This window comes from Diabrotica virgifera, chromosome 6 (genome assembly GCF_917563875.1).
Source record: "Diabrotica virgifera virgifera chromosome 6, PGI_DIABVI_V3a".
NCBI classification, from domain to species: Eukaryota; Metazoa; Arthropoda; class Insecta; order Coleoptera; family Chrysomelidae; genus Diabrotica; species Diabrotica virgifera.
Genome location: NC_065448.1, coordinates 199,044,737 through 199,333,094, shown reverse-complemented (window position 1 = coordinate 199,333,094; position 288,358 = coordinate 199,044,737). Strand labels below are relative to the sequence as shown.

At 32.7% G+C, this 288,358-nt stretch overlaps 3 protein-coding genes across 10 annotated transcripts; 2 read left to right on the top strand and 1 right to left on the bottom strand.

Annotated features, from left to right (window-relative positions):
- Positions 1-26,435: 26,435 nt before the first annotated feature.
- On the bottom strand, positions 26,436-65,032 carry LOC126887129 (kelch-like protein 18). 2 transcript variants are annotated; one of them, XR_007698968.1, is made up of 12 exons: positions 64,631-65,032; positions 64,371-64,563; positions 64,184-64,314; positions 61,961-62,101; positions 54,326-54,514; positions 52,047-52,217; positions 46,845-47,201; positions 41,644-41,810; positions 39,540-39,651; positions 38,689-38,796; positions 35,634-36,014; positions 26,436-33,177 (listed from the first exon to the last, which is right to left on the bottom strand). XR_007698968.1 is itself a non-coding variant. In XM_050654484.1 (11 exons), exons 2-11 carry the CDS (start codon positions 64,557-64,559, stop codon positions 35,804-35,806), a joined length of 1,776 nt encoding a protein of 591 aa, XP_050510441.1. In that variant the 5' UTR covers positions 64,560-64,563; positions 64,631-65,032; the 3' UTR covers positions 26,436-35,803. The 2 variants fall into 2 exon arrangements, 1 of the variants encoding a protein (XP_050510441.1); XM_050654484.1 differs by having other exon boundaries at positions 26,436-36,014.
- Positions 65,033-70,096: 5,064 nt separating this feature from the next.
- Positions 70,097-200,654, top strand: LOC126887119 (reticulon-1-A). 7 transcript variants are annotated; one of them, XM_050654470.1, is made up of 5 exons: positions 70,097-71,122; positions 109,880-109,915; positions 186,995-187,411; positions 192,509-192,614; positions 200,471-200,654. In XM_050654470.1, the coding sequence occupies exons 1-5, from the start codon at positions 70,318-70,320 to the stop codon at positions 200,523-200,525; spliced, it is 1,419 nt and encodes a 472-aa protein (XP_050510427.1). In that variant the 5' UTR covers positions 70,097-70,317; the 3' UTR covers positions 200,526-200,654. The 7 variants fall into 7 exon arrangements, with proteins under 7 accessions (XP_050510427.1, XP_050510428.1, XP_050510429.1 ...); XM_050654472.1 differs by lacking the exon at positions 70,097-71,122 and adding an exon at positions 86,818-87,411; XM_050654471.1 differs by lacking the exon at positions 109,880-109,915.
- A 25,962-nt stretch (positions 200,655-226,616) lies between these two features.
- Positions 226,617-286,344, top strand: LOC126887121 (acetylcholine receptor subunit alpha-L1-like). The gene is made up of 8 exons (XM_050654479.1): positions 226,617-226,744; positions 235,571-235,764; positions 247,588-247,697; positions 251,742-251,964; positions 265,683-265,851; positions 269,734-269,886; positions 276,399-276,568; positions 286,097-286,344. The coding sequence occupies exons 1-8, from the start codon at positions 226,672-226,674 to the stop codon at positions 286,325-286,327; spliced, it is 1,323 nt and encodes a 440-aa protein (XP_050510436.1). The 5' UTR covers positions 226,617-226,671; the 3' UTR covers positions 286,328-286,344.
- Positions 286,345-288,358: the final 2,014 nt, after the last annotated feature.

Here is a 288,358-nt window from a genome sequence, read left to right as displayed (position 1 = left end):
ATGGGTGGGGCTAGGGGTTTAAAAACTTTTTTGGTTGACTACGTTTTTAATGTAGAACAAAATGGTATTTTTATTTTTTAGATATCTCTCGGGGCATTTTCACTATCTTAATCGGTTAAGAAGCGGATCTACGGGGGGGAGGGTAAATTTCCCCCTAACAAGGTCCAAAATTAAAGAAAAAAATTGTTAAAACATAAAATATATTATCTGATACGAAACTTACCACAGACAGACAAATTCAACCCAATAAACACACTAGTTAGGAAAATTAAGGGAACTTAATGCATATAAGTTATTATTTATATCTTTTACATAGTTTGGGTTTATCTTTTTTATATGTTTTGGTTGGTGAAGTTCTCCCTAAAGGAAATTTTCCCTCCCAAGGCAAATGTCTAGCTACACATTCGACCCACCGGCAGGAATGGAACACGCATCGAAACCAACGCAGTCCCACTAAGCTTCCACCACCCTGGACGAGTGTTAAGAGATGAAGCCGGCTCGAAATGGTATTAAACAGCGATCGAGACGATAAAAATGAAAGAAACTCCACCGGTGGCTATCCAGTTCCCAACGGATTGAGTTGGGAACAGCTGCAGTGTCTGCCACAGAGCGGTCCTGTATTGATGGTAGTATTGCCCAAATGCAAGACCAAGACGAGACTTAGAGAGTCTTGGTCGTGGTCTTGCACCAATACACCTGGTCTTGTTCTTGGTCTTGGTATTGCACTCCCGGTCTTGGTCTTGGTCTTGCAGCAAGAGTCTTGCAGGTCTCGCAGTTACCCACTAGCATATTGCTATTTATTAAACGTTACTTTAGATCTTAGAACAACGTAACAGTATAGGTACATTTTCAGCTTGACTTAACATACAGGGTGAGGCAGATAACCTTCCTATTAGAAATATCTCGAGAAATAAAGACAACAGAATCATGAAAATTGGAATAAAGGGGTTTTGAAGAGTGATCTATTTAATTAAAATATTTTTATATATTTCCTACTTCAAGTTATACCGGAAGTTGCTTATAACTTCGTTTTTTAAAATGGGACACCCTGTATATTTTTACATTTCTGAATTCTCTTCCATGTCTTCTTTCTAAAAGTATTAGGTTTTGTAATGTTATATAGGGTAGATTAAAAGATAATTCCGTTTTCTTATTAATTTCGCAGCTTTCACACCCTGTAGAATTGTAGTTATTTGACATCAAAAACTTTAATTATGTTCAAATGATTTTTAATATAGTCTACTACTGTTAAAAATTATTAGTATGTATATCTAAATGTTGCATTTGATATACAGGGTTGGTCGAAACTCGGAATGAGTATTTTCTCAGTTGTCTTTAATGGAACACCCTGTATTTTAGTATTGTAATGAAATGATATTTTATGGTACTTTTTTATTTCTTAAGCATTCCCTAAACCTAACTGCTTTAATTTGTGCTTAATTGTTAATCGCGCCAACAATGTTAACTACGTAGGTATTTTGATAGCTCAACCATTATTGGTAATTTTTAGGATCAGTCTAGATTAATATGTATCTATTTCCGAAAAATTAGTTGCGATTGAATATGTTCACGACCAACCTAATAAAATTTCACTTATTTTTTGTTTCAATTAATATTTGGCTTGAATCACCAATAACTCACAAACTAAAGCATTTAGATATAGGGAATGCTTAAGAAATAAAAAAGTACTATAACATATCATTTCATTACAATACTAAAATACAGGGTGTTCCATTTAAGAAAACTCAGAAAATACTCTTTCCGAGGTCGACCAACCCTTTATTCTAAAATTAAAAATTTAGCTTTACTAACAATTCTTAACAATTACTACAATTCTACAGGGTGTGAATATTGCTACGAAATTAAGAAAAAAATGTAATTCTCTTTTAAACCACCCTATGGCTATATAACATTACAAAACCTTATATTTTAACAACGAAGACATCGAGGAGAATTTAAAAATGTAAAAATATACAGGGTGCCCCATTCAAAAAACGAAGTTATAAGCAACATCCGGTATAATCGGAAGTAGGAAATAGATGAAAATACTTTCATTAAATAGATCACTCCTTAAAACCCCCTTCGTTCCCATTTTCATGATTCTGTTGCCTTTAGTTTTCGAGATATTTCTAATAGGACATTTATCTGCCTCACCCTGTAGACATAGTAAAAACCAACCAAATTAATAAATGTCTAAACAACTCACATCGGGTGGGGTTTGAACCAATGAACTGTCAACACGGATGGAATGGCCCCATCCCATTCAAACAGTGAAGCTAGATTGCGGCCAACATACAAGTGAGAGGTCCTCTAGAGAGACAGAGCTTGTCAGGGAAAATTTGACTTCTTCATTGGTTGGATATTATCATAATGACCAGAGTTGCCAGATGTGATTTTATAAATCTCCCACTTAGAAACTGAAATTCCCTCAAATTGAAGCTCAAACCCCTTAGATTTAAATTTTTGCCGCATTTTAATAAATTAGTAGTCAAATGTAGAGAACAGTAAACCAAAATTATACTACTTATCAACAGAAGGGCCTGGAAATAATTCATAGGTCCTATCGTCTTCGATTATATGAGAGTATAATTATACAGTTCAATGTATATACGCAAATTTAATTTACCATGACCCCTTAAAATATCTCATAATATATTATATTGTCCCTCCCCAACCATTTCTGCTTAGAAAGATTCCTCTAGACGCTTTCAAATTACTCCAAAATTATGGAAAAATACCCCAAGCTGGCAACGCTGACTACCACTATAAATTTTTTGTTTAGGAAAGATGGCCATTATCTTCCCTCCTTCCCTGACTAGCGCTATCTCATCCTGGCGTCATTAAATTCACTTCTTGCCCATTCCATCGGTGTTGACAGTTCATTGGTTTGAACCCACGATCTAAACTATCCCTGCCTATACTCTCACTAACTGAGCTATCTACCATATCCTACGGGAGTCAGTCTGTTTCTTTAAACATTTGCATTTAATAACCTTATATTACATATGTGCTAAAACATGGTTAAAACACAAAAAAACCAAATAAATGACATAAACTTGACTGTATTAAAGAACATTCTCTGTCTAGAAAGGAATTTTGTTTGACCCATTGATATAAAATTTCACACTCTGCAGAAAGTTTACAAGTACGATGTTTAATCTTTATACGATGTGGTATTTAGAATCATATACTAACTGATAAGGAAAAACAATTGAGTGTATGTCGTATTATATTTTTTATCAACTTAGGCGACATATCTTTAAAAAGTTTTAATAGGATATTACTGTCGGCGTCACAACACAGATTATTTTATGAAAGGACAGCTATTCTCAAAATCTAGACAATTAACATACAATCAATTTCAGAGCGAAGGCGTCCGTCGCCGTCGTCTGCTAGGAAAGAATGTACATATTACAAAATATTTTATTTTTACATTGTAATAATGTATTATGACCTCCGAGTACGTGTCTAATAAATATTTCAAGTGTTCTTTTAATGAATATTTTGATTCGCTATGTATGTTTATTGTACTGTTCACAATCCGCACAAGTCCAATTTTCCAAATTTTTGTTACCTACATAAATATTATCTTTTTGCGTCTCATAGTCTCTAAGCATATACCCGAACTACTATATTCCCTAAAATGACACTCAATCTCAATAAACTGCAAGACGCAAGAGTCTCGCAGGCTTAGTCTTGTTCTTGCCCAGGTCTTGCACGGTCAGTCTTGGTCTTGCTAAAATAAAGCGGTCTTGGTCTTGCGAAAACGCAAGAACAAGACCAAGACTGCAAGACCAAGACCGATTTTGGGCAACACTAATTGATGGATTGCTTCGGAGCGACGAGCGGCCGTTTGTCGGGGATCCAATTGTAGCATGGATCTGTGTGTATGGTTGTTGATATTTTGATTCCGTGATTGCGAGACTGTGTGTAGTTATATCGTGCCACATATTATGACGTGGCTGTGAGTCTGTGTGTAATTTATACGTTGATTCCGTATAGCGTGATTGCTTCCTGTAATATACTAATATTGCTATTTCATTTTTGATCATAGTAAATACAACTTTGTTTTTCTTTTATACATATCCGCCAAGGGAGCTTTTTTCGGGGGCGGAATGAAAAACAGGATATTGTTTTATTTTATTATTTTGATTTTTTAGTGTTTTACTGAGTAAGTTGTCTAAAAAAGAACTACTTGTTACAAACTTACGTCTATCCTAGTTCGATCGGAGTGTAAAGTTTGTTTAGCAGTAAATGGTTGACTTCAATCAGTGCGGTCGTAAATATTATTAAATTTATCTTACTTGGCCCATTGTTAAGACCGATCCGGATCGATAAGCAAACGAGGTAGACAGAGTTGGTATTTTGACAATTAACACTGACTAGACGGTACTCCTATAATAAAGCAAAGGATCCACAAAATTTACAATAATTACGACGACAAAAACAAAAAACGGATGTAAAATATATTGCTTTGCCTTATATACCCGGAATTATTGTTTTCAAATGAGTTTTAAAATAAATGAAATCTATTTTAATTGCTAAGATTATAGAAAAACAAACATTCAAACCTATTTTAATTTTACCTGAAACCAGGCCCTTTATACTGTTATCGGTTAACCCAGGATGTTTATAGTAGGTACTATTTGAAGTCAACCATTTACTGCTAAACAAACTTTACTACTTACCAAAGCTTCAATGACAATGACCGCATCTCTAAGACTAGAACCTTTTTTGTCGTATACGCACACAGTTTTATGAAAAACCCTTAAAAACCATATAAACGTTAATGCTATTTGCATAAATAATAAATATCCTGCAACTGAATTAAAAAGCTTCGCAATTTCGTCAATAAGCATTAATTTTTTCTTAATAAATTTTATATCTTTCATAATGTATTTTGTGCTTTGTATCTTTTCAGAAAATGTTTGTTCCAGTAGCGTTGTTAGTGAATTATAATTTGTATTGAGGATATTACACAACTCTAGAAGCAGTACAATAAAGTAGTGAAATTCTAGGATTAAGAACGCCATTGCAACATGGCCGCAGATAATATTCCATTTTAGTTGACCAACGCAAAGATTCCTTAAAAATATACCTTGATGAATAACCCATACACATATCAAAAATAATACGTAGAATTTGGATGATAAACTATTAGATTTGGTGACATTTTCGTCAAGTAGAGAAAGCTTTTTCAAGAGTAGTTGCCACTGCGTTCTATTCCCGAATTTAGCAAATAAATTGGTTAAATGATAAATTGTTATTAGAGTTATATATAGAACATACAGAACAGTTTTAAGAGTATCCGTTTTCGTTTCTTTTATCGCATCCATTAAATGTATGAATAAAGAAGTAATATGTAAAACAGATAAAACTGAACATCCTGTGTAGTATATTACTGCTTCTTTGTATGTTTCTATAGGTAAAGGTCCCAAGTATTGACCAACTTTTAATATTAAAATATTCCAGTTCATCATTTCTCCAATACACCTCCCTGAATACAACGTTTCAGCGTTTTAATTCAGAAACCAGCTTTTTTTCATCTGCCTACTAGTTTTTGATGTAATGATTTTTTAATGTTATAAAATTGTTCATAAACGATTTTTATTGTAAATAGTATATGCGCTAAATAGAGGTCACATTGGTGGCCTTTTCAATTCTAATGGCCATGATTAAGTATTTCTTATATATTTTTGGTTGCTGATTACGAATTTCGAGGGTAGATTTCGATCCAATTAGTCAAATAGGTAACTGTTGTTAACTATTTAATTGTTTATAAGGCTCTACCCCGTAAACTAAAGGAGACAAAACAAAAAAAATTTCAAATAAAATGTGTTCCAACTCGATTCGAATTCCATATAGATCACTGTTTAGCACATATAGAGAAACTCACTTTCTGAAATTTTTAGCCCCCTAAGTGGTCACGTGACCCACCTAGAGCCTAATTAGGCTTTTTATGTTTTTATTTTTTATCTCAGCCGCATCGAGAGCTAGCGATAAACTTTAACTAAAAAAGTTGTAGGTTTCAAAAAGTTCTGCCCGAATTTTTTTTTAATTTCTGGCGGGAAATTTAAATTTTAGAACGATTTTAAAATTTTAAATTTTTTTCTTTTAAAGTATAAAAAATAACTATGACGCTCGTTCTCACGAAAAAAATATATAACGTGTATTTTTGCATAATATTTCACTCTGAATTTTTTCAAATTTTTAAAATTGGTGAAACGTACTTTTAAAAATAAAAAACCGCATTTTTTCACTTTTTTTCGCTTTTTGATAAAATTTTATACATGGTGTTTCAAAAAAGGTAACACCATCACTAGGATAGGTAAAAAACTGAAAAATAATTGGAGTTTGCTTAAGGCTAAGGTTACATAATTCGCAAATATTTTACGTGTATCCCTACTTTATCTGTCTTTACACGGCAAATTACGTGTAGTAAAATTCACACTGGTATGGATATGTACACATTACTAGAATGTCATTCTACTTGAAAATGTCATCATTAATTTAAAGAGATGGCTTTTGAATGTTCTTGGATAACTGTTATTTTTATAATTGCAAATTATTAATTCAGTTAATAAATGTGATAATTTTTTCACTAACTATGTATTCAGTGATTGTAATAATTTATTTGTACAACAAAAACTAATATTCAATCGAGAAAAGAGGAAAAGTGTTAAAGTGATTTTTTAATAATATATTGTCATGGAACGCTTACAATTTTGAACATCTTTAGCAACAAAATACTTGGATCACATAATATATTATCCTGATGTATTCTCTGCTTGGATCTTCCACAAATAATACATAATAAATAACTTTTTATTAAGTTCACATCTTAAATCAATTATTTATCAAATACACTATATATCAATATTATTTAATCAACAACTCAAAATATTCCCGATGCCATGTCAAATATTTAAAATTGTCAATGTCTGACTGACAGTATGCTGACAATATTCTATTCGACTGAGTGCGTTGTATGACAAAGATAGATTTGGAAATATTACCACGGACATTGTGTTCATTTTTTTCGAATCCTGAAAAAACCAATAAATATTTTTGAAAAATTTAAACGCAGAATGAAAGTCTATATTATTACCGAGGGCCGAAAGTCCCTTAGAATAAATAAAAAGTTTATTTTGAATGAGATATTTTAAATTAAATATCACACTAAATTTTCTCTTAGTTTTTCACCCCTGTAACTTATTAAAATAAATATTATAGAAGTTCTCAGGGACTTTCGGCCCTCGCCAATAACGTAATCTTTCATTCTAGTTTTCTCAGGATTCGAAAAAAATGAATCCCCATTTGAATAGCATTGCAGCCGAAAATATGTACCCATCCTCTTAAGAATTTTATATTCAACATTGGCGCGCATACGGGTAATGGTCTGAACTTTTTAAAGAAAAAAGATAGTACGCTACTGACATATTTCAAATTAACAATCATTTTAGAATTTCTCGTTTAATTTGTGACAAAAAATCCATCTTCCTATTTTTTCATACGACGTCCATTTTTATGCAAAAAAATAAAAACATCTTAACCCATACAAAGTATTCGAACTTCTATGTAAGTTTCTATACATCTAAGCATTATACTCGTACATACATCCATTTATAAAAACTTGATTCGAATACTTTGTGAAAGCGTTAAGATATTTTATTTTTGCATGAAAACAGCGCGTTTTCTGAAAAAAAGGGAAGATAGATTTTTTGTCCTAAATTGGACGAGGAATTCAAAAATGATTGTTAATTTGATATATGTCAGCGGCGTACTATGTTTTTCTCTTTAAAAAATTCGGACCATTACCCGTATGCGCGCCAATGATAATATAAAATTCTTAATTGTATGTCTAAAAATGCACAATAACTACCTCTTAAAACCCGCCAAATTTTATTACAATGTTGCCAGTAGTTTCGGCAAAATCGTAAAAAATGTGTAAAATTTTTTTTCAACGCCCTGTATCTTGAAAATGGATGGCACTACAAAATTTTTTTATTAATCAAACTCGAATTATTTTTCAGTCTTTTACCTATCCTAGTGACGGTGTTACCTTTTTGAAACACCCTGTATAAATTTGTATCAAAAAGCGAAAAAAAAAAACAAAAGCATGCAGTTTTTTATTTTTAAAAGTACGTTTCACCAATTTAAAAAATCTGAAAAAATTCTGAGTGAAATATTATGCAAAAATACACGTTATATATTTTTTTCGTGAGAACGAATGTCTTAGTAATTTTTTTACACTCATTTAAAATTTTAAAATCGTTCCAAAATTTAAATTTCCCCCCAAAAATTAAGAAAAAAATTTATTTTCGGCCAGAACTTTTTGAAACCTACAAGTTTTTTATTTAAAGTTTTTCGCTAGCTCTGGATGCGGCTGAGATAAAAAATAAAAACATAAAAAGCCTAATTAGGCTCTAGGCGGGTCACGTGACCACCTAGGGGGCTAAAAATTTCAAAAAGTGAGTTTCTCTATGTGTACCTACTAAATAGTGACCTATATGGAATTTGAATCAAGTTGGGGGCATTTTTCATCATCTTACCCGGCTAGGCCCTTATTTAAGTTGCTACTAATCAACCTTTTCTTCGTACGCGGGATCCAGGTCTATAAAGCAAATTGCAAAACAAGTATTTTTCGAAGCTTTTTCGATCGTAACTCGCATCGTTTCTACGCATTCAAATGAGCTTTACAAAGTCTCATTCAGCTTACTTCATTTACATAGATTTTCAAAAGAAGCTTGTTAAATTACTTTATTTTTATTTGTGTTCGCTTGAAGTTATAATTTTCTTAAAACATTTTTAAAATAATTTGTTTAAAAGGATTTTAAACAAATCTGGACAATAAACATTTATACTTTAATTAACAGTAATGATAGAAGAACTCAAAATGAACATTTAAAATTTAGGAAAATGTTCGTAGGTAGGTTTATTTTTGGCCAAGATATAGATATACTCTGGGCTAATTAGCAATATTCATGGAAAAGTTATTTACCAGCAATTTTATTGCTGGAATCGAATTATAAGATCCTATATATTAATAATATAGGTATGCAAAGTCCGCAGATAGTGTGCTACTTTTTTTATAAACAAAATGGCGCCGACAAATCGTATTTTTTTCAATTATTGCTCTATAACTCCGAAGATTTTAATTTTACAACAAAAACACCCAAATAAAAATTCACCACAAATAAATTCTGCATAGAGATGTATTTTTCACGATTTGCTCCGACGAAAATTTTCCTCGGAAAATGCGGGTTTTCCTAACAAAAACTCTAATTTACAAATAAAGTTTTAGGTAAGTAATTATTAATCAATAATTAAATAACTTAGTGACATCAAAGCTTTCTTGGTATATATTGTAATTCCAGAAGCCGGTGAAAATTAAACGAATATTTTAGCAACAATTCAATTGTTAATTAACAATTTATGATCGCAATAATAACCAAAATAATCATGATACATTGATCAAACTTATAAAGATTATAAAGATGAGATGCTTATTTAATATTTTATCGACAAAATATAAATTTTTCTTTTTTTTGCATAATCTTTAAATTTTGAAAAAAAATAGTTATAATACGCTGGTCTAATTAGTAAAGTACAAAGAAAGGTTATTTACCAGCAATTTTATTGCTGGAATCGAATTATAAGATCCTATATATTATTAATATAGGTATGAAAAGTCCGCAGATAGTGTGCTACTTTTTTATAAACAAAATGGCGCCGACAAATCGTATTTTTTTCAATTATTGCAATATAACTCTGAAGATTTTAACTTTACACCAAAACACTCAAATAAAAATTCACCCCAATTTAATTCTACATATGTTTTTCCCGATTTGCTCCGACGAAAATTTTCCTCGGAAAATGTGGGTTTTCCCAACAAAATCTCGAATTTTCAAATAATTTTTTTGAGCCAGTAATTATTTATCAATAATTATATAGCTTGGTGAAATAAAAGCTTTCTTGGTATAGATTATAAATTCAGAAGCCGGTGAAAACGAAACGAATACTTTAGCAACAATTCAATTGTTAATTAACAATTTACAGTCGCAATAACAACCAAAATAATCATGAGACATTGATCAAACTTAGAAAGATTATAAAGGTGTGATGCCTATTTAATATTTTGTCGACAAAATATAAATTTTTCATTTTTTTGCATAACCTTTAAATGTTTAAAAAAATTGTTATAAACAAATTAACAGTTCTCAGAAATTGCTTATTATATTCTAATTTTAAAAATACTTAAAATGCGTATTTCATAGGTCTTGAAAATGAATGCCTTAAAAAAATGTTCCAACCATTTGCAATAAAGTTATGAAACAGCAAAGTAAATATACGATTACTCCGTTGTTTATAATTTGTTTTAATTGTTTCAAAGCTTAAAAGTGAGTCTATGGTACAATCTAATTACTCACAAAGAATGTCAAAAATTAGTGCAATGGTTATATTTTAATCAAAGATTAAAAATACTTTTTTTTGTAATTTTTAGCGCAAAAGTAGGCCTGATACAGAGTCGGAGCTAAAATGTTCACTCGATGCGACTGACACGCAGCATACATTATTTATTAAAAGTGTACGTCGCGCAGCCGCCGGTCGTCGCTCCGAGTGAAAATTTTAGCTACAGTACTGTATTATTCTACTTTCGCGCGTGTAAATTACAAAAAAATATATTTATAATCTTTAATTAAAATATAACCATTAAACTTATAATTGATATTTTTTGTAAATAATTAGCTTGTACTTTAAACTCACTTCTACGCTTTGAAAGAATTAAAAAAATTATAAACACCGTAGTAATCGTATGTTTACTTTGCTGTTTCATAACTTTTCTGCAAATGGTTGCAAAAAAGTTTTAAAGCATTCATTTTCAAGATATTTGAAATGCGCATTTTAGCTATTTTTTAAAATTATAATATAATAAAAACTTTCTGAGAAACGTTAATTTGTTTATAACTATTTTTTTTAACATTTAAAGATTATGCAAAAAAATTAAAAATTTATATTTTGTCGACAAAATGTTAATAGGCATCTCATCTTTATAAGATTTCAAAGTTTAATCAGTGTATCATAATTATTTTGGTTATTATTGCGACTATAAATTATTAATTAACAATTGAATTGTGACTAAAATATTCGTTTAATTTTCACCAGCTTCTGGAACTATAATCTAAACCAAGAAGGCTTTTAAGTCACCAAATTATTTAATTATTGGTAGATAATTACTTATCTAAAACTTTATTTGAAAATTAAAGATTTTGTTGGGAAAACCCGCATTTTCCGAAGAAAATTTTTGTCGGAGCAGATCGGGAAAAACACGTCTCTATGCAGAATTTAATCACGGTGAATTTTTATTTGAGTGTTTTTGTTGTAAAGTTAAAATCTTCGGAGTTATAGAGCAATAATTGAAAAAAACACGATTTTCGTGCGCCATTTTGTTTATAAAAAAAGTAGCACACTATCTGAGGACTTTGCATACCTATATTATTAATATATAGGATCTTCTAATTCGATTCCAGCAATAAAATTGCTGGTAAATAACTTTTCCCAAAAATGGCCTATTCTCCGATAATCAGCCCAGACTAATATATTTATAGCGCGCTGAGGCGCAATATCGGTTCACAACGAACAGGTTCGTCATTTTTTTGGCGTAAACGCAATTTTCTTAATTTTGTATTAAGGGCGTAGGCGCAAAATTTCGCGCTAATAATTTTGAAAAATAATTTTGAAAAATTTAACCCAGATTACGTTTTCACCGAGCACCGAAAGTTCCTTATAATAACCAAAAAGTTTCTTTTGAATGAGATATTTTAAATTATATGTCACACTACATATTCCGCTTCTCTTTTCACCTTGTAACTTATTAAAATAAACATTATAGAAGTTTTCAGGGACATTTGGCCCTCGGTAATCTTTCATTCTGCGTATAATTTTTTCAAAAATACTTATTAGTTTTCTCAGGATTCGAAAAAAATGAATGCATTTAAAACACATTGGCACGAAATTTTGCGCCTACGCCCTTAAGGAACAAATTTTATTTGAACAGTTTTTTTATTTTTTTTAATTTATGAAGTAGAGACTTACATATATACAGTCGGAAAAATGAAAGAATACAAATGAATGATCACATCAATCACTTATTTTGTATTTGCTATCTTTTTTTATAACAAACGTTTGTTATTTATAGAAAAATACAGCAAATACAAAATAAGTGATTGGTGTGATCGTTCATGGGCATTCTTTCATTTTTCCGACTGTAAACAATTTATAAACAATTCAATTTTTTGTAACAATTTTTTGATCACCCTCGTAATCAGCAGCCAAAAATACATAAGGAATACTTGGGTTTGCTTATCAGAATTGAAAAAGCCACGGTGCTGGCGCCTAGACTAAAAATGCATTAATATTTCTATAAAACAATTCAAAAGCTATTTATCAGAAATACAATATTTGTTGAATATTTTGTAATACCGAGTGTTTAATAAATCAATTGTATTTTGAACGAAAAGAAAATATAACTTTTGGTATATTTTAGTAAATATACATTACAGACTGAATGATAAAATACTATTTCTACTATAAAATTACTATAAAATTAAAATAAACTAATCACAATAAAAAATTTTTAAATTCATAATGGGTAATTTATCAGACTGCCCATTACAAAACCCTCTTCGATCATTTAAAAAAACACTTAAATATTATGAAATATACAGTTCACACAAAATCTACACATTCTATATTATAATCGACACTCTGATAAGGGACCTGAATAGATGTCTGGAATCTTATCGACTTATTTATCAACGTTTTCGTGCTATAACAGATTTGCCAAAATTAAACAATGAAGAAATTATTAAAAAAGCGGAAAATCTGATAAAAATTTATAAAGATGAACCTAGATACATCATTCATACATTAATGCATTCACTTAAAGGATCATTTGAATACCACAATAAAATCACCAATGGACATACCTAAATATTTAAAGAACAGTGGATTTAAAGATATTTTCCCTAATTTTGACATTGCTTTGCGCATTTATTTGTGCATCCCAGTTGCCAACGTGTCAGTGGCGTAACTAACGCCAATGCGACCAATGCGGTGCATTGGGGCGCAGGCCTTAGGAGGGCGCAAAAAACTGATATTCTGGAAAAATTTTAGAAAAAAAATATGAATCAAAACTCCCTGTAGCTTCCCGAAAATAAAAAAATGTAAAAAAAATATTCGGCATATGGCACTGGCATAAGTAGTACAGTAAAAGAAAATACTAATGACACAGGTATAATCTGCAATGTAGAGAATAAAGACAGACATAGCTTTTTTCTCAGAAGATATGAATAAAGATGAACTGAAATCTCGTATTTTGAACTCCGAACCATGTAGACCTCAAGGGCCATTCCCTAAAGACATTCAAACAAATAGATCTTTTTCAAAAGACTATTATTTTTTCGAAACAAAAACTGGACAAAAATTGAGCGTTTTTGGCTTTACTACTCTCCGTCTTTAAATGGAGTGTATTGTGAACCATGTTGGTTGTTCGCTAACAGACTTGATAAAAACTTTAACAATGCATGGACTACGGGGAAAATCAATGATTGGAGAAATCTGCCAACAAAAATTAAAAACCATGAATTGAGTAAGTGCCATATTAATGCATGTATCGCTTATGGAATGAGAAAAAATAACAGAGATATCAAAATGCTTTTTTATGACAAAGAAGAAAAACTGGTTAAAGTAGTAAAGAGAATTTTTGATGTTATCATAACAATATCAACCTGTAATCTAGCTTTCAGAGGTCACCGGTCTGAAAGCATAAAAAATGTTCAAAGTGAGTCAGGAAATTTTCTGAATATTATTGATCTCCTTTCTAGATACGACCCTATTTTAAAGAATCACCTGGAAAACGAAGATAGTACAGGGTAAAAACAATTTTCATTAAAAAATATTAAAAATTAAACGATTTATGCGCCAGATACTGGCACCCTGAAAATAAAAAACATAAGTTATTTCCTATACCGTCAACTATGATTTTTTAAAAATATTAAAATTTGGGAAAATGACGAAGTGTTGAAATTTTTTTTAAAATTAGCTAAAACATTTGCAGTTTCAGAAACCGCCAAATTGACATTTTTTATCCGATAAAATACCCCTAGTTGATGGTATAGAAAATAACTTATATTTCAATAATAACTTTGAAATTTCATGTTTCAGGGTCTCTATTAGTCCCAATCACTGCAGCAGTGGAGCTATGTTTTTATTTTCACGGTGCAAGGCTCATGCAAATTTTCAAAACAATTTGTACAGTTCTTTTTATTTTAGAAATTAAAAAAAAGTATGTGAATTTCGTACTTTTACACTAGGATAGCCCCTTAATTTTACTTTCAATTAATTTTTTGAATAATAACTTTTTAATAATTAACTTTAAAATTACTGTTATATTTCTTTCTGGAGAAATGTCGTTGTTAGTTTCGTTGGAGGTTGGGGGGGGGGAGAATAAGTCTGGGAATAGGGGCGCACGAGGAATACTTGCATTGGGGCGCAGATCAGACTAGTTACGCCACTGCAACGTGTCCGCCTGAAAGGTCATTTTCGAAAATGTCAAGAATTAAAAATAATTTACGATCAAGTATGACGCAAGAACGTCTCTGCAAGTACAATTTGTCGATTTTGTCCATAGAAAGTGACGTAACAACGGCGATAAAATATGACGACATTATAGATGATTTTGCCAAGGAAAAATCGACAAATAAATCTCTGATGTGATCGCACTGGAATAACAATTTTTACTGTTATATGTATATAAACATCGTAGTTTAAGTCCATTTTTAGTGTACCTATTCTTATTTAAATATAAAATTCTGCTTGCAATTTTTTCGCAAAAATGGTAAATGTTTGAAGGGCGATTACTAGAGAATTGCCAAGGGCGTCAATTGACCTAAATGCGGCCCTGCATCTTAGCTATTAATAATTTAAACGATAGAAAATCTCCAGGGTACGTCTTGATCAGTGGAAAAGTGTTGAAAGAATTACCTTTCAAAGGCATAAAACTTATAACGTTTATATTCAATGCCATATTAAACTTAGGTTACTTTCCTGATCAATGGAAACTGTCTCAGATAATAACCATTCTAAAACCGGGGAAACCTCAAGAAGAAACTACATCGTACAGGCCAATCAGCCTCTTGCCAATCACGTCTAAAGTTTTCGAAAAACTATTAGTAAAAAAACTCGAACCCTAACCCTGGATCAAAAATCTAATTCCAGACCACCAGTGTGGATTTCGGTCCGATCACTCAAGAATCCAACAAGTTCACAGAGTGGTAAAACATATAAATGCTGATTTTGAGGCCAAAAGGTACTGTTCAGCGACATTTCTTGACGTTAGGCAGGCATTTGACAAGGTATGGCATGAAGGCCTCCTATACAAGCTAATACCGTACAGCTTTTACATTCTTCTTGAGTCATATTTGTCAGGTAGGTGTTATTTTATTAAATACCAAGATTCAATTTCCAAACTATATTCTATCAAAGCTGGCGTACCACAGGGTAGCGTGCTGGGACCTACCTTGTATCTCTTGTTTACCGCAGATATACTTCCAACTCTTCAGGAACCACTAGAGGAGAGACCACCTACAGAAGAAATGATGCTAGGAACATTTGCCGACGATACTGCAATCCTAGCCTCACACACTGACCCTATTTATGCCTCGCATCTCCTTCAAGCGTATCTAGACAGAATACAAGATTGGATTTTGGAATGGAAAATTAAAGTCAATGAAGGAAAATCTATTCATGTTACATTTACAACACGAAGAGGAACTTGTCCTCCTGTAACTTTAATCAATCACCAATTACTATCAGCCAACGAGGTAAAATATCTTGGTATTCATTTGGACAGAAGTCTCACATGGAGGAAGCATATCTGGACCAAGAGAAAGCAACTAGGTCTCCAATTCAGAAATATGTATTGGTTAATGAGCCGTTCATCAAGACTATCTCTGGATAATAAATTGCTGCTTATAAGACAATACTTATGCGAATCTGGACATATGGGTTGGAACTATGGGGAACAGCCAGTCACTCCAACATCAAAATCATACAACGCTTCCAATCAAAACCCTCAGAACCATCACTAATGTACCTTGGTACATCAACAACAGAATTATTCATCGAAACCTTAAAATGGATATGGTACAAGAAGTCATCACAAAACGTAACGCTGCATACATTGCCAAGTTGGAGGATCATGAAAACCAGTTTGCACTTAACCTCCTAGATAATTCTCAAGAACAGCGTAGGTTAAAGAGGTTCAAACCACTGGACTTACCATTTAGAGTAAACTTTTAAACTAATTAGTTAGCAGTCATAAAATGTAATTATTTTCTACACAACTTTATAAAAATTGTAATTTGATTTTACCAGTGGGTAAAATCTTTCTTGTCCTTAGTCAATGTCATTACTTTTGTTTATTGTTGCCACTCAACAGATTGCAAAATACTTTTAAATAAATAAAAAAAATTTTGGACGAAAATAAAATATAACTTTTGGTATATTTTGGTAGATATTACATTACAGATTGAATGATATTTGCCTGTACAATATTTTTCTGGAACTGTTTTTACTATAAAATTAAAATAAACTAATCACACTAAAATATTTTTATATTCATAATGGGTAATTTATCAGACTGCCCATTAGCATTGATTATAAACTACCCAGGGGTAGTTTATAATCAATGCCATTAGAAAACCCCTCTTCGGTGATTTTAAAAAAATTGTCTTAACAAAAACACTTAAATATTATGAAATATACAGTTCACAGCAGAACACTTAGATACACTAAAGATAAAACTGAGAATCTAAATTTATAAAACTGAGATACATCATAAAATAACTACACCAAGTAAATGAATATCAAACGTAATGACGTCTAAGTATTAATTCTTTCTTAATAATTGTTATATTTTTTATGAAAAGTCTTAAACTTTACAACCTTTCGGAAAATGTTTGTTTAAGTAGCAGTGTTAGTAACTTATAATTTTAGTTGAAAATATTACACAACTCTAAATCCAACACATCGAGGTAGTTAATTTCAAGAGTTATTAACGATTTCCCCATATAATTACTGATATTATTCCAATTTATTTGTCTTAAACAAAGCTTCTTTAGAAATACAACTTGAAACCAAACCCAAAAAATTAATAAAAACAGACAGACGAATCTCCTGTCTCGTTTAAAAGTGTAAACCATTTTGTTTACACTGACGTTTGATACAGTTTTTGAAGAGATAGTATTAACTATTTAGATGGGAGATAAGCCACAATTAAATTGAAAAAATAATTTTATTAACGTTTCGATGCCCAAATCGGGTGTCGTTGTCAAAATACAAAATACGTATCAAAATACATACTATTAAATTAAACAAAAATGTTGTTGCTAAGTAAAAAAATTCTTCTAATAATTTATTTAATCTGACTCATTTATATTGGCAATTCAGACGTATATTATACATTTTAAAGTAGAAGACTTTAAAATGATATCGCCAATATTTATGAGTTGCGTTCCTGGGACGACTTTACTAAAAGATAGTTCATTCGATTACATGAAATCAATCCCAACTCAAGAAGTAGGATGTGGTTACCCATACTGAAAGAGGAAGTCAATAGAAAGAAAATACCACGATTAGTAAGTCAATAACATATCGAGTTAGTATATATTTTATATTTTAGTATTACTTATCGTATATCTATGTATGTATTATTAATATTATTTATAATTTGAACATATTAAAGTCAGAATTTGGTATTAGTTTTTGAAAGTAAATTAAATGTAAGACCAAATACTTACGATGTCGGGATAGTATCACGAGGTTTTTTTCCTGGTTTTCCCTCGTGATTTACTATGGAATCTCTAACGCGAGAATTTTACTGTCATCGTTGCATTTGGTTGTATTTTTAAAGACAGATCACATGCTATGATTTTTTGTGAAGGATATTCTTGAGTTGGGATTGATTTCATGTAATCGAATGAACTATCTTTTAGTAAAGTCGTCCCAGGAACGCAACTCATAAATATTGGCGATATCATTTTAAAGTCTTCTACTTTAAAATGTATAATATACGTCTGAATTGCCAATATAAATGAGTCAGATTAAATAAATTATTAGAAGAATTTTTTTTACTTAGCAACAACATTTTTGTTTAATTTAATAGTATTTCGTATTTTGACAACGACACCCGATTTGGGCATCGAAACGTTAATAAAATTATTTTTTCAATTTAATTGTGGCTTATTTCCCATCTAAATAGTTAATCGTAAAAATGCCACAAGGAAATAACTTCAGAACAGCATTAAGAGATAGTATGTACTGAATTTTGTGTGTGTTCACTATGGAAAATAAAAGTAAATACTGTAAGTGTTGTTTAGTACCATTTTTTTAAAGTACAACCATTAAAACGCCCAATAAAATATTTATTACATTACCAGTCGATAAGATACGGAGTTTAATAAAGTGGTTTTGATCTTGTATCTTACAGGAATTTTTTTCCTTGTGATATATTTAATATCTGTTGTCTGCTTAATAGTTTTTTTTTTAATAAATCAAGTGTATTTTGAACAAAAAGAAAATATAATTTTGGTATATTCTGGTGGATATACATTACATATTGAATGATATTTACCTATACAATATTTTTCTGGAACTGTTTTACTATAAAATTAAAATAAACTAATCATAATAAAAAAGTTTTATGTTCATAATGGGTAAGTTATCAGACTGTCCATTAGAAAAACCCTCTTCGGTCATTTTAAAAAAATTGCCTTAACAAAACCATTCAAATATTATGAAATATAGGTACAGTTTACATCAACTATCTAAAGATTTATAAAACTGAGGTACGCCATAAAATGACTACACCACGTAAACGAATATCAAACGTAATGAAATAATGGCGCGGACCTTGAACATTTTTAGCTTTATGACGTCACGACCAGAGAGGGCGCGTTTTGGATTCTAGCTATAATTTGAATTTTTGACTCTCGATTTTAATCGTTTTGCAACTTTTTTTTCTTTGATATATATTTTAAATTATGTTCTGTTGTGATTTATAGCATTTTTTTTTTCGAATTTCAAGTTTTATGCAATTTCCCTACTAGGTACTTACCAGAGACTTGATGTCAAACATCGTAACAATTTCTGTTTCAGTACCGGACGCGCTCAAGTAAAAATCTTTCAAAAACAAAGTGAACACTGTTGCCAATCGCATTAGTATTAAAAATCCTGTTGTAGAGTTAAAAAGCGTCACAATTTCATGTATAAGTATTAATTTTTTCTTAATAATTGTTATATTTTTTATGAAAAGTCTTGAACTTTGCAATCTTTCGGAAAATGTTTGTTTAAGTAGCAGTGTTAGTAAATTATAGTTCGAGTTGAGAATATTACACATCTCTAAAACCAACACATTGAGATAGTTAATTTCCAGGGTTATTAACGAGTTTCCCATATAACTAGAGATATGGTTCCAATTAATTTGACTTGAGCAGAGCTTCTTTAGAAATACGACTTGGATCCAAACCCATAAAACTAATAAAAACGACGTATAAAGTTTGGGTACTAAACTTTTTGATTTATTACTATTTTGATCTAATACATGTAACTTACTCAAGAATAGATTCCACTGCTTTCTATTCCAGAATTTTCCGTTTATGTTGATTAAATGAAAAATTGTTAACATGGTTATCCATAGAACATATAAAACTATTTTAAGCATTTCCGTTTTCTTTTCTTTTCTCAAATCCTCAAAATCAGAAAATAAAGAAGCCATATAAAAAATAGTTAACATTAAACATCCTGAATTGTAAATGTGTGCTCCTATATATGTATCTAAGGGTAAAGGTCCGAAGTATTGGCCAATTTTTAATAATTTCCAGGCCATAATTTCTTCAATATAGGTATATTCCTTAATATAAAGATATTTAACGTCTTATCCGCTAATTTAGGAAATCGACAGCTAATGTTCGTATGTTGGTTGAATTGTTATTAACTGTTAAGTGATTTTTAAAATAGGTCATAAAATTATGCATAAAAGCATTTTCTTATAAAATGGAACTATTAAAATCTACAAAAAACTATTCAAAAGCTATTTATCAAAAATTCAGTATTGGTTGGATAAAAGGTGTAAATTTTTCTTTTTTGTGTACCTATTTTATCAATGCATTTGATTGTTATTACGGGCATAGGTGCAAAATGTCGCCTGTCAAAATATTCAATGTGTTTTAATAGTTATTTATTATATAAGTGTTAAAAGTACACGTTTAAGGCACGCATGTGAAAGTTTGCAGAATGAGCGATAGCGAGTTCTGCAATTCACATGAGTGCCTTAAAAATCTACTTTTTAACACGCATATCATACAATATTTTTTCTACAAACGTAATTACAGGACAATATCTACAAAAACTTTTACTTGAACATTCCATTTTTATATTTTTTTGACATTACATCAAAATTGCCTATACGGTCAATACGAACTGCAGTGCCTTAAAAATATTTTAAAGCACTAGTGCCTTAAAGTAGCATTTTTAACGCTCGTATGGAGTGCTAAAAATTGCATTTTTAACACGGTTGTAGAAAAATGTATTTTAAATGTTTTTTTCGAATCCTGAGAAAACTAAGTACACTATGCGGCAAAATAAACAGTAGGTACTGAAATGAATATTGAAATGTTTTTGATGATTTATATATCTAGTATACATAGAGCCTTGCAAACTTTATTCACGACGACGCACGTTCCCTATAAAACAGATGTTAAAGATGCCCTCTGGCCAGTGGCGGATCTACGGGGAGGGAAAATGACGAAATTTGCCCCCCTAACACGGTCCAAAATTAAAGAAAAAAATTGTTCAAACATAAAAATATATTAGCTGACATGAAACCTGAACCACACAAATTCAACCCAATAAATACGCCAGTTAGGAAAATAAATGGAACTTAATGCCTATAAGTTATTATTTATGTCTTTTCTCTTGTCACCTTTTATGGAGATGTGGCTTCTTTTTCAAAATATAACTAAAAATGTAAATTATAAATAAATTTTCAGATTATTAACTGGTATCTATAATTATTGTACTTAACCATATACAAATATGTGGTGGATTCCACAAATATTCAAAATATGTCGATATACGTACACAAAACATTGGGGGGTTTAAAGGAACAAAAACCCCAAAAAATTTTTTTAGGGTGCACAAATTTCACTTTAATTTTTTTTAAGATTTGCTGCCATATAAGAGTAACACATGTCCATTTTTAATAAAAAATCTCTAAGCGTTTTCGATATATGAAAAAAAAAATCGATTTTCATTTTGTAACTTCAAAGGGCTGTAACTTTTTTTGTGTGCACTATTGTATATAGGTAAGTGAGGTTTAATCAACCTATTTTTGACCCCACAATATGTGGTATAATGTATGACCAATCTTTTCGGGACACCCTGTATAGTTACGTTTTAAATACTGAAATTTGCTTTTTTGCATTCTATAATAATAATTAATCTATTCATTTAGTGCCATCTACACGATAATTATGAAAGTATCCTAAGTAGGAAACTAGTCAATATAACGTCAAAATGGTAAATAAAATCTTAAAAAAATAATCATAATGTACCATAAATTCTGTACTTACTGATATTAACCATCGACTACAATCTAATTACTTCTTGCGTTGTAAATATTACACGATACGAATTAATAAATTTCCGGCGAAGCTGCACAAGTGATCCGCTAGTTGGCGATACCAGCGAAGCTCATAGCGAATACGGTATGTTAATACGTATATTTATCAATCAACGGTTAAAATATATACGTCTACAGCAGTGGCGGCTGATGATAATTTTGTTCAAGGTGCTTCGAGAGTACAAAAGTAAATATGTACTTACCAAAATCCTGCATTTTAAAATGAAGCTCAATCCTTTTGTTTTTATCTGAGATGAACCTTTTCGTTGAAGTCAGAGATTTTGTCAATTAAAGCTTTTTCAATGGTCAACATGGCAAGCGCCTTACTAGAAACTTCCTAAAAACATCTTGATCAATTTTAAAGTAGAGAAAAGTGATTCAGTTTCTGCAGTTGTCAAAATAATAATAATAATCGAATCTTTACTTATTAGATTGAATGCAAACTATATGACACTGTTAAATATTTACAGTACGTAAGCAACCGATTACATTTTCTTTTTCTTATGTTATTTGTGGATGCGAGTAAAAGATTTAGGATTTCAGGACTAAATATTTTGAAAACATTCCAGGTTACTGTTTCTATAATATTCAAAAATAGATTGTATCGCTAGACTGAAAATTCCGACATATTCTCGATGGTTTTTCAATTCGTTTGTCACTTTTTTACCGCTGTTGTTCTGCTCGGAGAAAGACAAAAAATGCTGATACTTATTCAGTGTATGTTACCAAAAACTACACGTGCACTAGGAATGCTGCCTTCCCCTTTAGCAATAAGTTTGATTCCGCGTTGAATAGTTTTGGTTTTTATAAAAACTATTGTTTTGACGACGTTTCAACAAGGTTCTAATCTGGTCCCCAAAATTCTTAACACAGATAAAAGAAAGCAGCTGCCAATCCAATAAGCGACGATGCCAATCGAAAAATAGCACCAATATTTGATGTTAGCTAATCTAAACTAATCTTAGTTAAGATTCGTTAGTGTCACTTTCTGTTATTATTTTAGTTTAATGTTATTGTATTAGATATTTCTTGATAATGTTTAAAGAAATGAAAAATACACTTTTCATAAAAACGGCGCATCCTAGGAAAAATAGCAAGAGAGAATTTTTGTCATAAATTAAACGAGGAATTTAAACAAAACTTTTAATTTGAAATATCTCAGTGGTGTTTCATTTTTTCTTTAAACAAATTCAGACTATTACCCGTATGTGACCAATGATGAATACAAACGTCTTAATTTTATATCAAAATCATTAAATTTCATTTACATATCTCAACCAGTTTCAAATCAATAAATAAATCGTCATTTGTAAGAAAAATTTTAACACTCCATTTATCGGAAACGAAGCGTTTACTGACATAAATTTATGTAGCAAACTGTCATTATTTTTTATGCAAAATTACCCCTTGAAGTTTGTCAACACTTCAGAACTTATTATTCGCTGTGAGTTTCGCCGGTAGCGCTCTCTCGGTTTGAAATTTCTACTTTTCTGGTAAAATTGTTCAGGCAAAGTTTTCAACCTAATAGAAACATTAATAATATTGAAAAATATTACTAAAAGATTTTTAATTGAAAACTTATTGCTCCATTTCCCTGGTAACACCTCCATGCTTCTAAAAATTGCAAGCCAGATGGATGCTGAAGTGAAGAAGACAAGAGGGAATTCAAAAACTTACAATTCACGGCCCCGTTTGTTCAGCTGGTAAATTCCAACGGAAACTGGACCTACAGTATTTCTCATGATCATTTTTCAGTGCGTAACAAATGATAGGAAAAAGGGTAAGTCCGTGATAATACACATTTATGACATTTATTCTAACATGACATTTTAGTTAAATCTGACAGTTGTCACATTTTATTTTCAATTTGGAATAAAAACAAATCAAAAGTGTTTCTTGCATTTATGGTATTTTCTTTGATTTGTATAGTCTTATAAATTATACAGATTATATTTGTAATATTATTATCTAATTAAAAAAAAATTATTTTTTTATTATGGCGCCATCTATCGACAACTAGAATAACTAGAATAAATGTTATAAAAATGTCACCGACGAAATGTAATCACCGACGTGCCTTTTTTTCTGTCACATACAATTTAATGCGTTAGAAAGAAATCAAAAAACTGTGACGCACTGAAAGATGATCATGAGAAATACTGTAGTTACGCAAAGGAGTAGAGACCAATATAAAAATAAAATAAAAATTCCATTTTTATTCAGTTGCAATGCGAAGGCAAAACTATTTTATTTTTTACTTAGAACAGGGAGCGCAGACCAGCACTCTGAATAGACGATTTTCGACTCTATTTGGAGTCATCATTACGGCCGGTTTCACAAAGTAAAGTTAACTTGTGGTTAAGAGATAACCAGAAGTTACGTCAAAATATGCGTTTTAGTTTCAGGTCAACGGCGAAGTATGGTTAACTCAAAGAATTTTTAACCAGAGGTTGGAGTTGGTTACCCTTATGGGTATACCCAGAAGGGTAACAATTATGAAACTGAAACGCATATTTTGGGGTTATCTCTTAACCACAAGTTAACTTTACCTTGTGAAACCGGCCGTTAGAGGCGTAGGTTTGTTGCTCTCTGCCCGAAGTGACAAAACTACGAAAGCTTATATCCCCGCATTACAACTGACGTTTATGGAGTAGGTGACTAGCGTCATCTGGCAACTGAAAGGCAAAGTTTTCAACCTAATAGAAACATTAATTTGAAAAATATTAAAAATATTACTAAGAGATTTTTAATTGAAAACTTATTGGTCCATTTCCCTGCTAACACCTCCCTCCATGGCTTCTACAAATTGCAAGCCAGATGGATGCTGAAGCGAAGAAGACAAGAGGGAATTCAAAAACTTACAATTCACGACCCCGTCTGTCCAGCTGGTAAATTCCACCGAAAAATGGACCTAGTTACTCAAAGGAGTAAAGACCAATATAAAAATAAAATAAAAATTCCATTTTTATTCAGTTGCAATGCGAAGGCAAAACTATCTTATTTTTTACTTAGAACAGGGAGCGCACACCACCACTCTAAATCGACGATTTTCGACTCTATTTGGAGTCATCATTAGAGAGGCGTAGGTTTGCTGCTCTCTGCCCGAAGTGACAAAACTACGAAAGCTTATCCCCGCATTGCAACTGACGTTTATGGAGTAGGTGACTAGCGTCATCTGGCAACTGAAAGGCAAAGTTTTCAACCTAATAGAAACATTAATAAAATTGAAAAATATTACTAAAAGTTTATTACATTACTATTAATTTACCTTTTTACCTTGCCTTTCAGTTGCCAGATGACGCTAGTCACCTACTCCATAAACGTCAGTGGCAATGCGGGGATAAGCTTTCGTAGTTTTGTCACTTCGGGCAGAGAGCAGTAAACCTACGCCTCTCTGATAATGACTCCAAATAGAGTCGAAAATCGTCGATTTGGAGTGATGGTTTGCGCTCCCTGTTCTAAATGAAAAATAAGATAGCTTTGCCTTCGCATTGCAACTGAATAAAAATGGAATTTTTATTTTATTTTTATATTGGTCTTTACTCCTTTGAGTAACTACACTAGGTTCGCTTTCAAGATGCAGTAGAAATAAACAAACCAAGACACGTTAAATGCCACTAGGAGCACAACCGAATCATAATTTACAATTAATATACATTGTAAATTCAAAATCATGATTTCCAAAGTTTATACATTGTAAATTATGATTCGGTTGTGCTCCTAGTGGCATTTAACGTGTCTTGGTTTGTTTATTTCTACTGCATCTTGAAAGCGAACCTAGTGTAGGTCCATTTTCCGTTGGAATTTACCAGGTGAACAGACGGGGTCGTGAATTGTAAGTTTTTGAATTCCCTCTTGTCTTCTTCGCTTCAGCATCCATCTGGCTTGCAATTTGTAGAAGCCATGGAGGGAGGTGTTAGCAGGGAAATGGACCAATAAGTTTTCAATTAAAAATCTTTTAGTAATATTTTTAATATTTTTCAATATTATTGTTTCTATTAGGTTGAAAACTTTGCCTTTCAGTTGCCAGATGACGCTAGTCACCTACTCCATAAACGTCAGTTGCAATGAGCAATAAGCTTTCGTAGATTTGTATCTTCGGACAGAGAGCAGCAGGCCTACGCATCTCTGATGATGACTCCAAATAGTCGATAATCGTCGATTTAGAGTGCTGGTTTGCGCTCCCTGTTCTAAGTGAAAAAAAGATAGTTTTGCCTTCGCATTGCAACTGAATAAAAATTGAATTTTTATTTTATTTTTAAAATTGTTCAATTTAAATGCAAAAAACTGCCACTAACAGCGCTGGCGAAAACTATTTAATCCCCTCTACTCATCGGCTCACACAATATTACATTAAGTTTCTTTTTAGCGGATCTTACCTAGTATCAAGGTATATAACATCATTTTTGTAACAACCAGTCCCGGCACTAGGGTATAACGTGCTCGCTTACAAAACTAGCATAGGACTCTTCGGTTTTTTAAATTAATATTTTATATAATACTAGCAGAAAAAGGCTCATTTTGGCGCCCCCAAACAGGGGCGACCTCTTGCAGTACATCCCTTGCATACCAGTTATCTCCGGCCGTTTCTATCGAACCTCATTTAAGGTGCAAGGAAATATGGAAAATATCCGTAACGATTACTCGAAAATTTTCTGACTTCTCCGTGGATGTAAACAATAAGAAAATGCCAGAGGTTGAAATTTGAATTTATTGTAATTTAAAAAAAGTTTATAAATTATATATTTTAATATAACTTACAATATAAATTTATATTATATAATCACAATACTGTCAATTCTGTAAAACGTAGTCTTTAAATTGATTTGGAACTGCACTTTCTACATATCCAAAAAATTAAAAAAAAAACTATTATAGTAATGACTTAAAGCTTATATTATGAAGAAGTTTGAACGGTAAAAAATTACTTTATTCCAAATAAGAAATGAGTATAATAGGAAATAAATAAAATATTATAACATAACGTAGCTCATAAATAAGAGGTAATTTTTTTAAAACGTCTTTATAATCATCTTTGCTAAACAGATTCCATATCTCCTCTATCATAGCTATGGTCGACATCTTAATTTTATTGGAAAACCATATTTTCCATGGAAAACCATAGACTTCATTTATTTTGTGTGATTATACATTTTACTGGAGTATCCTCGCATGAACTCTTCAACTTAGCTCTGGAACACATCATAAGTGCAAGAATCGAAAAACCGACTACAGTATTTCATCGAGAAGGACCAAACTTACTGTTTGTTCTGCATTTGCAGACGATATCGTTCTAATAGGAAATACCAGATTAATGATGGAGTCTTTCGTCAGATTCCAGAGGGAAGCAGAGAAGATGGAGCTCCTAATCAATGAAAGTAAAGCGAAATATATGTATATGAGCCGCAATAACCAAATCAGAGGCAGGATCGGTCAGAACTTCACCATCGATGAGCGCGTTAGAAAATTTAAGTATCTTGGAACAACAATAACTGAAGACAAGGTCCTTCAAAACCTTATAAAATCGAAACAAAGAAAAAAACGATACAACTATATGAAACAATCATACGACCCGTAATGATGCATGACAGCGAAACGTGGACGATAACAAAAACAAACGAAAAGAAACTACGTTTGGAAAGAAAAATCATAAGGAAGAAATCTTTGGGCCTGTGCTTGAAGCAGCTGGTCAAAGAGCTCTAAGAACTATACCCAGACGCCAACATAATAAAAGAAATAAAGTCCAGAAGACTCTGATAGGCAGGACACCTCAGAAGATATTCTGACCAAAGAACAGTAAGGCTAGTATGGGAGGAAGTCCCAACTGGAAGAAGACCACGCGGACTCCGGTGGCGAGATAATATAGCAGGAGACCTGAAAGATATAGGCGTGGAGAACTAGATGAAGTTGACTTCAATATAAATAATTGCAAAATACTTTAAAGGCACGGTGATAAATAATATATAATATAAAAAATGATCATACGTATACTGCATAAATGTACTAAATAAATGGTATAACCCTAAAATTCTACTATACTCTGGGCTAAATAGCAAAATACAAAGAAAAGTTATTTACCAGCAATTTTATTGCTTGAATCGAATCTTATGATTCTATACTAAATTTACAATCAAGATGCACTAGTGATAAACAAACCCAAGACACGTTAAATGCTACTAGGAGCACTCCCAAATCATAATTTACAATGTATAAACTTTGGAAATCCCAAATCATGATTTCCAAAGTTTATACATTGTAAATTATGATTCGGGAGTGCTCCTAGTAGCATTTACCGTGTCTTGGTTTGTTTATTTCTTCTGCATCTTGATTTTAAATTTACTATATATATATATATATATATATATATATATATATATATATATATATATATATATATATATATATATATATTAATGGCGCCCCCAAATTGTGTTTTTTTTTAATTATTGCTCTATAACTTCAAAAATTTTAACTTTACACCAAAAACGCCCAAATAAAATTTCACTGTAATTAAATTCTGCATAGAGACAGGTTTTCCCGATTTACTTCGAAGAAAATTTTCCAACAAAATCTTTAATTTTCAACTAAAATTTTAGGTAAGTAATTATTTATCAATGATTAAATAACTTGGTGACATAAAATCCCTTTTGGTATAGATTATATTGTCGATGGTAAGTCGATGGAAATTGAATGAACACTTTAGCAACAATTATATTATTAATTAAAAATTTACGGTCGCTATAATAACCATAATAATTATGATACATAAGATTAACTATGATTCTTGTATAAAAAGGCACTCTATCTAATGTACTTTACGGAATTGAAATTGGACTATATAAGCGGCCTCAGGACTATTTTAAAATTATAATCAATTTTTTGGCTTATAAACAAATAGAATATCTCGCCAACTATTAAATTAAATTATAAAAACGGTATTGGAGAGAACGCGGCAGGACGCTTCTTTTAAAAGAAAAAACGTTTAATTGCGATGAGTGGTTCCTGACATACAACCGGTCAAAGTTGACCGGCATGTACGGCGAAGATATAAATAATAGGATGGCAATTTTTGAAATATTACCTTTTTATTTCGGTACTCTTTCTCCACACAAATTTTCATATCTTTAAAAGACTCATAACATATATTATATTAATAAAAACCCATCGGTAGAAATTAAAGACCATCGGTACGAGTGAAAAATACCAAAATTTAAATCAAAAATCAGGTTGGAGAAAATGGAATCACAAAGTTCAAAATCAGTATACGTTAAAAAAATGCATTTTCTCAGCTTCCCATTGAGCAATTTTCTTCATTTTTTTTTGTTCCCAAGTAACTCGGGTAGAGCCACCTAACTAACACATTACTAAATGTCAAAGTTGCTTTTGTCTTGTTATAATAAATAAATTATTTATTATAACACAACTTTTAATTTATTTAAAACAAGATTGTTTAAATAATTATACAGCTTTTAAATGAGAATATTTGTATTTCAAACGTTAAAAGGTAAACTTATGGTAAATTTATATAAAAAAAGTCTATAACTGGAAAAATATGTAGTTTTATGTTCTTATAAATAAATAAATTTATTATAACAAAACAAAAGCAACTTTGACTAATAATGCGTTAGCTAGATGTCTCGACTCATGTTACTTGGGAACCAAAAAAAATTAAGAAAATTGCTCCATGGGAAGCTGAGAAAATGCATTTTTTTTAACGTATATTGATTTTGAACTTTGAGATTCCATTTTCTCCAACCTAATTTTTGATTGGAATTTTGGTATTTTTTACTCGTAATATGGATAGTTTTTATTATTATATTATATGTTATGTTTCTTTTAAAGATATGAAAATTTGTGTGGAGAAAGAGGACCGAAATAAAAAAGCGATGGTTCGAAACTTATCATCCTATTGTTTATATCATCGCCGTACATGCCGGTGAACTTTGACGGGTTGTATCTCAGGAACCACTCATCGCAATTAAACGTTTTTTCTTTTAAAAGAAGCGTCATGCCACGTTCTTTTCAATATCGTTTTCATAATTTAATTTAACAGTTGCCAAAATATTCTATTTGTTTATAAGCAAAACAATTTTTTATAATTTTAAAATATTCCTGAGGGCGCTTAAATAGTCCAATTTCAATTCTGTAAAGTATATTAGATAGGTATAGTGCCTTTTTATACAAAAATCATAGTTATTCTTATATATCATAATTATTATGGTTATTATAGCGACCGTAAATTGATAATTAACAAATTCATTTTTGCTAAACTGTTCATTCAATTTCCATCGGCTTCTGGATATAAATAGTTTATACCAAAAGGGCTTTATAAGACCAAGTTATTTAATTATTGATAAATAATTACTTACTTACCTAAAATTTTAGCTGAAAATTAAAGATTTTGTTGGAGAAAACCGGATTTTTCGAAAAAAATTTTCGTCTAAGTAAATCGAGAAAAACATGTCTATGCAGAATTTAATTATGGTAAATTTTTATTTGGGTGTTTTTGGTGTAAAGTTAAAATCTATGAAGTTATAGAGCAATAATTGAAAACAAAACCCGATTTGGGGGCGCCTTTTTGTTTATAAAAAAAAGTAGCACACTACCTGCGGACTTTGCATAGATATATTATTAATATATAGAATTATAAGATTCGATTCCAGCAATAAAATTGCTGGTAAATAACTTTTCCCAAAAATGGCCTCTTTTCCGATAATATGCCCAGACTACTATGCCAACGACTCTTTGAGGGTAAGGCACAATTAATAAAAAATATTGGCAATTATTTGATAGGAATGCATGTTTCTGTTAAACAAAACATAATAACACAACAATCTATATATACGTACAAACTGTTTACACAATAGAATGGTTTAAAACTGTTCTTAGCAAGCTGATCTTTCAGTGAGCATGTTAAGTGGGCGATATTCTGTGGAAATTAAAAAACAGTGTTCTACAACTGCGCCGTCCAGATGCGAGGACGTCCTCCGACATCTTTTCTCCAGGACCGTCTTGGTCTTCCTTTTTGGTCATCTATTTTCAGTCATTCTCTGCAGGTATCCATACCAGTTTAGTATTTTGACTTCAATTGTGTCTATTATGTCTAGACTAATTGCCATTTATCCCCGAATATTTTCGTTCTTCGAGCCTCAATTTTTGATTTGTTTCTTCTAATTATTTTCGAGAATTAGTCGCTGTACAATCCTTTCTATTATTGTTTTATACTTTTTTCTTTTCTTTTGTTATTTTATTACTCCATGATGCAAATGCCTAATGGCTGATCTTGCTTGGCTAATCCTGCAATATATTCTTCATTACTCCCTGTTTTTTTATGTTACTTGGACGCACAAGTATTTGAAAGTTTCAGTTGATTGTAAGTTCACATTTGAATTTGTTGGCTTTCTGGTTTTTCTCATTTTATTATAACATAATCTATAATTGACTTAAGGGGAACGGAACAAAATGCAAAATTTTGACGCATGTCAAAATTTTCAATGTGTTTTAAATGTAATCATTTTTTCGAATTCTGAAAAAACTATTTATTTTTGAAGAATTTAAACGCAGAATGAAAGATTACATTATTACCGAGGGCTTAAAGTCCCTGAAAACTTGTATAATGTTTATTTGAATACGTTACAGGGATGAAAATAAAAGAGAAAATTTAGTGTGATTTTTAATTACAAATATTTCATTCAAAAGAATTTTTTATTTATTCTAAGGGACTTTCGGCCCTCGGTAATAAAGCAGTCTTTCACTATGCGTTTAAATTTTTCAAAAATACTTATTAGTTTTCTCAGGATTCGAAAAAAAAAATGATTACATTTAAAACACATTGAAAATTTTGACATGCGTCAAAATTTTGCATTTTGCTGCGTTCCCCGTAATGTTTCTCGTTGGTTGGACCCGGGTTTATTTATGTACGTTTTTATGTTATTAGAGTGTTATCAATTTTTATTTGTTATATCGTCCCCGTATTTTCCTACGATTTTGTCACTTATTTTTTTCCCTGTCCAAGCATTAAAATCTCCCAACACCACAATTTCTTTGCGGCTATTTATAGTTTCAGATAGGGTTTCATAGAATATTTTCTGTTTTTGATGCACTTTCTCATAGCGCATATACAGGGTGTTAGTAAATAAGTATGAAAAACTTTAAGGGATAATTCTACATAAAAAAAATAATGGCAGTTTGCTCTATAAACGTATGTCCGCAAATGCTTTGTTTCCGAGATACAGGGTGTTGAAATTTTTATTTCAAACTGCCAATTGTTTTATTGTTCTAAGACCGGTTGAGATATGAAAATTACATTTTGTGAGTTTCAAGAGGTAGTTATTGCGCATTTGTTGGCCAACAAATAACAATTTTATTATCATCATTGGCGCGCCTACGGGTAATGGTCTGAACTTTTTTAAAGAAAAAAAATGGTACGCCACTGAGATATTTCAAATTAAAAATTATTTTTGTATTCCACGTTTAATTTATGAAAAAGAACCTATTATGAAAAAATTATTCTCTGAAATCTTCTCTTTTCAACGATATATAACACATTATAGTAGAAAATATCCATGGTTACAAAATTATTTGTTTTTTGAACGTCTGCACTCAACTTACCGTGTACCGGTAGCTTTATAGTCTATTAGAGGGTTTTATGTTTTTGCGATTTCCCGAATACTAGGTTTTTAAATTTTGATGTCAAATATCTCTGGATCGTTAGATGATAGAAGGTCCAAATTTTTACAGTAGTTGTAGATAGATAATATCAGTCCCGCTTAAAGTTTTATTGAAAAATGTGCAAAAATAAGTCAAATAAAAAATAAAATCTAAACTTTTTTGGGTTTTTTTGTAAGAGTATTTTAAAAAAATTTAAAATATACGTTTCTTTCACTCTAACTTTACAGAAATCTACGCGGGACTAAACAATACATCTAGCTTCAAAATAAATCAAAAATTTGCTCTCTAAGTGCTTTGGTTACAGAGCTATGTTACATAATGTTAACATTGTCGTTAAATGGGACTTCGGGTGCCCTTAAAAGGTCTTACAGCAATAAAAAAATTCGCAGTTTGAAAACAAAAATTCAACGCCCCGTATCTTGGAAATGAAGCATTTGCAGACATACGTTTATAGAGCAAACTGTCATTATTTTTCCATGTAGAATTACCCTTTAACGTTTTTCATACTCATTTACTAACACCCTGTAGTCCAATGATCTCGAAGACATGCCCTTTCCAAGTAATAGGTACTCTAATAATTATCTCATTGATTTGTTTCCAGGTTATTTTCAGGTATTAATAGATTATTTTTAATTAAAAAAGTTAAAGTTAAAATCATGTTTAAGAAGAAGTTTCCAAAACATCGGAAACTAGTATTGTGTTAGGTATTTTGTTATAACTATATAAAACCTTTATCAGGGGACCCTTTAACAACACTTCAAAAACTGTCACGAGTAGCGTTACCAGGTGTCCCGATTTGCGCGGGACGTCCCGATTTTCAGGGGTTTGGGGACGCGTACCGATTTGTACCTGATCGGGACACTAAATGTCCCGATTTTCACCCACGAAAACCAATTTCAGGACTTGCAGTGAATTTTATAACTATGTTATAAAAACATTGCCTAAAACCGGCAAAATCGAATGAAAAATATAATTTTAATAAAAAAATAAATAATTTACTTAATCTACGTCTGATTATTATTAAATATTATGTATTCTCCTTTTCATGAACATTTTTCAGTGCGTCACAAATTATAGAAAAAAAGGTAAGTCCGTGATAATACATATTTATGACATTTATTCTAACGTGACATTTTAGTTAAATCTGACAGTTGTCAAATTTTATTTTCAATTTGGAATAAAACCAAATCAATTGTGTCTATTGCATTTATAAAATGGTATTTTCTTTCATTTGTATAGTCTTATAAATTGTACAGATTATATTGATAATATTATTATTTTATTTAATAAATAATTCTTTTTTGATTATGGCGCCATCTATCGACAACTAGAATAATCACCGAACTAGAATAATTACCGAAGTATTCCCAGACGTGCCTTTTTTTCTGTCACATACAATTTAATGCGTTAGAGAGAAATCGAAAAACTGTGACGCACTGAAAGATGATCATGAGAAAAAGAATAGGATTAAATACATATTATAGAAACACCTTGTAGTCCAGTAAATGAACGGGAAATACGGCAATACCGTGTAATTTTCAGGATCAACTCCGAATTGCATGAAAATTTGGACGGATTGTGCCGTTGGTTGCTTTTACTCGGGGGTGACAGTCACTCCTACTTTGGGGTGAAAAGCCGCGCGTTTAAAATAAGTCCGGAGATGGATAAATTAACTAATTTTAAGCAATTTTAGTTCTATCGAATTTTAACTTAGTTAATACTTTTCGAGTTATTTACGATTAAAAATGTTTATTTTTCGACAAAAAATCATGTTTTCAGGCGATTTTCACAAATAACTCAAAAAGTAAGGATTTGATCGAAGAAAATATGCTTAGCAAAAATGTAGCATAATATAAAAAAATGAAAAAAATTGTGATCTCGTTAAGTTTATAGACCCAGCAAAAGCAAAGTTGTAGCTCATGAAAAATACGTTCTTATTCGTCAAATTCCAAATCAAATATTTCAACGTGAAATAACCAAGAAATAGAGCACTTTTCGGGAAAAACCGATTCAAACTTTTTTAATAAAGCTTTATTTTTATGTTTTAAAAAAGTTTCTAGCATCAAAACTAAGCGAGTTATATTCAAAATCAAGTTGACTCCTTTTTTTTTGGTAAAAAAATCGTGCAAATCTCCCCCTATTTAGCACCCCAAATGAAATTAATCATTACCGCTTTACAAACAATTTACTTTACTTATGTATTTTTTACAAAATTGAAAGGGCCTGAACGAGTCACTAATCACGAGTGTATGCAAAATATGAACAGCCACATTTTAACAAATTTTTGTCTTACAGAAAAACAAAATAAATCTTAAAAGCAAAACCTACCTACTTTTTACTGCTTGAGATTTTTTGTATCCCTAATACTTTTAAGTTATTTTGAAAAAGGGCATTTTTCATTTTTTTAAGATTTTTTTTACTATAAAACCAATTTTTTTCAAAACTAAGCACTCCCAACCGGTAAACCTTACAGATCGTATAAACAATACACATATTATATGGTAAAGCGGTAACTATTAATTTTATTTACGGTGCTAAATAGGGGGAGATTTTCACGATTTTTTTTTAACAAAAAAGGGGCCAACTTTATTTTTAGCGTAACGCGCTTAGTTTTAATACTAGAGATTTTTATATAAAACAAAATTAAAGATTTTTTTAAACACTTTAAAAATTTTTAATAGGTTTTGCCCGAAAATTGCTTATTTTTTTTGGTTAATTCAAGTTGAAAAATTCGATTTGGAATTTGACGAATAAGAATATTTTGATGAGCTACAACTTTGCTTTTACCGGTTTTATAGACTTTCTGAACATACATTTTTTTTGTGTTTTTTAAAAGCTACATTTTCGTTAACAATATTTTTTTCGATAAAATTACTTGAAAAGTATTGACTTTAAAGTTTTATTGAGTTTAAAAATTATGTAGAACAAAAGTTTTTACAGTTAGTCAGTTGATCAATTTTTAAACTTACTTTAAACGCGCGTTTTTTTAGCCCCGAGAAGGGGTATCTGTAACTGCCACCCCCAAGTAAAAGCAACCAACAGTGCAAGTTCAACTTTTAACTAAAACCAGATTTTCATGCAATTTCGAGTTGACTGAAAATTACACTCCAAAACGATTATTTACTTGGCTATTGTTGTTTATTTGTCCCGATTTACAACCCTAAATCCCGATTTATTTTTGCTTATGTACCGATTAAAAACAAATCGAACCTGGCAACACTAGTCACGAGCAGAAATGGTATTTAATATTACACACATTCTTGCAGATCTTTTGAAAGTGTAACTAAAAATTTAAAATTTTGTTAATTCACAGATCGGTAAAACAAAAAAATTTAAAAAATACGTTTTGAATAATGATAGTAAAAATATGGCTTCATTAAATTATATATTTCACGGTATGGAAATCACTCCTAAGCCGACTCCACCTTCATGTGCTATCATGTCAGCTGCGTAGATCCATTTATCACTCTTTGGATCATATACTTCTACCGTTACAAGATTAGATATACCATCATATCCACCTACTGCCCATAGTTTCCCCATGTTGGCTGTTAGAGCTACTCGACTCCTTTGGGCGTTCATCGGCGCTACGTATACCCACCTAAATAAACAAAAATTTGAATTACATACAAAATAAGTATTCGAACACAAAATATAAATAATGATATACGATAAAACGCCAGTTATTGAAGACCAGACAGCTATTGGGTTAAGTAATAACTTAAGGGGATGGGTACGTATTTTCGGCTGAAATGGTATTTAAATGGGGATTCATTTTTTTCGAATCCTGAGAAAACTAATAAGTATTTTTGAAAAATTTAAACGCAGAATGAAAGACTACATTATTACCGAGGGCCGAAAGTCCCTAAAAACTTCTATAATTTTTATTTTAATAAGTTACAGGGGTGAAAAACTAAGAGAAAATGTAGTGTGATTTTTAATTTCAAATATCTCATTCAAAAGAAACTTTTTATATATTCTAAGGGACTTTTGGCCCTCGATAATAATTTAGTCTTTCATTCTGCGTTTAAATTTTTTTAAAATATTTATTAGTTTTTTCAGGATTCGAAAAAAATGGACACCATGTCCGTGGTGATATTTTCCAAATCGAACATTCGCTATCTTTGTCATACAACGCCCTGAGTCAAATAGAATATGATGACAAGACAGTGACAGTTTTCAATATTTGACATGGCATCGGGAATATTTTGAGTTGTTGATTAAATTGGTAGTGTATTTGATAAATAATTGATTTCAGACGTGAACTTAATAAAAAGTTAATGGTTTGTTATTTATGGACGATCCAAGCAGAGAATTGACCAGGATATATTCTGTGAGCCAAGTATTTTTTTGTTAAAGATGTTTAAAATTATTGTAAGCGTTCCATAGTAACAATATATTATTAAAAAATCACTTTAACACTTTTCCTCTTTTCCCGATTGAGTATTAGTTTTTGCTGTACATATAAATTATTACAATCACTGAATACATAGTTAGTGAAAAAATTATCACATTTATTAACTGACTTAGTAATTTGCAATTATACAAGTAACAGTTATCCAAGAACATTCAAAAGCCATCTCTTTAAAGTTAATGATTGTCAAGTAGTAATGTTTACATATCCATATCGGTGTGAATTTTACTACACGTAATTTGCCGTGTAAAGACAGAAAAAGTAGGGATAGCTAATGTACCAATGGCCTTAAGATGGATTAAGACCTTAAAAGACCTGTTATTACATATGGGATGAAGACAACGACGATTAACCAGAAAGAGGAAGAAGATAGGCTTCCGAAACTTGAAAGAAAAATACTGAGAACGATACTGGGTCACAATGTAACAAGAGAGGGAGAATAAGAATGAAAAAAAAATGCCGAAATTGAAAAATAACTAAAGGGAGAAAATATAGTCAGATTCATAAAATCTCTTAGCTTAGAATGGATAGGACATATACAGAGACGCCCACACTCAGATATGTTGAGAAGAATAACTAACTGGACACCACTATGGCCCAGGTGTAGAGGAAGACCTAGAAGAAGATGGCTGGATGATGTACAAGAAGACATAAGAGCAATGAATGTGAAAGACTAGAAAGTTCAGTGCAAGAACAGGAAGAAATGGGAAAGAGTCACAACAGCAACAAAGACACACAGCAAGCTATAAATGACATAGAGGACTAATCCACCTCAACCAAGAATGCTATTTTGAACGCCATGGCGTTAGCTATAATCCCTAGGGATTGTAATACTTCATGAATGAATGAATGTATTCCTACAATTTTCAAGGCGTTTGTAGTATTGTAGTAAAATACCGAAACTTAGAAAATACGACAAGGTTAAGGTTTCTAAAAGAACAACTGAAGGTATAACGGCAGTTAATGCTAGTGGAGATCTGAACGAGACATAAAAAACTGGTTTGCAAATATTGAAAACTACGTTAAAAAAACATTTAGAAGAAGTTCTAACTCTAACTGATTCATAGAGAATTTTAATGTGGATGAGTCAGGGATTTAAATATGCGGGTTTCGAGAGGTCTATGTTCAGATATGGTCATGCATTTCATACTGTCATGAAAATTGTGCATAATAAGGGACCTACTTAGCCATAAGGAGACCTATTAACGCCACCTTCTGAATTTTTTAAATTATCTTTGAACATACAATTTTCACCAAAAATGGAGTTTCAGTTTACATATATTTTTGTAAAGAAACTACTTTAAAGTACCAAATACTTTAAGAAACGACTTCTAAGGGTACTTAGTTCAGAAAGTATTTACACAAATACTGCAATATTTTCTCAAAAGGTGCCACCCTTGCCCCTCCAAAATAAACTAATATGGTCCTTTTCATGGGCATTTTTCATTGCGTCACAAATGATAAAAAAAGGTTAAGTCCGTGATAATATACATTTATAACAATTATTCTAGAATGACATTTTAGTTAAATCTGACAGTTGTCACATTTTATTTGTAATTTGGCATAAAAACAAGTCAATTGTGTTTATTGCATTTAAAAAATGGTATTTTCTTTGATTTGTATAGTCTTATAAATTGTACATATTATATTCGTAGAGATATTATATAATTCGTAAATAAATTTTTTTTTCGATTATAGCGACATCTATCGACAACTAGAATAAATGTTATAAATTTCTGTAATCACAGACGTGCCTTTTTTCCTGTCACATACAATTTAATGCGTTAGAAAGAAATCGAAAAACTGTGACGCACTGAAAGATGCCTATGAGAAAAATATTATCGAGGTACTTTTTACTTACTTATTAGTGGCTGGATCAAACATTTCCACAGTTTGAAGAAATGAACTTCCATCGTATCCACCACAAGCGAATAATTTTCCACCTAACATTGCCACACCCAATCTACACCTGGAAAAGAATTATGCATAAAAATAATATCTCAAGGTTATTAAATGCTAAGAATGGTTAGGTTAGGTTAGGTTTTAAATGCTAAGAAAGGTTAGTAAATACAGTAGACTCTCTCTATAACGAACACGGACATTACGAGGTTTCGCTTATAACGAGGTACACTTACTATATGTCCCATGAAATTCCTATTGAACTATAACACCTCTATAACGAGGCATATTTGGTTAAAACGAGGAAAAATGAAATCAGAGTATGTATGTTTCTTTACCTGTTTTTGGCGTGGTGATGGCTATAAATACCCCTCTGCCTGTATACAGGAATGTCCAACATCTGTGTGCTTACAGAGGCCAGTGCTGTAATTAATTCCACCGCCTGTAATAAACTTCTTCCTGTCTATTTATCTATTGACCGACATTGAATGTTACAATCTACGATGGCCAAGTTTCATTGTTGAAGTCGACCATCGACACCTAATAAACTATGTAGGAGGCATCAAAACATTTCAGTAGTGGTGGTATGCACATTATTGTTGTCTGATATAACGAGATCCGCTTATAACGAGGTAATTAGTCCGCCATTTCAGTTCTCTTTATAGAGGGAGTCTACTGTAGAATATTGAAAACTATCTATTTTTCAAATTTTTCAAAACTATTTTTACAGTAGTCAGTTTGAAGAATTTGTGTCGATTTATTGAAGTACTGTATCGGCTCTGTCTTATAAATTTTATATAAAAAACTAATTACCTTTTAGTGAGCATTGGTGGAGCCTCCGTCCAAGTATTAGTTGCTGGGTTATACCTCTCTACTGAATCAAATATTGACAAGCCATCGTGGCCACCTAAAGCGTATATGTAACCTGCAACATATACTTATGGTCAAATAATATGGTTAAACAGTAAAATAATAGTCGTCGAAAGTAATAGTTTTTTCTTTTACAGACTGTGTGTCAAATACTGTATGTCGAATGTTACAGTGTGTCATCAACACATGGATGCGTGCAATTGTAAACGTTTACATGCATAAATAAAATAGGTGTTGCATCGATGGTAATTGAAATTGAACACAACAGAGAAAATGAAGCTCTCAAAAGGTTTTAATTTTTTCTGTAGCCTACCCATCAATTCCTAAACCAGACATAATTAGTGCTGCATAAAAAACAACAACAGAAAAAAGGACACAATTGGAAGCAAAATTAAGTAACGGGAAACTCAAAGCTATTGAAACTTTTAAATAGTATGAGTCAATAATATATATATATATATATATATATATATATATATATATATATATATATATATATATATATATATATATATATATGGTCGTGAAACGTCTAGAGTATGTATGGTTTGTGACTATGTAATTCTTGGATTTTCTCTGTTATTGAATTTTGTCGATCATTATATATATATATATATATATATATATATATATATATATATATATATATATATATATATATATATATAGCTGACAAGGGTAACTCAAGTGTAATGATCGACAAAATTCAATAACAGAGAAAATCCAAGAATTACATAGTCACAAACCATACATACTCTAGACGTTTCACGACCATGTTAATCTTTCGGATCGAATTAACGCCATCTCTTGATTGGAATGGGAACTAAATTGACAAAATTTAGTTACGTGGGAATTTCAAATTATAAATTTTGCGGGATTTTTGATGAAATTTCGCAGGAAATTAAAACAACAGAAAGACAATTCAATGTTTTATTCAATAATTATACTACGAGTTAAAATTACCTTAAAAGTTCCATCTACATAAAAAAATACCTACTAAAAGTATTGTCTAAAAGTTCTGTTAGTAGGTAGTGTTGTAATCGGGGCTGAAATACCAATATAACCAAAAATCATAGTTTTACGGTTTTACTGAAAACTTCAAATATTCCAATTTGTTTTCAAAATGCTTAACACTACTGCCATGTGTCACGTGAAAGCACTGATGTGTAATATTGAGTTGAATGCAGTTGAAAGAAAATTTTTGAAAGAATCTTGTAGGATGATTGTTTAGATAAATACCTTATAATCTTTTATCAAACTTCCAAAAATATATAGGCTCGAAATGTTGATGACACACTTGTCTATTGGAATAACCTGTTTCAGGATCTATTATATTGTTTTTTTTTTAAATGTGGAGAAACACAACACGGGATGATCAATGTAAACTAAAAATTCTACTCATAAAACGGAGAGGAGGTTAATACAATTGATTAAAATTGTGATTAAATCTAATTAAAAACGTAACACCACTATAATAAAATAATTAAGCCACAAACTGTAAAATGAAAAGTAAATAACAAATTAATTTAAGGGAGCGCTCAAGTATTACGTAACGCAATTTTTGAAGATTTTTGACCCCCCCCCCCCCCCCCAACCTGCGTTACGTAATACTTGAACGGTTCCTAATTGTCAACTGTCAGTTGTTAAATATGACAAAAGAATTGACTGACAGCGACATCTCTAATTTGCTGTCTTGACCTTGACAATTTACGTGAAACGTCATGAGTATGTATGGTTTGTGACCATAGTCACAAATGGACCATATACAAAATTACAAAAGGACCCAACCAAATCATTGAAAAAGAAAATATACAAAACACTAAGTAAATGTAAAGAATAACTGAATAATTGACATACTACCCAAGAAGAACGCTAACACCAATACAACATGGGTTCTACTTGCAACAAACTGTCAAAATTCCTCCTATTAGATATAGGCATTCATAATGTTGTTACAAGAACAGTAAATTGGCAAAAATATATCAATAGGCGTAGTACATGTGTGGTCACTTAACTTATCTACTTAAATATTATTTTTTCACCATACCTTGACAAGCAATGACTGCACCTGCACTTCTCGACTTATTCATTGGTGCCAAAGAACACCAAGAATTGGTACTTGGATGGTATCTCTCCACTGAATTCAACGAAGTCACACCATCATATCCGCCACATACATATATGATGTCACCTAATGCGGTTGCTCCTAGGGCGCTAAAATTTACAAGTTAGTAAGATTTATAATAAATATGTTAACATCAGCAATGTTTATAGTTTATAAAATTTGAAAAATTGAAACCTGTTTTATAGTTCTGCAATCGAACTAAGGTCCAGTTTCACCAACAACAAATAAATCAATGAATTTAATTCGTCGAATAAAATTTATTAGACGTTTAAGTTTATATTTTGTTTCAATATAATTTTGATAATTTAAAGTGAAACTGGCGAATTTACTTTCTTCTAAATATTTAGAGCCAGATTAACTTGCCAATTTACTCGAAGAGTAAGTATTTTTTTTTGATAAATAAATAAAATAAGTATTATTTGACGTTAGTAAAATGGAGAAATGTCAGTTTATTGGTGAAATAACTTTAATCATAGAATAAACTACTATTAACCGGCCATACTACAAACCGGCCGTAAGAGAGTCATTAATCTTCAGCTCAGCGGGGTACTATTGCTGGAAGCGTGTACTTAAATAAACAAGGGATCATTCCATAAAACAGGTAGATCCCTTGTTGATAGAATTTCACACCTCGAAGAATACCACCCACTGAGCTGAATATTAATGACTCCCTTAGTTCGATTGCAGAACTATACTTTGGCACTATAGTCCTTCTTTCATTCGTAGGAATCAAATAGAACATTCTCAAACTACTTTGAGGAAACAGAGACGCGCATCAAGTATTTCATTAGTTCACTAGAACCAACATTACTGGTTTTGTTTTCTTTGTGCTTTCTGTTATACATCTTTTACACGAAAAGCAAGTACTTTTTTAACAAAACTAGTTTAGTACTTAATGTAGTTTTATGATTACAGTGTTTAATATGTACTGTGAAGTTTTTATTATGAAATTCAGATCTGATATAAATCTAATAAGTCTGATAACCTCAAAAGTATAACCAGTATCTTTGGTCCAATTTATTTTTAAGGCCAAAACAGGTCTTAACTTTATGTTTTTTATTTCGTTATTACCCTACTGTTTTAAACCAATTGTGATTGGATTTCTATTCGTAATGTCAAACAAAAGAGGACGAGGCAGTGCGGCAAAAATTGTAATTAGAGAACGTAGGGAAACATGGATTGTGCAAAAGAAACATGAATCAATGATAAACGCGACCGTGATGAAATATGTACATGAGAAGAATAGCTGGAGTTACGAAGTTTGACAGATTTAGAAATGAAGATATAAGGAGAGAGCTGGAACAAGAACCGATAATGAGGAAGATCGAAAACAAACAATTGACCTGGTTTGGCCACATACAACGAATGGAGCAAAAGACTAACAAAAAAGTACATGCAGCCAAAATGGGAAACAAAAGAAAAAAAGGAAGACCGAGGAAGACATGGATGGACCAGATATACGATATAGGGGACAGAAGACACATGAGTTATGAGATATATGAAGAACCTGGCCATCAATAGAAGCGCATGGAAGAAATGGATAAGAGGCAGAACCCGATATTCGACGCCCTAAAGGGCACTAAGAATTATGAGAAAGAAGAAGTTTTATTTTGATTAATTGCCAAACCCCTCTTGGACTTAGGTTTCTGATAATCAATGCTATGTCGTCAGCGTACGCCACAAGTTGCGACGGAGATGTTATTATGTATTATCTTGTATTTCGGTAACTCTTATTGTTACAACAAAGCCCGATATTAATCATTTAATTCTGAGCCATAACCAGCTTTTAAGCTATAACATTTGAGCACTAGGAATAACCTTAAGGGGAATGGTACGTAGTTTCGGCTTTAATCCTATTTAAATGGGATTCATTTTTTTCAAATCCTGAGAAAACTAATAAGTATTTTTTGAAAAATTTAAACGCAGAATGAAAGATTACGTTCTTACCGAGAACCGAAAGTCCCTGAAAACTTCTGTCATGTTTATTTTAATAAGTTACAGGGGTGAAAAACTAAGAGAAATGTAGTGTGATTTTTAATTTCAAATATCTCGTTCAAAAGAAACTTTTTATTTATTCTAAGGGACTTTTGGCCCTCGATAATAATTTAGTCTTTCATTCTGCGTTTAAATTTTTTAAAAATATTTATTAGTTTTTTCAGGATTTGAAAAAAATGGACACCATGTCCGTGGTGACATTTTCCAAATCGAACATTCGCTATCTTTGTCATACAACGCACTGAGTCAAATAGAATATGATGACAAGCCAGTGGCAATTTTAAATATTTGACATGGCATCGGGAATATTTCGAGTTGTTGATTAAATAATATTGATAGTGTATTTGATAAATAATTGATTTAAGACGTGAACTTAAGGCCATCGGTACATAATTCGCAAACATTTTACGGCTATCCCTACTTTTTATGTCTTTACACGGCAAATTACGTGTAGTAAAATTCTCACTGGTATGGATATGTATACTTTACTTAACAATGTCATCATTAACTTTAAAGATGGCTTTTGAATGTTCTTGGATAACTGTTACTTGTATAATTAATTGCCATAATTATTAATTCAGTTAATTAATATGATAAATTTCTCACTAACTATGTATTCAGTGATTGTAATAATTTATCTACTGTGCCTACAACAAAAACTAATAATCAATCGAGAAAAGAGGAAAAGTGATAAAGTGATTTTTTAATAATATATTGTTACTATGAAACGCTTAAAATTTTGAACATCTTTAACAACAAAATACTTGGATCACTGAATATATCCTGGTGTAATATTATTTAATCAACAACTCAAAATATTCCCGATGCCATGTCAAATATTTAAAATTATAAGCTGAGTGCTATAAATTCTATTCGACTGAGTGCGTTGTATGACAAAGATAGATTTGGAAAATATTACCACGGACATTGTGTTCATTTTTTTTCGAATTCTGAAAAAACCAATAAATATTTTTGAAAAATTTAAACGCTGAATGAACGACTAAATTATTACCGAAGGCCGAAAGTCTCTTAGAATAAATAAAAAGTTTATTTTAAATGAGATATTTGAAATTAAAAATCACACTAAATTTTCTCTTAGTTTTTCACCCCTGTAACTTAGTAAAATAAACATTATAGAAGTTCTCAGGGGCTTTCGGCCCTCGCTAATAACGTAATCTTTCATTCTGCGTTTAAATTTTTCAAAAATACTTATTAGTTTTCTCAGGATTCGAAAAAAAATTAATCCCATTTGAATAGCATTGGAGCAGAAACTACGTAGCCATCCCCTTAATAAAAAGTTAATTGTTTGTTATTTATGGACGATCCCAGCAGAGAATTGACCAGGATATATTCTGTGATCCAAGTATTTTGTTGTTAAAGATGTTCAAAATTGTAAGCGTTCCACAGTAACAATATATTATTAAAAAATCACTTTAACACTTTTTATCATTTCTCGATTGAGTATTAGTTTTTGTTGTACAGTATATAAATTATTACAATCACTGAATACATACATAATTAGTGAAAAAATTATCATATTTATTAAGTGAATTAATAATTTGCCATTATACAAGGTGGAACCCCGATAAGTCGGCCCCCGATAACCCGGAAGTCCGGCTAACCCGGACCGATTTTCATCAGATAAACATTTTGATTTTCAGTACATTTGTTCAACGACACCCGATTTGGGCGTCGAAACGTTAATAAAATTGATAGATGAAGTAAGTTTTCAATCCTAATAGCAAAATTATTAATATTGAAAATATTAAAAACATTACTAAAAGATTTTTAAATTGAAAACTTATTGGTACATTTCCCTGGTGACACCTCCAAGGCTTCTACAATTTGCAAACCAAATGGATGCTGCAGTGAAGACAAAGGGAAGGAATTCTACACTATGCAATTCACATCCCCCGTCTGCAGCTCTGTAAAGTTCCAACGGAAAATGCACCTGGTTACTCTACGGAGTAATACGACTATAAAATAAAAATGTATACCATTTTTATTCAGTTGCAATGCGAAGGCAAAACAATCTTACTTTTCAATTAGAATACGGAGCGCAGTCCAGACCTCTGAATCGCGATTTTCGGCTCTTATTGGAGCCTCATCGGAAAGAACGTAGGCACTGTTCTCCATACCCTAATTGACTAGCGTCGAGAGTTTTTCCCATCAATTAGGGTATGGAGAACAGTGCCTACGTTCTTTCCGATGAGGCTCCAATAAGAGCCGAAAATCGCGATTCAGAGGACTGGACTGCGCTCCGTATTCTAATTGAAAAGTAAGATTGTTTTGCCTTCGCATTGAAACTGAATAAAAACGGTATACATTTTTATTTTTTAGTTAATAAAATTATTTTTCAATTTAATTGTGGCTTATTTCCCATCAAAATAGTTAATTATCATATAAACATTTCAACAATAAAAATGTATGTAATATAATATTTGAGAGATAATTTGTATTTGTGTAATTTGAACTATACGATAGTAAAAATAACTCAAGGCACACGCCGGCAGAAACAACAGGCACCTGTCTGTAGTATTCCTTTACATATTTATTTCAAACTGTCTTAGCATTGTTTAAAAAAGACTAAAAGACTATTAAAAAAATTCTTTTTTAAACAATAGTCTTTAGTTTTCACTGTTCTTAAATAACATCGTTCCGATTGTGGTGACTGTATTGTGTGTAGTACAGTCTTGTATTGTTCGCTTCCGTTTGCTTACGTTTGTGTTTGCGTGTTTTTAGTAATTTATATGTGTAGGTACTGTGCATATTTATATATATTTATCTGTAAGTATATCGTATTTTATTAATTTTTACCATATTCTCCGGCTAACCCGGATTTTCGATAACCCGGATCGGCCGCGGTCCCGATTAATTTGAGTTATCGAGATTCCACTGTAACAGTTATCCAAGAACATTCAAAAGCCATCTCTTTAAAGTTAATGATGACATTGTCAAGTAGTAATGTTTACATATCTATATCAGAAAAAGTAGGGGTAGCCGTAAAATATTTGCTAATTATGTACCGATGGCCTTAAGCTAAATTCAACTGAAGGAACTTTTTTCATAGTAGACGAATACAATAAAACTTAATAATGTAATTTAAATACTTATTACTATTGTCATACCTTCTTTTACAGATCATCGACGCCACAGTCGCCCATTCTTTCCTAATCGCATCATAAACTTCAACACTTGCTAATCGGTCCTTTCCATTGTAACCTCCGAAAGCGAACAATTTACTTTTTATCACAGCCACTCCTAATCTGGACCTCATCATCGACATAGGAGGTGCCATATTCCATTTGTCCTTCTTCGGATCATAATATTCGACTGTCGATAATGAGTCCCCGTGTTTGTTTAAGCCTCCGACAACATATATGTGACCTTTAATGTCACACACTCTTGGTTCCGTTCGAAAACTCTGGATCAGCGCTCGTCGTTCTGGTATTAAGTGAAATGTTAAAGCTTCATCTACGAGATCCCTAAAATTACAATTTACATTAAAAAAAAGAAAATGTTACGTTATCTGTTATTTTAGACGTATATAAAAATGTATGCGCTGTTAGAATAGAATAGAAATATGCTTTATTGTCATGAAAAATTTAACAATTTTATAGACGAAGCTTACAAGAATCATAAATAAAAACAATAACAAATACAATTTACTAAAATTATACAAATCGTCAATATAAATAAAACATAATAAAGTCAAATAAAAATCAGTAACAATCTACTGCAAAATTAAAAAAAAAATTGCAAATTGCGTAATCTACCTTAAGAAATTTAATAAGTTATGCTGCTGCATATGACACTCAAATATAGATTAAGATTCTACTTATACATAACAATACTGTAATTTCTTAGTTATTGGTTAAGAAACTCTGCTATTGAATAATATGGTCTTTCAGATAAATAGGCTTTAGTCATTTTACGGAACTTGGGGAAAGATGTTGCAGATTTAAGTTGTAGAGGGAGATGGTTGTATAGTTTTTTTGCAGAATACAATATAGATTTCTTTACTAACTCACTGGACGGGATCGGTAAATAGATGTCAAAAGTAGAATTTCTGGTGGAATAGTCATGTCTAGGTCTTTCTGGAAAAACATGTAGATGTTTACGAATTAAGCAAACAGTTTCTAAAATATATAAAGAAGGTAATGTTAGAATTCTGTGATCTTTGAAGTAGCTTCTGCAATGTGTTGTACTTCTGAGGCCAAACAGGTATCTTATTGCTCTTTTTTGTAATTTAAAAATAACATCGGATTGGGCAGCTGTACCAGAACCCCAAAAAGGCAGACCATATCGAATATGGGACTCGAACAATGAAAAGTATGTTATTTTGGAAGAGGCTAAATCCATTTCCTTCGAAACAGATCTTATTGCAAAGCAAGCTGAGGATAGTTTCTTGCTTAACACATCGATATGAAGGGACCATTTAAGGTTGCTATCTAAAAAAATACCAAGAAACTTTACAGAATCAACGATACTGATCTGGCTGTTATGAAGAGGTGAGGGTTGAAGAGTTTCTTTATATGGTAATGCTACTGTTTTATCTACGTTAAAAGAGAGTAAATTAGAATCGGACCAGGATTTTATTGTGAGTAGATCAGAAGTTATAGTAGCATGAAGAGTAGCGATATTTGAGTTGCTCCAAGTGATACTGGTATCGTCAGCAAAAAGAAAAACTTTTCCATCGATTTTTAAACTAGTGATGTCGTTAATAAAGATAAGGAAAAGTAGAGGACCCAATACTGAACCTTGTGGTACCCCACATACAACATTTTTGAGACTAGAGTCTGTATCATTTGCTCTAACCAGTTGTTTCCTATTATCCAAGTAAGATTGAAACCAGTTCAAAGAAATACGTCGAATTCCATAGAAATCTAGTTTTTTATCAAAATGTCGTGATTTACACAATCAAAAGCTTTGGCATAATCGCAAAAAACAGTGGCAGTGTGCAGATTATTGTTTAATGCTTGATAAATCTCATGTAGTACAGAAAACATGGCATCGGTGGTACATGTATTATTTAAAAAGCCGAACTGATTTTGTGATAAAATCTTGTTATCAACGAGAAAGGACATAAGTCGGGCTTTTATGAGTCTTTCAATAATTTTGGAGAGTACCGGTAGTAATGCAATAGGTCTATAATTGCAGGCAATAGATTTTTCACCACCTTTATGAAGAGGAATAATGATGGCCGTCTTTAGGCACTCTGGAAATTTACCTTTCTCAAAAGAATCATTAATTAGAGAGATGAGGACTCCCAACACATTGTCTGGGAGATTTGAGAAAACTTTTATGGATAGTCCATCGGTACTACAGGAAGATTTGCTTTTGATACTATTGATTGTTTGGATCAGTTCAGATTTATCAACCGATCTTATAAAGAATGAATTCGAAACCTTTCCTAAATTAGGGAGATAGGAAATGGGATCTTGTTGTGACACAATAGTTGATGTTATATTTTTACTCACATTAACAAAGTATTCATTTAGATTTTCTGGGTCTGGAAGGGAAAATGTTTGAGCTGTGTGAGTTTTATTTCAAAGATCGTTTATTATGGACCAAGTTTCTTTTGCAACACTTTTAGAGCTTCTGAGACGATTTTGATAGTACAATTTTTTAACCGATTTTATAAGTTTTAAATAGATTGCCCTGTACTTGGTGATATATTCAGTAACAGAGACGTTGGTAGTAAATTTCTTGATATACAGTAGTGAACGCATGTTTTTGGCTGATATGCGGACACCTTTGGTAGTCCAAGGTTTGCGATGTTTTTGCTTAATTGTGATTAAAGGAAATAGACAAGGCGGAAACGGCGGGTTCGTTCGGAAAAATATTCCCATGAGATATTTTTGTATAATCACATTCGTGAGACATCCCAGAATAAGGTTCAAGAAGTCGCCCACGTGAAAAGTGGGCCAATTTTTTTTTAACAATTTTTTTTAATCAAATTGCAAAACATCAATATTTTTGGCCCAGAATAATTTTTTTTTAGGTTTTTTGGATCATTCTGGACAAAAAAGGTCTCTTATAATTTTTCTCCAAAGTTGATCTTTTTCGAGTTATGAGCAATTTAAAATTTGAAAAACGCGAAAATGGCCATTTTTAAGACTTAATAACTCGGTTAAAAATTATTATTATGAAAGTCAGAAGGTAACTAAATCAAAGTTTAAAGTCTCCGCTACATGATCCTGAAGAAATCTGTGTCATTAATTTACTACTAAGCTGTTATTTTTAATTAATATCAATGAGCGATTAGATCGTATTGACGCGGTTGTACATGTGAGTGCGAGTAAGATGCACAATTGGATTGCTGGAATGGCTTCTCTCTCGCACTCAGCATTTACATACGTCGCACACGTGCATGGCGATTATTATTATTACTTAAAAATAACAGCTTAGTAATAAAATAATGACAAAAATTTCTTCAGGATCTTGTAGGGGGGACTTTAAACTTTGATTTAGTCATATATTGACTTTCATAGTAATAACTTTTAACTTAGTTATTAAGCCTTGAAAATCGCCGTTTTTCGTTTTTTTCAATTTTAAATTGCTTATAAGTCGAAAACGATCAACTTTAGAGAAAAATTATGAGATATTTTTCGTCCAGAATGGTCCAAAAAATTAAAGAAAAAATTGTTCGGGCCAAAAATACTGATTTTTGCAATTTGATTAAAAAAAAATTGTTAAAAAAAATTGGCCCACTTTTCACGTGGGCGACTTCTTGAACCTTATTCTGGGATGTCTGACGAATGTGATTATGCAAAAAAATCTCATGGGAATATTTTTCCCTTCGAACCCGCCGTTTTCGCCTTGTCTAAAATGCTTTATTGAAAATACAGATACAGATCTCAGATTGATAGTGAAATATTAATAACATTAATTGAAACGAAACCTGTTTTAGTGTCATGTGTAGTGTGTATGTTGAGTAAGTGTCTTGTTACTTTGCAAAGTTGACGTTATTAGCGTAAAACTACTTGGAATTACACATAATAGACGGTATTTTACTAAACATCAACTTCAGAATATATTTTTTATTAGTAAAATATAGGGATTTTTTTTTATTTCAAAATATGAGGATATCTAGAATTCTAGAATGATATTAAAGTCAAATAAAAAAATAATGAGTAAAAAATTGAAAATACTTTTGAATTTATTAAAGAAAAACATACGCTGGGGTCCAAATTTCCCCCGCTTGGTCATCCGAAGGTTAAATGAGAATAGGGGTCGTGTGCTAGCTCATTTGAAAGGTTATTCAATTCCCTATTCAGTAATATAAACATTAACATGATTACTTATAAAGGGTGTCCAAAAAAAATTTTTTTAATTAAATTAATTGACACAAAAAGAAGAATGTATGTACAATTGAGTCCCTGAATCTTTACCCGTGCTTCATCATTTAAAGCATACGAAATAAGTCGATGATAAGTCGGAAATTGGAATTTACTAAACGCAACAGCAAGTCACTTACTGTCACTTGCTGTTGCGTTTAGTAAATTTCAATTTCCGACTTACCATCGACTTATTTCGTATGCTTTAAATGATGACTCACGGGTAAAGATTCAGGGACTCAACTGTAATTTATTTAATTCAAAATACATTCTACTGCTGTCAGAAAACATAAATAAATGTTTATTGAACAAATTAACATTACTTTTCACTTAAATTCAATGGTCAAACTGCCACCCATCTGTCTCTTGGCAGTTTGAACATTGAATTTAACCAAAACGCAATGTTTATTTGTCAATAAACTTTCATTTCTGTTTTCTAACAGCAATAGAAGATATTTTGAATTAAATAAATTACATACATTCTTCTTTTTGTGTCAATTAATTTAATTAAAAAAAATTTTGGACACCCTGTATAATTAATTATCTTAATGTTTATATTACTGAATAGAGAATTGAATACCACCTTTCAAATGAGCTCGCACACGACCCCTATTCTCATTTAAAAAATAGTCGATTACGTCATCACGCCCAGATGGATGACGTCACTATTATGATATATGTATATGTCAAAAAATCATAATTTAAAAATTAAATAACTTTTGCATTTTACATTTTTTTCTAATTCTGTAAATAAAGCAGTTTACAGGGGGTCAAAATATACTGAATAACCCTGTACATCGGAGGATGGAAATCTATAGAAGTCTGGAGATTTATGAAGAACGTAAGAACCAACAAAAAAGGAGAAACTGTGATAAAAAATTCGGGCAATTGTCAGATTTGTCTCCAATTGCAAGCAATAATTCTTGAAATGCTCAAAATACAACAGTACAAACAACATAAAGAAAGCTCTGAAAAAAAGTATATACTTACCGGCATTGTATGGAATACCTTATTTGTTCTTCATTTCTAACTCTATCGGTAATGTACAGAGGTGATAATAATGGCAATCTAACTAATGACAATAATTCTGGCAAGAAATCTTTTCTTATTTCCACATCATGTTTCACCCATCTCATACAAGCTTCGAAAACTTGTTCTTCGCTAAAATCGTTATAAAAACGTAAATAATAATATTAACAAAATATAGTAAGCAATATAACGAATAAATGGTATAACTCAAAGCAAAAGCTACGCTTTTTCCGCATAGTAAAAGATTGAATGTGAGGAGGTTATGTTATGTTCAATATGAGTAAGCGCAACCACCATTCCACTCGACCTAAGGGGTCTATTGTTAATATAAATATTTGTTAATAGTACCTAATCTAATTCAGTAAATAGCCAACTAGGCGCACAAAAATATTGGCGAGATTATGTGAATCCGTTGCACGTTATTATACGTTGTTACCACTTTTGGTTGTGGTAACGCAGGAGGATCCTCGCTATCGCTCAGGACTAGCTAGTTTCTGAAAATTTTGAAGGAGCGACGGCTCTAGAGACGGCGCGTTGGCACGCTGTTTATATCAGTATTTTTACCATTTTTTGGTTTGGTAACGTTGGTTTAGTACCTATTACAGATTACAGTGTGCGTTCATTTAAACATGGAAGAGTGTTGCTGCGTATTGCGTAATCGATCAACTACTTTAAAAGTCATTTTCCTTGTATATTTTTTTATATATAATTTTGAAGAAAAAAATGAGTTTATTGAAAACGGAAGACTTAAAATATAAACAATAGTTTTCAAAATATGTTCTTTTTCCTACTTGTTCATTTTTTCATGTTAATTAGAATAATATGTTTAGTTTGTTTATTATTTATTGTTATACCTATTACATAATATATATAATTACAAACATATAATTTGGGAATAGTGATTTGTTTAATTTTATCCCACAGGATTGAAAAAAAACTTATATTTGGGAGGTTCAAAATATTTTTTTTAAATAAGATTTACATCTGGTTTTGGTAACACTTTAGAAAAAGTCACGCGTCGCCTTTAGCTTGACGAGTACCAACTTCTTTTGGCCTGAATTGGAAGATAAAACACTGACGACAGCTCATGTCACATGGAAGATCTGATCATCTCACGTGGAGGTGATGTGAACTGGCCTCCAAGTTCGTACGATTTGAGTCTGTTAGACTCATTTTTGTGGGGTTTCCTTAAGTCTCAGATCTATGCGAATAAGAATAAACCACCGCGGTTTATAGCTTATTTTCTCAAAACCAATTTACCCTGATTGATGCGCCAAAGTCATGGAAAATTGGACAATTTGCATTCGAACTACCCAGCGAAGCTGCGGAGGACATTTGAACGATGATATATTGTATTGCGTATATAATGGCATCGAGAGACCTTTCAAACGAATAAAAAATGTCGACGATATCTCGATAATACTTTCATTGTATTTAAAGTTAAAGATGAAGCGCTTAACTAAAGACCATATCGTCGCTTTAATACTATAACTTGATAACTCGAAATTAGTAGTTTTGAGATAAACGAGTTTAAAGATTTTAAAGATATTTGTGCTGCTACAATGATGTTGGTAAATACGGAATTCACTCTGCGGCCCTAAAATACTGTTCCTTAACTTTTTGGCAACTGATCTATTTAGGAATATGGTGTAAATTTGTTTTCCAATATGGAAAAAAACATGAAAAATTAAAGTTATCAACTTTTAGCACTACCATAATGTTAACATTTGGTAATGCCGCATGTTGTGCTAAGTCGCATATAAGTGAACTTTTTAACATAACTAATATTTTAAACATTATTTTGTTGAAAATTAGCCCTCTGCCATGGGGGTTGCCAGATCTGCTAACAATTCTCGAATTCTTGCATTAAAATGAACCGAATAAACAGATAGCAATTATGTGGTAAGTTCAATGGTTTCAGAGAAACACGTGCTAAAACTAGATAACTCGAGTTATCTAGTTATAGCATTTAGTGTATGTCGTATTCACGATTATTTCGATTAAATAATAGCTTGATAACTTATCTTGTCAAGTTTTAGCACTGAATATTAGTGGCATTTGAGTTTTATCAACTTTCGTCAATCATAAGTAAATACTTAACCCGTTTGAAGTGAGCTATCAAGTTTTTACAGAATATGGAGGCAAATGAAATACATCTTGTGAACTAGTTATCTCAAAAACGTCAATTTTGGAGTTATCAAGTTATAGTACTAAGGCGACGATATATCAAAATAAATTACCTTTCAACTCTGAGATCATTTTTAGTTAACATATCTTTTATTTCTGTCACAGAAAGATTTAAATACTCCTCATGTTGGGAAACTTCATGGAAATATGATTCGATATATTTTTCTGCAGAATCTGCCAGTGTGGAACAGCCTAATGAATCTGCAAAATGTCTAAATCCTAATGCGTTCTGTGGGTGAATTCTACAACAAAATAAAAAAACATTTATAAACATGATTGTACCGATAGTCGTTTATAGTTTATATAATATAATTATACGTCGATAAATCATTAATCGTATACAATATCCCTTTTTTAATGTCCAAAATATACTAATAGACCAGGGCAGTGTGAAAAAACGTCTATTTTTGGAAGTGCGAGGTGGCATTCGGATTTCTGCCGATTAAGTTAGGTGACAACTTCAGCAATAATAATTGACTTATGCTCCTTCTCAAATATGCCCGGAACATTAGTAAAAAAAATTAAAATATTTAAAAATTTCGAAAAACATCGATTTTTTCTAATTTCTTTGCTCATAACTTTAAAACGATTCATTTTGGAACAAAGTCGTACAGAAATAAAATAAAGAGAATTGAATTTTGTATAATAAACGACTGGTTAAAAATGTCTTAAATTATTACCCTTAATAAATACAAAATAAGGGGGCAAAATAAGCCTGTTTTTATTCAATGTTTTTCAACCACTTGGTAGAACTTTCGTACTTCCCTTAAAACATTCTTACAACATACTTAAATCGTTCACCAAATTTCACTAAAATCGACCTGATAGATTTTTGCAGAATAATTTTGCAATCTAAATTTTTTTAAAAAAGTTCAAATTTTTTAAAAACTTTCTGAAGAAAAAGTAGACCTTTTAGAAGTTTGCTAATTTTTTTACATATAAAGAGGTTCTCTACCTATCTAATACACTTTACATAATTAAAATCGGATTATTTAAGCAGCCTCAGTACTGTTTTAAAGTTATAAACAATTTTTTGGCTTATAAACAAATAAGTGAGGACGTTTGAGTTGGCATAAATTCATTTTCTCGAGAATAGGCGTCTGTGGAGATAAATCTCGAAACAGGTCGATTTTTATTTTTAAATTATAATTTTTTGGTGTATATATATATATATATATATATATATATATATATATATATATATATATATATATATATATATCATACTAGTGACGTAATCCATCTATGCATGATGACGTAATCGATAATTTTTTTAAAAGAGAATAGGTGCTGTGTGGTAGCTCAATCGAAAGGCTATTCAATTTTGTATTCACTAATATAAACAGAGTAGACGAGTAGACAGATGAAACTTAACAATGGTCTTCCACAGGGTTCTGTCCTTGCCCCTTTACTTTTCAGCCTCTATATTGCTGACATGCCTGAAACCGAATCTCGGAAGTTTGGATATGCTGACGACTGGACCCTTGCAACAAGCCACCAATCTTTATAAACTACAGAAATCACTCTCACGAATGACTTATCCATCCTCAGCGAATACCTTAAGAAATGGAGACTACAGCCAAGTACTACAAAAACTGAAGTATCAGCTTTTCATCTAAATAACAAGTTGGCAAACAGAGAATTGCGAGTGTATTTTAATAACAAGCTGTTAAAACACAATAAATACCCGAAATACCTTGGGGTTACTCTAGACAGAACGCTCACATTCAGAGAACACCTGACGAAAACAGCAGCAAAATTGAAAACACGCAACAATATAATACAGAAACTCTGCGGCACTACATGGGGGTCCACAGCATCAACATTAAGATCCTCTGCTCTTGGCCTGATATATCCGGTGGCAGAATACTGTGCTCCAGTGTGGCTAAATAGCAGGCATACCCACCTGGTCGACACCCAACTAAACCGTACTATGCGTATGATAACAGGCACAATTAAGCCCACCCCTACAATGTGGCTACCTACCCTTAGTAATATAGCACCACCCAACCTACGCCGCGAACATGCATTGGTTAAAGAATATAACAAAATAATGGACAGTCGCCAGCTTCTAGTCCACAACGACATCCCCGATATTCTTGGAAACCGTCTCCGATCCAGGTTACCCCCTCTACAATCTGCTCAAGCGCTGCAGCAATCCAACTTTGACTTAAATACCCGATGGAGAGAAGATTGGGAAAGTAGGACAGATCCGCATTACCATAGTCTACCGGACATCATAGGGAAACCTGGCGAATTTGAACGTCCCTGTAAGATTTGGGCAGCCCTTAATCGAATTCGAACAAACTGTGGAAGATGCGCCGACTCCCTCCACAGATGGGGTAAACTCCCCTCGCCTTCTTGTGACTGCGGCGCTGCAAGACAGACGATCAGTCACATTGTTCAGGACTGCCCACGCAGAGCATACACAGGCGACCCTATAGACTTTGTAATGGCAACCGAAGGGTCAATCGAATATATAAAAAAATTGGACATCTGTTTGTGATGCATTGTATAATGCATAAATCTAAATATATTCTGTGATATACTTAAGCCATACGCTAAATAAATAAAATAATATAAACATTAACATAATTATTTATACAGGGTTTGAATTTTAAAAAAATGTTGAATTAAATTAATTTCAATATTTAGGTTACGTCATCACACCCAGATGGATGACGTCACTAGTATGATATTTATGCCAAAAAATTATAATTTAAAAATAAAAATCGATCTGTTTCGGAATCTATTTCCAGAGTCGCCCATTCTCAAGAAAATGAATTTATTCCAACTCAAACGTCCTCACTGTATTTGTTTATAAGCCAAAATATTGTTTATAACTTTAAAACAGTGCTGCGTAGAAATTTTTTTCGGATACACAAATATGTCAAAAAAGATGCAGTTCAAACCTGGAAAGGATTATTTTGGAAAACCGGAAGACATTAAATAAATTATCTACACTTATATTTCTTGTTCTCTTGATAATCAATGCGTCTAGAAATCTAATCCTGTAATTTCTCTTTAAGGGCGTAGACGCAAAATTTCGGTCCAATGCTTTTTAAATCCATTCATTTTTTTTTCGAATCCTGAGAAAGCTGTTGTGAAAACAACAGTTAAATTAATTCGCTTTATGTAAATCTCTCTTGTAAATTTTTGGGACAATCTGTATGTGGGTTGAAAATATATTTTAGTTCTCTCAAAAGTTTGTGTTATGTAGGCACAAAAGATAACGCACATGTGGTTGCTATTAGAAGATTCATCTAGCCTTGCGAACTAAGAAAAACATGTGTGTCGCCCTTTTTCAGGCAGAAAAGTGTAAATTAAGATATTAATGCAGTGATTTTGAATAGAATTTGGGCAGTCCATTCTCAGGGTCCAAGGCGACTAGTTCGTGTGTTGCTCTGTTGTTCTCCCGCTCGCAATAATTACCTCGCACGCTAAATTTTAAGACGGTACCTAATGTGTATAATAAAGACTCTCTCTTTCGCTACTAAGACAATTAATCGTTAATTCCGTGCATTTGTTAAACTCGTTGTTGTTAATAAATGTTTTGTTCGCTTAACACTTTTATTTCTCGTTTGCACAACCCTTCATATCGTGTTTATTAGTAACTATCAAACCAAATAAATCTTAGAACCAGCTGCCCTAAAAGTTCACTAGTTTATTATTATCGAAGGACATTTCTCTGCTTTCGGGCATACGCGTGAGGTCCAAAAATATTCACCTATGTCCAATTAGGCAAAAGGTAATAATTAAACCCTTTTCGCAACGGTGGGGTGAGATTCAGTAAAAACTCACACCAAAAACTATTAAGTATTTTTGAAAAATGTAAACGTAGAATGAAATATTACATGATTACCGAGGGCTGAAAGTCCCTGAAAACTTCGATAATGTTTATTTTAATAAGTTACAGGGGCGAAAAAAAAAGAGAAAATTTAGTGTGATTTTTAATTCCAAATATCTCATTCAAAAGAAACTTTTTGTTTATTCTAAGGGACTTTCAGCCCTCGGTAATAATGTAATCTTTCATTCTGCGTTTAAATTTTTCAAAAATACTTATTAGTTTTCTTACGATTCGAAAAAAAATTCAACTCTCTTAAAAACCGTTTAATTTGAAATCTGTGAACACTGTTATTTTTATCCTTAAACTATTTCTCTTCAATGCCATTTACAGTAGTTGACTTTCATCTAGGGATGGTACAAAATAGCATTTTTCGGTAATAGGTTGGAACTGAACCTATTCCAAACAAATACCTATTCCAGAAACCTAATGCGAGTTTTTGACTCCGACGTGAAAACACATCGATCGCCGCGAGCTTGTTCCTAGTTGTGCCACGACTGTTCCGTTGCATAGGATTCAAAGGATCGAATTTAGAGGATGGATTTAATTTGATTTTTTAATATATAGACAAGGCGGAAACGGCGGGTTCGTTGGGAAAAATATTCCCATGAGATATTTTTGCATAACCACATTCGTGAGACATCCCAGAATAAGGTTCAAGAAGTCGCCCACGAGAAAAGTGGGCCAATTTTTTTTCAACAATTTTTTTTTAATCAAATTGCAAAAATCAGTATTTTTGGCGCGGACTAATTTTTTTTAGATTTTTTGGACCATTCTGGACAAAAAAGGTCTCTTATATTTTTTCTCTAAAGTTGATCTTTTTCGAGTTATAAGCAAGTTAAAATTTGAAAAACGCGAAAATGGCCATTTTTAAGACTTAATAACTGGGTCAAAAATTATTATTTTGAAAGTCAGAAAGTGACTAAATCAAAGCTTAAAGTCGCCGTTACATGATCCTGCAGAAATCTGTGTCATTAATTTACTACTAAGCTGTTATTTTTAATTAATAACAATAAGTGGTTATATCGTATTGACGCTGCTGTAAATGTGAGTGCGAGTAAGATGCACAATTGGACTGCTGGAATGGCTTCTCTCTCGCACTCAGCATTTACAGCCCCGCAGACGTGTATTGCGCTTATTATTATTACTTAAAAATAACAGCTTAGTGATAAAATAATGACAAAAATTTCTTCAGGATATATATTGACTTATATATTGATCTTATATATTGACTTTCATAATAATAACTGTTAACCGAGTTATTAAGCCTTGAAAATCGCCATTTTTCGTTTTTTTCAATTTTAAATTGCTTATAAGTCGAAAACGATCAACTTTAGAGAAAAATTATAAGACCTTTTTTGTCCAGAATGGTCCAAAAAATTAAAGAAAAAATTGTTCGGGCTAAAAATATAGATTCTTGCAATTTGATTAAAAAAAATTGTTAAAAAAAATTGGGACACTTTTCACGTGGGCGACTTCTTGAACCTTATTCTGGGATGTCTCACGAATGTGATTATGCAAAAAAATTTCATGGGAATATTTTTCCCTTCGAACCCGCCGTTTTCCCATTGTCTAATATGTGTATTTCTAATCATGTTATTTTCCTACAGTTCGTAAATCTATACAGGGTGTCCAGAAACTCTACCGACAAACGAAGACAGGAGATCCCTCAGATAATTTTAAGACAATTTAACCCAATTCATCTAGTCCGAAAATGCTTCCTAAAGCAACTAGAGCTATTTGAAGATGGCGTCTGGTAATTAGTTTTTCTTAAATATCCCCAAAACGCTTCTATTTAGAAAAACGAAAATTGGTACACATATTTACCTTCCAGAAATAAATGGATTCCATCTACTGCAAATTTCTAGTACCGGTCACAGGCGTCCGTTTTGGGTAGGGCAACAGTTATATTATCGCATAAGTTTTTTGTTTTTAATTTTTAAGCATTTTTGAGTCTGGATTATTAAATTGTAAGGTATTATAGTACTAAAAGGTACTCTTACTTTAAGTCGATAGGATACACCGTTTTCTAGAAAAATCGATTTGAAAATTTTTCGTTTGTTGAATATAAAAAAAATTTCAAAAAAAACTAGTTAGAAAAACGAAAACTGGTACGTTTATTTATATTCCAGAGATGAATCGATTTCATTAATTGCGAATTTCTAGTACTGGTCATATGCGTCCGTTTTGGGTAGGTCAACGGTTATTTTATCGCATATTTTTTTTGTCTTTAATTTTTAAGAATTTTTGACACTAGATTATTATATTATGAGGTATTCTAGTACTCAAAGTTACTCTTGCTTTAAGATGGTAAAATACACCGTTTTTTTAAATCTTTTTCAATTTTTTGTCAAATTCAGGAAACAAAAAATTTTCAAATCGATTTTTCTAGAAAACGGTGTGTCCTACCGAGTTAAAGCAAGAGTATATTTTAGTACTAGAATAGAATACCTCACAATTTAATAATCCAGTATCAAAAATGCTTAAAAGTTAAAGACAAAAAAGTTATGCGATAAAATAACTGTTGCCCTACCCAAAACGGACGCCTATGACTTGTACCAGAAATGTACAATGGATGGAATCGATTTATCTCTGGAAGATACATATGTGTACCAATTTTTGTTTTTCTAACTAGAAGCGTTCTGGAGGTATTTAAGAAAAACTAATTACAAGACGCCATCTTCAAAGAGCTCTAGCTCCCTTAAGTTGTGCTCACTACGGAGAGCAATGGATTGTATCCTAGCTCCGACCCTTGTTCCCTGGTATTTATATTCGTTATATTCGTGAATTCTCGCATTTAAAATAATGTATTTATTTTACATAGCGATCGATAATATAGTTTCGATCGCTATGTAAAATAAATACATTATTTTAAATGCGAGAATTCACGAATATAAATACCAGGGAGCAAGGGTCGGAGCGAGGATACAATCCATTAGTGAGCACTAGAGAACTCCTCCGTAGTGAGCACACCCTTAGAAAGCATTTTCGGAGTAGGTGAATTTGGTTAAATTGTTTTAAAATTATCTGAGGAATCTCCTGTCTTCGTTTGTCGGTAGAGTTTCTGGACACCCTGTATAACAACAAATAAATCAAATTTTTCTTACATCTAATTACTTATGGGTTTTTTAAATTAAAGTCGAGGAGAATTCGTTTATGCAAATGGAAAATGAGTTATTACAGAAGATTAGATTATAGTCATATACTAAAAACAAAATGAGAAAGTGTTAAAATTTTAAATCATTTTAATACTGATATAATAAACACCATTTGATCTCAGCATTGAACGTTTTCCTTTTTTTAAGCAGCACAAGTGTTAAATTTATAATTTTTGTGTCGTTTTTATCAAAATTTTTCCAGAGATTAATCAAGCTCACAGCAAGCTGCTAAAATATCTAGAAAGTTATGGATAGAATTTTTAATGTATATAAATGGTACTTCTTATGGAATATCTTATCTCTTGGAATTTTTTATGCAATAAGGAGATATACATAATTCTTTAAATATTATGTTTATATGGGATTAAGCCACGTGAAATAACAATTATAAAATGTAATTTTTATTAGAATGGCTTAACCCACACAAACATAATATTTAACTTAGATATGGCAAAAGAAAACAATTTCAAAACCTTTTTATACATAATTATTTGTTTTCTAAAAACATAAATATTACTCCATCCTGTCTAAATTTCTGAAGGGCAGTTTCATATTTGTTATTTTTGGTACAATGAAAAATGCGGCCTGCAATGTAAAACAGCCACGGATCAATAATTATTCTTGAATGCAAAGATTACTAACATTAAGTAAAGATTTAGCTGATGCCAAAGCCTATATGTTCTTACCTTTGCAATAAGTAGTTGGCACAGGCATCTCTGACTTTATTTAATTGTAAATAAGATGCTCCTATCATAACACTCTGTACATTATTTTTATCTAGAGTCACTTTTCCTGTGTAGGCAAAATTAACCAATGCTTCAAGGGCCCTGAAAAAAAATATTTAATATAGTCGGTTCGCTAAACTCAGACACAACTGGCTAGGGATTTTAGTAAGTAATTTTGCCAATTTAGTAAAATTGGTAAAAAAATAATTAATAAATAGTTAATAATTACTGAATAGTTAATAATTACTAAATAGTTAGTAATTTTGCCAATTTTGGCAAAATTGGCCAAAAACAATTGTGTCTGAGTTTAGCGAACAGACTATATATGGAATTACATAATGTCAAGCATTATATCTGTGCTGATTAGTTTCTTTGTAATCAAAGAAAAGTAAAGCTTCATAAATGTTATTCGATACAGTACAGGGCATATTCTCATTTTATCCAAGCACTTTTCCTCTCGCATTCACTCGCATGTGACTAAAATTTTGCAAAACATTCGCACAAATTTTGTGAATGTGAATGCGAATACGAATATTCATTACATTACTAGTATATATCTCTATTGTTCAAGAAGACCTCTAAGAATTTTAGTAAAAGGTTTTCTAAATCATAAAGATGTTCACACATTTATATGACATACAGTTTATTACTTACGGAGGGACCTCAGACATTTGGATGCAATTAGCATCTGTAAAGGCAATGAAGTCAACTTTACTAAAGTAACTAGACATTTACTCAATACACTACACATTACTCCCCTGAGTTAGTGATAAGTCATAGTCTTAAAAAAATAATTATGAAATTGACTGGCCAGTTGTGAAAACCAGTGCCAATAAAACACAAAACACACACACACAATTGTGCAAATTATTTTTTGCTGTTTTGATTATGTCAACCCTATTTGAAATACATAGGGTGTTAAGGTAGGGAGACGCACTGGCATGTCAGCTTTTTAACATAGTCTTAGAAAAAGTTGTATGAGATGCTAATTTAGATAGCAGGGAAACTTAATTTCATAGATCAGTCCAAATTCTAGCATATGCTGACGACATGGACATTATAACAAGAACCAGGCGGGAAAAGACCTAAGTGAAAGAAGGATGTATGTCACATTTTCTAAAACTTTGGGTTTCCTATTGAATGAAGGTGATATGTGACTTCTCTGTCATATGGGACTTGCACTGTGCCTCTGAAAAGTTTATTAACAATGTTATTAAGCTTTTTAGAGGTGCAGTGTGGGTTTCATATGGTGGAGAAGTCACATATCACCTTCATTCACTGAGAAGTTGGGACTTTTGGAGAATGTCACATACCTCCTTCCTTCACTTAGGTCTTCAGTACAGAAATCCTAACTGAGCTGGCAGCAGAACAAATGGGATTACATATAAATCAAAAGAAAACCAAATTCATGGCCACTAAGACAAACACAAGACCTTTAAATGTTGACGCACATCTAAGTGTCAATGACCAAAACTTCGAAGCAGTTATTAAAGATTTGATATATCTAGGGACATAGGTTCATCCCAATAATAACATATCAGGGGAAACAAAAAGGTGAATCATAATTGCAAACAGGTGTTATTATGGTCTATCAAAGTACTTAGCTAACAAAAATATGTCTAAAAAACTAGCATAACACTGTAAAGAACACTGATAGTCCCCATTTTCATAATATATGGATCACAGGGATGGACCAAAACCACAACAAATGAATCCTCCCTATCAATTTTTACAAGAAAGGTACTACACAAGATATTCGGAGTGGTCTGTGAAAATGGAATATGGAAGCGTAGGTATAATTTGCAAGTGCAAAATATCTACAAGCATAAGTTTAGTGGAAAATATACTCCCACTATAATCAAGCAAAACTATCAGCAGTGGGCAGGACATGTCCCCGGAATGGAACATGATAAAAAAGTTCAACATTATAACAGTGTAACTGGTGGAAATGAGAAGATGGGGTAGACCAAAGCTGAGGTAAAAAACGGAGTAACACAAGATGCTGATAAGATCAGTGTTGCCAACTAGAAAATACATGCAAGGGACAGAAAAGAATGGCACGGAAAGCTTGAGTGAGAAGGTTTGAGTCTTTAAGGGTTGTAGCACCAAGATGGTAATGATGATGTTTTGATTATGCCATATTAAAGCTATTAATAACAATATTATAAAAATGTAGTTACTTACAAAGCATCAATGCATTTAATTTCAATTTCTTTATTACGAGATTCAATCATATCATTCATAAACATTGCTTGAAAATATGGAATGGTTGATGCCAATACTATCTTATGAGCACTGAAAAACTGTCCTTCCACCTAAAATCAATTAAACCTTTAAAAAATGCATGAATTATATAAAAGAAATATCTGACCTTCAATACAACATCACATAGTTTTCCTTGCCTTCTTATATCAGCCATAATAGGAAAAGCTGATGGAAAGAGATCATTTTGTTGGAAAACCAAGTTTTCATTATTCATTTCTAATACATTTCGAGTTATATCACCAGCAATCCAATGAGATTTGCTTTCCAGCCCATCATAATGTGAACTCCGATCCATTGCTCTTTAAAAGGATAGTAAAAATGTTATTGACAGTGAAAAATACCAATAAATAATAAATTAAAACCTACCTGTTAATTTACATTAACCTGTTCCTGCTCTAAAAACACTCCCAGATAAAAACCCAAATCAACACATGAGTATTTTGTTGTATAAAATATATTTGGAAAGTACAGATAAAAATATGCTGTAAACTAATCAGACCAAAATATTATTAACCATATTTAAACAATTTTTCTAACAATGCAAGGCTCAATGTCACAGTCAATGCTCAATAAATTTGACATTTACTTCATCTAAACAGAATTTTCCCGGACATTCTTCAGATTATTGATTTATAATTAAATTTCACATATATATTTATTTGTCTTGTTAAACTGTTTTGACAAAATAACTCACATTTGTTAAATGTATTTGTTCTACTTTAGTTATCTACAAATTGGATTATTCAAAATTCCAGAAATCTGGTTAAAATGACGTTTCCATAACCATAACAAAGAATCAGGGGAATCTGGTGTCATCAGCATGGACGGAGATGTAGAATATAATTGTGGGGTTAAAATCTTCGACATTAAAAAAATTTGTTAATAAAAAATTGTTAAAAAATTGTACATATTTGTTAATTTCATAATTTCCTATATAATTCTATTGTTATCAAATTTTTAGTTAATTAATTAATTATTACATTATTTTTTCGTCACATTATTAACTTACCTATGGGTGTGCCATTAATAAACAAAGGAATATTCTACAGTAAAAAGCATATTATGCAATATTAATGCGATCTGGTGATAGGAAACATGATGGGGCAAGCTATATTTTCAACTATTTAAAACCTCAATTCCCTCAGTATAAGTACCTAGATCAACAGTATCGAGAATAAAAATGAAATTTAATGAAACTGGTGGTACCTAGCTTAAAGATCTGCCAAGGTTTCTTCTTCTTGATGTGCCCATCAGCATTGATTATAAAGCACCCACATGTAGTTATTAATCAATGCTATCAGTGACGAATGTTGGCGATCATCATGGCAATCTTTATCTCATCTGCAGCAGCGCAGAAAAGCTTCACAGATGTTGTGTTGCATCAAGTTCTGAGGTTCTTTAACCAGGATGTTCTTCTTCTTCCTGGCCTTTGCTCTTCAAATATTTTTCCTTGCAGGATGGCTTGTGGCATATATCTGGATTCGTTTCACATTATGTGACCAAGTTTCGAGATTTGATGGTGGTATAGTACCTCTAGGTGCTTCTTCATTCTTCTGAGGGCCTCCTCATTTGTGATGCGGTCAGTATACAGGATTTTAAGAATTCTCCGGTATAGCCACGTCTCCAATGTTTCCAATTTTCTGCACATATCATCGTTCAAGGTACACGATTCAACACCATAAAAATTACAGAAGACTTAAGTCGACTTTACACTACATGATTTATCATGTGATTTGTCATATGATTTTTCCCAAGACGAGCCGCATGACAATGCTTATGACAAAACGAGCCGTATTAACAATGCAAAATCATATGACAAATCACACAGTGTAAACATGTAAATTTCACTCCATGACCAAATCATATGACAAATCACATGATAAATCATGTAATGTAAAGTCGACTTTAGTATCGCAGCATTATTATTTTTATGCGAAGAGAGAGGTTGTGGTTCTTGAAGAAGGCCCCCATCCGGTATGGTGATTATCTCTTGGTTGTTGATCCATTCTTCATTTATTAAGGTGCCGAGGTAGTTGTAGTGTGTCGTGTGTCTCTTTCTACAAGGGTTTCTACAATGGTAGAGTTGACTTTCTGCTATCTTTTTCTTGCTAAGGGTCATAAACTTTGTCTTCTTTACGTTTATATTGAGTCCATTGAGTGCCAAAGTTTGGTATACCGAAAACTTTAGATATGTGTTACAGATGTTGTACAGATAAAACTGATTATAAAACTTTAGATGTATTATACTAAAGGTTCACGAGAATCATAAAATATCTTACAACCCATTTTGTATAAAAATGGCTTTCATCCTTACAAAATTTAAATTCACCAAGAATTATCCGAAGATGATTTTTACCAAAGATTTAGAGTTTTGTGAAAATGTAACAAAGAAAATAAGGATGCATACAAATGTTCTGTTTTCCTCCATTCTCCATCTTTGTTCGTACCCGCAGTTCTCCAATGTGTTATCCCGATTGTTTCAAGGTCTTCCTCATATATGCTGTTCTCTATGACCCAACCAGGACAAACCCCGGCGTGCAGTTGCGGATTGCAATGAACGAAATGGCAGGGATGCCCTAGCGGCAACTGCTAGCAATAGACTAAGTTTTCAATCTAATAGCACATAAAATAATACCAAAAATATTACTCTACATCCCACCAGACTGAAAACAATGGAACCTTCTTTGGTTACACCTCCGAGGCTTCTAAAATTTGCAAGCCATAACGGATGCTGAGACTAAAGAAGATGAGGGAATTTTACAATTTATAATTCACGTCCCATCTGCTCAGCTCGGTAAAGTTCCAACGAGAATGGTTCCCTTCATACTCCACCTTTACTTTACCGCGCTGAGCAGATGGGACGTGAATTATAAATTGTAAAATTCCCTCATCTTCTTTAGTCTCAGCATCCGTTATGGCTTGCAAATTTTATAAGCCTCGGATGTGTAACCAGAGAAGGTTCCCATTGTTTTCAATCTGGTGTAATGTAACGAGTAATATTTTTGGTATTATTTTATGTGCTATTAGATTGAAAACTTAGTCTTTTGCTAACAGTTGCCGCTAGAGCATCCCTGCCATTTCGTTCGTTGCAATCCGTAACTGCACGCCGGGGTTTGTCCTGGTTGGGTCAGAGAGAGCAGCATATGTGCCTCCTGATGAGAGACTAATAAGTTTCGAAACCGGTAGAGGTGCTTGCTGCACTCTCTGATTGAACTAGAATATGATGCGGCTGTAGTTTCGTGTTGCAACGAAATTGAAAATGGTTAATTATTTTTAAAATTAAACAAATTTTTATCTATTCAATTATCTTCAGAAACAAAATAAAAATAATATGGAAAACTTATAGACAGTATTTTTCGGTTTAATTATTATCTCGTGTTACCTTCACAAACATGTATAACGACATCTATTCTTCTGAGCGTACTGGCAGTTAAGTTTGAAACTTCATTATGTGGAATTGCTTTCCATTCCTCTAAAAGAGCCACTTTGAGCTGACATAGGGTAATAGAGGCAGATACCCGGCTTCGAATAATTAATTCTACCAAGATTGTCCCAAACATGCTCGATGGAATTTAAATCGGGGCTATGCGCTGGCCATGCCATATGGGTAATCTCAATTCCATTAAAGTATTCTCTGACAATGCGCGCGGCAGCAGGAGGGCGTGCATTTTGTCTTGCATCAGTGTGAAGTTTTCTCCAAGAAATGATTCATATGGAACATCATAATTTTGCAGGATCTCATTTACATAGGCGTAACCAGGGGGGGTTTTGGGGGTTATAACCCCCCCCCCCATTGGGATGTACTTTGAGCTCTATACGCTTAACACCATAGCCCTCAGAGACCTTCCAGTAGTTGTAACCCCCTTTCAGGTAGTTGTAACACCCCTTAGGATCATCCTGGTTACACCTATGCTCATTTACGTACATATCAGCGGTCAGAGATCCCCTAGAGACAAAATACATTTCTGTACGCTCCTCCTAATACATATATACCAGCCCATACCACAACTGAACTCCCTTGAAAACTTACTCTAGGGCTAAAAGTGCACTCGGCATATCGTGAACCATATCTTCTTCAGACTTCCGCGACCATCCGGTGAACATAGAGAAAATCGGAACTCATCGATAAATATCACATTTCTCCAGTCATCTGCATTCCAATCGCAATACTCCGTAGCGAAATGTAATATGGCTACATGATGTTCCCTGGAAAACTCGGGTCCTTTAGTGGGTCTTCGCGCATTCAGAGTAGCCTCATCAAACCGTCTTAGTTCACTAACAGTCACGTTTCTGAGATGTTAAAGACAACTATACAAAAATCAACAGTAAGTTTGCAACTTCATGAAAAAACTAACGACTTCTTATTGGAGAGAGGTGTTAGACAATTAGATACGATGTCACCCAAGCCCTTCACAGAAGTTATGGAGTATGCGTGATGCATTAATGCATCACATCGACCAAAGAAATGGGATCGCAAATAAATAAAAGCAAAACAAATTTTATGACAGACTTTTGATCATCGGAGGAACAATAAAATTAGAAAACAACACCCGAGGAAGGTTCCACAATACAGATAATATCTTGGTCATGACTTCTTATTGGAGAGAGGTGTTAGACAATTAGATACGATGTCACCCAAGCCCTTCACAGAAGTTATGGAGTATGCATGATGGATTAATGCATCACATCAACCAAAGAAATGGGATCGCAAATAAATAAATGCAAAACAAATTTTATGACAAACTTTTGTTTTGATCATCGGAGATCGGAGGAACAATAAAATTAGAAAACAACACCTGAGGAAGGTTCCACAATACAGATAATATCTTGGTCATGACTTAAAAATCATCAGAGACATCCAGATGAAAGAAATACAAATAGGAAGCACTAACGTCCACTAAAAATAATGCTAATTAACTGGAAAGAACACAGAGGAAAATGGAAAAGTCCATATTAGGAGTTTAACTTACACTTACAGACCGCGTTAAAATCGAAGATATTTGCAGAGTATGCACAGGAACGGGAATAGAAGAGATCATAGAAAAATTATTAAGATTAAAATGGAGATTTTCAGGATGTGTAGCATAGTTGAGCGATGATAGATCCGTAGACATCCGTAAAGATAAGAGCAGCAGGGGCAGGGGAAGACCACCTACGGAAAATAGAACATAACTGGATGCAACTTGTACAAAATATAATTTCTTGAGGATATATTTCTTGAAGACAAAAATAAATTTTGTCTTTGTTTCTTGTGATAATATCTTCTTCTTCACGTGCCATATCAGAATTATCCGACGTTGGCGATCACCATTGCGAAGGCTTCTCGATCTTCTGCAATATGGAATAATTGTCCTGCATTTGATATCTGAGTCCATTCACGAATGTTTTTTAACCAAGAAACTTGTTTTCTTCCTACCGACTTCCCCTCACGATATGTCCCAGATAAGACATTTTTCGATGTTTAACAGTCTTTAGCAGTTCTCTGTCTTTGTTGACCTTCCTTAGTACTTCTTCATTAGTTTTTCTTGCTGTCCAGGGTATCTTTATAGCATCCGTCTATGAATCCACATTTCCAATGCTTCAATTCTGTTCAGTTCTGTGATAATATATCCCCACAAAATTAAGATTCGTCCGCTAATGGATGATCGGTTACATTCGTAATTCAGTTATCTATTTTCCTATTTAATAGGTTTTATTATGGTATCTTAAATAAATATTTAGTTATAGTTATCGATAGAAACATTTTTATTAAACATAGGATTTTCCATTTTATCTTTTTATCAGGAAAATTTATTTATATACCAAAATTCTCACCGATCATCTGAATAGCTCTTTATATTTCCGGTTTATTAGTGCTCTCTGATTCGTTGTTTTGCGAATAGCGAATCAGATTTCGGGAAATTGACATCATTGTTGACATGTTTGGGGAGTTTCAAGTTTGGAGCCGGGTTCGAAATTAGTTTACAGTGGTAAGTGCAATAGGAAGAAGTAGAAATCTATAATATTTTTGTATTAACGGGATATTCTAGTGTTTGTAAATTAATTAGTTAGATATGGAGCAACATAAAGACATCGAACAACACGCATTTAACATTAAAAGGGAAGTAGATTCGGTGGATGATTTCGAACATTTAGGACACGACTCAAGTCCTTTACAGGATTTGTTGGGTTTGCAACAAGACAAAGAGGTGACAGCACCTGAAACAGTCCATGAAATCAATAACACGCCCAAGACTGCGGTGAGTCATCAGGCCGGTGCTTCCAAATTATTACATTCTTTGCAAAATCCACTGATTCCCGAAAAAATGAATAGAAATCTACTGGAAGACGATTTCCTGGATAGAGGCGAAGGTAAAGAAAAATTAGATCAATTTTTACAGGATGCAGCAATACCCCCTGCTACTTCTGTCTTCGATCACGGAAATAATAAATTATTCTCTGCAAATCTAATAGAAGCTGAAAAATTCATTGAGCCTGAGAAAAAAGAAGTTGATCACTTCTTGGATTTCGAACAGGAGCATCCTGAACCCGTTAAACCTAAAGAAACTGTGAGACATGAGATCTTTGAAGATGCTTTTAAGTCAGATGTACCTGCATTAGTTCCCGAAATTAGTAAGGAACCAATAGTTCCAGTACAACCTGCACCTCCAAAACCTCAACCAGAGAAAATTGTACCATCTGCTCCTGTTACAGTGTCAGCTCCAGAGAAGAAAGTAGAACCCGAAAAAATCATCAAAAAAGTAGAAGAAAAACCTGAGAAGATAATCAAAAAAGTAGAAGAAAAACCAGTACCAGTAGTTACTCCTGCTAAAATTGCACCTACTGATGCAGCAGCTATATTCTGTAAAATGGGCCTAGGTAAGTTTTTATTCTTTATCTCTTTTTTTTTTGTATAGGTACCTACTCCGCAAAAAATTATTCTAAAATAAGATATATATTAAAAATTCAAGTTATTAGAGCAAGAAGTTCAAAGTACTTTTAACAGTGCCACACTACTTTCCTGTGTTTAATTAATTTGCTCAATATATCATTGTAAGAAATCATTTACAATTAGTATAGACAAGGTGTAACAACTTTATGGATTTATTTGACATTGTCACCTGAATTCCCAAGGTTGATGAATCATACTATTTCTTATTTGCTATTGTAGATGTACCAGCAGTATAATATGGATTAATTCAACTTTTAAGACACCATTGTCTGAATTATTTCTAAATATAGAATTTTATTTACAAGAAATGAAAATTCTCTTTGGATTTTTATGTTTTTTCTTTATTAGGTATGCCTTTTTACCTTTATACTGTGTTTATATAGCCCAGTATACCTAATGTTTAACCTGTTCCCTACCAAGAGGATATTTAAGTTTCGCCCTCATAGACCTAGCTGCCTAGGCAGCTATTTAAATTACCATTATGTGCAGTGCGATCCCCAGCTCAAGGGTGAGACACTGGTCTATGGAAAAATCGATGTGGCTCATATATGAGTCACTTGGTAACAAATGTGTTAATGTATAATATTTCCTACATTTATCCGTGCTGCTAGGCAGGGCTGGCTACTACGAAGGGCAACAACCGAACGGTGCCTATGCCAATTTTGCAAGCGGGCACCTTATACCCTAGCGCCAGGACTGGTGCTAGGTCTTCAGCTAGGTTCACCTATCTGGAACCAGCAATTTACTGTAAAACATAAATAATATCTAAGGAGAAATAAGAATAGTATAGGAATAATATTCCTATTATTATGTTATCCTGATTGAACCTAGCTAGAGGTTACATAACTGACTTCCAATGCTGTTACATAATTGACATTGACAATGTGCCTTTATATAACAAAGTCTTCTTTCATACTTTAGCCTGGTGTTTTACTTTAGTTTTAGAATTTAGTCTTTGCACTTTGCAGTTTATTATTGATTAATTTTGTAAGGGCTTAGGGTGGAGTATTAGATTGAAATGAATTTTTGGCTTTTGTGGTTTATTTGGCAAATACTTAAGCATATTTACATTAGCCAGTTTTTCATATTAAAGTCCATTCATTTTACTGATTCCCAACTGTAAGCAAACGTGCATGGAAGCTAAATAGGGTCGTCCTGAAGTGTATCTTAAAAACCAACATGCTACCTACAATTTGAATTTGCAGACTGACCAGTTTGCACCTGTAAAATGAGAATCCACCTCGTTTAGGGCAATAAATTACATTAACAGCCTCTTGATGAATGAGACAGCGAATAGTAACACGTGCGTTTGTTTATAGTTGGGAATTTGCTATAGTATTTTTACTACAAAAACGTTATTAAGTAGGTCAAAATTTTTGACGTAAGAGAACTGTCAAAACATTAGAATGTGACTTTTCATATTGCCGTGTTTATAATAAACATAGCAATAATGAAAAGTCACAATCTAATGTTTTGACAGTTCTCTTACGTCAAAAATTTTGACCTACGTAATAACGTTTTTGTAGTAAAAATACTATATTTGAATGTGGTTTAGATATATCGTCGCTTTGAAATCAAACCAGCATAAATGCAAAAGAGACATTTTTCACCAGAGCATTCCAAATATTTTGCAATGGCTAAACAACCCTTTAGGAGTTATACCGCTTAAGCTCTCTAGATTTATGTTTTAAGGTAGATCAGTCCTCATGTTCTTTATTTAATTTTCTCGGTTATTTTTTTCCACTGTTTCATATCTCTGGTATTTTCTTTCCATTGTCTTATACCCGCCTTGTTGAGATCATTTACTACTTCTTGTAACCATGTAGATCTTGGTCTTCCACATCTTTTGCCAGCTGGTGTCCATTCCAATAATGAGAATATAGTCATAGTTGATACTGATCTTCATACATGTACTAGCCATTTTGATTTTTGCTGTTTTGGTTTACACATTATATCTTCCTTAATTTCTTTCAGTAGCTCAAGGTTCGTTCTTTGTCTAAATTCATTTTCATTTATTTTTATTGGTCCTAATATTGCTCTTAGTATTTTTCTTTCTTTCTTGTATTATAGGGTTTTCCTCTTGTTTTTTTGTTATGCTAAGGGTTTCGGCTCATACATCATCGTAGGTCGAATTATTGTTTTGTATACCTTCATTTTCGATTTCTTGCTCAATAATTTATTTTTTAGTAATTTTTTATTTGCATGGAAGGTTCTATTAGCTGTAAGAATCCTTTCTTTACTACTGTTTAATTCACATTCACACTAGAGGTACTATTTGCTTGGATAAAATAATTTTAAAATTATTATGAAAAGTCTGCTTATTGAAGCATTAGTAGCAAATATGCAGATACCCCACTAGGACTTTAAGAGCGCAGGCACAAATATTTTACGTCTATCCCTACTTTTTCTTTCTTTACAGGGCAAATTACGTTTAGTAAAATTCTCACTGGTATGGACATGTAATATGTATATAAACATTACTTGACAATGACATTGTCACCATTAACTCTGTCGTGCTTAGCGAGAACGATGTATCTGCAAAAATCTGAAAAAATTAAATTTTTACTTCTTTCTAACCCAAATGTGCCTATCTATCTTATTTGCTTACTAAAAACGACGTAAGTTAAGCCCAAACACATTAAACACACATAAGGTATCCTGTGTAAATGTATACGAATTCTTAACCAAAAATCGATTTTACTCGAATGTGATGTCTCTGTAGATACAGCGTTTTGGCTAAGACAGCAGAACTTAGAGATGACTTTTGAATGTTATTGGATAACTGTTACTTGTATAGGTAATTGCTAAATTATTAATTTAGTTAATTAATATATTTTTTTCACTAACCATCTATTCAATGATTATATTAATTTATATATTATGCAATCAAAACTAATATTTAATCGAAAAAAGAGGAAAAGTGATAAAGTGATTTTTTTAACAATTGTTACGATGGAATGCTTAGATTAAATGTTGAACATCTTTAACAACAAAATACTTGGATCACAGAATATATCCTTCCATAATTAATAAACAATAAATAACTTTTTATTAATTTCATGCCTTAAATCAATTATTTATCAAAATACACTATCAATATTATTTAATAAGCAACTCAAAATATTTCTGAAGCCTCAAATATATAAAGTTGTCACTGTCTTGTCAGCACATTCTGTTTGACTGAGTGTTGTAGGACAAAGATAGCGAATGTTCGATTTGGAAAATATTACCATGGACAAGGTGTTCATTTTTGTCGAATCCTGAAAAAACTAGTAAGTATTTTTGAAAAATTTAAACGCAGAATGAAAGACTAAATTATTACTGAGGGCCGAAAGTCCCTTAGAATAAATAAAAAGTTTTTTTTTAATGAGATATTTGAAATTGAAAATCAGACTAAATTTTCTTTTAGTTTTTCACTCCTGTAACTTATTAAAATAAACGTTATAGAAGTTTTCAGCTCGGTAATAATGTAATCTTTCATTCTGCGTTTAAATTTTTCAGTTATACTTGTTAGTTTTCTTAAGATTCGAAAAAAAAATGAATCCCATTTAAATAGCATTGGAGCCGAAAGTTTGCACCGATCCCCTTAAAATGTGATTTTACTGTTTGCACTTAAGCCACAGTGACAACTGATGACTTCAGTTTTACGTACATGACATGTGACATGACAATGTAATCTTTCACCTTTTAAGAAGCTACTGACTCATTGGACAATAGGTCTGTCTTCTGCTAAGAAAAGTGGTGATTAAAACATTATGCAACCTGGCCTAACGCCATTTGACAGACTCTCTTGACCTAATTTTATGGCGGTTTGACATAAAAATACACAAATAATATATATTTTGATACCAATATCTCAAAAATCGATTTTTTTTCACTTATGCCATTTGGATTTCACAGCGACGATATTATATTTCATCTTATCCAGTCTTTACTAAAGTAAGGTATGGAGAACACATTAAGAAATTAAATAAAATATTAACTAATACTTAAGTACATTTACTTATAGTCCATGTGGTGAGACTGCTCCCGTCTGAAAAACATTTCTAATTCGGTTTCTCTACGGATTCTTATTCAAAAATGTCTCCTTTAAACAAATCTGAAGGGTGCCAGACGGAATTTTTGGGTAGACATTGTTTAAACAGTTTTTTTAAACAAATACATAATATCACCTTTTATTGTTCCAAAAAAGATATTTATGTACTCTATGTCATATTGTGTGTAAGTTTTTAGTTTGTGAAAACTGTCATTATAGATAGTAGTGCGTGAAGTGTTTAAAGTGTGCGTGAAGTAACAATGTATTTTAAATGGGACTTACTTTGTCGCACTGTTTTTAACACACTTTCATATAATCAAATATCCTTAACTTTCGCGTTGTCATGGTGATGACATAATGAGCAATAAATTACGACAAAAGTTTTGACAGTTTTGTGGTTTGAAAGAAGTTAGAATTTTTAAATGTCAAAGTTCTAAAAATTGTAGAATAGAAATGAATTTTATGGTAGAGTAGATAAAATATTGTATGAAACTGTGCGTGAAGTACTTTTTGCGAACTTACGCGATGTATAGCACTCGCCCCGCTGTCACTCGTGCTCAAGAACTGTTTCATAAATAACTATTTTAGGTTTTTTGGGTCATTCTAAACAAGAAAGGTATCTTCTGATTTTTTTCAAAAATTGACAGTTTTCGAGTTATAGGCGATTTAAAATCTAAAAAATGCGAAAATACACATTTTCGAGGCTTAAAAACTCATACTTAAATTAGTATTTTCAAGGGTGCCAATAACTTGGATTAAAGTTTAAACATTCCTTTTCAAGATTCCGAAGAGTGATCGTGTCTAACTTCAATTTAGACCGTAGTTTTTTAATTGTTAATTATGCGTGTCCATCCGGTTTCTTTTGCTGGTGCCCGCGCACTATTTTCAAAAGTCTTCTATTTTTCTCCGAAAAATATTTTTTCTAGATTCTTTGGGACATTCTTAATAAAATAAGTTTCTTGATATTTTTCTCAAAAGTTAATAGTTAAGTTATAAGCGATTTAAAATCCGAAAAATGACAAAACACGCATTTTTGCATTTTAAATCGCTTATAACTTTAAAACTAGTAACTTCTGAGAAAAATGTCGAGAAACTTATTTTATTAAGAATGTCCCAAAGAATCTAGAAAAAATATTTTGCGGAGGAAAATAGGAGATTTTTGAAAATAGTGCGCGGCGCAAAACCGGATGGACACGCATAATTAACAATTAAAAAACTACGGCCTAAATTGAAGTTATACCCGATCACTCTTCGGAATCTTGAAAAGGAATGTTTAAACTTTAATCAAAGTTATTGGCACCCTTGAAAACACTAATTTAAATATGAGTTTTTAAGCCTCGAAAATGCGTATTTTCGCATTTTTTAGATTTTAAATCGCCTATAACTCGAAAATATCAATTTTTGAGAAAAATCACAAGATACCTTTCTTGTTTAGAATGGCCCAAAAAACCTAAAAATATATTTTTTGGAGCAATAAAAGGTGATCTTATGTATTTGTTTAAAAATATTATGAGTCCATTATGATTAGTATCAGTAGCATTGTCACAAATGAATTCATTCAGATTTACATGGTGGTCTTTTATTTTATATTTAGAGAAATCTTGTTTGATAATCAGTGTATTGGACGCAACTACACACATAGTTCACTTTGACATCCCCATTCGTGGACAGAGTGCGAATTTTCTTCAGCTGAAAGGTGATTTTTTATCCACATATAACATTTGTTTCTGTATGTATTTGTACATTGCTTTAGTGCATTAAGAGTAATTGTCTAAAGCTCCTCACCATACATTCTACATTCTTTGACTAAGTGTGTGTCTACCTAACAGGCGCGGATAAAGGGGAGTCAACGGGTCCATAGACCCCCCTATTGTATTTACCTAGTCTATACGTATGTTTTTATTATTTATTATTTTTTTCTGTTAACTCTAAACTTTAAGCCTTCAGTACAACACTAAATTACACGACAACCGCTTCCAAAGAATTGAAAGAAGCCATAAAATCTAATAAAACACCCTTATCTGAAACATAATCTGCAGGCGCATTTGTTTGGGTACCGGTGGAACCATAAACAACGGAAATATTTTTCTCAATTCAAAGAATAACAAAAATGATATTTTAAAATGCAAATACATTGCACTGGGTATAAACTTTATCTCATGAAAAGTCACGTTTCAAATTTGCGATACAATAAAGATATAATAATTTGTATTTTACTAGATAATCCATGCGTACCTACCCATTGATGGTAGAAAGGTTAATCTTTATGGTAAAGAACGACCAGTGTGATTAATAGTCGTGAATTGTCTATCAATCCTTTTGATACCGTAGGTATCTGGGATTATATAGTGTATTTTATCCTTAGAGTAAGTGTGAGTCGTGTGGCTAAATCTGGAAAATATAATATTTGTATTTGAGGTAAGTCTGTGCCCCCCCCCCCCTATTATGAATTTCTAGATCCGCGCCTGCTACCTAAAATACTCTACTTTTTACTTGTCTACTGTTCCAACTTATGTATGTATGGATTTTTAATCTTAATATTATGAAATAGTTGTGGTTGATGCAGGCTGATATATTTTGTAAGTTATTTCTATGTACCAATAATTGAATTTGTGTTCTATAAACGCTTCAATGATTTTGTTATGCTTCATTATATTGAATTGTTTATGAAATTTTAGAAAAATCAAAACGAGATTTATCTTTTATATCGAATTATGTGTACAAGAGAGACCATGTTGTATGAATAGAAGGTAACAACCAAGTGGAATTTTCTCATAATTTTTCAAAAGACAATTAAATATATATTTTAATTGACATCAATAATTAATGCAGATATCGCATTAATTATTTATGTTAATACACTGACCGGCACGAAAAACGGGCACCCCACAAAATGGGCAATTTTTGATGTCTCGAATTTCCTAAACCTGTTGTCCGATTTAAGTGATTTTTTAAATATGTTATAGCCTTATTCATTAACAATATCGCTAACGTAATAATGTTGCTAAACAGGTAAATTGTCATTGTACACCGAGTGTACAAATCAAACTGTGTTTTTTTCTCAAAGTTTACCACATCTTGAGGAATATTCTAGCATTTATAAAATACTGAAATTAAAACCAAACTATAGCCTCAGGTTTTCTTAACATTCTGTTTTTTGATTCATTCGCTTATTTTATGTAAAAAAGTTAGGTATTTTAACAACTAGCCTTGTTTTTCATCAATACAGGGTGTTTTTAAATAAGTATGGCAAACTTTAAGAGGTAATTCTGCATGAAAAAATAATGACAGTTTGCTTTATAAAGGTATGTCTGCAAATGCTTTGTTTCCGAGATAGGGGGTGATGAATTTTTTCTTACAAACTAACGATTTATTTATTGCTCTAAAACCGGCTGAGATATGCAAATGAAATTTGGTGGGTTTTAAGAGGTAGTTATTGTGAATTTTTGACATAAGTATAATTAAGAATTTTATGTTCACCATTGGCGCACATAAGGGTCATATTACATGTATGCGCGCCAATGGTGAAAGTTAAATTCCTAATTGTGTATCAAAAAATGCGCAATAACTACCTCGGGTCAATCCATGACAAGTGATCCAATATAAATTAAGTTGGTTGCTTGACTATTTTTAATATTTTTTATTTTTCTACCTTTTAAACTTCAATCTATAGAGACTGCAGAATTCCATTTATTTTATTTTTTTAAAATTTAGTTTGCCGATGACGGCCATTTTTGTTAAAGCGTATCGATCATTTTCACGGAAAACATGGCTTCGCTCTTTAGCCAATATTTTCACTGAGGTTTGTCCTAAAACAATAAATCAAAAACCAAACTTTTTAGAAAAGTATGCTCTAAAAAAACGGCCTACAGCATTATTTAATTTCAAACTACCCTTAAGGCCTTAAATGAACCCCAAAGTTTGAAAAGGTAAACTGATAAAATTCCATTTTCAGCATTTTTTTAACAGCATAAGGCAAGCCGATAATGGTTTGTAATTTTTTTCTTCAAAAGACATACGTACACATACTTTAAGTAAAAAAAGTTTGAGCTTTGAGACTTGAGTAAATTTTTTCAAAAAAAATCTCAAAAATGTAATTATTTGAAAAATCTCAAAGTTTGACCCCTTATATCTCTGATGGGCACGGATAAAAAAATTTGAAATTTGGCTGAATGTTAGCCAAATGAATGTTCGATGTTAATAAGACCAGAACAACACCCCTGCATCCTCAATCAGATGGGATGGTCGAGAGGATGAACCGAACGATGGGTAAACACTTGTCCAAAGTTGTATCTGAACATCAGCGAGATTGGGACCAACACATTAATTTATTCCTGATGGCCTACCGCTCGGCCGTTAATGAAACTACAGGTCAAACACCAACTTGCCTGTCGTGAAGTTCGTTTGCCCTGCGACCTAGAGTTTGGCTGCAGACCTTCCGAGGAGCATGTTGCAGGTGATAACTTATGATGGCCTCGTACTACGTCTGGACGTGCGATAGTTCTTGTTGCACCTGTATCCACCAAAAACGATCTAGATCTATTATTGATACGATCTTCGATGTATAAGTTGTGGATTCCACCGGAGGACGTAAGGTTGACATTTACTATGGGGGCTCTAGTTCTCGAGGTCGGCAGTTGCCCCTTGGTGTCGACCCGCTCTAGTTTTCCGACTGCTGGACGATCTTCTTACAATTACGACGAATGTGGCCTACGTCGCCGCAATTCCAACATCTAGGCTCGCGTCTCTTTGGCATCTCGTTACGAAATACTCTCCGTATCATTTCCTCCAGACGTTCATCGTTGTGTTCGTCACTTTCTTCAATGGTTCTGACTCTATGGCTTCGTGAAGTTTGACTAGCCGTTTCGTGTTCCAATGCAATAGCAAGTGCTTCATCTAAAACTTTTGGTCTTGCTAGTCGTAAAGCTTTCTGTAGTTCACTATCTTTCAACCCATTGACGAAGGTATCTACCACAATTTCTTCTAAAACGCTGTCTGGCAGCTCCGGATAAGCCAACCGCACCACACGAGCCACATCTGCTTCAAATTTTTGAAGATTCTCACTTGCTCGTTGACTTCTACTTCGCAGTTGTGCTTTGTATACTTGTTGTAGATGGGCATCTCCATAGCGTTTTTCTAGACGAGTGAACAAGGTCTGGTAACATTTTTCTTGACCCTTAGGAATTGACCTTAATATATCTGCAGCATCACCTCGTAAAGCAGCAGTCAAGGAAACAGCCTTTTCTTGTTCGGTCCAATGATTGGCGGTCGCAATAGCTTCAAACTGTCTAAGGTATATGAACCAAGAAGACTTTCCATCAAATGGTGGTAATTTGAATCTCATATTATGCGACGTTTCGTCTCTCGGTAGTTTATCTTTCACTACAGGAACCAAAGCTACTGCATTAAGTGACGGATGCACTTTTGTATCGGTTATCATGCTCTCTAATTCTTTGATCTTCTTTTCTAGCATTTCTTTATTGTCGTCTACACTTTTCTGCATCTTATCGAATGTTCTAGAAACTTCTTCGAATTTCTCGTTGTTCTGTCTACAAACTTCTTCAAGTTTTTCGTTGCCCTTTATAGAAGTTTCATCGATCTTTTGAGAAACTTCTTTAATTATTTGAGAAGTCTCGTCAAATTTTTTAGCAACGTTTTCGAATCTCTCGTCGCTATTTCTACTAACTTCTTCAAGTTTCTCGTTGTTCTTTTTAGAAGTTTCATCAATCGTTTGAGAAACAGTTTTTAATTTTGATAAGATTGCTTGTTCTGCTGACTGAAAGTGGAACGTCTCTGGATTATCTCCGTTCTTCGTGAGGACTTCCTCGAGTCGTGCTTGTAGGACTTTCTTGGTCCCACTGCTATCTTCATCCCGTTCCTTTAGCTGTTTACGGAGCTGTTTTACGGAAAGTTCTTGTAGCAACATCTTTGGTCGGCACACACGTACTTTTCAAAATGTCTTTTAAAAGTCTTTCCGAATACCGAACAATCAACGCACTTTAATTCTTCCCGGCGAATAAAGTTCAAAAGTCTTTTAAAAGTCTTTCCGAATACCGAACAATTAACGCACTCCGATTATTCCCGACGAATAAAGTTCAAAAGTCTTTTAAGTCTCTGTAATTCACTTATTTATATCGCACTAAGTTTACCGAACACCGACACCACTGTAGCGTAATTACTGTTTAAAATAATACCCTCGGTTCGTTTATACGAATTTATTTATACGAGTTACAGATCGAATTTATATTATCAACTAACCCTATTTACAAATCTGTCGGTATTTATATATGCGATACAGTTATTATGGAACATTCCAGAAATATCCGCGCCCATCTCGATATATCTCCCATCTCTTACCAGTCGATCCATTGTCTGTCGGCACGCCCACGTGAGGTACCTTCCAGAACTCTCGGGACGCCGCGAAGATTAGATTACGTCATTCTCTTGTTGTTTACCTTTATTCGGGGGTCGGCCAAGAGTTCTCTTTCGTTACAATATTATTATAGTGGTATTGTAGGAATCAGGCTATAACATGTTTAAGAAATGACTTAAATCGGCCAACAGGTTTAGGAAATACGAGTCATCAAAAATGACCAAATTTTTAAGTGGGCCGATTTCTATGCACGTAAGTTTAGGTATTTTAGTTAGGTGGTACCAAAAATAATTTAAAAGAATTTGGTGGTACATGACTCGAAAAGGTTGAGAACCACTGGTCTAACAAGCTATTAAAAGGCTCATTAATTATCAGTTCAGCGGGATGCTATTGTTCAGTCCCCGCGTTAGGGAATAAGGTGTCCGCCTGCAAAATTAGCATAGGCGCCCTTAGGTTTTTGAAACTAGTATTTTGTATAACACCCGCAGAAAAAAACTCATTTTGGTGTCTCGAAACAGAGCCGCTCGCCTGCAGTGCACCCCTTGTAGGCCCGTTATCGCCGGCACTGCTATTGTTGGAGGCCTGAAATTATATAAACAAGGGATCATTTCCTAAAACAGGTAGATCCCTTGTTTATGGAATTTCACACCTCAAATAATATCGTTCCGGTCAGCTGAATATTATGAGTTTCTTAGCTTTTTAAGGCATGCATCCATTACGTTGGTGCTCCGTGCTCCGTGTAACTGTTCCAATGGATACGGCATGCGCTCCTCTGCATTATAGGGTGTCCCGAAAGTAGAGGGACGGTCGAATATCTCGCGAAATATACATCGGATTAAAAAACTGAAAAATACGTTTTCAAAATCTATCAAGTGACACCAAACACGACACCCCTTCCACACCCTGGAGGTGGGGTGGGGGAATAATTTTAAAATCTTAAATAGGAACCCCCATATTTTATGGCAGATTCGGATTGCTTACACAAAAATAAGCAACTTTTTCGAGATATTTTTACGAATTGTGGACAGATTGCTCTATTGGGACCGTGCAAGTTCGGCAAAGCGACCTCTATTTCTACGCTCTGTACTTTTATTCGCACTTTTAATTATATTGGCCAATTATATTAGTCCTGGTTGCTGGATAATTGTCAAGGCCATAGTCCAAAAAAATAATAAGAAGAAAAAATAAGATGCAGGTTATGTTATGCAAACGTAAACAATTGTATGTAGTAAATAAAATTAGTTATTAAAATGCAGTACTGCAAGCAAAATACAATTAATCAAATTTACCTTTATATAATAATTGCATATCATATCAATATTGTGGAGCAATATATAATTTTTCTGCTTCAATGACAGAAGGTATGAAATATACGTCAATTTGACAATTTCAATTGACAATATGAATTATTTAAGATAGTTGCAATATTTCTCCGCGACTCGCGCACGGTCGTTTCTCGTTTCCCTTCCAAGTACTTGCACACCGCGAATAATCTGAAAAAACGTATTTATCCTGATACCCTAGGTAAATATTATAGAAACGGTCTAATATCTCTAGAAATACATTTCCCAATGAAAAACCAAAAAACACGTGTTTAATATTTTTTAAAAACCTATCGGATAACACCAAACATGTCCCCCCACTCCATCCCTTGGAGGTGGGGTGGGGGTGGGGGTGACAGTAAAATCTTAAACGGGAATCCCCATTTTTATTGCAGATTTGAATACCTCATAAAAAAGTAAGTAACATTTATAAAACGGGATAATACCCGAAGGTTGGCTGTATACCATCTAGTTAAATAAAATTAACATGAAGTAAAACTCCCTAGTGTAGTTGGTATATTTAATAAAAATTCTAAAAAAATTTTAAAAATCCAAACGGATTACGTTCAAAACGTTTTCGGACTTATCAGTCCATCATCAGTGAACCTAAAAGTAAGTAATTTCACTTAGTAAAATTGAAAAAAGGTGAAATTTTGAATGTTAAAAGATTGAAAAGTGTGGTTACGATTACTTACTCTCTGTCCTTGCTAAATAGCCACAATGCCAAACACTGGTCAAGATGTATGTTCTAACTACATGGTGAAATTTGTTAAATAATTTGGCTTACATTGGATGCCAACGGATTAGTACTAGGTACATGATGCTCTACTCCATTAATTAAGAGATTTTTTTATTATGAATAGGTCTCCATTGAACTACGTTTAGTCTGTCAATGATTTAGAAGGAAGTTGAAATACTTCAAATGTCAGTGACATTGACATCCAGGAAAGGGAATTTTTAAGGTATTAACCAAGGTCAAGATCCAATGTGGTTACGGAAATTTAAGTTTAAGACTGTGTTGGAATTTTAATTTTTAATATTAGAATTTAAATTTACTATTTTTTAAAATATTACAACCATTACTATAAATTTGACTATAAAATTAAATTTGATCGAAATTATTGTCATAATATGGTAATGAAAACAAAATGTAAGATTGAATTAATGGTTAATGAAAGTTAAAAATTTTTGTATATAGCCTTGGGGATGAAAGTTAAAACGTTGAAGTGATACAGAAGTTGTTTACCTTTCTATACACACTAAACAACTTCTGTATCACTTCAACGTTTTAACTTTCACCCCCAAGGCTATATACAAAAATTTTTAACTTTCATTAACCACTAATTCAATCTTACATTTTGTTTTCATTACCATATTATGACAATAATTTCGATCAAATTTAATTTTATAGTCAAATTTATAGTAATGGTTGTAATATTTTAAAAAATGGTAAATTTAAATTCTAATATTAAAAATTAAAATTCCAACACAGTCTTAAACTTAAATTTCCGTAACCACATTGGATCTTGACCTTGGTTAATTCCTTAAAAATTCCCTTTCCTGGATGTCAATGTCACTGACATTTGAAGTATTTCAACTTCCTTCTAAATCATTGACAGACTAAACGTAGTTCAATGTAGACCTATTCATAATAAAAAAATCTCTTAATTAATGGAGTAGAGCATCATGTACCTAGTACTAATCCGTTGGCATCCAATGTAATTTATTTAACAAATTTCACCATGTAGTTAGAACATACATCTTGACCAGTGTTTGGCATTGTGGCTATTTAGCAAGGACAGAGAGTAAGTAATCGTAACCACACTTTTCAATTTTTTAACATTCAAAATTTCACCCTTTTTCAATTTTACTAAGTGAGATTACTTACTTTTAGGTTCACTGATGATGGACTGATAAGTCCGAAAACGTTTTGAACGTAATCCGTTTGGATTTTTAAAATTTTTTTTAGAATTTTTATTAAATATACCAATTACACTAGGGAGTTTTACTTCATGTTAATTTTATTTAAGTAACATTTATTCGAGACATTTTGTTGAGATTTGTTGATAGATGTCGCTAATAAATCGTATTTTTCCAATTACAGCTCCATTTAACAACAATGTTAAAAAATGTCTCTAATAAATATTTCTTATTTTTTCATGAAGAATCCAAATATGCAAAAAAACGGGGGTTACTATTTAAGATTTTAAAGTTACCCCCACCCCACCTCCATGGGATGGAGTGTGGGGTCGTGTTTAGTGTTATTTATAGGTATAAATCGTTTTTCCGATTATAGCGCCATCTATCCACAATTCGAAAAAATGTCTCGAATAAAAGTTGTTAATTTTTATGTAAGGAATCCAAATCTGTAATAAAAAATGGGGGTTCCTGTTTAAGATTTTAAAGTTACCTTCCACCCCACCTTCAAGGGGTGGAGTGGGGGCCCGTGTTTGGTATCATTCGATAGATTTTTGAAAACTATTGAACGCGTATTTTTCAGTTTTTTGATCGGTTTTTCATTTCGAGAAATATTCGACCGTCCCGCTACTTTTGGGATACCCTGTATAAACGGCCACTGATTGAATCGCCGAGGGTGAGCGCAGCTCCGGGAGCTCCAACATATCCACTATGTCAGTGATCGGCAAACTTATTAGCCAAAGAGCCAAATATGAGCATTACAACAATTTAAAAAAAATAGGAGCCAAATCTGCTTGTTTAGTATACTTTATTACATTAAATATGTAGTACATACACTAAACAAAACTAAAGGGTCTAGCCTCTAGCCGGTTAAGATAGTGAAAAATGTCCCCAGCGATATTCTAAAAATAAAAATACCATATTGTTCTACCTCAAAAAGTATTCGACCAAACAAAGTTTTGCCCCACCAGAACTGCTGTTTGCCCCAGAACAGCAAACGTGAGCTTTTTCAGCTGATCATAAGAATCAGGAATACTATTCCAAGCGCTGAAAATGGTCATTTCTTCCTTCTCAAGGCCATTCAAAGAAGTCCACTTGTGTGGTGAACCAATTTTTCTTCTCCATATTTCCGATTCAACACAAAGACGTTCGAATTTAAATTGCCATACCTTCTTGTTTTTTATAAATAAATAAATAGTTTATTTACGGCCAAAAATACCATTTACAAAAATACCACATATCACAATAGGTATAGGTAGTATCACAATCATAAATACATATTAAAATATAGAACAATATCACTATATAAAGACTGAAAAATCAAATATATAATACAATTTAGCATTTTTTTTTCAATTTTTTCTTAAAACTAGGCAATGAACAGTCAAAAAAGTCAATATCGATATTATTGGCCCCCTTAGACATTCTTCCAATTGCTTTGTTCTGTGCATAATTGGTGCAATGAAAGTCTACAAAAAATAGTTCTTTACTACGAGTATTACATTGAGGAACTCTATATTTTATCTTCTCAAGAAGTGTTGAGCAATCAACCAATCCATTAGCAATCTTATATAAGAAAACTAAATCAAGAAATGATCTTCTATTTTCCAGTGATGATAAATCTAATAAGTTGAGAATTTCACTATAATTGATGTTTTCAGATGGTATATTTAGTTTATATGCAGTGAATCTTAGAAATTTTTTTTGGACTTTCTCTATATTTTAAATCCAGCAATTGTATTTCGAAGCTACCAATACCAATTTCAAAAGGAGAAAATTTCAACTCAGTTGTCCAAGCATTAAGAGAATATTTGACAAATCCTAAAGTTTGATAAAAGCGAATTTATCAGAATGAGATATAATTTTTTCCTACCAAGTTTTTTTAAATGATAATATGGTTGCGCTTTCCGTGGATATTTGTGCCAGAGCCGCACTGAAGGAGCCAAAGAGCCACATGCGTTGCCGACCACTGCACTATGTGGAGCAGTTACTTTTGGGACACACTGTATATGTCTCATCATGATGATAAAGATATCATGATGTGGCCTGAAGATTTACATTATCATGATACATGAATCACTCATCACCTGCTCCGTAGTTCATAGTACAGGCAGAAATTACATGTCATAGTACAGGGCAAAGTTCTTCGAGCCTCTGCCGGACGGTTCCAGATATTGGTCGATATCAGCGTCAGCGCTTGCTCAGTCGTTGGCTGCAATCGGGCAGGCAGGTAGTTTTCCTATATACGAACTTCACTTATTCACTTCATATATGAACTAAATATAGGCGAGCGTGTAATTATATCCTTCAATTTAAACTCGTCATTGTAGTCAGTATATAGCGACAAGTACATAGCGACCTTACATCTCTAATTCAAGGTTGGGTGCGGATTGTTTTGGTTCGGTGGTTTATTAGTGCATGCCATTATGTCAGAAGATTTTAAAAAATTAGCCAACGAAATAGTCCAGGACGTTGTGGACGGTGTACAGGAGATTCAACACTTACCTGCCAATGATAATAAGTCAGGTTGTTGTCAGAGATCGCTGCTCTGTGTTTTATTCAGCCCTAGTATGTATATTTTTCAACATAAATTTGAAAATTACTTTAAACTATTTGTTTTTGATTGTTTTTTCTTTTACTTTTTTCGGGTGTTTAATTTGATATAAAGTGTTAAACATAAACCGGCCTTGAATGTTTACTTCGTTTACAAGTCTTGAACGAGTTTTAACATTACCATAGATTACTACTTGTCAGGGTTTTACTTCATGCATGACAATCAAACAATCTTGTTTCTAAGGTACCTATATAGTTATGTAATTATCTCCTGATTTTAATAATGTCTCGTGTACCTATTTGAGTGGTTTTATTGAGACCGAGTTTCTTTTTTGTGTTATTTTTTTTTTCAAATACACGCGATACATCATACATCTTCTAGCACGTGCTTAAATAAGGATCAGGAAACAAAAAACTTTTTAAATTCCTATCTCAGTCTGCCAATATTTACACTTAAATTTTTTTATGCGTGTGCAGTAAATATCTTCCATTTTATTCGAAATGTTTGTTATCTTTCTGTCTGAAGTACCTAATCTTTAAGTAGTACTTTATTTGGTTAGACCAGATAAGGTATTTAAGTCTTGCATTTTTGTACTTACCTTGTTTTGTTTTAACTTACATTATAGTAGAGTAGAGGATCCGATATAAGAGCGACCTGCACCAATCTGTAATGCATTACAATAATGATTCGATATTAATTTATGGTAGGGGAGCAAAGTATGCTAAATGTGCAGTCACTCGAGCGTTATGGGGACCTATTGGGTTGTGAAGAGTAGGTTCTAAAACCAAAAAAAGTTAAGTAAAGTTTTCCATTTTAGTGGGAACTTTCCATTTTTAATTTAATTTTCCATTTCAAACTTCAACCGTTTTTTTAGATTATAGCTCCATCTATCCATAATTCGAAAAAATGTCTCGAATAAAAGTTACTTATGTTCTCGTAAGGAATCCAAATCTGCTATAAAAAATGGAGGCTCCCATTTAATATAAGTAACTAACCGCCCCACCTCTGTGGGGGTCCGGTTTGATGCCATTCGATAGATTTTTCAAAAATATTGAATAAGTGTATTTTTCAGTTTTTCGATCTGATATTTATTACGCGAAATATCGCGGGATTCGTATTTAAAATTTTAAATTTACCCCCCATCCCTCTCCGTGGGAAGTCCTGTTTGGTACCATTCGATAGACTTTTGAAAAATATTGAGCACGTGTTTTTTAGTTTTTCGATCTGTCATTCATTTCGCGAAATATTCGCTTTTTTCTTGTGAAACTTTGGGACCCATTTCCTTACGCCCCATTTTTGAAATATACACTGTTTTGCATGTACTTAACTTACTTACCTTATCTTTATCTGACGATTTCGAGGTTTTTCTAAAGATAAATTTTTTTTCGGCGCCCCCTTAACGAACTCCCCTGCATTAAGAGCCATTATATGGTAGAGGTACATTTTCAGGGTACAAGCTTTCTCCTCATGTAATAATCTGACGCGCTCGAGTAACTGCAAAAATCCCCGCTTGGGCTTCCCTACCATTAGTATGTTAACAATGATAAAAAACAAGGGATGCCCGATATAATTTTGTCATGTCATTTTGTCATTTAAATAATTTATTTAAAATTAGAAATGACTTTTTTATAAATTAAAAAAGAATTCGGCCCGAGCAGATATTATTTTAGATTTTTTGGATCATTCGAAACAAAAAAGGTCTTTTGTAATTTTTCTCTTTAGTTGATCGTTTTCGAGTTTAAACAATTTAAAACTAAAAAAAAAACGAAATATGATAATTTTCAAGGCTGAAAACCACAAGTAATAGTTATTTATGATATAAGTGTTAAAGGTACACGTTTAAGGCACGCATGTGAAAGTTTGCAGAATGAGCGATAGCGAGTTCTGCAATTCACATGAGTGCCTTAAAAATGCACTTTTTAACACACATATCATACAATATTTTTCTACAAACGTAATTACAAGACAATATCTACAAAAACTTTTACTTGAACTTGACTGACATTCTATTTTTATATTTTTTTGACATTACATCAAAATTGCCTATACGGTCGTTACGAACTGCAGTGCCTTAAGCACTAGTGGCTTAAAGTAGCATTTTTAACGCTCGTATGGAGTGCTAAAAATTGCATTTTTAACACGGTTGTAGAAAAAAATATTATTTTTGTAAACATCAAGTACCTAAATTCAAGTTCAAACCTTCTTCTATCAGGTCCCGATAAGAATGTTGGCCATGTTCCATGTTTTATTCTAAAATGTATTTTTTTAAATTGTAAATGAGAAAAGTTCCTTATAGATATTATTTTATATTATTATAAATTCTTTCACGGTTTTTGCTCTAAATTTTAAAGGACCGCTTGGATTGACATGAAATTTGGCATACGTATAGCTTACGTGTCAAAGAAAAAAAGTGATACTGTACCGATGTGTGCTTTTGCCCTGGGGGTAACTTTCACCCCCTCTTGGGGGTGAAAAAATATATGTCCAAAATAAGTCCGGAAATGGGTAAACTGACTAATTTTAAGTAACTTTTGTTTTATAGAGCTTTTTCGCCAAGTCAACACTTTTCGAGTTATTTGCGAGTGAATATGTTCATTTTTCAACAAAATAACCACATTTTTAGACGGTTTTTTGCAAATAACTCAAAAAGTAAGTATTTTGTCGAAAAAAACGTTCTTAGCAAAAATATAGCCTATAAAAAAGTAAAAAAAAATGGTGAACGCGTTAGGTCTCTGGATCTCATAGAACCAGAGTTATAGCCAATGAAAAATATATTCATATTCACCAAATTTCAAATAGAATATTTCGACGTGAAATATCCAAAAAATTAAGCACTTTTTGGGGAAAACCCATTATAACTTTTTTAAAGTGTTTAAAGATAGCTTTACTTTTGTTTTTACAAAAAAATTCTTGCATTAAATTTAAGCAAGTTACGCTCAAAATAAAGTTGGTCCCTTTTGTTTTTGCAAAAAAAATCGGGAAGACCACCCCCTAATTAGCAACTTAAATGAAATTAATCGTTACCGCTCCACAAATTATTTTACTTATGTTGTGTTTATATGATCTGTAAGTTTCATCGATTCAAAGTGCTTATTTTTGAAAAAATTTGGTTTCAAAATAAAATTTTTAAAAATTTAAATTTTGAAAAATATGCTTTTTTTCAAATTAACTTAAAAATTGTTAGAGATACCAAAAATCTCGAAAAACAAAAAAAAGTCAGATTTGCTTTTCTGAATATCATGTATTTTTTTGTTTTTCTGTTAGACAAAAATTTATTAAGATTTGGTGTTTCTAAATTTGCATACATTCGTGATCAGTGACTCGATCAACCCATTTTAACTAAAGCCCTTTCAGTAATAAGGACTTCGAACCGATGAAACTTACAGATCATATAAACAATATATACACGAGTCAAGAAAATTGTGAAGTCGTAACGATTAAGTTCATTTAAGTCTTAGACTTAGACCATAAAAACTGATAGACACGCCTTGTACCGAATCGTTGAAGCAAAGACCTTCCGCGAAAGTGACGTCACAATACGGCAAGAACTCGTTTGGATTCTTAGCAAAGCACTAATAAAATTACCCAATTTTAGATTAATTTTAGTATAACTTCAATATTTTGTAAAAATATTGAAGAAAAATCATTTAGCAAAGTAATTAATAAATATTTTTGACTTAAAGTAATTTATTTTGTAAAAATAAATGTTTTATTTGAAAGTATACCCTTGGTATATCTCTTCTTGTTTAATAATAAAAAATAAATTTAAAGGAGAGTAATTTTCTTTTGGGTGTAAGTTTCAGGTTAGGTGAAAAAATATGTAGGAAATCTATTAATTAATGACCACAAAACAAAATAGCTTTTGTTAACTTACTTCTAACTTTTATACATTATTTGGTTTGTTTCAAAATCATGATCAAACATATTACGTTCTTTGTATTTGTTAAACACAGAACCATGAACGTTTAAGATCAATTTTGTCATTAATTTAGAATCGTTCAATTTTTTTGTACCTACATAATTCTAATGTCGCTTTCAGCAATTTTGCAAATATGAATGACTCTTTAGGTTGAATTAAAAATTTTTTTGATAATATGCTATAATTTTTGTGTCTTATGAATGGACATTGTAAATTATCAGTAGTAATTGCACAAAAGCTCTAAAATTATTGAATTTTCCCGAGTGACCCTTTGACAGTTTTAATTTCACGAGCCGAAGGCGAGTGAAATTATGTCGAAAGTGTCACGAGGGCAAAAATTCTATATCAATTTTAGAGTTTGAGTGCAATTTGTTGCGATTATTTCATGAATAAAGCTGTTCAAAACCAAAATTTTATTGTAATTTATTTATGTAAGTACAAATTAGTACAATTAAACACAAAGTTTTTATAAATATTTGACGATTGAAAGTCATCACTTTTACCTATAATTTTTAAAACATTAATTGTCATTAATGCCACTGAATGTATTTTTTCGTAGCAACGAAGGGCATCTGACGTAATATACTTAACGACGGGCAATTATCAAAAATTATCAATTTAATTCAGATTTATGTAGCTTTCTATTGGTCAGAATCTCCTATGAATGAAATAATCACATTCAATTGCACACAAACATAATATTGTCACAATCTAATGTTTTCTTAACTTTCTTAACTACAATCCCAGCGATATAGTCAACAACATCACAAACATAAGATGACTGTTTTTGAAAAACTTAAATTGTTTACAGTATAGTCATGGTTACTAGTTACTATTTCCCTATTATTTTGATCAGTATGATCAACAGTTTTCATTTTCACAGTATTTGTTGTGCTCATTGCTAAAAATGTGGAAGGTGCCTGTTCTATACAATTTGCCTGGGTAGATCCTGTAACACTTGAGTGCATTAAGAGTCTTTTATATGCATCTTTAAATTGTTTTGCCGTTGGGTTGTTGTTGTAACCTCCATGACTCCTATAATAGAACTAAAGAAAACTTCTAAGTGATCCTGAGAAAGTTTATACGCCGAAAGACGATAGATACTTCAGACCTCCATCCATATTTTCCTTCACGTAATTTTTCCAAATTCGCATTAGTGACTTTAAATTAATGATCATACCAATAAAACTCGTTTTTCTTTGGCTTAGATGCAGTGGTTCACCATTGTTGGAATATTTGAGTGAATTAAGATACTTTATAAATTCTTAAGATTTTTGAAAAATCGCTTGTTTATTATGCTGCTGTAAACTGGATTTTAGGTGTTTTCCCCTTTTTTTGTCGTTGCGTACAATTAAATGCTCTGCAAGATAACACCATAATTAAAAAATTAGTGTATTGAAAATTTTTAAATTGGAACACTTTAAAAAGTTTACAACGCCTATTATAAGCACTTCTAATCTCTAGTACGGCAAACGTTTTCTGCCGTAAACTGACGTCACGCACAGCTGTGTAAATCGTTTTATGTTGGCTTCACTCTTCGAGACGAGAGAATAGCATTACTTTTATGGTCTAAGATTTAAGATACTAATTAGGGGGTGATTTTCTCGATTTTTTTACCAAAGCCAAAAGGGACTAACTTTATTTTGAGCGTAACTTGTTTAATTTTGATGCTAGAAATTTTTTTTATAAAACAAAAATGAAGCTTTTTTTTATCACTTTAAATAAGTTGTAATGAGTTTTCCCCGAAATGTTCTTCGTTTTTGGTTATTTCACGTTAAAGTATTCCATTTGGAATTTGACGAATATGAACCTATTTTTCATTAGCTATAACTCTGCTTCTACTAGGTGTAGATACGAGATATATACACCATTTTTTAAAATTTTTTACAGGCTATATTTTTGCTAAGAATGTTTTTTCGACAAAATTCTTACTATTTGAGTTATTTGCGAAAAACTGTCTAGAAGCGTGGTTATTTTGTTGAAAAAATGAACATATTCACTGCCAAATAACTCGAAAAATATTGACTTAGTGAAAAAACTCTACAGAACAAAAGTTACTTAAAATTAGCCAGTTTATCCATTTCCTGACTTTCTTTGGACGAATATTTTTTCACCCCCGAAAGGGGGTGCCTCTTAAAACCTACCAAATTTTATTTGTATATCTCTACGGGTTTTAGAGCAATAAATAAATCATCAGTTTGTAAGAAAAAATTCAACATCCCGTATCTCGGAAACGAAGCATTTGCGGACATATGTTTATAAAGCAAACTCTCATTATTTTTTCATGCAGAATTACCCCTTGCAGTTTGTCGCACTTATTTAGAAACACCCTGTATTGATGAAGAACATGGCTAGTTATTAACGTGCCTAACTTTTTTATTGTCCAACATAAACAAATAAATCAAAAAAGAAAATGTTAAGAAAGCCTAAGGCTACAATCGAGTTATAATTTCAATATTTTATCTATGCTAAAACATTCCACAGGGTGTTCCGAACTTTGAGGAATAAACACTTTATGATTGTTGCACCCGGTATACAATGACAATTTACCTGTCTAGCAACAATATTATTATAGTGATATTGTTAAAGAATAAGGCTATAACATACTAAAAAAATCACTCAAATCGGACAACAGGTTTAGAAAATTCGAGACATCTAACTTAAATAATTCATCGAGTGACCCGCTTTTTATGATCGCAAGTGTATTTATCAAGAACTGATAGAGTAAGGTTTGAGCTTGAATTTAGGTACATACTTCGTAATTTCAAAAATTATATTTTTTACTTGTTTTTGAGCCTTGAAAGTCGTCATCTTTCGTTCTTTTTTCAGTTTTAAATTGTTTGTAACTCGAAAACTATCAACTTAAGAGAAAATTGCAACATACCTACGTTTTTTGTTTTGAATGATCCAAAAAATCTAATTTCCCGTGCCGAATTTTTTTTATATTCATAAATCAAATCATTTTTATCCATTAACAGATATCAATGATATACCTGGGTCACGCGCACCAAAAAAAAGTTGATTAATAGCAAGCTGAAAATCTGTTAATAGCTTAATGTGTCTAGTCGGACAAACTTTGATGTACGGGAACACTGGAACAGGGAAAGTTTTAATTGTGGAACAGTTAAAAAATTTGGAACGTCAGATTACGAAAACGTCCCATGTATTTTGTCGGACAGAACATCCAATTGATTTGTTACCCTTTCATTCAACTCTCATGCAAAAATCAGACTGATATTACTAACCAACATGATTCCTGTCATTTGACATGTTCTTCGTGTTCCACTCATTAAAATGCCGAGTTGGTGATAAACACCAGTCTGATTTTTGCATGAGAGTTTAATGAAATGATATCAAATCAATTGGAAGTTCTGGCCGACAAAATACATGGAAAGTTTTCGTAGTCTGACGTTCCAAATTTTTAACCTGTTCCACAATTAAAACTTCCCCTGTTAGAGTGTTCCCTTACATCAAAGTTTGTCCGACTAGACACCGTTAAGTTATTAACAAATTTTCAGCTTGCTATTAATCAACTTTTTTTTGGTACACGGGATCCAGGTCTATGAATGTCGACCTCATTATATCGTATCTTAGACTATTTTATAAACCACAGAATATCGGGCTTTCTATTACATCCGATTGCTTATTTTTTATTTTAAAGATAATTTGACTTGCAACTTTTTAAAAAACAAATTTTATTCTTACTACTGAGTAATTTTTAACCATATTTCTTCTCTCAATTGTTCTTGCTAACTCATAATATTATCCTGTCAATGTCCATCTTGCTTGTTTCTTCTTTCCATTATTTCATTTATTTCTCTGAACGATCTTCGATGTATTCATTTTCTCTTTGTTCCTTTCAGACTCCATTTTCCTCATAAGTATAGTCGATTAGGTATATGGGAGTTTATTCCCATGCATTTTTCTAAATCTCTGTGTTATTATTGGGATCAATCTGAGTGTAAACTACTACTTAGTGTAGTGTTGCAACTTATGACTTAGAAATGCCATTTCTACTGTCTGTAATTTTTATTTCTCTCATTTATCTTTCAGTTTTAATATATCATGTCTGTACTTACTCCATTCTATTAGATTATATTAGTCCATTATATTAGAATGAAGAGAAGTAATCAGAGAAATAATGAGAAATAGAGCTATAAATGAGAAGGAATGGATCGACCGAAAAAGGTGATCGCAATGCAGGATGTGGTAGAGGCTATAATATGACCTCCTGGTAGGGGAGCCCAAGCGGGGATTTTTGCAGTTACTCGAGCGCGTCAGATTATCATATGGGGAGAAATCTGGTACCCTGCAGATGTACCTCTGAATATTTCGCGAAATGAATGACAGATCGAAAAACTAAAAAATATGTGCTCAATATTTTTTAAAAATCTATCGAATGATACCAAACACGACTTCCCACGGAGAGGGGTGGGGGGTAAATGTAATATTTTAAATACGAATCCCGCGATATTTCGCGAAATGAACATCAGATCGAAAAACTGTAAAATACACTTATTTAATATTTTTAAGAAATCTATCGAATGGCACCAAACACGACCCCCAACGGAGGTGGGGTGGGGGGTTACTTTAAAATTTTAAATAGGAGCCCCCATTTTTTATTGCAGATTTGGATTCCTTACGAAAAAATAAGTAACTTTTATTCGAAACATTTTTTCGAATTATGCATAGATGGCGTTATAATCGGAAAAAAGGATTGATGGAAATGGAAAATTAAATTAAAAAATGGCAAGCGCCCACTAAAATGGAAAATGTTACTTAACTTTTTTTGGTTTTAGGACCTACTCTTCACAACACAATAGGTCTCCAAAGCGCTCGAGTGACTGCACATTTAGCATACTTTGCTCCCCTACCATCCGTAGACAGATAGATGTCAGTATAGTTCTTATCATGGTGTTGTGTATATCCTTATTTTTATTTGTATAGTAATTCTTCTGCTGTATAACGCTTTCTTTCTTTCTTCTTTCTTATACAGTCTCGTGTTTGTATTATTTTATACGTTAAATCTTCCTTAGTTGTTCTTCTGTTTGGTTTTATGAGGCGTAAATATTTAAATTGGTCTGTTGTTATTATGTATTCGGTTTACCACCATTATCATCATTTTTCACCATTCCATTATTGTGTACTTCTCTTCTTTTAATCATAAAATTGAGGACGTCTTCATATTGTGCTGTAACTAATTGATTATCAGCGTGTCTTATTATACAGAAGTATGCATCTGGTACTCGTATGTCTTCTTTCGCACTTTCTTTTCCATGGTTCAGAGTTTTTTCTAGAATATTTTGAAAAAAGTGGAGGATGCAATAGTGGAGAATTTTGAGGAGAAGGGCACAAGAGAGATCTGAATGGATGGACATAGTCAGACAGGCACCCATCCAGGGTTTTGATGCCAAAAGAAGAAGAAGGAGGATGCAGAACTGCCTTGCAATAGGTGTCTTTAATGGGCTGTATCTTTTGTATCTGAGTTTAATGTTACATCATTTAGTTCTTAGGTATTGAGACTTCTTGAGATTGACAAGTGCTACATTAGACCAGTAAGGATCTGTTTTTAGGTGGATGTGAGAGGTGGCATTCGGATTTTTACGGATAAAGTTAGGCGATAACTTCGTTAATAATAATTGACTTATGCTCCTCAAATCTGCCCGGAACATTAATAAAAAAAAATATTTAAAAATTTCAGAAAATTTCGTTTTTTTTTCTACTTTTTTGCTTATAACTTTAAAACGATTAATTTTGGAACAAAGTCGTATAGGAATAAAACAAAGATAATTAAATTTTCTATCAGATGCGATTGGTTAAAAATGTCTTAATTTATCACCCTTGCTGCAAAATAGCAATAAATATAAAATAAGGGGGCAAAACAAGCCTGTCCTTATTCAATGATTTTCCATCACTAAGGCAAGCCGCAAACCAAAGAAACATGAAACGAAAAACATGAAGCATGAACCGTGAAACATGTTTCATAAAAATAAAACACTGCTAAACAAATCTCAAAGTCCGCCTACCAATGAAACGAGTGGGATTCATGCTCATGGCACATTTTTATTTTCGGAGAGTTTCATAAATGGCCGGACGTATATTTGCTTAGCAGTGTTTTATTTCCATGAAACGTAATTTACGTTTCATGTTTCTTTGATGTGCGGCCTGCCTTAGGTTACACTTGGAACCTTCCTAATTCGCTTAGAAAATTTTTGTAATGTGCTAAAACCGTACACCAAATTTCATTAAAATTGACTTACTAGATTTTGAATAATAATTTTGCAATCTAAACTTTTTTTAAAAAATTAAAATTTTTTAAAATCTTGCACAACAAAAACTAGATCATACAAAGATTTGTCAATTTTTTTACATATAAAGAAGCACTCCACCTATCTAATGCACTTTACAGAATTGAAATCGGATTGTTTAAGCAGCCTCAGCAATGTTTTAAAGTCATAAACAATTTTTTGGCTTATAAACAAATTAGTCCTGTGGCCAGGAGGGGGTGCTACGGGCTCCTTTATTTAGGTGGACTTACCCAAGATTTTTATGTATTTTTTGACCCGTAGAACACGATTTTTTTGGGTAACAGTTGATCCTGATGTCGATAAGATTGTTATAAACAAAGAACTTGAGGAATTACATAACATCGATTTTTCACAAAATAAAACATTCTTTTGTATTTCTTGGGTAATTCTAAGCAAAAAATGTTCTTACAAGTTTTTTCGTAGGATGCACAGTTTTCGAGATAAACGCAGTGGAACTTTCAAAAATTCGAAAAATTGCAATTTTTGAACGCGAATAACTTTTGATTAAAAAATAAAATAGCAATTCTGCTGACAGCATTTGAAAGTTTAAGTCAAATTATACCGGTTTTAATTATTTGCATTGCTAAAAATTAATTTTTATTATTAAACAAAGCTATTTGTTTATAAGCCAAAAAATTGTTTATAAGTTTAAAACATTGCTGAAGCCCCTTAAATAATCCGATTTTAATTCTGTAAAGTGTACTAGATATGTAGAGCATAGCTTTATATGTAAAAAAATTAGCTAACTTCTAAATGGTCTACTTTTTGTTCAGAAAGATTTTAAAAAATTTGAACTTTTTTAAAAACATTTAGATTGCAAATTTATTATGCAAAATCTATTAGGTCGATTTTAATAAAATTTGGTACACGTTTTAAGTATGTTACAAAGAATTTACTAAGAGAATTACTAAGGTCTAAGTGCCACCAAAGTGGTTAAAAACATTGAATAACAACAGGCGTATTTTGCCCCCTAATTTTGTATTTATTGCTATATTGCAGAAAAGGTAATACGTTAAGACATTTTTGACCAGTCGTATATCATACAAAATTCAATTATCTTTATTTTATTTCTGTACGACTTTGAAGTTATAAGCAAAGAAAGCAGAAAAAATCGACGTTTTTCGAAATTTTTAAATATATTAATTTTTTTATTAATGTTCCGGGCATATTTGAGAAGGAGCATATAGGGTTACCATACGTCCGGATTTCGTCCGGACGGTCCGGACAGTCCGGATTTGAAAGACATGTCCGGATTTTCGTCCGGATATGAGAAATGTCCGGATTTTTTTCTTTACTAAAAAAATGGAAAATACTATGCCCAAACGGTGGGGAATTTCATTCTGCGCAGGACTTTAGGTCTAAAGTATGTTAAAACATAGGTGTATATTTATTTATTTTAAACTGGCAGATATTTTCGATGTTAGTTGCATATTGTAGCGAAACAGCTGTACTTTTAATAGTGCCATATGCATTTCGCATATAATAATGTACAATGTAGAGGTAGCAACACAGTCAAATTCACATTTTACATTTTCTACAACCTCTTGGACTACCCCTGTCCGGATTTGACCTTAATAAATTATGGTAACCCTAAGCATAAGTCAATTATTATTACTGAAGGTGTTACCTAACTTTATCTGCAAAAATCCGAATGCCACCTTTCACATCCAAAAATAGACGTTTTTTCACAGATCCTTACTGGTCTACATAGACTGGTCTATGTTTGGCCATTTTGGTTTATATGAGCTATTATAATGTATGTACTTAATAGCTATTTGTATAACAAGGGAGGAAAGTGCTACTTTTCCTCCCGAGAATGAAGTTTACTGCCCTCCGCTTCGCGTCGGAGGGCAGTAATCATTCAAGGGAGGAAAAGGCACTTTGCTCCCATGTTATACATATGATTTTTCCACCTTCCTCAAATAACAAGTCATTTTTTCATTTTTAAATAATTGATTTATGTAACTTCTTCGTCTTCTTCTTTTTGTATAGACATGACTCTGTCTGTTTTTTCAATGTGCCTCTATTTAGTAAGTTGTCGTTCCATCGTTTTAGTGGTCTTCCCACTGATCGTCTTCTATTGGGGAACCGTCTCTCGCTGTCCTGACTACCCTATTTTTTGTCATTCGGCTTATGTGGTCATTCCATTCTATTCTTCTGTTTCTTAGCCAGTTATTAATGTTATCCACCTTGCATCTTCTTCGTATATCTGTACTTCCAGCTCTATCCCATAGCATAGAGTCTTACCATCGATTTTTCGAAGGGTTTTCATCTCCGCTGTTTCGAACCATCTTTTTGTCCTCTCTGTGTCGGGCCGTGTTTCTGCCGCGTATGTCATTATTGGTCTGATGACTGTTTTGTAAATTCTGCCTTTCATTTCTTTTCCGATATTTTTATTTCTCCATATTGTGTCATTCTGGCAATTAGTTCTTAATTTATGTAACTAACAAACTTAATTAGCAAACTTAATTTATGTAACTAACAAACTTAATTAGAGAACTAAAATTAAGAAGTAGGTACAGTAGAACTGTCAAATGTCAAATATACGTCAAGTTATTAATGTAAACATTGTTAAACCAATGTAATAATTTACTGTTTTTTACCATTCTGCAACATACAGGGTGTTCTACAAATAAACGTTAAAATGTATAGATACTTACGTACTTAATAGATAATAGATTATTGTCTAGGGGGTCAATAAGTTATTTCATCAATGACATACCATGACGTCACTGGTCGTTGATGAAATGGTATGTCAATTGTAAAATGTAAAAGTGGTATGTCATTGATGAAATAACTTTTGACGCCCTATACAATATTCTATTATCCATTACGTAAGTACATATCTATACATTTTAACGTTTATTTATAGAGCACCCTGTATTTTACAGAATGGTAAAAACAGTAAATTGTTATTTTGATTTAACAATATTTACATCAATAATTTGACTTATATTTGACAGTTGACAGTTATACTGTACCTACTTGTTAGTTTTAGTGCTCTAATAAATTTTGTCAGTTAGTTACATAAATAAATTATTTAAAAATGAAAAAATTACTTGATATTTGAGAAAGGTGGAAAAATCATATGTATAACATGGGAGTAAAGTGCCTTTTCCTCCCTCGAATGATTACTGTCCTCCGCTATGCGTTGGGCAGTAAACTTCATTCTCGGGAGGAAAAGTAGCACTTTCCTCCCTTGTTATACAAATAGCTATTCCATATAGACTGTCTGTACATGTTAATACACTAATTCCTCGTTTGTTTGTATCATGAAGAATAATTTCTTCTATCAAGGTTTAACCGTTGATTGAAATATTAATATGGGTTTTAATATGGATTGAAATATTTATATTAAGAGCCAACAGTAGCGATCAACAGGTAGCAACAAACGCGGTCCAAGATTGCGGCTGTAATTTTCAATATTTTGGCGAGATATTTGGCACACGTATTCGTAATATAATAAAGAATGGCGGTACAGAGCCCAATTTGAGAAATATGTTAGTGTGTGGAAATTACTCTATAACTAAATAAAATATTGCAAAAAAGAGCCTGTACCGCCATTAAGAAGAACAAAAACATAAACTTTCTTCAAATAAACTTTTTATCCCATGCCTAGATTTTGTGTCATATTGGACCTAGTAAAATTTTTTATCTCTAACAAGAAATCGAACATATTATATTATAACTAAATAACTGATTAGTCAACATAGAGAAAGTGTCACTGTCATTTTGACAAACCTGCGTCAGATTTCTGTTCGATTATATCTGCATAGAGATTACGAACACTCGATACGAATCGTATCCGCCATGTTTTACCGTAGCGCCGTAGAGCAGCGGTTCTCAAACTTTTTGAGTCATGTACCACCTACAGTTCTTTTATTATTTTTGGTACCACATATATGTTAAGATTGTATTACCAAGACTTACTAAGTACTACTATTTTAATTTTTTGTGTGTTTTGTGTACCACCTCAAATAGTGATATGTACCACAGATTGAGAACCGCTGCCGTAGAGTGTTCGTAATTAACAGAACAGAAATCTGACGCAGGTTTGTTAAAATGATAGTGACAATTTCTCTATGTTGACTAATCAGTTATTTAGTTATATGTTCGATTTCTTGTGAGAGATAAAAATTTTTACTAGGTCCAATATGACACAAAATCTAGACATGGGATAAAAAAGATTATTTGAAGAAAGTTTATTTTTTTGTTCTTCTTAATGGCGGTACAGGCTCGTTTTTGCAATATTTTATTTAGTTATAGAGTAATTTTCACATACTAACATATTTCTCAAATTGGGCTCTGTACCGCCATTCTTTACTATAATACGAATATGTGTGCCAAATATCTCGACAAAATATTCAAAATTACAGCCGCAATCTTGGACCGCGTTTGTTGCTAGCTGTTGATCGCTACTCTTGCCTCTTAAACCCAATACATCAATCAACGGTTTAACCCATTCACTTAGTATTCGTCTAGTATGTACCATCTAATTCAGCGATACTCAACCTGCGGTCCGCGGGCCGCATGCGGCCCTCTTACGTTTTTTATGCGGCCCGAAGGCTAACTAAAAGGCCCTGTAAATGATCAAATTGTTTTGAACTCAAGTAAGATAGTTGGTGGTGGCTTTTAGCATTTATTTGCGACAGAACAGAAAAACTTAACGAACTTAATCGTCGTTTACACATTAAAAGGTAAACATACAATTATTTTCGTAGTTGACAAATAAAGTTTTTGCTTTCGTAGACAAGCTAAAGATGTACATCGAGGAAATTAATATAAAAAATCTGCATAACTTTCCGACATTGGTGAAAGCTCAACAAGATGGAATTGATGTATTTCCAAAAAACTATGATACTTATTTCTAATTTTCTAGATTTCTTAAGCAATGAATTTCAGGAAAGATTTAATGATTTGTGAAACATTAGGAAATGTCTTCTATTAATGGAAAATTATTGGCACTTAAAAGTAGCCGCTACTATACAACAGCGGTCTTTGGGATTTAATAGCGAAAAGTTGTTACATGAACTAATTAATTTTAAAAATGATACAAATCTGGAGGCAATTTAAAAAAAAGAGACGCAAATCAATATGAAGAATTCTGGAAATTAGTACCGGATAACTATAAAACTCTCAAAATTTGAGCTTACTTGTTCCTCACGTTGTTCGCTTCATCATACCTGTGCGTATCCTCATATTCAGAAATGAAATATGCAAAAAAAATGTTTACCTATCCTGACACTGATTCGCACCTGGACGACGTTGTTATTTTGTAAGCGGGCGACTTTAAATCCTGAATCAGTTCGATTTTTATTTTTAAATAATTATGATTTTTTACATATATATCAAACTATCGCCATCCATCTGGGCGTGATGACGTAATCGATATTTTTTGAATAAGAATAGGGGTCGTGTGCTAGCTCATTTGAAATTCTATATATAGTAATATAAACATTAATATAATTAAGTGTACAGTATGCCCAAAAATTGTTTGTTTTGAATTATCTAAATTAATTGACAAAAAAAAGAAAAATGTATGAAATTTATTTAATTTAAAATACATTTTGCTGCTGTCAGAAAACAGAAGAAAATGTTTATTTGACAAATAAACACTACTTTTCCCTTAAATCCAATGTTTAAACTGTCAAGAAGCAGGCGGGGGGAATAATAAATTTAAGCTAAAAGCAACGTTTATTTGTGAAATAAACATTTTTTTTTTCTGTTTTCTGACAACAATAAGCTATATTTTGAGTTAAACAAATGACATTTATTTTTCTTTTTGTGTCGATTAATTTAATTCAACACAAAAATTTTTTGGGAATCCTGTGAATAACCTTTCAAATGAGTTAGCACACGACTCCCATTATAATTCGTCATTTTCGTCGATTACGTCATCACGTCCAGATGGATGACGTCACTAGTGTGATACATAATATGCCAAAAAATCGTAATTTAAAACTAAAAATCGATGTTTCAAATTTTTTCCTTAAAGTCGCAGACTTACGAAATAACGAATTTATTCCTTTCATTTGCACCATACTGTATATTATATAACTTCACATGATTGCGGCCCGCAAGCTGTGGCAATAGCTGCTATGTGGCCCAGGAAAAAAAAAAGGTTGAGTATCGCTGATCTAATTTGTTGTTCTTTGGGGTTTGGATTGCCAATTTAACGTCTGTCAGTTGTCAATTATTATTTTTTGATTTGGCCGTTCTGTACTATCTCCGTTTTAATTCTGTCTTTTTATTATCTACTCTTCTGCTGAGGAATATCTTGTCTGAAACTAGGTTTTCTTATCAGCACTTCTATTTTTGATTTAATTTGTTTGCGCTTTGTCAACCATTTCAAAACATTAATTTATTATTGATGGTTTGACTATATTTATCTTGTTAATATTAATGCTGTTTACGTATTTACAACAATGATTATAGGAAAATTTTATTGATTATATTGACAATCTAAAACTAACAATGGAGGTTATTGTACTTTTAGTGCTTTTGGAACTCTATAGAACGCTAGTCCAATAATAATTAATAATTTTAGTCTTGGAATAAGTTTGTTGTAATTTTTGAACATTTTCTTAAAGCTTTTTTTGTTAGAGTTGATAGTTTACATAAATGACAAAAATATTATAGTCTTAGCTCCCTTTTTATGTACTATCGCCGGCCGTTTCATTATGATGGATATTTAAGTAGTACCTAATCTGATCAAATATTTATATAACATAACCTTTCAACATATTTATTATCACTCAAATTATTCTGTCTTAAGATAATTATTGATTGTTACATTCTTGGGAAAGTTTTTTTAATTATGTCTGAAATTAAGTAGAAGATAAATTTAAAGTATCTAAGCAGGACTCGCAATGCCATAGCGATTTTGATGTAATGCAGAGAGTTATTGGTAGGGTCTGTGGTACCAACCCAAAACAAACACCAGATATTTGTTTATTGGTTATTATGATAAGTGCGTTTTCTCTCCCAGAATATTCTAGGTCTGGATCCCGCGTATGAAAAAAAAGTTGATTAATAGCAAGCTGAAAATTTGTTAATAGCTTAAGGATGTCTAGTCGGACAAACTTTGATACATGGGAACACTGAAACAGGGGAAGTTTTAATTGTGGAACAGGTTAAAAATTTGGAACGGTCAGACCACGAAAACGGCACATGTATTTTGTCCGACAGAATAGACTTAAACTCTCCGAACAGAGATTAAACTCTCATGCAAAAATCAGACTGCTATTTATCACCAAATGGGCGTTTTAATGAGTGGAACATGTAGAATATGTCAAATAACAGGAATTATGACAGGTGATAAATATCACTCTGATTTTTGCATGAGAGTTTAATCTCTGTTCGGAGAGTTTAAGTCTGTTTTGTCGGACAAAATAAATGTGCCGTTTTCGTGGCCTGACCGTTCCAAATTTTTAACCTGTTCCACAATTAAAACTGCCCTTGTTCCAGTGTTCTCATATATCAAAGTTTATCCGACTAGACACCCTTAAGCTATTAACAAATTTTCAGCTTGCTATTAATCAACTTTTTTTTCATACGCGGGATCCAGACCTATTCTTCCTTCCTTCCATATTTCAGCTTGAATTTCGTCTTATTCATGTTTTTTTCATACTTTTGATCGGGAGATCTATCTCATCCAAACTGGGGTTTAAACTTCTTCTCTATCAGCGCTGCTTGCTTTATTCTGCCGTTGATTGATGTATTGAGGACCCTCAATACATCAATCAACTTCAGATTCTGCTTATCTATAGCTTTCATATGATTTTTTTTTGAATTTTCTCTGAAAAATATTGTGGAAACTTGTGTCCTTGAAATATTGTGGAAAAGTGTTCTTAGAAATATTGATCTTTGGTTAGAAACCGTTCTTAACCATTCTAATTCTCTTATAGAAGGGCCATGGGCGCCCGTATACAAATTTTTAGGAGGGGGCCAGACGTGAAGATTTTGCACATTACCTTTTCTATACTTTGGATGGCAATATATAGTTTCAAGCACCAGAAAAGCTAGGGGGGCACGCCCCCCTCCGCCCATAAGTATGGGCGCATATGAGAAGGGCCTGACATTTTCACTTTCCGGATTTTTTTCATTGATTCTAAAAAGGAAGAACGAATAATAGGAAAATACATGGCTGGTTTCATTGGTGGTAAATCAATAATTCATCAGATTGCAGCCCTGAGACAAATTTTAGAGAAAACACTGGAACATGACACTCACCACGTATTTATAGACTTTTCTGTAAAATTGTTTTTTCATTTCTTCTGGAGGTGTTGTATTGTTTTCAATGTTAGTGTCAATGTGAGTATTAGACTTTGTTTTTTATAATTTCTTCTTTAGTGATTTTTCTGTACTGCTTTGTCATATTTGATTATAGGGGAGTGCAATTAGAACGAAAACATGCATTGTTTCGGAAAAATTCAAACAAGCTTATATTTGTCTAAAACTTTTTTTGTTAGTTTATATACTTGTTAAAGTAAAACGTTCTACTCGCAGATTTGGCCGCTAATTGTTTATTAATTGTTTAAACAATATCAATTGTTTTGTATAAATAATTTTAAAAATATCGTTAAATTCATCATTTTACTTTGATTAAATATGTTTCTATTTTGTTTTTGATTATGCTGAATACAAATATGGCATTGCAATTTGAAAATTCTTATACAGAAGCTCTTATACAGTATGTATGCGTAGCTAGGAACCACATGGAAAACTTTTTTATTATCAATTTTACGAAAAAAAGTTATTCTTCATAAAATGCGCTGGATAGTCAAAAATCTAAAACTTAACCATCAGATATCAAATTTTATCAATTTTATACGAGTTATGTCAAAAATATGAATTATGTTAAAGAGTAAAGTACCTTTATATTCCAGAATATCAAAAAATGATATTATGAAAAGTTGTTTGAAATTAAAAACTGTTTAAATATACAATTAGGTACATCATTCTAATTGAAAAAAAAAAAATTCAATTTTTTCTCAAATTACGGATACTCATCATTTTATTACAATTATGATAACTATGTTATTATCACTTTACGAAAAAAAGTTATTCTTCATAAAATGCTGTCCCTGGTCTAAAATCTAAGATATAACCATCAGATATCAAACTTTTTAAATTTTATACGAGGTATGTATAAAATATGAATTTTTCTTAAGAGTTAAGTGCCTTTATTATTCACAATATTTTAATTAGGATGTAATTGAACACTAAAGCATATTTTTAGTTCCAAACAACTTTTCTTAATAACACTTTTCGATATTGTGAAATGTAAAGGTACTCGTATAAAATTAATTAAATTTGATATTTGATGATTGCATCTTAGATTATATACGATGCAGAGTATTTTATAAGGAATAACTTTTTTTCGTAAAACTGATAATAAAAAAGTTATCAATAGGTTCCAAGTTACGCAGACATACTGTATAGAGCTAAAAAAATTTTTTTACTGAACATTTATTATTGTTGAAACTTTTTATTAAATGTATTTTAGGTAAGTTTTACAGAAAAAAGTTTTGATCACTTTGTATAAACATTTTTTTAGCTGGTAATTTTCGGTTTTTGTATTACATTTTTGTTATCTTTCTTAATTTTCTCAAAAAGAAATAGTTTATTTAATTTCTAAAGTAAAATAATTCAGTGCATTTTAAATATTACATCCTAAGCTTTAAAAAAGTACTTGTAAAACTGTAATAGATCCGTTCAAACTTGAGTAATACCGTCTTAAAGTGGTGGTAATTATAATAAAACTACGAAAATTTCAAAAATTACATTTTTTGAGACGTCATATCATTTGAATTAAATTTTTGAGATTTTTTTTGAATGAAACATCATTTAGCAAGATGCTTGAAAGGTAAGTTGTGCAAAATTGAGAGTTTTATAAGAAAAATTGTATTAGTTACACATTTTTAAATAATTTTTAAACAAAATTCATGTAAGGCTCAATTTCCGCCCACACCGTAGTTATGCCCATACTTTTTATTTCTTTCTATTATAAACATAAGATAGCTTAATTATTCTTCTTTCATGTTCAATTTGTAAAATTTCATTTGATCGATTAGTTAAAGAATTACATTAAAATAACTCAACCATGCACTTCGCCCAACTTTAGCGTTATAAATAAAAAATTATAGAAGATACAGATTTAATTTTAAAAAATTCTTTATATAAGATTTTTTTGTAAAATTTTCTGAATTTTTCAATGGTCAAGTCAGTTTTTTTTTCTAAAATTTATATTTTCGGAGTTATTTAAAAAAACATCTAATTTCGTAGTTCATTTTAATAATAAAAACTTAAGCACTCACTTCTCGAGTAGAACTTTTTTTTATGTTTATTAAACATTTCTTAATGAAATTACAAAAAGTTCTATCTTGTTTGATTTTTTCCGAAGTGAAAAACTATATGCACTCCCCTATTATATTAATTTCGTGTTTTCCTAGTTTTACTTTCAGCAGATTAATATTATAGTGGGGGATGCAAGTATCCTAAATTAGCAGTTACTTGTTATGGGGACCTATTGGTTTGTGAAACCAAAAAAATTTAAAGTTACGTTTTTCATTTTAGAGGGGACTTTCCATTTTTAATTTAATTTTCCATTTCCAACAATCGTTTTTTCCGATTATAGCGCTATCTATCCATAATTCGAAAAAATATCTCGAATATAAGTTACTTATTTTTACGTAAGGAATCCAAATCTGCAATAAAAAAATGGGGGCTCCTATTTAAGAGTTTAAAGTAACCCCCCACCCCACCTCCGTGGGTGGTCGTGTTTGATGTAATTCGATAGATTTTAAAAAAATATTGAACACGTATTTTTCAATTTTTCGATCTGACCTTCATTTCGCGAAATATTAGCTTTTTGTGAAAATTTGTGACTCAACCATTTCCTTACACCCCGCTCAAATCGTCAGATTTTTGAAATATACACTGTTCTACATGTACTTAACTTTTTCCATAATTTTGAGTTTTTCTAAGGAAAGATTTTATTTTCGGACTCCATTAACGAACTTCCCTGTATTAAGGGTCCATATATGGTAGGGGTACATTTACAGGGTACAAGGTTTCTTCCCATGTGATTTTCTGACGAGCTCGAGTAACTGAAAAAATCCCGGTTTGGGCTCTCTTTTCTGATTTCTAATTTATTGGGAAAGTCACTGAGATGGTCTCAGTATTAGCTTTAATGTTGTAAATATTCTCGTTTCGTTGTTTTTATTGTTTTAAAACTTAAAAATGACCCAATATTCCGTGACAGGTCGAACAATAATACCGTGAAATTGAACTACAAATTAATGATAATTAATTGATCCCAGTTTAGTTGAGGTTAATCAAGTGTGAATGTGAATCTTTTATTTTCATTTTACTGTTTTATTAATGACGATTTTTAAATACAAAATTTAAAGCAATACTGCATTTCTATTTTTAATTTTAAAAGTTATGTAATTTTATTCACAAAGCATTATTGTTCAACACTTACAATGTATTCACAATAGTAGTGCAGTGACATTTGTTTTATATCCACGTGCGAAATATCACTTCGAATTTTTGAAAAATTCTCTTTCCGACGCCCCGAAGGGCACTAAGGATTATGAGAAAGAAGAAAAATTCTCTTGGTTATTGATCATGAACTAACGAACTTCAACTTTAGTGAATTGAACGCGAAATAGACCGGGAGATATCAGATAAAAGTTCGGCCACGATTTTCTGAGCAGGAGGGTTGCAAAATGGCTAGCGGAAATGAACGATCACATCAATCACTTATTTCGTATTTGCTGTCTTTTTCTATAACAAACGTTTGTTATTTATAGAAAAAGACAGCAAATACAAAATAAGTGATTGATGTGATCGTTCATGGGTATTCTTTCATTTTTCCGACTGTACATGATATCTGATTGTCCATATTAGCACATTAAGTTTTAATCTGGTTAAACTTTATTAGTTTCATGAGTTCGCGAAGATCTCTTGTTGATTATGGTGAAATACGATGCAACAATAATTGCAATGACTGAACAAAGTAGTGTATTATATCAACTTGGGTCTTATGGTAAAGCCGTAATTAATTTGAGGGATGTGTAATTATATTATATTAGAGCATAGCCGGTTTTCAATTGAAAATGCTTCTTTTTATTTTGGCATTATTTTTAATGTATGATGTAAATATTTGTATATAGATGTATCTTTTGTATAAAGCTTACTATCGCTTTTAACTACTAACCTTTTTCTTAAGCTAATATTTATTTTCAGATGCATGGTTTAATCCTGAGAAATTGGATCCTAAAGGTAAGGACTAATTACTAAAAATAACTTTGGGAACATTTTTAATGGTATTGACTTTCTTGTGTTTAACCCCTTTCTTGTGTTAATATTGTTGAATAACTACTTGGCCCAGCAAAGCTAGTAAAAAACATGTTATTTTTCTGTTACATGTTACATTCTGTCTGATTTTTATTAGAATGAATCTGATTCGCACTATTTTAAATAGTCCTGTCGCCAGGGGGGGTACAACGGCCTCGTTAATTCAGATGGACTTACCCAAATTTTTTTTATGTATTTTGACCCGTAGAACACGAATTTTTTGGGTAACAGTTGATCCGGATGTCGATAAGATTGTTATAGACCAAGAACTTGAGGAATCAAATAACAGCGATTTTTGGCAAAACAAAACAATATTTTGTATTTTTTGGGTCATTTTAAGCAAAAAATATTTCTACAAGTTTTTTAGTAGGATGCACAGTTTTCGAGATAAACGCGGTTGAACTTTCAAAAAATCGAAAAACTGCAATTTTTAAACCCGAATAACTTTTGATTAAAAAATAAAATAGCAATTCTGCTTAGCGCCTTTGAAAGTTCAAGTCAAATTATGTCGGTTTTGATTATTTGCATTGCTAAAAATTTATTGTGTTATTGCTAAACAAAGCTACAAACAACTAGTGCGTGAGTGATGTTTCTATGATTTCTCATTTAAAATCGAACGAGTAGGTAGAATAGGTACTAGTGCAATCAAGACTATTTCTACGTTACATGCGTTAAAACGCATGTAAAAGCACGGGAAACCCTACGTGTTTATAGCTTTGTTAAACAATAAAAAAATAAATTTTTACCAATGCAAATAATCAAAACCGATATAATTTGACTTAAACTTTCAAATGCGGTAAGCAGACTTGCTATTTTATTTTTTAATCAAAAGTTATTCGGGTTCAAAAATTGCAATTTTTCGATTTTTTTAAAGTTCAACCGCGTTTATCTCGAAAACTGTACATCCTACGAAAAAACTTGTAGAAATATTTTTTACTTAAAATGGCCCAAAAAATACAAAATATTGTTTTGTTTTGCCAAAAATCGCTGTTATTTGATTCCTCAAGTTCTTGGTCTATAACAATCTTATCGACATCCGGATCAACTGTTACCCAAAAAATTCGTGTTCTACGGGTCAAAATACATAAAAAAAACTTGAGTAAGTCCATCTGAATTAACGAGGCCGTTGTACCCCCCCTGGCGACAGGACTAAAAACCAAATCCATGAATTTTGATCATTGCTATAGCAGACCGATAGGGAGGTACATTATCCTAAGTTAAACAAGGACTTCTCTTTTAACAAGTAAATTGAATGAATTTTGACAATTGCTATATCAGACTGATAGGCAGGTACACTAACTACCCTAACTAAAAAAAGTACATATGCTTCTTTTCATGAGCATTTTTCAGTGCGTCACAAATGATTGAAAAAAAGGTAAGTCCGTGATAATATACATTTTAGTGACATGACATTTTAGTTAAATCTGACAGTTGTCACCTTTTATTTGCAATTTGGCATAAAATCAAATCAATTGTGTTTATTGCATTTATAAAATGGTATTTTCTTTGATTTGTATAGTCTTATAAATTGTACAGATTATATTCGTAGATATATTATATAATTCGGAAATAATGTTTTTTCGATTATAGCGCCATCTATTGACAACTAGAATAAATGTTATAAATGTCACCGACGAAATGTAATCACCGACGTGCGTTTTTTTCTGTCACATGCAATTTAATGCGTTAGAAAGAAATCGAAAAACTGACGCACTGAAAGATCCTCATGAGAAAAAGCATACTTAAGTTTTAACAAGTTGTGTCGTTTATCTTTGATTTTGACGCTAATGTGTTGCAGCAAATTGGCAGATTATGCACCATTTAAATTTTTCCTCTCTTATAAATGTACGTCCAAGTTGATTATCTAAGAATTAGAATTTCAAAATAAACTTTCTTTTGACAAAACTGTTTTTGTCTTTTCTTATGCCATAACCTTTATATTAATTAATTGTTGAAATATAACCCAGATCTCATCAACTGTTATAAAACGGGGCAAAATCAGTTTTTTCTTCACTGTGGTCAACCTTGACACCAAATATGCTGAGTAGTCATATTAGGGGCAATAGCACCTAATTTGTGTACGTCCACTAGCAAGGAATTGATAATAGCTTTGAAGAACCTACTTTCTGTCAAAACAGGGAGTGATTATTAGCTGTAAAGAACCTATCAAAATTAGTAAAAGACTGTAATGATCTCACTAGTACAATAAAGTATGTTTATGTACAAGGAGGGCTGTCGTCCAAGGGAACGAATCAGCTGACTTGCTGGAAAATCCAGGCTCTATAAACTCTAGATGAATCTTCGAAAGCCCAGACCCATTCTGAGGCATAACGAAAGATGTCGTTATAATATGTAATTTAAAAGTGGCTGGGAAAAGAGTCATACCTACAAATCCAGAGCCCTAAGCGAAAGCGACAAACTGGACAAACCTAGAAAGAAAATGAACAAAAATTAAGAAATAAAGAAAATCATTAGCAACATTGGCACGAGGCTGAGTAAAGAGAAATCCTTGACTTTTTGGCGGTATTTAATGAAAGATTTTGTATTGTATCACTATTTTACCTCAGTTTTTCTATTATTTGTAACCTATTAAAATGTTTTATAGAATGATCAAGAACATTACTGCATTTATGCCCTCTTTATGTTAGGCTATGTAGTTATTCAAAATTATCATACAGTATGGTACACATGTCTGGAATAAATTCGATATTTCGTAAACCGGCGACTTAAAGGAAAAATCACGAAACAGGTCGATTTTTATTTTTAAATTACGATATTTTGGCATATATTTCATACGAGTGGCATCCATATGGACGTAATGGCGTAATCGATTATTTTTTTAAATTGAAATAGGGGTCGTGTAATAGCTCATTTGAAAGGGTATTCAATTCTGTATTCAGTAATATAAATATTAACATAATTGTTTCTACAGTGTCCAAAAAAATTTTTTAAATTAAATTAATTGACAAAAAAAGAAGAATGTATGTAATTTATTTAATTCAAAATAGCTGGTTTGAACATTGCATTTAAGCGAAAAACAATGCTTATTTGTAAAATAAACATTTTTTATGTTTTCTCTCAGCAGTAGAATGTATTTTGAATTAAATATATTACATACATTCTTCTTTTTTTGTCAATTAATTTAACTTAAATTTTTTTTTTACTCTGTGTATAAACAATTATGTTAATATTTATATTACTGAATGCAGAATTAAATACCCTTTCAAATGAGCTATCACACGACCCCTAGTCTCATTTAAAAAAATCATCGATTACGTCATAACGTCCATATGGATGACGTCACTCGTATGAAATATATGCCAAAATATCTTAATTTAAAAATAAAAATCGACCTGTTTCGGGATTTTTTCTTTTAAAGTCGCCGGTTTACGAAATATCGAATTTATTCCAGACATTTGCACCATACTGTATATATGTACATACAGTGCTAGTCAAAAGTCCGTACCCCCCCTCTTATCTTTTGAACGGTTATACCTATAATAGTGAAATTTGGAGGGAGGAAATAAACGGACATAAGCTTCTTAACTAATTATGACAGGTGACGTAATAGTGACAGATGACGTTACAGAGCCACTCTGACCGATAATTTTAAATGGGACCTTATGGCAAGTGATACCTCGTTTGAAAGGTATTCAAAATACCTATTCAGTCATATTAATTTTTTTGAGTTTCAGTTGATTTTAATTTTGGTGAATAAATTAAATAAATATAATATTGTAGTTTCGCATTTAATTGATAAAAATTCAAATGTCCGCCTATGGTTTTTTTGTCAAAAAAGTTGACGTCTTTCAATTCTCTAATAGTTTTTACGTCAACGTCAAACTGTTTGACAAGTAATCATACGCGGAATTTTGAATTTTTATTAATTAAATGCGAAACTACAATTTTATATTTATTTCATTTATTCATCAAAATTAGCTTAAACCCAAACAAAATTAGTATGACTGAATAGGTATTTTCAATACCTTTCAAACGAGGTATCACTTGCCATAAGGTCCCATTTAAAATTATCGGTCACAGTGGCTCTGTAACGTCATCTGTCACTATTACGTCACCTGTCATGACTAGTTAAGAAGCTTACATCCGTTTATTTCCTCCCTCCAAATTTCACTATCATTGTTATAACCGTTCAAAAGATAAAAGGGGGGGTACGGACTTTTGACTAGCACTGTATATGTATATCGATATTAGACAAGGCGAAAACGGCGGGTTCGAAGGGGAAAATATTCCCATGAGATTTTTTTGCATAATCACATTCGTGAGATATCCCAGAATAAGGTTCAAGAAGTCGCCCACGTGAAAAGTAGGCCAATTTTTTTTTAACAATTTTTTTTTAATCAAATTGCAAGAATCAATATTTTTGGCCTGAACAATTTTTTTTTTAATTTTTTGGACCATTCTGGACAAAAAAGGTCTCTTATAATTTTTCTCTAAAGTTGATCGTTTTCGACTTATAAGCAATTTAAAATTGAAAAAAACGAAAAATGGCGATTTTCAAGGCTTAATAACTCGGTTAAAAGTTATTATTATGAAAGTCAATATATGACTAAATCAAAGTTTAATGCCACCCCTACAAGATCCTGAAGAAATATTTGTCATTATTTTATTACTTAGCTGTTATTTTTAAGTAATAATAATAAGCCCCATGCACGTGTGTGGCCGCTGTAAATCCTGAGTGCGAGAGAGAAGCCATTCCAGCAGCAGTTCAATTGTGCATCTTACTCGCACTCACATTTACAGCGGCGTCAATACGATCTAACCACTCATTGTTATTAATTAAAAATAACAGCTTAGTAGTAAATTAATGACACAGATTTCTTCATTTCAGATTAAACTTTGATTTAGTCACTTTCTGACTTTCATAATAATAATTTTTAACCGAGTTATTAAGTCTTAAAAATGGCCATTTTCTCGTTTTTCAAATTTTAAATTGCTTATAACTCGAAAAAGATCAACTTTAGAGAAAAATTATAAGAGAGCTTTTTTGTCCAAAATCGTCCAAAAAATCTAAAAAAAAATAGTCCAGGTCAAAAATATTGATTTTTGCAATTTGATTAAAAAAAAATTGTTAAAAAAAATTGGCCCACTTTTCACGTGGGCGACTTCTTGAACCTTATTCTAGGATGTCTCACGAATGTGATTATGTAAAAATATCTCATGGGAATATTTTTCCCAACGAACCCGCCGTTTCCGCCTTGTCTATATGTAGATCTCCTTTTTAAATGAAAAGTTGTGTAATTTTAATATAAATAGTTTCAAAATTTTAATTTTTTATGACGATGATAAAATATTAAGGGGCTATCCTAGTGTAAAAATACGAATTTCATATACTTTTTTTGGGAATTTCTAAAATAAAAAGTACTATACCAATTGTTTTGAAAATTTGCACGAACATTGATTATAAAAAGAAGTACATGTAAAACAATCTTCATAAAAAAATCTATTAACACCGTGAAAATAAAAACATGGCCCCACTGCTGCAGTGATTGGGACTAACAGAGATCCTGAAACATAAAGTTTCAAAGTGATTATTGAAGTATAAGTTATTCCCTATACCATCAACTATGATTTTTGAAAAATATTAAAATTTGGAAAAATGACGAAGTGTTGAAAATTTCTTTTAAAATTAGCTAAAACATTTTCAGTTTCAAAAACCGCCAAGTTGACATTTTTTATCCGATCAAAAAACCCCTAGTTAATGGTATAGAAAATAACTTATATTTCAATAATAACTTTGAAATTTTTTGTTTCAGGATCTCTATTAGTCCCAATCACTGCAGGAGTGGAGCTATGTTTTTAGCGGCACCGTTTTCACGGTGCCAGTAGATGGCGCATAAATCTTTTAATTTTCAATATTTTGTTATGAAAATTGTTTTATATGTACATCTTTATCCAATAAATGCTCATGCCAATTTTCAAAACAATTGGTACAGTACTTTTTATTTTAGAAATTCCCAAAAAAGTATATGAATTTCGTACTTTTACACTAGGATAGCCCCTTAAGCTCATATTGAGTCACCTAAGAAACAAACTAATGAATTTCATAATTCAAATTGAGAAAAATATAATGTGTAGGTATGCCGAATGTGCCAAGAGAAGAGGGACGGTAGAATATTTCGCGAGATTTATATCGGATCGAAAAACATAAAAAAAAACGGTAGGGGTGGGGGGCAACTTTAAAAATATAACTGGGAACCCCCATTTATTTTCCGATTTGGATTCCTCATGAAAACATATTAAATACCTGTTTTTGATCTTTCATTTAACAGTGTACTTCAAGATATGAGACAGTTTCCATAATTTTCCTAGGGTACCAGGAGAAATCGTTTGTTCCAATAATTATAACGCCAAAAATATTTAAAGTAAGTTACTTATTTTCCCCCTAGGGGGTGAGTGTGAAGGCTTATGTTTCATGTTATTCGATAGATTTTTGAGAAATATTGAAAACATGTTTATCAGTTTTTCGATCCAATATAAATTTTGCGAAATATTTAAACGTCCCGCTTCTTTCGGCACACCCTGTATAAGTACGCATTCATCATGAGTACTCATTTTGTACAATTCGGCGATTGTTTCTGTAAAACATTATCAATCATGTCACCTCCTGAAGATTATTTATAAATGAACTAATCATGAATCTATTAGGGTGAATCTATGAATCTACAGGTTAAGACAGCATGAATCTGTAAAATATGTTAGTCTTGTCATAGCTTTTTTAGCATAGCTCTTTTGTTTGGCTAAATGTAGATTATAACGGCTTGCACATTTCGAGAAGCGTATTCGACACCCCCATCGAACAAGGTTGTAACTCAAGTTACATCTTTTTTCAGATTTCAACACAGGCGAATTCAGCAAAAAATTGCGCACGCGTCAATATAAACGACATAGTTTAATTCTCAATAGTTTGGCTAATAAGAAGTTGTATTTTAAGTTACGTATGCCATTTTACTCCATTTTAGCTTGAAGAAGGCAGTAACACTGGATACTCTCTATGTAAAATATTTACTTTCTTTATACTTGACGATCAACAAGGTTTTTAAATGAGTTACAACTTTGTTGCACGTATGTTTAATTTATAACGTATTCAAACATATGGTGCATCCCATAAGTCAAATTATCGAAATAAAAGTAAAAACGGATTTACGGAGTTTTTTTTTCTTTTTGGTAGTTGCGGTGTACAAAATAAGTATCGAATAGTGTTTGCTACGTACTTATATGTAGTGAAAAAGTTTAATATTAACATTACACATGTATTTTTAGAAATAGCACATTCACAAAACGAGGGTGATCCAATGCATGCCCTTATAGAAAAACAGAAAAAAACATTGAGTCGTATATGCTCCACACCAATGTTTAACCATGATACGATATGCCAAAGCATCAGGCAAGCCTAAATCAAATGAAATAAATCAGAAGCAAATTCTAAATTTTGACCCATTTAAGGGCACACATGTTAATTTTGAAGTAGATATTAATAGTAAAAGAGTAATGTAATAAACTAAAATGGTTTAAAATTAAATATTTACAGATACGCAATAAAAATTCGAAAAATTTGAGATATTTTATACCATGACTTTTTTCATAGTGATAGAAGTTGTGTTGAATATTATTGTTATTGTAAAATTTATAATTTCCAATTAAAATTGTGTAAACTGTGAGTTGATATTTTGTTTAAATATACCATAAAAACTAAGTTTCTCCTAGCTATATTGCAAATAACTCAAAACATACAACCTTTTACTAGTTAAACGGGAAAAATAATTAACACGGAGAGTGAAAAATGGTTGTGAGGCGAGTTACAACCTTTTTCTACGAATAATCTTGTTTAATCACAAGGTTGTATCTCAATCAAACTCAAGATTCTCAATAGCTAATAAAATTACAAAGCATACATCTCACAGTAATCCCTTATTATGTTATAAATATCATATCACATTAGTGTAAAAGGGTCTAATCATTTCGCTACAAATTTTTAAAAATTATTGTTTTCGTTTTTTGCCTCTCCTGTAAAATCGCTAAAAATGAGTTACAACCTTGTTCGATGTGGTGTCGAGTAGATAAAAGCAGTTTTAAGCACTTTAATCTCTAGCACACGTAATACATCCAGGTGTTGTACTATTAGAATTCCGAAACAATTAGCAGTTTTAATATTTGTGGATAGTTTTCTTGAAGGTATAAAACCGTATATTGGTAGATTGGTACTATGTTTGAGAACTAAGTTCATCTTATGTACTTTATTATTCCATTTACTCCTTAGTACCATTAGAAAATCTTTTGGGTCACCCATGTATGCTATACGTGGACAGTCCTGTATTATGTTTTTGTCGGTCTATCTAGCAGCATCACTCACAGAAAGTGGAGCGAAGTTTACCCGACACTGTGGCGGGAGTCTGGTGCTCATTTTTCAGTTTCTTGTTAGAAATAAGAATTGTTGCACCTTTTTCGATTTGTTTTGAAATCCAACTTTTAACCTTCGGATGACCAAACGGGGGAAATTGTGACCCCAGCGTATGTTTTTCTTTAATAAATTCAAAAGTATTGTCAATTTTTAACTCATTATTTTTTTATTTGACTTTAATATCATTCTAGATATCCTCATATTTTGAAATAAAAAAAATTCCCTATATTTTACGAATAAAAAATATATTCTGAAGTTGATGTTTAGTAAAATACCGTCTATTATGTGTAATTCCAAGTAGTTTTACGCCAATGACGTCGACTTTGCAAAGTAACAAGGCACTTACTCAACATACACATGACACTAATACTCATGTTGTGACTGGCTGAATGACACAAAGTCCATGCCATAAAAATAAAAAAAAAATTAAAAAAAACTTCATTTTTTTGTTAATTGTCATTTTTGAAATTTTTGACCTGGGTCATTTTTCCCCCGCTTGGTCATCCGTGTAACAAAAAAAGGTTGGTCATCGGAAGGTTAAGATCGTTGTTAGTGACAAGACCTCATAAAATGAGGTAAGGTTTTCTAATAGTGTATAAATATACCATGCTGAGTCGTGATATGTGTTTGATTTGTCTCTTGTCGATTGCTGAATTGATTAACTTCATCATCAAATTTTCTTTTTAGATTATTTTGAATTGTAGAGACGAAAAACTAATTAAGGAATTTGTGACCAAAATAAGATGACTTTCAAGTCCATTTGATTAAATATTTTAAAGTGGTGATGACTTGTATATAATGCATGCATATACTATTTCCGTCCAAATAATTCCTTTTATTGAATCACTGTATATTTCCACTGAAAACACTATTAAATTTTTATTTTTGGTAGATGACGCATAACCATCAATTTGAAAATTATCTTTTCGTTTAAAATAATATAGAATTCTTTCTAAAATAAACATCTGTTTTCCATATGAATGAATCTAGTTAAAATAAGTTTATACAAATAAAATCTTTCTATGTCTAAAATTGATTCTTAAAAAAATATAATAGTAAATAGCTCAGGAAATATTCGACTATGTTGATTGAATGATAGTTCCACAATTTGGGTCAGATCAAAAGAAAAGTACATCTAAAACAAGCGGGACGTGAGACATGATATATCTGACCGCATTAAATTTATAAAATTTCATTGCATGACCGAAACATAAACTACAAATATCTTGCTAGATGGTTGTGACACAAACAATCGATTAATTTATGAAATTGGCAGTTTACTTATCTCCTAATTCAAAGTCTACCCTATGCGGATGTGCGCTTTTATCTTGGGGGTGGTTCACACCTCCTCTCGGTGGTGGAAAATTTTTCGGTTAAAATAACCACGGAAGTGGCTATGGAACCAAATTCTAAGCAAAAATTGTTCTATATATTTTTTTGAAATCTCAATACTTTTTGAGTTATTCGTGGTTGAAATTTGGCCATTTTCATTAAAAAATGACACCTTTTCTTGCGATGGTTTCTTAAAACTGCTATAACCTTAAAAACTGCGCATCTCAATAAAAAAACTATATAAAACATTTTTGTAGCTTATAAGAAAACAAATAGATTCGTTCCTTCATAGATCTTCTAGTTATAATATAAAAAGAGATATGGTAGGTGAGAAGAGTTTGTTTTTTTTGTGCATGCATGCTCAAATCGGTGTACCTATTCAACTTGAAATAACAGAGAAACGGTCGATTTTAGGTGTATAATGCTACCAATACTCAACACCTTTTGTAGTGCTTGAAAAGACCTTTAAAATGAACAATATTAAATGTCGATTATATTCAAACTAAGCGAGATATGCTGAAAAAAACTGATGACTAATGTATTTTAAGAAAAAATGAGAAGTAAATTTAACCCCTCATCCACCAGAATTTAAATGCATCGTTTTCCTTCTACAATACCTTTTATTATAGTGTTGTTTCTATGTTGAAAAAGTTGGACGAATTTAAAATTAATGGTTTTTGAAAAAAAATATGATCAAATTATAGAGCGCAGAACAAAAACAAAATTTTTATCTAAAAAACCATACATTTTTGTTCGTTATCTTTTTTTCGTATCTCTTACCATTTTCGAGTTACATGGAGAAAAAGAGAGATTTTTAAAAAAATTTAAAAATGCGCTTTATAATTTGATCTTATTTTATAATCACTATTTTCAATGGGAAATAAGCCACAATTTTACCAAAAAAATGATTTTATTAACGTTTCGACGCCAAAGTCGAATAGCTTCAGAACAACATTGATCTTATTTTTTTTTTCAAAAACCGTTCATTTTAAACCCGTCTAACTTTCCATTTTTTTTTTAAATTAGTCATCAATATTTTGCAGCATATCTCGCTTAGGTTGAATGTAATCGACATTTAATATTGCTCATTTTAAGGGTCTTTTCAAGCACTATAATGGGTATTGGTTTCGCTGTTATTTCAAGTTGAATACACTGATTTGAGCATGCACCAAAAAAAAAACAAACTCTTCTCACCTGCCATATCTCTTTTTGTATTATAACTAGAAGATTTATGAAAGAACTAGTCTCTTAGTTTTTTTATGAGCTACAAAAATATTTTATATAGTTTTTTCGTTAGATGCATAGTTTTTAAGGTATTCGCAAAAACCCTCCGAAAAGGTGTCATTTTTCACCACGAATAACTCAAACAGTAAGCCTTACATGAAGCCTTCCATCTTGCACAAAATCGCAGTCAATGGAGACAGCAAGCTAACTATATCTAGAGTGTCATCACACTCTAACAAGGGCTCAAGGAATGAGGAAAAGGAATATTTAGGTATATAGAACTTAAAGGAGCTTTAATTTTGATTTAGAGTGGACAAGAACTCAAGTTTTCTCTTCTTTATAGTTATTATAATTTCAGGGTACCATATTGAGTCTGTACGTTACTGTCTAATTGGTGACTCCATCCATCCAGATGTCACTCTCCGACCTCTGAACGCGTCTGTAGATCCACATCTCAAAGGGCTCAGTATTTTTTAAGGAATTCCTTATTTAGTGTCCAGCTTTCCATAGCGTATAGAAGCTGTGTCAACAGTTTTTAATTTTGACCAACACAGCTTGTTCTTGTTTGCTTATGTATCTTTGATGTAATGTTGCTTAGTCTCGTTGACAATAGTTTCAAGAGTGCTTGAATTGAATTGAGTACTATTGTACCTACTCGATACAATATTTTTTGTACGGAGAAACCCGCTCATTGACCTGTCCATTAAAAACTAATTGCCCAAGATTGTTAACTTTTTTTGAAACGATCACCATTTTAGTTAGTAGTTACGATCACCCTTAGTTTTCCTAATCTTGATATGTAAACCGTGCGTCATAACAACCATAGATACTTTATCAAAGACTCTTTAGGGGTCTCCCAAATTGTTCTCTATTATAGCTGTATCGTCAGCATATCTGATGTTAACAAGAACTCCATTAATCGCTATTCCAGCTGATTTACCTTTAGATGCTTCACGGAAAATATATTCAGAGTATAAATTTGAATAGCATTGGCGAGAGGGTGGGAAAATACTAGGTTGTTCAGTAAGTTTTGCGGTTCGATAAGATAGTAGCCTATTTTTTTTTATTGTTATATTGGTACACTTCAATCTGTCAATTCATTCTTTGTATAGCAGCCATTTAGTATCGCTGTGTCACAGTACTTTTGTTATTTTTTTGTGTAGTAATTGAATGTTTAGTTTTAGAAGGTTTAAAAGCAAAGGAAATTTATGAACGAATGTTAAAAGTGTATAAGGACTCTTTGCCTTCAATTATTACGGTAGAAAGATGGGTTGAAGAGGATCCACGTCAAGGACGTCCAAAAACAACAACACCAGAAATCGTAGAAAAAATACAGGATATGGTATTGGAAACTCGTCTAGTGACTGAAAGTGATTTAGTAGAATCTCTAGGCATCTCATTGGGCAGACTAACCAATATTTGGGCTGAAGTCTGGGATTACAAAAAGCTGTGTTCACAATGGGTGCCACATTCGTCAACAACGGAACACAAGCACATTCGAATGCGACTTTCTCAGCAACATTCAGAACATTTTCGAAAGGATAAAGTAGATTTTGTGCGTCGATTCATCACAATGGATGAGACTTGAAATCGGCCAATAAGGGTTTAGTATCAGTTTTTGGGATGTGAGAGGAATTTCTATATGGATTACTTGCAAACTAATAAAACAATAAATTCTGGATATTGTTGTAACCTTTTAGACCAGCTGAAGGAAAAAAACCGTGAAAAAAGATCCAGTTTCAAAAGAAAAAAATCCTTTTTCATCAGGACAATGCACCGTGTCATATGAGCATTTTACCTTTTACCAATGGCTAAAATCCATGACTTAAGGTTCGGATTATTGGAGTATCCATCGTATTAATCAGATTTGGCTCCTAGCTACTTATTTGTTTCAATACCTAAAAAAATGCATGCGCGGAAAGCGTTTTTCATTAAATGATGAGTACATAACAACTTTGGAAGCGTATTTTGCAGCCCTTCCAGATTCTCATTTCAAGGATGGAATTTATAAATTGGAATCTCGTTGGAACGAGTGTGTTGATGTTTAGGGAGACTATACCGAATATTAAATTGTGTTTTTCTTATCGACCCGCAAAACTTATTGAACAACCTAGTACTCTAATTTTTGTATTTTTACGATTTTCATTCATTTCTTCTTCTTAACGTGCCCTATCAAGTCCCCTTGACGTTGGCGATTAACATGGCGAAACTGTCTCTGTCTCGAGCTATTCTAAATAGGTGTTCTGCTTTCTTCATTCCCGTCCACTCCCGGATATTCTTCAACCAAGAGGCCTGCTTTCTACCAATTCCTCTGCGTCCTTCGATTTTACCCATCATAATAATTTGAAGAATATTATACCGGTCTCCCGTTACTACGTGTCCAAAATAGGCCATCTTTCTATATTTGATGTTTCAAGCAGCTCGCGGGCAGCATTTGCTCTCTTAAGGACTGAAACATTTGTCAGCATAGCCGTCCATGGTATTTTCAGTATACGTCTGTGCAGCCACATTTCAAAGGCCTCCAAACGATTAATGGTGGATATTTTTAATGTCCATGCTTCGACACCATACAAGAGGACTGACCAAATGTAACATTTAATTATGTGCTTTCGAAGTTGAAGTTGCAAGTTATCATTACAGAAGAATGACCTCATTTTTAAAAATGTCGTGCGGGCTATCTCGATTCTACATTTTATCTCTTTATCTGGATCTAGTTGTTCGGTAATATGGCAACCAAGACATTTAAAACTGGGTACTCTTTGAATTATATGACCATCAACATATAACCGTGAATCTTGATGGGCCAAACGGCTAAATACCATGTATTTTGTTTTTGAACAGTTTATGTTTAGGCCAAACTCTCTTCCCGCTGTGTCAATGGCATTTAAAAGATGTTGTAATCCATTCATATTATCACTTAAAATAACTGTATGGTCTGCATATCTGATTGTATTTATCAGAATTCCATTAACTTTCACACCCCATTCCAAATTATGCAGCGCTTCCTTAAATATTCTATCTGAATATAAATTGAATAACAGTGGCGACAGTAGTATACAACCCTGTCTGACACCTCTTTGTATTTTGCATATTTCTGTTGATTTTCCTTTTATGCAAGCTGTCGCTGTTTGACGCCAGTATAGTGCAGTCACTGAAGGTTTTCACCTCCGATTTGGTTGAACCTCCATCGATTTTCATGAAAATTGGTGAGTATTTAGAGGATATCTCAAGGAACAAAGGTGACATAATGCCAACTTGCGCTTTTACCCTGGGGGTGGATGCCAACCCTTCTCGGGGGTGAAAATAATAAGTCGAAAATAATAAGTCGATAAAGGGACAAATTATAAGCAAAATTTTTTATATAAAGTTATCAAAATAAATCAACACTTCTTGAGTTATTAAAGACCAAAGATTTTATTTTTTCTTAAAATAATGCATGGTTTAAATCGGGTTTTCACTTATAAATCAAAAACTATAAGGTTCTACAAAAAAGTTATTATTATTGAAATTTAAGATAATAAAAAATTGAATACATTCCTCACATAAAGAACTAAACTAATGTTAGTTCAAAGTGAGTTATTGGCAATTGAATGTGTATTTTTTTCGAAGAGTACTCAAATTTAAGTATTCAAGCTTAAATAACGGGAAAACGATGCAATGTATAAAAAATTCCTGCTAAACATTTGTCAAAGTACTTTGGAATACCTATCAAATGAGCTTCAGAACAAGATAATAGCGTCAAAATTAAGCAAGTTATAATGAAAATAAAAGAACCGTTTCGAATTTTTTAGGAAAAAGTGAAAAATAAAACATACGCCATTTCCACAAAAATTAAAATTTATAGTAATCCTTACAAGAACTTCTTTATATTAGCATAATTAATGTTTTCGATCATTTTGACCGGTTTAGAATGCATATTTTTGAAAAAAGGATATACTTTATAAAAATCATAATTTTTAAAATGATTGTAATTCTCATATTCTTTTGACAATTACTCCAAAAATACTCAATATACGTAAAAAATTATATGTAACCAATTTTAGTTTTTTCTGTGCCAAATATTTTACCTGTTTTACTATTTCTATAGGGTAAAAAATAACCGAGATAGAAACGTTTAAATCTTAAATTTTGCTGTGAAAACCATGCAACCGTGGCCATATTTAACCTTTTATTTAAAAAAAAGTAAGGGGTTTAAAAGATTAGGTTCAACGTGCTTAAATAGAACTTTGAATTTACTTTCAAACAGTTTTTAGATAAACCTGATATCGTAAACACGAACGGAGTTATTAAAAAAAAAACAATAACACTTTTTGGAAAAATTTTTAAAATATAAATTTTAAAAAAATTTTGGAGCATAAATTTTAACGCTATCAACATGTTCGGGGGCTCATTTAATAGATATTTTTAAGTACATTGACAAATGTTTAATAAGTTTATGTTATAAAATGCATCAATTTTCCGTTATTTCAGCTTGAATACTTAGAGTTTTTTACTCGCCGAAAAAAATATACATTCAATTACCTATAACTCACTTTTAGTTACCATTAAAAGGTTTTTGTAGTAAGGGGTTTATTTAATTCTTTATTAGCTTCAATTTTGATAATAATAACTTTTTTGTAAAAACTTACACTTTTTGAGTTATTGATGAAAAATTGGTTAGAAACATGCATTTTTCTCAAGCAAAATTAAAATCTTTGATCTTTAATAACTCAAAAAGTTTTGATTTATTTTAATAACTTTATAAACAAATTTTGCTTGAAATTTGTCCCTATATCGAATTATGGGGTTATTTTTAATAAAGCAATTTTCACCCCCGAGAAGGGGTGGCATCCACCCCCAGGGTAAAAGCCCAAGTTTGCACCATGTCACCTTTGTTCCTTGAGATATCCTCTAACCACTCACCAATTTTCATGCAAATCGATTAAGGTTCAACGAAATCGGAGGTAATAGCTCATATCCACCTTCAGTGACTCCACTAGTATAATTTTTCTTGCGTACATCTTGACTACCAACTCCTTTATCCTTTAATATTTTAATTAATTTGTGATGTACTCGATCAAAGGCCTTCTCATAGTCGATAAATACAGCAAATAAGTCTTTCCTTTGATCTCGGCATTTCTGCAATAATACATTTAGTGCAAAGAGTGCGTCCCGGGTTCCCAGTCCATTTCTGAAGCCAAATTGTGTTTCGTCCTGGTCTTCTTCACATTTATCTCTGATTCTACTGTGGATGATACGTAGAAATATTTTCAAAGTGTGGCTCATAAGGCTTATCATTCTATAATCGCTACAGTTTTTCGGACGTTGTTTTTTTGGTAGGGTTATGAATTCGAACTGTAACCAATCTTCAGGGATTCGAATAAACATCATTGAAAAGTTTGAATAGTATTCCAATGTTTTCCTCATTTATGAGCTTTAACATTTCTGTAGGTATGTTGTCAGGACCAACGGTTTTCTTGTTTTTTGCCAATTTTATAGCATGTAGTATTTCTGATTTTAGTATTTCTGGTCCTTCACCTTCATCTAAAGTCTCCAGTTCTTCGGGTCTATCATTATTATACATTATTTATCATTTATACATTATATATCATTTCGTTCATTTAGGTTCCTTTTTTAGACTTTGTAATACCTATTCATTTTAGACGCTGTAATATCTCTTCATTTTAGACGTTTTTCATTTGCCACTCTGGCTACCTAGTTTATATGCTTAGCAGTCTCCGATACACCCACATTTCGAAAGTTTGAATTTTATTTAATAAAGATTTAGTGAACAAGCTTTTAACTCCATACAATAATATCGAAAAGATGTAACATTTGACGAGTATACATCTTATACTGTCTATCAGCATGGCTATCCTAACTTTGCTTGCTGCTATTCGGAATAGTCCGGTCGTCGATTTGTTGAACCACTTTCCCATGCTTGACTCCCACCAAGATATTCTTCTCCTTGGTTCTCTCTTTCAAAATACCTTGTCCTTGCCCTGAAGAATGAGTTGCAATAAGCCATATCTCTGTTCATTCTTTAAAACATGGCCAAAATATTATAATTTCCTCTCTTTGATTGTTAATAATCTCGCAGTCATTAGTCACACGAACATTAGTCACACGATCTACCGATGAAATTCTTAAAATGCGCCTGTAACACCACATCTCAAATTCCTCGAGTTTTCTTAAAGAAGCTTCAGAAAGTAGTATTAATTACAAAACTAAAGAGTCAGAAAAGTAGTTTCTATAATCATTATATTAAGCTTTACATAAAAAATAGTTGTGCATGTTTTGATTAGTTTGGAAAATATGTATTCGATTTTGGTAGATTTTGTTTAGATTTTGGTTTGTATATTTTAGCTTTTCCTAAAATTCCGAAATTATGATCAAATTAACGGGTAAGATCGTAATATAAATTGCTAAATTCGCGTAAGTACATACAATGTTTGCTTTTATGAAACTCATTAGATCATCTGCTGTAAATGTGCACGTAATCACACAGGTTGATAATACATAATAAAAGATTTTCAATGTCACGTACTTTTTATACATCCATAATTTTAGTATGATCTCAAATTATTATGCTAGTAATGTCTTTTCGCTTTTTGTTCTGACCTGAAGAATACATAATTTATTAACGAAATAGATCATCATTATGTATCAAAATATACAGGGCGTATCACGAAATTTAAAGTAAAAGTTCCGTACTTCACCCCGGAAATGATAAAATTCATGGGGACAGAGGGAATGGATAGCATGAAAGAACTAATGAATGATATCATAAATAGAGCAGAATTACCAAAGGACTGGAAGAAAGACATTATTACCAATACACATAAAGGGAGACAAGAGAAACTGTAATAATTACCGAGGTATCACCATATCAAGTATCCCTGGGAAGGTATTCGCAAGAATAATAGACAAGAATAAAAACAACTATAGAAATAACTATGGAAGACACACAGTGTGGATTCTGGAAGGATAGAAGACGCAAGACCTAATATTCACATTAAGACAAGTAAGTGAGAGGGTAATCAAGAAGAATAGAGAGATACATATGTGCTTCATTGATCTGGAAAAGGCGTTTGACAGAATCCAAAGAAAGGACGTATGGAAGACACTAAAAAATAGGGGAGTCGACAGACACATAATAGAAGTTATAAAGAATATGTACAAAAATAATACAAATACAGTAAGAACCAATAACGACGAATCCAGAGAATTTACTACAAGTCAAGGCGTCAAACAGGGATGCGTGCTGAGTCCACTGCTATTCTCAGTGGTATTGGATGAAGCGATAAAGAAAGCCAAGAGAAGAATGAGAAAACTAACATTAGGATACTGGCAAATGAAACGGACTCAACTATCGGAGCTACTATTTGCAGACGACATGGTATTGATAGCAGAAAACAGAGAAGACTTACAGAACAATCTTGAAATCCTAGAAGAAGAACTATCAAACATAAATATGAAAATTAATACAGAGAAAACAAAAACAATGATAATTTCAAATACCAGGAAGACACACGCAATAGAATTAGACGGGAAACAACTAGAGCAAGTGGAATATTTTAAATACCTAGGAGTAATAGTCGGATCAAACGGTAAACAAGACATGGAAATAAACGAGAGAATGGGATGAACAGGAAGCTTATTTAACACTATGAAAACAACATTTTTGGGGAAAAAGAGATACCGGAGAAAGTAAAAACGACAGTCGTTAAATCAGTAGTTAGACCAACAATCATGTATTGAGAGAGACATGGACATTGACGGGGAGACAAAAATCCAGAGTCAATGCTATGGAAATGAGGTTCCTGAGGAAAATAGCAAACAGAAAGAGGACAGACAAAATACGAAACGAAACAATTAGACAAAACCTAAAACTAGAACCAATCAATGAAAAAATAGTAGAGAGACAGCTTAGATGATTCGGGCACGTGTGTAGAATGTCGAACGAGAGGCTAACAAAACGAGTGTTCGAAACGAGAGTGCAGGGGAAAAATAAAAGAGGAAGACCAAGAGTTATGTGGGTAGGTGAAATCAGGAAAGAAGTCGAGAAGAAGGGATTGACATTGGAAAGTGCAAGAAACCTAACGCAAGATCGGAAAGCATGGAGACTACAATGCCAAACTCAACTCCACCAGCCTTACACCTAAAGGTAGAAAGGCTTATGACTAAGTAAGTAAGTAAGTTCCGTACTATACATTACATTTTTGTTGTTCTGTTTCTCTACTATACAGATAGTTCCACCCCGTAAGAGATCTCTTGAAAGGGTCTTTTTATTGCTATGACATAAAGGACACAATGTTAACACACAACGGAATGCGTTTAAGAATAAACTAAATAAATAAAGATGTTAGGTTTACTACTTTATGTAAATACACTATCATGTCGTGTATGTAAAACACTAGCCGTTAAAGCTCAAGGTTCGGACCAACGACGCGACGCGTTGAAGAACGTGTTGAAGCGGTTTATCAATTTAAACGTCGGCAAAGAGATAGAAAATATTTAATAGTGCAAAGGAAAGAGGACACAGTTGGCACCCCAAAGTACCGTAAAATTAATAAATATCTACTTGTATGATAAAATCAGTCCGACTATCGTGTCCCCAAGAACATGTCCCCACACCGTCAGTGTGGGCGGTAGAAATTTTATTATATTGGGTAATTCATAAAATGATAAAAATCTTAACACAACGTAGTTACAGTCCCTGCTCAATTTATTAGACTCACCCTAGAAATATCAGTTTTTTTTTTAATTTGAAGCACCTTAAACGTATGTTCAAAGTCATATAGAACTGCTGAATGGGTTGCTGAATAACAATTACTTAAGAGGAAACAGTAGCGATCAACAGGTAGCGAAAACGCGTTCCAAGATTGCGGCTGTAATTTTGAATATTTTTTCGAGATATTTGGCACACGTATTCGTAATATAATAAAGAATGGCGGTACAGAGCCCAATTTGAAAAATATATTAATATGTGAAAAATTACTCTGTAATTAAATACAATATTAAAAAAACGAGCCTGTACCGCCATTAAGAAGAACAAAAAAATACACTTTCTTCAAATAAACTTTTTTATCCGATGCCTAGATTTTGTGTCATTTTTGAACTACTAAAATTTTTTATTTCATTAGTAGTTCCAAAATGACAAAATCTAGGCATCGGATAAAAAAGTTAATTTGAAGAAAGTGTATTTTTTTGTTCTTCTTAATGGCGGTACAGGCTCGTTTTTTTAATATTGTATTTAATTACAGAGTAATTTCCACATATTAATATATTTTTCAAATTGGGCTCTGTACCGCCATTCTTTATTATATTACGAATATGTGTGCCAAATATCTCGAAAAAATATTCAAAATTATAGCCACAATCTTGGAACGCGTTTTGGCTACCTGTTGATCGCTAAGAGTTTTCCATGCTAAGAGTTCAGTATATGATCCCCAATGACCAATGTCTTTGACGATATTCATATCGTTCGTTATGTCTTTGTTGTCTCTGTTTGTTTTGGTTTGGATCTTTATCCATATCCCAAAATTGTCGCGATATATCCTGATTGGTTAGCAAAATTAGCACCCATTTTAGCAGAAGTGCCTCTTTAGTTATTTTTATTTTACTTTTAAACATGTGCGTTTATATTTTTCATGGTCATACGATGATTTAAAGATACTTCATGATTTTTTGACACCTAATTGATAATGTTAGTTTGGTATTTGGTATTGCTCCTTGTTAGTTCTGCTCGTTAGGTATACAATGAAAAATACAAGAAATGAAATTTTCTCAATTAATTTATTATATGATACTCATTCTGCCTTTACTAATTTTTGTAAATAAATAAATAAAATTATTGTGACGAAATGTTTAAATTGGAAAAAATAAAAGATTTGTAAAAAACATAATAATTAGATTCACCGGGTGTTTAATTGGTTGCATATACCTGCACTGTATCGAATTGTATTTTACTAATGTTTTCAATGATTTATCCCTTGCGTTAACTTTCCACCATATATTTCCAAAAATAAGTTCCTCGAATATAGATTTCACTTTATCTTCGTTGTATATTAATCGAAAGATGTCGCATGCTTCTATATTTCCTGCCTAATTATTAACTTGACCATTTCATTAGTCGCCGTCCAGAGAACGAATTTACTTAGCCAACTATGAAACCAACAGTGAGTGTAGCTATTTTTGCTTCATTTCATTTGCAATATTATCCCGCCACTGGTACATGTGATCGACCGCTTGCCATCTTCTCTCTCGCATAAAAAATCCGATCAATTCATCTGTTTTTAAGGGCCATTGATTCAATTAATTTTAATTCAATAACAATGTAACCAACGAGTTCGAAGTGAAATCATTTAAAAGGTTATACGTATGTAGTACCTAAACGAAACAAAAACGGGCAGTGTATTTATTTAATAAACACTTCTCTGTTCTTTGTTCATAAAAATGATGAGAATGGTAAATAAAAGAAAGATAAGTAACTACCGAACAAGTCACTGAATTTTAAATAAATTACATTTTATATATGCGGTATCTCCTGTAAAAAATATATTTTGTAGTTAACCTGAGATATTTTAAATAAAACCTATTTTAGGTCGCTATATTTCAAGTTCTATAGCATTTAAAGAGCATAATATTACACGATAAATGATGAGAAACAAGGTAATAAGGGAAATAAAAAGAGCAAAAGAAAGGATGGCTGATAAACGCAAATATGACGATTTCCATATGCACACAATTTTAGGGGGGGGGGGGGCAGACGTGAAGATGTTGCACATTTGTATACTGTGGATAACCATATTATAGTTAGAGATAGTGCAAACACTCGTGACCACGGCGCAGTAGACGAAATTTGGTACGCACTGTACTATTTAACTCCATTCAGCTCCATGGTCAGGAGTGTTTGCCCTATCTCTAAAAGCACCCAAAAAACTTGGGGAGCCCATGGGTATGGGCACTCGTGCATTGTAAGAAACAGTGAAGAAAATATGCTGTTTGGTCTGCAATATCAAGGATACCGTAGATCATAACTACGAAATAAATTATCTTATTGAAAAAGCCAGATGCTCTTTAACGGGCTTAGTAAAATTATCTGCAACTTATCTTTAAGTATCAATATACGCATAAGAATTCTTAGATGGTACGTCTTTAGTGTTCTCCTCTCTCTACGGAATAGAAAGCTGTTACCTTACAGAATAATGATGGGTCAGTGTGGTCACCTTTATTAGAAAAAGAAGATAAATTAAACCTAAACATATATAATAGCGAACATTATGAAGACCGGTAGATAATAGAAAGAGAGAAATTGATAGGAGAATCAAATAAAACGTTACTGAAAAGATACGAGGCTAAGGAAATGGATAAAACAATAAAGATAAAAAATGTTTTAAATGTCACAGGTGTATATTTATATTTATTTGGCGTTCATCAAGTGCAGTGTGCTGTATCGTCATTTTCCACGGTCACTTAGCACATTCCAGTATCCACTGTTCTGTAACGAACCAATTACAATTGTGCACTTGATACAAGTCATATAACAAAGAAAAACATTTGCAAAAATAGGACGGATAATTTTTGATACGTTGACAGTGAATATGAATCAACCAAAAGTTTATTAGAATCTAATAATAATACATAATTTTGACAAAAAAAACAAATGTAAAAACATAATGTGTCTCATTTTCCTTAGGCCGAACTTTTATGACTTTTCATAGACAACGTAAAAACAGAATAACCAGAAATTTAGAGAAGAATAGTCAAGGGAAACAAAACTTATTTTTCACTCGCTCATGTTCCGTTCTAAAAACACGCACTGGCGATCGAAAATCAGGGTCTACAAAACTATTATCAGACCAATAGTATGTATGGATGCGAAACATGGGTGATGGCATGGCGGATATCACAAAGAGAGAGCTAGAAATCTTTGAAAGAAAAGTCCTAAGATATTTAAACCTATTAACAAAAACGTAGTATGGAGATCCATGTACGACCATGAACTCTACGCAACTGTTCAGAATTCGATTAATTTCAAAGACTTCGATGGGTTGGTCATGTAGTGAGAATAGAGTCTGAAAGATTGCCGTAAAGATCCCTAGATACTAAAATATAGAGCGCCACATCAAAAGAAATGCCACGGAAAAGGTAAAATTTAAAATAAATTTCATTTTCGTTTTCAACACCGTCAAAAACATAATATAAGACCAAACTTAGCCATTCACCACCCATGGTCAGTATCTCGCAAAATAAGCGATATTTCGGGGAATGCTTATGGCTATATTAAAAGTTGCAATATTTTTTTTTTCTATAAAACATTTTGATCTAAAGCTTTCCAGAAAACTTCTTTGTACTCTATATTTTAACACAAACGTGATTAAAAAGCTAAATTTCAAATTTCGTCACTCAACTTTTGCGATTAAACGTTGCAATGCACAAATCTGCACCTTTTACCTTAAAAAATTCATAACCTTTATCAGAATAAGATTGAAAGCTTGAAACAGGTATCGTTGTCTTCAGAAATGTTAGAAATACATATGTACTGTAAAAATTTCGGAAAAAAATATTAAAATGAAACAGATTTGTACCGAGGTAAACACAAAAAAACGTGATTTCATTTTTTTTTTATTTTTAGGGTAAAATTGTGATTCCTCCATATAAAATCCCCCATATAAAATTCAAAATAAACCTCATATTCGTTTTCAGCACCATCAAAAACGTACAGTATGACTAAAATTGGCCATTCACCTCTCCGTGATAAGTATCTCGAGAAATACGCGTTTTTTTTTTGGTGTGCCGCTCGTCTATAATAGTATATGCGAACGGATTATTCACGGTTAATGATAATGTTGCATTTGGTATTTGGTTTATTAAAAATATGAATCTTGAAAATATAGTTCCTTCAACCTTTACTCTGAAAGAAGATTTATCGAAGCTTTTCACGAAATTGAAAAAAGGATTCTACTAAAAAGGTACCGGTTAAACATCATCGGAAATGTAGATGACACCATAGTATTTTCGGACAACCTAGAAGACCTGCAAGTACTTATGAACAAAACCACGTATTACAGTCAACAATATGGACTCAATATAACGCATCGGAAAAGCTAATTCCACGTTCAACCGCATGGGGGCCTTCTTCAAGAGACACAACTTCTCTCTTGGTATAAAAGTAAGAATGCTGCATCTTCTTTGTTCTTTTTATGGAGTTGAATCGTGGACCTTGAACGAAGATATGTGCAGAAAATTGGAAGAATTTAAGATGTGGGTATATCGGAGAATACTTAAAAATTCCGTGGACTGACCGAGTCACAAAAAAGAAGGTCCTAAGAAAAATGAAGCAGAACCGATAGTCCTTATTCAACACAACATCTTTTCAACAGCTTTTCAGATAAGATCCGTTGCTGCAGATAAGATAAAGATTGCCGTGATGCTCGCCAACATTCATCACGGATAGGCAAGGATTCATCAAGAAAAAGAATAGTTCCTTATGTTCTCTACATGGCCGGTTTCACCAACGACAAATAGTAGTTTATTCTATGAATAAAGTTCTTCGACCAATAAACTGACATTTCTCCATTTTACTAACGTCAAATAAGACTTATTTTATTTATTTATCAAATAAATATTTACTCTTCGCATAAATTGGCAAGTTAATGTCTCTGTAAATATCTATAAGAAGGTAAATTCGTCAGTTTAACTTTAAATTATCGAAATTATATTGAAACAAAATAAAAATAATAATAGTCTCCCGTTTTATACCGCTCACGTGGCTTTGGGAGTATAGCAGGGTAGTCTGCTATATCTAGGGCCTACGGTATACAAGGAAGGTAACAGGGCCAGTGCTACGCTTCAACCGCCTATTATTACCCCTGGTTTTACCCAAGGTGCTCATTTTATTCAGGCTGAGTCGACCTGGGGCCTATAAACATTTTTAAAAATGTCTAGTTGTTCTTGCCGGGGTAGGATTTGAACTCCGGACCAGGGGCACGCGAGCCAAACACACTACCACTTAGCTACGCCGGCCCTCAAAATAAAAATATAAACGTCTAATAAATTTTATTCGAGGAATTTCTCTGTATGCCGGAGGTAAAGGGCACTATGTCACAAATTTCTAATTTTACAGGAGAAGCGTTTTAAGTTTATTTTTGTGTTTCTTTATTCACAGGATGTATGTTAATACACATTATGTCACAATCCCTTGTCTGATTTATTCTTCAGATTATTAATTTTCAAAATTGTATTATTTAAAACACATATTGTGATAATAAACTTATTTATTTTTAATTTTATTTATTTAATTATTAATATTTTAATTTTAATTTATTTTTAGTAAAAAAATAATTAAAACACAATGTAGTGAACATAGTGCTGTTTACCTCTTCAAGATCTTTTGGGTCTTGGTACTAGATGTTTACTAAAAATGCCTTATACAATGTTAAACTTTAATTTGTTTCTCCTTCATGACAAATATAGGTAAATGGGCAAAGTGTAATACTTTACCCTGATTGTTTAATACTGGATTTATAAAGCAATGTACAGAGAGGTATAGGGTTTCATGTTCACATGGTGCCCTCTGCCTCTAAACAAAATGTGCCATGATGCTTTTTATAAAGTGCTTATCTTTGTTATTTTATAAAGTAGGACATAGTGCTCTATACCTCTGTGTGGAGAATTAAAAGCTCATTATAACTGCAGTAAAATCCCAATATTGACAAAAATGGACATAGTGCACTTTACCTCCGGCATACAGAGCTATTCAATGATTTATTTGTTGTTGGTGAAACCGGACCTTAATTATTCTTATTATTATTTAATCTTATTCTCGTCTCTGCTCTCCATCGAATGCTCTTCTGCACTCAGTATGATGCCTTCAAAACCGTTTCACCATTGAGCCTTAATTATAGCGAATCGCATAAATTTATGAAATTTCGTACGGTTCAAAGATATTGGCAGTTATTTCGGTATGGGCACCAGACTATACTAAAATAGTATGTCTTAACTGTCTGTTACAGTTAACATTTTTTTTTATCTAAAATCTTTGGTTCAATGTCCGTTGTTACGCTTCAAATTAATATCTATGGAAATTATTCAAGTGGGACTATTAATACACCTAATTTTTACCAGTTTTATTAGTCTAGAGATTACCAAATGTACTTTTAATTCTTGCTATTGATGAGAAACATACATAGATCATCGTTAAACATTAGAATTAAATATGAAGTATGATCCAAAGAGAGGATTACAATTGTACGGTGTTCCAAAGAGACTTTTCATAAATTATATTACGTTTTATATTGATGAACACAACGGAAAAAACAGATGAAAGAACAAAACAGTATACAAAGATTGCCATAACAGGTCCTTGTATAACAGAAAGTGAGGTTACATAGATAATACATACGGCAAAAAATGGAAAAGCACTGGTAGTCCAGGAACCGAAGCTTTTTTTTACCTCTCAATTTTTACAGAATGGATCGATTTGCTTGAAAATTTGAGAATAAGTACTGGATAGTCCAAGGATCAAAATCTAGATGACGCCGAAAGGCGCTTTTACCATGGGGGTTGTTGCCACCCCATCTTGGGGGTGCAAATTTTTTATTATATTTTAACCACAAAAGTTGATAAAATTATTCATTTTAAGCAAAAAATGTTCTATAAATTTTTTTGATAAAATTAACATTTTTCGATTTATTCGCTATTGAAAATGTTAGTTTTATATTGAAAAAATCAATGTTTTTCGATATTATACTCATTTACGATTCACTAAATTTTTGCCGTACAAAAATTTTTTTTAATACCATGTTCTTGGGAATTAAATAACCTACAATTTCATATTTAAACATTTTTTCGTATCTCTGATGGTAATCTTTCTATTCTGAAGAAAATGGCATTTTTTACCAAACTACAAAAATTCGCTATTCGCTTTTAACTCCAGTGTTTTTTAAAAACTAATCATTCTAAGCCAGTCAACTTTTTATTTTTTATCCTAGGAAGTTTGATAAAAAAGAATTGTATAGGTTTTTATAAGATCTATAAGGCTATTAATATTAAATCTTTTTAAAATACTCAGTCGCAAAAAGAGGTGACTGTAAAAGGGTTGGTATAGGTGGTTCTTCATAATTGTTAGAATTCTAATAATCTATTATTCAATTCAAATATTTTTATCAATGTTTTTTTGCTAGATTGATTTTATGCCAGTCAATAATATAATAAAAAAATATGAAAAAAATTTTTTTAAGAAACGCTTTTCTTTAGTCACGAGTGACTAAAATTAAGAATATTATAAAAAATCAACTAAAAGGCAAAAAATAAAAAAAATTGAAAAAATCTAACAGATTCGTCAAAGAAAAGCGTGGCGCGTCTTCATCGAATAAACGGTTTTCGCCCCACGCTTTTCTTTAACGAATGTGTTAGATTTTTTCAATTTTTTTTATTCTTTGCCTTTTAGTTGATTTTTTATAATATTTTTAATTTTAGTCACTCGTAACTAAAGAAAAGCGTTTCTTAAAAATTTTTTTTTCATATTTTTTTATTTTTTTCTTTTTAGTCTTACACTTTTCAAACATTAAATTATATCGTCATGTTTATTAAAATATGTATAAAGCATATGATGTACTAACATGAAAAGTAGTCGGAGTCGGCAAAAAATTTGAAAACTTTATTGTTTATTAATGAAGCATAACGTAAACAATTAACGTAAAAAGTGAAATTATGTATGGTTCATATCATTAGCTACAATCCGCAAAACTTTCAAGTTTTTACATTGTAAAAAACAGGAGAATTTAAGCATTTTCCATTAAAAGCTTTTTTTTTATTTAAACAATTAAAAAGCATAAAAACATTTTTTTATTGATTATTCGTGTATTGTTCCCGCGAATGCATATGTCCGCAAATTTTCATTCATTTACATTGGAGACAAGGCAGTCATATTAACGTCTAAAGATTTGACGCAAACTATTGAACTAAATAAAAGCGTTTAAAAATATGAAAAAATCTGATATAGGTAACAATTTTGATCGTTTTAAACGGTATTTGGGGGATAGCTGATGCCAATTTCGCGAAGACTTAATTTTTATTTGTTTTTTTAACAGGCAGTAAGAGTGAAAAAGCCGTTTTTTGCTTATAAAACGTTTCTTATGAGAAAATGGTTCAAATAAATGTTAGATCATAAAAAGTTCTTTAACTTTGAGAGTTTCTATATTAAAATACATTATTTGAGTAATTTATAAATGTTAATAACTTTGTTTTTTTTTGCATAATGACATGTGCCATAACCACCCAAAATTTTGGCAGTTAGGTAATCAGTTATTAAAGTGTGCTAAATATCAAACAAATCGATCAAATAAATTATAAAAGTATTTCAATTTGTTTATCACGGAGAGCGATTTTAAACAACTGTACTTGCCTAGTATTCCTGTCGCCAATGGGGGTACAACGGCCTCCTTAATTCAGATGGACTTACCCAAGTTTTTTTTATGTATTTTGACCCGTAGAATACGAATTTTTTGGGTAACAGTTGATCCGGATGTCGATAAGATTGTTATAAACAAAGAACTTGAGGAATCACATAACAGCGATTTTTCGCAAAACAAAACATGTTTTTGTATTTTGTGGGTCATTCTAAGCAAAAAATGTTTTTATAAGTTTTTTCGTAGGATGCATAGTTTTCGACATAAATGCGGTTGAACTTTCAAAAAATCGAAAAATTTCAATTTTTGAACCCGAATAACTTTTGATTGAAAAATAAAATAGCAATTCTGCTTACCGCATTTGAAAGTGCAAGTCAAATTCTATCGGTTTTGATTATTTTCATTGCTAAAAATTAATTTTTTTTATTATTAAACAAAGCTATAAACACATAGTGATTGAATGATGTTTTCAATGCATTTCTCATTTGAAGTCGAATGAGTAGGCGCACATACAGACAATTTCTACGTAGATTACGAACATTAAAACGCATGATTGGGCACGGGAAACACTTGTTTAACAATAAACAAGCAATTCAAATAATCAAAACCGATAGAATTTGACTTGACCTTTCAAATGCAGTAAGTAGAATTGCTATTTTATTTTTTAATCAAAAGTTATTCGGGTTCAAAAATTGCACTTTTTCGATTTTTTGAAAGTTCAACCGCGCTTATCTTGAAAACTATGCATCCTACGAAAAAACTTGTAAGAACATTTTTTGTTGAGAATCACCAAAAAATTACAAAAAAATGTTTTGTTTTGCGAAAAATCGCTGTCATGTAATTTCTCGAGTCCTTTGTTTATAACAATCTTATCGACATCCGGATCAACGGTTACCCAAAAAATTCGTGTTCTACGGGTCAAAATACATAACAAAAACTTGGGTAAGTCCATCTGAATTAAGGAGGCCGTTGTACCCCCATGGCGACAGGACTATAGAGAGAGTTTAAATGCTAATGGTAGGGGAGCTTAAGCGGGGATTTTTGCAGTTACTCGAGCGCGTCAGATTATGATATGGGAAGAAACCTGGTACCCTGCAGATGTACCTCTACCATAGATTGGCTCTTAACACAGGGGCGTTCGTTAAGGGGGGCCCGAAAAAGAAAATCTATCCTTAAGAAATCTCGAAATTGTCAGATTAAGATAAGGTAAGTTAAGTACATGCAATAGAGTGTATATTTAAAAAATCTGACGATTTGAGCCGGGCGGTAAGGAAATGGAGGAGTCCCAAAATTTCACAAGAAAAAAGCGAATATTTCGCGAAATGAATAACATATCGAAAAACTAAAAAATATGTGCTCAATATTTTTTAAAAATCTATCAAATGATACTAAACACCACTTTTCATGGAGAGGGGTGGGGGTAAATTTAATATTTTAAATACGAATCCCGCGATATTTCGCGAAATGAACATCAGATCGAAAAACTGTAAAATACACTTATTCAAATATTTTTGAAAAATCTATGAATGGCACCAAACACGACTCCCCACGGAGGTGGGGTGGGGGTTACTTTAAAATATTAAATAGAAGCCCCCATTTTTTATTGCCGATTTGGATTCCTTACGTAAAAATAAGTAACTTTTATTCGAAACATTTTTTAGAGTTATGGATAGATGGCGTTATAATCGGAAAAAACGATTGTTGGAAATGGAAAATTAAATTAAAAAATGGCAAGCGCCCACTAAAATGGAAAACTTTACTTAACTTTTTTTTGTTTTAGGACCTACTCTTCACAACTCAGTAGGTCCCCAAAGCGCTCGAGTGATTGCACATTTAGCATACTTTGCTCCCCTACCATAAAGAATCAGTTAGAAGTTAGATCACTCTTGAATTTTGACGGTTCCAACTTTGCAATCCACTCCTGAGACCAAATTTTTTAATGCGCGACGATAACGACAAATCGCGGGATCTCCGCTATGGACTAAAATTTTTTATGAATTTGGTGACAATATCATTTGAAATGTCGCAGTGACGTACTATTTTTTTCTTCTTTAAATAATTGCAGACCATTGCCCGTATGCGCCAATGGTGAATATATAATAATGCGCAATAACTAAATCTTAAAACCCACGAAATTGCATTTACATACCTCAACCGGTTTTAGAGCAATAAATAAATCATCGGTTCGTAAGAGAAATTTCAACTCCACGTGTCTCGGAAATGAAGCATTTGCGGACATACATTTATCGGGCAAACTGCCATTATTTTTTCATGTAGAATTATCCCTTAAAAGTTCTTCAGACTTATTTAGCCCTGTATATATTTTTTTCTTTAAATGTATTCTAAATATTACAAAGTATGCACGGCAAATCCTTTCCTTTGTATGTAGATATTACCGGGGGTGGTATTACATTGTGACATATAATCAAAATAATTACCAATTGCTTTCTTTGTTATACTGTCATATTTTTTTAAGCATGCGTCGAGACAAGACTTTGTGACTAGATGAATGTAACGAAATATCGATTTCCTTAAAAACGCCACCTTGGCTAGGAAAACTGCATTTTGCGGCTGCGCCCACCATTGCGCAATTCCTAATTTATTTATTTACCACCACGAACCATTCTGAATAAAACGCGACACGGACAAAAGGGTTGAAGAATAAATAATATTTCTAAAATAAATTCAGCTCTACGCGTATCTAAAGTCTATGTGTGTTTGATTTGACTGCGGTCTGCTTGTCACATTGCCAAGACGAATCTGGGTACTGAAATTCTCAAAAGCGTCCTGAGGGTTTTGTAATAGTTTGTGAATGGTAAAACATCTACGATGGAAGCGCTTTCGAGTTTGCTGCAGCGCGATCAGTGTAAGTTTGGAATTTTTTTTTAATTTTATATACTGTGAGGTATGGTGTGGGAGGAACTGTGATTCAGGCGGCTCCGAACGATTTTTCTGAGTATCGAAATTGTCCGATGCTATCTCTTGCTTGTGATTTTTTTAGATACTTCGTAAGTATCTGGCGTAGTCGGGTGTATTTTCGAATGGAATAGTGAAATTTTTAGTGAGGATCGCTATTTTTGGATTAGCCGCTCAAAAGTATGTTCTTACGTTTGTGTTAATTAAGATTTTTCGTGCTTGATTACTTAATACTGATAGATATTTTTAATATCACTATTTTTAAGACTGACTGGGGACTAGGTCACGATTTTGATAATTCTCCATACATTTCGGCCTTTTTAAATAGCTGTTATCAAAATTCAAGTAAAATCCACCAATAAAGGTTAACATCCTAACATTAAGTAAATGGGCGCTAAAGATAATAAAAAATCTAAATTAAATTTTAACTGACTATCTACTTTTATGCTTCACAGTTGCCATTATATTTCAAACGACATGGATCGTCATTCTAAGATTAGACTCTGTAATTTTTTAACCTACTGATTTGAAAATTGCATAATGCTATTGAATTTTCGATTTAATTTTTATTTGTTTTTTATTAAGATACAATATCAGCCTTGTGGTAAGATTTGATTTATTATTTTACACATTTTAGTCTCAACTCTGTTCAAATATGATATCTAAAGATTTTCGTTAGTTTATTCCATATTCTTCAGTTAATCTAGAATCTAGCCATACTGTCTTAAACCAAAATGCCAAAACCTAGAAAAAATCGTGAAGGTATTAAAAATAGGAAATCAATTTATTAAAAGTTGAAATGTCAAAAGGCGAAGTGAAATAAACGGACATGCATCTGTAGCTATTTCTGTATACAGGGTGTTTGGTAGGTCGATGGAAATTTTTTAAGGGATAATAGGGGACGCCATTTGCAACATTTTTTGCTAATAATGTATCGCTCAAACTGTTAAGGTTTCCGAAATAAAGTTAAATTTGTCAATATTTGACAACCGTACATTTTTTGCTAATAATGTATCGCTCAAACTGTTAAGGTTTCCGAAATAAAGTTAAATTTGTCAATATTTGACAACCGTCTATTTCACGTTTAAAAATTATCTAGGCGTACTACCTCCCTGTTTTACGAATGGAATAAAAATGTAAACCTACAACACTGACTCTTCGCATACAATTTCCATCAGCTATCGTCATTCTCCGAACGCATAACAAACAAAAAACAATCTACCTGCTATGCTAAAAACAATCTACCTGCTATGAAGTGGTTTATTTTGGTTTATAAACATGGTTATTGTATGCGTATAAAAGGTGCGTTTTACTGTTTTGACATCCGAATTGTGTTTGGAGTTGCATTAACAACGAAGGGTTTTTGCAATCTGAGCAAGTAATACGTAAGTCATTTTGTATATCAGGGAAGTATCTCGCTTAGATAATTATTTTTAAAAATAAAATAGACGAGCAGCCTTATTTTCGAATATTGACAAAAACTTTATTTCGGAAACCTTAACAGTTTGAGCGATACATTATTAGCAAAAAATGTTGCAAATGGAAACAATGAAACAAATCCACCTACAAAATCGCTACATGGAATGTAAGAAGTATGTATGAACCTGGGAAACTGAAGAATATACAGCAAGAGATGATGCGACTAGATATCGATATATTAGGAATAAGCGATACAAGATGGGTCAGCTCTGGCGAACTCAATACAGACAATGGACGAATCTATTACTCTGGAAGCAGCGACACCCAACACAGATATGGAGTTGCTATGATCCTCAGCGAAAAAGTAACGAGATCAGTAACAGGCTTCGTTCCGATGTCCGAAAGAATAATAATGTTGCAGTTATTGACAACCCATGGAAAAATGAACCTAATCCAGATTTATGCGCCAACTGCTGACAAAAATGAAGAAGAAATAGAAAACTTTTATAGCGAACTCCAGAAAACATTACATCTCACAGCATCTAGAGACATAACAGTGATCATGGGTGATTTCAACGCAAAAATTGGCGAAGGAAAATGCTACCCTAATGTAGGATCATATGGGCTTGGCGAACGAAACGACAGAGGAGATCGCCTAATAGAATTTTGCCAGGAGCATAATGTTATAGCCGCAAATACATTCTTTAAATTACCTAAGCGACGCCTGTATACATGGAAATCACCAGCTGACAAAGAGCACAAAATTGTCAGAAATCAAATTGACTACATCCTAATAAAGCACAGATATCGAAACTCAATTCAGGCAGTAAAGGCATATCCAGGAGCAGACGTATCCTCTGATCACAGTCTTCTTATTGCTAGGTTTCAACTTCAACTAAAAAAGACGCAAAAAAGCCGCAACAACAATAAACTTAACATAAAGAAACTAAAGTCAGAAGAAACAAAAGAAAATCTGAAACACGAAATCAACACAAATCTAGACAGAAACCCAGGAAATAATTGCAACGTAGAACAGCAGTGGCAATTCTTCAAAACCTCTATATTAGAACCAAGTAAGAAAGTACTTACTACAACCAAATGTAAGAAAGAAGAATGGATGACGGAGGAAATTCTAGACTTGATGAATGAAAGAAGAAAAAACAAAACCATTAATAAGACCCGCTATAAACAGCTTCAAAACCAAATAAGAAGAAAAATTAGGGAGGCTAAAGAAACCTACTTCTCTGAAAAATGTAAAGAAATAGAAGAACTGCAAAACACATATGACAACTTCAACCTACATAAAAAAGTCAAAGAACTAGCCGGAATAGGAAATAGAAGAACCTCAAATATATTGCTCGACAAAAATGGAAATATTATAATGGAGACAAACCGAAAACTACGACGATGGAAAGAGTATATCGAGGAACTATTTCATGACCAGAGAGAAGCTAGTACATCCGTAGATAGCCAAACGGGAGATGTAGGCCCAGAGATAACCAAATCAGAGGTTAGTCAGGCAATAAACTCTATGAAAACCAATAAATCTGCTGGTCCAGATGAATTGCCTAGCGAGCTGATAAAGTTGGTCAACGAGAAAAACCTGGACATAATAGTAGAACTGTTCAACGCTATCTATACTACTGGAATCATCCCTAGAGAAATGTTGACATCAGCCTTTGTGTGTTTGCCAAAGAAGGTGAATGCAAAAGAATGCAGTGACTACCGAACCATAAGCTTAATGTCACATACCTTGAAAATTCTATTGAAAATTATCCACGCCAGAATACACTCTAAACTGGAGCTGGATATTAGTGACACTCAATATGGGTTCCGCAATGGTATGGGTACCAGAGAGGCATTATTCTCCTTCAACGTGCTGACACAGAGATGTTTGGATGTTAACCATCCTCTTTACGTCTGTTTTATAGACTACAATAAGGCGTTTGATAAAGTAAAACATGATCGACTCATGGAAATCCTAAAAAATAAAAACCTAGATGAAAGAGATTTAAGACTAATAACACACCTCTATTACAATCAGCGAGCAATAGTAAGAATTGAAAAAGAAACATCTGAAGAAATGGAAATAAAGAGAGGAGTCAGGCAAGGCTGCATACTATCACCTCTATTATTTAACGCTTATTCTGAAGAGGTAATGCGAGAAACTCTGGAAGATGAAACAGTCGGCATAAGAGTAAATGGAGTCTTAGTTAACAACATCAGATATGCAGATGATACAGTAATAATAGCCGATAGTTTACAAGACCTGCAAAGACTCATGAGTAAAATAGTAAGGTGTAGTAGGGAGTACGGACTCTCTCTCAATATCAAAAAGACGAAGTTTATGAAAATTAGTAAAAACAACCATAATACTAACGAAATCTTGATAGTAGAGGGCCAGCAGATCGAAAGAGTAAAAAAGTACACTTACCTAGGAACACTTATAACAGAAAATAATGACTACACTGCAGAAATAAAAGTCAGAATCGAAAAAGCACGTTCTAATTTTATAAAAATGAAAAAGGTCCTATGTAGCAAAGATTTAACATTAGCTCTTAAAGTACGCCTAACAAAATGTTACGTCTACAGTGTTCTATACTATGGAGTGGAATCATGGACGTTAAATGTAGAGACAATGAGACGACTTAACGCCTTTGAAATGTGGACCTATAGAAAAATTATGAGGGTTTCCTGGGTAGATAGAGTTACAAACAATGAAGTACTGAGAAGAATAGGTAAAGAAAAGGAAGTTGAACTTACAATTAAAGAAAAGAAGCTACAGTATCTCGGACATGTGATGCGGGGCGAGAAGTATGGTATCCTACGACTCATAATGCAGGGAAAGATAGATGGCAGAAGAAGCATCGGAAGAAGACGAATTTCATGGTTGAAGAACCTGAGAGAGTGGTTTGGATGCAGCTCGAAACAACTATTTAGAGCTACTGCCTCAAAAATTAAAATAGCTATGATGATTGCCAACCTCCGTAGCGGAGATGGCACCTGAAGAAGAAGAAGAAGTTGCAAATGGCGTCCCCTATTATCCCTTAAAAACTTTCCATCGGCCTACCAAACACCCTGTACATGTACAGACATAATTGTAAATAATATATTATGTAAATTATTTATTATATCTTCAATATTTTAATAGTACATTATATACCGCGGGACTGAAGTAGTACATTTAATCCTGAAGGTAAAGTTTATGGCCCGACCGCAGGGAGGGCCATAATTTACCTGAAGGATTAAATGTACTTCAGTCGCAAGGTATATACGATACTTTTCGTACTTCCGGTATGATTTTATTAATTATTTCAATAATTTCAATCAGTTTTTTCTCTCTTCAACTCATTTAATAAACTGTCTTTAAAATAAGTTACCATAGTAACATTGCGTTGTGACAGTTATAATTTAGAAACATTGGTCATTACTAGTGTCATTGTAAAGAAACATTGTTATTGATAATTATTGGTATCATGAGTGAAGAAGGTGTATCTGATATTGATAAAAGAGCAGCCGAAGTATATGACGAACTGTCACAATATTAATTTGAATATTAACGTTAATTACCATTCTAATTAATTATATTTTTCAATAAAATATCCCTTAAATTCGTTTGTTTGTGATTTAATCGTTCCGGGAGTTTCGTCAATATTTAATCCCGGAGGGATTAAATGTGACACTTTAGTACCTGTCACAAGGGAGTGAAGTTGTCACTTTAGGCCCGGAAGTACGAAAAAACCATTATGCATTCATTCATTCATTCATTCATTAAGCATTACAACCCCTAGGGATTATAGCTGATGCCATGGCGTTCAAAATCCTAATCTTGGGTGAGGTGGATTACTTCTCTGTCATTTATAGCTTTCTGTGTATTTTTGCTACTGCCGTGACTCTTTTGCACTGAACTTTCCAGTCTTTCATATTCATTGCTCTTGTGTTTTCTTGTACATCATCCAGCCATCTTCTTCTAGGTCTTCCTCTACACCTGGGCCATAGTGGTGAGTGGTGTCCAGTTGGTTATCCTTCTCAACATATCTGATTGTGGGCGTCTCTGTATATGTCCTACCCATTCTATGCGAAGAGATTTTATGCATCTGACTATATTTTCTCTGTTTAATTCTTCTTCAATTTCGGCATTTGTTTTCATTCTTATGTCTCCATCTCTTGTTGCATTGTGGCCCAGTATTGTTCTCATTACTTTTCTTTCAAATTTCAGAAGGCTATGTTCCTTTTTCTTGTTAATCGTCGTTGTTTCCATCCCATATATAACAACAGATCTTTAAAGGTTCATCTTTGTTCTGTTACTTAGAGTCTTGCTTCTCAGCAGATTTCTATTCACTTCATAATATGTTTTTTTTGCCTTTTAGAATTCTTTCCTTTGTTCTCTCTTTTTCCGGTTTTTCCTATTGTTACTCCCAAATAGCTAAAGGTGGTTGGTTACAGTTTCAAATTATGGTTCTGTGTTATTACATATTTCTGAGTTGTTTGTTGTGTCGTCCTTCGCTATCGTCATGTATTTTGTTTTGCGCTGGTTTATCTCTAACCCTATTCTCTTCTTTGTTATCTGCTTTCTTATCAAATTTTTCAACTGTTTTTATAATTGTCATCTTCGTCTTCGCTAAGATGACTAAATCATCTGCATATGCTACTTGATCCGATAGTTGAAGTTGATCTGTGATAATGTTTTTGTTTGCAAAGTTTGTTCTCCCTATTATTACTTTTACTTCCAATAGGTTAAATTAATAGTGTCGCTAAGATAGTCTCCTTGTTTCACGCCTTTGCTTACATTGATCTCCTTAGAAGTTGTTCCGTTGAAACTGTTCTTTGCTGTGGTGTTCTTTAGGCTCACTGTTAGCATATGTCTTAAATTTTCTGATCAACTATTTTCAATGGAAAATAAGCCACAATTTTACCAAAAAAAAATGATTTTATTAACCACAGTATGGTGGAGATACGTAGATGATTTCAATATGGCCTCATAGATCAAAATTGTTGGATACATTCCTGAATATTATAAACGATCAAGAAGAGACAATAAAATTTACAATAGAAAAGGAATACAATAACACTTTGCTAACAGATGTTAATAATTAACAATTGTTAACATGTGTTTTATTAAAAAATTATTATCCTTTATCGTTTATAAATCAGGAATTGTCAAGATTGGATCGAATGGAACAGAACAACTTAGAACGGGATCCTACAACATTCACAAGAAATAATACGAGGAAAATATCAATACCATATATAAAAGGACTATCCGAGAAACTTAAAACAATAGGAAATAAATTCAACATTTCAACAACATTCAAAACAACAAACACGTTTAGATCTATTCTATCTAAAACTAAACCTAACAATGAACAAGAAAGAACAAAGAATAATTGGATTTATAAAATACCTTGTGAATGCGAACAATTTTATTTAGGTGAAACATCAAGACCATTAAACGTTAGAATAAGTGAACATCAGTCTTATATTAAAAATAGAGAATTTGATAGATCTCAAATATGTCAACACGCATGGGATAATGAACATACAGTTCAGTGGAGAGGTTCAAGTATAGTCCTAAAAGAATCAGATAGTAAAAAGAGAAAAATCAAAGAAGCGGCTCTAATTATGCTAAATGAAACCAATTGTGTCGCAAATTCCTCGGTAGAATGCAGTAGGGTGTGGTTACCCATACTGAAAGAGGAAGTCATTAGAAAGAAAATACCACGATTATTAAGTCAATAACATATCGAGTTAGTACAAATTTTATATTTTAGTATTACTTATTGTATATCTATGTAGTATTAATATTATTTATAATTTAAACATATTAAAGTCAGAATTTGGTATTAGTTTTTTGAAAGTAAATTAAATGTAAGACCAAATACTTACGATGTCGGGATAGTATCACGAGGTTTTTTCCTGGTTTTCCCTCGTGATTTACTATGGAATCTCTAACGTGAGAATTTTACTGTCATCGTTGCATTTGGTTGTCTTTTTAAAGACAGATCACATGCTATGATTTTTTTGTGACGGATATTCTTGAGTTGGGATTGATTTCATGTAATCAAATGAACTATCTTTTAGTAAAGCCGTCCCAGGAACGCAACTCATAAATATGGGCGATATCATTTTAAAGTCTTATACTTTAAAATGTATAATATACGTCTGAATTGCCAATATAAATGAGTCAGATTAAATAAGTTATTAGAAGAATTTTTTTACTTAGCAACAACATTTTTGTTTATTTTAGTAGTATTTTGTATTTTGACAACGAAACCAACGACACCCGATTTGGGCTTCTAAACGTTAATAAAATCATTTTTTTTTTGGTAAAATTTTGGCTTATTTCCCATTGAAAATAGTTGATTGTAAAAATACCACAAGGAAATAGCTTCAGAACAATATTAAATTTTCTGGGATTCCGGTATTACTAGGATTTTTCTGGGAATATTTAAGTTAACTAATAACCTTTATAATCATTATTATATTCATTCATGATCTGTGCATTCTACATACTTTACTAGGAAAGTAGAATACACAGCATTTTTATTTACAAACTAACTCAGAGGACAATTGTTTCTATTATATACATTCTCATTATAAAATAAATAATCTTTTTTAATCGTCTGTATCACTTGAAGCATTGAACTTTTCGTCGGAAACACTATCATCGTCGAGGTTAATGACCATTCTGTCTATACATATTTTATATAATACAGAGTGGGAAAAACAAAAGAGTCCACCCCGATATTTGGCAGTATTTATTAGATTTTAAGGAAATAAAAAAACAGGTCAATTTTGATCTAAATGGGACACACTTTTACGGTACATACATCTGTCATTTGTCAACCCCTTCCCTTCCACTTCCCCCACCCCTTATTTTTAAATAGGGAATAGGGGTTGTGTGCTAACTCATTTGAAAGGTTATTCAATTCTCTATTCAGTAATTCAACATTAACATAATTATTTATATAGGGTGTCCAAGAAAAAAATATTTTAATTAAAATAATTGACACAAAAAGAAGAATGTATGTATGGTGTATTCCACGAATATACGACTGTTTTGGATTATCGCGACAACGAATAATTTAGTATGCAACATAAGAAGTACGGAAGTATTTTGCTCTAATAATTACTCCAATAAACAACAATATAATTTGTAATTTACTTTCGTTCTTTATATTTTGCACAGTAAAATATTCGTTGTCGCGATAATCCAAGAGGGTCGTATATTCGTGGAATTGGGTATAATTTATTTAATTCAAAATACATTCTACTGCTGTCACAAAACAGAAAAAAATGGTTTTTGCTAAATAGACATTGCTTTTCGCTTAATTTCAATGTTCAAGCTGCCACCCATCTGCCTCTTGGTAGGTTGAATATTGAATTTAAGCAACAAACAATGTTTATTTATCAAATAAACATTTTTTTCTGTTTTCTGTCAGCAGTAGAATATATTCTGAGTTAAATCAATTACATACATTCTTCTTTTTTTGTCGATTAATTTAATTCAAAATAATTTTTCTTGGACACCCTGTGTAGATGATTATGTCAATGTTAATATTACTGAATAGAGAATTGAATAACCTTTCAAATGAGCTAGCACACGACCCCTAGTCCTATTTAAAAATAAGGGGTGGGGAAGTGGAAGGGAGGGGGTTGACAAATGACAGATAGATTAATTTACCCTAAAATTGTGTCCCCTTACATCAAAAATTGACCTGTTTTTTTTGTTTCCTTAAAATCTGAAAAGTACTGCCAAATATCGAGGTGGACCTTTTATTTGGCCCACTGTATATATTTTTATTCCTCTATTATAGTAGAGAATTGTTTTAACATTTTGCTATTTTTGAACATCAACATTTATATAGGTACTGTAATTATATTACTGTTACATTGAGTGATTATTAAAATTAATTGTGTTATGCAAGGTCAGTAATATGATTTAATTTAGGTGAAAATACTGTAATATGCACATAATTTGGATTTTCTGTCTGCGTTTAACCTAATTAAAAAGGATAATTGAATGAACAAAAATGGATATTATAAGTCAAAATGAGGCAGGAACTAATATTCGAATTATTTATCCTCTACGCTTTTCAAGGTGGAAAAATTAAGCAGAACAGAGTGGTGAAAATTCGAATTTTAGCTCCTGTCCCATTTTGACTAACGATTCATAGATGGTGCTATAGTTGCATCTTTTGCAATTATTTTAATAATTAAACCGAAGAGATCAAAAAATTTGAATCCAGTTCAGTGCCTCTACACAGGTGCTCTGAGGAGGCTACGGTAAAGCCGAAATACGTATAAGCACATGATGGATGTACTGTTCTGTAATCAAATCTGAATCATCTTTATTTTTAGTTAAAAATTGATATTTTTCAAGAAATGATGTGGTTATTTAAATGAAAAACAATTTAAATAAGATGCTCAAATTGACATCTCCTCACTACTTAGCAATAAACCAAGCTTTGTTTGCTTTGTTTGAAACTCAGCACGTTTTTAAGGGCTTCAGGTCGAATGACAAGCATTTCAGTAGTGATGTTGATTATAGTTACTTCCGAGTATTCGTTACAAATCGTTACTTTTGTATAAAGTAATCATTTACAGTATTCGTTACTTTGATTACTTTTGTATTTGAGTACCGGTAATCATAATATCAGGTAATCATGATATTATCGAAAATCGTATTTCTCAGTAGGTAGGTATTTTGTACAGGTATTCCGATATAACAAGTAATCATTTACAGTATTCTTTACTTTGATTACTATGATTTAATACTTTTGTTACTTTTGTATTTGAGTACCGGTAATCATATCGAAAATCGTATTTCTCAGTAGGAAGGTATTTTGTATGCCCGCCCCCCCCCCCTAAATGCCCTGGTCTAATTCTAATAAAACCAATGCAATACATACAAAATTAAAGTTGTTGATCATACTGTAAAAACATTATCATTTCCACATTTTTCCGGTCAGTCTAGAAAGTAATCGAGTGTACTGGTTGTAGATACAATAGTCGTTACTCGCTCTGATACGATTGGTACGAAGTAATAAAATAATCAGAGTAGATACAATAGTCGTTACTCTCTCTGATACGATTGGTACGAAGTAACGAAGTAATCAGAGTAATCAAAGTAGATACAACAGCCGTTACTAGCTCTAATACGATTAGTACGAAGTAATGAAGTAATCAGAGTAATCAAAGTAGATACAATAGTCGTTACTCGCTCTGATACGATTGGTACGAAGTAATCAGAGTAATCAAAGTAACGATTTGCCTCTCTGTATAGTAATCGTTACTTTCGGTATTCGTAAGTAACGAGTACTTTGTAACGAATAGTTACTTTTTCAACATCACTACATTTCAGTACTACATAATCTTTTCTTCAGATTTGGAAATATTCTAACTGTCTTAGCATAATGGTGTGTTGATACCACAAAGCTTTGGGATGCTCGGATTGTTATCTATCATTTAGAAATGGCGTAATAAATTCTGGTATTGTTTGCTGTATCAACAAGTCGAAATAGCACCAATTCACCAATGAGATTTCTGTCTACAAAAATTGTGCCGATTATTTCATTCATAGAGATTCTGACCAATACAAACCTACAAGAATAAAAATTACAGCGATAATTTTTAATAATTTTGAAATGAAATTTTTTACATACATAATAATGTATACAGGATGTTCCAATTTAGAGATATGATGTCATCGTTGATTTTCTTAAATGGCAACACTGTCATTTTGATAGCTATTTTGATAGGGTGTGTAAAGTTATACATAACTGCAAAATATCAAATTTTTATTCCCTGCCATTTACAAGATAATAAAAATAACAAAGTTATGTCTGTAATTTGGAATACTTCATCAGTTCAAATATTAGTTGTTTTTTTGAAAAATACTCAGACCTACCGATTAATATTTCAAATGGAAATTTTTTACATACAATAATAATGTATATAGGGTGTTCCAATTTAGAGATATGGCATATCTTATAAATGGTAGGGAATAAAAATTTGATATTTTGCAGTTATGTATAACTTTACACATTCTATCAAAATTGCTATACAATTTCGATTTGAAATACTAATGGACAGGTCTGAGCATTTTTCAAAAAAAAAACAATTAGTATTTGAACTATTTAATTTATTCCAAATTACAGATATAACTTTTTATTTATTATTATCTTGTAAATGGCAGGGAATAAAAATTTGATATTTTGCAGTTATGTATAACTTTACACACCCTATCAAAATAGCTATCAAAATGACAGTGTTGCCATTTCAGAAAATCAACGATGACATCATATCTCTAAATTGGGACACACTGTATACATTATTATTGTATGTAAAAAAATTAGATTTGAAATACTAATCGACAGGTCTGAGTGTTTTTTAAAAAACAATTAGTATTTGAACTATTGATTATTAATTTATTCCAAATTACAGACTCACTCTGTATACCATTACACACATCAATTACTTTTCGAACTATTTATTCAATCACCATTACGAGCTACAAATATGTAATACGACAAACAACTTTTTCTTGTGTTGAGAACTTGACATCTTATTTCAACAGCTGTTGTTTCACTGTTCAATGGATAAGAATTTAAACTGATTTCAAAAACACTAAATTAATTTTTTTTTTATTGCTAATGAAGAAACTAAATCGAAAACACTTCAAAACAGGTGCCATTTAATATTTAACGGAGACGGATAAAATTACGATAATTTAATAAGATGTAATTTCCCCCTTAATAACTGCTCTAATAGTCTAGGCAGATTATCGCAGAATAGGCCATTTTTGGGAAAAGTTATTTACCAGCAATTTTATTGCTGGAATCGAATCTGATGATTGTATATATTAATAATATAGGTATGCAAAGTCCGCAGATAGTGTGCTACTTTTTTTTATAAAAAAAATGGCGCCCGAAAATCGTGTTTTTTTTTTCAATTTTTGCTCTATAAATTCAAAGATTTTAACTTTACACCAAAAACACCCAAATAAAAATTCGCCGTAATTAAATTCTGCATAGAGACGTGTTTTTCCCGATTTACTTCGACGACAATTTCCCCGGAAAATGCGGGATTTTCCAACAAAATCTTTAATTTTCAACTAAAATTTTAGATAAGTAATTATTGTTTATTAATAATTAAATAACTTGGTAATATAAAAGCTCTTTTCGTATAGATTATAATTCCAGAAGCCGATGGAAATTGAATGAACAGTTTAGCAACAATTGAGTTGTTAATTAAAAATTTACGGTCGCTGTAATAACCACAATAATTATGTACATAAGAATAACTATGATTTTTGTATAAAAAGACATCGTACCTATCTAATGTACTTTACAGAATTGAAATTGGACTATTTAAGCGGCCTCAGGAATATTTTAAAATTATAAACAATTTTTTGGCTTATAAACAATTAGAATATCTCGGGAAATATTAAATTAAGTTAAATCATGAAAACGGCATTGGAAAAAAAGCGGCAGGACGCTTCTTTTAAAAGAAAAAACGTTTAATTGTGATGAGTGGTTCCTGAGATACAACCGGTCACAGTTGACCGGCATTTGCGGCAAAGATCTAAACAATAGGATCATAATTTTCGAACCACCACCTTTTTATTTCGGTCCTCTTTCTCCACACCAATTTTCATATCTTTAAAATACTCATCACATATATTATTACAAAAAAACTATCGATATTACGACTGAAAATTGCCAAAAATAGCAAAATTACAATCAAAAATTAGGTTGGAGAAAATGTAATCTCAAAGTTCAAAATAGGTATACGTTAAAAAAATGCAATTTTTCGGTTTTTCATGGAGCAATTTTCTTCATTCTTTTTTTGTTCCCAAGGTCAGCAAGGCTGGCTATGCTGTCTCTACTCGGTGCGGATATGTGTGTCCCGTCCTATAATAAGTGAAAATCGTACGTGGAATGGGGCAAGGCTGTATTTTGTGCCATAATCTTCAATCTCTACTGTGAAAGAATATTTATCAAAGCTTTGCACGAAACTGAAAAGGCGAGTGTGAGTACTAAACGAGTGCTTGCTAAACAAAATCACGTATTAAAGTCAACAATATGGACTTAATATAAACGTAAAGAAGACAAATCTTATGATCATCAGTAAAAAAGGTTATAAAAGGTCAACCAAAACCCTGTAGAGAAAATAACGCACTCCAACTACCTCTGCACCATAATAAATGAAGAATGGACTAACAACCAAGAGATAAAAGAGCGTGTATCGGAAAATCTATGTCAACCTTCAACAGGATGGGGGGGTACTTCAAACGCCACAACCTGAGATGAGTCTATATCGGAAATACTTCAAATTCCGTGGGTTGACTGAGTCACAAATGAGAAAGTCCTCAGAAAAATGAAGAAGAACTGAAGAAATAAATAATATCCAGAGAGAAGAACAAGCTAATGATCATCAGCAAGCAAAACATAACTGGAGTAAATCTGTATGTGAACCAAATGAGAATTAAACGTGTCTCACAATACAGCTATTTGGGCACTATAATCAATGAGTCGTGGGACAATACTCAAGAGATTAAATGTCGCATCGGAAAGGCAAAGAGTGCATTCTTGACTATGAGCTCTGTGTTCAAGAGCCATGACATCACTCTGAAAACAAAAATAAGGCTCCTTAAATGTTACGTGTACTCAGTGCTTTTATACGGAGTAGAAACGTGGACCTTGAAGGCGGAAACTTTATCGAAACTTCAAGCTTTTGGGCTATGGTTGTACAGAAGGATCCTGAAGATACCATGGACAGACAAAGTCACCAATGAAGAAGTACTACGGAGGATGAACACAACCGCAGATTTAGTCAACATCGTGAAGGGCCGTAAGCTGCAGTACTTAGGGCATATAATGAGAAATCAAGGCAGATACGAGCTACTCCAGTGCATTTTACAAGGTAAAATTGAAGGAAAAAGGGCCCCAGGACGAAGAAGAATATCCTGGCTTGCTAACCTGAGAACATGGTATAGAAAGACCTCAACACAACTATTCCGTATAGCAACTAACAAAGTCATCATAGCCAGAATGATCGCAACGTTCGGAACGGACAGGCACCCTAAGAAGAAGAAGAAGAACATCCTGGTTAAAGAACCTCAGAACCGGGTTCAACACAACATTTATGTAGCCTTTCCACGCTGCTTAAGATCAAATAAACATTGTCATGATGATAGCCAACATTCTTCACGGATAGGCCCATCAATAAGAAGAAGAAATGTTATCCTAAAACGTGAAAGTTGAATCCATAAAAGTTTTTCCCAATCCTTGTATCAACATAATAAGTGAAGTTTATTCTGGTTCAAACGATACAGCTTGTAAATAGTTTATAATATCTGTACTATTCCCAGTGAGTAAGAAATGTTGGTTTAGAGAAAAATAAACGCGGTATTCAACGGACCCCTAGAGTACAAGTACAAGCGGTATCCAGTAATTATTTAGTCAATATTTCCATTTAAAGGGTATTGCCATTGATACTGTACACGCAACTATATGCAAAAATATCGACTTAACAGTAAAAGTTTAATATTATCGCGATATGATTATTTACAAATGGAAAAGTTTTATTTGAAAAAAATAATTTCATTGTTATACCACAGTATTATTTCTTTGTCAAAATCAAAATGCTTAAACAATTTCATAAATATGCACAGATTTAAAGTAATTACTTTGTTTTCGTCTAGTCATTTTATAAGCATGAGCTTGTCTATGTTTCTAATCAGTTTATGGAATCTTAGGACACCGGTAGATAATAGGCTCAAAAGCTCAGTTGCTGAGTACTGGTATATATTATTGGCGGGGTCGTTCATAGAGGTCACAAACACAACAGAAAAGAAACAGAGAACAGCCCTTCAAAAGAAAAGAGCGCCACTTTTTTCGAATGTTGGAATACAAAAAAAAAACAGAAATGGGATATATACAAAACAAAGAAAGAACGCAAATCATTAAATAAAAGAATGTAAAATTCACTAAATCAAAGTTTGTATATTAAAAAATGTCAAATTATTGTTCTGAAGCTATTTTTGTGGCATCTTATGACATTAAGTTCACATTTCGACGTCCATTTCCACTTTGGAAGTCAAATAAACGTCAAATAAACTTAATTTCAAACTCAAATTATGAGAGAAACTAAAATACAAAAGTATCCGAATTATAACTGGATGCATGAAATCTACCCCAATTCATGCTCTCTAAGTGAAAGTGGTCAGATCTCGCTTAAATCTAGATGGGAATGGCTTAGCTCTAAATTTATATTAAAAAATTTAATGTTAATTGGCAACCCAATTATTTCCGCTCTCGACCTGTTAGACTTGGCAATTCAAAGGAACCAAAATAATTGGAAAAACAGAAATATTCCATGTCTAGTGCTTTTAAAAAACAAATTTAAAAGTACTTATCCCAACTTATATTTAAGTGACTTATACCCATGCCATAACTTTGAACTAGACCATCAATTATCAATAATTCCAATCATAAATATCCAATCTAATCGTTCAGATGAACTTGCCTCAGTTCAACTCCAAAAAATAATTCTAAATAAACCTAGTCACACCAAATTCTTCACGGACGGCTCGGTTGATGATGAAGGATCAGCAGGCTTTGGTGTCTTTAGCCGAGAGATCAACTATTCTTATACCAGTAAACTACCTAAGTATACCCAAATATGTACGGCTGAGATTGTCGCAATTAATCATGCCCTCCAAATTATTTTGAAAAATGGGATTAAACAAGCAATCATCTGCTCGGACTCTAAAAGTGCCTTACAGAAAATAGGCAGATCAACCTATTCTATGGAAACAGAACATTCATCGTTCATGACCAAGAGAGGCATCATTGAAGCGAAAGAAAATAACGTTAATATTAGTCTGGCATGGATTCCAGGACACTCGAATATTATAGGGAACATGGTGGCTGATAAACTAGCTAATATAGGTAGAACCTTAAATGTAGCTGCTGGTATCAGTCTTCACTATTCCAACTTTCTACCAGACATCAAGCATTCCATCTGGAATCGGTGGAAGCAAGAATGGCAGGGGAAAAATCGAAATAATTCATTTTACTCTAAAATTGTAGGTCAGATAGATAAACTCCCCTAGTACCACAATTTTGCATACCAAGACAGAAGACATATAACCACCATTATTAGAATGAGGACAGGTCATTGTGCTACTCCAGTTCACCTATTCAGGATAGGAGTAAAAGACGACCCATATTGTGACTGTGGCCGAGTTGGGTCCTTAAATCATCTGATTTTTGAGTGCCCTATAAATATGTCACCCAATTTTGACCTATATAAAGAATTAGCCAAAACAAATATCCCTACTCCCATTGAAATTTGCCTACTTATGTCCAACCTTAATCCACGTAGGATTAACCTGATCCTTAAATTCCTTAACTTAGCCAAACTTAATTTATAAATTAATCAATTCCCAAATTTGAATTAAAAAAATTAAGAAGATAAAGATATAAAAAGATATTAGACCTCCAAATGATAAAAGTCTTAACCCTTATGTTATAATATTGCCTTTCCTGTAGGGACTGTCTGGCCCTATAAGAAGATGTTCCTGCTAATATATATTTAAAAAAATTGAGGCTTTAACATATATATTTGGAAATATTCGATTGCCCAGAGCAAGACAAGAGTATTTCCCTGGTGTAAGCTGGGCGAATTATCCCGAGGGATATAACCCAATAAAGGAAGAAGAAGAAGAAGAACTCAAATTATGATTTATTCCCAAATTTTCTTCTTCTTCCTCTTTATAAGCAATTCTGTTTGTTCATTGGCGGATTGATACCTTTATGGAAGGTTGTCACTCCATCTTTTGCGCGGTCGGCAGATACTTCTTCTGCCGATTGGTGATTTATCTCGTGCTATTTTGACCACACGTGTCTCCCCCATTCTGGTTATGTGGTTATTCAATTTTTTTTTTCTGTTTAGTATCCATTCGCTTATACACTGTACGTTACATTGTCTTCTAATGTCTTCACTCCTCTTTCGATCTCTCAGCGTCTCGGCGTATTTCCTGTAATTCTTCTCAGTACTCTCATCTCCTCCGTTTCCAGTAGTCTTTGTGTTGTGGCTGTATCGGGCCGCTGTGTCTAGGTACACGCTAACGTGTACGCAAATAAAAAAGTTAGGTACACGCGAATTAAACTTAATCAAGCCAGTGACGTCATTATTTAGCGTGCGCAGTGACTTATATTTTGGTACACGCTATTTTGATATTTAGTGTTTGTTGTTTGTTTGATAGAAAATATTTTTATTAAGGGAAGGGGAAGGGAAGCAAAACTATTCATACGTTTCAAACTTAATTGTAATAAAACAATATGTATATAACAATATATTTATACAGGGAGTTGAACGTGTTACGATTTTCATAGAAAATTGGTTATAACTTTATAAATACCCTGTATAACATAATAAACCTTTATATTTTTGTGATATGGAAGTTAAGAAGATTTCGAACATAAAATAAAATATAGGGTGTTCCATTTAAAAAACATAAGTTTGGTCTGCCACTATATTATCGAACGCCCTGTAACATTCTAACTAATTTTAGTAATTTTGTAATATGAAGCTCAAAATTTGCTAACTTTTTTGTTACTAACTTTTATTGCTATCTATTACTATAGCGGATCTACTAAGCTTTTATCACACTAATCAATCGCCCCGTATATTTTATCTTATTACTTCTGCTACCCTTATAATCACGAATTTTTTTTCTCTTATCTTTTTCATACTGTTTTAGAATGTTGTTAAACTCATTAAAAGAACTAAATAATTGTCCACACTCCATAGTTAATTTAAAAAAAAAAACACTAAACAAGTAAAAATAAGGAAACTCTTTACAAATCAATATTAAAGTGTAAACATAACGCGATTAGACAAATTCTAACCACACTCTGACACTCGCGATACTTACAGATACTTAATAATACCACAGCATACGCGCGGCTCAAATTAGCGTGTACCAAAAAACCCAGTCATAGTACTCTGGTCATAGTACACGTTAAATAATGACGTCACTGACTTGATGACGTTTAAGCGTGCACCTAACTTTCTTATTTGCGTACACGTTAGCGTGTACCTAGACACAGCGGTATCGGGCCTTGTTTCTGATGCATATGTCATTATTGATCGTATTACACTGGCTTTACAAATTCTTGACTTCATTTCATCTCAGTGTTAATATGTCGGTCTCGCCATATATAGTGTTATTGGCATCCTGCGTCTATTTGCTTTTTGTGCTTGATTTCTCACTTCTATTCCCAAATAAAATAGTAAATTAAAATATAAATATACAAAATAAGCAAATTCATTAATTAGATAAATATTCAAATATAACATAACACATTTCAATTTTATATCAAATATCATAAAATATGGGAACTAGTCTCCTCTTTAGTTCCTCTTTGCAAACGATTAACTGTTGAAATAGAAGAAAACATAATATTAAATAATAGATAAGCAAAAGAGAATAGAAAAAATTACTGGAGACGAAGGCAAAGAAAACAAAAGATAAAAATGTAAAGAAATACGAAATGTATCAGAAATATCTTAACCTTTGACAGGGGTCTCGTAAACACACACTGACGAACTTAAACTACATCCTAGGCCAACAATAATTATTTATTGTTTTGTAAATTGGCATTTTTATGACATAAAGAAGAACGTGAAGGAAAAATATAAGATATTACATCACAGAAGTATTAGAATATACATTGTATATCTTGTATGTAATATCTTAATATTTTTCAACAAACTGCGTCACCGAATATGTCGATAACAAACCTAAAACCACTTGACGAAATTCAACAATTCTAGGTGAACCCTTACTAAATACTCATCTCACAGAAGGCAATATCCTAACTAATAGGTAACAGTAACTCGATAATTCTACATGAATGAATTTTCTTTCCTACGTTCCTACACGTAAATTATTCCGTAGTCAAAATACATCCCAATTTGCGAATACAGCTTTCTATAATATGTTTCTCTGTTTATTTCGCATATCAAAGTGTTCGTGTTCGTCTGACAAACATGAATTTAGTTTGTGTGTAATAATTATTAAACGATGTATTAAAAACCAACTACATAGTAACTACATAGTTCATAAAAACATGCAATGCAAGCAACGAATATACAGTGATTAGTGCGCTAAGAACCGTCAACATAACGCAAAGTATGGAAAACATCATTACATTGTGAAATAAAAAGATATGACAATAGAAGAGATGGAAAAATATCGATAGAAACCTATAAATTCGCATTACATTACCATTATCGATTAGTTGCCCACCTTTAGACGTTAGCTTAGGCTTATACTAAAGCTTAGCTTAGATTAAAGCTAGTTAGACTTTAGCTTAGGCTTAGAACATTATAGAGGTTTTCAGTGACTTTCTGCCCTCGGTAATAATGTAATATTTTATTCTGCGTTTAGATTTTTCAAAAATACATTAGTTTTCTCAGGATTCGAAAAAAATTAATGCGTTTAAAAAGCATTGCAAGCAAATTTTGCGCCTATCCACTTCATTGTTGATTTTATTGAATACAAGTAATGTAAGTCAGTTGAGCGAAACAGCAAATACTGTGTTTATGCTTAAGCTAATTTACATGGGGGGTGTATAAAAATTTACAATAATACATTCAGATACATAATACGTTCAGATACAATAATTGCGTGAAGGTATTGTGTAGAACCTTACTGTACCCTTAACTACTGAAAAATATTAGTCATAGTTGACATTGTTGGCAAGTGTTGAATGTTTTAAAAATACCGCGAACTGCACGGGAAAACACATTTTTTATTCAATATTTGGCACTGGAAATCAAGCTTCCGTAATAATTTCAATTTAGTTATTTTATTCGGAAATCTGTCCATAATTAGACCATAATTATTGTGATCAAAACATTTCTCCATACTCAACTGTATAATATTGTTCATTGCAAGTATGTATAATAAAAATATACAGTGTGTCATGTGTCAATTTGAAAAGTTGCCACGCCCTATAATTTGGTCCCTATAGAAAATCTAAAAATATGCAAAAACACGTCAAATTTATTTGAGGGGGACATTTTGTACACCAGTTTTCTACATCAACCATCTAGCGGGGGCGAACACAACCCCCAAAATCTTTAATGGAAAGGGGGGTTGAGTGATACCTCATTTTGAAGGTCATTCAATTACCTTTTAAAAAATATCACATACCTTATATTTCTTTTTAGTACTTTTGGAAAAATCTTGGCTTCAATACTCTAAAAAATTTTGGTGTTCTGAACTCGATACTTAATACGGTTTTACTTGATTTTTCCAAAAATATTTAAAAAGAAATACTCCAACACCCAAAAAATTCAGTTTGGAGTCCAATACCCCAAAAAAAGTTTTGGAGTTCTGAACTCGATACTTTTAATATCTGTACGGTTTCGCTTGATTTTTCCAAAAGTACTGAAAAGAAATATAATGTATGTGGTATTTTTGAAAGGGTAATCGAACGATCTTTAAAATGAGGTATCACTCAACCCCCCTTTCCATTAAAGATTTTGGGGGTTGTGTCCGCCCCTGCTATGACAGGTAGGTACTCCAGTTGTCGGACGCACCAAAGGTTAGAAACCTCTATATTGCGAAAATTTTCCGTATTAGATTCCTTGCAATCCTTTTTGTTTTCTACATTCGTCGTCTGCGGTCTTATAAATTGTTAAAGTCGCAGATTAAGGATGTACCAGAAAGAACTTTCAACATGAAAAGTCTCAGATTTAAATTACTATTTACCATTTTAATGTTGGACTCTTCATCTGAGACTCTTCAATTTGTTAAGAGATGTCGCTGGATTGCGTCCCAATGGGAATTTTTATGATCTTTCAAATTCCCCTTAAATTGATGGTTGAGCTGTTTTTCGATTCAGAGGAGTGCACGCTAGCGCTGTTGAAAAAGCCTGAAACGGTGGAAACAGTTGTCCGGCGATTGTGCATCCCTCTGAATCAAAAACAAGCAAAACCAACATTTACTTTTCTATCTTTACTCAGATTTGAGTACTAGAAAGTTCCTCTTCTGTCCTTTTCCGAGACGAATGAAAACGAAATGTAATTGCAAGGAATCCTTTTTGTTTTCTACATTCGTCATCTGCGGTCTTATAAATTGTTAAAGCCACAGATTAAGGATGTATGTACCAGAAAGAACTTTTAACATGAAAAGTCTCAGATTTAAATTACTATTTACCATTGTAATGGTGGATTCTGCATCTGAGACTCTTCAATTTAGTATTTTATTATTTTCATCTCGGATACATCTAATCTGATTAAAATCTTTTGCTTTCTTTGCTCTCTGTTTGGCTATTTTATATATCTTCGTTTCGCCTTCCCTGGTATCACATATCCGTCACAATTCTACAATTTGAGACTCTTCAATTTAGTATTTTATTATTTTCATCTCGGATACATCTAATCTGATTAAAATCTTTTGCTTTCTTTGCTCTCTGTTTGGCTATTTTATATATCTTCGTTTCGCCTTCCCTGGTATCACATATCCGTCACAATTCTACAATTTGTTTAAAAAAAAATTACTTGGACCACTTTTCGCATGGACGACCTTTGAACCTTATTCTGGGAGTCTGGGGTATCTCGTGAACGTGATTATGCAAAAAGTCAAGGAGCTATATATGACTAAGAGCAAAGAGTAACTGAGTAACATTATAACATACCTATATCTGCTACATAAAATATTATGAAATAAGAGTCATTGTTTCTATCTTATTGTGATATTGTATTTTTTAATAAAATTTGCAAATCTCAATTATCAATTATTCTCATGATTAAGACTGACATATTTTTTTATTTCAAAAGTGCTAACATTCAAATTTAGTATTTATCGTTCGACCTTTGTATATTTATACAATTAACACTTCGAATAGTCAGTCTCGTCTACCAAGATATTCTTACACTTGCCACGTTTGTTCAGAGTTGGACAACGTTGCCGTCCATCGTTAGAAAATATTCTCATTTTGCATGACATTTTTTTCTCGATTTTTATTTACAGCCTTTATTTTTCTACATTTATTTTATTATTCTACATTTTTATTTCTACCTACAACCATGATACGTACATCGTATATATGAGTATTATTTATTATATTTGTTACCGTGTTTGTGTAATAATATAGTTAAACTAAAACGGGAAAGTTCCCGGAACTTGGCTGTATACCATGTAGTTAAAAAACTCTAACATCGAAGTAAAAAACTCCTTAGTAGTAGGTATAATTTAATTAAAAATCTTAAACATCCAAACGGATTACATACATTTGTTCAGAACGAACTTTTCGGACTTATCAGTCCATCATCAGTGAACACATTTATTGCAAAATAGCCCCAAAACCAAACGGTGATAATATGTAGAATTCAATTTAAATTCTTAAGCCCATCGGTACATAATTCGCAAATATTTTACGGCTATCCCTACTTTTTCTGTCTACGCGGCAACTTACGTGTAATTCTCACTTTACGCGCTTTTGCGTAACTTAACGTAAAATTCTCACTGGTATGGATATGTAAACTTTACTTGACAATGATCATTAACTTCAAAAGATGGCTTTTGAATGTTTTTGGATAACTGTTACTTGTATAATTGCATCAGTTAATTAATATGATAATTTTTTCACTAACTATGTATTCAGTGATTGTAATAATTTATCTACTGTACAACAAAAACTAATAATCAATCGAGAAAAGAGGAAAAGCGATAAAGTGATTTTTTAATAATATATCGTTACTAAGTTCACGTCTTAAATCAATTATCAAATACACTATCAGTATTATTTAACCAACAACTCAAAATATTCCCGGTACCATGTCAAATATTTAAAATTGTCACTGATTGTCACTGTCTGACTGACAATATGCTAACAATATTCTATTCGACTGAGTGCGTTTTATGACAAAGATAAATTTGGAAAATATTACCATGGACATTGTGTTCATTTTTTTCGAATCCTAAAAAAACCAATAAATATTTTTGAAAAATTTAAATGCAGAATGAAATACTAAATTATTACCGAGGGCCGAAAGTCCCTTAGAATAAATAAAAAGTTTATTTTGAATGAGATATTTGAAATTAAAAATCACACTAAATTTTCTCTTAGTTTTTCACCCCTATAACTTATTAAAATAAACATTATAGAAATTCTCAGGGACTTTCGGCCCTCGATAATAACGTAATCTTTCATTCTGCGTTTAAATTTTTCAAAACTACTTATTAGTTTTCTCAGGATTCGAAAAAAATTATTCCCATTTGAATAGCATTGGAGCAGAAACTACGTACCCATCCCCTTAAATCGTAAAATTATAAAGACCTAAAGCCGATGTTATCGGATACTTTCTGGGAACATTACGAGACCCTACCCGAAATCTCAGACAACCATCTTGGTCAACTGACATCGGCCAAGGCCATCTTGGTCAACTGACTTAGCAGATGTCAGTTGACCAATTTGACTTGGCTGACTTGGTTCTCTGAGATTTCGGGTAGGGTTTCGTAATGTTCCCGGAAAGTATCCGCTAACATCGGCTTTAAGCCTTTATAATTTTACGATTTAAGAATGTAAATTGAATTCTACTTATTACCACTGTTTCGCTTTGGGGCTATTTTTCAAGTAAATGAGTTCACTGATGATGCACTGATAAGTCCTAAAACATTCGTTCTGAACAAATTTATGTAATCCATTTGGATTTTTATGGTTTTTAATTAAATTATACCTGCTACTAAGGATTTTTTTACTTAGATGTTAGAGTTTTTTAATCAGATTAGATGTATCCGAGATGAAAATAATCAAATACTAGTTCACGAAAGGGATGTCAAAAAGAGATGGAGAAAGTATTTTGACAGCTTATTAAATGAAGAATTTGACAGACAACCTGTAGAGTCAACGGAGTAGCAGCAATGGTCACCAAAATAAAAAACGTGGAAGTGGCTCAAGCGCTTCAAAAAATAAAGAAAGGAAAAGCGGTAGGACCAGATGATATTCCTGGGGAAGTATGGAGAGCATTGGGAGAGACAGGAACAAGGTGGCTAGCAGGCCTATTTAATAAAATTTTGGAAGTTGGACAAATGCCAGACGAATGGAGAAGCAGACCTGTTTACAAAAACAAGGGAGATATACAACAATGTACAAACTACAGGGCTATAAAACTGCTGATCCAGACCATGAAAATATGAGAAAGAGTAATTGATAGACGGATACGTGAAGAGACCGAAATATCCGAGAATCAATTTGGCTTTATGCAGGGCAGATCAACAGATGCAATTTTCATTATAAGGCAGTTGATGGAAAAATACAGGAGTAAAGAAACAAACGCTCATATGGTATTCATTGATCTTGAGAAAGTATATGATAGAGTTCCTCGAGATATTCTGTGGTGGGCACTCAATAAGAAAGGAGTCCCTGGTGAATATGTAAAGAGTGTGAGGGATATGTATGAGGGAGTAACGACTAGTGTTAGGACAGGTGTGGGAGAGCCTGATAAATTTCATGTGAAAGTAGGATTGCACCAAGGCTCTGTGCTTAGTCCGTATTATTCTCATTAGTTTTGGACCAGATAACAGCGAAACTACATGGTAACATTCCATGGTGCTTAATGTATGCTGATGATGTCATGTTAGTAGGAAATAGTGAAAGAGACTTAGAACAAAAACCGGTACAGTGGAGGCAAGCTCTGGAGGAAAAAGTTTTAAAACTTAGTAGGACAAAAAGAAAGTATTTGGAATGTTCATTTAAAGATGGAGTTACTACAAATAAAAGGTATCTTTGGATAGTGAACTGATTGTAAAAAGCAATAGTTTTAAGTACCTGGGATCGGTATTACAGAGTAATGGAGAAATAGATGGAGATGCATGCAGTAGAATTAGGGCTGGATGGATGAAGTGGAAAGAAGCGAGTGGTGTGTTGTGTGACAGAAAAATTCCAATGAAGCTGAAGGGAAAATTCTATAAAACAGCCATAAATGATGTACGGAACTGAATGTTGGGCAGTGAAAAAGAAAGAGGAACAACGAATGCATGTGGCGGAAATGAGAATGCTTAGATGGATGAGTGGAGTGACAAAGAAGGATAAAATTAGAAATGAGTATATTAGGGGAAGTCTAGGTGTGGCACCAATTGATGCCAAAATGAGAGAGCATAGGTTAAGATGGTTTGGTCATGTTCAACGTCGAGACGTTAATCACCCAATACGAAGAATAGCTGAAGTGCAGATTCCTGGAGGGAGTAGGAGAGGAAGACCAAAGAAGACCTGGGGGGAGACGATAAGGCAGGACATGTTGGTAAAGGGGATTAACATTGATATGACCCAAGATAGAATTGTGTGGAGAAATGCAATTAGGGAAGCCGACCCCGCATAGGGATAAGGCAAAGAGAATGATGATGATGATGTTAGAGTTTTTTAATAATATAGTCTCACGTCTCAATCATATGATTACATCAGTTTTTATATAAAATAAAATGCTTAAAAATTAGACGATTATCATCAAACATGCAATAGTGTTTTTTTCTCTAAAAAACATTCTGCCTTCTTCAGCGTTTTCTGTCCTTCACTCTTTCATGTGATCTTTATTAGTCGCTTTTCTTAGATTGTTAATAATAATAATAATATTTAGCGTATCGAGTCTATAGTAGGCCCTTGGCTTGATTGACCATTCTCCTCATCCGTTCTTATCTATTGCTTTCATCCTCCAATTTGTGACGTTTGAGTCTTTTTAGACCCTGTTCTACATCCATTTTCCACCTTGTTCTAGCTCGACCTCTTCTCTGACATCCTCCAATTGTACTTGAGAGTAGCATATTTGGTAATATACCCTCTAGCATCCTCTGTATGTCTCACAACCATCTTAGTCGTTGGGCTCTTATTACTCCTAGTATGCTGGGCTCCACGTATAAAGGCTGATTTATGTTAGGACGGGGCGTGCACGATACGTGCCGTAGAACAATAGAAAGCGCACGTCCCCAGCCCTGCCCGATGTCGCCCCGTTCCGTTGTATGATAAACTAGCCAATGCTTTTCATATCAAACGGTTCTTCAACGTGGCCGGAAGACAGCTGTATTATACACGTTCCCGTCCTAACATCAATCCGGCTTAACGCACTCAGATCTTCATTTATCCTTCTGATCCAAACGCCGTTCGCTGTTTTTCCTCCATATATTTTCCTCAGTACTTTTCGTTCATCGCAATGCATCACTGAAGCATTGTTGTTTGGCTTCTAGGAAAGGATAACTGTAATTTGTTATAATCTATGTTGTAAATTTTATTGAGATGTTTATTAAGTTCTCTATAGGTGCGTTTGCAACTAGAGCATATTTTCTTATCTCCCTTTAGTCATTGTTTGCTAAATAATATAAAAGTAGATATTTTCATTATTATAATAATAATAAATACGTTGGCTATATAAAACGACAAGCGTTACATCAAATTTACTGTGTCAGTTTCCGAAGGCGATAAAAAATATGTTTTATTAAACGCTTTTATTTAGTTCAATAGTTTGCGTCAAATCTTTAGACGTTAATTTGACTGCCTTTTCTTCAATGCGAATGAATGAAAATTTGCAGACGTATGCATTCGCGGAATCAATACACGAATAGTCAATAAAAATTTTTTTTCATGTTTATTAATTGTTTAAATAAAAAAACGATTTTAATGGAAAACGCATAAATTCTCTTGTTTTTTACAATGTAAAAGCTTGAAACTTTTACGGATTGTATAGCTAATGATATGAACAATACATAATTTCACTTTTTACGTTAATTGTTTACGTTATGCTTCATTAATAAACAATAAAGTTTCAAATTTTTTGCCGATTCCGACTACTTTTCATGTTAGTATATCATATTATGTTTTATTCATATTTTAATAAACATGACGATATATTTTAATGTTTGAAAAGTGTAAGACTAAAAAGTAAAAAATAAAAGAATATGAAAAAAAAATTTTAAGAAACGCTTTTCTTTAGTTACGAGTGACTAAAATTAACAATATTATAAAACAAGCTGAAAATGCGAGCATTATCATAACGAAAACTTTGTTTATATACGTATTTAAATTCATAATATGGAAAATTGCTATTACGAAAAGTTGTTTAGAATTAAAAATTATGTTTTAATGTGCAAATATATCATTCTAATTTAAATGTTGTGAACTACACTGCGCGTCATAGAAAACAGGCACCCCAAAAATGGGTAATTTTTCATGTCTCGTATCTCATAAACCTGTGGTCCGCTTTAAGTAAATTTTTCAATATCTTATAGCTTTATTCTTTAACAATATCGCTGTATACAGTGCTAGTCAAAAGTCCGTACCCCCCCCCCTCGTATCTTTTGAACGGTTATACCTATAATAGTGAAATTTGGAGGGAGGAAATAAACGGACGTAAGCTTCTTAACTAGTCATGACAGATGACGTAATAGTGACAGATGACTTTACAGCGCCACTGTGACAGATAATTTTAAATGGGACCTTATGGCAAGTGATACCTCGTTTGAAAGGTATTGAAAATACCTATTCATTTATACTAATTTTGTTTGAGTTTAAGCTAATTTTGATGAAAAAATGAAATAAATATAAAATTGTAGTTTCGCATTTAATTAATAAAAATTCAAAATTCTGCCTATGATTACTTGTCAAAAGGGTTGAAGTTTACGTAAAAACTACTAGAAAATTGAAAAACGTCAAATTTTTTGACAAAGAAACCATAGGCGGACATTTGAATTTTTGTTAATTAAATGAGAAACTACAATATTATATTTATTTAATTTATTCACCAAAATAAAAATCCACCTACACCCAAAAAAATTAGTATGGCTGAATAGGTATTTTAAATACCTTTCAAACGAGGTATCACTTGCCATAAGGTCCCATTTAAAATTATCGGTCACAGTGGCTCTGTAACGTCATCTGTCACTATTACGTCACCTGTCATGACTAGTTAAGGAGCTTATGTCCGTTTATTTCCTCCCTCCAAATTTCACTTTTGTACGTATAACCGTTTAAAAGATAAGAGGGGGGTACGGACTTTTGACTAGCACTGTATAGTAATAATGTTGTTGCTAAACAGGTAAATTTTCATTGTATACCTACCGGGTGTACCAATCAAACTGTGTTTTTTTCTTAAAGTTTGCAACACCCTGTGAAATATTCTAGTATTTATAAAACACTGAAATTAAAGCCCTACAATAGCCTCAGGTTTTCTTAACATTCTGTTTCATGATTCATTCGCTTATGTTGGATAGTACAAAAGTTATTAGGTACTTTAATAATTAGACATGGTCTTTATCAGTACAGGGTGTTTCTAAATACGAGAACCAGTGCGACAAACTTTAAGGGGTAATTCTGCATTAAAAAATAATGACAGTTTGCTCTACAATCGTATGCCCGCAAATGCTTCGTTGCCGAGATACGGGATGTTGATTTTTTTCTTACAAACTGACGATTTATCTATTGCTTAAAAATTGGTTGAGATATGCAAATAAAATTTGGTGGGTTTAATGACGTAGTTATTGCACATTTTTTGACATACAATTAAAAATTTTATATTCACCATTGGCGTGCATACGTGAATATAAAATTCTTAATTGCATGTCAAAAAATGCGCAATAACTATTTCTTAAAATCGACCAAATTTCATTTGCATATCTCAACCGGTTTTAATGCAATAAATAAATAGTTGGTTTGTAAGAAAAAATTCAACATTCTGTATCTCAGAGGCGAAGGCACTTGCGGACATATGTTTATAAAGCAAATGGTCATTATTTTTTCATGCAGAATTATCCCTTAAAGTTTGTCGTACTTATTTAGAAACACCCTGTACTGGTGAAGAACATGGCTTGTTGTTAAAGTACCTAACTTTTGTATTATCCAATATAAGCGAATGTATAAATTAACAGAATGTTAAGAGAACCTGAGGCTATAGTTGTATTTTAATTTCAGTATTTTATAAATGCTAGAATATGCCACAGGGTGTTGCAAACTTTGAGGAAAAAACACAGTTTGATTCGTACACCCGGTATACAATCAAAATCTACAGTAGCAACAATATTATGACAGCGATATTATTAAAGAATAAAGCTGTAAGATATTGAAAAAATTACTTATATCGGACGACAGGTTTAGGAGACACTTGACATCAAACATGACCCATTTTTTGGGGTGCCCGTTTTCTATGACGCGCAGTGTATAAAGATACTTTACTCGAAATTCATATTTTTTATATACCTCGTATAAAATTAATAAAATTTGATTCGTGATAATTGCATCATAAATCTTAGACCAAGAAGAGCTTTTTATGAAGAATAACTTTTCTTCGTCAAATTAAAAATACAAGATTTATAAATGAAAATGATGTTGGTATCCATAATTTGAGAAAATTCGTCAAATATTATAATTTTTTATTCCAAACAACATTTTAAGAACAATTTTCAAATATTGTGAAATACATAATACATAAAGATACTTTTTACTGATGAACTGTAGTAGTACTTATGGAACAGTCTATTTATCATTAAAGGGGAGGCCGTATACTTACTCGTACAAACCTTTTGAAAGTTATTAATACATTATTGCTTTCAAAATATACTCACATTGTATTTTTATACATTTATTACACATATTATTTTATATAATAATTAAATTCACTATAAAATGTCATTTATATTTTATTAATAGCTAAATAATTTAAAATTTAGTTTGACATTCACGAAGTGTCAAACTCAAATGTAAATAATAACATTTGCTTTGCTTAACAAATTCAGATTAAAAAAAGTAGCCTACTTCCTAATCAAAGATTTCAGCTGACGTTTAGTGCGTGGTAGGAAATAACCGGATTGTGACGTCACATTTTAGATTTTGAGGTCGATTATCTCGAAGACGGTTAGAGATATCGAAATGCCGTTTTCAGATTTGGATTCAGAAGACAAAACTACATAAGAATCCATCGATACATCTGCTCTAAGTATTGCAGGAGCGGCAACGCAATAACACACAGACTTTTGCAAATTTATAAACGAAAAGTTTTCGTTGAAAATCAACCAAAAAGCAAAAAATAAAAAAAAAATCGAAAAAATCTAACACATTCGTTAAAGAAAAGCGTGGGGCAAAAACCGTTTATTCGATGAACACGCGCCACGCTTTTCTTTGACGGATGTGTTAGATTTTTTCAATTTTTTTTTTATTTTTTGCTTTTTAGTTGATTTTTTTATAGTATTTTTAATTTTAGTCACTCGTAACTAAAGAAAAGCGTTTCTTAAAAAAAAATTTTTCATATTTTTTTACAATTATGCTCATTATTCGCTTAGATCAGTTGCATCAGTAGTGCGTTTTGTTAATTTAAAATATATTTTTGGAACAATACCTAATATTAGAAATATAATATGTTTTAATTTTCAATATGTTTAGATGTATTTCGCGACAGTTTATTACAGTCATTTGAAATGTGATGTTAAAGAAGGATTCTTGAATAGCATGGACGCAGAAAAATAAACGCGGAAGTATTGAACACAAGTATGAAATAATGAACACAATAAAAATGAGAAAAATACAATATCTGGGACATATACATGCGAGGACAGCGATATGAAGTGCTCAAATTGATAGTACAGGGAAAGAAAAGAGGAAAAAGTATTGTAAGAACACGAATATCGTGGTGAAAAATATAATGGACTGGTTTAAATCTTAGTTCATTAGAACTTTTTCGAGCAGCGGTAACTAGAATGAACATAGTGATGATGCTTTACTATTTTCGTTGAGAATAACTCACAATTTTACTTTGAAATTAAATTTAGTTGACCTTTCCATTTCCACGTCGAAAATCTTCTCAAAACGGTATGTTTTAGAACCAACAAAAAGGTATTTCACAAATGTCAAACTTGTTCAATAAAGTTTACAATGTACAAAATTGTATCGTTGTTTTGGACGTTTGCCCAACGGTGAAATAGTTAAGGTGTTCAGAGATCAAAATGTTATCCAGCCAACGATTTATAGAACGATAAAAGGCTAAGAGGTTGTCCATTATAAGCACGCTTGAACGTAGTGAACAACGGTCAACAGCTGTTTTTATTTTCTTTTGTAAATTACTCCGCGATTCAAAAAGATATTCCAGTGTGCATCATTTTACGATTTAAAAGACAAAAAAGAAATTGAAAATAAAAGTTGACAATACTTTAAACTCGTTTTCCTCAAAACTCCTTTTTTAAAGGCTGTAGACATTGTAGCTCAAAAACTGCTTAACCGACCCACCTGAAATTTTGTATATATTTTCTTTAGACATTCATTCAGGTAAAGCTGTCGAGATATTTTTTGTTGTATGCTTATTTTTTGTTTAAACAATAATAAATATGTTAATTTTCACCTTTTTTTACAAAAAAAATCGTTGTTTTGACTTCTGAGTGGTATCAAAAAGTCAAAATTAGATAAAACTAAAAAAACTTGACAGCGTTATCTCGAGAAACTCATAAGCTAATAAAATCTTTTTGAATTTTTTGTTTACCATGATTCAATGATGAGTTCTGATGTCCACCGCAAAATTCATTACATTTTGAGGTGTCTTTTAAAAATTTTCTACCGTTGGCTTATTTTTCAGTATTTTTCCTTTTTTCTTGAGTAATCTATTAATTGTACTGAATATGCCTATTTAATTTAAAAATAAAATAATTCTACCATACTTTAAAAAAAAATGTGTTTGGAATATTGATTTCAACCCCTTCGCCCCCTCCCCCTTAAGGATAGCTATGACACGATTTTGATAGGCAACTCATGCTAGAAATATTTGTCTATGTATGAAATTTAATAAAAAAAATGTTTCATCCGGCAAGCAGATGGGTACATTTTGACCTCATATTCGGATCTTAGACTATTATTAGTTTTCCCAGCGAAAAAAGAATACATTTAAAAAGCATTGGAGCCGAAATTTTGTGCCTACCCCCTAACGGCCGGTTTCACAAAGTAAAGTTAACTTGTGGTTAAGAGATAACCTCAAAATTACCCCAAAATATGCGTTCTAGTTTCATAATTGTTACCCTTCTGGGTATACCCATGCCCATAGGGTAACCCACTCCAACCTCTGGTTAAAAATTCTGTGAGTTAACCATACTTCGCCGTTGACCTGAAACTAAAAACGCATATTTTGGGGTAACCTCTGGTTATCTCTTAACCACAAGTTAACTTTACTTTGTGAAACCGGCCGTAATAAGCAAAAAATAGAGGATTCTTAATTTACTGATGGTATGATAATTATGATGGTCAGTATCAACAGATGCACGTCTTTTTCTCCCTTGTGCCTTTTCTCGCGTCAGGTTGAAGACGTCTGCTAGTGGAAATCACCCCAACAGTCATGTGAATTCTTCTTCTTATTTGACCATTTTTCTCTATCCCTTGCAGTATTAGGTCTCCTATGTTTCTTAGCCCTGTCCATTGTTTGACATTACGGAGCCATGACATTTTCTTCCTGCCCACTCCCCTTCTTCCTTCGATCTTTCCTTCAATTAAGGTTTGCAGAAACTGGTATCTTTCGTTTCTAATTAGGTGCCCCAGGTATGCCGTTTTTTCTGTGTTTAATTGTGCATAGCAGTTGTAGTTCTGTACCAATTCTTCATACCAATTCATGTGAATAACAATTATTATTCTATTCAGTAAAACATTCAGACATTAACATGGACATAGTCCATGAAATTCCGATATTAGAAGTATTATCCATGTGATTTTTTTTTACAATCTGACAACGCTGCGTTGGGTATCTACTCATTGAAAGGTGGTACCGGGACTGGGTGAGAGGCTAGCTAGATACATACCTACCTCATGTCTCTTTTTAACTAACTCTTCTTGTATGTGTACGCTATTTTAAGGCTGTATGCGCACATTGATATCTTGTAGTGCTATTATAGGATTTTGTTTATTTTTCATTAAAAATGGGTAGAAGACAGAATAAATACCAACAAGATGTATCCGAGGATCTACCGGAAAGAGGACCTGGTAAGACTTAACACTTTTAATTCATGAAATTTCAAAAATTCCTGTCTTTGTTTCAAAAACATATGGCTTGACTGTATGGTAGTTTGACACGAGGTATTTTTTTAATTTAAAACGGGCCAATAAGTAGGGATATTTTTTTCTTTTATTACATATTAGAGTTTTGTTAAATGCGTGGGTTATTTTATTTATAGCGAGATTTAAGCTTTTTATCAGTAAGGTATATAAATAAATCCTAAACATATATAAGGTTGAGATACAAAAAGTCAATGATTCATTTCTATTGAAGTTCAGGTCATTCATGAACGCCCTTTTTATGTTATCTTATCTAGATAGGGACATGGCATTTTTTTTGTAACTTGTGTAAGAAGACTAAAATAATATATTTTAAATTGAATTATTTGAAGTCTGATTTTCTACATACACTGCATTTAAATTATATACAGCTATTTCGCAGCTATGGAACGTGTGATGTAAGATTATTTAAATGTTTTAAGAAGGGTAGACTTGTTGGTCATAAGTAGGTCGTGAATAATATGATTCTTTATTTCTCAATTTCCATTCACTAAAAAAAAAGGTTCAGTTTTAATAATATATGTATAACAGTAATTTTTACCTATGTTAATTATTACCTAGACTACACCGTTAAACTTAATATGATTCTAAAAGTTTTGATTTTTTAGAAAACATAAGTATTGGTAGGGGAGCTAAGTATGCTAAATGTGCAGTCACTCGAGCGTTATGGGGACCTATTGGGTTGTGATGAGTAGGTCCTAAAACCAAAAAAAGTTAGTAAAGTTTTCCATTTTAGTGGGGACTTTCCATTTTTAATTTAATTTTCCATTTCCAACAATCGTTTTTTAGATTATAGCGCCATCTATCCATAACTCGAAAAAATGTTTCGAATAAAAGTTACTTATTTTTACGCAAGGAATCCAAATCTGCAATAAAAAATGGGGGCTCCCATTTAAGATTTTAAAGTAACCCCCACCCCACCTCTGTGGGGGGTCGTGTTTGGTGCCATTCGATAGATTTTTCAAAAACATTGAATAAGTGTATTTTTCAGTTTTTCGATCTGATGTTCATTTCGCGAAATGTCACGGAATTCGTATTTAAAATTTTAAAGCCCTCACCCCTCTCGTGTTCTGTATCGTTTAATAGATTTTTGAAAAATATTGAGCACGTATTTTTTAGTTTTTCGATCTGTCATTCATTTCGCGAAATATTCGCTTTTTTCTTGTGAAACTTTGGGACTCACTTATTTCCTTACGAACCGTATTAAGGCCCATTTATACATATCAGGGCCGTGTCCGTTCCGTGTTAAGACAGGGCCCGGTCCAAAAAAAAAAACAATATGTACAGTATATTTATACATTGGCGTTGCCCGGACGGGGCCCGGTCTGAAATTAATCCCAGCCGATATGTTTACACTGGCGATGCACGAAAATGACACGGATCGCAGGGACTTGTATAAACACGATTTTATTGTTTTGTGAACGCGACTTCTGGAAAACAGACAAGCAATAGATATTGTGAGGTAAGATCTTCTATCCAAGCCGAAATATTTTCAACTATCTTTTACACAGAGATATGTAATAACGTTTTCCTCTCTTATTCGGCATACGCACACTGCCACAACCCGGTTGTATGTAAATATTGCATTAAAAATACCCGGACTCGGCACTGACCCGGAACGGACATGACCCGGGTATGTATAAATGGGCCTTTACCGCTCAAATCGTCAGATTTTTTAAATATACACTGTTTTGCATATACTTACTTATTACCTTATCTTAATCTAACGATTTCGAGTTTCTCTCGGATTGATTTTTTTTTCGGCGCCCCCTTAACGAACTCCCCTGCATTAAGATCCAATATATGGTAGAGATACATTTTCAGGGTACAAGGTTTCTCGCCATGTAATAATCTGACGCGCTCGAGTAACTGCAAAAATCCCCGCTTGGGCTCCCCTACTATATTGAATGTAGCAAATATTTATTGAAATCTTTTATTTTCACAAACTATTTATTTAGCATTGATATTTTCAGATAGAAAATGTTCTGTCAGACATACTGCATAATAATATAAAATTGAGGTATAGGCTGTTGATTATGTACTTTAGAAAGGGACTACAATGTCAAAGGTGTTTTATTGTTTCATATAGTCAAAGGGTCCCCAAATATAAAAAAACCGCGGAGTGCTATTACTTAAAGGGCTACGTTTCTAAGGAAAGGGTGAATTAGACTCGATGGCGTTTGCGAAAAAATAAGGAAAATTTACCCAAAAATGGCGTGAGTGACGAAATTTGAAAATCTTATCTCGGATAGGTACTATGAACTCTAAAGACTTGTACCAAATGCCAATTTAAAAGGATAGAAGTTTGTTTTCTGTGAAGTAATGCCTATACCTATATACCACCCTTGGAAAAAAGCTAAGGCGCTAAAAGAAAATTTACGTTTCTTAGTGTTTTTTGTTTTATTTTTTTAATATGTACCTATATTTTTGTAAAAAAAAAATATTTTTGACTTTTGATATTTCGATAGAATATTTAATTTTGAACAACTTTTCTGTAGATTTATATGTATGAAAAGTGCATATAATTCACCCTAATGCGCCCTAGAGCTTAGGGCAAAAACGCACCCATTTAAATTTAAACGCATTCCGCCGGTTTTTTCAAAGGGGTTCAATTGAACATACATATTTATAATTTATGAAACAATAAAACTCCTTTAAAAAGAAATCGGCGCGGTAGGCCGAGTGAAGAAAAAAAAAAAGGTAACAGAAAAAGATAAAAACTGAATAGGGCAATAGGGGATTCAACTAACAACCCTGCAACGTTAAATAGCGAAATTTGTCACAAAATTTGTTATTTATGATCCTTAAGCTAATACCAAACCCTAATAGGGAACTTGCATAAATTTTTAAATTCGAAAAAAATGTTATAAATCACAACAGAACATAATTTAAAACATGTATCAAAGATAAAAATTTTTTGTAGGTCTTTCGTTTGGCCCCCAAAGGCGATTAAAAATTGAAATTAAAACAGGTGGCCTAAAACGCGTCGTGACGTCACTCGTTTGTACATTTACATTTTTCCAACAAAGTAAACAGAATTTTAAATTAGACGTTATAAACGTCACTAGAAAATACATTTATTTGACGTTACAAGTGTTTTGATCGTTTGAACTATTCATAGAACACTGTACTTTCACAAAATGGTTTTATTTTCCGTAGTAAACCTTCTTTCGTTTCCTTCAATAACCATATCAAACTCCAATGTCAACAAACTGGTATATATTATTACAATGACATACGATAAATGTTAATAGAATATAAATATTTTTCCTTTATTTCGCGACGAGGTATACCAAAATAGGTGGAGGCCAATAAACTAAAGAAGAAGAATATACCTAATTATAACCATAAACGGAACCATATAGTTAAACTGAGTGACGTCACGGGCCGTTTGACCTATTTTAAGATACCAAAGACTTTAAATTTGTACTTCTAAGTTATTATGAGTTTTTGAAGCGTGAAATTTTGGAAATCTCATTTTTATACAAAACTGAACATTATTATGTAATAAAAAAAATGTGCAAGTTCCCTATTGATTGCCGCTGTACACTATTTTTATTGTCCTGTGGAGCGCCGCGTTTTTTCCTGTAAATTGTCAGGTAAAATGACACAATTCTAAGAAATTTAACATACAGGTGCTAAAACGTCGACTGAACTAGGGAGCTGATACGATCAGTGCCGTAGTAATTTTACTATGTTTGAGCTAACTACGTTGTGTTAAGATTTTTATCATTGTATGAATTAACCAATTTAATAGAATTTTTACCGCCCCACACTGCCTTGATATTCTTGAGGACATGATGGTCCGACTGATTTTATCATAAAAATAAAAGGTTATAAATTTTACAGCACTGTGCTCTCTTACATTTTCACTATTATACATTTTCAATTGGTAAATCGCTTTAACACGAGCTTCAACGCGTCGTTGGAATTGGGCGTTAAACGTTGTAGTTACTTTTAGCCCTCTGACCCTGTGTTTTTGGTATAATCAATAGCCCCTATAATTGTCCCTTCAGTTAAAAGTATAATTGAGTTAGGTTAGCACTGGTAACTGGTAAATTGTTTGCATTTTTTCAGAAGATATAAGTATGATGTTAATTAGTATCTTCGTTTTGTGCTTAGGAGTAACTTGTATTCTATTTGTTTCCTTAAGGTACTAGTACACTTTAAAAGACCAAAAATAATCATTTTCAAGATTTTTTTTCTCAGAACCTTTATTAAAAATGAACATAAAACTTTTTACACATTAATATCTAACTCTTAGAGAATACAAAAAATATATCTTTTTTCATTTATACTTGTAGAGGGCGCCAAAGTGAGACCTCAACAAAAAAAAGTAGTTCCGATGGCGGACAGTTAATATCAGGATTGGGATCTCTGAAACAAAAAATCGTACGGCATTTGAAAAAGGAAGGTTTATTACAATTTACCACCGTTAGTGAAAACTTCCGCAAAAAAAAAGATTTTACGGAAATTAAAAAAAAATTGTGAAAATCGCCCGTTTTTCTTCAGTTTTTCATGGTTAAAAAATATTTATTTTTTATTTTTTGGTCAAGTTGTGGTAAATTGTCACGTAAGAAACCTTCCCTTTTCAAATGCAGTACGATTTTTTTGTTTCAGATATCCCAATCCTGAGATTAACTACTGTCCGCCATTATTTTTCGATGCCTCGACTTTTGCGCCCTCTACAATATTAGTGTACGTGCATAAATGAAAAAAGATATATTTTTTGTACTCTTTAAGAGTTAGATATTAATACGTAAAAATATTTATGTTCATTTTTAATAAAGGTACTGAAAAAAAAATTCTTGAAAAAAATGATTATTTTTGGTCTTCTAAAGTGTACTAGTACCTTAATTAAAGGTATATTTCTTTTCTTGTTTTCTTCGTCCATGTGCCTAACTAAAGTATTTCCTAAATAAAGTCTGGCCACCGTGAAGTCTTTTTATTATCAGGTAATCGTCTTAAATATTTTCATTCGGCTTCCTACGTGAACATGATTGTCGCAGGCTTTTTTTCATTAATGTTCCCAGTCTAGTTAGATTTATTTTCATTCAACTGCATAAACCCAGCATGATGCAGTTGGTTACGACTCCGGACTCATTGTTAAACCGGAGATGTACACCTAATTCTCCAGTGGCGACCGGCTTGGAACCCAAGACTGCTTAGCGCTTCGTCACGAGTCCTTTATTTTGTTTACCAAAACAGTTTAATATCACCTTTAGATCCCCACTCTTTTTCTGTGGAAGGTATACCTGTGGTCAACTTTCCACTTCTTTTTTTTTTCAAGAAAACCCATTTGATGTTTACCCAATGATCAACCCAAAGTATATGAGTCGATTTCGTATACAGTACTTAAATCGTTCAGCTGGACATAGGGAACATACTTTGTATATATTTAGATACATAAATACATACATCGTATTATATTGAGATAATTGTGGCAACTTAGCTCTCTCGATGACAATATGGTTGTTAGCATTAAGGGCCATTAACCTCCTCAAAATTAACTGATACATTTCGACTGATACAACTCATTTCGACTGATACAAATAAACGTCAAAATATGACAATGTAATAGTTAAATATTTTTGGCCTAAGGGAATGGGAGAACTGTTTAGTTTTGAAATTAGTTTTTAAATAAAAAATATTTTTAAAAATAAAGTAAAATTATTAACTCATTAATCATAAACTTTGTTTTTGATTTACTTATGGACAGCCTTGCGTCAAAACTCACTCATTCTATTCTATTCATTCTAACATCTCTATTACACCAAAAACTCATACTCGAACAGAAGCTTCAACTAACACAGGTTAGCGCAGTTGCCACAATTCTCTCAATGTATATTCCCTATGTCCAGCTGAACGATTTACGGACTGTATCAAGGGGCACATGTAGTTTCGCGGGTAACAGCTTGTTCAAGTTCCGCAACAGCTTGTTCCGCTGTTCAAGTTGCCAAGGAACAAATGGAATCGTACACATGCAACCGCTCCGTCGTCAAACCGCAGCGGTTGTAAGTTTACTAGGGGAGGAATGGGAGCGCCAGTCAACCGCTCTCATGTGTACGATACAAACGTCGGCTAACCGCGGCGTCAACCGCTGGCAAACATCCCTCATATGGACAAGCGCTAAGTTTTGGTAGAGCATGTTTGATGGATCCTATTTCATTCTTGGACGCCATTTTGCTAGGTAGCTCTTGGGTATCACTGATTTCTTGATTCCTATTAGAGCATTTTGATAACGTCGATCACCACAATTTTGTTGGGAAGGAAGTTGCAGTTACGTCACATGTGCTCGCACTTGGGATTTACCCTGTATCAATGCCCATGCTTCTGAGTTTTCTTCTTTGAGCTCCGGATACGAACTGCCCTCAGACCTCAAGATTCTCAGTGTTTCCTGTAGAGTAGAACATAAATCTTCCTTACAATATGATTACCGTTTAAATGTTGTGGGGCTGGTAACTCTTTTTTAGTTGGCTGGAAGTAGTTTTGTAAGTTTATTGGTCTTTCTTGGAGTCCCGGTTTTTTTTATTTGACCCATTCTGGTCCGATGAATATGGGGTAAATACTGGTGTCCAAATAAAATTGATCTCCAAATGTCTGAATGTTGTATCTGAATATCTGAATATGGTATCCAAATATCTGAATGCACCAAAGGGTGCATGAGAAAAAAATGAGAGAAATTATCAAAAGTTGTCCGAATGTATTTTGTTTCTGTATGACAATGCTCTATTTCTCTTATATTACATGCCAGTAAAATAATGCTACATATAATCAATGGGAGACTATGTAAAAGCATTCCTTCAAAGAGAAATTCCACAAGAGCAAACTGGATTTACCAAAGGTAGAGAACATCTGTTGAATATAAGACAGATAATCGAAAAATCTAGCGAATTCATTATTCCACTGTACATATGCTTTATAGATTATCGTAAGGCGTTCGACAGGGTCAAGTGCAGACACTTATGGCGAATACTAAAAGAAGTAGGCGTACCCCAGCACCTTATTTCGCTTATAACTGAACTATACGGGGTATAAATTCATCCAGAACGGGGTGAATTATTCAATATATATGGAGAGCATATTATGAGAACAGCACTTGAAGGATGGGAAAAGGTATCTCGATAAATTGCCATAAAATAAACAACCTACGTTTCGCAGATGACACAGCCCTTCTTGCAAATAGTCAAGCAGAGCTGATTTATCTTATACGACTGGTTGAAAACGAAAGTCAAATATTTGGTCTGCAATTAAACATATCAAAGACAAAGATCATGATAGTGGATAGACTACATAACAATCATCCACACATAACCACAATTGATCGGTTTGAGGTCGTGAGCTCATAATTATATCTGGAATCATTAATCACAAACACAGGCTCACTACAGGAAGAAATAAAACGTAGATGTGATCTAGCAAAAGTTGCCACAGCAAAAATGACCACAATATGGAAGGACTGTCAAATTTCAAGAGCGTTAAAGATGAGGTTGATCAACTGCTTAATTTTCCCAATACTGACCTACGGATGTGAATCTTGGACCCTGAGAAATTCGGACAGAAGAAAGATAGACGCCACTGAAATGTTCTGTTGGAGACGAATGTTACGAATTCCTTGGACCGACCATAGAACAAATAATTCAATTTTAAGGGAGCTAAAAGTTAGCCAACGACTCTTCAGTAAAGTCCATCTCCAACAATTAAAATACTTTGGTCATGTTATTAGAGCAAACACAGAAACATGGAAAGACTCATTATACAAGGAAAGGTGGAAGGCCGAAGATCACGAGGAAGATCCCCAACAAGATGGATCGATCAGATTACAGGAATATGCAAAAGACCTATGCATGAGTTAAAAGAAATGACCAGAGACAGAGATCTTTGGAGACGGACAATACACGACATCATGTCGACCACTACACTCCCTCCGGGGGTGCAGAATTGAAGAGAGAGATGACAATGCCATTGGATACTAGTCGTATATTGAGAAAAATAATTCCATGATTTATGAGTTCGAATTCTCGAACACCCCCCTCATTCGCCGGATCTGGATACGTCCGACTATCATGCTGTTCATCCATCCTTCTTTAGCTGCTGTGTTCGTATTCAAACGTTTGCCGACGTCATGTTTACAAGTTCCTGAAGCCTATTCTCTATCGGTTCTGCTGAATTGAGACATCCTACATCATTGTCTAGTATTACGCAACCATGAAAGTTTCTTTCGATCAATCCATCTCTTTCCTCCACTTTTTCTTGCGTTATAAGGCGAAGTAGATGTTATTTGGGTCCTCTAATATTATGTGGCCGAAGTATTCTGTTTTTCTTCTTTTATGATCTTTATGAGTTTATGAGATTGATAATTCGTTGCCGTAATGGTAATTTACGTAACATGTTCCGAAAGTGATATTTTACGAGACGGGTAGGAAGTTTCCAGGGCGAGCCGTAGGCGAGTCCTGGAATCCTGCGAGTCTCGTAAAATCACTTTTGGATCGTGTTACGTACAATATTTTTTCTGCAGCCGTTTTGTATCTTAAAAAGAATATATGGATAAACTTTACTTACGAACTTTTATTAAACAAATGAATGAAGTAAAGAAACACAGACGTACTCACAATCTTTTAATTACTTCGACGACCGGTTTCAATCTCTACAATATACAGATCATCTTCAGGTCGGCGTTACAAGTGATTAAATGATGCCGTTACAAGGGATGAGTTGTAAGTTCATCAGTAACATATTTAAACGTCCAGATTATGCTAGTAGGATAGCTAGGTGAAGGACTGGGTAGGCGGACATGCTTCGTAGGTCAAAACACAGTGAATTGGAATGGCTCCTTATTAAACACTGGATTTTTATTAAACACTTTAAAGTTACTCTCGTGAAAAATCTACTTATGAATATTAATAACACAATTATAACAATTATTTACATTGATATTGTTAGGAATATTAACAGAAGTAGCAAGTGTTAGACGTGTCAGTACTTTTAATATTTTTTGAGATATTAGTTTGTTTATTATTACTATTTGGTAATCTTAAATGACAAGCGTTTCATAATAAAATACAAAGTTGATGTTATTGTTAAAGTCGTTACCTAGCTACCCAAAATCGCCCCGAAAGTAAAAAAAGCGTCCTGAAAGTGAAAAAATTAGTCCCGAAAGTCATAGCTACTTTCGGTACGAGTTGTGTAAATAGTAATTTACGTAACAAGTTCCGAAAGTGATATTTTACGAGACGAGTAGGAAGTTTCCAGGGCGAGCCGTAGGCGAGTCCTGGAATCCTGCGAGTCTCGTAAAATCACTTTTGGATCGTGTTACGTACAATATTTTTTCTGCAGCCGTTTTGTATGTTAAAAAGTGTATATGGATAAAATTTACTTATGAACTTTTATTAAACACTTTAAAGTTACTCTCGTGAAATCAACATTAGAAAAATCTACTTACGAATATTAATAACACAATTATAACAATTATTTACATTGATATTTAGTTTCAATAATCTCATCTGGAATCATTTCGGCTTCACTTTCACTGCTGATTTCCATTTCTTGGAATTGAAAAACGAAATACTGAGCGAAAACACACACGAATCTTAAATGACAAGCGTTGTCAAAATAAAATACAAAGTTGATGTTATTGTCAAAGCCGTTACCTAGCTACCCAAAATCGTCCCGAAAGTAAATAAATCGTCCCGAAAGTGAAAAAATTAGTCCCGAAAGTAGCTACTTTCGATACGGGTAGTGTAAAATGGTACTTTCGATTTAATAAATCATACCGAAAGTTTTATTTTCGGAACGGCTGCAGAGAAATGATACTTTCGATTTAATAAATCATACCGAAAGTTTTATTTTTGGGACGGCTGCAGAAAAAATATTTTTTATCATAATTAATTCGTTCCATTTTTATTTCACTTTTTTCAATTCTATTTTGGTATTTTATCAAATTTTCAAACATGTACATCTAATATATTTTACTTTGATATATTATATTCTACTCATACTTTTATTCCTTTTTACTCATACTGTATTTATGAGAGAAATATAAATTTTAAAAATTTATAGTTCTATCTCTGAGTCAGCGATTAGCACACATTTTAAAATAGTATGAATGTGTTCTCTATAATGTTATGTTATATAAGATATTTCTACGGCTAAATGATTTTCTTTATTATAATTCATTATGCGTAGGAATTAAACCTGATCTTGCTTTTGCTTTACATAGTTGCAAATTGGCCTTTTTATAACAATTCAATGCGTAGGCAAGAAATCGTTGCGCGATGTACCAGGCTTAGATTAAAAATTTTGTGATATCTGTTTTGGCTACTTGATTGTACAAGGAAAATGTAGTGTATTTATTTAATCTATTTTATATTAATATCAGTACGAGTATTTTTGCATTTACCGATACATCTTCAGATGAATCGAATAAATTTTAAAAATTCCTTCATACATATCTGACAACAATCACTACTTTGGCTATTTCTTCCAGTAAATATTAGCTACTAATTCGATTTAATTTTTATTTGCTTGTTAAATTTTATCAGAAAAGATCATATTTTATTTAGATAGGTACATTTCCTTATTTATAAAATAAACCACATAATTATTGTGTATCCTCTTCGTTATCTTCAGACATAATGGAAATTTTTACTAGTTGGTTAAAATGCGACAAAAATCGACCAGATGATCGGAAATACATTAAATATGTAATATTATATTCATATTAAAATAGCTAGAACTATATGTATGAAAATGAAATAATTATTGTATAGTTGAAAATCGAAAATACTCAGTTTAGATTTTAAATTATGGTATATGAGATTTCTCAATTGTTATCATTATAGAAGAAACAATCTTCTAAAAAGTTCGGTGACTGTAAGAAACCATAAGTCTTTTGTTTCGATTCTATCTGGTCGTATGATAAGTAACCTTCTTTTCCGATTAGGATGCTACAATCTCAAAAGAAAACATTAGCTCTAGAGACCTTTTTATGCTCACATGTCAAATTTTAGCGCGATGCAACCATTAGTATATTTTTTACAACTGCATAAATTTGACGTGTTTGGGAAAATTACTCATTTTGAGAAAAACGATTTTCGATCTGTCATAAAGCATTATGTGAGAAATAAAACGGCAAAGGAAACAAAAGAAAAGCTGGATCAATATTATGGGACAATGCTCCTTAAGACTACACTGTTAAATTCCGTGAATTTCGTAGTGGCTGTATATCTACATTTAATGAACCATGAAATGGACGGCCTTCCGATCCAGTTACATCGGAAAATGTGAAGAAAGCCCATGAAATGGTTTTGAACGAAGTTTTATGAATATGAAAGAATTATCCTGCCGGTTGGCGTAGCATTTGCTGACCTTTCGCTAAAAGTATTCCGTTTTCTTTTTGTTTGTTCAGTTCTAGACCCCATATATTATACTATTCACTTCATTTTCGGGCCATATAATTTAAATCGTCATAATCGTAAGTCATTATTATATATATATATATATATATATATATATATATATATATATATATATATATATATATATATATATATATATATATAAATTCGGGTTCAAAACGTCCTTCGACGTTGTCCGATGCATTGTTGCCAATATCTTCTATCATTGCAGTTTTCATCTTCTAATTCTCGTACACTCATTGATCGTCTTACTCCTTGTATCCATGTCGTTCTTGGCCTTCCTCTTTTCCTGTTTTCTGTAGGTATCCATTTCATAATTTTCTTTGGCAGTCTTTCCTCCCCCATTCTCTGAACATGTCCGTACCACGTTAATTGTTTCTTCTCAATGCATTCTACAACCGTTTCATGTAAATTCAGTCTTCGCTTTACTTCCTCATTTTTAACCCGGTCCAATCTCAATGTCCTACTTGCTCTTCTTAGTGCGTCCATCTCAGTAGCTTTGAAGCCATTATTACTTGGTCTAATAATGAGTATTAAAAATGTTTGTGTATGCCTATTGCAATATTTATTTTTGCGACAGCTACATTTTTATTACTTGCAATGATGTAGAGGTGGATTTAAAGATATTGGGAAATTAGTGGGTAGAGAAAATGATTGTTAAAGAAATTTTCGTGATATATCTTTTAAACAAATTCTTAAACATTCGTCAAAAACGTTTGTTATTATGTATATTTATGATTAAAAACGAGATGTAACTTGAACTTAACTTCAATATATATTTTTTGTTTCAGTGGAGAGTCTGATCTACTGGCGTGATCCCAAGAAATCTGGTCCAGTCTTTGGAGGAGTCCTCGTAGTTCTACTCGCTCTCACATATTTCTCTCTAATCAGTGTGGTAGCGTACGTTTCACTCATCGCCCTCGGCGTCACTTTAGCTTTTAGGATTTACAAAAGTATTGTACAAGCTGTTCAAAAGACTGGTGATGGACATCCATTCAAAGAATATCTGGAACTCGATATATCGCTACCGCAGGAAAAAGTCAAACAGATCACAGAAGTGGCCATTGCACATATCAATGCCGCTATCGTGGAACTTAGAAGATTATTCTTGGTCGAAGATTTGGTAGATTCCATCAAATTCGCAGTATTGTTATGGACTCTTACCTATGTGGGAGCGTGGTTCAACGGAATGACTCTAATTATTCTCGGTAAGATTTGTGAATATATATTATCTGTATAACAACAATATAAGAACTAAAGATTTCTTACGTTGGAAATGTCACTATTGTGTCCATTTGCAAATTATTTCTTAAGTCAAAGTTTTTCAACTTATAAAAATATTTAAAAATATTTTTAAAAGACATTTAATTGAAAAACTTATTGGACCATTTTCCTGGTAACACCTCCATGGCTTCTAAAAATTGCAAGCCAGATGGATGCTGAAGCGAAGACAAGAGGGAATTCTAAAAGTTGCAATTCACAATCTTGTCTTCATCTTGGTAAATTCCAACTGAAAATGGACGTAGTTGCTCTATAGGAGTAATACTTATAGAAAAATAAAAATGCATACCATTTTTATTCAGTTGCAATGCGAAGGCAAAACCGTCTTATTTTTTACTTGGTACAGAGATTCTAAATCGACGATTTTCGACTCTTATTTGAGTCATCATCGGAGAGGTCTAGGCCTGCTGCTCTCTACTCGGAAGTGACCAACCATGAAAGTTTATCCCCACATTGCACCTGACGTGTATGGATTAGGTGAGTAGTGTCATCTGGCAATTAAATGGTGAAATTTTCAATCCTAATAGCAACATTAATAATATTGAAAAATATTAAAAATATTACTAAAAGATTTTTAAATTGAAAACTTATTGGTCCATTTCCCTAGTGACACCTTCAAGGCTTCTAAAATTTGCAAGCCAGATGGATGCTGCAGTGAAGACGAAGACAAAAGGGAAGGAATTCTACACTATGCAATTCACAACCCTGTCTTCATCTCGGTAAATTCCAACGGAAAATGGACGTAGTTACTCTATAGGAGTAATACTAATAGAAAAATAAAAATGTATACCATTTTTATTCAGTTGCAATGCGAAGGCAAAACCGTCTTATTTTTCACTTAGTACAGAGAGCGCAAACCAGCACTCTGAATCGACGATTTTCGACTTAATTCTAAATCCTGACCCACTACTTTGTGCCGTGTAATTTGGGCTGCCTATATGAACTTGAATCGGCGAAATACGCATATAAATAATAAAGTTTTAAACTAAAAAGGGTAGTTCCCAGTGGTGTCATGGTGTGGGAACGCCGTTCCCGCACTGGTTAAGAAAAGAAAAAAAATAATAGAGAATTTAGGTTTTGTAAACAAAAATTAGCAGTGCCTTCCGGAACTGCGTTCCCACACTGCTAATTTTGCCATGACACCACTGGTAGTTCCCTAGGTTGGCTTAGGTTATAGTTAAAAAACTCTAACATTAAGTAAAAACCACTTTTATGTAATTTGTATATTTATTAAATTAATTAATTTAAAAAAAAATTAATAAATAGGTATACCAATTACATAGAAGTGGTTTTTACTTAATGTTAGAGTTTTTTAATAAAGTTTTGTATTATCTAGTATTAACCACTTTAAAAATTCAAATTGTAAGGCATGGGCATGAATGAATAAAATATTTAGTACCTTTTATGTAGATGTATTTAAAAATGCAACTGAAAAGTTATTACTATTGGGACCGTGCAAGTTCGGCAAAGCGACCCCTATTTCTACGCTCTATACTAAAATTCGCACTTTTAATTATATTGGCCAATTATATTAGTCCTGGTTACTGGATAGTTGTCAAGGCCATAGTCCAAAAAAATAATAAGAAGAAAAAATAAGATTCAGGTTATGTTATGAAAACGTCAACAATTGTATGTAGTAAATAAAATTAGTTATTAAAATGCACTACTGCAAGCAAAATAAAATTAATTAAATTTACCTTTATATAATAATTGCATATCATATCAACATTGTGGAGCAATATATAATTTTTCTGCTTCATTGACAGAAGGTATGAAATATACGTCAATTTGACAATTTCAATTGACAATATGAATTATTTAAGATAGTTGCAATATTTCTCCGCGACTCGCGCAGGGTCGTTTCTCGTTTCCCCTTCCAAGTACTTGCACACCGCGAATAAAGAGTGTTCTGTACCTATAACTGTGGCTATGCTTGACTTAAATAAAACAATTAGATATAAAAAATCACAAATTTTAGTAAATTTGGGAAAGTATCATAAATACAAACACCGATGTTGAAACGTATTTAAATACTAAGTATATAAATACGAAACGTATTTAAATACTAAGTATATAAATATTAAAAATGTACCCAAGTTTTTGTATAAATTTTTATCTTAATCATTCACGCTTTTTGTACATTTCATATTTTTAACTTGGTATTGCAGCTAATGGGCCGTATTTCAAAATTTAAATACTTATTTGTAGGTATTTAAATACTTTAGACTTTAGAGCATTTAAATACCAAGTACTTATTTATAATTATAGAGTATTTTAATACTTGACATTTAAATACTTACTCTAAATAAAGTCCAAAGTTTTAAATATAAAATGTGAAAAAAGAGTGGCTGATTAAGAAAAAAATTGCCCAAAAACTTTCCCAAATTTAATATAATTTGTAATTTTTTTTATATCTAATCGTTGTTTTATTTTAGTCAAGCCACATTATAGGTACATATCACTCTTTATAGTAATAACTCTTCAGTTTCATTTTTAAATACATCTACAAAAAGGTACTACATATTTAATTCATTCGTGCCTTACAATGTGAATTTATAAAACGGTTTTTCTAAAGCGGTAAACAGCAAAACTTTATTATTTATATGCCCATTTCGCCGATTCAAGTTCATATAGGCAACGCAAATTACACGGCAGAACATAGTGGGTCAGGATTTAGACAGAATTCGATTTTCGCCTCTTGTTGGAGGTTTGCTGTTCTCTGCCCCAAGTGACAAACGCTGAGAGCGTTTCTTATTAATTTGCTTACATGACGTAGCACACCACGGGCTGTTCGGAGGAATCCAAAAGGATGAAATCTACGTCAACAGATGGTGGTGGTCTCTGAAACGAGATTAAATCTTAAACTGTCTTTCATTAGCTTAAAGCTCATTTACAGTTGACAAGTTTACTGGCTGAAAGTGCTTGTGGCCACTAAACTTGCTATGTGTAAACAACAGGAAAGTGCACTTGCTTATTGTTGGCAAACACTTGCTAGAAGTTGACGGCTAGTTTACTTGCCGCTTACCCACTATTTGCACTATTTGTTGTGTACTTTCTATGTGTAAACACTGTTAAACAACTCCGGATAAGTAAAAGTTCTGTTTACAACGAGTGGTCACTAGCAAATAAACTAGAAAATATGTAAACGGTAAACTACAAGCAAGTTTAGTAGCCGCAAATACTTTTAGCCAGTAAACTTGCCAGTGCACTTGCTACTTGTAGGCAAGCACTTGCTAGAAGTTGACAGAGCGGCTAGTTTACTTGCTGCTTGCCCACTATTTGTTGTGTATTTTCTATGTGTAAGCACTGTTAAATAACTTCGGATAAGTAACAGTTCTGTTTACAATGAGTGGTCACTAGCAAATAAACTAGACAATAAGTAAACGGAAAACCACAAGCAAGTTTAGTAGCCGCAAGTACTTTTAGCCAGTAAACTTGTCAGTGCACTTGCTACTTGTATGTAAGCACTTGCCGAAAGTTGACAGACGGCTAGTTAACTTGCCGCTTGCCCACTATTTGCACTATGTGTTGTTACTTTCTATGTGTAAACACTGTTAAACAACTTCGGATAAGTAAAAGTTCTGTTTACAACGAGTGGTCACTAGCAAATAAACTAGACAATATGTAAACGGAAAACCACAAGCAAGTTTAGTAGCCGCAAATACTTTTAGCCAGTAAACTTGTCAGTGCACGTGCTACTTGTATGTAAGCACTTGCTGAAAGTTGACAGACGGCTAGTTTACTTGCCGCTTGCCCACTATTTGCACTATTCGCTGTGTACTTTCTATGTGTAAACACTGTTAAACAACTTCGGATAAGTAAAAGTTCTGTTTACAACGAGTGGTCACTAGCAAATAAACTAGACAATATGTAAACGGAAAACCACAAGCAAGTTTAGTAGCCGCAAGTACTTTTAGCCAGTAAACTTGTCAGTGCACTTGCTACTTGTATGTAAGCACTTGCTGAAAGTTGACAGACGGCTAGTTTACTTGCCGCTTGCCCACTATTTGCACTATTTATTGCGTACTTTCTATGTGTAAACCCTGTTTAACAAGTTCGGACAAGTAAAAGTTCTATTTACAATGAGTGGTCACCAGCAAATAAACTTGAAAATATGTAGACGTAAAACTACAAGCAAGTTCAGTGGCCGCAAGTACTTTCAGCCAGTAAACTTGCCAAGTGTAAATGCAGCTTTAGTTTTACTCACAAATTGAGTACTAACAATAAAAATTCCTTGGATTTTTACCTAGATAAATCGACGTGTTGTGAAATACATGTCGTGTTGTGGACAGAGCTAAATTTTGAAGAGCTAATAAGATCAGCTGAAGACAGATAAACGCTTGTAATTGAGGCCCCTAGAACACAAGGAGTGTAAGTGACAATGTTTAGGAAATTGGGTTAAATACAAAAATGGAATCCCAAACACATAGAAAACGAGGTGGCTTTTAACTTTCTACATAAACTAGCAATAACATTATCAAAAATGACATGTCATTAAAAACATGCTAAGTAGTACTTACTACCTACCTAGATTTTTTAAATTTGTGTAGAACTTTGAACAAAATGTTCTCAAAACTTGGCACTTACACTCCGTGTGTTCTAAGGGTCTCAATTGTAGTGGCCAACCTCCATTGAAGGGAGGGCACTTTCAAGAAGAAGAAGAACAATATTTTATCAAAAGGAAGCCATATCGCTCATCCGGAAGAAAAGTGTCCTAACTCAAAAAACCACTTTTTTCAGGAAAGACAAAAATATATTTTTTAGATCTTAATTTAACTGTAAGTTTTAAACGGTAACCATCTTTCGAAGTTGGAAGTAAACATATATGTATTATGTGACATTTTTCCTGATAAAAGAATAGGTTATTTGGAGTCAATTTAACAAGATAACTCGATTTATGCATTTTTTGAGTTGTGTCACTTTTCTTCCGGATGAGCGATATACTTTCTTATTTGGTAGCAGTAATCAATTAATTAATAGGTCAATTCTGTTTTATATATACTAATGATTCATTCTCTTTTTAGCTTGGGTCGCCCTCTTCACTCTTCCAAAAGTTTACGAAGTGAATAAGACTCAAATCGATGCCAATTTGGAGATTGTTCGGACAAAATTGGCTGAAATTACTTCAAAGTAAGTGTATTTATCCAATTATTTATTTTACAAGTATAAAAGCGATCCATAATATAAACAAACACCTTAATTAACTAATCGAAATAGATATTAAACTCATCATCATAAAATGGCAGTTCAGTTCTTGTAGACGCCCAGTTCTTCTGAACTACACTCATCTACTCATCTCGGATGACAAGCTTCATCAGGCCACCTAATTCTTAGGATTTGCTTGTGATATTTGCTTCTGATTTACTTTTTCCCATATCTCTATTCGAATATGTGCTCCAGGTATTCCAAGTATCTCATTCTAGATTTTTTTGCAACAAGACTTTTTTATCGATAGAAATGGTTGACTTCGGCATCTTCTCAGTGTTTGCTTAATAGTCTTATACGGTCCTGATCTTTCGCTCCTATTTAAAATAACAAATTGAATTTTGGACAGTTTCTACTAGTACGCCAGTCGAAATAATCTCTGAATTCTATTCTACTGCATGAATTTTAATGAAATTTTGGGAATAGCCTCTACTTATCTCCAAATTCAAAGTCTACCATATATCCTATGCCGCTTTTGTCTTGGAGGTGATTCTCACCGTGGAAAATTTTTGGGTCAAAATAACCACGGAAGTAGCTAGAGACCTAATTCTAAGCAAAAACTGGTCTATAATTTTTTTTTGAAAATTTGCCATTTTCATTTAAAAATGACACCTTTTTGGACGAGTTTTTGCGGTTTTGAAAATACTTTAAAAATGGTGCATCTAACGAAAAAAACTATATAAAACATTTTTATAGCTTATGAAAAATTAAAGAGACTCGTTTTTTCATCAATTTTCTAGTTGTAATACAGAAAGAGATATGGTACATGAAAAGAGATTTTTTTGAGCATGCTCAAATCGGTGTATTTAACTTAAAATAAGAGAGAAATGGTCGCTTTTAGGGGTATAACGCTACCAATATCTTTTGTAGTAGTGCTTGAAAATCTTTAAAACGAGCACTGTTTATTGTTAATTACATTCAGACTAAGCGAGCTATGGTGCAAAAACAATTGATGACTAATGTATTTTAACAAAAAATGAGAAGTGTATTTAACCCCTCATCTACCAGAATTTAAAAGCATCGTTTTCCTTCTACAATACCTTTTATTATGGTGTTATTTCTATGTTCAAAAAGTTGACGGGTTTTTGAAAAAAAAAGTTCAAATTAAAGCTCGCATTTTTAAATTTTATTAAAAATCTTCCTTTTTCTCCATGTAACTCGAAAATATTACGAGCCTAACTTACTTACCTTTAATGTTAGAAACTTAAAAAAAAAACAAAAATAAAGCTTTTTTAATCACTTTACACAAAAACAAAAATTTGTAATGAGTTTTCCCCGAACAGTGCTTCATTTTTTGGTTGTTTTACGTTGAAATATTTAATTTGAAATTTGACGAATAAGAACCTACTTTTCATTAGCTACAACTGTGCTTCTACTGGTTCTACAGAATTCATATATTTTTTACCAGCATTTTTTTTTTTTCGATAAAATATTTACTACTTTTTGAGTTCTTTGCGAAAAACCGTCTAAAATCGTGTTTTTTTTTGTTGAAAAATGAACATCATCATCAGTAGCTCGACAGCCCTTTTTGTTCTAGGATTTTCCGCCTTTCAGATCTTGTTCCACTTGTTCCATGTATCTAAGTTTGGGTCTTCCCTTTGACCTTCTCCCTACTGGTGTCTGCTTCATTATATGTTTTGGAGTTTCAGTCTCCAACATCCATTCAACATGGTCCATCCAGGGATGGGCCATGTTGATCCATTTATGGATGTTATGACGTCGGGTTCGTTGTATGCTGCGTATAGTTCAAAATTATATCTTCTGCGCCATACGTTATTTTCTTTCACCCCCTTATATATGTGTCTAAGGATTTTTCGTTCAAACGTACCTAATAAGTTCTCATCGCTTTCCAACAGTGTCCATGTCTCTAGTCTCTGATCCATATACGAGGTCTGGCTATTAAATAACGAGACTGCTTATGAAAAAGAGTTTTATTTTAAAAATTATTCTACAATCAAATGCTCTCCTTCAATATATTCCCCTTCCCTCGCCACCCCCCTTCCCTCGCCACACACCGTTCCATTCGTTTTTTCCATTGGTCAAAGCAATGCTGGAAGTCTTCTTTTGTTAGAGCTTTTAGGAGCTCCGCCGTTTTTCGCTTCAGCTCTTCCATCGACTCGAACCGGATTCCTTTTAAGGCAGACTTGATCTTCGGAAGCAGGAAAAAGTCACAGGGTGCTACATCAGGCGAGTACGGCGGGTGTTCGAGCACTGGAATGCCTCTAGCGGCTAAATAACGCTTCATAGACATCGCGTTATGGGCAGGTGCATTGTCCTGGTGCAAGATCCACGGCTTGTTTTCCACAGCTCCGGCTGTTTCTTACGAACTCGCTCTCGCAGCGTTACCAAAACTTTCAAATAGTAAGTTTGGTTTACAGTTTGACCCTTAGAACCCATTCAGTCATCACGATGCCATTAATGTCGAAAAAAAAAACGATTAGCATGGCTTTAAATTTTGATTTCGACATCGTTGCATTTTTCATTCTTGGCGATGCAGGAGTTTTCCAGTGCATGGATTGTCGCTTAGTTTCAACATCGTATTTGAATATCCAGATTTCATCGCAAGTGATGATGTTTTCCATTAATTCAGGCTCTTCATGTAACCTTTCAAGAAAATCTGAGCAGATCTGTTGACGGACGAGCTTTTGGTCAGGGGTCAAATTTTTTGGGACCAACTTCGCACAAACTTTCTTCATGTTCAATTCGTCATATAAAATTTTTCTGATAATTTCTTTATCGGCGTTTACAGTCTCAGCAATCAACCGAATGCTGATACGACGATCTCCGCGCACAATTTCATTTATTTTGGTCACTGTTTGCGGAGTTGAAACAGAGACAGGTCGACCTGGACGTTGGTCATCTTCGGCGCTCTCGCGGCCTTCAGAAAACCGTTTATACGATTCGAAAACACGCGCACGATATAGAGAATTCTCTACCTCTAGAGACCATACGCCTCTTTCAACAAATTATAGCACTCAGTCGGAGTTTTTTTAATGTAACGAGAAATTTCACATTAATCCGTTGCTCATGTTTTTCGTCACACATTGTTATCGGCACGAGAAAAAAACACGTTCTTTTCTAACCTCTACAGAAAAAATACTACTACAACGACAAAATAGCTATTTGTATAACAAGGGAGGAAAGTGCTACTTTTCCTCCCGAGAATGAAGTTTACTGCCCGACGCGTAGCGGAGGGCAGTAATCATTCAAGGGAGGAAAAGGCACTTTACTCCCATGTTATACATATGGTTTTTCCACCTTCCTCAAATTAATAACAAGTCATTTTTCATTTTTACTTAATTTATTTATGTAACTAACCAACAAAATCTATTAAAACTAAAACTAACAAGTAGGTACAATATAACTGTCAACTGTCAAATATAAGTCAAATTAATAATGTAAACATTGTTAAATCAAAATAACAATTTACTGTTTTTTTACCATTCTGCAAAATACAGGGTGTTTTATAAATAAACGTTAAAATATATAGATACTTACGTAATAGAAAATAGATATTGTACAGGGCGTCAATAAGTTATATTTCATGAATAAAATACCATGACGTCACTTTTACTTTTCCTCCCTAGGGAGGAAAAATACCATTCTGCAAAATACAGGGTGTTTTATAAATAAACGTTAAAATGTATAGATACTTACGTAATAGAAAATAGATATTGTACAGGGCGTCAATAAGTTATATTTCATGAATAAAATACCATGACGTCACTTTTACTTTTCCTCCCTAGGGAGGAAAAATATTTTCCTCCCTAGGGAGGAAAAGTACAACTTTGCTCCCTACAATCAGGTCCGGAAAAGTATACTTTCGGTAGAGGTAGGTGGAAAACGTGTTTTCGTACTGGAGACTGGAAGAGTAGACACTTCCAGCTATCCAATGCTGCATTCGTTTCCCACTCTTCCCCGCTAGGACGCCTTCGGCGCGCGCAGTCTCGTTATTTAATAGCCAGACCTCGTATAAGGACCAGTTTTATCAGGGTTTTGTATATTTTGCATTTGGTTTTTCTCGTGATGTTGTTAGATCTGAAAAATGAACACATTCACTGGCAAATAACTCAAAAAGTATTGACTTAGTGAAAAAACTATTGAACAAAAGTTGCTTAGAATTAATCAGTTTATCCAATTCCGGACTTATTTTGAATGTATGTTTTTTCACTCCCGAGAAGGGGTGAAACTCACCCCCAGCGCAAAAGCGCACATCGGCACAATATCACTATTTTTCTTTGACATGTTAGCTATGTGTATGCCAAATTTCACTATTTTTAACACGTTATCTATGTGTATACCAAATTTCAAGTCAATCCACGCGGCTGTTTAAAATTTGTAGGTTTTGTAATATTTTACCGTGAGTGAATGGACTATTTTCGATCATTTGTATTAATTGCAACAGGTAATCTAAATATATCATCCATTCTTAGATAGGCTTTCCTTTCAATTTCAATCTAGAGTCTCAAGTTTCCACAGAAACGAAGGGCTTTCTGGTATATTCTGCAAAGTCCAAGTATAAGGGCCAATTTCTCATATCGAGTTCAACTCCAGTTTAACCTGAACTTCTAGTAAACGTCAGTTTAAAGTCAAAATCGTCTTTCTCAATTCGCACGTTCAACCGATGGCAGTTTAAACTTGAACGATGCTTGAACGGTGGAATTCGGCCGTTCAAAGATTTCAGAACTCAGTTCAGATGATTCCATGGACTACGCATGCGTTGTATTAACACGAAACGCTGTCATAATATAAATATATCCTATTTTATTATATTAAGCCTAACGATAAACGATAACATTATTTTTGTTTTTATAATATTTATTTATAATTATTAAAATGACTATTTGACTATAAATACTTAAATTTAACTTTATTCAAAAACAGCATAAAAATGGTAGTTCAAATTGGCGACAGTTTTTTACCTTTTGCCATCTATTGGCATTTCTCGAAAGCTGTAGAACGAGCGCTGACATGAACGCGCAATGAGAAATGCATTTCAAACAAAACCACAGATCACGGGTGAACCTGGGCCTAGATTCCGTGCACTGTAGATATCTACAGTCGCTTTCTGTCGATGGCAATTGTCATAAAAATATTTGAATTTTTAGTTTTAATTCAAATATTTTCTTGTTTTACTAAGTGTCACTTCAGCATCAATTAGAGTATAACCTAGAAAAACTAGAAAATAATTCAATTAAAGCTAAAAATTCAAATATTTTCATGACACGTGACATCGATAGAAGGCGACTGTAGATATCTACAGTGCACGGAATCCAGGGCCTGGTTCAACTGAACCATAGATTAACGCAGGTATGAGAAATCGACCCTAGGCGTACGTTGTATTCTGCAATTTTCTGTATTAGATTTTAAATTGCTTGAAGGTGTTCACTATTACTAAATCCTTTTTGGAGACTGAATCCGCCAAGTTTGGAGGATTTTCTTATGACTATATTCATTTTCGAAGAATTGTCGTCAAATATTAATGCACTTTTGCATTCGCTAGAACCAACTTTGGATTCGACTCGATGTAAAATTCAGTTATTCCACTCTTTTTTGGTATCGACAATTTTTTTTTTTTTGAGAGCAATTGGGGACATTCTTAAAATCCTATATGACGTCAAAATTAATGACGCACTAAATAGTCCGATCAAAGGACAATCTGACCCCCAAAAAAATAAAGGAAGGATGAATTTGGGAATTGGCAGTTGAAATTGTCTATTATTATATAAGAAAAAGTTTACAATTCTACATCCCCTCCATTTTACAAAAATGGAGGGGAATACCCCCCTCTCGAAGATGAAAAAAATACATTCAAAATAAGACCGGAATTGGATAAAATGACTAATTCTAAACAACTTTTCTTCTATAGAGTTTTTTCACTAAGTCAATACTTTTCGAGTTATTTGCGAGTGAATATGTTCATGTTTAACAAAATAAAACATGTTTTTGGGACGGTTTTTCGGAGATAACTCAAAAGGTAAGTATTTTAGCGAAAAAAATATTCTTAGCAAAAATATAGCCCATCAAAAATTGAAAAAAATTGTGTATACATGAGGTCTATAGATCCAGTAGAAGCAGAGTTGCAGCTAATGAAAAGTAGGTTCTTCTTCGTCAAATTCCAAATCGAATATTTCAATGTGAAATAACCCAAAAACGGAGCACTTTTAGGGGAAAATTCATTTTAACTTTTTTAAAGTGTTTAAAAAAAGGTTTATTTTTGTTAAAAAAAAACTTGTAATATTAAAAGTAATTGAATTACGCTCCAAATATTGTTGGTCCCTTTTATTTTTGGTAAAAGAATCGCGAAAATCACCCCCTAATTAGCATCACATATACGTTTTAACATTTCCACTTCACAAGTTACTTTGTCTATGTATTGTTTATATGATCTGTAAGTTTCATCGGTTCAAAGTGCTTCGTTTTGAAAAAGCTGTAGTTAAAATGGCTTGAACGAGTAACTAATCACGAGTTTAGGCAAATTTTGAACAGCCATAGCATAATCAATTTTTGTCTAACAAGAAAACAAAAAATCAAAAATATTCAGAAAAGCAAAACATACATTTATTGCTCTTTGAGATTTTTGGTATTCCTAATTGTTTTTAAGTTAATTCCATAAACAATTACGATTTTTTTCAAAATAAAAAAAAATATTTTATTTTAAACCCAATTTTTGTTCAAAACTGAGCACTTTGAACCAATGAAACTCGTAGATAATATTATAAACAATACATAAGTAAAGTAACTTGTAAAGGGAGCGTTCAAGTATTACACATAACGCGATTTTTTAAGATTTATAACCCCCCCCCCCCCTACTATTGTAGGAGTTTAACTATTGCGTAACGCAATTTTTGACACCCCCCCCCCCCAACCAGCGTTACGTAATACTTAAACGGTCCCAAAGCGGTAACGATTAATTTTATTTGAGAAGCTAATTAAGGGGTGATTTTCGCCATTTTTTTACCAAGAAATAAAAGGGACCAACAATATTATGAGCGTAACTCACTTACTTTTAATGCTAGAAGTTTTTTTAAAAAACAAAAATAAACATAATAAAAAACACAAATAAAAAAAATTAAACACTTTAAAAAAGTTGTAATGCATTTTCCCTGAAAAGTGCTCCGTTTTTTGGTTATTTCACATTGAAATATTCGATTTGGAATTTGACGAAGAAGAACCTACATTTTATTAGCTGCAACTCTGCTTCTACTGGATCTGCAGACCTCACGCATACACCATTTTTTTCAATTTTTTATAAGCTATATTTTTACTAAGAATATTCTTTTCGCTAAAATACTTACTTTTTGAGTTATCTCCGAAGAACCGTCCAAAAACATTTTTTTGTTAAAAATGAACACATTCACTCGCAAATAACTCGAAAAGTATTGACTTAGTAAAAAAACTCTATAGAACAAAAGTTACTTAGAATTAGTCATTTTATCTAAATCCGGACTTATTTTGAACGTATATTTTTTCACCCCTGAGAAAAAATTTTTCACCCCGTATTTTTCAATTTTTGTAAAATGGAGGGGATGTAAAATTGTAAACTTTTTCTTATATAATAATAGACAATTTCAACTACCTATTTCCAAATTTTCATCCTTCCTTTGTTTTTTTGGAGGTTTTCGTAAAATTTTGCGTTCCCTGATCGGGCTAAAAAGAAAGAAGGGTTTGGTATGAGCTTTAACATCATTTTTAATTAAATAAAAAATTAAATCATATTTTACTTCGAATATTTGAATAGCTTGTTATTTTAGTAACTAAAACATTTATTTAACTTTTAGGATAAAGGCAGCAATACCGATGGGCAAGAAAGCCGAAGAAAAGAAGGAACAATAGATTTAACAACATCTATCAGACTATATTACTATACATATATTAATTTATTGTTGTTTCTTTATTCCATTAAACGTTCTTATGTAATGTTTCTAAATATAATTAGTGTACATATATAAGATGTTATTTTAATGTTTTTTTATTTGAATTTTTTGATGTTATTTATTTCTTGTAATACATAGAGTCGAAGAAGAATATAGAATTTAACATAATAAATGTGTTGCAGAGAAATAATTATTATTAAATAGAGATATTTGATTTTCGTTTATTGAATTCACTACACTATATTATCATTATTTATTGATAGTTATCAATTTTGCTCAAAGTTTATCAGAATCGAATTTGAAGTATTATTTTTTGTGTTTGGCGTGTGAGCAACTTTGAAAACTGATGTTCAGTTTGCAATATGTTCTTTTGTTTTGTTAGTTACTACTATCTAATATGAATAGAACATAACCAGCCATGAATTCTTCACTAGTCGTATGAAATGTATCACAACCAGGGTAAAGCTGCTATCTAATACTTATTTTGTATCAATAAAATAACTTTATACATACTTTGATTATAATAGAAAGTAAAAGAATAGTCTGAAAAGTCTTGTGTATTTGGTGACAAGCAGAAATAATCGAGTCATAGAAGAGTGAGTGAATAATATGATAGTAATAAATCAAAAAATACCTACTTTACTACTAAAAACCTATAAACTTACTGAAGAATTATCATTTATGACATCAAGATAAATACGGTAAAACAATGTTGGGCCACTTGGTTTTGAAGATATTATTGTTACACCTGATGGTGCAGGCTATTATACAGGGTGTCCCCGAAAATAAATTTAAGGCATGGATACAATACACAATTTAGAACAAAAAAGTCCTATAACATTTTTTTCTAAAGTTAACCGTTTCCAAGAAAAAAATTACATTGTTCTCCGTATAAGTGAATTTTTATTTTCATAAATTTGAATGACATAGCAACGTAGCCTAGAAGAACTTGCTGTGACTGTGGAAATTTAACCTAATAACCCCTTGTTTATTTACTTTGAGGTGTGATTTTTGGGATTGTTGACTTCGTAGGTACCTACTTGCAAAATAATGAATACGGGTTTGGTTGACATTAACATTATTTTACCTACCAGATGCAACTAACCTACCAACCTACTTTTTTAATCTTTAGATTTTTGAGTTGCGCGTTGTTGCCAGACTTCAATTTGCATATTAAAATGTATTTTCGTTTTTTGATCAAACGGATCAATTTAGAAAAAAATGTTATCAAGCCTTTTTTGCTCTACATTGTGCCTTCTATCTATACCTTTAAGGAACGCACTATTTTCGGGGACACCTTGTATAATGAGATATGCAAGAGGCTTTATCCAAGGAATGTCGAGATCGGGAAATTGTTTACAAGAAACAGGTTGGTTGGTTTAACTGAAAGGAAAGAAACCAAGAGTGTGGTGAGGCCTGCGTTGGTGAACTCTGACCTGTACAAAGGTTCGGGAAAAGAGGATGTAGGTAGCTGAAATGAAAATATAACGGTGGATGTTGGGCAAGAACAGAAGAGACAAGATCAGATCCGACGTGATTAGGGAAACTACTACTTTGTGACTAGGTCTCAAAAAAGGTTCAAGTACATGTGGGATGAATGATACAGCTGTTGGAAGTTGAGGAAAAAAGAGGTAGAAGAAAACCGAGAATATGGAAGGACTGTGGGGCAGAGGGAGAAAGGTTTAAACGAAGAAGACATGATGAACAGTAATGAATAGCGAAGAAATATAAGGAACATCAACATCTGAATAGGGAAAAGTTGATGAAGAAAAAGAAGTCATGCAATGAAAAACAATTTATTAGCGAATTATTTATATAATAGAATAAAAAAATGCCTTTTAGCATTTTTAATGCATAATAAAATGTAAGCCAATATCAAGGAAAAGGCGAAGAAAAACACACTTCAGAGACTTAAGATTTATTCTTATAGTACCTTCATTAGACGTAGGCCATCATTCGGCCCCACGAAAGTTTGTTTGTAGTACATGTGAATAGGCTTCTATCTCACCTTATGTTTTCTTTCAATTTATTCTACACTATATTTTGAAAGAATGTGGTACTTATAGTCCAAGAGGCAGCGCTGAAAAATCTCTTTGAATTTACTAAAGCTAGATTTTTCTCAGTTGCTTACTGTGATTGTGTAGAGAAACATACTGCGGTCGGTCAAGCGAAACTTAGAACAGGGGTTACTGAGAGGGTATCAAAGTTGCTTTCCTACGAAGGTAAGTAAATCCATTTACTAAGGTGAAAATCAGTATTTACACAAATTCTAAATTAAATATAAATAAAAGTTATTATAGTCGGTCAGCTGTATGACGGGACAGAGCCGGTCGGTCGGCCCTAATCAATGTAAAGGGTTATTTACTATATTTTGACTCCCCTCTAAACTGCTTTATTTACAGAAGTAGAAAAAAATGTAAATACAAAAATTATTCGATTATTAAATTATGATTTTTTGACATATATATCGTACTAGTGACGTCATCCATTTGGGGGTGATGACGTAATCGACTATTTTTTTTAAATGGGAATAGAGGTCGAGTGCTAGCTCATTTGATGAAAGGTTATTCAATTCCCTTTTCAGTAATATAAACATTAACATGATTAATTATACAGGGTGTCAAAAAAAAATTAATTATATTATTGTTTAATTAATAATTCAAATTTTTTTTGAACACCCTGTATAAATAATGATCTTAATGTTTACAGTACTGTATAGAGAATTGAATAACCTTTCAAATGAGCTAGCACACGACCCCTATTCGCATTTAAAAAAATAGTCGATTACGTCATCACGCCCAAATGGATGACGTCACTAGTACGATACACATGTCAAAAAATCATAATTAAAAAATCGAATAACTTTTGTATTTTACATTTTTTTCTAATTCTGTAAATAAAGCTGTTGACAAGGGGGTCAAAATATAGTGAATAACCCTGTACATTCATTGGGGCCGACCGACCGGCTCTGTCCCGTCATACAGCTGACCGACTATAATAACTTTTATTTATATTCAATTTAGAATGTGTGTACTGATTTTCAGCCTTAGTAAATGGATTTAATTACCTTCGTAGGAAAGCAACTTTGATACCCTCTCAGTAACCCCTGTTCTACGTTTCGCTTGACCGACCGCAGTATGTTTCTCTACACAATCACAGTAATCAACTGTGAAAAATTTAGCTTTAGTAAATTCAAAGAGATTTTTCAGCGCTGCCTCTCCGTCTATTATCGTTTCTCATCATGACCAACATAAGGGAACTGTGCTGAGCACGTTTTGTACATTTCTTAACTTACCAAATACAAGTTCACCATGTTTAAGACTATTAGAACGTTAGTGTGTATGATATTCGTCAGTTATCACTATGCTAAGTGCATAGTGCCTGTCCTGTTATCTATATTTGTACATCATACACATTGTTTTTACATTTGTAGTGCAGGTATAGTATCGCACTAAGCTATATTGCTATTTGCATGGCTTTGTATATTAAATTTTTTCTTCAACGGTCTGGACATGTGTATCCATTGCTGATCATTATTCGTATTACAATTAAGTATCAACCCTTGAAGAGGAGGGTTTGTTTATATTTATAAAACGATTAAATCTAATCCATAAATACTATCACTTGCCCTGCACTTATAAATGGTTTAAGCAAATTTATTGTAATTTGAATAATTTCTGGTAAGATAATACCAACCAGATATTTGAGTTGAAGAGGAGAGTTTTAAGAATGAAACAAGGAATATTTTGACACGCAATGAAACTAGCGATTTTAAAAACATCATTCAGGAAAAGCTTTAAAGAAATTAAATAATTTTCATGTAAGCAATTGGAATAATTCTATAATGATTTATTATGAGGGAAAGCTAATAAATAATTCTCTACAAAAGAAATATTGCTAGCATACGAATGTGCTTTAAAAATCTGAAGATAATACATTAAGTAGGTACTTTCATTCCTGGTTGGAAGTACAGTTTCTGTGTTGAATCTACCACTATAAAAAGTAAACAAACATATTAATGTATTCAACTGAAATATCTACCTTTGACCACCAGTGGCGCAGTTTTTCTTTATACGGTATGTATACAATAACTGTTGTACAAACTTATAAAACAAAAGAACGTATTTGCAATTTTACTTGATATTCCCATTTATCTTTTAATTTCATTTTACTTATTTTATTATAAACTGGCCAGACGTCACACTATAAAACAAGTTGTCTGATCAGATGTGGGCAAATGGATAGGGTAACTTCATACATAACATGGGAACATTTAAAAATTAAATGGCTTTTATTCAAGCTGATTGTCGAATAATTCCCGAATTTGTCTATTAACTTACCGTTATCAACTTCAAGATGATTGAAAATCTATGTTCACGTTATATTTTTGGTCTTATAATTTATTATATAGTCAGATAATTTATAAAGAAAAATTTGTTAATATACAACAGACACCGCAGCATCCAAGTACCAAATTGACAAAACATTTAAATTGATTCACATTTAATATTCAAATCAGATGCTAAGAAGTTTTACGAAACGAAATGTAGCCCTACCCATATGTTTTTGGTGTGTTCAGTTTAACAAACTGAATTCCCCATAAATAAATTACCTTATCAGACTTTATGTCAATAACGCACTTTGGAAATGCATTCGAAGACGTTTCTTAAAACTACAGAAAGGTTCTAAGCTTTTAAAACGCCAGATGTAGTAATTTATTGCCTTTTCTAGCCATATTGTAAAACCGCAAACATGATGACCGTGTTATGGTCTCAGCAGTATCGTCACGACAGGCAGGCAGTTCAGACGCACCCTCGCTGCCCTAAAACAATAAACAACCCTCTTACGAGATAAATAAGCACGCCTTTTTACCAAAAATAAAATAAATATTACTGTTCGTTGTTTACACTTATTTTTAATTGATTCCGTCAACACACCCACCATCGGAACATATATAAGGATCTGTTCACTTGTAATTGTTTAAGCATACTTTCTCTTGATTGTGAATAGATTCTAGTTTTAGAATTGGTAGGTCAACTATGTTATCTAGATTATGACGCTACCGTCAGTTTATAATAAACCAGGTACACTTAAAGAAACGTTAAACATTCTTAATAATTTTAAATCATACTTAAACATATACATATGTCCGGCACATTAAAACGTGTCATGTTATATGTGATGTTTTATAGTTCAAAAGCACGCAAATTTTTGTTTTAATCGTTGTTTAAGTTTTAAAGTGGTTTTTTAATATACATACTCTGTTAATGAATGTAATCTGTTTTTATTCCTATTTCTTTTAGCACGCTAAGGAAAAATTTAGTGTTAATAGAAATTTTAAGGTTCAACATTGAAGAGGTTATAATAAACATAAAATAGAAGAGCAGACTAGTTCTATGGTATTTTGTTGGAAGCTAGTGTCATTTTAGAATATGAAATTCTTTGCTATTAACTTACTATAGATTTAAGCAAAGTTTTATGTCAAAATTGTTTAGATTATCATGTAAGAGAGTTTTCATTGATTAGAATACTAGCACTGATACCATAAAAATGGTATCAGTTCCTACCAAAACGTCACAGAAAACTATAACAAAGCTAGAAGTCTGATATTGAAAACGACAATTTACTCTTTCAAAGTATTTTCAAATTTTCTACATAATCTAGTAATATCAGTGCTTTCAGAGCGATGTTATCCCCTCTTTGCAGTGTTTTTCTGGAAGTGCAGCATTAGATAAAATTCGTTGACCGACAAGGAAGATCTTCAGTTGGAAGAATATAATATAAAATCTCAAGAGAGCCAAATCTGATTACAATACATTGTCTGATTGAAAATCATTTTTTTCCTGTAGGCCTATTTGTTTTCGCCAGTTTCACTAGAAGTTTAGAACAATATTCTCCAGTTATGATTCTATCCATTTCAAGATAGTCAACCAGCAAACAATTACAGTCAACTGCTATATCGTGTGATCTGGAATTTTACGTGACGTCAACATGTGTCAATGTAAGGGGAAAAACTACCCGAGTTTTTCTGAAATCTGTGGACGAGACCGACAACTTATCAGGCTGCTTTCGTACTAAATTACTAATATGACAACTCATTGTTGCCTTTTGTTGTAAACAATTAACACTAAATTTTCCGCTAGCCCTTTCTATATTTGACTTTATTAGTCAAGATGACTCACATCGTTGTAATATGTGTTTAATATGCTCTATTAACATTTTATTTTAAAATTAATGCTACAAACGTCTTTCTAAAACTCATTATTATAGTTAAGTTCAAATACATAATATTCATATCCATTCTGCAAACATTTTAAACTGTTCTGAACTTTAACTCTAAATTAAATGTTAAGGGTTTCAGATACATTGATGACGGGCAGTCTACTGACGCTGTATACAGTAGAAATAGTATGTCATTAATAAGATAAAACAATATTATGTAGTCGGGTATCAAAATTGTTCAATGCTTTGCTCGATACAAGATTATGTGACGTATATTTCTGCTCTGTACAGTTATTAGAATGAACCTTATGAATCAATCTATGCAGCAGATAAATTTAAACAATAATGCTCTGTAAGTTATGTATTTTTTCAATTATATAGTGTAAGCTGTACGTGTGAACGCATTTTAAAAAATGGATTGGAAATACCAAAAAGGGAAAGAAAATCTAATTTATTTGTATATTCTAGATATTGTATGGCCTTACTTTTAAATGAGATTATTTATAAAATATTATAAGATGAGTGCAATTGATTGTGTTAAAAAAGCGAAATACAATGTAGAAACACAACATTTACTTTTTCGATTGCAAAGAATTTGCGTATATTGAAACTTTTGTCCTTGTCGTTATCGAAGATTTTATATTATAACTCTTCCTAGGCTACAATTTATACTTTTAAAGAAATTTTATGAGGTTATTATATATGTGAAAAAACGAGAATTTTTATTTAAACTGTTGCATACTTTTATATAGCTTTGTATTTGCTTTTGAGATTATCAATAAATTGTTTATATCTGCTTAACAGTGATTTTATTCATCCGCTCATCTCTAGAATTCTAAACAAGAACAGGTGTAAGACAAGGTGTTGTCCAGAATCCTTCGTTATTCATCACTCTAATGGATGAATTGCAAAAGAATGTTGTTCTGAAGCAATTTTTTTGTGGCATTTTTGCAATTAACTAGTTTTGATGGAAAATAGCAACAATTTTACTAAAAAAATTATTTTATTAATGTTTCGACGCCTAAATCGGGTGTCGTTGTCAAAATACAAAAAATATTAATGAATTAAACAAAAATGTTGTTGCTTAGTAAACAAATTCTTCTAATAATTTATTTAATCTGACTCATTTATATCGGCAATTCAGACATATATTATACATTTTAAAGTAGAAGACTTTAAAATGATATTGCCAATATTTATGAGTTGCGTTCCTGGGACGACTTTATTGAAAGATAGTTCATTCGATTACATGAAATCAACCTTAATTCAAGAATTGCCGTCACAAAAAAATCATAACATGTGATCTGCCTTTAAAAAGACAACCACATGCAATGGCTACAGTAAAATTCTCGCACTAAAGATTCCATAGTAAATCACGAGGGAAAACCAGGAAAAAACCTTGTGATACTATCCCGACATCGTAAGTATTAGGTCTTACTTTAGTTTGCTCTCAAAACTAATACCAAATTCTGACCTTAATATGTACATATTATGTTACTTTAAATTATAAATAATATTAATAATACATAGATATATAAACCATACTAAAATATAAAATATGTACTAACTCGATATGTTATTGACTTATTAATCCTGGTATTTTCTTTCTATTGACTTCCTATTTTAGTATGGGTAACCACATCCTACTGCATTCTACCGAGGAATTTGCAAAACAATTAGTTTCAGTAAGCATAATTAAAGCCGCTTCTTTGATTTTTCTCTTTTTAGTATCTGTTTCTTTCAGGGCTATACTTGACTCTCTTCACTGAACTCTATGTTAATTACCCCATGCGTGTTAACATATTTGAGATCTATCAAATTCTCTATTTTTAATATAAGACTGATGTTCACTTATATTTAATGGTCTTGATGTTTCACCTAAATAAAATTGTTCGCATTCACAAGGTATTTTATAAATACAATTCTTTGTTCATTCTTATTCACTGTTAGGTTTAGTTTTAGATAGAATATATCTCAACGTGTTTGTTGTTTTGAATGTTGTTGAAATGTTGAATTTATTTCCTATTGTTTTAAGTTTCTCGGATAGTCCTTTTATATGGTATTGATATTTTCCTCGTATTGTTTCTTGTGAATGCTATAGGATCCCGTTCTAAGTTGTTCTGTTCCATTCGATCCAATCTTGACAATTCCTTATTTATAAACGATAAAGGATAATCATTTTTTAATAAAACAGATGTTAACAATTGTTTTTCTTCTAAAAATGAATTTTCGTTAGAACAAGTAATTTTGGGTCTATCTTAGAAGGATTTAATGATTCCTTTTTTAACGTTGATGTTGTGATTTGATTTGTAATTGGATATATGTTGGTATGTGTTGGTTTTCTATACACTTGAGTCTCATATCCAGTATCCTTCTTTGAGACTAAAACATCGAGGAAATGTAGGGTGTTATTATATTCCTTTCCATTGTAAATTTTATTTAACATTTTTGTTTAATTCATTAATATTTTTTGTATTTTGACAACGACACCCGATTTGGGCGTCGAAACGTTAATAAAATCATTTTTTAGTAAAATTGTGGCTTATTTCCCATCAAAACTGGTTAATTGCAAAAGAATGTAGGAGTAAGGTACCTACAGAACTAGGTTGGGGTGTATAGACTTCAACAAGTACGTGTGTCAGAGTTGATACATGCCGATGACCTGGTAATTGTGGCAAAATCAGAAAAAACTTATGGTAGGGGAGCCCAAGCGGGGATTTTTGCAGTTACTCGAGCGCATCAGATTATCATATGGGAGAAACCTGGTACCCTGCAGATGTACCTCTACCATATATTGGCTCTTAACACAGGGAGGTTCGTTAAGGGGGCCCGAAAAAAAAATATCTGTGGTTAAAAATACTCAAAATTGTCAGATTAAGATAAGGTAAGTTAAGTACATGCAAGAGAGTGTATATTTCAAAAATCTGACGATTTGAACGGGGCGTGAGGAAATGGGCGAGTCAAAAAGTTTCACAAAAGAAAAGCGAATATTTCGCGAAATGAACGTCAGATCGAAAAACTAAAAAATACGTCTTCAATATTTTTCAAAAATCTATCGAATGGTACTAAACATGACCACCCACGGAGAGGGGTGGGGGTAAATTTAAAATTTTAAATACAAACCTCGCGATTATTCGCAAAATAAACAGATCGAAAAACTGCAAAATACACTTTCAAAATGTTTTTGAAAAATCTATCGAATGGTACCAAACACGACCCCCACGGGGGCGGTATGGGGGGTTACTTTAAAATCTTAAATGGGACCCCCAAATTTTTATTGTAGATTTGGATTCTTTACGTAAAAATAAGCAACTTTTATACGAGACATTTTTTCGAATTATGGATAGATGGCGCTCTAATCGGAAAAAACGATCGTTGGAAATGGAAAATTAAATTAAAAAATGACAAGCGCCCGCTAAAATGAAAAATTTTACTTACCTTTTTTTGATTTTAGTACGTAATAATCACAACCCAATTGGTCAGACAAATTTAGCAGACTTTACTCCCCTACTATTAAGAGTGAATATGAATATTTGGAGTGAAGCTTATAAGAAATTCGGGATGAAAATAAGTATTGAAAAAAACAAAAGCTTTGGTAATATCGAAAAAAGAAAATATAAAGCTAAGTAATGAGACCATTACACAAGTAGAGGATTTCAATTATCTAGGATCAACAATGAATGGACAAGGGAATATAGAACCAGAAATAAATAGCAAGGTAATGAGTGCAACATAATTATACTAGGCATTCAAATTTAATAAGAGTTTTATTAGGAAGAAGAAAGTAAGTCTGAAAACAAACATAAAAGTATTTAATACTGTATACAAGCCGATGCTACTCTATGGTAGGAAAACGTGGACAGTGAACGTCAAAATTCGTAGTAAAATTCAAGCATGCGAAATGCTATATTTGGGAGCGGTAACCAAGTTGACCAAAAGTGTTCGTATAGGAAACGAAGACATAGGTGAAAGGTGTGGTATCGGAATGACAGAAAGAATTGAAATGAAACAGTTATCGTAGTTCGGCATATGGGGAGAATGAGTGAAGGTAGAACTGTAAAAGTGTATGGAAAGCTGCATCAGATAAAAAACGACAGGCCAATTAACAAGAACATGGAACATCAAAAGGTAGAGAGACTAGCTACTGACCGAAAGACATGGAGAAGTCTGATTTCCAGGGTTGGCAAAAACCAAGGTTTTTTCGAAAAAAACCAAAAAAACCAGGTTTTTTGGTTTAAACCAGGTTTTTTGATACAAAGTATAATAAGTCTAAAAACTTTAAAAATGAATAAATTATTTTATAACATTAACTAATAAACAATGAAAAAAATGATTAACACAACTTTTATTTTTATTTACACATACAAAAAATTAATATAACGAAAAAAACATCATCAAACGTTATAATATTCAAAATAACTAAGTTTAAAAGTAAAAAAATTTCAAATAGAAACACCAATTTGGAAGCTCAGTAAAAAAATAAAAATAAAAAACCAGATTTAAACTAACTGGTTTTTTTAAGAAAAAAACCAGTTGGTTTAAACCAAGGTTTTAAGCATGTAGTTTTAAACCTGCCAACCCTGCTGATTTCTCCACTTACCTCGATACCGTAAGGTATAAGAGAACGGCTTAAGTAAGTAAGAAATTTTATGAGGTTATTATGTATGTGAAAAAACGAGAATTTGTATTTAAACTGTTGCATACTTTTATAAAATTTTCATTGTATATCGGGTGTACGAATCCAACTGTGTTTTTTTCTCAAAGTTCGCAACACCCTGTGGAATATTCTTGCTTTTGTTAAATACCGAAATTAAAACCCAACTATAGCCTCGGGTTTTCTTAACATTTAGTGGAGTCACTGAAGGTGGATATGAGCTGTTACCTCCGATTTCGTTGAACCTCCATCGATTTGCATGAAAATTGGTGAGTGGTTAGAGGATATCTCAAGGAACAAAGGTGACATGGTGCCAACTTGCGCTTTTACCCTGAGGGTGGATGCCACCCCTTCTCGGGGGTGAAAATTATTTTATTAAAAATAACCCCATAATTCGATAGGAGGACAAATTTCAAGCAAAATTTGTTATATAAAGTTATTAAAATAAATCAAAACTTTTTGAATTATTAAAGACCAAAGATTTTAATTTTTCTTGAGAAAAATGCATGTTTTTAACCAATTTTTCATCAATAACTCAAAAAGTGTAAGTTTTTACAAAAAAGTTATTATTATCAAAATTGAAGCTAATAAAAAACGAAATAAACCCCTTACTAGAAAAACCTTTTAGTGTTAACTAAAAGTAAGTTATAGTAATTGAATGCATATTTTTTTCGGCTAGTAAAAAACTCCTAAATATTCAAGCTGAACTAATGGGAAATTGATGCCTTTTATAACATAAATTTATTAAACATTTGTCAAAGTACTTAAAAATATCTATCAAATGAGCGCCCGAACATGTTGATAGCGTTAAAATTTATGCTCCAAATTTTTTTCAAAATTTATCTTTTAAAAATTTTTACAAAAAATGTTATTGTTTTTTTTAATAACTCCGTTCGTGTTTACGATATCAGGTTTATCTAAAAACTGTTTGAAAGTTAATTCTAAATGCTATTTAATCACATTGAATATAATCTTTTAAACCCCTTATTTTTTTTTAAATAAAAGGTTAAATGACCCCGGGTGCATGGTTTCCACAGCAAAATTTAAGATTTATACGTTTCTATCTCGGTTATTTTTTACCCTATAGAAATAGTAAAACAGGTAAAATATTTGGCACAGAAAAAACTAAAATTTAGTTATATATAATTTTTTACGTATATTGAGTATTTTTGGAGTTATTGTCAAAAGAATACGAGAATTACAATAATTTTAAAAAGTATGATTTTTTTAAATTACATTTTTTTTTAAATATGTATTCTAAACCGGTCAAAATTATCGAAAACATCACTTATGCTAATACAAAGAAGTTCTTGTAAAGATTACTATAAATTTTAATTTTTGTGGAAATGGCGTATGTTTTATTTTTCACTTTTTCCTAAAAAATTCGAAACGGTTCTTTTATTTTCATTATAACTTGTTTAATTTTGACGCTATTACCTTATTGTGAGGCTCATTTGATAGGTATTCTGAAGTACGTTGAGAAATGTTTAGCAGGAATATTTTATACATTCAAAATACACATTCAATTGCCAATAGCTCACTTTGAACTAACATTAGTTTAGTTCTTTATGTAAGGAATGTATTCAATTTTTTATTATCTTCAATTTCAGTAATAATAACTTTTTTGTAAAAGCTTATAGTTTTTGATTTATACGTGAAAAATTACTCACCAATTTTTATGAAAATCGATGGAGGTTCAACGAAATCGGAGGTGAAAATCTTCAGTGACTGCACTAATTGTTTTTTTTTTATTCATTCGCTTATGTTGGATAATACAAAGGTTAGGTACTTTAACAACTAGCCATGTTCTTCATCAGTTCAGGGTGTTTTTAAATAAGTGCGACAAACTTTAAGGGGTAATTCTGCATAAGAAAATGTAGACAGTTTGCTTTATAATCGTATGTCCGCAAATGCTTCGTTTCCGAGATACGGGATGTTGAATTTTTTCTTACAAACTGACAATTTATTTATTGATTTCAAACCGGTTGAAATATGCAAATGAATTTTGGTGGGTTTTACGACGTAGTTATTGCATGCCCATTTTTTGACATACAATTAAAAATTTTATATTCATTAAAACTGTCATTATTTTTTCACGCAGAATTACCCCTTAAAGTTTGTCGCGCTTATTTAGAAACACCCTGCACTGATGAAGAACATGGCTAGTTGTTAAAGTACTTAACTTTTGTATTATCCAACATAAGCAAATGAATAAAAAAACAGAATGTTAAGAAAACCTGAAGCTATAGTTGGGTTTTAATTTCAGTATTTTATAAATGCTAGAATATTCCACAGTGTGTCTCGAACTTTGAGAAAAAAACACAGTTTGATTCGTACACCCGGTATGCAATAAAACGTTACCTGTTTAGCAACAATATTATTACAGCGATATTGCTAAAGAATAAAGCTATAACATATTAAAAAAATTACTTAAATCGGACAACAGGTTTAGGAGATACGAGACATCAAAAATGACCCATTTTTTGGGGTGCCCGTTTTCTCTGACGCGCAGTGCAGCTTTGTATTTGCTTTAGGGATTATCAATAAATTGTTTATATCTGCTCAACAGTGATTTTATTCATCCGCTCATATCTAGAATTCTACACAAGGGCAGGTGTAAGACAAGATGGTGTTCAGAGTCCTTTGTTATTCATCACGCTAATGTATGTAGATTGACGTGTGCAGCGTTTGGAAAGTTACGATGGATACTAAAAGGTACAAAGATACAACAGTACCTAAAAGCCCGTGTATTTGAGTGCATCCTTCCTGTTCTGACGTATGTCTCAGAAACATGGACATTAACAAAGACCAACATAAACAAAATAGAAATAACTCAAAGAAAAAAGGACAGATCCATGTTGGGGATAAAACTGCAAGACAGAAGATCAAACAAATGGATAAGAGAGAAAACAAAAGTAAAAAATATAACAGAACATATAACAGGGTTAAAGTGGAGATTTGCGGGCCACAATGCGAGATAGGAAGATAAAAGATGGAATGCTGAAATACAAAACTGGAGATCGTGGTCAGGAAGAAGAGGAAGGGCTCAGATTCGATGGAAGGACGATATTGTAAAAGCTGGGGGAGCTCACTGGAAAAGCGCAGCCAAGGACAGACAGATATGGAAAGATTTAGGGAAGGCCTACTCGCTATATCCAAAGCTGGATAGAAATGGACCAAAGAAGAAGAATGTATGACATTACAAAAAAAAAATGTAGGGGTAAGGTAAACAGAACACGGAACTAGGGTTGAGGTGTATAAACTTCAGTTAAGTATACGTGTCAGAGATGATAATATAATGCCGATGACTTGGTAATTGTGGCAAAATTGAAAAATACTTGCAAGTGAATGTGAATATTTGGAATGAAACTTTTAAGAAAATCGGGATGAAAACAAATATTGAAAAAACAGAAGCTTCAGTAATATCGAAAACTCAAGAAAATATAAATGTAAACTATTGGAGGCCATTACACAAGTAGATAATCAAGTATCTAGGATCAACAATCAGTGGGCAAATATATATATTGAACCAGAAATAAATAGCAGGGTAATGAGTGCAACACAATTATCTTCTTCTTGATGTGCCTATCCGTGACGAATGTTGGCGATCATCATGGCAATATTCACCTTATCTGCAGCAACGCGGAAAAGCTGCATAGATGTGTTGAACCAGGTTCTGAGGTTCTTTAACCAGGATGTTCTTCTTCTTCCTGGACCTTGCTTTCCAAATATTTTTCCTTGCAGGATGGCTTGTAGGAGGGCATATCTGGATTCATTTCGCATAATGTGTCCAAAGTATTCCAACTTTCGAGATTTGATAGTGGTCAGTACTTCTCGGTTCTTCCCCGTTCTTCTAAGGACCTCCTCATCTGTGACCCGATCAGTCCATGGGATTTTAAGAATTCTCCGATATAGCCACATCTCAAATGCTTCCAACTTTCGGCACATATCGTCGTTCAAGGTCCATGATTCAACACCATAAAAAAGGACAGAGAAGACGTATAACATCTCAACATTCCTACTTTTATACCAAGAGAAAGGTTGTGGCTCTTGAAAAACGCGCCCATACGATTGAAGATTGATCTAGCTTTTCCGCGCTCTTATCTCTTGGTTGTTGGTCCTTCATTTATTATGGTGCCGAGGTAGTTGTAGTGCTTCATTCTTTCTACAGGGGTTTGGTTGATATAGAGTTGACCTTCTGTTATCTTTTTCTTCCTGATGACCATAAGCTTTGTTTTCTTTACGTTTATATTGAGTCCGTATTGTTGACTATAATACGTGATTTTGTTCATGAGGACTTGTAGGTCTTCTAGGTTGTCAGCAAATGCTATGGTGTCATCTGCATACCTGATGTTATTTAGCCGGTACCCGTTTAGTAGAATACCTTTTTCAGTTTCGTGCAAAACATATTCTTTCAGAGTAAAGATTGAAAATTAGGGGGGACAAAATGCAGCCCTGCCTCACTCCACGCATGATTTTTACATATTCGGTGTGTTCACCGTCAACTCTGAGATTTGCACTCTGATTCCAGTAAAGGTTTCTAATTATTTTCAGATTTTGGTTGTTAATTCCTGCTTCTTTTAGTATTTGCATCATCTTGGCGTGTGTTACTTGATCAAACGCCTTCTCGTAATTAACCAGACATGCGTATACGTCGCAATTGAGGTCTCTGCATCTCTGGAATAAGACTTGTATTGAAAACAAAGCCTCTCTCGTACCAACAGCATTTATGAACCCGAACTGGTTGGGCGAAATTTGACTTTCACATAGCTTGTAAATTCTCGTATCGATTACCTTTAGGAACAATTTTAGGAGATGACTCATCAGGTTTATCGTACGGTATTCTTCACATTTTTTGGCTCCTGGTTTTTTTGGAAGTGCAATAAACTCAGACTTCAGCCATTCTGTTGGTATTTTTCCAGAGTTATATATGTTGTTGAATATCTTTGTGATTATTTCTACTGATTCGTTGTCCATCAGTTTAAATATTTCTGCTTGTATATTATCGGGACCTGCTGCTTTGCCATCCTTTAGCTGTGTTATGGCAGAATAAACTTCCTGCTGTAATATTCTTGGTCCATCATTTACCTCTTCTTTTAACTCAAAGGTGTTATCTCTTTGGTCTTCAAATAGTTTTTCTAGATATTCTTTCCACGTTCTAATTTTACTCTGTTTGTATAAGATGATGTTTCCGTCAGAATCAGTTAGATTTCCTCTCTAACTGATTTTCTCTCTACACAATTATAATATGTAAGTATTATATAAAAGTTTTATTATTTGAAACAAAAATGAAAGTATTTAAAACTATACGAGCCTGTGCTGCTCTACGGTAGTGAAACGTGGACAGTGAACGACAAAGTTCGTAGTAAAATTCAAGCATGCGATATTTGCGAGCGGTAACCGGGGCGACCAGGCCTGATCGGTATCGTCTAAGACCTAAGACATGAAGAAATACGTGAAAGATGCGGTATCTGAATGACCTTATCAAGACTTAAAAAGAAACAGTTATCGTGGTTGGATTACGAGATTGAGTGAGTATATGGCGAGAGTGAGTGAAGGTAGAACTGTAAAGAGAGTATGAAAAATTGTATTAGATAAAAAATCACGAAGAGACAGGTCAGCAAGAACATGGAACGCAGATATTGGAAAGACTTTCACAAAAAGCAATTTTGGGTGGAGAAAGGCAGAGAGACTAGCTACTAACCGAAAGGCATGGATACATCTGATTTCTCCACTTACCTCGACACCGTAAACCGTAAAGTATAAGAGAACGACTTAAGTACTAAGTAAGAAATTTTATGAGGTTATTATATTTATATAGATATAGCTTTGTATTTGCTTTTAGGATTATTAATACATTGTTTATATCTGCTTAACAGTGATTTTATTCATTTCTATTCCGTGGGTGTACCTTTTATCGCTGGAAATATGGATCTTTGACATTGAAATTACGTTAGATTTTGCATTTCCTGTCATCTTTTGGAATAGTTAAAGAGCATGGAGATAAGCGAAGGATTTATGTATGACAACAAAATGTAGATAAAGAATCGGGTTGAACTATCAACTTTACGGGATAATTAGGGCGAAATTACACGGTTCAACTGAATTGAACCACTTTGGTTGAATGTATCAGAAAGCAATGATATACACGGTGTATGGAAAGCGATTCAACACATATTCTTCGAAAGATGTCGACGAATGAAGTCGTGCGTTTTAAGAGTTTCATTAATAGTGATCATTTAATAAAAGAATTATCGAAAAAGAAGCTAAGGAAACGCTGTCGTACGTGAGTGCTATCACGGGTATTAAGGAGACAAGCCTTAGGACATTCAAACTGTCTCTGAGAGAATTGGCAGAAGAGGATCTAAATGCATACCTTGTGTGAACGAGGCAAAAACTTCTTACAATGGTTACACCGTTAATTTAGAGAGAAAATACTATACTATAATGAGGAATGCTTTGCCCGCAAGAATGCAATTGCAAATCGTTTTTAGACATCTTGCTACTGGGGATTTTGTTTTGGATTACTAAAATCATTAGATATACAGAGGACCGAGATGCTCAATATCATCTTTAGAACAACCGCTTTTGGTCGATGGTACGGATACCTTTAATTTTTAATTTTATGTGTTCGTCATTTATACCATGAATGTTCAAATCTTCAAGTAGCGATTTAGTAGCATTTTCATGACAATCTCGGTTTTTACAACCCTCCGTTTAATTCTATACACACGAATACTTCTTAAAATTAAAAATGTATAAACATTTTCAATTTCGTTGCAACCTGAAAACGCAGCAGCATTATATTCTAGTTCAATCAGAGAGTGCAGCCAGCGTCTATACCGGTTTCGGGACTTTCTTGCCCCTCATCAGTAGACACATATGCTCTTCTCTCTGACTGAACCAGGATACTCCGACGCGTGCAGTCTCGGATTGCAACGAGCGAAATGGCTGGGATGCCGTAGCGACATCTTCTAAGAAAAAGACCAAGTTTTCAATCTAATAACACATAAAACAGTATTAAAATAGGTACTATTCTACATCCCATCAGATTGAAAATAGTGGGAACCTTCTCTGGTAACAACCTCCTAGGCTTCTAAAAAATACAAGCCATACGGATGGCAATACTATGGGAAGATGAGGGATGACTTCTTAAAATGTTCAAAGAACAGAAGCGCCTGCTTTCCTTCCATTTGAAAACCATTGCGTAGGTATGTAGTAGGTAGGTATATATCGTCTAAATGCGCCCTTCCTCGACACTATAGCGAGCACCAGTGACTGTAAAAGTGAATCATTTAATTCTTGTGTTTACACATTCATATCTCGTTGAACTGCGTTGAAGTGAACAGAAGTGAAAATATTAAGCATATTGAGAAAGGCAAAAGTGACCCGTGTAATTTCGCCTTTAAGTACTTTAAAATTTCTAAAAGAGAGTACACGCATGAGATGTAAACAATCACTTACAATACAATTGGGTTGTTTTGCATTAGAAGATGAAGTAGCAGGCATGAAAATAAATGGCCTACCCATATGTGAAATTAGATACGCCGATGACACAATACTAATAGCAGAAACTATTACAGATCTACAAAGAATTTTAGATAAGGTTGTTGCAACGAGTGAAGAATTTGGTCTGTCACTAAACATAAAGAAAACGAAATTCATGGTTATATCAAAGAAAAATATTAGAAACATCAATCTACTCGTAAATATTAAGACGATAGAACGAGTTCAGAATTATAGCTCTTTAGGGACAAACATTAGTGAAACAAACGAATATACCAAAGAAGTCCGAATTAGAATACAAAAGGCTAGAAGTGCATTCACTAATATGAAACAAATACTATGTAGTAGAGACCTCAGCCTAAATCTTAGAAAGCGAGTACTAAAATGTTATGTATTTTCTGTTCTTTTGTATGGTGTGGAGACATGGACTCTCAATAAACAATGCCTCAATATATTGGAAGCGTTTGAGATGTGGACGTATCGAAGAATGCTGAGAATCTCCTGGACAGACAGAATAACCAATGAGGAAGTACTAAGGAGAATACGGAACAGCAGGGAGATACTGGATTCCATCAGAATAAGAAAACTTCAATACTTGGGTCATATAACACGTGGTGACAGATATGAACTCCTAAAATTAATTATGCAGGGAAAGATTCAAGAAAGGCGCAGCATAGGTAGGAGAAAAATGTCCTGGCTGAGAAATCTCAGAGAATGGTTTGGATGCAGCTCAACTGAACTCTTTCGGGCTGTAGTGTCAAAAGTGAGAATAGCACTGATGATTTCCAACCTTCGTCGCGGAGATGGCACGCAAAGAAGAAGAAGCAGGGTATAGCAAAAACTACTGGAGATAGAAAAAAGTAGTTAACGTCATGACTTTTTTTTTGTTAAAGTAACGATTGCCTAATCAAATCATCAATAGCTTCCCATAGCTATTTAACGATACGACGATTATTGAAAAATCCGAAAACGATAGTGTTATAGATCTTTATTCAGAAAGATTTTAAAAACTGTATTGGAACTTTTGATTGATATATTATGAAAGGCACAATAAGATACGGTTGAATGCTCGAATATATGAATTTTACAAATAAAAGGCAGATATCGAGCACATTTGTTTATTAAATCTCTGACAGCCAAAGTACTTGAACATTATTGGTTCTACAGTCCATGGTGGGTCTTGGTCTGTTCCAGAATCAGCTTCCATTCCTTCCTATCCTCCGCCTTGGTTTTCCAATGTCATACTCTTAATACTCGTAACTCGTATTCCCGCTGGTCCTTAAATCGTGTTCTGTGCCTGCCTCTTTTCCTTATTCCTTTGGTTATACATGTGTTTCGACAGTTTCACATCATTTATTCTCTCTAAGTGACCTAGCCACCTCAGCCTGTTTATTTTGATTAGTGTTGCCCAAATGCAAGACCAAGACGAGACTTAGACAGTCTTGGTCTTGGTTTTGCGCCAGTACACCTAGTCTTGGTCTTGGTTTTGCGCCAGTACACCTAGTCTTGGTCTTGGTCTTGCAGCAAGAGTCTTGCAAGTTTCTCAGTTGCCTATTAGCCTATTGCATATCTGTGAACAACGTAACAGAGAGGTACATTTTAAGCTGGAATATCTTAGCCATAGTAAAGACCAGCCAAATTAATAAATATCTACACCAGCTGTTCTCAATCTGTGGTGCATGTACCGCTGGTGGCACATATCATTATTTGCGGTGGTACACAAAACGCAAAAACAGCCAAAATCAACCAAAATTATTATAGTTAATTAGATTACCTAGCTATTTCAGTTAGGTGGTAACAAAAATAATAAAAAGTATTTTGTGGTACATGACTAGAGTCACCAACTCCAATTCAGTCGAATTCGGGACAATAATGAAAAAAATACCTGAAATCCGGGACTTTTCAATGGAAATCGGGCCATTTTTTTAAATATAGAACATTTTATCATCATTTTATTGTGTGCATACATGAATTGTTATTGTTTTTGAATTGTTTTTTCAGAAGTCAATAATTAAAATACAGAAACGGAAAAGAGTCCACAGTTTTCGTATAATACGATATAAAATGTATGGGTTTTGCATGTGGTATTAGTATTATACTCTAGATATTGTCGACTTTTTCGTCCCACCAATTCAATTTGATGTGAATTCTTAGAAGAATGATGTATTCAAAATTTCAAAATAGAATTTTACCAAAACGCTGAAAATTAGGATGGCCTGGAAGCCTTGTCCGGGACGCCGGGACACGACTTCGTAATTCGGGCCATGTCCGGAATTTTTCGGAATAGTTGGTCACACTATACATGACTCAAAAATATTGAGAATTACTGATCTAATTGACACCGGGTGGGGTTTGAACCCACGATCTAAGTGATCCGTGCCTATGTTCTAACTAACTAAATTTTATTAGAACCTTATGTATTTTAATATCCAATATAAGCGAATGAATAAAAAACATAATGTTAAGAAAAATATGAGGCTATCGTTGCAATTTCATTATTTTATAAATGCTAGAATATTCCACAGAGTGATCATGTTGTTTTGAGTATTCCTCTGAGAAAAAAACACAGTTTGATTGGTACCTACACCCGGTGTACAATTAAATTACAATAATTAAATGACAATAATTGATTTGTCTAGCAACAATATTATTACAGCGATTTTTATAAAAATAAGACAACATATTAAAAAAATCACTTAAATCGGACAACAGGTTTAGGAAATTCGAAACATTAACAATGAACCGTTTATAAGGTGGTGCGTAAATTTTTTGGAGAAGTGTATATCGTTATTAAATAATATTTCGGTATTTTGTTAGGGTATCCGGCATTATATTATGTTCTTTTGTCTCGGTATCACAGCATAATAAAGATTGAGTTTTCTATGCTGTGTCGGTATCATACTTTTAAATATTATTATACGCGCTGTTTCGGCAAATTTTGTTTAACCGAGTGACCTCATAGCACATTCAGCAAAAACAATACATAATAGTCTTACTATTCTATATACCGATAAGATTTGTGTGTTCAAATTCTTAGAAAACTAAAAATTAAAAAAATGAATTACTTATTAGGTGTATTTTTTATCGGCTAATTTTAAAAAGTTTGGATACGATATTCGATATTACTATCGGCTTCGCAAAGCAAGAATGTTATGGTATGATTAGAAGGCGACTATTCTCATAACCCGGATAATTAATTTCAGAGAAGTCGTCTGCTGGGAAGATTGTACAAAATATTTTATTTTTACATTGTAATAATGACCTCTGATTACGTGTCAAATAATGTGTGAAGTGTTCTTTAAATGGATATTTTGATTCGTTATGTATGTTTATAGTATTGTTCGTAATGCGCATAAGTCCAATTTTCAAAATTTTTGTTACAAATTTTTTTTTCTCATCGAGTATCTAAGAATATAGTCGAACTAATATACTCCCTAAAACGACCCTCAGTTCTAACTGCAAAGCGCAAGAGTCTCGCAGGCTTAGTCTTGTTCTTGCTAAAGTCTTGCACGGTAAGTCTTGGTCTTGGTCTTGCTAAAATTAGGCGGTCTTGGTCTTGCGAAAACGCAAGAACAAGACCAAGACTGTAAGACTAAGACCGATTTTGGGCAACACTAATTTTGATAGACCTACAAACACTAGGCTCACTATAACGGGGATAAAACTCAAAATTATAGCGGCTACACCATAATCCGTTTTCCTGCACGTCTTTAAAAATATGTCGAAGGATTTTACGTTCAAAACAGCCTAACCGTTCTTCACCATTTTTGTTATCGTCCACGTTTCTGGCGTGTAAGTGAGGTCAGGCCTGATTAGAGTTCTGAAGCTATTTCTTTGTGGCATTTATGTAGTTTATTATTCTAAATGGGAAATAAGCCACAATGTAACTTAAAAAATGATTTTATTGACGTTTCGACTTCCACCTCGGACGTCGTTATCAAAATATTAAATGGGGTACTCCCATCTCGGCTCACTATAATCCTTTACTCCTTTATGATATTCCAGGTACATTTTAAAAACCCCCCAGGTCGGCTCGAAGATTAACAGGTACAGGTAGGTATTAGTACCCCATTAGGGGTACTAATCAGGGGATCTTTGCGAATTTTAGAAACAGTTTCTGTTGGTTGGAAATGTTGGCCGTGGAATTGATTTCGCTACTGATACATAGGATAAAGCTTGGTTAGATGTTTGAGACATATTGACTGTTTGAGTATCTGCTACGTCACTGCCCATGTAGTCAAAAGCAATTACGTTTTTATCTTGAAATTATCCCTAATTTAGCTTCTATACATTATGGTAAAGGCTCAGATTTTTATCCATTTTACAATAAAAATAGATTGCCGATTGTAAAGCAATCTTGTTTAAATTTTTCTTCTGTGTTTTTAACAGTTGAAACAAAAAATAAACCTCAACTAATAATGAGTGATTTATACATATATCTACTTCTAGTTGAAGGTACACTAATGTCACTGACAACCCCTTAGGGCAGGGTATAAACATCTATTTATTGCCCTTGATACATAAATAACTATTTTTACAATGAGATGTAAAATTATTTGATAGTAACAATTAATATCCCATGAGCCGAGCTGGTATATTTTATATCGGGCAGTTTTAATCTTTGCGCCGACTTGGGACATTTTTAAAAGAACTACCTGTTCCTTGGGCCGAGATAGACACTGCCCTATAAAATATTACTAAAAACAAAAATTTTGTTGATTAGTAAAAAAATTCTTCTAATAATTTAATTAGGTAATTTGACTCATTCATATCGGCAATTCAGACATATAATATACATTTTAAAGTAGAAGACTTTTAAAATGATATTGCCAATATTTATGAGTTGCATTCCTGGGACGACTTTATTGAAAGATAGTTCATTCGATTAAACGAAATCAACCCCAACTGAAGAATATCCGTCACAAAAAAATCATAGCATGTGATTTGTCTTTAAAAAGACAACCACATGCAATGGTAACAGTAAAATTCTCGTGTTAGTGATTCCATAGTAAATCACGAGGAAAATCCAGGAAAAAAACCTCATGATACTATCCCGACATTGTAAGTACTTATACAGGGTGTAACAAAAATACAGGTCATAAATCTATTCACATATTCTGGGACCTAAAACAATTCGATTGAACCTAACTTACCTTAGTACAAATGTGCACATAAAAAAAAGTTACAGCCCTTTTAAGTTACAAAATGGAAATCGATTTTTTCGAATGTATCGAAAACTCTTGGAGATTTTTTATTGAAAATGGACATGTGATATTCTTATGGCAGTAGCATCTCAAGAAAAAATTATAGTGAAATTTGGAAATTTGGAGACTAAATTATTATTGTAGTACCATTAGTTAAACACAATATTTTTAAAACTTTTTTGCCTCTTAGTACTTTTTCGAGAAGTCAGTTTTTATCGAGATATTTCGAATATTTGTCAAATCCACCACATATTTGTGGTGACTGGGACATGGAGACTTGGTAATAATAATATGAACATTTATTTATGATTAACATTTTTAGGTATATTTTGAACCATATTAAAAAATAAGTCACATCTCGATAAAATATGCCTTTTCGAAAAAATACAAAGAGGCAAAAAAGTTTTAAAAACATTGTGTTTAACTAATGATACCGCAGTAATATTTTAATTGGAACGTACACAAACATTTGGGGGGTTTAAAAGAACAAAACCCCCATACAATTTTTATGTAAACATATTGAAAAATAAGCCTCAACTCGATAAAAACTGCCTTATCGAAAAAATACTAACAGGCAAAAAGTTTTAATAATATTGAATTTAACTAATGGTACCACAATAATAATTTAATTGAGACGTACACAAAAGTTTGGGGGGATTTAAGGGAACAAAATCCCCATAAAATTTTTATGGGGTGCACAAATTTCACTATAATTTTTCTTTAAGATGTTCCTGCCATAAGAATGCCACATGTCCATTTTCAATAAAAAGTCTCCAATAGTTTTCGATATATTCGAAAAAATCGATTTTCATTTTGTAATTTCAAAGGGCTGTAACTTTTTTATGTGCATATTTGTACTATCAGGTAAGTTAGGTTCATTCGAACTATTTTTGGTCCCAGAATATGTGATTGTTGATTTAGTTTATGACGTGTATTTTTGTTACACCCTGTATATTTGGTCTTACATTCAGTTGATTCTCAAAGCTAACACACTAAGAGAATTTTGACAGATTTGATTTATTTTAGTATAAAACTTAAGTTTTTTTAAGTACAGTACATTTAAGCTTATAATAAACAGTTCTTTGTTGAGTAATTTAACTGTTTACAAAAGAATATCATCCTTTAACCAAAGGCGGATCCAGGACCAATTTTCAGGGGTTGGGCATGAACTGTGAAAATTTTTAAAAATTAGGGTTAAAATGGTAAGTTTTAAGGCACTTTCAGACAATTTTGAGTGCCATAAAGATAATCAAAACTTATCATTATTAAGGCTGTATGACACTATACATTTTCTTGTATCATTTCTAATATCGTTTCTGATATGTCAAAAAAATGCATAGTGTCATACACAGATACAAGAAACGATATCAGAAACGATACAAGAATTTGAGTCAGACACAGATTCTTGTACAAGAACTGCGCCAATTTCTGCGCAAAGAGCAAAAACGTAAAACCTGCTGGCTGCTGGTAAAACATCTAAAATGTCATAATTACTTACTCATAATGGCGGCTGAAATGAAAATGGGATCATGCATTGATGAATTTATTTGTGTTTTTGTAGGTATTATTTATAAATCTTATATTGATACTTAATATACCGTTTGGTATGGACTACTGTTCTACTAATAACCATATATTTAGCTCCTAGTAAAGTTCAAACTATAAATTTAGGTTTCATGGTGCATAATTTTTTACAAAATACAAATAGCTCCTAATTTGGATCAAACTGAAGATCATTCTAATGCAAATATTTTAGCACAAATATCAAAACAAAATAAAAACACAAATAATCAACCTCAAACAGTCAACGTCAAATTCTGGTTAACATTAAAATGTTAATTAAAAGTTTATAAATTTTATAAAATCCTTAAAATAAGCTGTAGATGTAGATGCAGTACTACCATAACGTGACACTGGGTGACAAACAAAATATCGACCAATCACGTGCCGCATTTCATACAATTTTCGATACAAGAACTTGCATAGTGTCATACAGGGCACAAATGTACGTACAAGAAATGATACAAGAAAATGTATACAAGAAACGATATCAGAAACGATATTAGAAATGATACAAGAAAATGCATAGTGTCATACAGCCTTTAAAGTATTTTTATTTTTCTAGCAACGAAAAATCAACAAATTTTTAAAGTCTCGGGGGTAGGGCTTATGGCCCCTCTCTGGATTCGGCCTTGCCTTTAACTGTACCTATTATAAAGCACTCAGTTTATTGATGGCGATGAACAGTAATAAGCTTGTGTTTAACATGCCATCTAACTGCCACACATAATTTGATAACATTGAGCTAATTATTTTCATATAAATTATTTTTATAAGCCCCAAATATTCCGCCTATGAAATACAGAAATAAAAATAAAATCATTGAGAGTAATTGACAAAAGTGGGGGATAAGCGATAAATGTCCACACAGGAAATATTTATCAAATTAAACTTTATTTAGATGATTTTCATTCTTCTCTTAGTTGGGTGTTGTCTTTGCAAAAACTAAGTCCAATATCATGTTAATATTTATATTTTTGTACTCCGTGGTATATTTCCTAGGCTGTGTTCACTCAAAATTTACCACTACAAGTAAGATTTCAATTTATTATTAATGTTAACTTTGAGTAAAGCCACCTCATCAAAAAAGGTCAGCTTTTTGTCTATAGACTCTAGACCTAGACAAATCAACAGAATTATAATTTTAGTATAATAAACCTCATTACCGTAAAAAATAACCACGTTCTTAATAATATTATCATCTCATCATAATAATCACTAAGTATCACATTTGCTTTAAATCGGGCACAACGCATTGTTTGTTTTATTGGCTTCCTAATTTTGTGGGTGATAGATCAAAACAAGAGACTTCCTGCTTTACTGGCTTCTTTATTTGTCGAGGTTTTTCATTTATTTATTTATACGCTTAACAGGTCGTTAACACATAAGGCATTTATATAAAAGGTCTGGATCCCGCGTACCAAAAAAAGTTTATTAATAGCAAGCTGAAAATTTGTTAATAGCTTAACAGTGTCTAAGTCGGACAAACGTAGATGTCTAGGAATACTGGAACAGGGGAAGTTTTAAGTGTGGAGCAGGTTACAGGAACGTCAGACTACGAAAACGTCCCATGTATTTTGTCGAACAGAACTTCCAATTGATTTGTTATATTTTCATTAAACTCTCATTCAAAAATCAGACTGCTATTTGCCAATAATGTAATTCTTGTCGTTTGACATGTTCTACGTGTCGGACTTATTAAAATGCCCAATATATTTGTCGGACAAACATTTCTTCATATATTATATAAAGTTTGCTATTAAATAAACTTAAAAACAACCTGCTAGTTTTCACAATCATAAACTTTTCAGGATGACACGTTCCACAATTAAAATCACGTTCCACAGACCACAATTTTATTAAAACTTCCCCTGTTCCAGTGTCCCTATCAGGGCCGTCTTAAGCACACACGGCGCCGGGGTGCAATACTCATCTTTGCGCCCCCTTTGGTCAGAAGATCATATAGGCTTTAGCATTGTTGTAGTTACGGTAAAATTAAAACCAATTAAACTAAATTAAACTATATTAAAAAACGTGGTTTCAGTATTCAAATAAGAAAATATTGGTAAGAAATTTTAATTCATTCTCATTTCATGCGCTAGTTTTTTTTCAATTTAAACATTGCGTTGTTTTTAAGTTTTCTTCGGAGTTTCTCCAACTCAATACATTTTCCAGGAAAGAAAAATTATAATTACGTTTGCTCAACATTTCAAATCTTTCACCTAATTTTGCAATGACAATGTCCAATAACTTAAATGCAATGACAATGTCCAACTTTAAAATCTTGTTCCGAGTCTAAAAGAGGCTCGTCTGCAGCCTTGTAATTGAGATTTATTTTTCGGGGACATCGACGAACAGTTTCAGAAAATTTAGTTTCGTAATCTAGTTCTTCAGCAATTGATACTGAGTCAAACGCAGTGTCAGTGTGGTTATTGACAGGGCTAGATTTACATATGGGCTGAATATGCTATAGCCCAGGGCGGCAGAATTTAGGGGGCGGCAAATTTTGGTAAAAAAGGAAAAAATGCGAAGGGGAGGGCGGCAAATTGTGGATAGCCCAGGGACAGCAAATCTTTAAATCCTCCTCTGGTTATTGGCTAAATCTTTATTGACTTGATCGATCAAGCATCTTGACAGCTTCGGAAATAAAAATATCGCTCGTTTGCAAAGTTTTGTTGATAACAATATTAAACCTTTGCTAAAATATTGTACCATGTCACGACAGAGCTGATAAACTTAAAGTTCTTTAATTTTGTCATCAATCAGCTTGCGATATTTCTTGTGTCATTGTCGTAGTTGTTGTTGTCAAAAATTGAGGATAATACATCGTAAATTTTCCCCATATTAAAACGAAGTATTTTGAATGAGTCAATTCTACTCTCACATCGCGTATTTGAAAGCGGTTTTAATGTAAAAGTATGTAGATATCTTATTCATTATGACATTCAACCGTAATGTCGATGAGGAAAAAAAAACATAAATTTCTAGAACAATTGAAAAAACAAATTGTTATTTCCAATTAGCATTTAACAGCATAATTTTAGCACTAAATTAAGACGGTGAGCTGCACAAGGAACATAAGAGCACCAGGATTAATCTAAGATCTAAGGCTAATAGCCCATTCGGGATAGCATTTGACCTTGCATTAGGAGCTGCCCCAAATTTTATTTTGTTAATCTTCAGGGGGGGTCAATAGTAGTGTAAATTTAAAATCTCGACTGAATTCCACCGTTGCGTTAGCCGCCATCTTGATTTTAAATGAGAACCGTTTTTGCTCAATATCTCTACCATTTTCGACTTTTCGATAAAAAGTGTAGATGCTGAAATTGTTGAAAATACGATTTTCTATAATTTCGTTTATTATAATTTTTTTCGTACGGTCAATCTTTTCCGAGTGATGGGGGGAAAATTCTGACAGTTAGAGCATAATTATTGAATTATTGAATTATCTCGTTTATTATTACTTTTACAACAAACATGCATGTGCACAAAAACGAAGAGAATTCAATTTTGTACAATTTTGACCTCTTTAATTTTTTTGGTAAAATCAATATTTAAGGTAGTATGTACGCGGTAAAGTGCAAGGGTAAGACTTGATTGATTTTATAGCAATTGTTTTTCTTCAATATCTCCGCTATATTCAACTTTTTGACAAAAAGTGTAAGGACTGAAATAGTTGCAATTACAATTTACTACAATTTTTTGAGAAAACCAGTGGCGGGTCTACGAGGGGGGGGGGAATGGGGAAATTCTACCCAACAGGGTCCAAAATTTAAAAAAATTGTTGGAATATAAAAATATATATTAGCTGACATGAAACTTAAAATATTGACAAACAAATTCAACTAATAAACCCCGCTAGTTAATAAAATGAAGTTAACTTAATGCATAATATAAGATATAATTTTTATGTCTTTTAGGTACTTATTAGTTTGGTTGGTGTTTCATTGGAAGTTTCAAAAATTGTATAAAACATTATTCTCTTTATTTTGTTTATGTACAATTATGTCGTAAAGTTAATAATAAATGAGACAATTCAATAATTATGCTTCCCCTCCGCTTCCACTATTTTCCCCCTTAACTCGGAAAATATTGATCGGATAAAAAATTGTGCAATAGAATATGTAGGAAATTGCATTTCCAAAAATTTTATTTCCTACCGTTTTTGTCGAAAAGCTGAAAATGGCGGAGATATTAAGAAATAACGGTTCTCCTTTAAAATCAATATGGCGGCTAATGCAACCGCGGAATTCAGTCGCGATTTTAAATTTACACTACTATTGATCTCCGCTAATGGATATAATTATGAAATTTAGGGCAGCTCGTAAACAAGATTAAATTCAATAACTATGCTCCCCCACCACTTTTTACTATTTTCCCACTTATCTCGGAAAATATCAACCGCATGAAAAAAATTGTAAAAAAGAAATTGGAGGAAATCATATTTAGAACAATTTTAGTTGAAAATGGCGTAGATATTGAACATAAACAATTGCTATAAAATCAATCAGGTTTTTACTCGCGCAATTACCGCATACGTACTCCCTTAAATATTAATTTTAGCAAAAAAATAAAAGAGATGAAAATTGTGTAGAATTTAATTCTCCCTATTTTTGTATGGGTTCATTTTTCTCGTAAAACTAATAATAAACGAGATAATTTAATAATTATGCTCCAACTGTCACTATTTTCCGCCATAACTCGGAAAATATCGACCGCACGAAAAAATTGTAATAATAGAAATTATCGAAAATAATATTTTCAACAATTTTTGTTGGTATACTTTTTGTTGAAAATGGCGGAGATATTGAGCAAAAGCGGTTCTAGTTTAAAATCAAGATGGCGGTTAACGCAATAACGGAATTCAGTCGAGATTTTAAATTTACACTACTATTGACCCCTTCTACAGATCAGTAAAGTAAAATTTGGGGCAGCTTCTAATGCAAGGTTAGGCCTGTTATTCGTCTAACCCGACTGGACTATAAACATTTTTTTGAAGGCACATATTTTTCCTCTGATGTTTATCCCATTATCATACCCTTGGCGTCGTTAATCATCTAAATCAATATTCATTAATTTCAAACATTCTAACAAATAATTTGCTAATCTTTGTTCGGTAGTATCAGTAACCGGTAAAAAACTTAGACTAACTTCGGCCATCATAAAATATTCTACCGCCAACTTTAAAAAATAACGACTAATCTCTTTCTAATAGGCACTTTTCAGTGCGTCGCAGTTTTCGATTTCTTTCTAACGCATTAAGTTGGAAGTTACAAAAAAAACGTACCTACTTCCGTGATTACAGTCATTTCTAACATTTATTCTAGCTGTTGATAGATGGCGCTATAATCGAACAAAAAATGATTTACGAATTATATATATATACGACTATAATCTGTACAATTTATAAGACTATACAAATCAAAGAAAATACCATTTTATAAATGCAATAAGCACAATTGATTTTACAATAAGCACAATTGTTCAGGACGTAGTGAGATGGACAAGAGCGCGACGACGCATGTGGAGGGACCACGTAGATCGGATGGACCCTGAACGTATGGCGCATTGGGCGAAAACACAGAAGCCCAACACCAAGCGACCCATAGGAAGACCCAAAAAACGATGGTACGAGAGTTGGAGCTCCGGATCGCAGCAAAGACTGTAACAGAAGAAACAGGACATAGTCCTATTACAAGAAGAAGAAGAAGAAGAAGACAATTGATTTGTTTTTATACCAAATTGCAAATAAAAGGGTTATACTGCAATATCCTTTTAATATTTGGCTGATTACGATTCTGACAACTATCACTATCAGATTTAACTAAAATGTCATGTTATAAATGTGTATTATCACGGACTTACCTTTTTTTCTCTAGCTTGTGACGCACTGAAAAATGTCTGTGAAAAGGACCATAGTAATACGGCGCTTTTACATACATAGCTCCGCAAAACCGCAATAATTATACTCGTGTCAGCAGAATCGGAACTTTGCTCCTAATCTAAATGGGTTTCATATTTCATTTTCATATCGTAGGTGTATTAAGCATTAATGCCTTTGTAAAAAATACCGAAAGTGCACTTGTACAATTTTGTTATTTGTAGTTTTCTTAAGGACAAGAAGCGCAAGTTTGAGCCTAGCAAGATTTCGGCTTGCGCCCCTTAGACTAGGCGCCCGGGTGCTTCGCACCCCTTGCACCCCCGGGTTAAGACGACCCTGGTCCCTATACATCAACGTTTGTCCGACTAGAGACCGTTAAGCTAGAAAAGCTGCGAAACTAGAGTCGAATTTTCAGCAGGCCTATTAATTATAAGATTAACTAATTAGTTATTTTAAACAAAACTCAAACTAGTATATACAAAATTCTTAACTACTCTGAAGCACCTGCTGAATAATATTTTTCCATTCACTTCTGTTTTGTGCTTTTCTTTTTCAGTTCCTCACCTTCACGTGTTTTAGGTCTTCCTCCACTTAGGATTAATCCACCTCATTCTGGGTCTACTTCTTCTTCTGGGATCGATTAGTTACCTGGTCCTAACTAGTTTAGGCCTTCTGTTCAGTGCCATTCTTTCTACATGTTCCAAACATCTGATACTTTGTTACTTGATGAACCTGGTCATGGTAGGTTCTCTGTAAGTCATTAATTCATTGTGGGTCTTTCTCTCCCACCCGTATTCTGTCTTCTGTCCTCCGAATACGCGTCTCAATATGTTCCTTTCCCATCTTTCCAGAGTATCCTCGTCCTTCTTATTTAATGTCCATACCTCAGAGGTAGTGATGAGCAAAACAAGAACAAGACCAAGACCAGCCTGGTCTTGGTCTTGGTCTTGTTCTTGCAAGCTTGGTCTTGGTCTTGGTCTTGCAGCTAAAAGGCAGTTTTGGTCTTGGTCTTGGTCTTGCACTAGCCGGTCTTGTTCTTGGTCTTGGTCTTGCTGCAAGAGTCTTGCTGGTCTTGCTTTTTTAGTAGTAATAATTTGAACCAAACAATTTCGAATAAAATGTACATTGAAATAAATATAGATGTGAAGAATGAAACTATATTATTTGTTTTAAAATTTTAACAGAATGTAGAATGTAGTTTCAAACGGATACCAATTTTAACATTGTACATTCACCTAATGACCTAATTATTTCTCTCTATATAAAGAGACTAGAGTATATTTTTATAATGGTAATGCTTATCAGTAGGAAAAACCTGCATTTACAACCCTTGTTGCAATTGCCAACCTTCGGTTGTGTCACGTTGTGTTTTGCATGCTGTCGGTACCTGCCGCCTGCCTTCAGACCACGTCTTGAGTCTGGATTATTGTTTATTGCACTGTATTTTAATAAAATGTTAAAGAAAAAGAGCTTCTTAAAGGTGCCACAAATGGTCGGGGACCTTCAATTCACGGATTTTACGAAAAGGGATAAACGGTTTATAGTTGTGAACAGATAATGATCTGCTCCTTTCACTCGAACACTGTAGTATTTATCCTGCGAGGGTCAAATTTAAGAACATAATATAAATTTTTTTTAAGAGAACACAAAAGTCAAATATTTTTTACTCTATTTAATCATTATTTAATATAATTAACTTTTTTTATAAACTAACTAAAACACACTTTTTAGTAAATACATTCATATTTACCATACCTATTTATAGACCTAATACCATAACATAATAACTATACCTAATGGGGAGTTATAAACGCTTAATTCTGTAATTTGTTATCTTGCAGTTCTTTAATTTTATTTAAACTACATTGCTCTCGTAACACGAGTTATTCGCACTTTTTATTTTCACATATTTTTGGATTGAATACCCATTATGACATTTAAAAAGTTGAAAATATTCGGATGTGGGTAGTAAAAACTAGAATTTAAAACACACTGAAATGATGCGCATGCATTTCAAGTGCGGCACATACTATTTGTACTACTGGCCCTTTCTGGGGAAAACCTAGATTCTTCCAAATAGTTTTCAACTATGAAATCAGTAAACTTCTTTACGCGTTTGTCATCCGGGATTTTCACAAATAATTCAACTTCCAACTTTCGTTGATTGTAAAAAATTAATCCAAAAAATAATTTTAAAAATTTCCCAGTATCGGAATTTTTGTCATTTATTCAGAAACTGAACCTAAGCTTTGGATTTTGCGATACCAAGCTTGACACATTACAATTGACAACCAGTTATTTTTTATTCAGGCCACAATGCTTTCACAGCATTGTGAATCCCTTTTCAAAATTTATTATGATATTTTTTGTATTAATTTTAAATTTATTTTTTCTCGATTATGCGAAAAGAATTGAAATAAGTGTTAGTATTTTTATTAGACAAAAAGCGAAAACTACTGGTACATAAAAACCGTTTTTAATTGCATTTTTTTTTTAAATGGATTACCCTATCTATAATTACATTTTTTTTTGTCTCACAAGTAATTTCAATTGTCCTTGAACTGTCGCCGTTTGAAAACTTGCCTTCTGGACACTTTGAAGGTTGAGAAAATACAAACCTTTTGACTTAATCAAAACGACTTAAAAATATAACCAAAATATTATGTATTTTAAAAATTCGATATTGTTTAAGGTTTCTTACAATGTCAGTATATATTATTGAACTAAAAAATAAAGTTAAATAATAAAAACCAATTTTTCTCAAAAAAGTGCAAGAGTCTTGCAGGTTGGTCTTGGTCTTGCGTGGTCTTGCAAGGTTCGGTCTTGGTCTTGGTCTTGTTCTTGCAAGCTTGGTCTTGGTCTTGGTCTTGCAACCAAAAGGCGGTCTTGGTCTTGGTTTTGCTGCAAGACCAAGACCAAGACCGCAAGACCAAGACCAGTCTCGCTCATCACTACTCACAGGCATTATGTTACTGTGGGTTTAATTACTGTTTTATATATTCGGAGTTTGCTTTATCTAGAACATAGGCGTAACCAGGGGGTGGTTTTGTGGGTTATAACCCCCCATTTAGATGTACTTTGTGCTCTATACGCTTAACACCATTACTATTCCATACCCCCCAGAGACCATCAACTAGTTGTAACCCCCCCTTGGGATCATTCTTGTTACACCTCTGGAGAAACGTATTTTGAATTCATTAGGGCTCTTAAACGGCCCTTTTGCCATTCAGTCATGGAGTTCCCATTTCCCTTTGCTATTTTCACCGAATACCACACCTATTAGGTCTGGATCCCGCGTATGAAAAAAAAGTTGATTAATAGCAAGCTGAAAATTTGTTAATAGCTTAAGGGTGTCTAGTCGAACAAACTTTGATATATGGGAACACTGGAACAGGGGCAGTTTTAATTGTGGAACAGGTTAAAAATTTGGAACGGTCACACCACGAAAACGGCACATCTATTTTGTCCGACAGAACATACTTAAACTTTTCGAACAGAGATTAAACTCTCATGCAAAAATCAGACTGCTATTTATCACCTGTCATAATTCCTGTCATTTGACATATTCTACATGTTCCACTCATTAAAGCGCCCATTTGGTGTAAATAGCAGTCTGATTTTTGCATGAGAGTTTAATCTCTGTTCGAAAAGTTTAAGTATGTTCTGTCGGACAAAATAGATGTGCGCCGTTTTCGTGGTGTGACCGTTCCAAATTTTTAACCTGTTCCACAATTAAAACTGCCCCTGTTCCAGTGTTCCCATATATCAAAGTTTGTCCGACTAGACACCCTTAAGCTATTAACAAATTTTCAGCTTGCTATTAATCAACTTTGTTTTTCATACGCGGGATCCAGACCTATATGTATTTAAAATTGTCCGCCCTTTTAAGACTATAACTTTTGATTCTATTGATTCTTTTAGCTCTATACCGTGGTATGGTCACATTTTTTATTATTAATATATTCCAAAATTTCCAGAGATTGGTCCGCAACCGATTTGGAATGCAACATTTACGGACAAACTTCGCCAAGATCTGTTGCTGAATTATGATAAATTTTCTAGACCTGCCCAACATTACAATGTAACAACTGTAAAATTTGGCATGGGTATACGACATCTTGAGTTCAATGAATTAAAATCATCACTTACAGTTTACGCTTGGTTGCGGATGGTAAGTTCTTAGTTTAATTATATAAAATCAATGGGAAAATCCAAATTGTTGGCTGTATACCATAGTTTAAAAAACTCATACAGAAGTAAAAACTTCAAATTGTATTCTGGTATAAAATCGTTTATTAAAAAACAATCTAAAAAGTTATCCAAATGGATTACGAAACGTTTTCGTTCTAATTCAGAACATTTTCAGTGCCTAGAATGAAGTATTTCCACGTTAGATTAAAGCAAAAAGGTTAAAATTGTGACTGTTAGCAAGAAAAACATGTGGGAATACTTACATTCTGCTGAGTAGTTTGAAACTAGCACACTATTTAAAGTGGTAACCGCATAATATATTGTTTACATATCATATTTTAATAGAATATGGTGACTACAGGTCGTCCAGGTACGCCACTGTGTTGATAAACAACGCAATTTTGAGTGCTCTGATATTTCATCCGAATTTCGGAAATATCGAGAATTAGAAATTGTAAGAGTGAACTGTGAGCAAATAATATACTACAACAAAGTGCTGCGAGTGTTAGTGACACAATAAGACTAATAATATTCGAGGTAGGCTCTAGGCTGAAATCAAAATAACGTGGCGTCTTATCTGTTGGTAGCGATTTATCTATCCGCAAGGTTGAATTGTAGATGATCGTTGGCGCTAGCAGATAGGCAACACAGATTACACATTCCATAGGCGTATCAGAGGAATACGGAATGGATGAAATGAGCGAGATGGTTAAAGAAGTAACAAACGGAATGAGAGAGATAACAAATGAAATGAAAGAAATGAGAACTGAGCGTAAAGAATTAATAAAAATTGTCAAAGATTTAACAAGTGAATGGAAGCAGAGTTTGGAAGAAGTAAAAGAGATTAGAAGAGAAAATGAAGTAATGAAAACTAAAATCAGGGTGCTAGAATATAAACTTGAAGCTATGGAAAAGAAAGAACGTCGAAATAACATTATTATCACCGGATTTGAAACTGCAGGAGATACTATAGAGCTAAAAGAAGATATAGAGAATCAGTTGCAAACTTTTCTTGGAACAAAGTGTGAGATAAAAGAGATAACGAAACTGAATAAGAGAATGTGCAAGTTAGAATTGAGTACATATGGTGATAAAGCAGACATAATGAAAAATAAGAACAAGTTAAGACATATTAAAGGAAGAAAACTTTTTATTGATGATGACTATACGATCCAAGAAAGAAAGATTCAAAAACAACTAAGAGAATATGCAAATGAACAGAGGCAAATAGGTAATGTTGTAAAAGTTAAATACCAGAAGATCATTATAAATGATGAAATATGGAAATGGAATATGGAAACTGGCACAATTGAAAAAGAGAGCAACAGAGCTAATCCAAAAAACTAATAAAAGCAGAGGCGGACAAAACGATGACAAATTCGGCAATGAAAACGGAAAAAGAAATGGAACTGAAAGTTATAGATAAGAAAGGAGAGGTATGGAGAACAGCGACATGGAATGTTAGAGGAATAAGTGGAAAAGAGTTAGAATTAGTAGAAACCCTTAGCAACACAAACTATGCTGCAATAGCCATCACTGAGACAAAAAAAGGGAGCTGGGACACAAATAATAGGAGATGGAAATCTATTAATATACAGTGGTGTAAAGGAAACTGAATGGGCCAGAGCAGGAGTAGCCTGTTTGATACCCAAAGATAAAGTAAAAGGTATAAGAAATTGGGAGTTCATCAATGAGAGACTATTGAAAGTATCAATGAATTGTAGTAAAAGCGATATTATAACTTTGATTGTAATATACGCACCTGGAGAAAGTGACAAAGCAAACGACAAAAATCAATTTTGGGAACAACTACAGCAGACAGTAGAAGATTATGAGGGAACACTCATAATATTGGGAGACTTCAATGCTAGAGTGGGAAACGAAAACATGAAATGGCAAGGAGCTATAGGTAGGCACGGAGAACACACAATTAATAAAAACGGGAAAAGATTGCTAGAGTTTTGTATAGATAATGATTTAGTTATAGCCAACACTTTCTTTGAACACAAGGAAATACACAAGATAACAAGAGCAATGCCCCAGCGAAATGAAAAATCAATAATAGACTTCATAATTGTTCCTCGAGAAAAAAGGAGTAAAGTTAAAGATGTCAGAGTGAAAAGAAGCTATGATATAGGTAGTGACCATTATCTACTAGAAGGAGTATTCAAGAATAACAACAAAGTCGAGGACCGAAAACAGATACAAAACAAAAACTATAGCGGACGAATAAGAACCTATAAGCTGAGAAACTTGCAAACAAGAAATGAGTATATAGAAAAAACAGAAAAACAGTTTGTAAGGATTGAAAAGAGAAGACAAAGTAGAAATGTGGAAGAAAAGTGGATCAGATTTAAGGCAATACTATTAGAAACAGCAGGGCAAGTTTGCGGGTATACCAGTAGAAATAATCATAAAAAGCAGACAAGCTGGTGGAACAACGATATTAAAAAAGAAGTCAGAGAAAAGAAAAGGCTATGGAAAATGTACATACAAAAAAGAAATCAAGAGGCATACGATAAATACAAGGAACAGCGCAACAAAGTTAAAGTAAGGATAAAACAAGAAAAGCAGAACGCCTGGGAAGAATTTGGAAGAACTATGGAAGAAAGTAGTACCCAAAATACAAAATTATTTTATAGAGTATTAAAGAATATGAGAAGTAAAACGGAAATTAAACTACAGCAGATAAAAGATAGAAACGGAAATATAATAACTGAGGATGAGCCCATTATAGAAAGGTGGAGAGAATATTTCAAGGAACTTTTAAACAATGAAAATACAACAGCAGAGAATCGCACACAGATAACAGACGAAACACCTGAAAGAGGACAAGAAGACGTTTATGAAACTAAAATAAAGATGGAAGAAGTTGAAGATGCACTAGAAAAACTAAAAGTTGGTAAAGCAGCAGGGATCGACGGAATAGATGCTGAATTATTGAAATATCTTGGACAACAGGGTAAACAAGAATTACATGACCTACTAAATTTAGCGTGGACAAACAAAAAAATCCCAGAGGATTGGAACATTTCAATAATACTGCCTATACACAAAAAGGGAGACACGAAAGAGTGCAGTAATTATAGGGGTATATCACTTCTCTGCTCAGCGTTGAAAATCTACGAAATTATCCTAGAAAAGAAACTACGAGAAATAGTTGAGCCTCGACTGGCGGATATACAAAGTGGATTTAGACCATCACACAGCGTACAAGATCATATATTCACACTACAGCAAATTACTGAAAAAACACTGTTAAAAAACGATACACTGTACCTGGCGTTTTTAGATATGAAAAAGGCGTTTGACATGGTCAATAGAGAAGGAATATGGCAAAGCCTGAAAAACAAGGAAGTAGATGAAGAACTTGTAAGTGTAATAAAGAGTTTGTATGTCAACACAAAAAACCAGGTCAGGACAAGTAACTTAATCTCCGGCGAATTTTCTAATAACGACGGGGTTAGACAAGGTGGAGTGTTGAGCCCACTGTTATTTATTTCCGTTATGGATGAAGTTATTAAAAAGTGTTGGAAAAAAACTAAAAAATGCGCTATAGGGTATAGAAATTTGCAACAAATAAAAATTGAAGCCTGTGCATTTGCTGATGACATTGTATTAGTTGCAAGAACTGAAAAGGCTCTCGCAGATAACATTAGAATCTGGGCTGAAGAACTAAAAAACTACAACTTAATAATAAATATGGAGAAAACTAAAGTAATGACAATAGCCAACAAAGAAGCAACTGTAAATATTGAAATCGAAGGGCAAAAAATCGAGCAAGTAGACCTCTTTAAGTATTTGGGAATAATGTTAAACAACAAAGGTACACAAGAAGATGAAATTGGAAACAGAATAAAATTGGCTACGAGAACTTATTATTCACTGTATAAAAATTTCCTAAACAAAAAAGAAATATCGAGGAAAACCAAAATGACAGTATATAAAACTGTATATATGCCAATTACAATATATGGGGCAGAAAACTGGGTACTTAATGACAGACAAAGAAAAAGATTACAAGCTACAGAAATGATATACTTAAGAAAAGTGGTGGGAGCAAGAAGATTAGACAAAAGAAGAAACGAAGATATAAGACATGAATTACAGGTAAAATCGCTCAACGAAAAAGTTGAAGAAAATAAGTTAAAATGGGCTGGACACATGATAAGAATGAGTGGTGAGAGACAAGTGAAAATGACATGGGAGGCCAAAGCAGTGGGTAAAAGCAGGAGGGGCAGACCACGGAAAAGCTGGAACACTAGTGTAAACGAAATACTCAAGAAAAGAGGAACATCGTGGCAAGAAGCAAAAGTTTTAGCAACAGATAGGAAGAAGTGGCGTAAATTTGCAGAGAGTATTATATAAAGGAGGAATCCTCGACACCTAATGGTAAAAGAGGCAACCGATTATGTATGTATGTATGTATGGTGACTACAAGTCGATGTTGTTAGATATAATAGAATACATGCATGTTGCCCTTTGAGCATGTATTCTATTATATCTAACAACATCGACTTGTAGTCACCATATTCTATTAAAATATGATATGTAAACCATATATTATGGGGTTACCACTTTAAATAGTGTGCTAGTTTCAAACTATTCAGCAGAATGTAAGTATTCCCACATGTTTTTTCTTTCTAACAGTCACAATTTTAACCTTTTTGCTTTAAGAGCAAACAGTAGCGATCAACAGGTAGCAACAAACGCGTTCCAAGATTGCGGCTCTAATTTTAAATATTTTGTCGAGATATTTGGCACACTTATTCGTAATATAATAAAGAATGGCGGTACAGAGCCCAATTTCAGAAATATGTTAGTATGTGGAAATTACTCTATAACTAAATAATATATTGAAAAAAGGAGCCTGTACCGCCATTAAGAAAGACAAAAAAATACACTTTCTTCAAATAAACTTTTTTATCCCGTGCCTAGAGTTTGTGTTACATTGGAACTCCTAAAAATCGATTTTTTTATAACAAGAAATCGAACGTCACTGACTTGGTAACATTTCGCGCCTATGTGTATAAAAATTATTGTTTTTGATAGTATAAACGTCACTGTCAGTGTCGAATTACCGACGCACTGTTGCCTCACTTTTGAAAGTTCGCAGAACTTTCGCAATTTTGGACCGTCTTTATTGCTACCTGTTGATCGCTACTGTGTGCACTTAATCTAACGTGGAAATACTTCATTCTAGGCACTGAAGATGTTCTGAATTAGAACGAAAACGTTTTGCAATCCATTTGGATGACTTTTTAGATAGTTTTTTAATAAACGATTTTATACCAGACTACAATTTGAAGTTTTTACTTCTGTATGAGTTTTTTAATTATATCTTAAAATTTGTGTTCAGAAAAACTACGTTTATCTTTTCACCGTCATTATTATTTTTGCTTTTATCCCTATATACAGGAATGTCTTCACTAGTTACATTTCTATAGGTTATTACCTTGGGTCTTGGGTCATATCAACACATGGTTTAAACAAGCAAAGAGATATGTCTATTGGTGGATATCACCGCGAGGTTTCCATGGTAGTCTAATACTAGCCCAGTCGGGATACCATTTGACCTTGCATTAGGAGCTGCTCCAAATTTTATTTTTCTAATCTTTAGGGGGGGCTCAATAGAAGTATAAATTTAAAAGCTCGACTGAATTTGACCGTTGCGTTAGCCGCCATCTTGATTTTACACGAGAACCGTTTTTGCTCAATATCTTCGCCATTTTCAACTTTTCGACAAAAAATATAAAAACTGAAATTGTTGAAAATGTGATTTTCTATAATTTCGTTGATTATAAATAAAATTTTGCACAATTTCGATCTCTTTCATTTTTTTGATAAAATCAAGATTTAACGGTACGTATGCGGTAAAGTCGCGAGGGTAAGACCCGATTGATTTTAAAACAATTGTTTTTGTCCAATATCTTCCCCATTTTCAACTTTTTGACAAAAAGTGTAAGGACTGAAATTGTTGCAATTACGATTTACTACAATTTTTTGAGAGAACCAGTGGCGGCTCTAAGAGGGGGGGATGGGAAAATTCCCCCAACGGGGTCCAAAATTAAAAAAAAAATTTGTTGAAATATTAAAATATGTTAGCTGACTTGAAACTTAATTATCGACAGACAAATTCAACCAATAAAACCCGATAGTTAATAAAATTAAGTGAACTTAATGCATATAAGTTATTATTTATGTCTTTTATGTACTTAGTTTGGTTGGTGTTTCATTGGAAGTTTCAAAAATTGTATAAAATATAATTCTCTTTATTTTTATTTAGGTACAATTATGTCGTAAAGTTAATAATAAATGAGACAATTCAATAATTATGCTTCCCCTACGCTTCCACTATTTTCCTCCTTAACTCGGAGAATATTGATCGCATAAAAAAATTGTGGAAAAGAAATTGTAGGAAATTGCGTTTCCAACAATTTTAGTTCCTACCGTTTTTGTCGAAAAGTTGAAAATGGCGGAGATATTAAGCAACAACGGTTCTCCTTCAAAATCAATATGGCGGCTAATGCAACCGCGGAATTCAGTCGAGATTTTAAATTTACACTACTATTGATCTCCCCTAAAGGATAGAATTATAAAATTTGGGGCAGCTCGGAAAAAAGATTCAATTCAGTAATTATGCTCCCCCACCACTTTTTACTATTTTCCCACTTAACTCGGAAAATATCAACCGCATGAAAAAAATTGTTAAAAATAAATTGTAGGAAATAATATTTGGAACAATTTAAGTTGAAAATGGCGTAGATATTGAACAAAAACAATTGCTACAAAATCAATCAGGTCTTACGCTAGCGCCATTATCGCATACATACTACCTTAAATATTAACTTTAGCAAAAAAATGTAAGAAACTAAAATTGTGTAGAATTTAATTCTCTCTATTTTTGTATAGGAACATTTTTGTCGTAAAACTAACAATAAACGAGATAATTCAATAATTATGCTCTATTTATATATAACTGTCACTATTTTTTGCTATAACTCGGAAAATATCGATGGCACGAAAAAATTGTAAAAATAGAAATGATAGAAAATTACATTTTCAACAATTTTGGTTGTTATACTTTTTGTCGAAAAGTTGAAAATGGCGGAGATATCGAGCAAAAACTGTTCTCGTTTAAAATCAAGATGGCGGCTAACGCAATGGCGGAATTCAGTAGAGATTTTAAATTTACACTACTATTGACCCCCCTAAAGACTAAAAAAATGAAATTTGGGGCAGCTCCTAATGCAAGGTTAGGCCTGTTATTCGTCTAACCCGACTGGACTATACGTAATCAATAGATTATATCATAACACTGTTGAGTTTGATTTTTGAGCTGTTTTATTGGTATTCACGTACGCTGGTGTCAAAACTCTAGTTTTTAGCTATTATGTCCAAGTTTTTTCGCTATCCCATAATCTAGCATAAATCATAGGAAGTACTATAGCTCCTGTATTTATGTTTATAATATAACCTTCTCCAATATATGTGATTTGATCAGCAACAGCCAAATGATTTAATACGGGTTATCCAAAAGGCTTCATGCTTACATGTGGGTATGATTCCAAAAGACTGGAACGATGCAGTGATAGTCCTGTTACACAAAAAGGCGATATTACTAAATTAGAAAATTATAGACCCATCAGAGACTAACATCTAAACTTGATTTCTAAAAACTAATACCTACAAAAACAAAAATAAATTCATCAAGACATATGATCCCATTTTCAGCCGCCATTATGACATATAGATGTTTTACCAGCAGGTTTTACGTTTTTGCTCTTTGCGCAGAAATTGGCGCAGTTCTTGTACAAGAATATGTGTCTGACACAAATTCTTGTATCATTTCTGATATCGTTTCTTGTATCTGTGTTTGACATATCAGAAACGATATCAGAAACGATACAAGAAAATGCATAGTGTCATACAGCCTTTAGGCAGTAATCTAGCATAATCTGACTTTTCACTTTTTTTGTCTCTTGAAGTATTCTCATATCTCAATATTCTTTTCTTTAAGTTCTTTAATTATTATTTCTGGTTATCTTGTGGTTAGTGATTTTCGGTTCTAAGGACCGATTTAAAAAATGTTTTTCGTTTTCCCTTTTCTAATTGGTCGCCATCATTAAATTCGTCCTGTATCGTGGCACAACCCTGTTTCTATGAGCATAGTATTTATAATCGATCAGTAGGGTGCTAACCTCACATAGTAGACTCCTTTCTTCTTTATCTGGACTTAGGACTGACAACAGTTGTTCAGACCCTAGCTTAACTTAAAAACATTGTCCAGTGCGACGCTTGGCAACGAGAGTTTATTAAAAGTTGTAAAAAGATACACACGTATTTTTTATTGCTCTGCGAGAGCCAAGTATTAATTTGCAATCGAAAATACACAGCAAAAAGTCGAATTATAATTCCTAATCAACAGTACTGTTAAGCTGCTCGATTCATCCAACAGCACTAATGGTGAAGTTAAATAATATAACAGAAATAGAATAGAAATATGCTTTATTGTCAAGGAAAATTTAACAATTTTATAGACAAATCTTACAATAGTCATAATAAAAACAATAACAAATGAAATTTACTAAAATTATATAAGTCGTCAATATAAATAAAATATAACGAAGTGAAACAAAAAACAATAACAATATATTGCAAAATTTAAAAAAAAATGGCAAATTGCATAATGTACCTTAAGAAATTTATTAAGTTAAATTAAGCTGCTGCATATGACACTCAAATGTAGATTAAAATTCTACTAATACATATAGTATAAGAGCTGTGAGACATTTTTGAGTAGGTATTTTAGGCAACCTGAAAATTTTTCAGGTGACTCTTCTATGATAGCCTAATACAAAAATGTCGGTCTGGCTGGAGGGTAGCGGTTGTTTTCCCCAAAAATGCTCCCCAAATTTAAAAAATGGTAAAAATTGTTATTATAAAAAATATCATTGATATGACTTGAAAGTAAATTTAAATATTCAAATATAAAGAAAATAAACAGGCCAGGCGATTTGAGGGCGATTTTAACTCTGCAAGATACTTGCATGGGCGCCCCAGGATTATTTTCAGGGGGTGCATCTGAACTTCAGAAGATTTCATCTGAATCTGTACATATTATTAACGAGTATAAAATATACAACTATACATGCATAGCTATGTACATTCCTTCCGGACAGGGAGGTGCAATTGTTATTTTGACAGGGTATCTTTCTCCAGGCAAAAGAAAGGCAAAAGAAATACTCAACACTATGAAGGAAAGAAAAATGAGCTAAAATAAATATTCATTCTCTTCTCCTTCGTCAGACTCCCCTCGGGACTCAAATTCTTCTACCTGATCTGTAAATAGTTGTAATATGTATTTAGAATTAATGAAAAATTACCAATGCTTAATACTTTTCCTTATATAACCAATCACATCACGTTTTTATTTCTTAGTGTAGGTAAGACCAAAGTAGCTCATGTTTCTTTCCTTCATAGTGTTGAGTATTTCTTTTGCCTTTTTCATCTTTATTAATGTTTCCGTGTTTGTTACGTGTGTCCATGGTATATTTAACATTATTCGATAACTCCACATCTCAACAACGGCAAGTCGTTCTTCAGATGCGCCCGTGATTGTCCAGGCTTCGACTCCGTATAAAAGGACGGAGAGTACGTAACAACTCAGCTAGTTAATCACTAATTAATTTTTATTTAATTCTAAATACATATTACAACTATTTACAGATCATGTAGAAGAGGAATCTGAGTCTCGAGGGGAGTCTGACGTGGAAGAAGAGAATGAATATTTAAGCTCAGCTGAGGAGTTTGAAGAAGAAGTACAAGATTCGGAAACAGAATTAATTTAGTTTATAGTTTTATTCTTTTCTACCTATATATTTATAATAATAAATTTGTCTTTTTCTATCATATTTGCAAAATCTATTGTATAGTACGTATTATTTTCCTTTAATTAAGAAAAAGTTACTTAAAAAACTATAATATATGATAATAAATACTCTAACGTTTCGAGGAACAACATGGATAACGCCAGGTCACGTGATTTTTCTCGAGCGAACGGACTCGCTCAGCTACAACAGAGGACGCAAACAGCTATCGGTATACGCTCTTTCTCACACTGCTGCTTACCTATAGCGCTTTTCATTCATATGCACGCGTAATTTGTTTGATCACCTGGCAGTTGGAAAATTTCATAAAAAAAAACTGTCTTTTTTAGAATATTTATTTTTAATATTAAAAAATACCCTGTCAAAATAACAATTGCACCTCCCTGTCCGGAAGGAATGTACATAGTTATGCATGTATAGTTGTGTATTTTATTCTCGTTAATAGTATGTACAGATTCAGATGAAATCTTCTGAAGTTCAGATGCACCCCCTGAAAATAATCCTGGGGCGCCCATGCAAGTACCTTGCAGAGTTCAAATCGCCCTCAAATCGCCTGGTCTGTTTATTTTCTTTATATTTGAATATTTAAATTTACTTTAAAGTCACGTCAATGATATTTTTTGTAATAACAATTTTTGCCCTTTTTTTAGCTTTGGGGGGGGGGGGGATTTTTGGGGAAAATAACCGCTGCCCTCCAGCCAGACCGGCATTTTTGTATTAGGCCAGCATGGAAGAGTCACCTGAAAAATTTTCAGGTTGCCTAAAATACCTACTCAAAAATGTCTCACAGCTCTTGGACCAATAAGAATACTGTAATTTCTTAGTTATTGATAAGGAACTTAGCTATTGAATAATATGGCCTTTCAGATAGATACGCTTTTGTCATTTTACGGAACTTGGGGAAAGATGTTGCAGATTTGAGTTGTAGAGGGAGATGGTTGTATAGTTTTATTGCAGAATATACTATAGATTTCTTTACTAACTCACTGGACGGGATCAGTAAATAGATTAAAGGTAGAATTTCTGGTGGAATAGTCATGACTAGGTCTTGCTGGAAAGACATGTAGATGTTTACGAATTAAGCAAACAGTTTCTAAAATATATAAAGAAGGTAGTGTTAGAAACCTGTGATCTTTGAAGTAGCTTCTGCAATGTGTTGTTCTTCTGAGGCCTTGGGCAGCTGAACCAAAACCCCAAAAATGAAGACCATATCGAAGATGCGACTCGAACAAAGAAAAATGTATGTTATTTTGGAAGAGGCTAAATCCATTTCCTTCGAAACAGATCTTATTGCATAGCAAGGTGAGGATAGTTTCTTGCTTAACACATCGATATGAAGGGACCATTTAAGGTTGCTATCTAAAAAAATACCAAGAAACTTTACAGAATCAACGATACTGATCTGGCTGTTATGAAGAGGTAAGGGTTGAAGAGCTCCTTTATAGGATAATGCTACTGTTTTATCTACGTTAAAAGAGAGTAAATTAGAATCGGATCAGGATTTTATTGTGAGTAGATCAGAAGTGATAGTAGCATGAAGAGTTGCGATATTTGAGTTGCTCCAAGTGATACTGGTACCATCAGCAAAGTCTGAAATCAGTATCATCAGAAATGCTTTAACACTTAAATCAAATCTAATTCTTGGGAGTTCATCAGGCCGAACTAAAAACGAAGATATCAGAAATGGAACCAAAATCACGAATCAACAGAAGTGAGAAAAATAAAATGACTTTGGACCGAAGACGTGGTAAACTGATCGTGAAAATAGATGTTGAAAACGAAGACAAAAAATAGAAGATGGAAAAATTCAAGTAGGGTTTTTTTTATCCACTAATGTATTCTTATATTATTTTTGAATGTTTTATTTAATTCTCTCTTAAGAAGCATATTCATGTGTGTTAATTTTTATACAGACTTGGAATGATGAAAAGTTAAAGTGGGATCCTGAAGCTTATGGAAATCTTTCAGTTTTACACCTAGCTGAGCATGAACTGTGGCAACCGGACATTTATTTATATAACAGGTAAAAATACAAATAGCTATTGCATGTTTTGCGGCACTACTGTTCGTCCACTCTAACTTTTCCCATGCGTCACGATTAATTTTCAAACAAATTAAGTCAAAACAGAAAGTGAAACGAACGTCGATGTGTATATTGTACATTTTGTTATACTGTATGCTATATACATAATACTATATACATTGGCGTACGTTTCACTTTATGTTTTGATTTAATTTATTTGAAAATGAATTGTGCCACATGGGAAAAAATAAAATGGAACTACTATATTAAGCAATTACATATTATTATTATATACAGTGCGTCCATAAAGTAACGCATAAATTCATTATTTCGTAAACCGGCGACTTTAAGGAAAAATTCTAAAACATGTCGATTTTTATTTTTAAATTACAATTTTTTGGCATATATACCATACTAGTGACGCCATCCATCTATCCGTGATGACGTAATTGATGATTTTTTTAAATGAGAATAGGGGTCAAGTGATAGCTTATTTGAAAGGGTATTAAATTCTCTATTTACTGATATAAATATTGACATACTTATTTATACAGGGTGTTCAAAAAAAATTTAATTAAATTGAGACAAAAAGAAGAATGTATGTAATTTATTTAAGTCAAGATACATTTTTCTATTGTCAGAAAAGAGGAAAATAGTATATTGTACAACAAGAGAGAAAAAAGACATATTTCTCACGAGCGCAGAAGTTTGTTAGCACGAGCCGATGTACGAGGCGAGTGCCGCAAATCAAGCGAGGGAGAAATATGTCGTTTTCTCACGTGTTGTACACTGTACTTTTTCTATGGATGCGTTTTTGTCAAGAGTTCAATCTTCAAAATTAAATAATTTAGGTGCTATTATGTAGATTATATGCCAAAATTGAAATAAAATACATATTATACACATATATAGGTATTTAATATTCTTAATATTTATATACTTTTATTTATTTAAAATTATAGTTACCAGTTATATTTGAACAGTTTTGAAAGGTAATTCCTCGTAAGTTTTGATTTGACACATTTTATTTGACAAAAATATTTGTGTTTGTATTGTACATATTACCATGGAAACCGCGATTCTACGTATGGAACCCGCGAGAAAAAATATTTCTCACTGCAATGGCCGACTTTTCTCACACCCTGAGAAATTGTTCGTTTTGAATGTATGTAAGTAGTGAGAGAAGTTGCACATTGTATAGCATCCATAGAAAAAAAATTTTATTTGACAAAATAATTATTGTTTTTCGCTGAAATTCAAGGTTAAAGCTGCCAACCACCTGCCTCTTAGCAGTTTGAACATTTAGTTTCAGCGCAAATCAATTTTTATTTTTCAAATAAATTTTTTTCTGCTTTCTAACAGCAGTAAAATGTATTTAGAATTCAATAAATTACATACAGTCATCTTTTCGTGTAAATTAATTTAATTTGAAAAAAAATATTTTTTGGACACCCTGTATAAATAATTATGTTAATGTTTATATTAGTGGATAGCGAATTGAACACCCTTTCAAATGAGCTACCACATGACCCCTATTCCTATTTAAGAAAATCATCGATTACGTCATTACGCCCACATGGATGACGTCACTAGTATGATGTATATGCCAAAAAAATCGTAATTTAAAAATAAAAATCGACTTGTTTCTGGATTTTCCTGAAAGTTGCCGGTTTACAAAATAATAAAATTTATGCGATACTTTATGGACTGTAGTACTACAAATATAAAAAATTTTAATATTTTCTGAATTCAAAATACAGGGTGTTTCATTAATAATTGTCCATATAGTAACTGGAGAAACCTTAGCACAAAATACGACGATTTAACCTAAAACACTTAAATAAAATGTGGTTCTTTACTGAGTTACATGGTGTTTTATCTAAAAATTTAAAAATTATTTTTGCTCAGCATTTTAAAACTATTCGACGTATCCTTTTTATACTTGGCAGGAAGTATAGGTACTGTACAAACTACTAAATTATGTTAAACAAACGTTTATGGCTATTAACAGAGGCGTACGACGGGGGAAAGTGAATGGTTGACCCTTTCCAAATTCTACGCCACTGGCGAAATTGCTATTTTAGTTCTATTTTTGGATTCTCCAATACTTTCTATGAAAATAATATACTCTTCATTCGTAACGATAAAGTCATTAGTTTTCGAGATCTTTGAAGTTAAAAATGAAACGACACGGTTATTTTGTTAATGTATTGCGTCGCTTCATTTTTAATTTTAAATATCTCGAAAACTAATCATTTTATCGTTACTAATGAACAGTATATTATTTACATAAAAAGTATTGCAAAATCAAAAAATTACACTAAAATAGCAATTTCTTCAGTGGCGTAGAATTTCGGAAGGCTCAACTAGACACTATCCCCTGTCGTACGCCTCTGGTAGTAGCTAGAAACGTTTATTTATCTGAATTTAGTAGGGTGTATAGTTCCTACACGTTCTGCCAAGTATGATAAGGATACGCCAAATAGTTTTAAAGTACTGGGTACAAATAATTTTTAAATTTTAGTCATTGAATCATATCATAAATTAATGAGAATAACTGTGCCGTTTCATATTAAACTTCAAATATCTCGAAAACTAATGACTTTATCGTTATCAATGAGGAGTATATTATTTACGTAGAAAGTATTAGAGAATCTAAAAATGGCACTAAAATAGTAATTCCTCCAGTAGCGTAGAATTTGAGAAGGGTCAACCTTTCACCATCCCCTGTCGTACGCCTCTGGTAGTAGCTAGAAACGTTTGTTTATCATAATTTAATAGGGTGTCTAGTAGTCGCACTTTGTGTCAAGTATGAAAAGGATACGTCGAATAGTTTTAAAATGATGAGCAAAAATAGTTTTTAAATTTTTAGATAAAACACCCTGTAACTCAGTAAGGAACCACATTTTATTTAAGTGATTTAGGTTAAATCTTCGTATTTTGTGCTTAAATTTCTCCAGTTACTATATGGACAATTATTATTGAAACACCCTGTATAGCGATGGGGAAAAAAGAACACCAATTAGGCTAAGTGAGGGCAAAGAGGAAAGGTTTTTTTCAAATATAGTATTCGTTATTAGAGTACAATTTACTGTACGTATGTACCTATTGTTTGTATGATCCGTACGCTTCACCGGTTGAAAAGTGCTTATTTTTGAAAGGGATGTAGTTGAAAGGGCTTGAACGAGTCACTAATCATGAGTGCAAACTTTGAACAGCCATATCTTAACCAATTTTTGTCTTACAGAAAAACAAAATAAAACCCAAAATATTTAGATAAGCCAAACATCAATTTTTTACTGTTTGACATTTTTCATACCACTAATACTTTTTGAGTTATTTTGATATTTTTGAAAAAAAGCATTTTTTTCAAAATCAAAAAAAATGTTTTACTATAAAACTATTCTTTTTTCAAAGACAAGCTCTTTGAACCGGTTAAACTTACAGATCATATAAAAAATACATACAGTGAGGACGTTTAGGTTGGAATAATTTCATTTTTTCGAGAATGGTTGATCTTATAGAGAAATCCCGAAAAACGTCGATTTTTATTTTTAAATTTCGATTTCTTAGCATATATATATCATACTAGTGATGTCATCCATCTGGGAGTGATGACGTATCGATGATTTTTTTAAATGAGAGTAGGGGTCCTGTTATAGCTCATTTAAAAGGTTATTTAATTCTCATTCCATTTCTGGACTGAATACTGATGTAAAGCGGCCCAACTTTTTTTCGGTGATCCTTTATATAACAGTGGAGCGTATCCAAAGGATATATAGAGTTTTGAAGCTTTTGATATGCTCGTCGTACGAGCTTCGGCCATTGCGAGCTCCATATCTTTCTCGGTCCAATTACCCTGTGTGGTCTTCAATTTATATTTATTAACCATTTGAATCTGGAATGACAAATTTCGAATTGAAGTAATTGTAACATATATGTAGGTATACGTGGGCAAAGTTTCCACTTTGCTCACAAACAAAATCGTTAAAAAATAAAGGTATTAAAAGCATAGTTGTATTAAAATATTTTCAATTATTTTAGTGCCACTAGTACTGCCGTTAACCAATTTGGAAATACGCACTTCCTAGCTTATTCGGATGGAAAAGTTTTATGGGTTCCTCCAGCACAATTGGTGGTACTATGTGGATTGAACCTAAAATATTGGCCGTTCGATACGCAAGAATGTTCTTTGAAATTCGGGTCTTGGACTTACAGTGGAGATCAAATTGATCTGCTACATTATAATGATAATGCCGAGGTTGGGGTAAGAAAACTATTTTACGCTTTGTGTTTATTTACAGATGACTTCCAGATAAAAAAATTATTGTCGATATTTAAAAACAAATTTAATGCTTTCTGATATACAATATCTTTGTTGGTTTTTTTTCGATGCGTAAATATACAACGATGATGGTTTTCCAACGCGCGAACACGCGACTTATAATTATCCATGAGCTAAACGTGGAAACTCCCATTTTTTATGGAAACTTCCAACAATTGGCTTTGAGATTATTGTTATCGTTATTGCAAAAGACCAATGCACGGAAAATTGTAGATGCTTAAAATTAAATGGTAAGTCCGTTGGAATCATCTGTATACGCGGGGGAATAAGACATTCTCTCCTTTGTATTTTTTCTTTTTTCTTGGTGATCGTTGCAAATAATAGACTGTCTGGCAGCTTTGAAATCAACAGTGGACTCAAACAGGGTGATATCTCCACTACTTTTTAACATTGTATTAGAGAAAGCCATGAGGTCGGCCGAAATAAAAACAGAATTGCTAATCGATTCAAGGTCCCAAGCTATTACTAGCATATGCAGATGACATTGATCTCGTTGGAGACTTCATCCTATCCATAAAAGACATTTTTAACAAAGTGGAAGGAGAAACAAGTGAAGTAGGGCTGAAGATTAATGAAGAGAAGACGAAATATATGTTTATAAATAGAACGACACGAATAGACAGGATAGGACAAAATGTGACAGTCAACACCTTCAATTTCGAAAGAGTACGTTTTAAGTATCTGGGAGCCGTAATCACAGCTGACAACGATGTTACTTAAGAAATAAAAGACAGAATCAAATCGGCAAATCGCTGTATATTCGCACTGGATAAGCTTATAAAATCAAAAAATCTTACAAGAATTTCAAAGATCAAAATCTATAAATCCATCGTCAGACCTGTACTAACATATGGATACGAAACGTGAACTAGGACCAAAGCAAATGAAGAAGTGCTCAGACGTTTTGAACGAAAAATACTTAGAAAAATTTTCGGACCTCACCACGACATTACTAAAAACCAGCATAAGATCAGAACCAATATCGAATTAAAAGCACTCTACAATGACGCCGATATTGCCCAAGAAATTAAATCACAGCGATTAAAATGGGCAGGCCACGTGCACAGACTTCATAACGAAAGACTTATAAGACTGGTATGGAAGCAGTGGCGTAGCTAGCCCCACAGGGGCCCCATATCAAAATTTATCGCGGGGCCCTTTTCCACCGGCATAGTTCTAAAAAAATGTTCAACAAAAGAAGCAAAAACGCTTGTATAGAAAAGAATAGAAATATGCTTTATCGTCACTGAAAATTTTACAATTTTTTGGACAAAGCTTACAAAGAGTAGAAAAAAAAAACAATAACAAATACAATTTACTGAAATGACATAAATCGTAAATATTAGAAAATAAAAGATAATGAAATAAAACAAAACAATACAATTTGAAAATTTTTCGTTTCTTGAATTTGAACAAAACTAAAAAAAAAACGGTGTATTTTACCGACCTAAAGTAAGAGTAACTTTAAGTACCAGAATACTTCGTATCTAGTGTCAAAAATGCTTCAAAATTAAAGACGCAAAAAAATGATGAGATTAAATAACCAAAAGGGACGCATATGACCGGTACTAGAAATTCGCAATTGATGAAAACGATTCTTCTCTGGCATAAACGTACCAGTTTTCGTTTTTTGTTTTTATAGTTTTTTTTAATTTTTTTTTCAAATTAAAAAAAAACTCAAAATTTTCAAATTGACATTTCTAGAAAACGGTATATTCTACCGGCTTAAAGCAAGAGTACCTTTTATTACTAGAATACCTCAAAATTTACTAATCCACTGTCAAAAAGGCTTAAAAGTTAAAAAAAAAATATGCTATAAAATAATCGTTGCCCTACCCAAAACGGACCCCTATGACCGATACTAGTAATTCGCAATTCATGAAGATTAATAAGCGTATCAGTTTTCGTTTCTCTAAATAGAAGCGTTCTGGAGGTATTAAAAAAAACTAATTAAAAGACCCTTTCTTCAAAGAGCTCTAGCTCCTTTAGGAAGCATTTTCGGACTAGATTATTTGGGTTAAATCTTAATATTTTGAGCTCAGGAATCTACAGTTAAATTATTTCCAATTATTAATGAAATACCCTGTATATTGGAAAATTTAAATAAATTGCAAATTGCATAATACAACCTTAGAACTAATAAGTTCTGCGTGTAACACCCAAAAATAGATAATAATAATAATTAACCTAATAAACTCTAATAAATCAAAGTCAAAAAATAGATTTGAATTGTTGAGTTGTTTTAAAACAAATTCAGTTTTTTCAAGCCAAGGGTGAATGGACATTGAAAATGAGCGTAAATAAAGGAACTCTGTTCTTTAACGGCGAGCGACCGGTATATACCTAATAAATACAATTTATAGTTAAAGATATTAAAGAACATATTACACGAAAATATACGCAAACAATACATAGTGTTTCAATGTTTCAAATATTCAAAGGTAAAGCGATTACAAATATTGCAATTTGGCAATACATTATACAATATCTCAGACACAGCCAACTATTCAACTGTGAATAGACAATAAAAAGTAGCTTGAAAACAAAAAAGCTCTGCTATTATATAATGACGAGAGGCAGAAAATAGACAGGTACCTACCTGTACATAAATATAGTTTATATGGATAAAGAATCCATTATACGAAAATGTCGATATCCAAACAACATACATACACTATTTCAAAGCGTTTTAATAGTGAAATAATTGTAGAATATTTTGTTCAATTTTTTTAATGGAATTTTGTTTTGACGTGCCGCGCTGGGGCCCCTGAATGTTGGGGGCCCCGTATAATTGATACGGCTGATACGGCGGTAGCTACGCCTCTGTATGGGAGAAGATTCCTACACGCAAAAGACCACTCGGACGTTCCAGAATGCGATGGAGAGATAACATCCAAGCAGATCTCAAAATATAAACATTCTATTTGACCCTAGTTTGACGGAAGATCGAAAAAATTAGAAAAAAGTTAGCCAATACCCATCCAGGGTTTTAGTGCTACGTGATGATGATGTTGATGATCGTTATAATAATAGTCTCCCGTTTTATACCGCTCACGTGGCTTTACGAGTATAGCAGGGTAGTCTGCTATATCTAGGGCCTACGGTATACAAGGAAGGTAACAGGGCCAGTGCTGCGCTTCAACCGCCTATTATTACCCCTGGTTTTACCCAAGGTGCTCATTTTATTCAGGTTGAGTTGATCTGGGGCCTATAAACATTTTTAAAAATGTCTAGTTGTTCTTGCCGGCGGTAGGATTTGAACTCCGGACCACCGGCACGCGAGCCAAGCACACTACCAGTTAGCTACGCCGGCCCTAATTGAATCAATTGATGATCGTTGCCTCAATTAAATCATTAAAGAGGTTTTTCACAGCCAGTCTAGTTCCATTATACAGAGGTTGATTAATGTTGTTGATTGAATGACAACAGATTATATTTTTAATTGTGAATTGTGAGGTGGAACAATTGGCGAGCAGTAACACTACTTTCTACAATGAGTAAAGTCATGACAAGGATGATACTAGAAAGAATGAAAGAAACTATAGACCAGTTGTTAAGACTAAACTAAGCGGGCTTCAGAAGTAATAAAGCATGCACACATCATATTAACACATTAAGAAACATTGTAGAACAAACAATAGAATGGCAGAGCAAAATCTATATAAATAAAAATGTGGGAAATATTAAAGAGATATGGAGTTCCATTAAAATACATAAGAATTATCAAAATGTTCTATGAAAACTATACCGCACAAATCATGCACAATGGGAAACTCACAGAACCAATCAACATAGACAGTGGAGTCAGACAGGGGTGCATTCTATCTCCAACCATATTTTTGATCTTAATCGACTGGGTCATGAAGAAGGCAACGAAAAATAAAACAGGAATTAGATGGAATGCTTTCGGTCAGCTTGAAGATCTAGACTTTGCAGATGATATATGTCTCGTGTCCGAAAAAAGACAACGTATGCAGAAAAAAACAGAAAAGGCGACAAAAGAAGCAAGAAAATAGGATTAGAGATTAACACAAGAAAAACCAAACTTGTGAAGATAAATACGGAAAGAGAAATGGGTATATTCATTGAAGGAGAAGAAGTAGAAAATGTACAGAAGGTTTGATATCTGGGAAGCATAATTGACGCTAGCGGTGGAATAGAAGAGGAAATTAATGGAAGGATAATTAAAGCCCAAAATGCGTTCTATATGCTGAAGAAAACATGGGAGTCCAATAAATTAACAACCAAAACCAAAATCAGGATATTTAATAGAAATGTAAAGAGCATTTTGCTATATGCAGCAGAAACTTGGAAAATAGAGAAAAATATTATACAAAAGATTGAAACATTTGTAAATAGATGCCTTAGACGAATATTGCAAATATATTGGCCAAATCGGATAAGTAAAAAGGAACTTTGAGAGAAACTAATCAAGAGCCGATAGCCAAAACGATAAATAGACGCAAATGGAAGTTTATTGGACATGCATTAAGGAAAAATGAAGATGATATAACCAAACAAGCCCTGGATTACCAACCAACTGGAAAAAGAAAACAAGGCAGACCAATGACATCCTGGAAAAGAAATATTACCAGAGAACTAGAAGACAATGGGTTAACATGGAAAGAGGTGAAAGCCCTGGCCAGAAACAGAGATGAATGAAGGGGGACTGTAGAAGCCCTATGTTCCAAATGGAATCAAGAGGAGTAAAGTAAGTAAGTAAGTGAGGTGGAAGTCCAGACAATTCCAATGAATTCAAAAGCTCTGTAGGATAGTTGACTACGCCATTCTGATTTATAAAGGTGTCAACATTCCTGGAAGAAAATTTATAAATCGTCGCATTAAGATCATCGACATCTAGTGTTGCCCAAAATCAGTCTTGGTCTTGCAGTCTTGGTCTTGTTCTTGCGTTTTCGCAAGACCAAGACCAAGACCAAGACCGCCTAATTTGAGCAAGACCAAGACCAAGACTTACCGTGCAAGATTTGAGCAAGAACAAGACTAAGCCTGCAAGACTCTTGCGTCTTGCAATTAGAACTGAGGGTCTTTTATGAAGTATATTAGTTCGGGTATATTCTTAGGTAGGCACTCTATGAGAAGCAAAAAAATTTGTAAAATTGGACTTATGCGCCTTACGGATAATACCATAAACAAACATACATTCTTCGCTCTGAAATTAATTGTCCAGGTTTTGAGAATAGCCGCCCTCCATTCATAAATTAATAGGTCTGGATCTCGTGTATGAAAAAAAGTTGATTAATAGCAAGCTGAAAATTTGTTAAGAGCTTAAGGGTGTCTAGTCGGACAAACTTTGATATATGGGAACACTGGAACAGGGGAAGTTTTAATTGTGGAACAGGTTAAAAAGTTTTAACGGTCAGAACACGAAAACGGCACATGTATTTTGTCCGACAGAACAGACTTAAACTCTCCGAACAGAGATTAAACTCTCATGCAAAAATCAGACTGCTATTTATCACCAAATGAGCGTTTTAATGAGTGGAACATGTAGAATATGTCAAATGACAGGAATTATGATAGGTGATAAATAGCAGTCTGATTTTTGCACGAGAGTTTAATCTCTGTTCGGAGAGTTTAAGTCTATTCTGTCGGACAAAATAAATGTGCCGTTTTCGTGGTCTGACCGTTCCAAATTTTTAACCTGTTCCACAATTAAAACTGCCCCTGTTCCAGTGTTCCCATATATCAAAGTTTATCCGACTAGACACCGTTAAGCTATTAACAAATTTTCAGCTTGCTATTAATCAATTTTTTTCCATACGCGGGATCCAGACCTATAATGTATCGAAACTTTTTAAAAATATGTCATATGCTGATAAAAAAATATACCTACAATAAGTAGTTAATTTTTTTCCTTAATTAGTTTTGTAGGAATTTAAACACATAAAAATCATATCGATATATAGAATAATAAGACTATTATGTATGTATATTTTTTCTGCTGAGTGTGATTACGATAGGAGACAGACTATAACAGATAATGCCGTGCCGTCTATACCGTGTAACCAAATACATACCCAAATATTTAGTCTACGAGGCATTCAACAAAGAAATATTTACAGTGAAATACATGGAAAACAAAAGGACATTCATAGCAGTTTTTTCTGTAGGTAGTTAAATTAAACTAGTCATTTGTTTTATCAATCGACTCACTGTTCTTTTGTTATGCTCTTTGGTTGCTATACACTATTCCAAGAAACGGGTCATTTTTGGTCTCTCGAATTTTCTAAACTTGTTCGATTTAAGTGGTTGATAATTTGATTTTTTATTTATTTGATTTTAATGTTTGATAATAATATAGCCTTGTTCTGTATAAATATCGCTGTAATAATATTGTTTCTATACAGGTAAATTTGTCATTGGACACTACCAATCAAACTGTATTTTTTTTCTCAAAGTTCGCATCACCCTGTGAAATATTCTAGCATTTATAAAATATTGAAATTAAAACCCAACTATAGCCTCATATTTTCTTAACATTTTGTTTTTTTGATTCATTCGCTTATGTTGGATAATAAAAAGTTAGGTACTTTTTTAACTAGCGATGTTTTTCATCAATACAGGGTGTTTTTAAATAAGTATGGCAAACTTTAAGGGGTAATTCTGCCCGAAAAATAATTTGACAGTTTGCTTTATAAGTGTATGTTCGCAAATGCTTCGTTTCCGAAATAGGGGGTGTTAAAATTTTTCTTACAAACTGACGATTTATTGCTCTAAAACCGGTTGAGATATGCAAATGAAATTTGGTGGGTTTTAAGAGGTAGTTATTACGCATTTTTGACATACAATTAAGAATTTAATATTCACCATTGGCGCGCATACGGGTAACATGACCCGTTTGTTTAGAATTACCCCTTAAAATTTACCATACTTATTTAAAAACACCCTGTGTTGATAAAACACATGGCTAGTTGTTAAAATACCTAACTTTACTGTTATCCAACATAAGCGAATGAAAAAACAAAATGTTAAAAAAATATCAGACTGTAATTGGGTCTTAATTTCAGTATTTTATAAATGCTAGAATATTCCACAGGATGGTGCTTACTTTGAGAAAAAAACACAGTTTGATTGGTACACTCATTAGTACCGATAAGTTAAAGTCGGTTCGCTAAACTCAGACACAACTGGCTAGTGATTTTAGTAGGTAATTTTTTTGTTTTTGGCCAATTTCGCCAAAATTGGCAAAATTACTAACTATTGAGTAATTAGTAACTATTTAGTAATTATTTTTTTGCCAATATTACCAAACTGGCAAAATTACTTACTAAAATCACTAGCTAGTTGTGTCTGAATTTAGCGAACCGATTATATCGGGTACCTATACAACGACAATTTAACTTCTAGCAACAATATTATTACAGCGATATTGTTAACGAATAAGGCTATATAATATTAAAAAATCACTTAAATCAGACAACAGGTTTAGGAAATTCGAGATATCAAAAATGACCCATTCCATTTTTAATGAGGTGCCTTAATTTCTTGGAGAAGTGTATTATTCTCGGTTTGGTATTCGGTACCAAAATGAGAACTGGCGTTAACATATGAAGGGCCAGGGGAAAGAACGATGAATGTCTATCTGCAAGCATTTTCGGTAAAATGAGAAATAAAGTTACATATTCATTGTTTTTACCCCTTGCGTCCAATCTTGTGACGTGATTTTAAGACGATTATCATATTTATGTCCCCTTGTCCATTCACAGGTTGATAGTACCCTTTCTAAGCTAACAAATTGCACAACAATCTCAAAATGACCAAAAATTTACATTCATCCTTTTTCCCTCTGACCCTTCATATTGTGCACATCTGTCACTGAATTGAATTCTTTTCAAATCACACATTGTCAATGGCAAATACTCGAAAAAATACGTAAGTTCCTAATAAACTTTGTTTAGTTGGAATATAGACACGGATCGCTTAGATCGTAGGTTCAAACCCCACCCGGTGTCAGTTGTTTAGATATTTATTAATTTGGTTGGTCTTTACTACGGCTGTGATATTAAAGCTTAAAATTGACCTACTCTGTTACGTTGTTCTATTTCTAAGATATGTAATAGGCTAATGGGCAACTGCGAGACTTGCAAGACTCTTGCTGCAATACCAAGACCAAGACCAAGACCAGGTGTACTGTCGCAAGACCAAGACCAAGACTCTCTAAGTCTCGTCTTGGTCTTGCACTTGGGCAACACTATCGACATCTGTATTTTTTGCCGCCAATATTTCTTGTTCACTCAGTAAATTATGGTTATTGAATGGTTGAGCTACTGCTATTCACTTCAGCTGCTACTTACCGCCCTTAATGTAAAGACATACTTTCAAACAAGCAACCCACGTGCCTTGTGGGGAGTCATAGGATGCCAAAGACCATATCCATACAGATATTTCTCCATCATCATCATCATGGTATCTACACTCCTAGCGGAGTGATTGTCGCCCTCTTTTAGCTCTTCCGATTCGTTTGTCGCGGTGTGAATCAATCCGCATTAACATTTTGGTTTTACAATTGGTTGTGTGACTTATCATCTTCTACGATTTTCCTCCATTCGTTCCTGTGTTTGCTTCTGGTTACCCATTCTCTGAGTCCCATCTTCTTAAGGTCCTCTACTGTCTGGTTCTCCCATCCAGTTTTGGGTCTTCCTCGTGGTCTGCCTGATACAGGTCTCCATTTGGAAATTTTCTTAATAACGGCTTCTGTATTCCTCCTTTTTATATGTCCCATCCATCTGAGTCTCTGTGCCTTGATAAATCTGACGATGTCTTCTCCTTTCAGAAGTTCTCTTACTTCGTGGTTCATGAGTTTTCTAAACTCATTATTACCTAAGTTCAGTGGTCCTGCTATCCTCCGAATTATTTTTCTTTCTAGGATCCTCAATCTTTCTTCCTCTTTCTGTGTTAGACACATTACTTCAGCACCATATGTGATTACTGGTCTAATTGCTGCTTTGTAAATTTTCAGTCTTGTATTCTGAGTAAGCTTCTTATCTTTGAGGAAGTTACTGTATTTCCAGTAGGTTCTGTTTCCTGCCTGGATTTTTTCATTAATTTCGATACTTCTATCATTTGTTCCATTAACTGAGACTCCAAGATATTTAAAATGTTCTACCTTTTCAAATTCATATTTACCAATATTTAAGCTTATCACTAGGGAGCGGATTTATATGCGATCAATTTTGATGAAATATGCGCATATATATGCAGTAAAAAATTACGAAATATGCGCAAGATATGCAAAAAAATTCAAAAAATGCGCATTTCGAGAAACTACAAATTTTCTGTTCTATTCTATTCTAGCGGGTTCTTTTATAGGGGGCGGCAATATTATTTATTATCTTTCAAATAAAATCATTATTTTAAATATAATATGCAATTTCGTCACATTTTTTACAAAAACTGATACCAATAGTAACCTATTTAAAATAAAACAACAATATCACTATATAATATATAGTGATATTGTTGTTATATCTTCCATTGTAATTCATTACAAAGTGTTTTTCCAAATTTTTTACGAGGAAACATTTTCTTTGATATTTTTATAACTTGAAAAACTCCTTTCAACATCAATAGAAGTAATTGGGGGCGTATTTAAAATAACTTGTTAAAGCCGAATATTCTGCACCAAAATCAGTTTCAACATTTTCCTTAAAGATTTCGCATAAATATGTTCTCCAAAGTTTTAAAGCTGTTTAAAGACGGGATCTGATCTAAAGCATGAATATTTCAATTCCCGTTAGAAAATCGTAAAACTATGGTCATGGTTAAATGTGTAAATTCTCTTAACAATAGGGGATTTAAAAGAATCACCAGAATAATAATTGTAGGTAATACCTGCTAAATATAATAAAAGTAAATAAAATTCGGATTTCCCGGTAAACCATCCTTCATCATTTTACATCCTACAATCATTTTATAACGGCGTACTATAAATAAGTACTTTGTGTAAAGATCGGGTATTTTCTAAGAAAAAATGAAAAGGCAGTGAATGAGCCGTCTCTCTTCAGGTAGTTCTCGAATTAATAGAACAGCCTGTGCGGGGAAATATTTTGTGTCGAATTAAAAATTTTTTTTTTGACTTAAATGTTTTTAATAGGCACAACATATGCATGTTTTTTTAAAAATATGCAAAATTTAGTAAAGCTCTTAAATATGCGAAATATGCATGCAATATGCATTTAGCATAAAATCCGCTCCCTACTTATCACATTAACTGGGTTTTTTCTTGAGCATGTTAGGTATTTTGTTTTGTTCTGATTTATTTCTAAACCCCTTTTGGATACTTCTTTGCATAACTTCGTTAATTCTTCCTTTAAACTGTTTAAGTTTCTGCTAATTAAAGCTATGTCGTCAGCATACGCCACAAGTTGCGACGTCGATGTTATAATCGTACCTTTCATTTCTGTAGCTCTTATTGTTCCTTCTACAGCGACATTAAATAGTGACGTTGATAGAGAGTCGCCTTGTCGTACTCCATTTGCTATTTCTATATTTTTGGTGATTCCGTTGTTTGTAATTATTGCTGCAGTCGATCCTTTCATTGTCATTTTCGTAAGCTTTATAAGTTTCATTGGTATATCTAAGGTTTTCATGTCTTCTATTACGTCGGGTCTTATTAAGCTGTCTCAAAGGCTTGCTTGAAGTCTATGAAAAGGATGTGAAGTCGATATCATGTTCGTAACATTTCTCAATTGACTGTGTGATTATGTAAACTGCGTCTATTGTTGACTTTCCCTCTCTAAATCTGTGCTGGTAGTCTCCTATTTTAGTTTCAATGTATTTTGAGAGTTTTTGTCTGATTAATGATGTCAATATTTTGTAGCAGCTGTTTAACAGTGTTACTCCTCTATAGTTGTTATATTTTGTTGTGTCCCCTTTTTTAAGAATTGAAAATATCCATCCAGTTTTCCATTCTTCGGGCATTCTTTCTTCTTCCCAAATCCTTATTATTAGGTCGTATATTTTCCGTTGTAGTTTTTCTCCGCCTCGTTTTATTTAGTTCAAGTAATGAAGCTTAAAATAGGACATAAACTCGCAATTTTTACAGAATGGATCGATTTGCTTGAAAATTTAAGAATAAGTAGTGGATAGCCCAAGGATCAAAATCTATATGATGCGGAAAGGCGTTTTGACCATGGGGGTGGTTGCCACCCCATCACGGGGGTGGAAATTTTTTATTATATTTTGACCGCAAAAGTTGGTAAAAACATTCATTCTAAGCAAAAAACGTTCTAGACATTTTTTTCATAAAATTAATTGTTTTCGATTTATTCGCTATCGAAAGTGTTAGTTTTATATCGAAAAAATTAATGTTTTTAATCAGTTTTCTGCTAATAACTCAAAAAGTTTTCGTTTTATCAAAACAACTTTGCTTAACAAAAATGTAGCTTTTGAAAAAATAAACAAAACCGTTATTTTTTATTTTCTTTAAGACCAATAGTAATCGAGCTATACTTTATTATATGTTAGCTCTTCTTCGTCAAATGCTAAATATTGTAGTTTCAAAGTCAAAAGACGGGAAAACTATGCATTTTTCGAGGATAATTTGTTGGAATTAATTTAAAGTATTTAAAAATATCTATCCACAGAAATAAAAAAAGTCTATCTCAAAAATTAAGTGACTCATAATAAAAAGAATGTCAGTCCCTATTTTTTTCAGTTAAAAAGCGATAGGAATCAACCCCATAATCACCACTCTAATTAAAATTAGTCATTTATCTTATTTTGTATTCTTTATTTATGTATTATTAATAGATTGTAGAGGTACGATCGGCTTAGAATGATTAGTTTTAAAAAGAATGGAGTTAAAAGCGAATGACGAATTTTTGTAGTTTGGTAAAAAATTCCCTTTTCTTCCGAATAGAAAGATTAGCATCGCAGACACGAAAAATGTTTCAATATCAAATTGTAGCTTATTTAATTCCCAAGAACTTGGTTTGCAAAAATTTTTTCTGCGGCAAAAATTGAGTGAGGTATTGATAATTATAACTTGTAATAACATGCAAAAACCACCTTTACCAACCCTTTCAAAGTCACCTCTTTTTGCGACTGAGGATATTAAATGGATTAAATATCAATAACCTTATAGACCTTGTAAAAACCTACAAAACTTTTTTTACTAAACTTTCTAAGATAAAAAATAAAAAAGTTACAATTAAAAATCAATATATTTTTTGAACAAAAAACGGAGAAATCCAATTGGAAGCATAATAATGCAAGTTAGCGGTATTTTTAGTCGTTGGCCTTATCCATTCTTCTTTATTTACGTATTATTAATGGATTCTAGAAATTTGACTGGCTTAAAATGATTAGTTTTTAAAAAACTGGAGTTAAAATCGAATAACAAATTATTGTAGTTTGGTAAAAAATGCCATTTTCTTCAGAATAGAAAGATTAGCATCAGAGATACAAAAAAATGTTTAAATATTAAATTGTAGGTTATTTAATTCCCAAGAACTTGGTTTAAAAAAATTTTTTCTACGGTAAAAATTGAGTGAATCGTAAATGAGTAAGTAATCGAAAAACATTGAATTTTTCGATATAAAACTAACACTTTCGATAGCGAATAAATCGAAAACTATTCATTTTAGCAAAAAAATGTATGGAACATTTTTTGCTTAGAATGAATGGTTTAATCAACTTTGGCGGTCAAAATATAATAAAAAATTTTCACCCCCGAGATGGGGTGGCAACCACCCCCATGGTAAAAGCGCCTTTCGGCATCATATAGATTTTGATCCTTGGGCTCTCCACTACTTATTCTCAAATTTTCAAGCAAATCGATTCATTCTGTAAAAATTGCGAGCTGAAAAGCTTCGGTTCCTGGACTAATTAGCTCATTTGGGATTTCATCTGGGCCTGCTGCTCTCTTTTGTTTTAGATTTCTTATTACAAGTAAAAAGTCCTCATATGACGGCTTTTCGATTTCGATTTCATCATCAAGGTCTCTTTCTTCTGTATATTCGAGAGAGCTTTCTCTCGCCTTAAATAACTCTTCGTAGTATTTCTCCCATATTTTATCATCCATCTTAACTGTTGGTTTCTTCTTGTTTTGTGATTTTATGTATTTGCAAAGCTTTACATTATTTTTGCTATTTACTTCCAACTCTTCTATAACTTCATCAATCCATATCTTTTTTTTTATTTGTACAGCATTTGTCTGAGTCTTTCTTTTTTCTCCTATACTCTTCCAGATCTTCTTCTCTACCTGTCTTCAGCCATTTCTTTCGAGCTAGGTTTTTTCCTGGTTGCTGTTTGGCAGTCTTCGTCATACCATTCTTTTTGCCTTTTTATTTCTTTGTATCCTATTACTTTTTCTGCTGCTATCGAAATGTGACCTTTTATTTCTTTCCACGTTTCTTCTATGTTATTTTTCTCCATCACTTGGATTCTTTAATAATAATAATACAACTGTAATATATTTTGTTAACATTTAAAGGGTTTTTACCCATGTATTCTTGCTGTTTCAGCATGTGATTTGCCTGTATCCGCACTGATGATGATATATGTAGATCGAAAATGTTCTGTGATTTAGAAGTGGCCTTTGAGGGTTTTTTAGTGAATATATACATTTTATAAACGGATTTGTCAATATTTTTTTAAACACTTATTTTTTATTTTAGCTAGAATTTATAATAAGCAACTCAGAATGGGAACTAACTAACGCTGTCCAAACACGACACGTAAAATATTATTCATGTTGCGCTGAGGCTTATCCAGACATAACAGTAAATTTAACGTTAAATAGGATATCTACCTCGTACAAAGCAATCATAGTGACGCCTGCATTTGGTAAGTTTTAAAAAAACAGCTGCTATAACACATTAAAAAAGAATTCGAAGATATATGAGGCAATGAGAACCAGAGTGGCTTAACTGATTTTAACATTACTTTACATAATCAAAGAAAATTATCAGAAGCTATCCGACTGTTTTAGCAATTGTATGCAGGGCCTATTTTACCATTAGGCCCGTGAAGCAACTGCCTCGGGACCGTATTTTAATGGGGCCCCGAACGATCACCAACAAAAAAATTTTTGTTACAATAACAAAATAAATTTTTAAAATTCTTTCATTTTATGAACAGGAAATAATAAATGACAACAATAAGAGTTATAATTATTAAACAACGTTTAATTGTTTAAATATACATTTTATTTATTGTTACATAATTAATACATTTAAAAAAGCTATTATTAATATTAAATTATTTAGGAGCCCCAAAAAGTGTGTAGGTAGTGCCTCGGGCCTGATTTGAAGTAAAATGGGCTCTGATTGTATGTTGACCAATAATGATTATTGGTCAACATAAAACTACTAAAACAATCGGACATTGTTAGCTTCTGCCCAGCTAGCAAGATAACGTTACATTAACGTTAAATTAAGGATTATTTGTATTGTTTGTATTGTTACGTAACATCTATCAAAAAATGACGTTACTGATACGAAATTTTAATACAGTAGAACGTCTATAATCCGAACTCTGGTAATCCGAACGATCGCTAATCCGAACGCAAAAAAAATTATAAAATTAAAAAATATAATCGCGGACCGAATTTTTGGATTTAATATGACAATATGGGCAAAATACCACCGCGAATTTTTGTTTTGTTTATGCAGAAATACATACAATATATTTGTTTATTATGCAGGTGTTTTATTCCTTGTAACTAAAACGTATGTACATATGTACCTACATAAATATGTACTATGTTTATCAGCTTTGTATGTATTTTGAACATATGTTCGATAATCCGAACAATTTGATAATCCGAACTACCCCTGCACCAATTAGTTCGGATTATCGACGCTCTACTGTACGTATATTATACGTATGAATTTATTCGTTTCTGAAACGTGGCTCTTTGGTAGGTTTTAATGCGTATTAATTTATTCGTCTCTAACACGTGGCTTTTTGGTTGGTATAGACACGTATAAGATCTCGTTTGAGATTGCAGCGCCATCGCGTATTTATTTCGAACCTTTCATTAATACCTAACCTTACATTTCCGTGATTGATTAAAATCGTGTTTGTTTTTATAAAGTATGGATGAGTTATGTCAAAAAAATCGAAATATTATTGTTGTGTGCCTCAATGTGATTCTTGGATAAAGCGTACCTAATAGTAATTTATCGTTTCATTCTTTCCCTAAATAGGATAAACAAAATAGAATTCTATTCAATGACAGTTTAGTTGAAATACGAAATGTATGGAAATATCTTCTAAAAATGGGGAAGCAGCCTAGTCCTTATATGAAAGTGTGCAGTTTATGAATGAAGATTACTTCAAGGGTATGTTTATGTATTGTATAATAAAGTAGCTATTAATAATTTTGTCTCTCTCACATAAAAGTCAAATATATAATAAATGTTTATTTCAAATATTTAATAAATGTGTCAGCATCATGTATGTGGTTTTATTTACACACTAATATATAAAATAAGTCCTATTTATAAATATCATTTATACCGAAAATTCTCCTAAAAAGTGACGTTTTTGTGACGTTAAAAAGGTTACCTAAAAATAACGTAAAATTGTTACGTAACATCGCTGTGACTTTTATACGTATATTTTAGGTAAAATTTGATGTAACTTTTGTCGTAACTTCTCCCAAAATGTTGACGTTTGTTTGACGTTATATATACACACTGTTAGCTGGGTGATTATGTAAAGTAATGTTAAAATCAGTTAGGCCACTCTGGTTCTCATGACCTTATCTATTTAATAATAGCTTTTAGTCATTACGTCATCATTTTGGAATATGCATTCCTCATACTATTTTTTATATGGTATATGAGGAAATTAATGCAAATACTGAAAAATATCGGAATAGATGACAAGGATATTCGTGTCATAATTAAAAATTTGTACTGGAATCAAACTGCTATCGTAAAAATTGGAGATAACTACACCGATGAAATCTTCATACAACGAGGAATCAGACAAGGGTGCATTTTGTCGCCAACATTGTTCAATGTTTACTCGGACCAGTTATTTAAAAAGGCACTTGAGAGACAGTCATATGGAATAAAAATCAACGGGGAACTACTTAATGTGATTAGATATACAGACGATACAGTAATCCTGTCAGATAATATTGAAGGTCTCCAAATTCTGCTTGATCGTATTCACGAGGTAGAAGAGGAAATGGGCATTAAAATAAACTCAAACAAAACCAAATTTTTAGTGTTAAGTCGTGACTTAGATCCCGATGAAAAGCTTCAATTAAACGGAGTCCAAGTTGAGAAAGTTCACAAAATGACATATTTGCGAACTGTGATAACGGACCAACTAGATCCAGACATAGAAATAAAACGTAGAATAGCAATGACTAAAACTACTTTTATGAAAATGAAGTCATTTCATTGCAGTAATCATCTCAGTTTAGAACTAAGAGAAAGAATGGTTAAGTGATATGTTTGGTCCGTACTTTTGTATAGTGCAGAAGTGTGGACTGCTAAAAGTACCGATCATGAACAAAATTGAAGCATTGGAAATGTGGATTCATAGACGAATGCTGAAGATACCTTGGACAGCAAGGGAAACTAATGAAGAAGTACTAAGGAGGGCCAACAAAGTTAGAGAAATGCTAAAGACTGTTAAACATCGAAAAATGTCTTATCTGGGACATATAGTGAGGGGAAGTCCTTATAAAATATTACAACTGATCCTTAAAGGCAAAATAGAGGGCCGTAGAGGTGTAGGAAGAAAACAAGTTTCTTGGTTAAAAAACATTCGAGAATGGATTCAGATAGCAAATGCAGGACAATTATTCCATATTGCAGAAGATCGAAAAGCCTTCGCAATGGTGATCGCCAACGTCGGATAATTCTGATACGGCACGTGAAGAAGAAGAATATGAGGAATCAATGTAGATGTATGGGGGGAGCCCCCCAACAAGGTCCAAAATTAACGAAAAAAATCCCCACACCAAGACATGTCCCCTCACAAGGTCCGCTACTGAGAGGAATAATACAGAATTAAAATTTTTAATTAAAGAACCAGTGGTTGTAATGAATAATATCTGCCATATAAGGGGCCCAAACATTGATTTCAGTTTTCAGATCAGCTGTAGTTGTTACAACGTTCTCTGCACTTATCCAACACACATCCAGGACTTAAAATTGTTTAATAAGACTACTCTTGAAATATAGGATATATCATAAGGAGGTGAAATTAGATATATCCACTTTTTTATACAAACCCTTCTGGGTCTTGAAACTGGTTCCAGGTCATGATCAGGCGAGTCACTGAAGCAGTAAAAAGTCCAAAACATATCAAGTTTTTGAAATTGGATGAATCTCAATTAAACTTTTTGCATTCTATTCGTAAAAGCCTTAGGAAACTTTGTGAATAAAAATGATGATGAAGAAATGAAAATTGCATTATTGAACAAGGAATACGCATTTCCCAAAATGCATTTCGAAGTGACGGAAATGATAAATTTGTAATTCGGAAATAATTGAGGGCAGTGAGTTCAATTTTCCTACCTAGAAAATTTTTGGAGTCACTGAACACGAATATTATGACGGCGATAGTCTCCGAGAGACCTGGTGTCACAATGAAATTGAAAGTAAATGAAATGAAAGTAAAAGTATAAATTTAGATACATACCTATATATCATTTAAATACAATTATACCTACGCTAAATATTTTAAAAAAATTATTTTTAGTGGTGATTATGTTAACGATGTTAAGTTTTACTCTACCTCCTCAAGCTGGTGAGAAAATTATCATAAATGCTTGTACAGCGATAGTAGTAAGCCTTTTTACGTTATATTTTACACAAAAGCTACCAATTATGGGCACCGAAACACCGTTGATTGGTAAGTTCCTGTAATCTTAAAATGAAAACAATAATTGTTTCTCATCATAATCATCAGCATCATCATTATCATTATCAGCATCCTCATTATCATCATCATCGTCATCATCATCATCATTACTTTACAGCCCTTCATCTGGGCTTTGGCCTGCTTCAGGACTTTTTTCCATCCCCTAATGCCAACTGGTTTGAGATCCTCTTCCACGTTGTGGAGATACCTTAGTCTAGGTCTTAGCACGGACTAAGTCTTAGTCAATATAAGCAAAACGCTCGGACAGGTCGATTTTTAAACTAACCATAGTATATTATAGCATCAACGTTTCGAACTTTACGCGATCCCTCTTCAGGTGACAGCCATAACTTTAATTTTTTTTAATGGGAAAGAACATCATGTGACACCTCATTTAAAAGCTCTTAAAATACTGATTTCAAAAATGTATAATACTTTAATCCTGTTTGAGAGCGTAGGCGCAAAATTTCGGTCGAATTCTTTCTAAATGCAATCATTTTTTTCAAATCCTGAAAAAACTAATAAATATTTTTGAAAAATTTAAACGCAGAATGAAATATTACAGTATTCTCGATGGTCCCTGAGAACTCCTATAATATTTATTTTAATAAGTCACAGTGGTGAAAAAAAGAGAAAATTTAGTGTGATTTTTAATTTCAAATATCTCATTCAAAAGAAACTTTTTATTTATTCTAAGGGACTGTCAGCCCTCGGTAATAATCTAATCTTTCATTCTGCGTTTAAATTTTTCAAAAATACTTATTAGTTTTCTCAGAACACGAAAAAAATAAATGCGTTTAAAAAGTGTTCGACCAAAATTTTGCGCCTACGATCTCAAAAAGGATTAAAGTATTATACATTTTTGAAATCAGTATTTCGAAAGCTGTTAAATGAGGTGCCATATTATGTACTTTACCATTTAAAAAAATCAAAGTTATGGCTGTTACCTGAAGAGGGATCGCGTAAAGTTCGAAACGTTGATGCTATAATATACTATGGTTAGTTTAAAAATTGACCTGTCTGAGCGTTTTGCTTATATTCTTAAAATGAACAAGTTAACAGGGGGAGGCGTAACACTTATTCCATCGCACTGTATATACAGTGTGGGCCAAAGAAAACAGTTCACCTCGATATTTGGCAGTAGTTATGTTATTAGATTTTAAGGAAAAGCCGAAACAGGTCGATTTTTGATCTAAGGGGAACACATTTTTACGATACATACATCTGTCATTTGTCAACCCCCTCCCTTCCACTTCCCCCACCCCTTATTTTTAAATAGGAAATATGGGTCGTGTGCTAGATCATTTGAAAGGTTATTCAATTCTCTATTCAGTAATATAAATATTAACATAATTATGTATATTGGGTGTCTAAGAATAAAAAATTTTGATTAAATTAATTGACACAAAAAGAAGAATGTATGTAATTTATTTAATTCAAAATACATTCTACTGCTGTCACAAAATTGAAAAAAATGTTTTTTGATAAATAAATATTGCTTTTTGCTTGATTTCAGTGTTCAAGCTGCCACCCACCTGTCTCTAGGTAGATTGAATATTGAATTTAAGCAACAAACAATTTAGTGGAGTCACTGAAGGTGGATATGAGCTATGACCTCCGATTTCGTTAAGCCTCCATCATGTTAGAGGATATCTCAGGAACAAAGGTGACATGGTGCCAACTTGCACTTTTACCCTGGGGGTGGATGCCACCCCTACTGGGGGGTGAAAATTATTTTATTGAAAATAACCCCATAATTCGACAGAGGGATAAATTCTAAGAAAAATTTGTTATATAAAGTTATTAAAATAAATCAAAACTTTGAGTTATTAAAGATCAAAGATTTTAATTTTTCTTGAGAAAAATGCATGTTTTTAACCGATTTTTCATCAATAACTCAAAAAGTGTAAGTTTTTACAAAAAAGTTATTATTATCAAAATTAAAGCCAATAAAAAATGAAATAAACCCTTACTAGAAAAACCTTTTAATGTTAACTAAAAGTGAGTTATAGGTAATTGAATTTATATTTTTTTCGGCGAGTAAAAAACTCACGCGAGTAAAAGAAAGCATTCAAGCTGAAATAACACGAAATTGATGCATTTTGTAACATAAACTTATTAAACATTTGTCAAAGTACTTAAAAATATCTATCAAATGAGCCCCCGAACATGTTGATGGCGTTAAAATTTATGCTCCAAAATTTTTTCAAAATTTATCTTTTAAAATTTTTTCCAAAAAATGTCATTATTTTTTTTTCATAACTTCGTTCGTGTTTACCATAACCTAATCTTTTAAACCCCTTACTTTTTTAAAAATAAAAAGTTAAATGACCTCGGTTGCATGGTTCCCACAGCAAAATTTAAGATTTAAACGTTTCTATCTCGGTTATTTTTTACCCTATAGAAATAGTAAAACAGGTGAAATATTTGGCACAGAACAAACCAAAATTTGCTTATATATAATTTTTTACGTATATTGAGTATTTTTGGAGTTATTATCAAAAGAATATGAGAATAACAATAATTTTAAAAATCAAGATTTTTTAAATTATATCTTTTTTTTTTTAAATATGCATTCTAAACCTGTCAAAATTATCGAAAACATTAATTATGCTAATATAAAAAAGTTCTTGTAAGGATTACTATAAATTTTAATTTTTGTGGAAATGGCGTATAACTTGCTTAATTTTGACGCTATTACCTTGTTCTGAAGCTCATTTAATAGGTATTCCGAAGTAATTTGACAAATTTTTGGCAGGAATATTTTATACATTGCATCGTTTTCCCGTTATTTAAGCTTGAATACTTAGATTTGAGTACTCGTCGAAAAAAATACACATTCAATTGCCAGTAACTCACTTTGAACTAACATTAGTTTAGTTTTTTATATCAGGAATGTATTCAATTTTTTATTATCTTCAATTTCAGTAATAATAACTTTTTTGTAAAAACTTATAGTTTGTGATTTATACGTGAAAAACCGATTTAAAACATGCATTTTTTTACGAAAACATAAAATCTTTGGTCTTTAATAACTCAAAAAGTGTTGATTTATTTTAATAACTTTATATAACAAATTTTGCTTATAATTTGTCCCTCTATCGACTTATGATATTATTTTTAATAAAATAATTTTCACCCCCCGAGATGGGGTGGCATCCACCCCCAGGGTAAAAGCGCAAGTTGACGTCATGTCACCTTTGTTCCTTGAGGTATCCTCTAATTACTCATCAATTTTCATGAAAATCGATGTAGGTTCAACGAAATCGGAGGTGAAAACCTTCAGTGACTGCACTAAATGTTTATTTATGAAATACACATTTTTTTCTGTTTTCTGTCAGCAGTAGAATGTATTTTGAATTAAATAAATTACATACATTCTTCTTTTTGTGTCAATTAATTTAATTCAAACTTATTTTTCTTGGACACTCTGTATAAGTAATTACGTCAATGTTAATATTACTGAATAGAGAATTGAATAATCTTTCAAATGAGCTAGCACACGACTCCTATTCCCTATTTAAAAATAAGGGGTTGGGGAAGTGGAAGGGAGGGGGTTGACAAATGACAGATGTAGGTATATACCGTAAAAATATTATGTCCCCCTTAGATCAAAAATAGACCTGTTTCTTTATTTCCTCAAAATCTAATAATTACTGCCAAATATCGAGGTGGACTGTTTTCTTTGACCCACACTGTATATAGATTCGGGTTAGAACGTTCTGCGACGTTGTTCGATGCCCAATAGACCGTGATAGTCGTGACGTCAAAACGTCAAAAAAAGTTTTCCAAACACGTTGTGTCTAGGTACACGCTAAAATGTACGCAAATAAAAAAGTTAAACTTCATCAAGCTAGTGACTATTTAGCGTGGGCAGTGACTGTATATTTTGATACACGCTATTTTGATATGTTTAGTGTTTGTTTGATAGAAAAATATTTGTTATGACGTTTAATTCTACCTAACTTTTTTATTTGCGTACACGGTAGCGTATACCCTAGAGACAACGTGTTTGGAAAAATTTTGACGTTTTGACGTCACACTATCATGGTCCATTGCCATCGCGTCCTATCATTACAATCTTCTTCTGTCAATCCTCGTTCACTCATTGATCTTCGAACTGCTTTCATCCACGATTTCTTTGCTGTTCCTCGTTTCATGTGTCCCGGTGGTATCCATTTTGTTACTTTCTTTGGTAGTCTTTCTTCTGGCATTCTGTGAACATGCCCATACCATGTAAGCTGTTTTCTATCTATGAAGTCGGGTACAGTTTCTTTTAGACCCATTTCTTCCTTAATTGTGTTGTTTTGAACCCTACCAAGTTTCGTTTTTCTAGCTGCTCTTCTTAATGCATCCATTTCTGTGGCTTCTATTTTCCTTATTTGATGTTCTTTCAGACGCCACGTTTCAGATCCGTACAGCAGTGTGCTTTTCTTTATCTTTATTACTCTTATTATATATAGGTCCTTAGGGAGTCTGTAGAGTTCAAAGTTATATCGTTTGTAAGCCAATTTCTTTCATTTATCGCACGGTATATTTTGCACAGTAATTCAAGCTCGAAATATTCTAGTAATTCCTCACTACACTTGGTCAATTTCTAATAGGTTCCGGAGCCATACGCCATACGTTATCACCTGGCGTATCAAAGTTTTACAGAATTTACATTTTTTTACCTGGACAGGTTTCTTGATCTAAGTTGAGAGAACAAACCATAATAGCATCTATTTAGTAGGACTATATACAAAGTTTTACTTCCATGGTGACATTGTTTTCGCAGTTGACGACTGAGTTCAGATAAGCAACTGACACACTCTATTTGTGCTTGTTCTACAGGGCTTTTTATCGATTGTCATTTGTTTCGAGCTTCTGTCATATGTTGTATAATCTGTGTATAATATTAATATAGGTACACGGATTATACGACATATGACAGAAGCTCGAAACTAATGACTGTGAATGAAAAGCGCTATTTGCAGTACTCTATTCTGTATTGACTGCATCGTCCGTATATTTTTTATACTTGGATTTATTAGTGTTTATTACTATTATAGCCTCATATCTCGCGCTGCCACTAGTGTTCTACATTTACCCTATTTTATATTTTTGTCGATCACCCTGTATATCCCAATATTCTTTAATGATTTCTGTTAAACTTAACAACCTAATATTTATATGACAATGATAATTATTTATCTATTTTTCTTTATATACAGTGTTTATTTCATAGCGGTGTAGAAATAAAAATGGACATTACTCGTTAAATACTCTGTATTGTGTGTGTTATTCATACAGTAGTGTGGAACTTCATATTGTACTACTATTTCTACTACTCTATTTCTATGTTCTTTCCCTTGCATCTCCGTCGTATATCTGTACTTCTAGCCCTGTTACATAGTGTCTTGCCATCCAGGGACGCGCCAATAAGTAAGTTCGGCTCCGTCGTGCAAAATATTGATAAGCGCCTTTATCAACATTACCAGAGTAGAAATATCAATCACTCCTTCACATTTCAACGTGGAAAACTATGAAATTTTTTCTACATTTACCCAGATTTTTTTTAAGGAAACAATAAGTACACAATACACTTATAAAAAATAATATATTCTTTTTCCTTCTTGTATGAAGACTTTAAAGCATGTTTTTTCTTCAATATTAGCCTTCTAAATTATTTACATTATCGCATCATTTTGTCTTGGTCTATCAATAATTCTTCGTCCATTTGGTGACTTTCTCGTATCGTGCTATTCGGACTATCCTATCCTCTGCCATTCTACTAATGTGTTCGTTCCACTCCTGGTTCCGTTTGTCACCCATCCATTTTATGTCTTCTACATTGCATGATCTTCTTATGTTTTCTTCTCTCGTGTCAAATGCCTTCTTAAGGTCCACGAAACATAAATATGCTTCGTTGTATTCTAATGATTACTCTTGAACTTGCTTCATTATAAATACAGCGCCGCGGCGCCGTGCATGACCTTTCCGACTGAAACCTTGTTGTTCTTCCGCTAATGTTACAGAATCATTCAGTTTCACTTCGGTTGTTAATTTTAATATTGTGTTAAACAGTTAAAATTAATTCCTCTGTAATTCTCTGGTCCGATTTGTCTTCCTTTTTAAAGATAGGTATTAGGATGATTGATGTCCATTCTTGTGATATTCTGTTTTGCTCTATCATTTTTTGGATTAGTTTTAATCGTTGTGTGATCAAATCTTGTCCTCCGTACTTTAGGAGTTCATTCGATATTCTGTCCTCTCCTGGTGATTTTCTATTTTTTAATTTCCTTAAAGCTTCCTTTACCACCCCCTCGATGTTTATTTCTTCGGTTGTCGTCACTTCAGGTGTGGAAAGTTCATTATAATTACTTTTAACACGTAGAAATCGAAAGTAATCTGCCCATGCTTCCTTCTGGCTGTTTTTTGTTTTTAGTAGTTCGTTAATCCCTTCTATGTTTTCCTAATAATTTTTAATATAGATAATTAGACTTATTACTTTTATCTTTCAGTGATGTTCTATACCAGCTGTCTATACATCGTCGGTTTTTCAACAATCGGTTCTGTAGTAGTAATTAGTTTATCAAGAACCAAACATTCTACATCGATACCGTGGATTATTAAACAACCTTTAATAGGAAGGATTGGAAAAATATTAGGATTGGATAACTATATACAGCAAGTAAGTTGAATATTGCTTTTACATACAAGTTAGTTTATATACAGTAGGTATGTCGCTGTAAGTTGTATCCATATGGAAAACTTTTTTATTATTAATTTTACGAAAAAAAGTTATTCTCCATAAAAAGCTCTGCATGGTCCAAAACCTAAGATTTAACCATCAAATATCAAATTTTTTGAATATTATACGAGGTATATCAAAAATTTGAATTTCACTCAAGAGTAAAGTAGCTTTATTTTTCACAATATTGAAAATTGCTATTATGAAAAGTTGCTTGGAATTAAAAACTATATTTTAGTATGCAATTACATCCTTCTAATTGAATTTTTTTTTTGAAAAATTATGGTTAACTAACATTATGTTCAGTTATTTTAATTGAGATAACTCTTTTATTATTAATTTCACGAAAAAAAGTGATTCTTAATAAAAAGTTTTGCATTGTCTAAAACCTAAAATACAACCATCTTATGTCAAATTTGATTAATTTTATACGAGGAATGTCAAAAAATATGAATTTCGCTCAAGAGTAAAATACGTTTATTTTTCACAATATCGAAAATTGTTATTATGAAAAGTTATTTAGAATTAAAAACTATGTTTCAGTAGGTAATTACATCCTTCTAATTGAAATATTCCGAACTATAAAGGTACTTCAATTTTGATCTAAATTTATCTTTTTTGACATACCTCGTATAAAATTGATAAAATTTGACATAAGATACTTGTATTTTAGGTTTTATACCTTGCAGAACTTTTTATTAGGAATCACTTTTTTTCCAAAATTAATAATAAAAGAGTTATCAGAATTGAAATATGTAACTGAAAATAATGTTAAGTATCCAATATTTTTCAAAAAAAAATTTTCAATTAGAAGGATGCAATTGTATATTAGAATATAGTTTTTAATTCCAAACAACTTTTTATAATAGCAATTTTCAGTATTGTGAAAAATAAAGCTACTTTACTCTTGAGTGAAATTCAAACTTTTTGACATACTTCGTATAACATTCATAAAATTTGATATATGATGGTTGAATCTTGGGTTTTGGACCATGCAGAACTTTTTATAAGGAATACATTTTTTTCGTAAAATTAATAATAAAAAAGTTTTCCATATGGATACAACTTACAGGGACATACTGTGTATAACTAAAGGTATTATTTATTTCTTACCACGTACGCAGAGCAGAAAACACTTGGATAAACAAGGTTGCAGAATGGAGCCCAAGAGGAACGAGAAGAAGAGGACGACCGAGAAGATCTTGAAAAAATGAAGTCGACGAAGCCATGTCTAAGAAAGGATTGGAAGACGGAGACTGGGAAGATAAAAAAAAAATGGAAGTCCTTGCTGACGGAAGGAAACGGCATTAGCTGTAGACAACCCTTTATATACAGTGCGTCCATAAAGTAACGCATAAATTCATTATTTCATAAACCGGCAATATTAAGGAAAAATCCCGAAACAGGTCGATTTTTATTTTTAAATTCCGATTTTTGGGCATATATATCATACTAGTGACGTCATCCATCTGGGCATGATGACGTAATCGATGTTTTTTTAATGAGAATAGGGGTCATGTGATAGTTCATTTGAAAGGGTATTCAATTATCTATTCACTAATATAAACATTAACATATTTATTTATACAAGGTGTTCAAAAAAACATTTTTTAAATTAAAATAATTGAGACAAAAAGAAGAATATATGTAATTTATTTAATTCGAAATACGTTTTACTGTTGTCAGAAAACAGGGAAAAAATGTTTATTTTACAAATAAATATTGTTTTTCGCTTAAATTCAATGTTAAAGCTGCCACCCACCTGTCTCTTTGCAATTTGAACATTTCGTTTAAACGAAAATCAATGTTTATTTGTCAAATAAAATTTTTTTCTCTTTACTGACAGTAGTAAAATGCATTTTGAATTAAAATAAATTACATATATTCTTCTTCTTGTCTCACTTATTTTAATTAAAAAAATGTTTTTTGAACACCCTGTATAAATAATTATGTTAATGTTTATATTATTGGATAGAGAATTGAATACCCTTTCAAATGAATTATCACATGACCCCTGTTCCCATTTAAAAAATCATCGATTACGTCATCACGCCCAGATGGATGACGTTACTAGTATGATATATATGCCAAAAAATCGGAATTTAAAAATAAAAATCGATCAGTTTCGGGATTTTTCCTTAAAGTCGCCGGTGTACGAAATAACGAATTTATGCATTACTTTATGGACGCACTGTATAATATATATTATTTATTTCAGAACTCTATAATTATTTATTTGTTTGACCGATATTATTTAACTGTTCAGCTTATCACTGATGACAAGGAAATCCTAAAAACCTGGAAGTAATACTTCTATAAACTGTACATCAAACATAGAAGTACATACAGCTGAAACGGAAGACCAATACCCGACACAACACACGAAGAAGTAACCCAGGCAATTAAAAAACCTAAAAATAATAAGGCACCAGGTAGCGATGGTATACCCGTAGGTAGAGTGCTTAAAACACGGATGAGAAGGGTTGTACAGTTCTACATACAAGCTAATTTCAAGACATTTTTGGCAAGAAGAAACAATGCCAGATGAATGGAAAGAAGGGGTTATTGTACTAATTTACAAAAAAAGGAAACAGAACGCAATGTACTAACTACCGGGGAATAACACTCCTAAATACCACCTACAAATTTCTTCCAAACATCCTGCTAGAAAGAACCAGAACATACACAGAAGAAATCATTGGGGATTACCAATGCGGAAAATGGTGGAAGCTCATAGATTTTAAACAAGCATTTGATAGAGTATGCAGGGCTAGATTGTGGACAGCGATGCAGGAACTTGGTTTCCAAAAAAAACCCAATCAGTTTGATACGGATGTGTATGGAACGGTTACGATGTAAGGTGAGGGTTGGACAACAATACTCGGAAACATTCGAAATAAACAATGGACTAAAACAGGGAAACACACTTTCTCCACAAGTCTTCAACTTAGCTCTGGAACACATAAATAGAAGTGCAAGAATCGAAAAACCACTACAGTATTTTATCGAGAAGGACCAAACTTACTATAGACACCTATAGGCATTTGCAGACGATATCGATTTAATAGGAAACACCCGATTAAGGATGAAGGAGACTTTCGTGAGGTTCGAGAAGAAAGCAGAGAAAATGGGGCTCCTATTCAACGAAAATAAGACGACATATATGTATATGAGCCGCAATAATCAAAGCAGAGATAGAATCGGTCAGAACATCACCATCGATGACTTTAACTTTGAGCGCGTTAGAGAATTTAAGTATCTTGGAGCAACAGTAAGTGAATACAATAACGGATCACCAGAACCAGGCCAGCAACAGATGTATTTTATCCCTCCAAAACCTTATAAAATCGAAACAACTAACAAGAGGTACAAAGAAAGAAGTATGTAAAACAATCATACTACCCGTTGTGATGTATGGAAGCGAAACGTGGACGATAACAAAGGCAAACAAAGAGAGACTCGTGTTTGGGAAAGAAAAATCCTAAGAAATATCTTTGGGCCTGTGCATGATGAAGCAGCAAGACAATGTAGGATAAGAACTAACAAAGAGCTCGACGAACTTTACCCAGATGCCAACATCATAAAAGAACTAATGTCCAGAAGACTGCAATGGGCAGGACACCTCAGAAGACATTCTGACAAAAGAACAGTAAGGCTAGTACGGGAGGAAGTCCCAACTGGAAAAAGACCACGCCGATGTCCTCGACTCCGGTAGCGAGATAATATAGCAGGAGACCTGAAAAATATTGGCGTGGAGAATTGAATAGAGATTTCTCAATCGGTTGAAAGTTTCGTCGGTAGCGCTCTCTCGTGGTTTGAAACTTGTACTTTTCTGATAAAATTGGTGTATGTGAAATATACAAAACGAGAAAAATAGATATTTATCTAGAAAAACACAAATTATGAACTGAAATATTATTGTAACCTGATTACTGGACGAATACACAGAATTATTAATAAAAGTAATTATGTTTTTTTAATTTTATTCATTATAATTTTAATATTTAATATACAGGGTGTCCAGAAACTCTACCGACAAACGAAGACAGGAGATTTTTCAGATAATTTTAAGACATTTTAGCCCAATTCATCTAGTCCGAAAATGATTCCTAGGGGAGATAGAGCTCTTTTAAGATGGCGTATTGTAATTAGTTTTTCTTAATTCCTCAAGAACGCTTCTATTTACAAAAACAAAAATTGGTACGCATATTTATCTTCCAGAGATAAATCGATTCCATGTATTGCGAATTTATAGTACCGGTCATAGACGTCCGTTTTGGGTAGGGCAACGGTTATTTTATCACATAACTTTTATGTCTTAAACTTTTAAGCATTTTTCACACTGTACTATTAAATTGTGAGGTATTCTAGTACTAAAAGATACTCTTGATTTAAGTCAGTAGGACACACCGTTTTCTAGAAAAATCGATTTCAAAATTTTTCGTTTTATGAATTTCCAAAAAAATTTAAAAAAATATTTAAAAAACAAAACTGATACGTTTATTTATATTTCAGAGACGAATCGATTTCATCAATTGCGAATTTCTAGTACCGGTCATATGCGTCCGTTTTGGGTAGGTGCATGGTTATTTTGATCGCATAACACTTTGTCTTTAATTTTTAATCATTTTTGACTCTAGATTATTAAATTATGAGGTATTTTAGTACTAAAAGTTACTCTTGATTTACATTGGTAAAGTACACTGTTTTTTTTTCAACTTAAAAAATTTTTTTTCAAATTCAAAAAACGAAAAATTTTCAAGTCGATTTTTCTAGAAAACTGTGTGCCCTACCGACTTAAATCAAGAGTACCTTTTAGTACTAAAATACCTTACAATTCAGTAATCCAGTATCAAAAATGCTTAAAAGTTAAAGACAAAAAAGTTATGCTATAAAATAATCGTTGCCTGCCCAAAACGGACGACTATGACCGGTACTAGAAATTCGCAATACATGAAATCGATTTATCTCTGGAAGATAAATATCAGTACCAATTTTTGTTTTTCTAAATAGAAGCGTTCTGGAGGTATTTAAGAAAAACTAATTACAAGACGCCATCTTCAAAGAGCTCTAGCTCCATTAGGAAGCATTTTCGGACTAGATGATTTGGGTTAAAATGTCTTAAAATTATCATTAGTAATTGCACAAGAGCTCTAAAATTCCATATTAATTTTAGAGATGTTTTAGAGATGTTTAAAGATGTATTAAAACTGTTCAAAACCAAAATTTTATTGTAATTTATTTATTTAAGTACAAATTAGTACAATTAAACACACAGTTGTTATAAATATTTTACGGTTGAAAGTCATCACTTTTATAATTTTTAAAACATTAATTGTCATTAATGTCACTGAATGTATTTTTTCGTAGCATCGTGTTTCGTAGCATCGTGTATTTTTTCGTGTCACTGAGTGTATTTTTTCACGAAGGGCATCTGATGTAATATACTTGACGACGGGAAATTGTCAAAAATTATCAATTTAATTTAGATTTCTGTAGCTTTCTATTGGTCAGAATCTCCTATGAATGGAATAATCTGAGGAATCTCCTGTCTTCGTTTTTCGGTAGAGTTTCTGGACACCCTGTATAAATTCGTGCGACTGAATGACTGCTTACGCAAGAGGCCATTGAGAAAAAGAAGTTTATGTGAAATTTAGTGGTTACCTCTGTTTTTATTGGCTATGAGTTTCGTCGGTAGCGCTCTCTCGTGGTTTGAAACTTGTACTTTTCTGAAAAAATTGTTCAAATTCAATGCACAAAACTCATCGGCACATTATCGGTCCACAGCGAATAGGGCTTTTCATCGATTGTCATTTGTTTCGAGCTTCTGTCATATGTTGAAAATAATCTGTGTATAATATTAACATAGACGGATTATACGACATATGACAGAAGCTCGAAACAAATGACTGTGAATGAAAAGCCCTAGACAGAGAAGAGTGGAGGCATGTTGTCGAGTCGGACCAGTCGGGTAAAACCCACGAAGGGTTGTAACACAACAGAGTAAGTAAGGTATTTAACTGTAGGTACCTACTAATCGATAAGCAAAAATTGACGCGATCAGCCTTAACTGTATCAGTTGGTATCCGATGATTACAGATTACTGAAAATTAGCCACAATACAAAGACTACTGGAAACAGCAGTGATGAGAGTACTTTGAAGAATTACCGAAATACTACGAGAGATCGAGAGAGGATAAAAGACGTTAGAATAATAAAATGTAATATACAGTTTATAAAGGAATGGACACTAGATAGAAAAACATGGAATAACCACATAAGCAGCATGGGGGACCAAAATAGCAAAAGATAAATCACGAATCGGCAGCAGGTGGAGTGACAACCTTTTTCTGCCAATGAACATGCAGAACTGCTTATAAAGAGGAAGAACAAGAAGAATTAATTTATGTTTTATTATCGAATACTTAAATTACAAATAGATTTTCCTGTGATTTGAGAAGTTTCCTAACTAGATTAATGTTTTATTGTCCTATTTGTCGTTTTATGATTAAGCCTTTAGGTGTTACCTCGTTAGAGGTTCTTGATCAGTTTTACCCTAGATGCATCAAAAATCAAACTATGTTCAACTTGGTTCAGTCTGGAGGAATATAATTAGGATATAACTTGCTCTGAAGCTGAAGAACTGAACCAGTACCTATGGTATATTTCCATGGTCTTAATCAAAAGCATTACAGTAGGAAAAATGAAAGATTACCCATGAACGAATATATAAAACGCTTAGTCGAGGAAATGAAGCATTTTGGCTCGCAATTTTTTCGTCCAGCATGGATTTACTTGAAATTTTCACAGAAGGTAGGGAATAGCCCAAGGATCATTTTCTATATCATGCCGCTGTACGCTAAAACCTTGGGGGTGGTTGCCACCCCATCTCGGGGGTGGGAATTTTTTATTACATTTTAACCATGTAAATCGATGTAAAAAGTAATTCTAAGAAAAAAATGTTTTTTACATTTTCTTCGTAAAACTAATATTTTTCGAGTTATTCGCGCTTCAAAGTAACGGTTTTTCGTCGAAAAAATCGACTTCTATAGGGTTTTTTGAGAATACCTCGAAAAATATGCATTTAATCAAAAAAACTGCAGATAATAAAATTGTATCTTTTAGTAGAACAAACTAAATTCTTTTTCTATAATATCTTTAAGACCAATACAAACCGAGATACGGCATGTTAAAAGTTAGCTTTTCTCGTCAAATGCATAATTTGAAATATTCAAAGCCAAATAACGGGAAAACTTTGCATTTTCGAGGAAAACTTAAAGTATTTATTTTTAAGTATACAAATAAGCCTTTCAAAAAAAAATAATAAAAACTTTATAATATGAAAATAGAGCGATTTATGATCAAAAAAAGGTCGGTACCTGCTTTTCTCTACGAAAAAATCAGTGAAAATAACCCCCTAACTACCCTCCTAATTAAAAATGGGACTTCACCTTTCTGTAATTCCTTGTATATTTGTATTGTCAATACACTTAAGAAGTTTCACCCAATTAAAAGGTCAAATTTTAAAAAAATTGGAGTTTAAAGAAAAATTAATTTTTAGCACTTTCGTATTTTTCACGTTTTACTTCCAAATATATCCGAAAATACTGGAGATACGAAAAAAATGATAGACTACTAAATTATATCTTTTTTAATAGCTAAAATTATATTGTGCATAGATTTTCATGACAGTGAATAGTTAACGAGATATAGCTGTTTAAAACCTCTATTTACGAGCAAACACCCCCTTATTCAAGATCTTTAAACCCACCCCAATTAAAAAGTAAGGAACCTAATGGAATTTAATTTACACAGTCTTATAGTTCTTCAAAAATCCTACAAAACCATTTCCGAAAAAACTTTTTATCGCCAAAAATGAAAGCGCTATGTTTGCAAAACGCGTTTTTTTTTTTGAAATATTCGAATAGTCCGCTTTGTGGAACATTTTCAATGCATGTATAATACCACAGAACTGGTTCGTATACTGAAAGATGACTTAAAAACAATGTGTATTTGTTTTTGTCATTCTTTAATTCTACTTTTTTTCTGTATAGATGTATTAAATTATCTACTTATAAAAATTATAATGTTCTTAAGGGTGGTTTTTAAGGGTTGAAATATTATGATATTATATCCTAAAGCATAAAACAATCATTATTTTTAGCCAATCAAAACCAAATTTTACCCGTATTAACGTTTACAATGTTTTTATATAATTTTTGACAATAAGGGGTAGTTTACACCCCTAAAAATAATCGAGGCCCTTGAGCATGTTATAGAATATGAAGTACAGGGTGAGATGATCCTAATACCAAATTTTAATATAAATCGATGCAAGCCGAAATTATTCTTTTAGGATAAGTAATTTTTTATATATAGATCCAACAAGGGTGGTTTTAAGGGTTCAAATATTATGATAGTATATCTTAAAGCAAAACACAATTATTATGTAACTAATAAGAACCAAATGTTGACAATATTAAAGTTTAAAATGTTGTTTTATAATTTTTTAAAAGTAGTTTTTTAGGGGTCGTTTTCACCCTTAAAAAACCAAAAGCGTACAACGGCTCAATATAGAAAATGAACTAGAGGATGAAATGAGCCTAATCCCAAATTTTTGTACAAATCGATGCTGGACGAAAAAATTGCGAGGTTTTGCCATTTTTCCAGCTTCATTTCCTCGACTAGCTGTATTTTCTGTCACCGTATCACAAAAAAAAATTGGCCAACGCAAGTACATGTAATACTTACATAAGCTGTTCTTATAGTACTCACGAACGAAATATAATAATTTTATTAGATATTGATTATATCAATATTTTTATTTTCCGGATCCCAATATAATCGAAACTGGGAACTTTACAAATAAATGAAAATCTATTTAAATGAAAGGAAATAGTTTAATAATTTTCCTCTGAACTATAAAAATCACTTAGTTTTTTCTAATCATAATTCATTAATTTTTACTATTCTCAAATTTCATTCGCGTTCGTATTACGAACGCATAGACGGGAATATGCTTTACTCTGTTGCTGACGTCATGCTCCAATCGGACGAGTTTCCGTAACTAGAATTTCAGAGCCTGTATACTATACTTCATTATTTTATGGAACATAGAAAAGATGTGTTTAATATGATCGCTCATGGGTAATCTTTCATTTTTCCTACTATATCATCGGTCTAATGCGCAAATTGCCTAAGTCACAAATTGAAAATTTTACAGGAGAGACAAAAAAGTGTGGAGTTTGCCTATGTCCTATGAGGAAAATAACTTTCGTTTAGCGAAATTGCCGCGAAATAAAATGATAATTGCGCTTGTGGGAATTGTCAGGCGGTAGCCTTTATCGTCTACTACTAGATGAAACCAAAAAACAATTTTCGCAAAAAATGGACTTGGGCAATTTGCTCATTAGACCGACGATATCTCATTTCGCCAGTTTTAAACACTTAACAACGTTTTTATTTTAGGCTACAACTTCAAGTCATAGGGTTACTGCCGAAGAAATGAGAGATCATCCAGTGAGCGAATTTGATGAGAGTACTAATAGTGAAGATAATCATATCATTAGGTCACATATATCGTCTGCCAAGCCAAGCATACAGAAGGACTGGATACTTTTGGCGGCTGCAATTGATCGAATATCTTTTATATTTTATTTTCTACTTTTTGTAATTTTATCTATTGTATACGCTTTGTAATAATAATATAAAATAAAGTAAGTGTGTTTTTATTGAACATTGAACGATATGAATTATTAAACGATTTCAATTACTGAAATCATGGCTTGCAATGGAAATAAAACATGTAGGTACCTACCGAAAATTATGGTACACATGTAAAAATAAACCTTCCCTTCGAACCGTTCCCGCCCTTCATTTGACCATATTATACTCCTCTCCTCCAAGGTTTATTAACCTTGCCTCTCCACCTCATTTGAACAAGAAGAATTCACAGACGGAAAAGAAGATGAATTGCCAGTTGTGGAAAAGAAGAAAGAATTGACAGTTGGATTTGACAGATAGAAAAGAAGATAAATTGGGGAAGAAGACGAATTGACAGCTGTGGAAAAGGAGAAGAATTGGCAGTTGAATTTGACAGGCGGACAAGAAGAAGACTTGGCAGAGGAAAAATAAGAATTGATAGTTGACAGGACAGAAGGTCCCAGCCGACCATAGTCTGCTCATAATATGGTAGTGGTACCATATTATGGTAGTGGTACCATATTATGGTAGTGGTAATATTAAAGTAAAGTAGCTGCTATAACATGGCAATTTGCCTTTTATGGACTGCTACCCTAAAAGGATATTTTTCTTCGTTTCTGATCTCGTCTTCCATGCACCTTACTTTGAAGTATGATATGGCCCAGTTAATCCAGTTTGCGACGTTTTATGGTTATGGCCAGTTCGCGCTTTTTTCCCATTCTGTCAAAACTCCTTCGTTGGTAACTTTGTCTATCCAGGTATCAAATCCCATATCTTTGTAAATCCTCAACATGAATCTATAGCATCAGATTTCAAATGATTCGAATCCCTTCAGTGACCCGAATCATTTCAGCTAAGATCTATACTTTAAGATACGCACTCCATATAGAAGAACAAAGAATACGTATGTAGTATATGTGAGTGTAAGAGCGATGGAAATATCAATGCTCGGAGTGAGACAAATAAACAAACAAATGGATTAGAAGCAAAACCAAAGTAAAAGTCGCAGGACAACATGCTGTCAAATTAAAATAGAGCTTCGCAGGACACAATGCCCGACTGAAGGATAAAAGATGGAACCACGAAATACAACAATGGAGACCATGGTTAGGAAAGAGAAGCAAAGGAAGGCCACAAAAAATAAGATGAGCTGATGACATTAAGAAGATTGGAGAACACAACTGGAAGTAAGTGGCGCAAAATAGAAAACACTGGATTGAATTGTGGGAGGCCTATGTCCAAGATTGGATTACTTAAGGCAGAAGAAGAAAAAGAAGAAGAAGATATCTGCGTGTTAAATATAATGAAAAGATTGCCAAATACAGAGATCTCGCAACACAAATAAGGAGATAATGGAGAATGGAGACTACTCAGACGGTACCTACCTATTATTGTTTCTACTACTGGAGTCATATCGAAGAACCTCTTAGAAAACATAAAAAAGATGGGTCTGAATGAACATCTCTATAAGATCATTCAGAAAGCTGTGCTACTCTCGACGTCCAGATGCATCCAAAAATTTTTGAGGGATAATCCGGCGTATCAACTCACCTGGGGCTATATAACACGGAGAGTCCCACCAGAGCTCAATCCTTTTGATACCGTATGTATCTGGGATGAGTGAAATTTCTCCTTAGAGGGAGTGCGAGCTGAATGGATAAATAAATTGAATAATAATGAGGACAGTATACATCCCTGTCGCATACCTCTTTTTATTTTTATGCAACTCTGCAATGGCTGCAGTTTGGTAATAGATATTATTTATTATGCGGCGGTCTTTTCTATCTAGGTCGCCTGTCAAAATTTTCAATGTGTTTTAAATGTACTAATTTTTTTCGAATCCTGAGAAAACTAATAAGTATTTTTATATGATTTATGCAATGCTTTTTAAATACATTTATTCTTTTTCTCGGAAACTGAAAAAACTAATAAATTTTTTGAAAATTTAAACGCAGAATGAAAGATTCCGGTATTATCTACCGAGGACCGAAAGTCCCTTAGAATAAATAAAAAGCTTCTTTTGAATGA

What these genes read in the sequence shown, in the direction of transcription:
- LOC126887129 (XM_050654484.1), bottom strand. Translation starts at nt 64,559, where the DNA reads ATGGATCGGAGTTCACATTATGATGGGCTGGAAAGCAAATCTCATTGG. An exon ending in TATGTGATGTTGTATTGAAG is followed by an intron (nt 64,315 to 64,370) that starts GTCAGATATTTC and finishes AATTGATTTTAG; the next exon opens with GTGGAAGGACAGTTTTTCAG. An exon ending in AGGTATTCCATACAATGCCG is followed by an intron (nt 47,202 to 52,046) that starts GTAAGTATATAC and finishes TTGTAATTTTAG; the next exon opens with GGATCTCGTAGATGAAGCTT.
- LOC126887119 (XM_050654470.1), top strand. Translation starts at nt 70,318, where the DNA reads ATGGAGCAACATAAAGACATCGAACAACACGCATTTAACATTAAAAGG. An exon ending in TGAGAAATTGGATCCTAAAG is followed by an intron (nt 109,916 to 186,994) that starts GTAAGGACTAAT and finishes TTTTTGTTTCAG; the next exon opens with TGGAGAGTCTGATCTACTGG. An exon ending in AATGACTCTAATTATTCTCG is followed by an intron (nt 187,412 to 192,508) that starts GTAAGATTTGTG and finishes TTCTCTTTTTAG; the next exon opens with CTTGGGTCGCCCTCTTCACT.
- LOC126887121 (XM_050654479.1), top strand. Translation starts at nt 226,672, where the DNA reads ATGTTAATATTTATATTTTTGTACTCCGTGGTATATTTCCTAGGCTGT. An exon ending in CTCAAAATTTACCACTACAA is followed by an intron (nt 226,745 to 235,570) that starts GTAAGATTTCAA and finishes CAAAATTTCCAG; the next exon opens with AGATTGGTCCGCAACCGATT. An exon ending in TTTACGCTTGGTTGCGGATG is followed by an intron (nt 235,765 to 247,587) that starts GTAAGTTCTTAG and finishes ATTTTTATACAG; the next exon opens with ACTTGGAATGATGAAAAGTT.